Source organism: Chionomys nivalis, chromosome 16 (genome assembly GCF_950005125.1).
Source record: "Chionomys nivalis chromosome 16, mChiNiv1.1, whole genome shotgun sequence".
Taxonomy (NCBI): domain Eukaryota; kingdom Metazoa; phylum Chordata; class Mammalia; order Rodentia; family Cricetidae; genus Chionomys; species Chionomys nivalis.
Genome location: NC_080101.1, coordinates 5743154 through 5996600, shown reverse-complemented (window position 1 = coordinate 5996600; position 253447 = coordinate 5743154). Strand labels below are relative to the sequence as shown.

Below are 253447 nucleotides of genomic sequence, written 5' to 3'. Positions count from 1 at the left end.
GCCGGCGATGCGCGTTTCCCGGTAAGATGGGGTGCGGCGGGAGGCGGATGGCAGGCGGAGCAGGTGGCAGCGGCGTCCGGGAGAGCGGGTGGAGGACTGGCTCGCTCTCCGCCCCCGAGAGGGCGCTGGTACCACCTGGGTCCTCAGGTGCCTCTCCGGGGCTTCAAGGACGCCTCGCAGCCCCGCCCTAGCCCCGGTGTGTCTGAGCCAACCTCCTCCCTAGGAGTCGCGGGGGCTGGGACTGGGCGGGGGATCTGGAAAAACCACCCAGATTGCATTGCAGTGGGCGAGGCTACCTGGAGTAGCCGGTTCCCCGAGCCGCGTCGCCCCGGGGCTCTCGAGAATGAATTTCTCTCTTGCTCAGCTCTGTCGAGAGAGGCAACACCTGGCGGAGGCGCGGGCCTCGGCAGGACCGACCGCTCAGCACAGCAGGCTGGGAGGCCCGACGTCAGGTGAGCTTGGTGCAGAGAAAGTGATTACAGCCGCACCTGAAGACACTACTGTGGAGTTTGGATTCGTCGTTTGTAGAACGAGTTTCGACGAACTGAAGACTTAAAGTCAGCGCTTTTACTAGGAGAAGCCGCAGTGGGAAAACTAGAGGCACGAATCTCATAGCTGCCCCTCTTTGCAGAGACTTCCATTCCCCACTTATGAAAGCTGGATTCTCTGTTTCTAACATTAAAATAATAACTTAGGTTAACTTGTCCAACTGATTTACCTTAACAGGGATTTTGTTCTTGAATACATTCTCAGGCCTTCTAACAGCCTGGTACGTACGCTGCACTCAACAAATACTTATTAATTTGAATGAAAAAGAAGACATGATTGCTCCTAGGTGTGGGGAAAGGACAAGGTTCTGTTGTTTTGTTTTCTGCAGCTATGAGGGAGAGCATAGCGGGAGGCGTCTGGAGAGGTCCAGAGTGAGCATGACTCTGAGCCAGGCCACGTGAGGAGAGTGGAGAGAGGGGAACTCGTGGCAGCGACCAAGATGCCAAAGGGGACCAAAAAAAAGGATGAACGTAGCCAAAATGATTGGGTTATATAGGGAAGAGCGTCTAGGAAAAGGGCAGTACCGCCAGTCCCTGGGTAGGGGCCTGGGATGCCAGCCGGGAGGACCTGCCTGCATCCTTCCTACATCGTCTTGGATATGTTAATATCGTCTCAGCCCTTCAGCTAGGATTTGAGACATAACATCCCAACCTTTGTGTCGTTGTGGCTGAAATCCGGGCTTTGTCAGGGACCCTGGAAAGCTGCCGACCGAGGCCGGAAAGAGAAAGAGGGGTGCAGACTGTTCCCTCACTGTTTCTGCCCAGGTTATGCAAGTCACCCGGAGCTGACTGGCTGGATCACCTAGGGCTAGAGCTGCTTTGGGGTGTGTCTAGGATGCAGATTCCGAAGGGACCCCTGGGGCCGGCACGTTGTTGCTATTGACTTGAAACCTGCCGAGACAGAGACCAGGGGGAGAAGGTAAAGTTAGGGAGTTTGGGGACATTTTTATCTTGGGTGTACACTTGAAACTTTCCCGCCCATGGCCCTGGTTAGGGGAGGGAAATCTCAAGAACCAAGAAAAGGGGGAGAGACTCCCACCCTCAGGCAGGTGGGAGAACTGCCTGTTGATTGACAGGGGTATTTATCTGGAATACGTTTGACCCGTGAGAGACGGATGACTCTCTGAAGTTTACATGAATTTGTTTTTGTTTTTCCCTGTGTAATATTTTCTGCAATATCCTTGGCTGTCCTGGAACTCCCTTTGGAGATCAGGCTGGCCTCGAACTCTGGCGTTCAGGGCTTAAGGGCTTGATCCACCACCACCTGGCGTGAATTTTTTAAGTTTAGAGGTGTTTTCAGCACAGAGAGAAGCATTTTAAAGTCTATGCTTAGAAGACAACCAAAGGAGATTTACAATATTTTATCAGAACTCCACTGATTAATGTTAAAACTCTGGAGTCTTAGGGGTGGTGTTTTTTTTTTTGTTTTTTTTTTTTGTTTTTTTTTTTTTTTTTTTGGTTTTTCGAGACAGGGTTTCTCTGTGGCTTTGGAGCCTGTCCTGGAACTAGCTCTGTAGACCAGACTGGTCTCGAACTCACTGAGATCCACCTGCCTCTGCCTCCCGAGTGCTGGGATTAAAGGCGTGCGCCACCATCGCCCGGCTTTAGTGTTTTTTTGTTTTGTTTTTCAAGAAAGGGGTTTCTCTGTATAGCCTTGGTTGTCCTGGAACTTGGAGATCTGCCTGACACTCATTTTCATATACCTTACATCACTTTCGTAGACCTTTATGACTTGTATTATGCATCTTAGAACACTTTTTTAGACCCTCACAACTTAAGGTTTAATATCCTCAGACCTTTGCCTCTTGTATTTATATACCTAAGAGCACGTTTCTTAGACCCTCAAAACTTACGTACTTTTTTTTAAAAAAAGATTTATTTTATGTGCATTGGTGTTGCCTTCATGTGTGTGTGTGATAGCATCAGAGCTCCTGGAACTGGAATTACAGACAATTGTGAACTCCGTGTAGGTGCTGGGACTTGAACCAGGGCCCACTGGAAGAATAGTCAGTGCTCTTAACAGCTAAGACATCTCTCCAGCCCTAAACATTTTTGTTTTGTTGTTTTGTATTTTTTTTTCTTGAGACAGGACTTTTTTGTATAGCTCTGGCTGTCTTGGAATGCACTGTGTGTGTAGACCAGGCTGGCCTCCAACTCAGAGATCTACCTGCCTCTGCCTTCCAAGTGTTGGGATTAAAGGCATGTGCCACCACCTCCCAGCTCTTTTTTTTATTATTAATTCAACCATTTGAATTAATGGGACACAGGTGATTGATAACTGATTAATCAGTTTTGATATGTTAATAGACACCTCAGCCATTTGCCCCGGGTTTGAGACCTAACTTAACTGTAATAACACACCCAAATTTGCAGCTTTGTCTTATGATCTATATGTTAATTCATCACTGTAAATATGAGACTCTCAGCTGACAGTCTACAAAACCAATCCCCCCTCCCATCCCTACATATCCCTGCCCCCAACCAGGCTTTTTGTGTAGCCCTGGCTATTCAGAAACCCGATTTATAAACCAGATGACCTCAAACTCAGAGATCTTCTACCTCTGCCTGCCTCCCAAATGCTGGGATTAAAGTGCACTACCACGGAAGGCTAGTCTGCAGAAAATTTAAATTTCAAATGTTCTATAAAAAAAAGTTAAAGACCTATAGGGAGCTGGGCACAGCAGGACCTGCCTATAATCCTGGTGTTGGGAGGAGGAGGAAGATAAAGACCAAGGAGTTCTAGCTACCTGAGAGAATCTCTGTCTATGAAAAATAGATTCGGCTGGGCGGTGGTGGTTGCACACTAATCCCAGCACTCAGGAGGCAAAGGCGAGAGGATCTCTGTGAGTTCTGAGTTCGAGGCCAGTCTGGTCTACAAGAGCTAGTTCCTGGCTACAGAGAAACCCTGTCTCGAAAAAATAAATAAATAAAAATTGTTTAAAAAAAAAACGAAAATAGATTCGAAACCAAAGGAAAAGAAACATAAAGGGCAGACTCGAGTAACACTGTGGGTTACTCATGACTTGTGCCTCACGAACTGGGCAGCACCGCGTAGGCGGAGCGCATCCTGAATTTAAGAATGCATGAATGAACATTCTAGCGATAAAGAAAAATGTCTGGAAATTGCTCCCCAAGGATTCAGACAAACCTTATAGATGTTACCATGATGATCCAATGAGGGACTTTTTCCCCCTGCCCCAATACTGGCGGCCTATCCGATGGGGGCCAATCCTAGGTCTTACTTTCTCCTGGATGCTGGGTAAGAACTTTGCAGCCTTAGTGGTAGAGGAGAGAATCCGCTGTACTATTCTCGGCAACTTCTGTGAGGCTGAGATTGCTTCATACTTGCCAGGCTATGTGTTAGCCTCCCTGCCCACTGTGCTCCCCCGCCCCGCCCCAGCAAGAATTTAACAATGTTTGTGCCACCACTGTCTTCTATGATGCCATGGAATTCATGTATTTTTGTTGCTTTTCTTTGGTGAATAGAATAAAGGTTTAAAAAAAAGGTTTTCTTTGGTTTTAGTTTCTATTTTTTTTTTTTTAAATTGGGGTGGAAGCATGAGTATTTTCGTGTTGAGTGTGAAGGACAGGACCCAGATTACAGGCGGTTCTGAGCCTCCGGATGTGGGCACCAAACCCAGCTCCACTGCAAGAACAGGAAGTGCCCTTATGGGCTGAGTCTCTTCACCCCTCCCTGTTCCCCATCACAATTATTTCATACACTTTAAGGTAGCTGTTAAGTGACCCTTCCTACACTGAACAGCTGCAACCTTCATTTCCTGTTTTTTAATTATCTTCGTAGCCTCTTTTAGTCCTGGCGCATGCGCGCGTTTGTTGCTGGTAATTGAACTTGCTCTTTAGGGGGGTTTGTGTGTTTTAAGAAAAGATCTCATAGAGTCTAGAATGGCCGTGACTTTGCTGACCTGGAAGTTCTCTTCACTTTCAGGGTGGGTGATACACGTGGAGGCCAGAGAGCGACTATAATGATTCCAATGTCACTCCAGTCTCTGCATCGTTCTTAGTTCTCACTGGCACACTCCTGGTTGTTACTATAAAAGCGTAGGTGTCAGATGGGGGAAGGCTGCCTCTCCTGAAGAGCTCACTTGATAGCCCACTGTCAGGAACTGCAGTTGAGTGCATGGGAGGAAGACACATCAGAGCCGAGGAGCTACTGCGCCACTGAGAGCACGCATTCACCAGAAGACAGCATTCAGAGCGTGCACCAAAGTCTCCAGCCAGCCCATCAGAGATGTGCCAGCGGGGCCAGAAGATTGCTGTCAAGGAACAATGGAGATAGCAGCTAGTGACTGACATTTTCTTTTTTCTTCTTGGAACTTTCTCTGTAGACCAGGATGACCTTGAACTCACAGAGATCTGCCTGCCTCTGCCTCCCCGAGTGCTGGAATTAAAGGTATGTGCTGCCTCTGCCTGGCTATGACTGAAGTGTTCAACCACACAGGACTGAAAGATTGGTTGAATGAAGAACTTGAGTGTTGAGAATATTTTTTAAGGTGTGTTGTTGCTTTTGTTTAGCTCTGTGACGCTGTGTTACTGTGCCTGTCTAAAACACCTGAAGGTCTAATAAAGAGCTGGATGGCCAATAGCAAGGCCGGAGAGAGGATAGGCAGGGCTGGCAGGCAGAGAGGATAAACAGAAGAAGAACCAAGGAAGAGGAGGGCATCAGGGGCCACCCAGCCAGCCACGGAGTAAGAGTGAAAGTGAGATGCAGAAGTAAGAAAAGGAAAAAGCCCAGATGCAAAAGATAGTTGGAATAATTTAGGTTAAGAAAAGCCGGTAATAAACAACCCAAGGTAATGCCAGGCATTCATAACTAAGAATAAGCCTCCATGTGTGATTTATTTGGAAGCTGAGTGGCAGGCCCCTAAAGAGTAAAAAAATCAAAAGAGTAAAGATAAAAACCAATCCCAAGACGAGTATTTCACAACTGAAAACCCCTTTATGAACAGCGTGGCTCTTTGGCAGTGTCCACCGATGCCCTCCTGTCAGAAGCAAAAGGAGCTTCACAACATCCCCACTAAAAACATGAAGATCCTGAATAAAAATCTCTTCCGCGTGGTGGTGGCGCACACCTTTAATCCCAGCACTCAGGAGGCAGAGGCAGGCAGAGCTCTGTGAGTTCAATGCTAACCTGGTCTACAAATCAAGTTCCAGGACAGCTAGGACTATTACACAGAGAAACCCTGTCTCAAAAACTTAAACTCTCCCAGATAGGAAATGAGGTTGAGATGTTGAAAACACTCAAGCATGTATCTGAGACATTCATCTGTATCCACGCTCTGCAGTTGCTGATCAAGAGCTGTCATGATTTCTGCAACTGGCTCAATCCGCCTGCACTCGCTGTACCCATGCCAGCCTTGCTGGAGCGGCAGCCCAGCAGGTCCCTGCGTAAACTCCGAGAAGGCAAGCATGGAAGTGTTCACAGTGGTCATGCTCATGGTTGTACCCGTTTGTGACTGCACTATGGACAGTGGAACTGTAACCCTGAACAGGAGAAATGCCGTAGCGTGTAACTAGCATCTCAGGTTTTCAAATACCAAGTGGAAATCTGTGTTCGAGGCCATCAGAAATCACTGATCTTCCTAGGTATTCACTGCAGATGGGGTTGTAGGACACCTCATCTTCTCCCTGATCAGACCAAACCTCTGCAATGGGGAGGGAAGGAAAAATAGTCAGGATGACTGACTAAATGACAATTTCCTATTATCTGTGTATTCCACATTTAAAAACATCACTGTCCTGAACCTTGATGATAGCCATTATCATAGACTGTCTATAGAAAAATATGTTTAATTGTGGCCCCTGCCTCTTGCTATCTTGTGGTTTGGGCTTGTTCGTTAGTCTCAAAGGGACTTGGTTTCTCATTGTGACAATCAGGTGCCAATGGTGACGTGACTCCACGGTCTTTAAGGAAAAGGGGATGTGAAAATGTCTCCTTAAAGAGAATAAACCTAAGAGCCAGGAAGGTTGTACTGAGAAGACTCCCTGAGAGAGGGTCAGGATGGCTCAAGGGAACCACAACGTCATGGACTCTCAGCCTCTGTCTTAAAGACAGCAAACCCAGTAGTCGTCTGAATTCAGGACATTTGGGGCAAGCCTGGGCTACATAATGAAGCCCCTACAAAAGAGAGTGGCAAGGTGTTTAAACCAGACCTTATCTCAACCCCTGCTTGTCACAAGCAAATTTAGAGAAAAGAACAGATACAAGACACAAGGAATCTGGACAGCAGCATGAGACACCAACGCTTGGAGATTATAGAAACGAGGCTGTTTCACTGGACATCTAGGGGGAAGTGATGCCCCCAGAATCTCCTCTCCCTACTCTGGCCTTTTGGCACAACTACCCTCTTCCCACCTGTTTCTTATTCAGGCTCCATTACAGGTTCCAGAGAGAGGAAGCCCAGCAGCAAGATTTCCCTTTAAGTCAAGGTGTGATTGACAGCCTTAAAGACCTGAACTAAAGAGGCGTGTGGACCACGGTCTTGGCCTTCTGTTGCTGCCAAGAAACACCATGACCACGGCAACTCTTATAAAGGAGAACATTTAATTGAGGGACCTCACTTACAGTGTCAGAGGTTCAGTTCATTTTCATGGTGACTAGGAGTATGGCCGTGTGCAGGTAGAGATGGTGCTGGAGAGGTAGTTAGGAGTTCATCTTGCAGGCAACAGGAAATGGCCTAAGACACGAGGATCTCAAGGCCACGCCCACAGTGACACACTTCCTCCAACAAGGCCATCCCTTACCCCAACAAAGCTACACCTCGTAATGGTGCCACTCCCTTTGGGGACCATTTTCTTTCAAACCACCACAGCCATGCTCCCTGTAATAAACCTTCCGTGCTCCTGTGAGCAACTCTAATGAAAGTCAGAGGTGAAAACAGAAAGGGGGTGGAGTTAGAGCAAGGAGACCAGGAGTGAAGGGGACAGGAAAAGGGGTGTGGGTGATTATGATGTCATCCATGTATAAAAACCTATACGATATTAGTTAATCTTCACTGATTGCTTTTCAGGGAAAGGAAGCATTGTCTCTTATTTTCTACGTCTCTGGCTTCCTTGCAGTCAGCTTGGCCAAACCTTTGACTGATAAAGGGCCAGCGTTGCTAGTCTGGCAAAATATAACCCAGGAACCAGGAAATCGTTTTCTCCTTACTTTGTGTGTCTGCAGCATATAAATGTTAGGTTGAAAGAACACATTTGGCAGAAACTGCTGTTTGGAAACAAGGAAGATAATTTTTACAAGGGGTCCATATCTGCTCCATACAGTGTAGTCAGTACCTCTCACCTGGGACTCGGTGGGTGTGTTCAGTCATTCATTTAATACTGTTGACAGGCTTGTTGCCCCGAACAAGAGGCACTGGAGACTCAATAGTGAATAGAGACAAACATGGCCCTTATTCAGTGAGGGCGAAGACCAAGTGCTAGACACAAAACCAAATGCATAAACAGTACAAGTGCTCTCAGAACCAGGATCCTGACTCCACACTCTAGAGTCAAGGTTGGGAGGGATCACAGCATGCCAGAATTGTCTATAGAGAAGGAACTTTCGAGTTGCTCTTGACTTGCTGTGTCCAAGTGGTTGCCAAGTGCATGGACTTTCTCTGAGTCTAACGTTCCTGACTCTGTGTGTGTGACTCTAACATTCCTGTCTCTGTATATGTGTGTGTGTGAGTCTAACATTCCTGACTCTGTGTGTGTGTTTGTGTGTGCATGTATGCAGGTGTGCATATTCCACAGCACACCTGTGGAGATCAGAGGACACTTTTGGGAGTTGGTTCTTTCATTGTATCTTGGTGCTTGTTTGAGTTCGGGTCGTTTGTTTGTTTGTTTGTTTGTTTGTTTGTTTGTTTTACTTACTGTAGCCACGTTTGGCTTTTATTAGTTCTCCCAGCCTCTGCATCCCATCTCATCAGAAGAAAGCCAGGACTGCCAGGGGATGGTGGCACACTGCTGTGGAAAATCCTTTTGTACACTGTGAAGTCTCCTCACTGTAACTGGTTTAATTAAAACAAAACAAAACAAACAAACAAAAAAAAACCTGACCAGCCAATAGCTGAACAGGATAAAGTTAGGCGGGAAAACAAATCTAAGAATGAGATGAAAAAGGGCGGAGTCAAAGGAGTCACCAGTCAGACACAGAACTAGTCAGACACACAAAATGGGATAGATAGCTGGGCAGTGGTGGCGCACGCCTTTAATCCCAGCACTCAGGAAGCAGAGGCAGGCAGGTTTCTGAGTTAGAGGCCAGCCTGATCTACAGAGTGAGTTCCAGGACAGCCTGGGCAACATAGAAAAACCCTGTCTCAAGGTCTCAAGATGGAGGAGAAAGCTAAGATTAAAGATGCACACTACTGCACATGGCTTTTCATGTGGGAGGGTGGGGAAGCAGGGTTTCTCTCTGTAGCCCTGGCTCACCCGGAACTCAACTCTGTAGACCAGGCTGGTCTGGAACTCACAGAAATCCGCCTGCCTCTACTTCCTGAGTGCTGGGATTGGAGGTGTGTGCCATCATCTGGCTGTAGGTGGCTTTTTATGTAGGTTCTGGGGATCAAATTTGGGTCACCAGGCTTGTGCAGTAAGTGCTGTTACCCACTGAGCCATCTCCTGGCCCTGAGAAATGTTTTAAAACAATGAATATGAATTACTATTCTTTCATGTCATATAAGAATGTAGTTTTAGCTACCTTTAATTCAATTTAGGAATCTAACTGAAGGAAGCTCTCTTTGAGTTCAAGGCTACATAGTGACACCGCATCTCAGAAAAAGACAGTTTTAATATCAAAAAGACTAATCAAGAATAAAGAAGTTTTGTTTTTATTTTTTGGGTTTTCTTTTTATGAAAAATTTGTCATATCACTTTCAGATGAAAAAAATGAATCATATACTAGGGGTTTGCGATCATTACCTTAATCTTTTCTGAAAATTATGAACAAATTGATTTCCCTAAAACCCATTTTTGCTTACTAAATATATATAATATATATATATTTCTATATACCTCACTATGTTTTTTTAAAACAGGCTGTCATGTAACCTATGCTGACTTCTAGCTCACTTTATGGTGGAGGATGACCTTGACCTTTTGATCACCCTGCCTCTACCTGTTGAGTGCTAGGCTTGGGCTATAATTTTAGCATTTCCACTGTTTGGGATTAAACCCAGGGCTGTCAACTTGTTCAGCAAGCATTCTACCAACTGAGCTATGTCCTCAGCCCTGTGGCATCATTTATTTCTCTCCTACCTTTCCTCCTTTCCTCCCTCCCTCCTTGTAATATTTATCTTATTTTATGTGTATGTATATGCGTCTCTGTATCTACACAAGGGTGCAGATGCCTTTGGAGCCTGGAAAAGGCACCAGAGCCCCTAAAACTTTAAGGTGGTTGTGAGCCAAGATCGGTGCTGGGAACCAAACTCAGGCCCTCAGGAAGAGCAGCAAGTGCTCATGACCTCACTCTAATCTGCCTTCATTTTAGACAAGATCTTCCTCTGTATTCCCAATTGTCCTGACCCTGTGTACCCCGGTACTCTATGTACTGACTTCAGATTCCCGGCAGTCCCACTACCTGAGTCTCTACAATCATGCTCAGCTCCTTTTATATGATTTATAATGAAATCTGCAGCCACCCTACTTGCATCCTTCCGAAACTCCAGTCCGGTTTCCCAGAGGCAGCTCCTCCCCTTTGCCACCTCTTCATTTTTTAAAAGGTTTATTTATTATGTACATAGTGCCTGCATGTCTGCCTGCACCCCATAGAGGGCACCAGATTTCATTACAATTGGTTGTGAGCCACTATGTGGTTGCTGGGAATTGAACTCAGGCCCTCTGGAAGAGCAGCCAGTGTTCTAAGCCTCCAAGCCATCTTTCCAGCCCCATTTCTTTTTTGAACACTATGCATTCACACTATTAAACGTTGGTCTAAGCCAGGTGATGCTGGCGCACATCATTAATTCTGGCACTTGGGAGGCAGACGCAGGCAGATCTCTTGAGTTTGAGGCAAGCCTGATCTACAGGGCAGCCAGGGCTACACAGAGAAACCCTGTCCTGAAAACCAAAGCAAACAAGAAAGCATTAGTCTAGAAGTCTAATCTGGAGCCAGCAAGATGACTCACGGGTTGATGGGCTTGCTGCCCAGCCTGTGTGCAGACAAACTGCAAGACCTCTGCCATCCTAGTGGCATCAAGGATATTGGACCCGAGCCACCGAGTAAACTAGCTGTGATCCAGTGTTACCACCAAAGATTTGCATCCGGAATTTGGTCTGGACATGTACAGCCGAGCAGAGATTCTCAAGCTCTTGGCCTTGGTTCACACGAATGGGTGAATGTTGCTCTGAGAACAAGAGACCAACCATATAAGATGTCCAGGGAGAAAATTCTAGATTCCACTTTCTCAAAAAAAATCAAGTTTGGGAAGAATCCAAGAAGAGGGGAGAAGAGGAAGGGGCTGGTCTTCCCTGTTCTGAGATACAGGAAATGACTGAGTACGGTAAATACTGTCTGTCAATAAACATGAACACCAAAATACACACAAGACCACAAACGGGCTGGAGAGATGGCTCAGTGGTTAAGAGCATTGCCTGCTCTTCCAAAGGTCCTGAGTTCAATTCCCAGCAATCACATGGTGGCTCACAACCATCTGTAATGAGGTCTGTTGCCCTCTTCTGACCTGCAGACATACACACAGACAGAATATTGTATACATAACAAATAAATAAATATTTTTTTTTAAAAAAGACCACAAACATTTTAGCACATGCCTGTGATTTTGGCACTTGGGAAGCTAAGACTGGAGACTCACCAATCTGAAACCATCTGTATACCACGGACCTGTCTCAGAAAAGAGGTCATTGAGATGGCTCGTCAGGTAAAGGCGCTTGCCTCCCAGCCTGAAGACTGAGCTGATCCCCAGAACCCACACAGTGGAAGGAGAGAACTGACTCTCTCAAGTCCTTCCCTGACTTCCACACACATCGTTGTGTGCACTTCCGACCAAAAAAGGGTAACAGTACATTTTTAATTGTACAATGTCAATACAACATGGGTGATTGGACAGAACTGAGATTCGTACATACGGACTCTCATTTCAGTGATTGTGTTTGACGCTACTACACCGTACGGAACGAGAAGCTCTTGGAGCTGACTGTCAGAAATTAAAATACCGTCCTGGGGCTGGAGTGGTGGCTTAGTCACTAAAGTGCTTGTCATGAGCGTGGATAGCCCACATCCACACTGTGCCTGGAGGTGGACACGGGTGAGCACCCTACACACAGTTCTCCGAGCTAGAGATCTCAAGAGATCTGGCTAAGAGCATACTTGCTGAATAAAAATGAGGACCTGAGTTCGGACCCCAGCACCCATGGAATAAGCCATTTGTCCCTTGTGTGTGACTTTCAGCTCTGAGGGAGGCAGAGACAGGAGGACTGGGGGTGGTTGGCTTCCAACCATGCCAAGAAAATGCAGGTTTAAGGAGAAGTCCTGCCTTGTGGAGGAGACGGAATGGTAGAGGTGAACGCCTGATGCTTTCCTTGAGCACCTCCGTGTACACAACAGCAAATGACTCCTTACATACCAGTACATATACCCAGACACCTATATACAAATAGATCTTCTTTTTTTTTTTTTTTTTTTTTTTAAAGATTTATTTATTATGTATACAGTGTTCTGTCTGCATGTATGCCTGCAGGCCGAAGAGGGTACCAGATCTCATTACAGGTGTTTGTGAATCACCATGTGGTTGCTGGGAATTGAACTCAGAACCTTTGGAAGAGCAGGCAATGCTCTTAATCTCTGAGCCATCTCTCCAGCCCCCAAATAGATCTTCTTTAAAAGATTAATAAAAATATTTCCATGTGAGTTTGGATAGCCCTCACCAAAACAGCAGGGAAGCCACCGTAAGCCTATTTACAACTGCAGTGATCGCACATCTTACACTCTCTAAAGTACTAGCGCAGTAAATCCTCAGATGGATAATTACAGTCATGGATTGGGAAGAACATCTGAGACACACTGAGTGTCGTTCTACAATGATGTTACAAAACCATGTTAGCTAAAATAAACAGCAAGTGTGTCATCAAAGCTATGTTTTACCAATTAGAAAGAGTCAAGTATCTGTTTTATCCCAACGCCCTTGTTTCGCAAGAGCAGAAGCTCAGGGACTTAGCCAACCAGGATGACACAGCTAATCGGTAGCAAAACTGTACTGATCACTCAGGTCTCCTGGCTCACGGGCCAGTGCTCTCCCCTGTGGTGTCCATGGTTACCCGGATGGGTTGTCCTGAAAACATGCTAAGTTTCACGATTGGTCTTGGTGCATGTAGCTGCTTTTGCTTAAAGAAAGTTCTCTCTCTCTCTCTCTCTCTCTCTCTCTCTCTCTCTCTCAATTTTTGAGATAGGGTCTCTTTGTGTAGCCTTGGCTGTCCTGGAACTCACTTTGTAGACCAAACCGGCCTATAATTCACAGAGATCCACCTGCCTCTGCCTCCCAAGTGCTGTGATTAAAGGCATGCACCACCACGCCGGACTCAAATTAGTTCTCTTACAATCAAACTCAGTGACAAATAATAGGGCATGAAAGCTAACTAAAATTCATTATATAAATTCACCAAACTGGCAAACAGTATATGAATGTGCACAAAAACAAACAGATCAAACCTGGGGTCTTATGTTTCCTGAGCAGGCTTCCCTTTGATTTTGAGATGAGATCTTGCTATATAGCTCAGGCTAGCCTTATATTCAAGCTTCCTGCCTCACACCCCTGAATGATGGTATTACAGATGTATACCATACGACTGGTATTAGTAAATATTTCCTTAAGGAATATATACAAATGGGCTCAGAGACAGAAGTGTGAACTTAGTGGTAAAGAGATTGCCTTCTGTGAATGAGATACTGGATTTTTTCTCTAGCATTGGAAGAAAAAAAGGGTGGGGAATGTTGGGGGAAGAAATATATCTTATGAATTAGGGAGTAGCAAACACCTTGTAAGCCCAGCAATAGAAAGGCTGATGCAGGAAGATTGGGAATTGAAGAGGGAGACCCCTCTGTGTGCTGTGATTACCATTAATGAATAAAGAAACTGCTTTGAGCCTATAGCAGAGCAGGGCTAGGTGGGGAGGACTGGACTGAATGCTGGGGGAAAGGAGGCAGAGTCAGGGAGCCGCCATGGAGCCACCAGAGTCAGACATGCCAAAATGTTAGCTGGTAAGCCACAGCCACGTGGCAATACACAGATTACTAGAAATGGGTTAAATTAAGATGTAAGAGTTATCCGATAAGAAGCTAGAGGTAATGGGCCAAACAGTGATTTAATTAATACATTTTCTGTGTGATTATTTCGGGGCTGAGCTGCCAGGAACTAACAAGCTGCTCACTCCCTCCTACAGGGAATTTGAAGCCAATTTCTCTGCAACACAATTAGACCCTGCCACAAATATGTTTATGTTGATGTGTGTATATGTGCACCTAGACAATAAGCACATGAAAAGACTTAATGTTGTCGTTATGGAAATTCTGGTAAAAATGAAGAAGTACTTCTTCAGCCCATTGGGCTGGCCAAGATTAAGGAGACAGGCGTGAAGATATTGAACCCTTATACGTTGTTGGAAGAATTGTTCATTGCTATGGTCATGCTGGTAAACACGGACAGGTTTTCAGAGGGTTGCACATAGAATTACCATGTGACCTCGCAATCGTATTCCCAGGCACAGACCTAAGAAACACGAAAACAAATGGCTCAGTCAACATGTGCTTGTAATCCCACAAAGCTGAAGAGGTCAGCACCACAAGTTTGAGCTCAGCCTAATTCATGTAGAGAGTTCTAGGCTAGCCAGTGCTACACAGTAAGAGGGAAGGGAAAAAGGGAAAGGAAGGGGGAAGTCAGGGAATGGAAGTATAAAGGCACAGGTCCAGACACAGATCTACACAGCAACATCCACACAAATGCCCAGATCCTCTCCATCTAAGGACTTGTTAAAATGTGTCACCTCTCTCTACAGTGGAGTATCCTTTAGCTGTAGGAAAGCAACAACAGAGACTGGGAATGCAGTTTGGTGGTGGAGCGCCTATGTAGTCTGTGAGTATGTTCAGAGGCCCCAGGTTTCATTCCTCAGTACTGGGGAAAGAAAGTAATTTTGTAAGGCAGTGAATTATTGATACATGATATCACCTGGATCAACTTTGAAAATATGAAATATGCCAAGCAGAGAAACTGTGTATTGAATGACATCGTGTGTATGAAATGCCAAGAAGTAGAATTTTTTTTTTGTTTTCAGGTTTATCTATGTTACCCTGTAGACCAGGCTGACCTTGTATTCACAGAGATCTGCCTGCCTCTACCTCCTGAGTGCTGGTCTTAAAGGTGTGCACCACCACCACCTGGTTTATATAGTTTACAAAAAATAAACAGCTTATTTACTTTTTGTCTCTGTGAATATTCCGCTTCCAGGCTGGTCTACAGAGATTTCAGGACACCCATGGCTACACAGAGAAACCCTGTCTGGAAAATAATAATGATAAAGTTACTGTGGACTTAGAATAAAAGAACACAGAGCAGGAAATGTCTGGTCATGGATCTCAGGTTTCTCTTGGGGGTGATGGAAATTAGATAATAAAGTTGATTTTTAGATTCCGTGATGTGCTAAAGACCGCTGAACAGCACACATTGATGGTATGTAAGCAATGTGTCAGTCAATAAAGCTGATCTGAAAACCAGAACCTCTCGCACTTTTTTTCCGAGCTGTTTGCTCGTACCCTGTCCTAGTCAAGAGAGACATCCCTTCATCTCTACGCGCTGTGTACATTCGGACGTACAATAAACTTGATGAGGTATGAGTGTGGTTCTGAAATAGAGTGCTTGTTTGCACCTGAGAAGTCTTGAGTTCAAGCTTCTCCCTGCTGATGTGGGACTCCCCTCTGTATGCTGTGAATACCCTTGGTTAATAAAGAAACTGTCTTGGGCCTGCATAGGGAACAGAGGTAGGTGGAAAAAACTAAATGGAATGCTGGGAGAAAGGAGGTGGAATCAGGGAGAAGCCATGTATCCCTGCTGGAGACAGACGCAGGAACTTTAGCCGGTAAGCCACAGCCACATGGTGATACACAGATTAATAGAAATGGGTTAAATTAATATGTAAACATCAGCCAATAAAAAGCTAGAGCTGATGGGCCAAACAGTAATTTAATTAATACAGTTTCTATGTGATTATTTCGGGCAAAAACAAACAAAACATGACAACCTGTAATTAATTCATTGATGTATTCTTTGAGTGAGTTAAAATATGACAGGCAGTTGGGAAAGATAACTGTTTCTTCCAGTACAGAGGCCACAACCCAGCAGACATTTGGAGATTCACAACATTCGGCCCCGGCCTTCCATCTTCCTCTGAGTAGCAGAAGAGGAGACAGGAACATGGGATTGCCTGCTGAGTGTGTCCACTCTTTCACTGATATTGATCAGTGAAGTTTAGGTGAAATTACATTCAGACAAAACACTGCCCCTGCCTTTATCTATTTTCCTGCCTCCTTAGCCAAAGCTGTAAGACTGATGACCTTTGAAGATGATATTTATTTTGTATGTGTGCATGTGTGCTGCCGCATGTGTGTGGAGGTCAGGGAACAGTGTTCAGGAGCTGGTTCTCCCCTCCCCCCAAGAACTCAGGTAATCAGTCTTGGCAGCAAATGCCTTTCCCCAAGAGGCCATCTTGCCAGCCCTACAGCTCTTCCTTGGCAGCCCACAGCCATCTCCACCCACTCTGGATACCCTGATTTAAAAGCTGGGGGTGGTACCCAGGGGTGTGGCTAAACAGTAAGGCAACATGTGCACACATCCACACAAAGTCTACAGTGGTTACTACATGAGAACAGGAAGGGCTACTCTGGATCCCACGTGTGTGGTACGGAATAGCTGCTTTCAGGTCGCGCCTCACTTGAATGACTCCATTTCATGAAGCAGCAGCTGCAGCCTGAGTTATTCCATTTTAAGTGCCAAGAAAGGGTGACTGTACATCTTGCTTTCGCAAGTGAACAACCTCCTGTACATCAGCAGGCAGGCACACAGTGATCATGTGTGCCAGCGAAGGATGACATCAGCAAATACATTGAGTCACGCAAGCGTGTGGATCACACTGGACGGAGCCCCTTACCTGGGAGCAGCCCGAGTCTCACCCAGCCGCTTGTCAATCATCCTCACCTAGGAAAACCTCACAGTCAAGAAGCTCCACCTCCGTCCCACACTCCAGCTCAGTCTCCCCTCTGACCGGGGTTCTCTTAGCTGACTCTCAGGTCTGCTGCCCAGGCCCACTCCTGACAGCTTAGCACTGAACAGCTCTTGTCTAGTCAGCCGTGGGTTCTTCCTTGTGTCTGTACCAGCTCCCAGCTCCAACTTCAGGACAACCTCTCTGATCTTTTGAAAGTTTAACCCTTTGTCTGGTGTTCTCTCACCTGCATAGGTACACTGTGAAGAGCGAACATGTAATCTTAAAGATAATATTAAGATGGGAATAAAGGAAACTGATTGCCAGTGGCTACCAGTCAAGGGAGACAGAGGCTACATGACAAACTGCAGTCAACAGAACTGAGTGGATTGTCACATTATTGTCATTCAGTAAGTTCTGATAATGTAGAAAAGCACAGACCTACCCATCTATGTTTCTGACATACAGACAATGGTGTGGGCTATTCACTCTGCCCCACTTTCTAACAGTTCTGAAGTCACAATTCTCCTGTTGGGGCCAGTGATACGGCTCAACAGGTAAAAGCACTGACCACCATACCTGAAAACCTGAGTTCCATCTCTGCATCCCACGTGTTAGAAGGCGAGAACTAGCTGGGCAGTGGTGACACACACCTTTAATTCCAGCACTTGGGAGGCAGAGGCAGAGGCAGATGGATCTTTAAGTTCGAAGTCAGCCTGGTCTATGGAGCAAGTTCCCGGACAGCCAAGGCTACAGATAAACCCTGTCTTGGAAAACCAAACCAAATCACCAACCACACAAGAAACAGCAAAAAGATCTACCATAGTTTCCTACTGACTGCACACATGTTCGGTGGCGAGCTGTCCCTTCAGAGATAGAGGATGAATTAATAAATAAACAGTAAGGAATAAAGCCTGCACCTCCTGTTCGCATCAACTTACCCAGATTTCTTCCTCTCTTAATTCACTACTTACTTTCTGCCCAGGGGTTGTACCTGGGGCTGGATGTGTCCATAAATAAATAAACCATCTTCTTGACAGATGTCATAATGTCCCACACTAAGTGAGGCATTTATATTTGATTTAGCACCAGCGTTTTGGAGGCTTCTCTGAGAATTTCTTAAGAACACCCTATGCATTTGAATAGGACTATTCAAGGATTTGGGAGTCCTGGGGATAGAGCTTACTGGTAGACTCCTTGACAGACAGGTCCAGTCTCCAGCATCAGACACACAGGAATATCTCATGTGCAGTGTTCCATCTGATAGTCAAATCTCTTAAGGAATGGAGAGACAGTCAGTGTCTTCATTGTACAGATGAGACGCTGCTGAGTGTGGAGTGGTTTCTCCCAGTCCAGACAGCTAGTCAACAGCAAAACCTGCTTAGAGCCCCTGCTAAGGCGGCTCCCTGGTTGCTTTTACTATGGCTCCTTCCCAGACAGGAAGTTGACTTCTTAGTTGACAGCTGTCTCTGTGCAAACAGTAATGCAGCAGAGAACTGTTAAGTTTGATCTTTTAAACATTTTAATAAATCACACTGCATGTACTATCGATTTCATAAGCAGGCATCCATCAAGGGGCAACACAAGGAAGCCAGCAGCTGCTGATGAGAAAATAGGTTTCTATGAGACTGGGAAGTGCACAGTTAACGAGAACAGAAGTCAGTGCGCAACCTGTCAGTAGCACAGTGTACAGTTCTCATCAACCCGTGCAGGCCACAGAGCTGGCTATAGAGGAACTTGTCATTTATCCCAGGGGTCACTTCTCTGCGAATGAATTTTTCTAAACCCAGCTCAACCTACAAAATGCCTGGCCCATTGAGAACATAAACAAGAATGAAGCCCCACTCCAGATTTCAGAGTTTCCAATCACATTAGAGAAACAAAGTGTGCACATCCAGGAAAAAATAAGCTGTCTGTAGTGGCACCTATCATTATGTGGCAAAACCTTTCCTGGAGAGATGCAACCCGTGGCTGCTCACCCCAGACAAGGAGCCCACAACAGAACAAAGTACAGATACCAGCAAAGTCCAGCTTGGTGAACCAGGAGATTTACTGGGGCTACTTACAGGAGTTTGGGTAAGCAGTTATGTGTAGGTGCAGAAACGACTTACACACTACATCGCCAAAGCCCACCCGAGCATGTGTGCTCACACAGCTGGGACCTGGAGCACACTGCACACCTGCCTGCAGCTCACTAGGTTGGACAGTGTCCTTTCCAGGGGCCTCGGTTGGTCTAAACCTCTTCAGGCAGCTCAGCTGGTTTCTGATTCTTCCAGGCAGCTTGATCTGGGCTGAGATTCTTGACAGTTCTGTTCTGAGAGGCAAGTTTCCCAGTGACCCTCACCTTCTTATTGGTTATTCTGGCAGGGAGGAGCCTAGTGAATCCCAGTCAGTTTTAGGGATTTCCTAAATGATTGTGAATTGTTTCTCTTCCTGTTTAAGGCACTTCCCTAAGGATGGAATGTTTCAACCTCAAAGGAATCTGTTACACAATACAAACCTTTAATCTCCACAGATGGGAGTCAGAAGCAATCCTCTGACCTCTGCACACGATGGTACACGCCCGCCCACACACCTCCTTTCTTCCTTTTGTTTTTGCAGTATTGGAGATCAACCTAGGACCGTGCATTCCCTAAGTCAGCGATCTACCACCAGACTGCATCCTCAGCCCTTCAGAAGCTCTATTTCCCTAGGCCTCCCTTCAGTTAGCATGCTTCCAGTTTGAGGACCGGACAAGCTGCCAGCACAGCCTGGCAGAGGTGGTGAATGTGAGCAGGTGTGTCCAAGGCAGTGTCTTTTCTTTCTCTTGCGTTTTAAGGGAACCCATTATCCCATCCCGATCTTCCCCCTGCCTTTCAGCAAGCCTTTCTCATTGCGTTTCTCTTCCGTTAAATGCCCATCTCACTCTGCCCCTTTCTTATCCTCTGTCCTGGCACCAGCTGAGCTTTCCTTGTTAATAAGTTCCACAGTCTGGTCTTCATGGCAGACCTCTTGTTCCGGTGCTAGGTTATCCTAGCTCAGAGCCTGCGCCTCAATCCTGAATTATTGATTTGTTTATTCACTTATGATGGTGTCTTTCTGTGTCGTCCAAGCTGAACTCAAAGTCTCCATCCTCCTGCCTCAGCCTTCTGAGTGCTAGGATTTGGGAGTAGGCACCATTCACCCAGCTCTTCAGTCCTGAAGATGGAGAGATAGTTCAGTGGTTAAGAGGGCTTGCTAACTTCCAAGAGACCTGTGTCTGGTTCCCAGATCCAGGTGGCAGTTCATAGCCTCCTGTACCTCCAGCTCATGGGAATCCCTCTGGCCTCTGCAGGCACATAGCATCTCTCAAGAACATCTTAAAAACACGAGTAAATCTTTTTTTTTTTTCTTTTTTTCTTTTTTCCTGGGTGCTGTGGTGGCCATCAAGTCTGACAGCCTGAGTTTGATTCCTGGGCCCCACACAGTGAAAGGAGCAAAGTGACCTCCACAAGTTGTCTTGAGACCTCCACAGGAAACGCATGAACACACAAACAGATGGCTTGTGCCATCCTGGCAGGGGACCTGGGTTCGATTCAGCACCCACAGGGTGGCTCACAGCAGTCCCAGGAGATCCGACACGCTTCGGACACTGGCCGGCACCTGACAGCCACATGGAACACATGTGTCCAGGTAACACTCATGTGAAGATATCTTGTTGGTACTCAGGGTGGAGCTAGCCACTAGTTAACCATAGAGGTCTGGAGGTCTGTGCAGACAGACAGGAAGTTATATGGGGGGAAGAGACAGGAACTAAGCCTGAGGAGTTAGCATATATTTGCCCTGATATCTGGCTCCAGGTTTTTATTATTAATACCAACTAGAACTCGTGCAACAATTGGTGCCCACCTGCCTCGGCCTCCCAAGTACTGGGATTAAAGGCGTGCACCACCACTGCCCAGCACACCACTGGGAGTTTTAAAAGTTAGTTTCTTTTCTTTTCTTTTTTTTTTTTTTTTGGTTTTTCGAGACAGGATTTCTCTGTGGTTTTGGTTCCTGTCCTGGAACTAGCTCTTATAGACCAGGCTGGTCTCGAACTCACAGAGATCCGCCTGCCTCTGCCTCCCGAGTGCTGGGATTAAAGGATTAAAGGCGTGCGCCACCACCGCCCAGCCAGTTTGTTTTCTTTTTTAAAACAATCTTTTTTCGCCGGGCGGTGGTGGTGCACGCCTTTAATCCTTTAATCCCAGCACTCGGGAGGCAGAGGCAGGCGGATCTCCGTGAGTTCGAGTCCAGCCTGGTCTACAAGAGCTAGTTCCAGGACAGGAACCAAAAGCTACGGAGAAACCCTGTCTCGAAAAATCCAAAAGACAAACAAACAAACAATCTTTTTTCATTATACATACCAATCCCAGTTCCCAATCCCTCCCCTCCTCCCCTTCCCTCCACCTAATCCCCCACCCCACTCCCTTCTACTCCACAAAGAGGGTAAGGCACATTGCTTTGGGGAAGGTCCAAGGCCCTCCCTACTATATCTAGACTGAGCAAGGTATCCATCCAAAGAGAATAGGTTCCCAAAAAGCAGTACAAGCAGTAGGGATAAATCCTGGTGCCACTGCCAATGGCCCTGTAGTTTTCCCCAGCCATACAACTGTCACCCACATTCAGAGGGACTAATTTGGACCTATGCTGGTTCTTCCCTATCCGGCTGAGTTGGTGAGCTCTCATCAGCTCAGGTCGGCTGTCTCAGTGGATGTCCGCATCATGGTCTTGACTTCCTTGCTCATAGTCTCACTCCTCAACAATTGGGAATTCTTAAAGGGGGAGAATTAGTTAAAAAAATAAAGCTTTTTTTGGGGAAACACAATTATAATGGATGTTGGGGGCTGTGGATCCTCAGACCCTGAATTTCCTGTAAACAACTTGTTATGCTTGCAGCTGCTCTGAGCAAAACAACTTGTTTTACTCTGTTTGCAGCTGCTGTGAGCACGAGACCCTCAGGAGTTCCTGATGGCAGGAGAGTGGTTTCTGGTGGGTTTGGCTGGGGCATGGCTATCAGTTAAGGATCCCTATATAAGCTACCCTGGTACACAATAAAGGGGGTATTCTTGGAGAATTCAAGGATGACCCGTGTCTCTGTGTGTTTGTGTGTGTTTCAATCTCCAGCCCCTTGCCCAGCTAGCAAATGGTCCTATAGTGCTGGCCATAGCTACAGGCTCAGTACCGTAATACACTTAGTAAAGGCACCACAGGACTGTAGTTCATGTAGTAGTATGGGACGGTACAAATGGAGAGAGTTAGGTCTCTGTACCATCTAATGAATGATCTAAAGTTGGAACAATTACATCAATTACATGAAGGGGCAATCAACTTAGCTGAGATTGACATAATATATAATTATCATCTTGATAATCCTTGGTTTATCACTAAAAATAGTTGGTTGATATGAGTGCCAAGATACAGGCCTTAGAAAAACATATTAAGACAGAGCATAGAGATATTCAGATTCAGACAGGAAATTTTTTAATTTTTTTAAATTTAATTTATTTACTTTGTCTTTTTTTTTTTTTTTTTTTTTTTTTGAGACAGGGTTTCTCTGTGAAACAGCTCTGGCTGTCCTGGAACTCCTCTGTAGACCAGGCTGCCCTCAAACTCACAGAGTTCTGCCTGCCTCTGCCTTCCAAGTGCTGGGATTAAAGGTGTAAGCTACCACATCCTGGCTAAATTTATTTTTTTGTCAGACAGAGGAATTTAATGGAGAACCAATTTCAGCGTTGCATTATAAGGTTAGAAATGAACAGCCTAAGGTTTTCAAACAACCAACTTTAATTTATCCAGACACCTTACATGAACAACTGCCAAATGATCGATATCCCCAAGGTTGTGCAAGAGTTAAATGGACTCCTGTGGAAATGCTAGATTTAAAGAGATTCAAGGAAGTGACAGCCTCATGTGGTAACATTGCTTTTCTGAAGCAAATGTTAAATTCATGGTCAACTTGTAAGAGAATATTATCCCCAGAGACTGGAGAGATTTGGAGCCTGGTCCTCAATTACAATAGAGGACCTGGTGGAGAGATGAGGCTAAGACCATTGAACAACGAAGTAGGGCTAGAGGTGTGGAAATCTCCCAAGATCAACTTCTTGGAGAGGAAGATTATGCTGAGGTACAGTAGTAATCTATATGATGATCATGCCCTGGATTTGTGGCATGCAGCAGCTTTGAATGCTTGGGACAGGATTGAAGAAATAGGAAAGAAAATTGAGTCATTTACTAAAGTTATTCAGGGCCAAAAGAAAACCATCACAGATTTCTTACAAAGTTTGACTTTAGCAGTAAATAGAATGATACCAAATTCAGAAGCGGGACAAATAATAATTGAATATCTGGCTTTTGAAAATGCTAATGCAAAAGGGTAATTAGGTCACTAAAGTCAAGATCAGCACCCTAGGAGGAACAGATTCAAGATACAATCAGTATTGAACCCATGACCATGATGATGCTTGGGTAGGAGAGGGAGGTGATTTCCAGGGGTTTGAAGAAAAATTAAAATGTCAAGTGTTTCAGTTGTGGCAAACAAGGCCACTTTTTAAAAAGGACTGTAAATAAGTTGTTCTAGAAGCAATGTTTTTCTATGCATAATTCAAACAGAGTACTCCTCCCTTCTGGAGAACGTGTGGCAAAGGCAGACATTGGACTAATGAATGCAGGTCAATAAGGGGCAGGAAAGGTAGCCCCTTGTCATCAGGAAACTCCTTCCAAGAGCAATTAAAGACCCTAGTGCTGCCCCAGACATCAGGAGTAACTTTAAGAACAGGACACTCACATTCCTAAGAGCTGGGGTGAGTGATTTTTGGTCTTTCATTGGGTTATGTCTATTTGTCATTGTTTAGGGAGGTTGGTTACAAGTTGTTATTGGTCAGGAAAAAAGCTAAACAAAGGCAATTAGATTCAGGATTCTTGTTTCTAAAAGAAAAAAAAAGGGGATATAGATAAGATAAAATATAAGGGTCGATTATTAAATCTACTCTGAAAAGTAAAGGGGGTTATATAGAAATAGAATAAAAATGTAGATTATTGAATCTGCTTTTAAACTAAAAAAGCAACTACTAGTTTTAAATATTTTACATTGGCTTGGATTTTTTTTGTATATTGATACAAATCTGAGGTTATTTTTATTGAAACATTCTGTACACACATTTCTAATCTTGTTCTAAGTATTGTACCTATATAACTCATTTAACAATGTAATACAATTTTTTTGCCCTTGAAAGTTATTATTATCAACTATTTAGAATAATAAGGAAATGCAGGTTAGTCATTAGTCATCTATTACAATTGAACTTGTAGTCCTATTAGGTATGTTTTCTTTTTTTTTTTTTTTTGGTTTTTCGAGACAGGGTTTCTCTGTGGCTTTGGAGCCTGTCCTGGAACTTGGAACTCACTCTGTAGACCAGGCTGGTCTTGAACTCACAGAATCTGCCTGCCTCTGCCTCCCGAGTGCTGGGATTAAAGGCGTGCGCCACCACCGCCCGGCTAGGTATGTTTTCAAGGTTAAACAGAGATACATTAGATAGATTATCTTCAAACACTTCAAAGATCTACATAATATGGCATTTAAGATGTTTTAATAACATAAGTTCTTTTCTTTTTTTATGACAATGAAACATCTGCTCCTGGTCGTACCAATCTACTTTGGAAAAGATAATGGGCATTGAAGAAATTCCACATGGAATTTACTTTCTCTGTGGCAAAAATTAGCCCACTGGACAAGAAAGTGCTCTTGCCTCGACTGCTGACAGTATGCTGTCCTAATTGGATAAGCAGGACACAAAAGAAACTGACTGCCAAACATTGTCAAGACAAGGAGGGAGAGTCCTTCAGAATATCCTGCTTCACAGAAAGGTCTGTCAGCTATACTAGGCCTGTAGTCTGAAGATGGGTTCCCCAACGCTGCATAGGAACCTTGGGTGACTGTCCAGGCAGTCAGCTGTTTCTGTTATTTCTCACATTTTTTTGAAAGTTGCTTGCTCACACTTCCTACTTACTCAGGTAATATTATTTCCCTCTTGGGTCTCTGATGGAGATGAACACTTCATAGTTATAGTTTTCCTTGTTACCATATTCAGAAAAGAAATTCAATAAAGAGGTGTAAAATTTATAAGGTTGAGAGACATTAACAGACAGTTTGGGTAATGCAAGTTAAAATAGAAAGTGAATTAAGTACAACCTTTTGGACTCAAGATATAATAGATATGGAGTATTTTCTCTGAATCTGTCAATTGCTAATGGGCTCGACATTGTTGATGTATTTATTGCCTATATATTATATATAGTTATTGTACTTACTGTATATAGTTTTTCTTATGTTAGTTACAACCTTCCTCTTTAATTTTATATAAAAAAGGGGGAAATGTGGTGATATCTTGTTTGTACTTTGCTGAAGATCAGGGACTGTAGCTAGCCACTAGTTAACCATAGAAGTCTGGAGGTCTGTGCAGACAGACAGGAAGTGATATGACTCAGTGGAGAGAAGAATGTAAGGCAGGAGACAGGAGCTCAGCACCTTTTCAGCTGAGGAGTTAGCAAGGTAAGAGTTGGCTATGGCTTGCTCCTTTGTCTCTCTGATCTTTCAGCATTTATCCTGATAATATTTAATACCAATTAGAACTCATGCAACACACTCACACACATGACATAAGTTAAATAAATATTAGCGACAACAACAACAAAACCCTTAAATCACACATTTCTTCAGATTCACTATTTTCTCTGCCTGCAATCGTGTTCACCCTTCTAAGTTTCCTTCTGAGCCACACTTAGTAGGATCATGTATCATGCTAGATGTTTTTCTTTGTCCTTCATTCTTTCCACTCACTCCATTATACAAAGTACAAAACTTTGGATTCTTTTTAGAATGTTTTTATACACATAATAATGGGCTTCATTATGGTAGTTGCATAAATACTCATTCATAATGTTCCTATTCTCCCCATCCTCCATTCCCACTAATCTCTTTTCTCTTCCAGGCTACCACCCTTTCTACACTTGTGTCCTCTGTGTGTCTCAAGAAGTTTCACTATGGTTGCTTACAGAAGCATGAGTGAGAGTTTGTCCACAGCAGCATGGACACCTTACCAGGGGCTGCATCACTGAGAACAATGTCTCTCCCTCTGCTATCAACTGTTAATCATGTCCTCAGGTAGGGGCAGGGCCCTGTGAGCCCCTGCCCTCCGTGATTAGGTGTCGACGGTCCTCGTGCTGTGCAGGTCTGGTGCATGTCATTGAAAGGACTCTGGGTCTAAGGGAACAACACTTGCCATGCCTGAGGTCTTCATGCCACACATCATTATCTTTCTCCTCTCTTCTCCTGGATCTGTGTTCACTCAGGATGTTTTCTGGTCCTTAGAAGTTCTGATATAGATGTCCTATCTGTGACTGGACTTTCCGCAGTCATTAATTCTCAGTTCTTTGACCAGTTATGGATTTCTGCTATCAGTCACCACTGCAAAGAAAAAAAAAGTTTCTTGATCCCAACTAAAATCAGTGCTATTCTATTGGCATAAACATAATAATTTAGAAGGCGATCTGGCAGTTACATAATGCCCAGCCAGCAAAGCAACAGCAAAAGCTTTTCTACTAGGCAAAGTCCCAGTCAGAGACTTTTGACAATGTTTAGTACCTGTGGTGGTTTATGGCCCCCATAGAGTCATGTGTTTGACTGCTTGGCCCATAGGCAGTGGCACTATTAGGAGGTGTGGCTTTATTGGAGTGAGGAAGTGTGTCACTGTGGAGGCGGGTTTTGAGGTTTCGTATATGTTCAAGCAATGCCCAATCTGACAGTTCACTTCGTGTTGCCTGTGGACCAAGATGTAGAATTCCCAGCTCCTTCTCTCGCGCCATGTCTTCCTGTATGCCGCCATGCTTCTCACCACAGTGATGATGGCCTAAACCTGTGAAACCATAAGTTAGCCCTAATCACATGATTTCCTTTGTAAGCATTGCCGTGGTCGTGGTCTGTCTTCCCAGCAACAAAAACCCTAAGACAGTATCAGAGTTGGATTCTCATGGATCGAGCATCAAATGGAATAAGAAAGTGATTGGTTATGCCAGTAATGGCCCTGCCACTGTGGCTTTGGTGGAGTCACTATGCCTGGCTGGTAGGTATTAAAATCCTGTAATTCTTACTCCTTATCATCTCTACCCAGCACCTTCTGTCTTTGCTTTCTTTCACCTATAACAACACTTCACATTGCTTATCTCAATTGTTTCAAGATCTCTTAGCCCAAGTTCCCTGATTCTAGAATCCCAAGCGATCCTCCAGTGACCTAGCTAATATATGTCTTAATTGTGCTAGCCACATCGCTAAAATTAAGAGTGTCTCTAAGTTAATGATGACGCTGACCAAATGGAAGAATATTGTCCAGGAGCACAGTTTGGTGGCTTTCTGCTGAGCCTCTTTGTCTACCCCTGGGATACTGTGAGATCAGTATATGGTATGTATTTGTTTGGTCTTTGGATCCATTTCCTAAAATACAGGTAATAAAGTCCCTAGAATCTACCAAACCCTACATTTCTTGATAGTAATAAGATGACTGGTGGTTGGTAGCCCTTAGTGGCTTCCGGAGTTGTTCACTTGGAAGACTGAAGAAACCCGAGAGAGTAGGCAGTTTCAGCTCCATCCCCCAGCTAGTGAGAAGGCACAAAGGTTGAAGGTTGGATTGGATAACCTCTTCTTTTTGAGACAAGATCTCACACTGTTGTCTAGAGTAGTCTGCAACTCAGTCCAAGCTGGTTTAGAACTCACCGTGTCGCTTAGGCTGGCCTCAAACTTATGGCAATCCTCCTGACTCAGTTCCCAATTGCTATGATTCTAGGTGTAGGGCCCAGGGCAGCTTGGTACAAGACAGGCTCTATAGAGACCACCCTAAGGTAACACCCGACTCCAGAAAAGACCACAAACTGGAACCACCCAACCACCACCCAGGAACGAACCATCTATGAGGAAAGTACCTAAAGTTCCAAACAAAATTCCTAACATTTTAACTATTGTGGATAGAAACACCTGATTTCACCAGGGCACCCCTAAACAAATGTCAGCCAATCAGGGGTCCTGAACCTTAGAAATCCCTCACTCCAACCTCTGCTATTATAAAAACCCCACCCCAACTGAGCTAAGGGCTCTCTGATTGTGCCAATGTGCTGAACACATGGAGAGTCTGAGTTTGAACTTGAATAAGAATAAAGGCTCTATGCCAGGCAGTGGTGGCGCACACCTTTAATTCTAGCACTTGGGAGGCAGAGGCAAGCAGATCTCTGTGAGTTCCAGGACAGGCACCAAAGCTACAGAGAAACCCTGTCTCGAAAAAAAAAAAACCAAACCAAACCAAAATAAAAAAAACAGAAGCAAATGAGGTCGCACAGAAATTTCTGAATGCTTTCCCATGGATATTCACAGTTTGCTTCCTGCCATGCCCGTGCTCTGCAATATTAGCACTAAGGTTTGAAGGTAAAAGCCAAAAGAGGAAGAAAAAAAAACACACACACACAGCAAAGACCTGCTTATCTACTCACTACATTGTTAACAGAATTGTTAAGATCAAAGTCTGGACCCCGACAGCCCTACTAAGGCAGACTTGGCCACTAGTCCTTACTAGGACAATTAAAGGGATATGCAAAGGGAGAAACAGAGAGATGATCTTTATTCAATTGGCTACAGTGGGAAAAGGGACAGATGAAGAGGTCCAGTGACCCCCCCCCCACGCCCCAAATCCATTGAAAAAATGCATGAGTATAATGTTTAAATAAAGGGCTAGAGGTATGCATAATACCATTTCTGGTCAATACCTGACCCGTTGCTGTGTCTGCCTCGGTCTCTTCTGAAAAGTGGTGTGGTGTTTGGGATGGAAATGTCCCCATAGGCTCAGGTCTTTGTACACTTGGCTTCCCAGTTGCTGCTTGAGGGATGTCATGGAAACTTTGAGAGGAGTATGTCACTGGGTGGTGTACTTTCAGAGGTCCTAGCCTTGTCTCACGTTTCCTTCTTTAAATTAGTTGCTTTGGTCATGGTATTTGGTCACAGCCAAGGAAACATAACTAATAGGGACGCAAGTCATCAGCCAGTGTGAAATCTCTCTCTGCAGACAAATTCCTCTTCTGGCTGGCATCAGCCTTCAGCCTTCCCTTCTCCCAGCATGAGATTCCTGGAGAAATTCCAGTTTCTTGGCTTCCCGTGTTTCAATAGTCCATAGCCAAGGGAGGGCTATTGGTAACTTCGGAATATTTTCCCTCCAGCCAAGACATTTGTAGAACAATGAAACCCATGCTGCTACCACAAGCTATCCAGGAAGTGGCCAGGGCAGTCGCTACTCCAGCGGGGCTTGCTGCGTGATTTTTGCTGCCAGGCAGATGGTGGCTATTCCTTCTGTCAAATTATCTCAAGACAAATGACAAACACAAAATGTTTGTTTTCTAATATCAGGTGATCTGATTTTGTGATAGCTTCCCCTTTCCTTGCGACTATTTCAAATCACCTCTTTCCATACCTTTGCTGGACGCACGAAATGAACCACTCTCCTTTTTCAGCAACTTTCTCCCAGATCCCGCCTTCCCTCCTGACTCTGCCCAATCTTGATTAGCCGGCTCCACTCTCACTGTCGAGCACGGTCGTGCACGCTTCTGATTATGCTGGGCTGTGCATACTTGAGTTCATGGCACATACTTTCCCCAGAAAAATACACATCTTCCAGGAAGGGTCTGAATGAAGCGGAACTCCAAGTTCTGTTTTGTTTTGTTTTGTTTTTTAACCCAGATTACCCAGGATTACAACATTCTTTGCTAGGAAGGCACGTTTTCTTAGACTCAGACAAAACCGAAAGTGACTTCAGACAGAATCATGGCTCTCTTTTCTGTTGTGGGTGAGTGCTGTGGGGTACCCACCAGAGCAGACTGCTGGGACATGGGTTTAAGTCAATAAAAAGTCTTTATCAGCTGGCCAGCAACTGCACTGAGTCTTCAGGAATCTAACTGCTGTTTTAATTCAGAAAAAGAAATTTTTTTTTGAGACATGGTTTCTCTGTATAGCCCTGGCTATCCTGGAACTCACTCTGTAGACCAGGCTGGCCTCAATTAGAGATCTGCATGCTTTTGCCTCAAGTGCTGCGATTAAGGCATGCACCACCACCACCCAGCTAAAAACAGAAACTTTAATACCTCCAGGTCTTGATCAAACTATCTACTTAGTTTGGAAAGCATCAGAAGAGGCGCATTTAATCAAACTATTGGTAAATGCCCAGGTAGTCTCAGGGGCTCAGTAATATTGCTATACCCAGATGAATCAACTCATAGGTAGAATAGCAGATGAAAGAAAAAAAATAAAGGAAGCACCAAGGTTAAAGGTTTTGGATATTAGACAAGTTTTAGCCCCTTATAAGCCCTCTAACGTTAATTTGGGTTGTTCCCAGTCATAATCAGTTTCGTCGGTCAATGGGCTGACAAGATGGTTAGTTCCTAGTACAGGGGCCAGGTGGCCAAGCATAGCCAGCAGTCCTGGCTGATTTTTGGGTGGGAATGATTAACTCTATCCCCAGGGTCCCTTCCTGTGGCATAGTTTCTGATTCCCTGGGTTTTCCTTGTTTCCCAAAGGACAGAATCTTTTAAAAGAAATTTTCAGGAAACCACAGTTTTATAACCCCAGCTTTTACAATGGAAACTCCCTTCTTTCTGGCTACTTTCTGGGAACTAGGGTCCCCAGCCACAGGGCATGCATAGAGTTGTAAACTCTGTATTCCTATCTCAAAAGATAAACACCCACATCTTTTCTTTCTCTAATACAACCAGACACTTAAAGTGGGCATCAGTGAGCAGAGGTCAAGATGAATATGGGTTTGGTCTGTAGTCACATTAACTAATAACTTCCCCACATCTGTCTCCTTAGCTCAGACATCCCACTGAGGCAGTAGGGGTTGCACCATAGCCCTGTATTTGTACCAAACACAAGTCTCAGGATAGGGTAGAGGAGCAGGGAGGGAAGGGGCCTGTGGGTCCAAAGGAACCTTCATTTCAATGGCTCATAGTTTGGAGACGGGCCATTTGACAGCCTCTGTGGCTGCCCACTTTGGTATGGTAGACCCTTCACAGCCACAGAATGGAGAGAATTACCATGTAGAGTCCTTTCCAAGTTGATTTTAGTGCCCCTGTGGCCACCTGCCTGACCCAGAGAGTGTCACTGGACTGGAACAAGGAGAAACTGCCGGGGGACTCAGGTCTGCTGGGTCTCGGACAGCCCAATGAACAGCCTGTGTGGAGGACTGGAGGGCCCGTAGTGACCGCAGAAAGGAATGGGTAGAGAGCTCTGCCAACTACTGCTCTCTGAGCCTGGGAAGCAGTGGGGGAGGGCATCCAAACATCATCGCATAGGCAGTAATTCCCTCCCAATGTGGGGCGCAGCCAGCCTGAAATGACGCCAAGGGAAGGGGCTCCATCCACTCTTCGCCGGACTCTCTAGTGAGTGTTTTGGTGGTTTCCTCTGAAGTCCTGTTTATTCATTCTGCCTGCCCAGAACTCTGAGGTCTCTTTGCAAAATGTAGTTTTCAATCTATATCTAAAGCTTTTGCTGTTAATTGAGATATTTTGGCTAATGAAAGCCAGGCCATTGTTGGACCCTGTCTTAGGGTTTCTGTCACTGTGCAGAGACACCATGACCATGGCAACTCTTATAAAGGAAAACATTTAATTGGGTGCCTTATGGCGCAAAGGTTCAGTCCATTATCATCACGGTGGGACATGACTGTATGCAGGCAGACATGGTGCTGGAGGGGTCACTGAGAGTTCTACATCCTGTGCAGGTGACAGGAAGTGGTCTAAACACTGGGTGTGGTTTGAGCATATATGAGATCTCAAAGCCCGCCTCCACAGTGACACACTTCCTCCAACAAGCCCATGCCTACTCCAATAGAAGTCACAGCTGCTGAGAGTGCCCTCCCTCTGGAGTCTGTTTTCTTTCAAACCACCACAGACCCCATTGCTAGGAGGAGGCCAAACTAGGGAACCAGTTCCTGGAGGAGCTTTTTAGCTACAATTCGAGGGGTTTCAATCAGGGTACGAGAACTTCTACCCACCTGGAAAAGGTATCTATAACAACTAAAAGGTACTTTTAACCTTCCCTAGCAGGCTGGATCTCAGTGAAATCCGTTTTCCCAGAGTTTGCCAGGGTGTTGATCTCTCGTTTGAACCCCTTCCTGGGTAAGGGCTCTCTTACCCAGATTCACTTGAACACAAACCTGGCATCTGGCTGAGACATCCCGCACTAGGCTGCCCAGTCTAGGTATAAGATACTTTGGTCTGACTAACTCAGAAGGTTTGTGGACCCCAGATGAGTAGCCTGGTGAAGGTCAGTTACCAGGGCCCAGGATCTCGAGGTTGGGTCTCTGGGATCTCAGGACTTCCAGAAGCATTGTGGTGTATTCATCAGAGAAGACTGCTCAGACATGGGTTTAAGCCAATAGAAAGTCTTTATTAGCTAGCCAGCAACTACACTGGGTGTTCAGGATCTCAGTGTAGCCCCGACCCTTTCTCAAGATAAGTTTTTAAACACAAAAACCATGTTCTGGGTTGACATACTTCAGTAAACAAGAGTGGTTAGCCAGAAGCAGAACTACAGAAGCCAAAAAGCAAGGTTAGTCCATCTCAAGACTTTCTTAGAACTGTGGACATTGAAAGTTAGGTCTTTATTTTAGTTTTAGCAGGCAGTGTGGTCTATGTGCTGAGTTTTACAGCCTGAATGCATTTCCATCATGGAGTCAGTCAGGCTAATGTCTGGGGGCCTACTGAGGTTTGAGGCCCTGTCACCATGAGAGTTTCATTTATTTATTTGTTTGTTTGTTTGTTTAAAAACAACCTTTCTCTGAATAGCCTGGCTGTCCCAGAACTCACTCTGTAGACCAGGCTGATCTAAAACTCAAAGACCTGCTTGCCTCTGTCTCCGAAGTGCCGGGATTAAAATGTTCACCACTGCCGTCTAGCTGCCTAACTGTTTTCCCTCCTTTCTTACTTAAAATAACAAAAAAAGAGTTCTTGCCTCTATGTGTGTGTGTGTGTGTGTGTGTTTGCACAAGCGCTGTCTTCAGAGTCCAGAAGAGGGAGCTGCAGGCTGTTGTGAGCAGCCCCAGTGTAGGTGCTGGGAACTGAACCTGCCTGGCTCCTCTGTTATGCAGCCAGTGCTCTTAACCTCCGAGCCACCTCTCTTGCCCTCTCCTACCTTAGTACTGTCCTCAGTCAATATCTGAGCACAGGGGTCATGGAAAACGCAGAGAGGATGCGTCAGAATAGCTGACTCAGGCATGTAAAAATGTTGCCGTGTTCAGTGGAGTTTAGGTCGTCCTGGCTTTCAAGATGGGAGCATTTTTGGAACTTTATTCTGGGGAATAAATTGTCTTTAATTATATCTCCTAGGATAAGACTTAGACATGCCCACTTTCCAGCCTGCCAGAATGCGTGAGTCAGTGTGGGGGATGTAAAGTTCAGATCCTCTCTTCCTCTACCACACTCAGGGGCGACACATACTGCAGCCTGCAAGACCCAGGCGCCAGGGACACAACCTGGCTCGGTCATTATTTTAATGGAAGTTTTTATTGAGATAATTATGGATTCGTGCAAAGTTCTCAGCAATTACACTGAGAAATTCTCTGCATCTTTCATCTAGTTTTCCCAAACAGTAGCATTTTCATAACCAGGTTACTGGGAAGATGCACTATTCAAAGTTCCCCAGGTTTTTTTGTTATGTTTTATATTTTTTGAGACAGGGTTTCTCCATGTAGCCCTGGCTGTCCTGAAACTCACTCTGTAGACCAAGCTGGCCTTGAACTCTTTGGGATCTCCTGCTTCTGCCTTTTGAGTGCTAGGACTAAAGGCGTGTACCACCACTGCCCGGCTGAAAGTTCCCCAGTTTTACTTGTATGAGTGTTTAGATCTGCATGCTATGGACACATGGGAAGGTCCGTGAACTCTAGACACTGAACAGTTCCAGCAGCACCTTCACACTGTGCTAAAGTAAGCACACCCGCATCCCCTGCATCACCTCTTCCCGTGGTACCCAGCCCTTGACAACCACTGTTGCCAGTTCTAAAATGTAGATTTTTTTTCTTCTTGAGACAGGGTTTCTCCATGTATCCCTGGCTGTTCTCAAACTTGCTCTATAGACCAGGCTAACCTCGAACTCAGAGGTTCACCTGTCTCTGACTCCCAAATGCTGGAATTAAAGGTGAGCCCCACCACTGCCTGACTAGAGTATGTAAAATTTTTTGGCACAGGTACTCAGCACCCTGGAGAATCATCCAAATTGCTGCACCTCCCGGTGCTTGCTCCCTGCTGTTGCAGAGTTCAATTGTCAAAGTCTGTGCTTTCCCATTTGAAGAAATGGGCTGTCATAACCCATCCAAGCCTCCATTTGTGAATCTGTGTTTTATTTAACTAGTATTAAATGGTAGGAAGTGAATAATAGCATCGTTTCGGGGGTGATATAAAAATCGAGTGAGTCGGGTGTGGTGCTGCATGTCCACATGTTTGTAACACCCACCAACACTCAGGAGACCAAGGCAGGAAGAGCACGGAGAATTCTAGTCCATCTACTTAGAGAGATTGTCTGCAAGGAGCAGCAACAACAAAACTCTGTGTGATAGTTCACACCTATGATGCCAGCACTCGGGAAACTGAGATAAAAGGATTGCTGATTGGCACAAGGTTGAGGTCAGCCTGGGCTACAAAGTGAATCCTAGTTTAAAACACAAAACAGCCAATCACAAGAACAAAAACCATAACAGACCAGATCAAATGAGATAAGCCCGCCCAGCGTACTGAGGAGGGTGTTACTTCAACCACTCAAGGGACCTGTCTTTCCTGTTCTCCTCTCCCAGGTCTGTCAAACTGTTCCTCTTTGGGAATAGTTTTCTGATCTCAGGAGGGAATGAGACTCTCCGGCCTCCTTTGAGGACATGGCTTTCCTGAGCATGGAGTCAGGAGACAGTATAAAAGTGGTGAAAATATGAAGGCTCTTTCTGGTTATTCTCCAAACTGTCGTGGTGCAGAAGTCCTGACAGTATCTGTGCAATGTGCACAGACAGCAAAACTTTACAACCAGCCGGTTTCTTAGTTCAGTAAAGAAAATGCCCCCTAATTCTGGGCATGCTGCCTCTCGGCACTGCCAAGAAGCACACGAGAGTGAGAAAGGAAAGAGTTAATTGAGGGCAAGTCATTGACCGACAGAATCATTTGGTACGGTGGGCCACTCTTCTTGGCCTGAGATATTCCAAATGCCCTTTCTTTGAGGGTAGTGTCTTGGAATCCTCAAATTATTCTTTCTCTGGCTCTCCTCCCTCCTTCCTTCCTGAGTCCTCTGTCCAGGATCTCTGGTTGGACGCTTTTTTGTTTGTTTTCAATTTAAAGGGAGTGTGGGTTATGCTTGTGTCATGGCATGCATGTGGAGGTCAGAGGTCAAATTTGGGGGTTGTTTTTCTCTTTGTGCAACGTGGGTCCTGAGAGCCAAACCAGGAACCATCTCTCCATTTCTAGGAGCTCTCTCTCTCTTTTTCCCCTGCGTTATCTCACTCTGTCCTTAGGTAAATTCCACTGAAGTATTTGACTTTAAATAAGTGATAGGACCCAGAGTTGCCTGCGTGGGTTACTGGGTGTAGAACTCCTTCCCCACCCCACCTCGGCCAACAGCATCAGCCTGGCTTTGCCGTCCCCTCTCATCTAACACGGCCAGCTGTAACACCCTCTGTGCAGCTGGAGAAACTTCTAGCAATCTGCTGTACTTACTCTTATTTCCTCACCCACTTGTCAGACTTTTCCCTGTCTATCTGCTTCTTTCGTAATCCCCAATGATAGCAGCTTGCATTCACTCTGGTCTCTGCCTCCATAGTTCAACTCAGACCTAGAAATGGAGCCCAAAGCCACCTGCCTGCCAGACAAGTGCTCTGTTGCTGAGTCTCGCCCATTCTGCCTCTGTTCCTGTCATCTTCTTCTCCCCATCCCCCTCCCTCCTGCCCCATTTCTTTGAAACAGGTACTCTCTAGGTGACCCTGGCTGTCCTGGAACTCTCTTATGCAGCCCAGGCTGGCCTTGAACTAACAGAGAACAGCCTACCTCTGCCTCCCTAATGCTGGGATTAAAGGCCACCTGTGCTCAGCTTCCATTCTTGTCTCCTTAGAGTTAATATTTCACTGATCACTATTGGTTTTTATTTACTGAGTTATTGTGTGTGTGTATGTGTGTGTGCCTGTGTTTGTGTATATGTGCATGTGTATGTGTGTGTATGTGTATATGCGTGTGCCTGTGTGTGTTTGTGTGTGTATGTGTATATGTGTATGTGTGTGTGTGTCTCTGTGTGTGTGTATGTGTGCCTGTGTATATATATATGTGTGTGTAAAGGTCAGAGGAAAATCTGTGGGGGGTCAGTTATCTTCCACCATCTGGATCCCAGTATTGAACTCAGATCATCAAACTTGGCAGCAAGGACCCTCACCCACGGAGCCATCTCACCAGCCCTGTTTTGTATTTTACACAGGTTGCTTTATATAGCCTTGGCTGGCCTGGAACTTGCCATGGTCCTCCTGCCTTCTGCCTTAGCTTCTTGAGTGCTGGGATCACAGGCATGAGACACCCTACCTGGCCCACTGAACTCTATTACAAATGTGGAAGGGGGAGAGAATTTAGGGGTCAAGGATTAATTCTTGCCTTTGTTTGAGCTGAATTTGATCCCAATACTAAATAAAAGAAAGGTAAATTTAAATCAATATCCTGATTAAAATCCTCTACTGATTTTGTTTTGTGATAAGAATAAAACCCAGGCCCTTATTTCAGAGCCTACAATGTCTAATAGTAAATAATAAAGCCCTAAATATGCACAGAGATTTTCTGCAAGGTTTTCCCCACACGTCTTTGCACCTTGAGCTCCTTAGCATTTAGCCTTGGCTCAAACATCATACTGGAGAGATGGATGCCTTTGCCACCAGGTGTTCCGAGGGACTCCCCAACCTGCCCAGCCTCCCTTATTCCTTTCTGCTCTACCCATATACTTGTCTACTGTTTATGATCCAGATAACCTAAATGGTATTCTAGCTTCATAAGTCATGGGCTCAATTAACCTTTCATCCCCACCCCCAAAGTGACGGAACTCACTTTGAGACACGGGATCAGGTAGTCTAGGCTGACCTCAAATGCTGACATAGCCTAGAAGGACCTGAAGTCTTTTACCAAGAGCTAGAATTACAGGTTTAAACTGGCATACTTACTTGGCTAAAAGTCCTTCCTTTTTTTTTTTTTTTTTTTAAATGGTGCTGGGGCTCAATCCTCCACATGCTAGCCAAGTATTCTACCACAAAGCTATATTCTCTGCCCTTTTAAAATTTTTTCATTTTGAGACTGGTTCTCAGTAAGTTTCGAAGGCTGGCTTTGAACTCACACTATAGCCCACGTAAACCTTGAACTAATGACCCTCCTGCCTCAGTTTTCTGGCTAGCTGGGGATTCCTGTCCTATGCAATCAGGCTTGGTTTCAATTAAGAGTTCTTTTTATAAATTAAAACCTTTTTGCACTGTATGTGTTCTTTGTGCACGATAGTGCCAATTAATGATTCTTTTTGAGGGGGTTTCGAGATAGGGTTTCTCTGTGATTAATGTTTCTTAATTACTAATCCACACCGTATATTAGATGACTGGCAGGTACTCAGGGGACTCTGTCTTTTTGGGGCATTGATTTGGAACTCAGGTCAGAGCTCTAAGATCAGCAGGCTGGTGAGATTTTAATTACCAGCTTACCGACTGAGGAGAATCTCTTCACTCCCCAGAAAAGTCATCCCTTGCGTTTTACAGGCCACCCCCATACTCTGTCTGTACTTGTTTCTGGATCCCCTTCAACTTTCCTGGGAGTTTCCCTTGGAAAACTTTCTTCCCTAGGAGGACTCCCCACCCCCACCCCCACCTCTGAACAGAAGTCTGAGTTTCCAGGCTCAGAGATTTCTCCTTTGTGGCAGCCACACCTTCGACAGTCTCATTTGAGGCGATGCCAGGACCCGGGGGTCACCCTCTGTCCCATCAGCAGTTGCTAGATGCCACCTCAGCAGTGCGTTCCTGGTCCGGCCACACCCCGGTCCCACCCACCCAGGGCTCTGCGCTGTCCTTGTTTCCTGTACCTTTTCTGGCTTGCACCTTGCCTTTTTTAAAACTGGATTTGTGCCTAGTTTGGCTTCCAGCTTCTTCGGGGCCGGGACCATTTCGCCATTACCAGTGCTGCAATTCTGCCCTCTAGTAGCTGAAATTGGAAGCACACGCGTGTCCCAGGAAAGACCGTCCTCCCTTCCTCAAACTGCCCTCCTGGTGGACTATCCTTTGAAGAAGGTGAAAGGCACCCTACTGTCTCTCTGCTCAAAGGGTCCTGGCGACCCCGCTCTCTGACACCAGGAAGGCCATTTCACACGGTCTCCTGTCTCCTGGCTACGTCCTCCACGCTTGTATTCTCCACAGCCCCTAGGGCGGGGCTGGGAATGGTACTTCTAATGGTAGAGTTTACACTGAATCCATTCCACAGAAACTGGGATGTATAATATAAACCTGTGGGAACGGCTGCTTCACCCTTTTCATAATAAAAACTTTGTATCCGCTGGACAGTGGTAGTGCACGCCTTTGATCCCAGCACTTGGGAGGCAGAGGCAGGCAGATCTCTTTGAGTTCGAGACCAGCCTGGTCTACAAGAGTGAGTTCCAGGATAGTCAGGACTACTGAAAAACCAACCAACCAATCAACCAAACAAACAAACAAACAAGAACTTTGTATCATTTATTGTTTCGTTCATAAGTAAGACATTATGAAGCGACACAGTAACTACATGTGTTAGGCAATCTTCGCTGTCAACTTGACTGGATTTAGAATCAATTAGGAGATACTCTTCCCTCTGTGTAAGGCATTTAACTGAGGATGAAATATCAACCGACCTTGAGTATAGCTGCCTTTATCCCGTAAACTGTCCTCTAACACTGCTTTCATTGTGTTCCATAAATTTGGGTATGTGGTCATTTTCATTGAATTTTAGAAAGTCTTTAATTTCTTCTTTGACCCATTGGTGATTCAGGTGAGCATTGTTTAATTCCCATGTGTTTGTGGACTTACTGAAATTAGTGTTGCTATAGAATTCTAATTTTAATTCATGGAGATCCGATAAGATACATGGGGTTATTCCAAATTTTTTTTGTATCCGTTGAGGTTTGCTTTGTTACTTAGTGTGTAGTTAATTCTTGAGAAGGTTCCACGAGGTGCTGAGAAGAAGGTATATTCTTTTATGTTTGGATGGAATGTTCTATAGATGTCTGTTAAGACCATTTGAGTTATAACATCAATTAGTTCCCTTATTTCTCTGTCTGGCAGACATGCCCAGTGGTGAGAGTTGGGTGTTGACGTTCCCCCACTAGTAGTCTGTGGGGTTTAATGTGTGATTTAAGCTTTAGAAGTATTTCTTTTACATGTGAGGGTGCCCTTGTATTTGGGGCAGAGATGTTTGATACTGAGGTGAAAATCAAAACCCATGTTTCTGGCCTGGTTTGATGGCTCAGCAGGTAAGGACATTGGTGCTGAGCCTGACAACCTGAGCTGGAACCTGAGACCTATCGGGTGGAAGAGGAGAATGGGCTATAAGTTGCCCTTTGACCTCTGCATGTGCATGGTGGCCTGTGCACTCCCTCAAATAAATGTATAAAAGTTAAAAACAAAGCCAGCCATGGTGTCACATGCCTTTCATTCCAGCACTTGGGAGGCAGAGGCAGTCAGATCTCCATGAGGTCAGCTTGGTCTACAGAGCGAGTTCCAGGCCAGAAGGCTATAGAGCAGTGTTCTCAACCTTTCTAATGCTGTGACCTTTTAATACAGTTCCTTAAAACTGTTTTTGTTGCTACCTCATAACTGTAATTTTGCTAGTGTTATGAATCATAATATAAACATCTGGTTTTTCTTAAGGGTCTTAGGCAACCGCTGTGCAAGGGCTTCTCAAGCCCCAAAGGAGCCACAACCCACAGGTTGAGAGATGTTGCTATATAATGAGACCTCGTCTCAGAATAAAGTAAAAACAAAAAGTATGTTCCTAATTTTAAAAGTTTGAACAGAGATACAATATATATGTGAATAATGATCACATATATGTTGGTTTTGGCTTTTTATTTTATTTTGTTGTTTTGAGACAGGGTTTCTCTGTATAGCCACGGCTGTCCTGGAACTTGCTCTGTCGACCAAGCAGGTCTAAAACGCAGAGATCCACCTGCCTCCGCCTCCTGACTGCTGGAATTAAAGATGTGTGCCACCGTGCCCAGCATAGCCGTGGGCTATCAAACAAAAACCCCAGTGTCAGGTATGGTGCACCTCTTTAATAGCTGGTAGCCAAGAAGACCCCAGAGGTGTCCTCCAAAACACTGCCCTTGGCTGGATGCTAAGACTCCATAGATGAAGCCCCCATGTACCCTGCTTGTTGAGCACAGAGGAATCATACTGGAACTGAGCTGCAAGCTTCTTCCTAGCTGACTAGCCTTCATAGGAGTTGCTGGAGAAGGAACATGTGCAATGGTCTTTCTTAACTTTGGATCTTGCATGCTGCAATCCCAGCTTGCTAGGTAAGAGGTGTGTTCTGGTACAATAGTGGCATGATTATTATGGGTGTGGCCAACTGATTTTTGATTGAATCTGAGGCCCCATCTTCAGGAGGGGGTTATGCCCAGTAGTTCTGTGGATCTGTGGGTTAAATGGTCCAGGGGTGAGCCTACCTTTTCATTTTACTAAATGGGCATATTGTCCAAAAGTAGACTGGTGTCCTCAGACTTGGTCAAAGATGCTTCTCTTTGTGTCGAATGGCAGGTCAGTGCTGAGAGAAGTGGCTGGCCATTGTGCTGAGAACAGTGACTGACTATTGAGGGCCTGCATTGTGGCACCCGTATCACCCCATCCAAGTCTGAGGGAGTCTGTTAGAAGAGACGGTGAAAAACAGTGTACGATTAGGAGGATGGGGAGAAGGTTTGTGAAATGCTTTTTCGTGGGCATGACAGGGCCATGTTCCTCACGAACTTGCAGAAGCTGGTGTTGCATGCATAGTGCCTGCACAAGGCTGAACCTGTAAACATTCAGTCATGGACGGGGACAGTTCATGCTGCCCAGTCTCATCCAGAGGAGCTACTGGCATCTGAGGGCTGCTGGGGAAAGAAAGTAATTGTCTTCAGTGATGTGATCACCAATGAGGAGTGGAGCTCCACACCCATCCTCTCTGGAGAGGCCCTGGTTAAACCCAGTGGGTCACAAAACAAAAGTGTAAAGATAAGAACAAGGGTGGGCCTGGAGAGATGGCTTAGTGGTTAAGAGCGCTTGCTGCTCTTCCAGAGGACCGGGGTTCAATTCCCAGCACCCACATGGCAGTTCACAACTGTCTGTCACTCCAGTTCCATGGCACACCACCAGTGGGGAGAAAAAAAGAAAATGGGCTGGGACTTGAGGGGATGGTGGTATGTGTCGGGGATAGGGAGAAGATAAAAGAACTGGTGTGTGGCCTGAATCTATTATATACTTGTACAAAATTGCTAAAGAATAAATAGATTTTTAAAAAGCTCCATGTTTCTAAGAACCTTGAACCTCTGAGGTCCAAATGGTCCTGTCCTTTCACCAGGCTTCATTGTTCAAGAGCGTGCACGCGGGGTACAGCGGTCACTGAGAGCGTGCACACGGGGTACAGCGGTCACTGAGAGCGTGCACACGGGGTACAGCGGTCACTGAGAGCGTGCACGCGGGGTACAGCGGCCACTGAGAGCGTGCACGCGGGGTACAGCGGTCACTGAGAGCGTGCACGCGGGGTACAGCGGTCACTGAGAGCGTGCACGCGGGGTACAGCGGCCACTGAGAGCGTGCACGCGGGGTACAGCGGCCACTGAGAGCGTGCACACGGGGTACAGCGGTCACTGAGAGCGTGCACGCGGGGTACAGCGGCCACTGAGAGCGTGCACGCGGGGTACAGCGGCCACTGAGAGCGTGCACGCGGGGTACAGCGGCCATCGAAGAGCATGCACACTGGCTGTTTACAGGGGAAATGACGTGCAAAACCTTCCCTTCCATGAATGACTCTACTAAGCACCCCCACCTCAGCTGCCCCAGAACACAATTCTTCCCACCACCCCATATTTTAATTTTCACAGATACTCAAACTGTATCATCTTTAAAAAATATATTTTTTTGCATATGAAGGATTTGCCTACATGTGTGTATGTGTGCATCCCATGCATGCCTGGTGCCCCTGGATGCCAGCAAAGGGCATTAGATCCCCAGGAACTGGAGATATTTGGTTGTGAGCCAACATGTGTGTGTTGGAATGTGAACTCAGTCCTCTGGAGAACAACATGTACTCATAATAGCTGCACCAGCTTTCAGCCTCCCAAACCACATGCTTTTAAGTATACAATTTGTCTGTTTGTTTATCTATTTATTTATTATGTGTACAATATTCTGTCTGCGTGTATTGCAGGCCAGAAGACCTCATTACAGATGGTTATGAGCCACCATGTGGTTGCTGGGATTTGAAATCAGGACCTCTGGAAGAGCAGGCAATGCTCTTAACCGCAGAGCCATCTCTCCAGCCCCCCAATTTGGTTTGTTTTTAAATGTGGGTGGTCCTCTGTAGTCAAAACTGTAGATAAAAGAAAGAGCATCACCACTTGAGCCCTGACATGAGATGAGAGGCACAGGCGCTGACTGTGAGACTGGCCACACTAGTCTCCTCCTCGTTCTGCATTCTCGCGAGGTTTTACCTCCAGCCAGACCTGTCATTACTGGGCACGGTGACTCCAAAGTACAAGCTCCTGAGCATATCCTGAAGGTACCACGCTATCTTTCCCAGCCCTAATCCTTGCCTGCCTGCCTTATCATCATCATCACCAATCCCCTAGTGATTTCTGACCGTAGACCATGCTACCGTCTCCTCAGTTCCCACAACCAGTGGGTCCTAAGCCTGTGATCATCTTTTAATATCTCTGGAATCAGTCTTCCCCTTTCTGAGTTGATAGTTATGGTCTCCCATCTAAGGGGAGTGTGTGTGTGTGTGTGTAAAACTCAGGACTTGCACATTGTAGATAAACAATTCTACTACAGAGGTATTTCCTCAGCTATGATGATGATGATGATGAAGCCATCCTAGCACAAGGGAGGCTAAGGCAGAAGGATCACTATGAGCTGGAAGTCAGCAAGATCTATATATATAGCAAAAAAAAAAAATCACTCTCAAAATGAAAAAATGAAGGGGGACGAGAAGAATATGAAATTTTAACATTTGGGACTGGGCATGGTGGCACATTCTTTTAATCCTAGCACTCGGGAGGCAGAGGCAGGCAGACCTTTGTGAGTCTGAGGGCAGCCTGGGCTACATAGCAAGTTCTAGGCCAGTCAGGGCTTACACGTTAAGGCCCTGTCTAAAAAGAAAATAAGAAAATCTAGTATTTGGGTGCAGAGGTGCTGGGGAGATCGGTCAATGCGTAAGGTGCTGGTGACACAAACCTGAAGGACCCGCGTGGAAAAAGGCCAGTGGTGTCGTGGTCTGTGCGCGTGGTCCTAGTACCAGGCTCAGGGTCAGACACAGTCCCGGGGCTCACTGACCGACCAGCCCAGTCTATTTGATCAGACTGAGGATCGAGAGAGACCCTGTCTCACAAAACCTCTAGGTAGACAGTCCCTGTGCAATGGCATCCAAAGTTACCCTCTGGCCTCCACAGACAACTGCACGAGCACATCACACACACACACACACACACACACACACACACACACACACACACCAAACCTAACAATTCTAACAAAAGGAAAGGAAAAAGGAAATAGAAATGGAAAGGGTTTTTTTTTTTTTACTTAAAAAGTGAAAGCGTGCTGCTACTCCGTGAAAGGCCTTCTGGGTAGGCTAACACTTGAGACACACTCCCTGACATCCCCTGCTTGTGCACACCCAGCAAGCATTTTCAGAAGCTCGTGCAAGACCTTCACTGTGGATACCTGAATGGCTTATGCATGTGTTATGCTTATAAAGGTTTCAGAAATTACTTACAGCAGAGTAGGGATTAGCAGGGTAATAAAACAAACAAACAAACAAAAACGAAAACGAGAAAGTCCAAACTGAGCCGGGCGGTGGTGGCACACGCCTTTAATCCCAGCACTTGGGAGGCAGAGGCAGGCGGATCTCTGTGAGTTCGAGGCCAGCCTGGTCTACAAAGGGAGTTGGTCTACAAAGGGAGTTTCAGGACAGGCTCCAAAGCTACAGAGAAACCCTGTCTCGAAAAACCAAAAAAAAAAAGAAGAAGAAGAAAGTCCAAACTGTGAAAGGGTTCTGCCCAGATATGTTTGCAATGTTCAAATCAAAGGCTTGAGGTTGCCCCTCTCCACTCCTAAGCCACCAAACTGGCTTTTCTGGTGGCTTTGTTCGGGTGAGTGACAGTTGTTGATCCATCGGGTTGGGCAGACTCTGCTTTTGGATTTTGGAGATCTAGGCTCTATTCTTTAACTCTTTACCCACCATGCCAGGCTTAGCTCAGTGTCCTCCAGGCTCTATGCCCTGCAGGGTCTCTCCGGTATCTCTCTGCCCTCACCTCCCATGTTTTCCCAGCAGAATTCTGTGCCCGTTTCCCTAGGTGGGATATTAAAGAGTGCAACAAATCTTTTTTTTTTTTTTATTTTTGAGACAGGGTTTCTCTGTGTAGCCCTGGCTGTCCTGGAACTCACTCTGTAGACCAGGCTGGCCTCAAATCCACAGATTCTCCTGCCTTTGCTGCCTCCCAAGGGCTGGGATTAAAGGTGTGCGCCACTACTGCCCTGCTTGAGTGTGACAAATCTTAATAAATAAGTGTAATTGTTCATTGACAATTTACTTTTTAAGGATACACAGGACACAGAAAATATTCCTAATAGTCATATGGTAGAAACAGTTCTATTTCTAAAAGAGTTACTTATTATTCTCTATTTGTGTGTGCGCGTGTCTCTGTGTTGTGTGTGTGTGTTGTGCCTCTGCCTCCCAAGTGCTGGGATTAAAGACACCGACCAACGCTGCCTGGCATCAGAAGTCAGTTCTTTCCTCCCACTTTTAGGCACCATCTCTCTCTGACTGCTGAGGACACTCCAGGCTACGGGGCCCTCACGCTTCGCCGTAGGAGTTATGGCGGCATATCTGTATCTGTACATAGGTTCTGGGTAATCAAACACAGGTCCCGAGGCTTGCATGGCTAATGTTTCCACCCCGAGTCATTTACTCAGTCTCCAGTATGTTCACGTACAGAGGACTGGACGGACGAACGTGAAGTATACACAGACCAGAGGACTATCCATCTTGAAAAGGAATGCGGTCCTGATGCAGTGCTACAATGTGGATGAACATGAAGAACACTATGTTAAAATGAGTACGGTGGGATGCGTCTTTGTCCCAGCTGAGGAGGCGGGATTGCAAATCCAGTCAGCCTGTGCTACCAAACAAGAAGAGTGTGAGTGAATCTACACTCCACAGTGAGATCTTGTCTCAAAATAAACAAAAACTAGGGCATAGGCCAATTGCCAAACCTGATCAGAATTTGATCCCTGGGACCCACGTGGTGGAAAGACAGAACCCACTCTTGCAAGATGTTCTCCTGCCTCCACGTACGCCTTGGTGTACACACCCATAGCGCACACATGCACACAAATACGTAAAAGTACTTTTTACCAAAAGAGAGTGGGGTGTGGTGGTGCACGGCTGTAGTACACCAGGGGCTGCAAGTGTGAGGCCAGCCTGGTCTACACAAGAGTCAGCCAGGACTACAGAGAGAGCCTGTCTCCAAAACAAGCAACAATAAATAAAATGACACCGGCAGTGCCCTATGGTATTTTCTTGGTGTTCTGACAAAGCCTGCCTGGAGATGAGAGGGCGGAGCCAGCTACTAGTTAACTATGGAAGCCAGGCAGTGGTGGAAGAGCGCTTTAAGCACTCATGGCTTCTGCCTTTAATCCCAGCATGAGAGGAAGAGACAGGAAGGTGGAGACAGGAAGTCAAAAGGTGGGGTGCAGACAGAATCTCATGCATTTTTGGACAGGAAGAGGAAGGAGACAGGAAGCAACTGGCAACTGGTCCCAGTTCTCTGATTGTCCAGGTTTTTATTGATTAAGAATTATTTAGAAGCCAGGTGGTGATGGCTCACACCTTTAATCCCAGCACTTGGGAGGCAGAGGCAGGCGGATCTCTGTGAGTTCGAGACCAGCCTGGTCTACAGAGCTTGTTCCAGGACAGGCTCCAAAACCACAGAGAAACCCTGTCTCGAAAAACCAAAAAAAAAAAAAAAAAAAAAAAAAAAGAATTATTTAGACTAACACTTCATCTGGCTGCCAAAGTGGGACACAAATTCATGAAACAGCCGCTTGCCCGTGGCTGTGCAGTCACCAGCACCCACTGGAGCAGCGTATCGAGGGAACTGCACCCGGTGGAATGGGAGAGTCACCGTATGCAGATGAAGAAGTTATATGTGAGTGACGTATGGCCCCGCCTATCAGAAGCAGAAGTACTTGGAGTAATCAAATTCACTGGACAGGAAGCAGAGCACTGGCTGCCAGGAGAAGAAACGGGCAGCTGTTTAATGGACTATAAAAAATTCTGGTAGACGTCGGCTGTGGTTGTACAGCCTTATGTACTCTTAGCTGAGCGAAACAATCGCAAGTGTTTGAAACTGTCATTTTAAGTTATGTGTTAGCCAGGCGTGGTGGTAACCTGTTCTCACAGGGCAGAGGCAGGTGAATCTCTGTGAGTTCAAGGCCAGCCTGGTCTCCATAGTGAATTCTAACAGAGAAACCCTATCTGTAAAAACATAACAAAAAGCCACATGCGTTTTGCTGAGCACACCAAGAGGGTGTGTGGTCCGCCCAGATTCAATTCACACAAGGTGACTTCTCCAGATGGAGCCAATATGGGCCTTTCTGAGCTGTCTCTGTGTCTGCCCCAACTCCAGGAAAACAGGGGCTTCCAAACCCTTGCCTCGAGCAGAAATCTCCACACTGCTGCGATGTGTAGCCATTCCTTAGAAGTGATATTGATAAGAGCCAGAATTCTGGAGAAAGCCTAAAACTGCACATTGCTGGGATTGCCTAGAGTTATAGCGGAAAACACTAAATTAAAAAAATTTACTGTTTTTACTGCCAATATAGTGTTTTCTTATTGTAGAACATAAAGATAATCAGAAATGATTTATAATCCTGTCACCTGAACAATTATCACGTTAACTTTTTGGTCTAAACCCTCTCAGTAATTTCTACTTATAAGCATGTATTTATCTGTATATATCACTTTCTTTTGTATTTAAACTTTAAAATAGATTTTTGGCTTCCTTACTCTCTTTTCTTTCTTTTTGTTTGGGGGGGTTGTTTTTGGTTTTTGAGATTGGGTCTCTGTAAGGGTTTTCTTGGGGTAGGGCATCTTGGCCGTTGGAAGCTGAGGAACATTATAGCGTCACACTATGTAACAATGTCACATGAGAGAAACAGAATAGTGGTTACCTTTGACTGGCTGCAGCGACTACGGCTGGCAGTGGAGGAGCGGGCTGTGCCTCCTCTGTAGCCCAGGCTGTCCTAGAACTCACTATGTAGACCAGGCTGTCCTAGAACTTACTATGTAGACCAGGCTGGCCATGAACTCACAGAGATCCACATACCTCCGTCTCCCCAGTACTGGGATTAAAGATATGTGTCACCATGCCCAAACTCTTTTCTTAAGAGTTAAGAATTTATCTTTCTGTGCATGAGTGTTTTGCCTGCATGCATTTCTGTGCACATGTGGTGCCCTGGAAGCCAGAACTGGAGTTACAGATGCATTGTTGGCTGTCACGTGGGAACCCGTTCCTCTGCAGGAACAGCCAATGCTCTTCATCTTGGAACTATTTGTCCTTTCCCCCAGCTGTTGTGTGACAGAACTTTTCCTGGGGAGATGTCACCCCAACAGAAGCCCATGACAGAACAGAGTACAGACACCATCAAAGTTCATCAATTAGCTTACTGATTTACTTAGAGGAGTGAGGGTGAAGGGTAACTTACAGGAGCAGAATTGACTCCAAGACAGATGTATCATCACAGCGCACCCCAGCATGAGACAGTTCACAAAGCTGGGAACCTGGAGCACGCTGCACAGCCTGCAGGCAGTCACCAGGCTGGAGAGTTCCCTCTCCAGGTGTCTGGTTGGTTTAAACATCCAGGCAAAGGGCTGGTTGGTTTCCTGCAGGCAGCTGGTCTAATCTCACTTTCCCCCCAGCTTTGCTCAGTTAGTCTGAGAGGGTTGCTTGACTTTAATTGCTAACCTAGGCAGGAGGGGCCTTGAAAATCTGGTCAGTTTCAGGGACTTCCTGAAGCTATTTTGAGTTGTTTACCTTCCTGTTTAAGGAGCTTCCTGCAGGATGGAGTGTTTTAATCTCAGAGGAAACTGCTACATAAAAACCAGCCTCCCCAGCAACACTCCATCTCTGTTGGGATCGTGCATATACCAGGGGGTCATCCTACCCCTGAGTTACACTCAAAACCCGTTAGTTGTGGGTGGGTTGATTGACTGATTGAGATTGAGCCACCTCTCCAGCCTCCGTTTCATTTCATTTATAGGTGAATAAGCAATGGCATTTTTCTATATTGCCTAGGCTAGTCTGTAATCCTCCTGCCTCAGCCTCCTGATTAGCTGCTGCTACAGTTTTCACCACTGTAGTATGCTTAATTTTTTTATTTTGGAAGCTTTGATTTACAGGAGAGGACTGGCGATGTCGCCGAGTTGGTAGGGAAGTGTGTCTAGCACGCATGATACCGGCACTGTTCAAACGCAATGGTGGCGCATGTCTGTAATACCAACACTCAGAAGGTAGGGGCAGGAGGGTCAGAAGTTCAAAATCACCCTTGACAGAGTTTGAGATCCAGGCTAGAGACCTTGTCGTAGCCCTCCAACACACAAAGAGAGAGTGAGAACACCAGACAGAAAACAAAAGAGTTGTCCATCCTGCAGCCCCTGGACTTCAGGTGCCCCAGGACAGCTATGAACATGGCTCAATACAAAACTGTAAATTTACTCAAAACATCATGAGAGTCTTTTTTAGTGTCTTGTTGCATGCACTTTGTAAATGACAGCCCTGTGGTGCCAAAGGCTGGGTGTGCTTGGAAGGACGCGTGTGTCCTTGTGCCCAGCTTCCCCTAATGTATTGTTTTATGTGTGACACATTTGTCAAAAGGAAGAAATTCAGGGCTTGAGGAGATGGCTCAGTCAATGAAGTCCACAGTGTGAGGACCTGAGCTTGATCTCCAGCATCCACACACCCTCCACAGAACGCTCCTAACCCCAAACTGAATTTCTTGTCTTTGTTTTAGGGTCAGTGATCCAATTTGGGATTCCACAGAGCACTCAAGACAAATTTGGTTTTGCCTTTATTTTGCCACCTAAAGCTTTTGGGATATCGTAGAGAATGCATGGATAGAGAAGTTCTGGGCTAGTGAGACGGCTCAGCAGATAAGACAGTTATCACCAAGCCTGATGACCTGAATGGCATCCCCGGGATCCACACGCTGGGGGGAGAGAGCTGACCCCTGACAGTTGTCCTCTGACCTCCGCACATAAACTCTGGCATTAGTGGCCCTTCCTGCATGCTAAGAAAATATATAAATAAATGCAAGGGCAAATCATATAGAAACAAACAAAAAGACAAACCAAGGTCCTTGGTTCACTCTCTCATCTCTGGTTTATTTTTATTTTGTTTTGTTGAGATAGGGACTCGATATGAAGCTGCGTGTGACATGGTCCATGTATCCAGGCTGGTCTTGAACTTGTGACAATTCCTGTGTAGTAGCCCTCGAAGTGCACCACCACACCTGGCTTAGTGTTTGTTTACTTTGAGGCAGGGTTTCCCTATTAACTTGAACTTTTTGTCTTCCTGCCTCAACTTCCCAGTTCTGGAATTTCTGTCCAGGCTGCTATGCCTGACTCTCCCTTTATTTTCTTGTGATCCCTCCCAAGAGCATTGACTGTAAATAGGAGAAGGAGAGACATGTGACAAACATATAATTGTTTTACTTATACAAATGTAAAGATAAAATACATGGAATCATGTATTTTGATATAAATATTAAATACCATTGGATATAGCATATATCTTGTGGTGCTTGTTTCTGGTGTCTGCTTCAGATGAGACTCTGGAATTAATTTTATGATACATTTTCATTTCTAAGCATGCTTCCTTAGAGATGTTGCTGTGTGCTGTCCATGGGAGAGCCTTCTCTATGGTCTGTGTTTCCTATTGAATTAAGACTGTAGCAGATATACGGCAAGCCTTCAGTAATGTTTCCTGAACGAATGAATGAGTGAGTTAATGAAACCAAAAGCAGCGCTTTAGGAAAGGCAGGGCACCGCAGGGAGATGGTGCTCCTAAACTGAGAAAGAAAGTCAATAACGAAATGCTTGAAGATGCACACAGTTTGATCCCTGTGAGAAGGGGTCAGCAGGATGGAAGAACCAGAGAGCCTTTGGACAGTCTTGCACAGAAGGCAACTATACTGACCAGGTGGTGGTGGCAGACACCTTTAATCCCAGCATTTAGGGGACAGAGGCAGGCAGATCTGAGTTTGAGGTTAGTCTGGTCTACAGAGTGACTTCCAGGACAGCCAGGGCTACACAGAGAAACCCTGTCTTGAAAAAACAAAAACAGAGAACAAAAAACAAAGCAAACAAGCAACAATATTGTGGTGGTTTGAATGGGATTGACCCCACCCCCATAGACTCATGTCTTTGAATGTTTGGCCCATAGGGAGTGACATTGTTAGGAGGTGTGGCCTTGCTGGAGTAGGTGTGGCTTTTTTGAAGGAAGTGTGTCCCTGTGGGGGCGGGGTTTGAGGTCTCCTATGCTCAAACTATGCTCAGTGTGACAGTTCACTTCCTGTTGCCTGATGATCAAGATGTAGAACTCTCAGCTCCTTCCCTAGCACCATGTCTACCTGCACCCTATCACCATGATGATAATGGACTGAACTTCTGAAACTACAAGCTATTGAAAGACCCCAGCTTAGCTGCTGTTATGCCATTTTGCAAGGCTTTCACACAAAAATGTAAGTTCAAGGTAAAGTCGGTACTCCTAGGCTGCCAAACAGGATACATCAGGCCTAGGAGGGGAACAAAAAGTTCTGGGAAAAACTACATGTACCCTAGATAGGGCCAAGTCAGCCAGCTATTATCAGATCTACATGTCCCCGAGGAGCTTGTTCCCAAGTGAACCCATCGCCTCATTCAAACTGACCAATGGGATCCCTGTAACCATCCATCTGCTTCTATATGCCTGCCTCTGTTGCCCTTTTCCTATAAAAAGATCTTCTCCCAGACTGCAGGGCGCGCAAGTCCTCCGAAAGACTTTGCCGCCCGCAGGTACCTGTGTACACCCAATAAACCTCTTACTATTTACAGCCAGTGGTCTCGGACTGTTCCTTGGGCTCAGGGGTCTCCTCCTGAGGGAAGGTCCTCCCCTAGGGTCTTTCACTATTATCCCCAAAGAAATGTTTTCCTTTAAGAGTTGCTATGATCATGGTGTCTCTTCACATCAACAGAAACTCTAACAAAGACATTATATTAAATTACTCAGTCAATAAATTCTGTTATAATAATAATTATTATTATTATTTGTGGTTTTTCGAGCCAGGGTTTCTCATTGTAGGCCTGTCTTTCCTGAAACTCACTCTGTAGACCAGGCTGGTGGTGAACTCACAGAGATTCACCTAGATCTGTCTCCTAAGTGCTGGGATTAAAGGCATGCATCACCATTGCCAGGCATTATATTTTTTAGGGATTTAATTTTATTTTATGTGCATTAGTGTTTTGCTGGTGTTTTGCATGCATGCATGTCTGTGTGAGGGTGCCAGATTCCCTGGAATTGGAGTTACAGAAGAAGTTGTGCTCCACCATGTAGGTGCTGGAATTGAACCTGGGTCCTCTGGAAGAGCAGCCATTGCTCTTAACCAATTAGCCATATTTCCAATCCAACTCTGTTATTTTTATGCAATGAAAAAATAATTGGTTCTCTGAGCCAGAAATACTTAAGCACTATAAGAAAATCCAGAAGACACAGTTAAAAATAAAAGCAGACTGGTATTGCAGCATGTGCCTATAAACCTAGGGCTTGGAAGGCAGAGGAAGGAGAATTACACATTTACAACCAGTGTAGTTTGCATAGTGAATTCTAGGCTGGCCTGGAGTACACAGTAGACTTGGGGTTTTGTTTTGTTTGTTTGTTTTTAAAGAAAGAGCTATACAATAGTGCCACAAGGTCATGTGCTCAACTATGTTCATAGCAGCATTGTTTGTCATAACCAGAACCTGGAAACAACCAAAGAATGAATAAGGAAAACGTGGTACATTTACATAATGGAGTACTACATAGCAGAAAAAAATGACATCTTAAATTTTGCAGACAAATGGATGGAGCTAGAAAACAACATTTTGATGAGGTAACCCAGACCCAGAAAGACAATTACACTCGTGTTTTTTTAAACATAAAGCAAAGAAATCCAGCCCACAAATCACAATCCCAGAGAACCTAGAAAACAATGAAGACCCTAAGAGAGACATACATAGATCTAATCTACACGGGAAGTAGAAAAAGACAAGATCTCCTGAGTAAATTGGGAACATGGGGACCTTGGGAAAGGGTTGAAGGGAAGGGGAGAGGCAGGGAGGGGAGCAGAGAAAAATGTAGAGCTCAATAAAAATCCATTTAAAAAAAAACCTAGTAGGAAATATTTAAAAAATAAAAAAATAAAAGAGCTATAGTTATAGTTTGGGGATAGAATGTGTACTTATAGTTCCAGGACAGGCTCCAAAGCCACAGAGAAATCCTGTCTTGAAAAAGTTAAAAGAGAGAGAGAGAGAGAGAGAGAGAGAGAGAGAGAGAGAGAGAGAGAGAAAAGAGAAAAAAAAAGAATGTGTACTTGGTAAGTATAAAAAAAGCCCTAGGCTCTATTCCCAGCACCCTAAATAAAAAGCAAAGCAAAGCCTTTAATCCCAGCACTTGGGAGGCAGAGGCAGGCGGATCTCTGTGAGTTCGAGACCAGCCTGGTCTACAAGAGCTAGTTCCAGGACAGGCTCCAAAACCACAGAGAAACCCTGTCTCGAAAAAACAAAAAAAAAAAAAAAAAAAAGAAAAGAAAAGAAAGGAAGGAAAGAAACGCAAAGGAAGGTAAAAAAAAAAAAGCAAAGCAAAACAAACAAACAAAAACAAACAAAAAACCCTAGAGAATTTAAATAACTCTAGGCTCACTCCTTTCAGTAGATGCTGCAGCAGCACTATGAAGTGGGGTCACATTCCCACGGACTCGAATGCTCATCATGAAATAACCAGGACCTTCTCTGTCGTTACATAGTTATTAATATAAATGCTGGAACAGTCCCCGTGGCCCACTAGTTATCAGGTGACTGCATCAGTCACCGGAACTCCCACGTGTGAGATTATCCTTGCAATTCTACATCTGTGAAACCGGTGGGCAGGGCCCAGAGCCTGTTGGGCGTCGCCCTTTGTGGTTTCAATGCTGCTTACAACCTGGCAGAAGCCACGGTGTCTTTTCAGGGTGCAGGGTCCTACATTTTCTTGGCACCTTGGAGAATGTTCTATTCGAACTGTAAAAGAGGAAAGCATCCGTGAAAAGCTTAGCTTGCTTGGGGTTTTCACGGGAGCATCTCCATCTACGGGGGCTGCACTGCACACGGTGGCGGCTAGAACCCGAATCCTAAAAGCTTTGTTTAGAAGACGCACTTCATCATCCTGACAGCTCAAACACCTGCGTGAAAAGACCTGGAGAGCCTGTGGACACTGTAGTATCCGAGGGAAGCAAACCTGGATTGCGGGGCTGGGGGCACATGTCAGTAAAGCGCTTCCCATGCAAACCGAAGGACCTGAATTCAGTCCCCGGTGCAGAGGAGGTAGAGATCCCTGAGACTCTTGTGGGGGAGGGAGGCAGAGACGGAGAAACAGACAGAGTGAGAGAGTCATGGATAGAGACAGAGAGGAGGCTGCAGTGCAATTTAGACTCATATCTGGGCTTCAAAGGCAAAGATAATAGCTAAGGCTGGAAGTTGGCTCAGGGCCGTTGGTAAAATAGTCTTACAGTGTGCCTCCCTCTGGTGGCCACATCAAGTCACTACACTGCAGCGATCCACACACTGACTTCCTTCCTTAGTGGCCTACCGTTGGCCTCCTTTGAAGAAGGTCTTTACGTGCCAGGGAGTTAGTTTAGAGACTGTTTTGTTTGTTTATTAAATCAAGCATTCTGTCCTAAAAATAGAAGACAAAGTCTAGGTGATTGAAACGTGGTTGGCAGTGAGACGCATAGGGATGTGCCCATGTCAGCCAGCGGACTGGCAAATAGAAACCCAGGAGAAAGGCGAGCTCTAGGAGATAAGAGATGCCGGTGCCACAATTTTCAAATACTTGAGAAATAGGTAAAGCCCTGTGCCTAATTTGTTTTAGTTAAAGGATACTTGCTTAGTTCTGTGATATAAAGTCTGTGAGAACGTGAGTTTGCTCATTTGAGACAAAGGCTTCCCTAAATAGTCCAGGCTGGTAACAAGTTCATGATCTTCCCACCGTTGAGAGCACAGGTGTGTGCCACCGTGCCTGGGTAGTCTGGTAGATTTAAAATAACATAAATATAAATAACATTAATATTCTCATTAGGGGACAAAATCGTCTTAAGGCAGGAAGGGTTTGTTCTGACTCGCAGTCTGTCGTGGCTGGGAAGGCATCGTGGCGGGAACATGGAGAACATTCCTCTGCAGTCAGGAGGCGCAGATAAAGTCATGCTCAACTCACTCTTCAGTTTAACCCAGGACACCTGCCCACGGCCGGTGCTTCCCACACGCAGGGTGAAGCTTTCCACCCCAGGGCACCCAGTCTAGAAACTTCCTCACAGACATGCCCAGAGCTTTGACTCCTAGACCCTGTCAAGCTGACGTCAGCATGACGTCATCCATCGCTCCATCACACCAGTGATGCTAGATACTGGTCACCCAACTCTGGAACCTGATTTTTCTTTCCTATAGAAAAGCAGTTTGAAATTTTAAAAAAAAGAAAAAGAAAGAAAAGAAAAAAGAAAAGCAGTCTGTTCAGTCTGTTGTAAGACCTTGACCAAACTCCCAGCAGTGAGGAGGCAGGAATTGGGGCAAAGATTTCTTTGCTGATGTAGCTGGTCAAGGGGAGGGGCTTGGGCAGTGGCCAATCTGAGACAGGGAGGAACCGGCCATAGGTGAATGAACCCTCAAAGTGACAAACCCTGTAAGGAAGCGAATGTTCTTTCTTCATAGAACCTGTGCCCATCCGACACATCAAAGGGTTGATGTGTGTCACATTCCCCCGTGGCCCTGTACAGGCAGGGTTGCTACCTGAATATGCTTGGTCCAGCCCGTAAGCTTTCCTGCAGGTAGGCCCTCTGCCAACTTCTCTCCTCGGCCTACACAGCACTGGACCCTAGTCCTGCAAATCCCTTATTACATGTAACCGTTTTCTGCAGGTCCGTCTTCGCCTCCCTACTGATTCTCCCCCAGGACTCTGCTTCCTTCTTTGCAGCTTTTAATTATTGATTGAATTTATTGATTTTCATATTGGTCTGTTTGAGCTTCTGTAACAAAATATCATAAACTTGTTAGGTTATAAACAATAAAATTTTATATCTCGCCATTCTGGAGCCTAGAAGTCTAAGCTCGGGATGCTGGCAACGTCAGCGTGCGATGAAGGTTCACAGTGGGTTCTTGCTGTTTCCTCGTGAGGCGGAAGAGCGAAGACTGGAATTAGCACCCAGTAAACACCTGCTAGCCGAGAGGAACGCTGGGAGCCATTCTCACTAGACCAACTTGCAGCAGATAGACCTCGCGTAGGAGAGCCGGTACCAAGAGGAACCTTTCCCGCAGCTGGAGAGAGAAAGCTTGCTGCTCTGCTCCGTTGCCGGTACCCACGTGGTGGCTCACACTCGGAGCTCATAAACACATGTTGGCATACTCTTAAAATGCAAGTAATATTGTATAGGCCAGGTTATATTAGGGAATATATATGAATCTACCCATACATATATGCATGTAACAACAATTAATGAAAAAAGAGGCCATGGATTTGAAAGAGAGTAAGGGGTGACATGAGGGGGGAAGGTTAGAAGGAAGAAAGGGGAGGGGGAAAAGATTTAATTATACTTTTAAAAAGAGAAACACCAGGTGGTGGTGGCGCAAGCCTTTAATCCCAGCACTCGGGAGGTAGAGGCAGGCAGATCTCCAGAGTGAGCTCCAGGACAGCCAGGGCTACACAGTGAAACCCTGGCTCAATAAATAAATAAACAAACAAACAAACACAATAAATTTAAAAAGAAAGAACAAAAGAATGAAAGAAAGAGAACTCTGCCTTACTCCACGTCTTTGGAGGTGGATTAGTTCTTCTTTCTTTTCTACTTTCTTTCTTTCTTTTTTTTTTGGTTTTTCGAGACAGGGTTTCTCTGTAGCTTTGGTGCCTGTCCCGGAACTAGCTCTTGTAGACCAGGCTGGCCTCGAACTCCCAGAGATCCACCTGCCTCTGCCTTCCGAGTGCCGGGATTAAAGGCGTGCGCCACCATTGCCTGGCTCTTTCTTTTTTTTTTTTTTTTTTTTTTTTTTTGAGACAGGGTTTCTCTGTAGCTTTGGAGCCTGTCCTGGAACTTGCTTTGTATGTAAGTCTGTCCTTAAATTCACAGAGATCCACTTGCCTCTGCCTCCCTGAGTGCTGGAATTAAAGGCATGCACCACCATGCCCGGCTAGCATATTATTTCTTAATGAACTGCCTCTCTGCTTTCTGTTTTTCTCTGACTGTGTCCTACCCTGCTCAATTCTTTGTTCCTGGACACAGAATTCAGAAATCCTGGTGGGTGCTCACAGAACCCAGATCCATTCTTATTGCTCAGATGGCAGAAGGTGCTGGCTAACTCTTTGGGTCTTTTTTGACAAGGGCACTAACCACTTCCTAAAGACATTACTTCCCAATACCATTACCTAGGGCATTAGGCATTAATACAGCCTATGAACTTGGGGATTGGCGTTCTGTTCATGACTGTATTTGCTTACTCAGTGTCTTCCTTTCTGCACTAAACTCTGAACTTCAGAGCAGGGTCTGTGTCCACAGTCTTCAATATTTGTCCAGCAGTGCACAAAACTCTTTCTAGATGCCTCTAAGTGAGAGAATACTTTTAGCATTGGGTCAGATTATTGGGCAAGCCCAAGGTTTTGTTCATGCTAGGCAATTTCTCTACCACTCGCTGTTGCAAGGGCCAGCTCAGCACTGGGTCTGTTGATGTGACACACTCATGTCGGGGATGGTTGTGAGTCCTGGTGCTTTTGTTGGACTCCAGTGTCCAAACACCGAGGAGGAGTCGCCCCCAGAGACCACTTCATACACCACAGCCGATGTAAAAGCATGAGGATTTTATTAATTCTGTCATGACAGGGTCCCCCAGCATTCAGGAAGCCGAGGGACCCCAAATAGCTGGTACAGTCTACTTTTAAAGGGGCCACAGAAGCAAGGGGGTTTGTTCTTTGACTATTCTGATTGGCTTATTTGAAAGGGCTATTACCAATAATTGACTGGAGAGCTGTTGCCAGATCAGATGAGGTAAGAGGTCATTTTGACCCCGTTTCCCAGGGGACTGAATCAAAACATACGTATATGGGTAATTGTTCAGGAACTGAGTACGTGCGAGTGTAGCTGTTAGGTCCTTGGTTCCCAGGGGAGGAGGGGAAGCACTATGGCACAGAGGCTGAGAGGATTCAGAGTTGTCAAAAATGGCTTTAGGATTGTCTTAAAGTCTTACACTTTCTTGGTTAAAGCTGTAATACTGTGCATTATAGTAGACTGAATATTGATCCCTGTTCCCAATTCCACATCTCAGTCCTCAGAACCTGTCAGTATAGTGCTGTGGGATAGACTTTTGTACACTGTGAAGGCGTGTTGCTCTCATTGTTAACAAAAAACTGAATGGCCGATGGCTAGGCAGGATTTGGGGGGCAGAGAGAATGCTGGGAAGAAGGATGAAGTCAGAGGAGACATCACAAGATGCAGAGCAAACAGGCAGGACGGGAAGTACATTGTAAGCAGAGGTGGGGTTTCCCTGCCTTGACTGCCTGACCCCAAATAAACTCACAGAAGCTTATACATTTATTTATGTATTTATTTTTGCTTTTTTGAGGCAGGGTTTCTATGTGTAGCTTTGGAGCCTGTCCTAGAACTAGCTCTGTAGACCAGGCTGGCCTTGAACTCACAGAGATCCACTAGCCTCTGCCTCCCGAGTGCTGGGATTAAAGAAGTGCCCAGTCTAGAAGTTTATATTAATTGAAAAACGCTTGGTCAATAGCTCAGGCTTATTACTAACTAGCTCTTACATTTAAATGAAACCATTTCTAATATTCTATGTATTCACGTGACTAGTGTCCTCAGTTTGATTGTCCCACCTAACTTTATCCAGTCTTGCTATATAGGTCAATCAGCTTTATTATTAACCAGCGAGAGTAATACATATTCACAGCATACAGAAGGATTATCCCACAGCAGTACATCCATGAGGCAAACGAGTCTCAGGGCAGCACATAGATTAATAGAAATATGTTAATTTAAGTAATAAGAGTTAGCTAAGAACAACTATCAGCTACACATTTATAATTAATATTAAGTCTCTGTGGTTATTTGGGAACCGGTTGGTGGGACAGAAAAGGCCATGTATACTATATTATTTTAAGTGGCCCAAGGGCTTTGATGATGTGACTTAGATATGGAGAGACTGTCCTGGATTGTTAAAGTGGACCCTTTGCAACCATGAAGGTCCTTTAAGCAAAAAGTATAATGGAAGCATAGATGAGAAAGAGCATTGAATGTGAGATACTTCTTGTTTTTTTTTTTTTTTTTGTTTGTTTGTTTTGTTTTGTTTTTCGAGACAGGGTTTCTCTGTAGCTTTTTGGTTCCTGTCCTGGAACTAGCTCTTGTAGACCAGGCTGGCCTCGAATTCACAGAGATCCGCCTGCCTCTGCCTCCCAGTGCTGGGATTAAAGGCGTGTGCCACCGCCACCTGGCTTGAGATACTTCTGACTCTGAACATGAGGGAAGAGGAACCCTCTAAAGAATTCAGAGTGACCCCTAGGAGCAGCAACAGGCCACAAAGCAGATTTTCCCAAAGAGCTTCCAAAACAAACTTTGGTGACTGGTTTTTAGATTGCTGGCTTCTAGAAGTGTCAGAAAAATAAACCTGTGGCTCTTCCCCCAGTGCTGAAGATTGAACCAGGGCGTTGAATGCCAGGCGAACACCACTGCCAGCCGAGTCTGTTTATGCCAGTCTGTTCCAGTAGACAGAAGCCGATGTAATCAGCTTAATCACAGAGTATTGCTGCATCCCTTATGTAATAAGCCTGTGAACTAGTTCAAGTTCACCCTAGCAACTACATTAAGAACGACCAATAATTAGCAGTATCCCAGCATGGTTATATGTACCTATGATCCCAGCATCCAGGAGACAGAGTCAGGGGGATTTCCCACAAGCTTGAGGCCAGCCAGGGCTACAGAGTGACATTTTGCTTCAGGAAAATGAAGAGGAAAGGGAAAGGTTTGATTTTGGCAAACTTTAAAAAGTTTCATGCCGGGCGGTGGTGCACGCCTGCCTTGAATCCCAGCACTCGGGAAGCAGAGGCAGGCAGATCTTTGTGAGTTCAAGACCAGCCTGGTCTCCAAATGCTAGTTCCAGGACAGGCTCCAAAGCCACAGAGAAACCCTGTCTCGAAAAAACAAAAAACAAAACAAACAAACAAAACCAAAACAAACGAACAGAAAAAAAAAAACCCTGAAACTTTCTCGGGCTGGAGAGATGGCTCAGTGGATAAGAGCACTGCCTGCCCTTCCAAAGGTCCTGAGTTTAATTCCCAGCAACCACATGGTGGTTCACAACCACCTGTAATGAGATCTGGTGCCCTCTTCTGGCCTGCAGGCAGACCACTGTATACTTAATAAATTAATAAATATTTTTTAAAAAGTTTCAGGACTGGAGAAATGGATCAGAGATTGAGAATGCTGGCTGCTCTTTCAGGTCCTGAGTTCTATTCCAGCAACCATAAGGTGGCTCACAATCATCTGTAATGAGATCTGGTGCCCTCTTCTGGCGTGTGGACATACATAGAGGCAGAGTATTGTATACATAATAAATAAATAAATCTTTAAAAAAGGTGTCTGAGTTCAATTCCTAGCAACCACATGGTGGGTCACAACCATCTGTAATGGGGTCTGGTGCCCTTTTCTGGACTGCAGGCATACACAAAAAAGGTTTCTGATTTTGGTGGTGGATAGCTATATAAAATAGATTAGCTACTGAAAGTGTCAAATTCAATGTGGAGCTTTGTGTTTCAATGCCAATTCTTACTGTATGGAGGTTCATCAAGTTGTATAGACTTTAGATCTGGTTCATTTTCGTATGTGATGTTTTTACTGATTTGCAAGTTTTAAAATAATGTTTATCTTTCAAAAAGTGTGGTGGTATATGTTAAGCTGCAATATATGTTAAATACAGTTAACTCTTATTTTTGAATTATAAATTTGGATGGGGGGCTTATGAGCTGCTAGAGTTGATAAAGTTCTGCCACATTATTTCTTATAGCTTGTATCTTGTAACATGCTTTCTTAAAATATTTTATGTGTTAGAGGGTTCTCATCTCTGCTGTTGGGGACTGGTGGGAAAATGGAAACGAAGTGACTATCTTTTAATCAAAAAAGAAAGAAAGAAACGGACAGTCGGACAGTCGGGAGTTTCCAAAGGCAGTCTCATGTCACTGGGACACTTGTGCCCACCAAATGTAACTTTGTTTTTTTTTGGTTTTTCGAGACAGGGTTTCTCTGTGGTTTTGGAGCCTGTCCTGGAACTAGCTCTTGTAGACCAGGCTGGTCTCGAACTCACAGAGATCCGCCTGCCTCTGCCTCCCAAGTGCTGGGATTAAAGGCGTGCGCCACCACCGCCCGGTCAAAGGTAACTTTTGTCTGCAAGCAGCCTCCTGGCAAAAGAGTGTGTGCTGTCCTCACTCAGGAAGTAGCTGGCCTTGAACTCACAGAGATTCTTCTGCCTTTGTGCATTCTGGGATTAAAGGCAATAACCTGGCAATATAGGTTTTAATTTAAAGGACTGTTTCAATGATCATGGCAAGAAAAAGACCAAAGCCAGACAGCCCTGTCGATTAAGTAGTGCAGAGAATAAGCCAACTTGGGGCTGTCATTGCTGTGAAGGGGCACATAAGTCCTCGTGGAAGGGTCTGCTTTTGAAATGTTTTCAAGTCTCTAAAGCCATAGTGAAATGTGAAATTGGAGTTTTATATGAATGTATAATCCAAATCCAAGGTGGCAAGATGGAGAGAATGAGGGAAGCGTGCAGAGAAAGGCAGGGAGAGGTGACCACAGGAAGGCGGAGAGCCGGCAAGACTATTAAGTACCATCACGCTGGTGTCTGACACCATTCAACCCACACACTGGGAATTCTGCCTTTCTCCGGGCGCTGAGTGTGAAGCAGACCTGTAGTTTACTCTGTAGCTCAAGCTGGGCGTGCAATGACCTTTCTACCTCCACTACCTGAGCGGCAGAATTGCAGATATGAACTGTAATGCCTGAGCGGCAGAATTGCAGATATGAACTGTAATGCCTGAGCTGCAGAATTGCAGATATGAACTGTAATGCCTGAATTTTTTGTTTGTTTTTCTGTTTTGTAATGGAGAATGATGGCTTTTGCATTTTGATTTTGTATTACTTGTGTTTGGTCTTTGATTTTGTTGCCTTTATATCGGTTAACCTGTGGGAAGAAACATTCAAAGAAATTGACGTATTACATACAATTAAAAGGGAAGTCTGTACACATCCTGCACAAAGGCACAGGTGGGAGCTCTTCATTTTGTGACAGTGGTGGAAGGGATAGAGTCTGGTATGGTTGTGATTTCAGAGCTCAATCTGTGCCAAGACTGTGCTCCTCAGCCAGCCTTTCACCAAGGAAACTCTTAAGTTATAAGCAAGAGATATGCACACTTGTATGATAATCATTGACAGACAAAACTCTTGAAATTATGAAATGATTTCTCTTATTGCTAAAAGTTATAAAAGGATATACATTATATAAATATAAATTGCTCCTGGCTCTGTAATTGATGACTTGACACCTAAGTACAAATTATTATTGATATATCTAGTAGTTAAAACCACAAAAAATGGGCTGGAGAGATGGCTCAGAGGTTAAGAGCACTGATTGCTCTTCCAGAGGTCCTGAGTTCAATTCCCAGCAACCACATGGTGGCTCACAACCATCTGTAATGAGATCTGATGCCCTCTTCTGGCATGCGGGCAAATATACAAACAAACACTATGTACATAATAAATATATAAAAATTTAAAAAAAACCCACAAAAACAAATAGCCAGATTAAGCCTGGGGATGTGGATCATTTGACAGAATGCTCACCTAATAAAGCCCTGAATTTGATCCTAGGACAGCATAGACCGGGTGTGCCCGGTAGTGCACACCTGTGATCCTGCACTTGAGAACTATCACGAGTTAGTGGCTAGCCTGAGCTATGAAGTCAGACCTGTCTATAAGGAGAAGAAAAGCTCTTGCTTTGAGTTCATCCAGTGGGCAGGTTTAGGACCCAGTGTGCATAAGCAGGAGTCAGAGCACACACGTCAGTCCATCCTCCTCTTCCCCTTCCCAGTGACTGCAGTCTCAGGTTAAAACTTGCTAAATTATGTTACTCAGAACTGCAGAAAAGCCAGGAAGTGATGGTGCATGCCTTTAATCCTAGCACTCGGGACAGAGTTAGGCAGATCTCTGAGTTTGAGTCCAGCCTGGTCTACAGAGGACAATCAGGGCTACACAGAGAGACCCTGCCTCAAAAAACCAAAAAGGAAAAGAAAAAAACTGTACAAAAATAGAAACTGAGAGCATTATGAACAGTGAACAACATTTCTATTTTTTTTTAAATTTTATTTATTTATTAGGTGTACCGTGTTCTACTGCATTCATGCCTGCAGGTCAGTAGAGGGCACCAGATCTCTTTATAGATAGTTGTGAGCCACTACATAGTTGCTAGGAATTGAACTTAGGACCTCTGGAAGAGCAGTCAGTGCTCTTGACCGCTGAGCCATCTCTCCAGCCCCAACATTTCTATATTTAACTTGAAAAATTATAACTAATGTGCTTGTATATGCATGATGTGTGTGTGTGTGTGTATGTGTGTGAGTGTTGTCAAGCACGTGTCCCAACATGTATGTGGACGTCAGAGAATAACTTTGTGGAACCAGTTCTCCCCTTTTAACTTTGCATAGGTTCCAGGAATTGAACCTAGGTTTTTAGGCTTGCGTGCAAGTGCCTTGATACTCTAAACCATCTCATTAGCCCATTGCTCCTATCTTAATTGAATGGTTATTTTTCTGTTTCTGAATTGTAAGACCTCTTTATATGTTTTGCAGAGCACATCTTTATCCCATGTAGGATTCCCCAGTGTTTTCTTTCCTTGGTGGGGCTGCCTTTTCACTGTCTTGATGATGCATGCCCCTTGGTTTCCAGCCATGTGAGCTGTCATTTAGCAAGACCACCTTAACCACTCACCTTGGCCTGCCTTCTTTATTTTAGGCTCATGCTTCAGGCTTTCACCCCCATCCCAACACTGCATTCTCTCTCCCTTACTCTGGGAAGGAGAAGAACGAGTATCCACGGCCAATATTTGCTGCAGTCCAGCAATACCGCCTACCATCCACTCAGAGCACACTCGGCACTCTGTCCTAGCCCCCCTGACCGCCAGTTCCTTTATCTTACTTGGTAACATACATTATACAGAGCATTATTTTTCTATTGCGTTTGATTTCCTTATGATACTAGTTTTGCATGGCAACTTAAATGACAAGAGACGCAGCGTCACGTAAGAACATTGTAATGTGGTTATGATGGAAAAGACGTTACATTTGTGTGTGTACATTTGGGAAATCCCACTGCATGTAGAGGATGACTTGGGAATCTTGGAACGTTTCTATGAATCAGAGAGCGCATTCTATGTCTATTCTTATGTCATTGACACACAGTAATCACATCTTTTATTGTTTATTTTGTGTACAGATGTTTTGTCTGCACGTTTGTGCATCATGTGCACGTCTGGTGCCTGAGGACAGAAGATGTCACATCCCCCTGGGACAGGAGTTAGAGATGTCTGTGAGCCACCATGTGGGTGCTGTGAGTTGAACTCATGTCCTCTGGAAGAGTATCCAGTGCTCTTTACTGCTGAGCCAGCTCTCCAACTCCTGCCTCATCATTTTGACCACTGCAGTGTGTGCAGGAAGTTTTGAAATCAGTAACTTTGAGTCCTCCGAAACTGTTCTTAGTTCTCAACATTGTACTGTACATTTGGGGTCCTAAGAAATTCCTTGTGAATTTGATTACCTGTTTAGCTTTTCCATTTCTTCAGGAAAAGATTACTGGAAGTGTTCTGTTCTGTTTGGTTTGGCTCGATTGCTGTGGTTTTTGTTCGTTTGTTTGAGAAAGGATTTTCCTATGTAGCCACAGCAGACATCAAATTCAAGACACTCCTTCCCCATGTGCTGAGATTTTGAGTGTGTAGCACCATGTCTTGACTGACCGCTAGCATTTTGGAAGCTGGTGAGATGAACCTGAAAATAAGTTTGATTGGTATTGCCATATTAACAAGAACTCCAACATTTCCTCCAACAAGAATGACCTATCAGGCCATTCTTGTTCAAACCGCCACAGGACCTGCGCTTCTCCTTATTATTATTATTATTATTTTTAAAACATGTTCTCATTGTATAGCTGTAGCTGGCCTGGAACTCCTTATTTAGGTTATGTAGACCAGGCTGGCCTTGAAAGAGCAAAAACCTGACTGCCTCTGCTCTGCTCTGAATGTGTCCACACTGCTGTGCTAAGATGTCGGCTTCACCACAGGCCCAAAGGTATAGGGCCAAGTGATCTTTGCTCCTTTTGTAGTAAGTTGACTCTCTCAGCTATTTTATCTTAATTTTGTCTCAGAAATGAAAGCTGACACAGGTAGGTTGTTCTTTTGGATATTACATAACTGTGTATAAAATTTTTATTCCCCCCATCATGGGTGTGTGTGTGCGCCTGCACGCGTGCACGCGTGTGTGCATGCGTGTGTGTGTGATGTGTTGTGTGTATGAGTGTGTGCAATGCTCATGTACATGTTCATGTAATGAGCAGAGGTCAGCCTCTGGGGTTAGTTCCTCAGGAACTGTCCACCTTACTTGTTGTTTACCAACCAGGACAGGCTGACTGGCCAGTGAGCTCCGGGGATTCTGTTTCTGCCTTCCCAGTACTGGGATTACAAAACCACACCTCTGTGGCTGGCTGTTTATGTGGGTGCTGGAGACTGAATGCAGGGCCCCATTCACACTGGCAAGGCAAGTGCTTTACCCGCTGAGTTATCTCCCCGCATCTAAGAGTGGGTTTTAAAAGCCACAGTGAAGACGCCTTGGTCAAGGAAAAGAGCACGGTGTACGCAAAGGAATGGGCTTATGAAATACCTCTGCATCAAGGATCCAATCTATCAGAGAATGGCTGAAATGCTTAGGTGGTGAGACCCTGTCTCAGAAAAAAAAAGCAAAGAAATTCAAATCCAAACCCAACCAAAACAAACAAATTCAAATAAAAACAAGCAAGCAAGCGAACATGGGGGTGCAAAGCTTTAACCCCAGTATTTGGGAGACAGAAGCAGGCGAATTTCTGTGAGCTTGAGGCCTGTCTGATCTACATAGTAAGTTTCAGAGCAATCAGGATGGCAGGGTCTACAAACAAACAAACAAACAGATATGTCTCCTAGGAAAAAGAGTGAAATAAAAGGCTTCCAAATTATTCTGTAAGTGATGTGGCAGTGGCTATGTAGGATTATATATTTGTCCAAACTATATAACACTACATAATAACAATTTATCAATATTGGCTGATCAGTTGTAATACATGCACAATGTTAACACAAGTTATTGATGGAAGGAGACTCTAAGTTGGGAAAGAGAAACTATGGGAGCTCTCTATACTGTCTGGCGATTTCTTGTAAAACTGCTCAGAAACAAGGCACCCAGGTCTGGCGCATCTCTGAAATCCGAGAGGTGGAGGTAGAGGGGCTGCAATTTTTACAGCCCCTTGCGCTACTTAAGAGTCTTTAGCTGGGCGGTGGGTGCACACGCCTTTAATCCCAGCACTCGGGAGGCAGAGGCAGGCGGATCTCTGGGAGTTCGAGGCCAGCCTGGTCTACAAGAGCTAGTTCCGGGACAGGCACCAAAAGCTACAGAGAAACCCTGTCTCGAAAAACCAAAAAAAAAAAAAAAAAAAAAAAGTCTTTAAAGCCTGGGGGTTAGGGATTTAGCTCTTGCCAAACCTTCTCAAGGTCTAAGGTTTGAGACCCAGAACTGAAGAAAAGCAAAAGTGTGTGTGGACATTTTGAATTGGTGTTTCTGGACATATATGCAGGCTTTTTTTTGTAGGTGAAGTTTTCCTTGCTATTTCCTGCATATCTTGTTAGGGGGAAGCTGGACAGAGCAAGGGTGTGGGAGAAGGAACTCCCACACACAGCTTGAGTTCTGGTTCTTGTTTACCCTGGCTTCAGCCTTCAGTGTGAAACCTCAGTTTTAAAAAGAAGAAAATGTTCTAAGAGAAGGCCATGAGATCAAATATAAGACCTTGAACAAACCTAAAATGAGTAGACAGTCTGTAGTTGAAAGCAATTCTGGCAAACATACTAGAGAGAGGCAACATTTCAAGCCTGCTTATCAGAGGATGAGAAGCAGACAGACAGACACAGATACACAAAACCGTAAGAGGGAGGCAGCCCAGACCCTGTGAGCTGATCCACCTCACTCTCTCCCACTGCCTGTTCCTGCTTTTACATAACTGCTCTTGCTTACTTGCTACCACTTTGTGTCTTGATCAATGGTTCCTGAGAGTTCTAGAATTGAGGGAAGCTCCCGAACACTCTCCCTAGGACGATATATAATTGCAGGTATCCAACTGAAAGACCCAGATAAATCCAGACCCATCTAGCTGGAAGAGAAGAGCCAAAAATCTAAGTCGGGTTCAGTGACTCTGTTTCAGAAACTAGCTGAAGATAAAGTTAGATTATAATCTTGAGAAACAGGGAGTTACCCCCTTGTGATTATCACTGGTATTTTCGGAATTTTCCAATGATGCCCTCCCTCCCCACTTTAGATTACTGGGTTGTGGTTTCTTCCCTTAAATACCCCTTCTCCCAGCTACTCGGGGTCGAACTCTCGAACTCTCTACCCCTGCGGGAAATAAGTTTCGGCCCAGTGCACTGGTTTCTGTCCTGTCAATAAACCTCGGTGTGATTGCAGCAAGGACAGTCTCTTCAGTCTCTTGTGAGTTCCTGGGGGGTCGTGTTATCCCAAGACTTGAGTGAGAGTCTCCCCGCTCAGGAGGTCTTTCACAACATTCGGCAGAATTAAGCAAACTTTTGATTTTGAGACAGGGTCTCATTGAGTAGTACAGGCTGGCCTCAAGTTCAAACTCCCCCTTTGTCCTTGACGTGCTGGAACTGACAGAACTCACATCAGTCAGAGGGGACGTTCACTGTGTCTCTTTTGTACTCTTCGTGACATTTCATTTATATACTTTTTTTCTAACGTCATTACAAACTGATCCTCATAATCAGTCCCTGGGTTAGGAATTCATCGTTTTTTACATTTTACAAAAATGACAAAATATTCCTTTCGTTTACTCAGACAAGTATTTTTTTTCCTCTTTTCCCCTTTTTTTTCTTTGAGACAGGGTCTCATGTAGCCGAAGCTGGCCTCCAACTCACAATACAGTCAAGGCTGGTCTTAAATCCTTAATTCTGCTTCTACCTCCAGAAAACTGGCTAGGAGATGAGCCCTTTTTTTTAAAAAAAAAAAAAAAAGAAAGAAAGAAAAGAAAACAAAACACTGTCTTTCCAGATTCACTCATTGAACATTTTTGCTTGGAAACGATGCTTCGTGGGAGGTGTACGGTGTTGTGTGTGTCGACTTGGCAGTCTCCTCCTATCCTCCCAGCGTCGTGGAACCGCAGCGCAGGAGAACGACGGGGTTTGGACCGCTGCGGACACCGTAGTCCCCGCCCCTCTTTCCTCGGCCCTGTCCGCCGCGCTGGGGAAGGCGGGGCCTGCGACTGGAGGCCGGAGAAGCGACGCGATAGGCCGAGGCTGGAGGCGACGGCGGCCAGCTTACCGGAAGTGCCGCCGTTTTCCCTCCCCCGAGCCTCAGCCCGGGAGGTTGGAGAGCTGCCCCGGAAGTCATCTCCCCGTCCCCCGCCCGCGGCAAACATGGCGGTGGACTCGTCCATGGAGCTGCTATTTTTAGATACTTTTAAACATCCGAGCGCTGAGGTAAGGCTTCGCGACCCGACCTGGACACGGTCCGTCAGCTCGGGTACCCCTGCTGTGGAGGCGGGGGTCGTCCGGACTGCGTCCTCCCGCCGTGGCGCTGGGAAATCCTCCGGTCCACACCCCCTCCCCCAGCCCGGTGCGAGCCCCGTGGCCCTGGGCGGCGGCCCGGCCTTGCCCGGCTTTGCTCGGGGGCCTGCGTCTTCGCTCGAGTCCACCCTGCTGCCGGCGGTGCGTAGTTTGTCCTGTCGGCGTTGAGTCCCGAGGAGGCTCCCGGGGCTCAGGAGGATGCAGGCGCGAGCTGGGGCTTCTGGCGTTTGACAGCCCTGCCGGGTTCTGATGCCCTCAGGGTACCCGAGTGGCCGCGATTCCAGGTCCTTCTCTTCGCTCTCCTAACGGCAGTCTTGCCGCTCAGTCGATCGTGACACTTGAATGCTGTAGGCAGGAATTCGCCTCTTAGGATGTGACATGCCTGCGAGAGTCTCCTTTGCACGGGAAATCCTTCCGAAGCCTGCAGAATTGAAGGATCATAATAAAGGCTGTCATCAGAAAGCAAGTCTGCTGTTTTCAGGGGGCGCAAGGGGGTGTTGAGTAGTCTTGTGTGCAGACTTTCTTGAGCGTCTCCGAATGGCCATCAGATACTGAAAGTGAATATACTGAATGTGGCTTATTAACGAAAGTTCCCGAAAGGCAACAAAAATGAACTTTAACGAAGTCCACAGAGAATGTCGGGTGGGAGGAAGAGCGGATGAGTATATCTCATATCTCTTTGTCTCCCTGCAGACTCGGTCGTTTAGAGACACATTCTATGGGGATTGTTTTGTCTTTATGAAGAGTGTGCTGTTATGTGACGGACGTACCATGAAATTAGGGTAGAGTGTCTCATGTTCTTCCTCAGTTGTATGACAGTGTTTAGGGCAGTGTCTAGGGAAAGACAGATTTAATAAATATCTGAATGAAAATGTTTAAATTATTCTCCTATGAAATAATGAGCTGGGTTGGAGGTCAGTTTTCTTTAATGAATGGTTTATAGTCCTGTGAAAGTCAAGACTTGGTGCTTAGAGTTATCGTATTTTACTGACAGCAGACCTATTTGTCCCCACATTTCAAGTGGGTCACACAGTGCTTGTAGTGACTGTTGGGCTAGTGACTGTCCAGCTAGACTTGAGAAAGCTCTAAATGGCAAGCTATTGTTACCAGAACAGATGTCTTTATAGAAGAGAAGAGCCACAGAATTCCAAGGACGAAGTAGGCATGGTGTTGATCTATTTCCTGTTTTCTTTTTTCTCTGCCTCTCTTTCTTTCTTTTCTTTTTCTTTTTTTTAGACAGGGTTTCGCTATGTGGCCCTGGCTGTCCTGGAACTCACTCTGTAGACCAGACTGGTCTTGAACTCACAGAGACCCACCTGCCTCTGCCTCCTGAGTGCTCAGGCTAAAGGTGTGCACCACTATGCCAGGCTCTGCTGTGAATGTTTTTAACCCCAGTACTTAGGAAACAGGCAGATGAAAATCTGTGAGTTCGAGGCCGCCGTGGTCTCTGCCAGTTCCAGGACAGCCAGGGCTGCACAGAGAAACTTGTCTTTAGGAAGAATGGTTTTTGAAGAAATAAGTATACATGTGGAGTACGCATCTAATTTAGGAGGATTGCCATTCTTTCATCTCTGGTTTCTCTCCTGAGTCTTAGACATTAAGTATCCTAGGAGACTTTCTGGGAGGGATTGAAGGAGCTTTAGAAGAAATCACAGTTGAACTTCTCTTGAAGGAGTAAGGGTGCGTGGGAGATAAGTACCGACGTGTTTGGGTTAGAGCTAGAATTTGGTGTGTAAAGAGGCATCGGAATTCCTTAAGTTTGTCCTCGTATCTCCAAATGCCTAATCATTAGAGTGTAGTCCTTAAAAGAGTGATAATTCAAATTACAATTCAAAGTCTACGAAACAGAAGGCCTTGAAACGAAGCAATTTTTTTTTTTTTTTTTGAGACAGAGTTCCTTTGTGTTACCCTGATTGTTCTAGAACTCACTCTGTTGACCAGGCTGGCCTTGAACTCACAGAGATCCAACTGCCTCTGCCTCCCAAGTGCAGGGACTAAAGATGTGTGCCACCACCGAAAACCAGCAAGCGCAAACACAGTTCTAAATCAGAATCTGATGTTGACTGCTCCAGCTGGTATTTATTTAGCTCTCTCTGTGAACATAAAGGGTACAAGATTTTAGAGAGAGGTTCCTTTTTGTGACTATCAAGGCATTTGGCACATAAGTTGATCTTGGTAAAATGGGAACTGTTCTTTAGTTATGAGGCAAGGGGACTATTGCAGTCAGTCTTCTGTTAGGTTACACAGAGTAGCTGTGTGGACTGCCACCATATCACGGCTCTCTTTAAATATTCTAGAGTAGTATAGACTCTTCGTTGGAATCCTATGGCTCTTGAGCAGGGAAATTATATGATTAGTAAACTCCATTGGGTAGATGAGTTGGTCAGTCGTATTCAGAACAGTTCAGAGAGAACGGAAGCATAAGTGAGATATGTGGTGGGAGATGGTCAGTACGCGCAGTTGACGTGTGGGGTGTTTATTGATGGCTTTGCGCCAGGAACAGTGCTTTGATTATTTAATTTTTTTTTCTGCTCTTCTGTTAGTTTTGAAAGTTGTTTTCATATTATAGTTGCGAAAACTATGGTAGAAGGTTAGGTGGTTTCCTTAAACTGACAAGGCTACGTTAAGGTGAAATGACATTCTGTGTGCTGGCTGTGCGTGTCTGCTTTCCTAATATCCAGCAAACTGCAGGCTCAAGGCCACCTGGACCACACGGGAGACAGACAAAAACAAGGGATGTTGATGGTTCCCTGAGCAGAGGACTTAAGTTCTGTTCTGGGACCCACTTTCTCAAAGGAGAGAGCTGACTGCAGACAGTTGTCCTCTGATTCCCACACAAGCACTGTGGCCCACAGACCCCCCCCCCACATGGAATAAGTCAATAAAATCAAACTAAACAGAAACCATTTAGGGCTTCCCCCTAATAACTATTAGTAACAAATACACAAACTTCCATTTCTCCTGACTCTAAAGCGGTGCTGTTCCGTTTTGCAGTGGGAAATACGTGTAGGCCACATTATGCAGGAGGGGCAGTGCAAGTAAAAATGAAAGAAGAGTCGTTGCTTTGCTTTTAAAGAAATTCGTAATCTATTGGGGAAGTTAACCTCTGAGTAAAGAGTAAACTTCCACAGAAGAACCCTTCAAGGTTGCGAAGAGTTCTAGATGAGTTACAAATGACGGTTTGAATGGGCTGGAGAGATGGCTTAGCAGTTAAGAGCATTTGCTGCTCTTGCAAGAGGGTCCAGGTCCTCCCAGCTGTATAACTGTAGTTCAGGGGATGAAGGGTTCCCATCTCGACTCTTTGGGAACCAGCACCTGTGTGATGCTTCACATGTGATGCACATACACATACGCAGGCAAACACTCCTATACATAAAATAAATATTTAAAGAAAAAACAAAATCGTGCTTTGTATTACTCCTCCTTTATAAATGGGGTTGAGCTGGGTGGTGATGGTGCACGCCTTTAATCCCAGCATTGGGTGGCAGAGGCAGGCGGATCTCTGTGGATTCGAGGCCAGCCTGGTCTACAGAGTTCCAGGACAGGTTCCAAAGCTACAAAAAGAAACCCTGTCTCGAAAAACCAAATAAATAAATGAACAAACAAATAAATAAAAACAAAAATGGGGCTGGAGAGATGGCTGAGTGGTTAAGCACACATATTGTTTATGTAGGGACCTGAGTTTGGTTCCTAGTTTCCATGTCAGGAGGAACAGAGCTGTGACTCCAGCTCCATGGGATACAACATATTCTCCTTGTATACAAATACACATGGTTAAAACTAAAATAAACCTTAAAGCCAGGCGGTGGTGGCGCACGCCTTTAATCCCAGCACTCGGGAGGCAGAGGCAGGCGGATCTCTGTGAGTTCGGGGCCAGCCTGGTCTACAAGAGCTAGTTCCAGGACAGGAACCAAAAAGCTACAGAGAAACCCTGTCCCGAAAATCCAAAAAAAAGAAAAAAAAAAAACCCCTTTAAAAAGTATATACTATTCTTCCACAGGTCCGGGTTCAGTTCTGGGTGCCCATAGTCACCTGCCCATAACTCTCCTCAGCTCACACCAGTGCATGTGATTTTATTTTTTGATTTTATTTTTTTTTGATTTTTCGAGATAGGGTTTCTCCATAGTCTTTTTTTGGTTTCTGTCCTGGAACTAGCTCTTGTAGACCAGGCTGGCCTCGAACTCACAGAGATCCGCCTGCCTCTGCCTCCCGAGTGCTGGGATTAAAGGCGTGCGCCACCACCGCCCGGCTTAGTGCACGTGATTTTAAATCATAAAAGTGAGCCAGGTGGTGGTGGTGGTGGTGCACGCCTTTAATGCCAGCAAATCGGGAGGAAGAGGCAGATGGATCTCTGTGAGTTCAAGGCCAGCCTGGCCTACATAAAACGAGTTTTAGGACAGTTAGGGCTACCCAGAGAAACCCTGTCTCAAGAAAAACAAAATCCTTTGGGCGTGCAGATGGCTGTGATCAAGAACACTTGTTTGCTGAGGCACCTAAGAAGTGTGGTTCTCACCCACATCAGCCTTGACTCTAGCTCCGAGGTGCCCAGTGTCTTCCTCTGGCCTCTATTCTAGAGAAATCAGAAAATAGCGTAGGCAAATGACTCAGTGGCTGGTAAGCCGTGTAACCTAAGTTCGATCCTGGGAGCTACATGAAGGTGGCACATAGACCTGACTACAGAGTTGTTCTTCACATCCACGTGCTTGGCCTTCGTGTGCATACATTATACACAGACTAGAACTTTTAACAAGAAAAAAGTACAGGAAAGCATAAATCCAGCTTTCGTTAACATTCTTTTCTCTTTATCCCTTAGATCTCGCCAACAGTTGCTTCCTCGCTTAGGTATTTATAAGTCCAGTTTTCTGTTTCAGACTAACTGCCATTGGATATTCCAATAAAAGAACAAAGGAGTATTGCAAATCAAACTACAAAGTCCCCTGGGCATGGTGGCCTGTGCCTGTGAGCCCAGCACTCAGGAGGTGGAGGCATTAGGATCAGGAAATTATATTTGGCTACATAGAAAGGTTGAGACCAGCCTAAGCTGTATGACACACAGATGAAGACAGATAGACAAATATAAACAAAAGCAAGATAAAACTCTAGTATGCACGTATGTATTTCAGAAAAGTTAAGATTTACATAGATATTTGGTAAATTAGCTAATATATTTTGATGTATTAATTTCTTTCATCTGTGCCCCCAAACTTATTATATTAGAATGTACTTTATAGTTTGTAGCTGAATAGCAGATTTCTTTATGTTAATATTTTCCAGATCTCCCAGCATATATGCTTAGCCTGAATGTGTAAACCCTTCTATATTAGTGTCCTAGTACTGGTTTGTGGTTTCTCTTTCCACTTAACAGCATATTACAGTAAACGTGCGTGAAGGTGAGCGTCGTGTAGAGAAAACTTCCTTTTGTGCTTTGACTAGGTAGCACTTGTGTGAGTTACACATTTAAAAGGTACAAAGGGTGTCCAGTAAAAAGTGTCTCATGACTGTCAGCTGGACATCCTGTGGCTTTAAGTGGTGATAGTATTTATTATCCGTGTACTAAACATGTGTGATTTATGCTTCTGACTTTTTATAGAAACCCCAAAGAGGTTAGATAATGTACTTTTTATTCCTTTAATATTGTCTGAGTGGATTTGCTGGGTTCAAATACACTGTGAAGGGAATGGGTGATCTAGAAGGGCTTTTGCTTTAGAGCAGTGGATCTCAGCTTCCCTAACGTGAGACCTTTAACACAGTGGTCCTCAGCCTTCCTAATGTGAGACCCTTTAACACATGGTCCCCAGCTTCCCTAACGTGAGACCCTTTAACACAGTGGTTCTCACCTCCCTAACACTGAGACCTTTAACACAGTGGGTCTCGGCCTCCCTAATGCTGAGATCCTTTAATGCAGTTCCTCATGTTGTGGTGACCCCAACCATAAAACTATTTTTGTAGCTACTTTATAACTGAAGCTTTGCTACTGTGATGGATCACCATGTAAATACCCGTGTTTTCTTATGGTCTTAGACAACCTCTGTGAAGGGGGTTGAGAACCACTGCTTTAGAATTTAGTTTTGAAACAATATACATCATGTATGCACAAGGGACAGCGTAAGTGACAGTAGATGAACAAGGTCAGGGAGAGGGTAGAGAGAAGGCAGTTAGAGATAGACTGAGTAAGACAGGCAGGGAGGCAGATAGCGCAGTGTATTCTGAGTGACTCCTATGGATGAATGTGGAAAAATATGGTCTTGAAATCTGACTGTTAGCCGGGCGGTGGTGGCGCACGCCTTTAATCCCAGCACTCAGGAGGCAGAGGCAGGCAAATCTCTGTGAGTTCGAGGCCAGCCTGGTCTACAAGAGCTAGTTCCAGGACAGGAACTAAAAAGCTACGGAGAAACCCTGTCTCGAAAATCAAAAAAAAAAAAAAAAAAAAGAAAAAGAAAAAGAAATCTGACCGTTATATTCATATTCACACTACTTTATGATCGTAACCCTTGCCAGAGTTCTCAGTCTCAACCTGTCGTGAGTTTATTTTAGTTCTTGAGACAGAGTCTTATGTAGCTAGCAGGCTAGCAGATGAGTTTTAAACTCTTGATCCTTCTTGCCAGTTTACATGGTCGTGGGGATGAGACTTAGGACTTGCGTGCATGTTAGACAAGCATTCGAATGCATTGTTTTCCCAGCCCAGGATTTTATCTTTAACTCTTTAAAACAAGTTACTTTAAACACCTACTAACAGGTCTTTTGTTAAATGAATATGCCAGATAGTGAATTTACAGTAAATCTCGAAACATATGCTCTAATGGGCTAGGTAAAAAATGATAAATGAGTTCGAGAAGGAACTTTGGGCACATCATGGAGAGGACCTAACCTGCCCTGTTTTAGGTTTGAGAGAGAGTTGACATCTACAGAGAGTAGGGGTGAGGGAGTCTGATCAGAGAGAGCAGCGGAACTGAGGTCGTGCAGGTGAAAAAGAGCATGGCATGTCAGGGAAATTCACACATACAGTATTTTGGTTTGGAGTATAAAGAGGTCAGGTTTCTAAGACCTGGGAATTTGGCTTTGCTGAAGGAAGAAAGCAGGACCTCCTAGACGTCTGTATTCTAAAAAGACCACATTACTTTTTCATTTGTAAAGTGGGGTGAAGCCGAGTAAGAATCACAAAGCAAGTTTGGGTCCTACTCATGTGTGAGATTAGAGTGGTTCAGCGTGCAGAACTGGGGAGCAACAGGAATGACGGGGCTGCCGAGACTTTACTGTTCAGACATTCAGGCCAACGATTTGGAAATGAGAAGATGGTGAGAGGATGGGGACAAATATGACAATGTAGTAGGCATTTTGTGCCCAGTGATTAGCAGGGTGAAGGACAGAGTTCAGTTTTGAACTGGCCAGGTTTGAAGTATCTGAAGACATTCAAAAGGAGACATCCCTGGGCCTTAGTAGAAGGATCCTAGGTGGAGACGCGGATTGGGAGTTGTCCTCCGGCTGTGGGTGGAGATCTGTTTCTGTAACCTGTTGCTAGTGCTCTGCTCAGCCCCGGCCCTCTTCTTCCCTCATCTGCCCTCTAGGCCTAGTGAACTGTGCTCCTAGTTTTTTGAAACTTGAAATTGTTTGCTTTCCTCTGATGCAGTCCCTTTCCCTTTGACCAGAAAGCTCTTCTCCCTCATTCACTGGTCTCCCCAAACCCTTTCTTCCTGGACGGATCTCAACGTGTAGCCCTGGTTGACCTTGAGCCCACTAGGCAGACTAGGCTAGCTTTGAGTTTACAGAAATATGTAATATATTTTAATAGAATTGATAACAATAAGCCAGGTGGTGGTTGTTCTAATCCCAGCACTCGGGAGGCAGAGGAAGGTGGATTTCTGAGTTGGAGATCAGCCAGTGTACAGAGTGAGTTCCCAGAACAGCCAGGATACAGAGAAACCCTGCCCCGGGGTGGACTTGTAAAGCTAATAGAGAAGATTTCTGCTTTGTTTGTTTGTTTGTTTGTTTTTGATTTTTTTGAGACAGGGCTTCTCTGTAGCTTTGGAGTCTGTCCTGGAACTAGCTCTTGTAGACCAGGTTGGCCTCAAATTCACAAAGATCCACCTGCTTCTGCTGGGATTAAAGGCGTGCGCCACCACTGCCTGGCTATAGATTTCCTGTTTATAAGTAGTACATTTTAGGGCTGGAGGTGTGGGTTTTGGTACAGTGCTTGCCTAGTGTGCGTGAAGCCCACATAAAACTAGACTTGGTGTCTCATGCCTGTAGTTGCAGCACTCAGGAAGCAGAGGCAGGAAGGTCAAAAGTTCAAGGTTATTCTGATTCAAAGTTGTTCTTTGAGGGCGCTGCTGTAGCTCAAGTGTGCAAAAATAACTATAAAAAAGTGTTTGCTTTATTTTGTTTTGTTTGGCCTTACATGGGATAGGATTTTCTTCTTAAATAATCTTGGAAAGAATTGAAAATCCTAGGAATAACATGGCAGTTTTATAGTATTGGGGTTCAGGTTATGTCAATATTGTTCCTCTGCCATCCTTAGAGTGTTGCTTATACTGTCATGGTAGCTCATCATAACACTTATGCTCTAGAATAACAAAGATATTGAAAGAATATAAAGCAACAGAATATTGGAAGAAAGGGTGGAAAGAATGTCAGTCTGAACCTTCCTTTTAAGAGCATGACCCAGACTTGCCTGCTTCATTTCCATTTCCGTCATCAATGGATGTATGTTTTGTCCATAGATCCTTAAAAATATCTTGAGTATCCGGAGTCATGATATAAAATGTTTGAGAACCCTTGATCTAAGCAAAACGTCAGTGGGGAAGTAAATGTGCTGCAGAAAATTTATGTATACTAATTGAAAGATAATTAGGTACATTATCATCACAATAAATCATCAGCTATTTAAAAATATTTATCATTTACATGTATATGTGTGTATCTCTCTGTGTGTAGCATTATGTGGGTGCTCTTGGAGGTCAGAGAGGACACTGGAATTGTGACTTATTGGAGGTAGATGCTGGGAACTGAACTCTGGTCCTTTTGGAGAAACAGCAACTCTTCTCAACTGCTGAATTTTCTCTGTGGTCCCATCATCAACTGTTTTTTAGAAAGTGATTCATACAGCATTTAATTAGTATAGATGATAGATTTACTGATATGGATTTGTTAATTTTTAGTAATGGGGATTCAACCCAGGGTCTTGAACATGTGAGACATGTTGTTTAACTGAGTTACATACTCATCCCTGGATTTTAAGATTGTTGGTGTTATTTTAAGCTGAAAAAAAAAGAGTGTATTTTGAACTAAAAAAGAATTATTTTACTTACAGAATGTTTCATCCTCTTTTTTTATAGCAAAGTTCCCATATAGATGTGGTTCGTTTTCCATGTGTGGTTTATATTAATGAAGTCCGAGTTATACCCCCAGGAGTACGAGCCCATAGCGGCTTGCCTGACAACAGAGCGTATGGGTAAGTCAACTCTGTGGGTGTTGAGTGAGCGTCTGAGAAGACTTACTGACTTGAACATACTATGTAGACGAGGCTGGTCTGTCTGTCTCTCTCTCCTGAGTGCTGTTAGTAAATGCAGGTACCTCCATGATCTGTTAGTAAATGCAGGTACCTCCATGATCTGTTAGTAAATGCAGGTCTCCATGATCTGTTAGTAAATGCATGTACCTCCATGATCATCTTGCCATATGTGTTTTTTTAAATATCTTTGGTGGTGCCTCCATTCCCAGCCTTAGTGAGCTGATTTGATGGGACTTTTCCTTTTTTGATAAAAGAGAATTCATTTTATATCTTAGGTATATGTATGTATGTATATATATATGTATGTATGTATATATATGTATGTATATATATATATAAAAGTATTTTGTCTGCGTGTATGTATGTGTACTGCATGCATGCCTGGTGCCTGCAGAAGTCAAAAGAGTTGTTGGATCCCCTGGAGTTGGACTTATGGATGATCATGAGCCACTGTGTAGGTGCTGGAAGTCAAACCTGGGTCCTCTTCAAAAATAACAAGTGCTCTTAATTGCTGAAGCATCCCTCCAGCCCCGAGTTTGAATATTCTTTTTTTTTTTTTTCTCTTTCCAAGACAGGGTTTCTCTGTGGTTTTGGAGCCTGTCCTGGAACTAGCTCTTGTAGACCAGGCTGGCCTTGAACTCACAGAGATCCACCTGCCTCTGCCTCCCGAGTGCTGGGATTAAAGGCGTGTGCCACCACCGCCCGGCTGGCATTTTATTTATTGATCCACTCTCCAAACCTTATACATATGGCTTTTTATACACTTGTAGCTTCAAATGAGCCCTTGGTTGAATTAGCAAGTGGTTATGTGTTAACTTTCTCTTTTTTGGTTTAGGTAGGAAATAAAATATAAGACTTTTAATCCTGACATGAGTTGACTTTAATAATAGACATAAAAGAGGTTTGATTTTTGTATAATGTGAATAATCATTACTTTCCAATTTTAGTACTATAGGCTGGAGATAGAAGCCAAAGTTTGGCCATGAAACATAAATACATATGATGAATGTGTTTTTATTTATTTATTTATTTATTTATTTATTTATTTTTGGATTTTTTGAGACAGGGTTTCTCTGTAGCTTTTTTGGAGCCTGTCCTGGAACTAGCTCTTGTAGACCAGGGTGGCCTCAAACTCAGAGATCGGCCTGCCTCTGCCTCCCGAGTGCTGGGATTAAAGGCGTGCGCCACCACCGCCTGGCTGATGAATGTGTTTTTAAAAGAACTTTTAGCTCATAGCACAGGCGCTGGGTTTATATATTGATTTATTTCGTTTTATTGATACTATTTGTAACTCCATGGTTCAATCAGCTACTTCATGGTGAATATTATGGACCAGATTCAAAGTTTATTTCTTCCTAATTGTGAAAAATTGCTGGTTATTTATAGGAGTAGATATAGCTTCAGTGATGGCACACGCCTTTAATCCTGACACTCAGGAGACAGAGACAGGCCGATCTCTGAGTTTGAGGCCAGCCTGCTCTACAGAGTGAGTACCAGAACAGCTGGGGCTACACAGAGAAACGCTGTCTTGGAAAACCAGACAAGAAAATGAGGAGGAATGAAGTTAGTTTAGTTGGTAGAATGCCTGCCTAGAATGCCTGGAGCCTCGGGTTTGCTGCCCAAGCATGGCATAAAGTATGTGTGGCATGCCTCTAGCACTGTGAAGTGGGACCTGGAGGACTGCAGGTTTTAAGAACAGCCAGAGCTATGCAAGATGCCATTTGGAAAAGCAGCAATAAAAACTAAAGTTTAAACTGTGCATGGTGGACATGTGTGTATTTCTAGCAACTGGGAGAATCAGCTCCATAGCAATTCGAAGACCAAACTGGGCTACACATGATAATGTGAGTGTGACTGTGACACCCACCCCCCCCCATCCCCGCAAAAAAGAGGGAGGATAGTATAGCTCAATTGGTAAAGTGCTTGATGCACAAGCTTGAGGACCTGAGTTCAGCCCTTAGCAACCATGTTAAAAAGAGAAGTAAGACCAGCCTGGTCTACAAGGGCTAGTTCCAGGACAGGCTCCAAAGCTACAGAGAAACCCTGTCTCGAAAAACCAAAAAAAAGAAAAAAAAAAAAAAAAAAAAAAAAAAAAAAGAGAGAGAAGTAAGATAGCATGAACCTGTGATCCCAGCACTGAGAAAGCAGGGACATTATTCCTGGGGCTTGCTGGCCAGTCTGTCTAGGTGAAACAGCAAGCTCCAGGTTCATAAGACACTATCTTAAGAACAAAAAAAAGGTGAAAAGCTAATTGAAAGCATCTGACATTTACCTTCTGCCTTTATGCATGGGTGCGGAGCGCACAAACACTGAGAGGGAGAGGCGCAAGTGCACCTCACTTTTTCTGAACACTTCCTCCTTGTTTTTTTTTTTTTTTTTTAGATTTTTCGAGACAGGGTTTCTTTTTTTTCTTTTTTTTTTTTTTGGTTTTTCGAGACAGGGTTTCTCTGTGGTTTTGGAGCCTGTCCTGGAACTAGCTCTGTAGACCAGGCTGGTCTCGAACTCACAAAGATCCGCCTGCCTCTGCCTCCCGAGTGCTGGGATTAAAGGCGTGTGCCACCACCGCCCGGCTTTCCTCCTTGTTTTTTGAGACAGGAAGATATATGTAGAATGGGAAAGATCCGGTAATGAAGTGTATCCGTAGTCTTCTGTAATTATATCACTCTTGATTAAGAAGGGTTGGTGGTTGTACACGTCTTTAATCCCAGCATTCCTGGAGGCAGAAGCAGAGGTAGGCGAATTTTTGTGAATTCGAGGCCAGCCTGGTCTACAGAGCAAGTTCCAGGACAGCCAGAGTTACATGAGATCCTGTCTTGAAAAACAAAAGAACAAGCTTTTTATCTTTCTGTAACAAGCAACTGCAGGTTCAGCAGTTGTAAGCAGTAACTATTGGAAAGGAACATCGCTCAGTGGTAGAGCGCTTGTTTAGCATGCTTGAGCCTCAGTCCCCAGTATCGTAGCACAGAACAGTAAGTTCTTCTCTCGTTGTTTCTCAGGGCCAGGAGTCTGCCAATGGCTAAGCTGCTTCAGTTCCTTCATTTTTGTACTCTAGATGCAGTTGGCATGCTCTCTGGGGGTGGGGCTGGAGAGTTTGCTTGGACGCTCACTTACATTGCTGCTGGTGAGAAGTTGTAGTTCCTTGGTAGCAGATACTCTCCTTGGAGATTCACCCCGCTCACATCGTGACAGAGCTTCCTCTGGAGTGAGTGCTGTGCAAGGGAGTGTCCCTAGGAAGAAGCTTCAGTTAGTGTGCTGTGCAATTTGCTTGCCGTGACACACCGTTAGTTTTTTTGGAGTCTCTTAGCTGTGTGTGTTAGTATAGTGTAGGAGGGGACTCTCTATAGGTTGAGAATAACAGGAAGCATGGGCCACTGGAGACATCTTGGAGGCTGGCCATCACAGCAGAAAAAGTAGATCTCGGGCACTTGCTACGATGTGTACAATATAATTTTTCTCTATTCTCCCTGTTTTCTTAGCTGGGAGTGAGTGAATGGCTCCTTATGTTGTAGTAACTCCAGATACAAAAGTACCGGAAACATTTACACATGCTTAGCATGTAGAACGATAAAATTAAGGATTAATGGAATAGTACAAATATAAGAAGAAATCTATGGGGAATCCTTTACAATTTTTTTTAATATTTATTTATTATGTATACAATATTCTGTGTATATGCCTGCAGGCCAGAAGAGGGCATCAGACCTCATTACAGATGGTTGTGAGCCACCATGTAGTTGCTGGGAATTGAACTCAGGACCTTTGGAAGAGCAAGCAATGCTCTTAACCACTGAGCCATCACTCCAACCCTCCTTTACAAATTTTTATTGCATACTTTGTGTGTGTGTGTGTGTGTGTGTGTGTGTGTGTAGTCCTTCATGTGTCATGAGTGGAGATCAGAGGACATCTTCTGGGAATCAGTTCTCTCCTTCCACTGTGTGAGTCTCAGCAGCAGTCTTACCTGCCCTGAAGCCTGGAATATTAAGCTCAAAAGTAATGCTAAGAATGTAACATACTGATAATGTTTTTTTTTCTTCCCGTAAAACTCAGAAATTACAGGTAAACACAAAATTCCTGTAATATCTTTATCCTGGGAGGAGAATCCTAAATTTTATTTTATTTATTTGTTTTGTTTTTGTTTTTGTTTTGGCTTTTCTTTTTCTTTTTTTTTTTCTTCTGTTTTTGTTTTTCGAGACAAAGTTTCTCAGTAGTTTTTTGGTGCCTGTCCTGGAACTAGCTCTTGCAGACCAGGCTGGCCTTGAACTCACAGAGATCTGTCTTGCCTCTGCCTCCTGAGTGCTGGGGTTAAAGGCATGCGCCACCACTGCCCAGCTGGTTTTGGCTTTTCAAAGCAGAATTTCTTCATGTAGCTTTGGATGTCCTAGAACTAAATTTATAGACCAGGCTGGTCTCCAACTCAGAGATCCACCTGTCTTTGCCTCCCAACTGCTCTCATTAAAGGTATGCACTACCACCACCTAGCTTGATGTATTTTTAAAAAGATTTATTTTTAGTTTTAATTGTATCTATATGTATCTCTCTGTTTCTCTGTGTATGTGTGTTTGTTGGTGCTTGTGTGCATGTAGGTGCCCATGGAAGCCAGAAGAGGAAGTTGGAACTAGAGTTACCAGAAGCTGTGAGCTGCCCATGGTGGTGATTTCTAGGAACCAAATTTGGGTCCTCTGCAGAAGCAGTACTTGCTTTTAACTACTGAACCGTCTCTCCAGCCCATTTTGTTCTTTACTTACTGGCCTGTTTTTTGTTGTATAGCCCAGGCTAGCCTTGAATTTGCAGCTCACTTTTCTACAGGCACACACTCAAATCTGGCTTTAGATAACAGCGTCTGTCTGTCTACCTATATGAAGAGGATGTGTGGATGCCACAGTGTGTTTATGAAGTTGGAGGAAAACATTCAGGAGACAGTTTTCTCTTTCCACTGCATGTGTGGGTCCTGGGGATTGAATTGTGGTTATTGGACTTGGTGGCAGGGCCCTTTGTCATGTGAGCCATTTTGCTGGTGCTGTTACTTTTATAAATGTGCCATCTTACATAAAGTTATGTTTTTAAGTCATTAAATTGTAAAAGTCTAATACAGTCAGATTACCTTTTGATTGTTTTGTTGTGTTGAAGACTCAGAGCCTTCTGCATCCTAGGCAGGAGCCCAGCTGTATCCCTGACACAAATGCTTAAGGTAGATACCGAGCAGCAGGCAGAAGGACTACGTTTATCTTCCTATCTTTCTAATTTTCATGATTAAAGTCCTTTTTTAAAAAAATTTTTTTGGCTGTTTTGGTGTTTTGGTTTTTTTAGACAGGGTTTCGTCTGTGTAGTCTTGGCTGTCCTGAAACTAGCTCTCTAGACAGGGCTGGCCTCGAACCACCTGTCTCTTTCTCTTGAGTGCTGGGATAAAAGTTCATTTTTAATAATACTGTTATGACTTACTTGAGTATTGGATAGAATTTTGTTAAAATATGTAAGTCATTTGCTCTTTTATTTAAATCTGAGGAATATTTTTTCCAGGTCTTAAAATTACTCAGGACTTTGTACTTACTGTGGTTTTGTGTTACTATAGGAACTAATTGTTAAAAAGGCTGATGTTTGTCTTTGTTTGATTTACAGGGAGACATCTCCACACACATTTCAGCTAGACTTATTCTTCAATAATGTGAGCAAACCCAGTGCTCCAGTATTCGATAGGTTGGGAAGGTATGTATGTACTAATTACTTTAACAGAAACCTCACTGAGTCGTGTTACGTAGATAGAAGTGTTCGATAGGTTGGGAAGTTATGTATGTACTAATAACTATCAGAAACCTCACTGAGTCGTGTTACGTAGATAGAAGGAAGTGTCTGGTGGTAGACACAAGAATGCAGGGTTTAATTTTCTCTGTGGGCATTATGAAAGAAATGCTGAACTGAGATTTTCATAAAAGCTCAAGTATGTGAAATAATAGCCATCTTTTGTTTCTTGTTACTTGTGCGTATGTGCATCATAAACACGTCACTGTTGTGATTTACTACCAGCATGGTCTGGGAAAGGCAGCTTTTTGATTACTATAACTTCTGTTAGCAGCGAGAGCTAGTACTTGGTGGCTTTCTTTTACACCACTCTGCTGCTTAGCTTGCTTCATGGCCAGACTGTCAGATTAGACTTAGCAGTAGATATGCCCTTTTTAGATTACCTAATATGTGGTAGATGCTAAAACTGCATGTTTGCTGCCAGTGTAACCATTGAATGAGTTTAGTAAGAACTCATTATAACATGAAAAAAATTAAAGGCAGTTTAAAGATGAAAAAATATGCCTCTAGTAGGAATTAGCAACTTTACTTATTCTTTCCTGATTCTCGTGATTTCATGGGTGATTGTATTGACAATTTAACATTTTTAAAGCCCAGGACTTTAGACAACTAGGCACATGCTCTACACTGAGGTGTAACCCCAACTGTAGAGTATTTCCTCAAATTTTGGTCCTAGTGTACTTTTTGGAGAGCAATGCTAGGATTAAATTTAGGTCTTTGTGCACACCGGGCAAACAGTCTTATCACAGAATGACATCCTCAGCCCATAGAGTATAATGTGGTTCTCTGTCTGTCAGTACATTAAATTTATGTGGAGGTACTTTTAAAATCTTAGTGTGTGTGCTTAACCCAAACCAGTTACATCAAAGTCTTTTGTGGCTTGAAAGTATTTGATATTTGACTACATTGAAATATTCTAAAGTAGAAAAACTTTTAGAAGTATTTATTTATTTTTGTTTTTAATACCACTGTTTATTGGTATGATGAAAACTGTTTTCCTTGCTGATTTTGAGTTACTGAAGAAATGAACAAGTTCTGTCAACAGATCAGCACTTAAATAGGTTAAAGTGCCTGACACGTGGTAGATTTCAGACAGTGAGAATGTGCCGGACTGACGAGAGTGGGCGCTGGGAGCCAAGGCTGTAGGGTTATCCCTGATACCTTTGTAACACCCGGTGTGTAGATTACAGCAAATTGTGTGCTCTAGTGTCAGCCATGCAGGAGCAACAGAAGTTCCTCCTGTTCTTGGGAGGAAAAGAATTTATTAGCTGTTCTGGTAACCTATGTTTTGTGTACTTTTAAGCAGTTCTTACGTATTACGGAAGATAAAAACATAGGGCACTGCGCACATGTGCTGTAGGCCCAGGTCTATGTCGGGAACCCAAGGTTCAATCCCAGGCCCAGCCCTGAGGCCGCCCTTCAGCACTCTCAACAGCCTGATTGGTCTGGGGCTGAGACCCTAGGACTTACCACAGCGCCATCTTTGTTAGTTTTACACGTACATGCTGGGGTGAGGGTGTGTCGGTCAGAGCACAGCTTTGTGGAGGGGCCTCCCCTTCCACCCTTGGGTAGGATGCAGGGATTGAGTGCAGCCTGTCAGACTCGTGTGCTAAGTGTTTTTACCCAGTGAGTCATCTTAACAGCTGAAACTTTGTAATCTGTAAAATTATTATTTGATCCTTTGTGTCTATTCTTACCCCTTTTTACAGCCTGGAATATGATGAGAATACGTCTATCATCTTTAGACCAAACTCAAAGGTAATTATAGATATTACTGTTTTGCCTTGTTTCTTAAGCTCTTTTTTTTTTTTTTTTTTTTGTTTCTTAAACTCTTCTGTTCAGGTTTAAATAAGTCAGAGACAGAACTGGACCTTCTGTTCGGATGTTACCTCTTGTCAGCATCTTGCAGTTAAAAACTGGCTTAAAATGCTGTTCTCTGTCTACAGAGCTTGCACAATTTTATGATACATTTGAAATAAAGTATGGTTTTAAAACAATAGACTACTGGGGCTGTAGAGATAGCTCAGTGGTTAAGAACACTTGTTGGTCTCACAGAGGACCTGGTTTTGGTTCCATCCATGTGATGGGTCATAGCCATCTGTAACTCCAGTTTCAAAGGATCTGATGCCCTCTTCTGAGCTCCGTTGACACCAGGCACACATGTGGTGCACATGCATACACACAGACAAAACACCCATGCACACAAAATAAACAAATGTAAAATAAAGAGCTTTGAGACCTCTTCTATGGTTTCAGCCTGAGTCTGGAAGAAATCAGCATTTAGTCTTCTCTCATATTTGGGTAGACAAGTTCATAGCATTCAGGACTGTAGATTATTACTGGATACTGCTATGGTCTGTTAAAGTTTTTTTTTTTTCTAAACAGATTTATTTAAAAAAAAATCACGTATCTGTATGTGGGTATGCTTTTCTGGGTGTCCCTAGATCTCCTGGAGCTAAACTCATCGGCAGTTGTGAGCTGCCTGATGTGGGAGCTGGGAGTCGAACTCAGGTCCTCTGCAAGAATAGTACTCGTGCCGGATGGTGGTGATGCTCGCCTTTAATCCTAGCACCCGGGAGGCAGAGGCAGGCAGATCAACCTGGTCTATAGGAGCTAGTTCCAGGACAGGTTCCAAAACTACAGAGAAACCCTGTCTCAGAAAATCAAAAATCAAAAAAAAAAAAAAAAAAGGATTGTTCTAGACCCTTTTTAAAAGTTTTTTAAAATATGTTTTTTTGTATTATTTTACATCGATAATTTCTTTATGCATCAAATATTATTCGAGACTCATGTAATGGAAGATCTGAAATACAGAAATAAAGTGCAACCATTTAGCCTGACTCTGGGGTATATGTATTTAATTAAAATGTAAATTTTAAGATACAAATTTATCTTCGTCTGTTATCTTCCTTTCAATAGAGTTCCTTTTTTTTTACCTTTTATTTATATTGATCTTTAAGAATTTATTTTTATTTTTGGGTGTTGAAGAGTTGGCTCTGTGGTTAAGAGTGTGTAGTACTCTTGTGGAGGACATGAATTTCGTCCCCAGCACCCACGTCAAGTGGCGAGCGGCTCAGACTGTTGCCGCTGACCTACAAGAGCACTGCACTCATGCACACATACAAGCAGACTCACTAAAGTAAAATAAAATATCTTTAAAATTAAAGTATTAGGTTGTGTGTGTTTGTGTTGGATGTGTGTATCTGTGTGCATGTATGTTGCCCACGAATGTGCTGGTAACCATGAAGGTCTGAGGAAGGTACTGAATCCCCTGGAGCTGAAGTTAGAGGTGTTTGTGCCCCACTCTGGGAGGACCGGCATCTATTCTTGGGTCTTGTGGAAGAACAGCAAATGTTAAACACTGAGCCATTTCTTTAGTCCAGTTTTATTTTTTTAAGACTGGGTCATGCGTAGCCCAGGATAACCTCAGGATTACTAAGTAGCCCATGTTGGTGCTTCAGTTCTGATCCCCCTGCCTAGTCTTCCAAGTGCTGGTGTTACAGGTGTGTGCCGCACCTGGCTTTGCAGTGGCATATCTGCTTGGAGTTGGTGATCGGTTCCTGGGGATAGCCAGCCTTTGCGTCTGTTGAGGTGGTTGATGACTGCTTTTGTCCTGTAGTGCCTGCAGAGGGCTTTAGTGACTCTGCTGCTTCACCTTTAGCCAGGAGGGCCACTGGGAAGGGAGTTTAGAAGACAGGGGCTTTCTAGGACAAGTTGTTCCTTTTTTTTTTAAATGTAAAAACAAAAACTTTATTATTAAAAAAGTCGGAGCCAGGCAATGGTGGTGAACACCTTTAATCCCAGCATTCAGGAGGCAGAAGCAGGTGGATCTTTGTGAGTTCGAGGCCAGCCTGGTCTACATAGTGAGTTCCAGAACAACTAGGGCTACACAGAGAAACCCTGTCTCAAAACAGAAAGAAAGAAAGAAAGAAAGAAAGAAAGAAAGAAAGAAAGAAAGAAAGAAAGGAAGGAAAAGGAAATGAACAAAACATCACACACCCAAATTAAATAGACTAAAAGTATGAATATCCCCATGAGCTTCTCCAGTTAGAACAGGAACTATGAAGCTCCACATTAAATTTTATGCTTTCAGTATCAAATATCTTTGTGTAGTAATCCACCACTGAAACAAACAAAAAAATCCATGACAGAATTGGAACTTAACAGTTATCTTTATTTACCTCCTCTTCATAATTGGTGTCCATTGCCTTCATTCAGCTCTCGTCAGTTCTTACTGTCTGTGAGGCAAGCTCGCAGCAGCCATCAGCCTTGCTGCCCAAGCGCTGGGATAGGAGGCATGCACTGCCGTGCCTGGTGCAGTGCCAACTGTTCACACGTTCACGTTTTTTTATGGGAAGGATTGAGACTACCCTTCACAGTTAATGTGTGGAGCCAGGGATTCAGTTCTGAAAAAAAGTGCAGTTTGTCATATCTGTTTAGTTTATAATAAATATTGAAGGCTAATGGTATTGTCTTTGGTCTTTTGGGAAGAAAAAAAATTTGATTTAAGAAAGACAAGTTTGCCGCGCAGTGGCGGCGCACACCTTTAATCCCACCATTTGGGAAGGCAGAAGGAGATGGATCTCTGTGAATTCGAGGCCAGCCTGGTCTACAGAGTGAGTTCCAGGACAGCCAGGACTACACAGAGAAACCCTGTCTTGAAGAAATAACCTCTTCTCCAAAAAGGGGACAAGTTTATTAAATACTGCAAGGGGTAGGAGTGGGGTCAGTGGGCTAGATAGCAACCCGAGTATCACCTGAAAGTTTCCCTGTGAGAATGACTCATTTCTTTTTTTTTTTTTTCCGAGACAGGGTTTCTCTGTGGTTTTGGAGCCTGTCCTGGAACTAGCTCTTGTAGACCAGGCTGGTCTCGAACTCACAGAGATCCGCCTGCCTCTGCCTCCCGAGTGCTGGAGAATGACTCATTTCATGGCCAGCATTTGTTAGCATCTCACATACCCCCAGTTCTGATGGGAGAAGTGCTAGAACTTTATGGACCTTTATCATTCTGGAGACCGCACATACTGTGGGCAGTGTATTTCCCTGACTCTCAGCTAGTTCACTCTCAGTTTTCTTCCTTGCTTGGGAGCTTGTCCATGCACTTTGAACAAAGTCCACATGAACTATAGACAGGAAGATTTGGTCTTAGCATGGGTTAGGTGCAGAAATCTGGAGGACCGTATAAAATCTGTGTGACTTTCACCAATATTTGCCTTTTCCATTTTCCAGAATGCTTGTATTTATTTTTGCTTATTTTAATTAAAAAAAAAACCTTATTTTTTAGCCAGGTGATGGTGGTGTACACCTTTAATGCCAGCACTTGGGTGGGTGGCAGAGGCAGGTGGATCTTTGTGAGTTCGAGGCCAGCCTGGTCTACAGAGCGAGTTCTAGAATAGCCAAGGCTTCACAGAGAAACCCTGTCTTAAAAAACCCACATTTTTTTTTATGTATCTGAGTGTTTTGCCTGCATGTATATCTGTGTACCACATGCATGCAGTGTCCATGAAGGCCAGAGGAGTGTATGAGATTGCCTGGAACTGGAGTTACAGATGGTCGTGACATGACTGTGTGCTGGAAATAGAATTAGTCTTCACTGCTGAGTCATCTCTTAAGCCTCTTTTTATTTTTTAAAAAAGATTTTACTTTTAATTATGTGTATATGTGTGTATCAGTATATGGATATGTGCATTTAAAGCTTAAGTGCAGTGCCTCCGGAGACCAGAGGGGCACCAGACCCCCCAGAAGCTAGAGTTAGTTGTGAGTCCCCTAACATGAGTGGTGGTAACTCAACTTAGGGCTTCTAGAAAAGCTGCAAACACTTTTAACTACTGAGCTAAACCTCCAGTTCCTTCAACAGTGCTTTAAAGACTTTAGCTGAACCATAAACTAATATCACTTTACATTTGGCATATTAAAACATTAATTTGAGATCTTTCACCATCCCTAAAAATCAGGTAAATACTGATGGTCTGGTGTTAAGAGGCTGGTACAACTGTCTGACCCTGGCGATCTATGGATCAGTAGATAGAGTGATAAGCCATGACAGAGACTCGCCACCACCTCCTCCTCCACCTCCACCTCCTCCCCAGCCACAGACGACTTTGAAAAGGAATCCAAAGCATGGTGAGAAATTCAGTTTGCTTTTCCTGGTGAAACTGTTTGGTTCTGTTCTAGCCAGAAAAGCCGATGCAAAGGCTTTTGCTACCTTTCCTCTTACCTTGTATGAGGTCTCACATGGTGTTTGTCATTCTCTTGTTCTTGTCAGTAAGATTTTATTTTTAGTTCTTCTTCCTCTGTTTTTCCGAAGGGCTAGCTTGCTTGCCTGCTTTTCAGACAGGGTCTTGGTATATAGTGCTATTTTAGAACTCACAAAAATCTGCCTGCTTGAGGCTGAAACTAAAGGTGTGTGCCACCACACCTGGTCCTGGAGCGCATTCTAGATAGTCCCAAGGCTGGCTGGCTCCCTCTCTCCCTCCCTGCTTCCTTTCCTTCCTTCCTGTATTTCTTATTGGTCCCATTTAAAATAATGCAATCCCAGTATTAGCCCTCCTCCCCTGCGTATATGTGTGTGTGTGTGTGTGTGTGTGTGTGTTAAAGGCAAGGCCTCAATCTGTAGCCCAGGCTGGCCTCTAACTTACTTTCTTTCTGCCCGTGTTCCTGATCTCTGTGATTATAGATAGGTAGGCATCACAATGTCTAGTTTATTAATTTTTTTTCTTTATTTAAGTAAGATCTCTGAAAGAATTGAAGAATAGTTAGGAAGTTTGGTATGTATTCCTGGAATATTTATGTATATTTTTTAGGAGTAAATTTCGAATTTATTTGAATGGATTTATCTCTTTTTTTAACGCTTTATTCTTTTGTACTGGTAAAATATTTTTATTTTTAATTATGAGTTGTGTCAGATTGTGTGCGTGTGAGTGAGTGTACGTGTATTGCGCTTGCTCTTTATGAGGTGCTGGGGTTCAGACCTGGGACCCGTGCTGGCTGAGCACGCGCTTTGTCTCTAACCTCACCCCAGTTCACGCCATAGCTCATTAACCTGTCAGCCAGGCAGTGGTGGCGCACACCTTTAGTACCAACACTCGGGAGGCAGAGGCAGGAAGACCTCTGTGAGTTCAGGTCTGGCCTGGTCCATAGAGTGAGTTCCAGGACAGGCTCCAAAACTACACAGAGAAACCCTTTATCTAAAAACAAACAAAACAAACAAATAATTCTTCATATTTCCAGGGTGTTACCTAGAAATATAGTTCCTTAGACTATATTGTGTTTTTGTTTGTGGACAGTTAGAAATTCTAGATTTCTAGATCAGTTAACAAAATTTTTATTAAATCTCTAGGTAGGAAAAGTTTATATTATCATTCAGTTTTGAGGATAAGTTCAGATGATAAAATTTTTTTTCATGAATTCATTTCAGTATACTTTAATAATTTGAACACATTGTTTCCCATATAGCTGATGGAGAGAAAGAAGATCAGTTCAATGGAAGCCCTCCAAGACCCCAGCCACGCGGACCAAGAACTCCTCCAGGACCTCCTCCCCCTGATGATGATGAGGATGATCCTCTGTCTTTGCCAGGTGTAGAATCTCTGCTATGCTTTCCACCACTCATGATGTGTGATGCTTCTGTTTGTTTTGTTCAGTTGTTTGTTTGTTTTTTGAGACGGGGTTTCTCTGTGTAACAGCCCTAGAACTCACACTGTAGACCAGGCTGGCCTCAAACTCACACAGATTCCCGTTTTTCTCTTCCTCCCAACTTTTGGGATTAAAGGTGTGTGTCAAAACCCACCTGGCTTGTTTTGTTTAATTTTTTTTTGAGCCAGGGTTTCTGGCTGTTCAGGAACTCATTTTGTAGACTAGGATGGCCTGAAACTCGTACATCCACCTGTCTCTGCCTCCCAAGTGCTGGGATTAAAGATGTGCGCCATTATGCCCAGCTCAGGTGCTTATTGATTACAGAAAAGCATGAGGTGGTCGAGTCTTGTTGATTGCCCCTTCTCCCCAGACTCCCTCATCCTGTCAGGTATTCTTTTTATTTTTCCCATTGGCAGAGCAACTTGTTAAAAAAAAATCAGTTAATTTGAAGCTATACCAACAGTGCTTTGAGGGTAGAGTATTAATATAACATGATAGTACATAGCTCTTAGAAACAAGTAGTATGTATTGGTTTGAAAAACAAACCAACTTACTAATTTAAAAACTAAAAGAGTTTCATATTGCTGCAGAGCATAAAATACTATAAAATAGTATATTTTATTAATTGTCTGTAAATGAAGTTCTATAGTATATACTGTGAGTGAGACTTGTTTTTATTTTGAGTCAGGATTTCACTTAAGTCTAGGCTGGTCTCACTATGGAGGTGAGAAACTCCTTTTCCAAGTGCTAGGATTAGAAGCATGTGTTACCATAACAGTCTTAATAATAATCTACCATCTTTTATTTTTTGATTTTTTTTGATTTTTTTGAGACAGGGTTTCTCTGTGGTTTTGGAGGCTGTCCTGGAACTAGCTCTTGTAGACCAGGCTGGTCTCGAACTCACAGAGATCTGCCTGCCTCTGCCTCCCAAGTGCTGGGAGTAAAGGCGTGCGCCACCACCGCCCGGCTAATCTACCATCTTTTAAAAGAGCATTAGTGATCTAAATCATCCAACACGCATTATGTGTCTGTAGGCTCCAGTCCTGATGCCTTGTGATATCTAAACCATTGAATAATCTGCTTCCAATCTCATTTCCCCAGTGTCTGGTGACAAGGAAGACGACGTCCCCCATAGAGAAGACTATTTTGAGCCCATTTCTCCTGATCGGAATTCTGTCCCCCAGGAAGGTCAGTATTCTGATGAAGGGGAAGTAGAAGAGGAACAGCAAGAAGAAGGAGAGGATGATGAAGATGATGTGGATGCAGAGGAAGAAGAGGATGGCGATGAGGATGACGGCCATACAGTGGACAGCATCCCTGATGAGGAAGAGGAAGAGGAAGAGGAGGAAGGTGAAGAGGATGAAGACGGTGAAGGTGGGAAATGCTAACTAGGACTTCTCCATGTTGGTTTGAGCATTGCAGAAGTTCACAGTCGCAGTAAATGCGTTGGAAGAGCTCTGTCAGTCATATAGTTTGGCCTTAAGACATGATCGCAAATGAAGTTTCTGTCTCTTACTCTCTGTCAACTAACTTATTTATGCAACAGTGTTACCCTCCTCTTTAACTAGCTCAAAGTGTTAACTCTTGTCATTTTCCTGGGGAGAGGTTTTATTTGGCTCATGCATGAGTTGCTACTTGGTTCATCAGGGTTAGCCAGAGAAGCAGAATTTAAAAGTAGGCTGTTTTTAGAATAAGCGATGAGGTCTCGTAAGCTGGGCCAACTTTCTAAAGATAGATGGCACAGAGATACTTTGACAAAATGCTATGATATTTTTAGAAATTTGTCTGCCTGTGTAGCTCAAGTTATTAGTACATGTGGCTGAAGTTGCAATCTTTTAATTAGGTTTGAGTTTTGTTTTAAAAACAAAATGAAATATTTGAGTTAATTGGTCATTAATTTAGTTAATTGGTTAATTTGAGTTATAGGTGGTTGTGAGCCCCTGATATGGGTGCTGGGAACTGAACTCTGGTTCTCTGGAGATGTATGAGCATCAGCTCATACAACTTTTTTTCCCCTGAGAATACTTTATCTTGTTATTACATTGCTCTTTTCTTTTTTATCTTTGCACATGTATCTGTTTATATGTTGTGTGTGTGAGACTAGGCACATGTAATTTGATCAGTTAACTCAAATATCTTAAATTCTTATTTTCCAAGAAACAACATGCAATACTAAACATTTATACAAAGTAACAGTCTGCCTTGGCTTTAAAAAAATAGTGAGGGTTGTTTTAGCATTACAGGGTGGGAGGGGCTAATATGCTACAATCATTTGTGAGCTCACAAATGCCTCTGTAACTCTAAAACAACTCTCTCACGATTTTGTATGATATACACATAATTAAATTACTAAGTGATATTTTTTTTTTTTTTTTTTAGCTTTCTCCATTCCCAGATTGCCAAATAGTCATATTTAGATTTCTTGTGTATGACTGGCAGATGGCTGTGTTTTCTTAGGCAGGACAACTTTGCAGAGATAGCAAGAATAAACAGGTTAATTTGACTTAGAACGTATCCAGCTTGTTGGAGAGTCAGATCCCAGAGACCCATCTTTTCAAAAAGCCTTGTTGCTAAGGACTGTCAAGAGAGGACTGGAGCAGCTGTCTGGAGATATTTACTTTTTGGGGCCATTTTTGCATACTTTTAATTTTTTTGTTGTTGTTTTTATTTTTCAAGACAGGTTTTCTTCTCTGGGTATCTCTGGCTGTCCTCGAACTAGTTCTGTGGACCAGACTGGCCTGTAACTCACAGAGAGATCCACCTGCCTCTGCCTCCTGAGTACTGAAATAAAAGGCACGTGCCACCACCACCCAGCCCCTTTTTACCTTTTTATAGGGTAGGCTGTAGTATTGTTAGGAAATAAGATGTACCTGTGTCTTTGCTTTAAATCTGTTTTGATATAGAGGGGGGAAAAACTGGTTATTTGTGGTTAACAAAAGAGACTTTCTTTTTCTTTTCATTTCTTTTGATTTTTCAAGACAGGGTTTCTCTCTGTAGCTCTGGCTATCCTGAAACTTGCTTTGTAGACCAGGCTAGCCTTGAACTCACAAAGATCCTCCTGTCTGCCTCCCGAGTGCTGGGATTAAAGGTGTACGCCACCACTGTCCAACTAAGAGGCTTTATTTTTAAACTGGGCATGGTGGTCTTTCTTAGGCTGGGGCAGAAAAGTCGTGAATGGAGGCTGCTTGGATCACACAGCAGTTTGAAATGTAAAAGACTGGGGGGTGTGGGTCAGGGGTAGAACATTGGCACAGTGTAGTGATGAGGTGAGCGGGCCGCATCCCACTGCCCGGCTAGCTTTACCTGAAATAATTACACAGAAACTGTATTCATTGAAAACACTGCCTGGCCCATTATCTCTAGCCTCTTCTTGGCCAACTCTCATATCTTAATTAACCCATTTCTAATAAATCTGTGTATCACCACATGACTGTGGCTTACTGGAGAGATTCTAGCCTACATCTGTCTCTGGCCAGAGAGCTATGGCATCTGCCACACTGTCTTCTACCCAGCATCCTGTTCTGTCTACTCCGCCTACCTAATTTTCTGTCCTATCAAAAGGGCAAGGCAGTTTCTTTATTTAACCAATGAAATCAACACAAAACAGAAGACCCTCCTACATCAGCACAGCATTTATGAGGCTCTGGGTTCACTCTCAACACACACACACACACACACACACGCACACACACACACACACAAGTAAACAACTACAAAAATAATAAGAGAAAGCTTTATTTAGGCAAAACTTAGCTTTTCTACTTATGTTGTTTTCCATAGGGCATTTAACTCAGACAAGAAAATATGCATGGAACAGTCTAGCTTTTGGGTTTTTATTTTTTAAATAGGATTTCACTATGTAGCCCTGGCTGTTGTGGAACTGAGTATGTAGGCCAGGCTGGTCTCCGATAAACAGAGATCTACTTGCCTCTGCATCCTGAATGTTGGGGTCAAAGGAGTGTGCCACCATGCCCAGCTAGATATCTATTTCATTTTTAATTCTGTCTATTGTGTTTGTGTGTCTGTGTATGGGTAAGTTTACATGAGTACAGGCTCTTGAAGGGGCCAGAAGAGGTCATTGGATCCCCTGGAGCTGGAGTTATAGGTGGTTGTGAGCCCCCTGATATGGGTGCTGGGAATAAACTCTGGTCCTCTGGAAAAGATGTATGAGCATCAGCCCTTATAGCATTTTTTTTCTTGAAAATACTTCATCTTGTAATTTCAGTGTTCTCTTTCCTTTATCTTGGTGTGTATGTTATGTGTTTGAGTAAGACATGTGTATGGTTGTCACAGGACAAGTTTAGATGTCAGTTCTTGTTTTCCTCTTTGAGACAAGGCTCTTGTTGACAGCTTTGTATATTGCAGGCCAACTGGCCCATACATTTCAGCATTTAGAGTCTGTGCTTGAGTGGCAGGCACTTTACCAACTTAGCCATCTCCTCAGTCTCCCTCTCCCTTTTTTTGGATACAGTTTTTAAAAAAAAAATATTTTTATTTTGTATGTATAGGCAATTTGCTGCATGTATATCTCTGTACCACATGCATACAGTGTTCACAGAGAACAGAAGGCATCAGATTCCTTGGAACTGGGTGGTTGTCAGCCACCGTGTGAGCACTGGAAATGGGATTTAGGCACTCTGGCAGAGCACCAAGTACTCAACCTCTGAGTCGTAGCTCAGCCCTCAGAGAGTGTTGATATATAGCCCAGGCTTGCCTGGCACTCACAGCAGTCCTCTTGTCTTCTCAGTACTGGGATTATAGTTACTGAGTACCATGCCTGACTTGTAATATTCTTACTTAATTTTAGCACTTATTATTTTTTTAATCTTAAAAATAACCTCAGGCAGCCGGGCGGTGGTGGCGCACGCCTTTAATCCCAGCACTTGGAAGGCAGAGGCAGGAGGATCTCTGTGAGTTCGAGACCAGCCTGGTCTACAAGAGCTAGTTCCAGAACAGGCTCCAAAAAAGCCACAGAGAAACCCTGTCTTGAAAAAGCAAAAAAAAAAAAACAAAAACCTCAGGCTGGGCATGGTGGCACACATCTTTAATCCCAGCACCCAGAAGACAGAGGCAGACAGAGCTCTGTGAATTCCAGGTCATAAATAATGAATATTTATTATCAAGAATAAGTTTATTATTTATTTCAATAAATAAATATAAATAAGTAATTGAATAGAATTAAATTAAATCTTGGCCCTGCAAGATAGCTCAGCAAGTAAAGGCGCTTCCTGTCGAATCTGTTGACCTGACTTATCTCCCCGAGAGGAAGGAGAGGAATGCCTCGTGCCAGTGTCCTCATCTCCACACGTGCTGTGACACGTGTCCCCAGCTCCAGTAAAGAAGTACGTAGTGTGTTTAAAACCCTCTATGGGCTGGAGAGATGGCTCAGTGGTTAAGAGCATGAACTGTTCTTGCAGGAGACCCAAGTTCGTTCCCAGAACCCCCGTGGGTAGCTGAGAACTGCCTGTAACTCCAGCCCTGGGGTGTCTGACTCCAGTGGCCTCCTTGGGCACTCGTGCACATACCCATACACAGATACATACAAAATTAAACATAATTTTAAAAAATTTCGATATTTCAAAAGTTAAGCTTCATTTCCTCCCTTCTAAGAGAGGTGTTTTTGTTATTTTCAGTTTCTCATTTCTGTTAGGAAAAGGGGTCATCACAGAGTCAGTTATAGAGCTTAGCAGGCATAATAGAAGAATTTGTTAATAAGCTTATCAATAATTATCCTATTATAGATTAATAAGTTTATCAATAATTATCCTATTAAAGTTGTCAATTTTTGTTATGAGTGGGGGCAAAAGTTGATTTTTTTTTTTTTTTTTTTTGAGGAAATCAGTCATTTAGAATGCTTGGTTTACCACCCAAAAGGTTATTGATCAATCAGAGTTTACGTAGTGAATAAGAATGATGCAGTACTTAAATGCTGTTTAAACTTATTTTTAGGGGATGATGGTTACGAACAGATCTCTAGTGATGAAGATGGAATTGCCGACTTGGAACGTGAGACTTTTAAGTATCCAAACTTCGATGTTGAGTACACTCCAGAAGACCTGGCGTCTGTCCCGCCCATGACGTACGACCCGTATGACAGAGAGCTGGTGCCACTCTTGTATTTCAGCTGCCCATACAAGACTACTTTTGAGATTGAAATCAGTAGAATGAAAGATCAGGGTCCAGATAAGGAAAATTCAGGAGCAATAGAAGCCTCGGTGAAGTTAACTGAACTGCTGGATCTCTATCGTGAAGATAGGGGTGCAAAATGGGTGACGGCTCTCGAGGAAATTCCCAGTTTAATTATAAAAGGATTAAGCTATTTGCAGCTGAAAAACACAAAACAAGACTCCCTTGGTCAGTTGGTAGACTGGACAATGCAAGCTTTAAATTTACAGGTAGCCTTTCGACAGCCCATAGCCTTAAATGTCCGACAGCTCAAAGCTGGGACCAAGCTCGTGTCTTCACTGGCAGAGTGTGGGGCTCCAGGAGTCACAGAACTGCTGCAAGCAGGAGTGATCGGCGTATTGTTTGATCTCCTATTTGCTGATCATGTCTCATCTTCCCTTAAGTTAAATGCTTTCAAGGCTTTGGACAGTGTCATTAGCATGACAGAAGGAATGGAGGCTTTTTTAAGAGGCACCCAGAGTGAGAAAAGTGGCTATCAAAAGCTTCTGGAACTCATCCTTCTAGATCAAACTGTGAGGGTTGTCACTGCAGGCTCAGCTATTCTTCAAAAATGCCATTTCTATGAAATCTTGTCAGAGATTAAAAGACTTGGTGACCATATAGCAGAGAAGACTTCATCTGTCCCTAACCACAGTGAACCTGATCATGAGACAGATGCTGGGCTTGAGCGAGCAAACCCGGACTATGAGAATGAAGTGGAGGCCTCTATGGACATGGACCTGTTGGAGTCCTCAAACATAAGTGAAGGCGAGATAGAGAGGCTTATTAGTCTCTTAGAGGAGGTTTTTCATTTAATGGAAACTGCACCCCATACAATGATCCAGCCGCCTGTGAAGTCTTTCCCAACAATAGCACGGATTACTGGACCTCTGGAGAGGGATGACCCATACCCTGTTCTCTTTAGGTAAGATACTTCACAAATATCCGGAGGTAGTTGTATGTGGTGATGTTGGTCTTTCATGTGCAGTACATAAGGACTTTGGTATTTCAGAATAGGTGTTCAGTAGCAAACCCAGAAGTCCACTGGTTGGAATAAGCCTGCGTGATGTTGGTTCAAGCCACACTAGGAGCACAGATCTGCGTGGTGTTGGTTAAAGCCACACTAGGAGCACAGATGCTTGTGAATGAGAGCAGTGCTTGTGTAAGCGTGTCTGTAAGCAGAGTAAATGAAAGCTGCTGCCTCCGGGGACGTGGTAGAGAAGGACGGCCTGGGAAGGAGAGAGCCCTTTTCACTGTACTACAAAACTGGGTGTTGCCAATGTAATTTTGTAGTCCTGATAATGTATCTTTGGCGTTTATCATCTGCTTCTGTAATCTGTCTTTCAAGTTAGGTGATAATATAATTTTGCCACTGTTAGTACCTCCTACAATGATACAACCCAATGAGGATTTTACTAATCCATAGTACATTTTTACTTTGTTTTAATGTTTGAAATGCTATCTTCTGGTATTTTGCTTATAAGTTTTGAACTAACAACAAATGGAAAGATAAACCTTTTATGATTTCTGTAACTGGTTTTTGTCTTGCTTTGGAACAAGTGCATTGATAGTAAGTAGATATTGTCTGCTCTAGCATCTGTACATGGCCGTTCCTGGTTTAGCTGAAGTTGTCCAGACCTATTTTACTTTCCCTAGAACAAAGCCCAGAGTCTTGTGTGGGGGCTCTAGTCTGAGAGCTTGTCTTGGGAGAGTAAGATGGGGGGGATACTTTTTATTGTGCATAAATGGGGCTCATTTCCCCATGGTTTCTCTGAGGACCAGGCTACAATATGTCCCTCCTTATCCCACTGAATGATTTGCACAGGGCCCTTGTTCACCAGTCCTTTCCCTCTTAGGTTGAAGATTGGCCACTAGGCACTCCTCTCTGCTTCTGAGCTTCTCTTCCTTGTGGTCTGAGCAATCTCATGGCTTTCAAGAAAGCTCTGAGAAAGTTTACAGAACCAAGCAGACCCATAAGGCCAGACCGAATTGTGAGAGGTCAGTGATGCAGCACCGGGGAGCCCAGATCTGTTAGCCGAGAGCAGAGTCAGTGATGAAGCACCAGGGAGCCCAGATCTGTTAGCCGAGAGCAGAGTCAGTGATGGAGCACCGGGGAGCACAGATCTGTTAGCTGAGAGCAGAGTCAGTGATGGAGCACCGGAGAGCACAGATCTGTTAGCCGAGAGCAGAGTCGGTGATGAAGCACCAGGGAGCCCAGATCTGTTAGCCGAAAGCAGAGTCAGTGCTGAAAAGGAAACCAGCAAGAATGAGAAGCAGGGATGGTGGCAGCACAGTTAGCAAAGCAAGAAATTAGAGAAGAAACTAGGATCAGGAAGCAGTGAGTGGTCTCTTTAGCCAAGTATACATGAGACGTTGCAAAGTGAGGGCGGGAGTCATGTAGTGAGTGTTTGGTGTGTGGATTGCGGTTAGAACTCTGGGAGAGTAGTTTTACCTGTAACAGTAGGCGATAAAGTGTGGACGGGCTCAGAAGGAGGATGTGGAAGTTGTGTGGGTGACTTCTCAGATACTTGTTCACAAAGCCACGATGAGGGGCAGGCTCTGGGGGTGTAGCTCAGTTGGTAGGTCCTTGCCTCGCTTGAGGAAGCCCTGGGTCCCATCCTCAGAATGTATTTCCTGCATTTGGGAGGTGGGGGCAGGAAGATCACTAATATCATGTCGTCTTTGTCTGTGCATTCAGTTTGAGGCCAGCCTGGACTGTGTGAGAACCTGTCTCTTAGAAAATGAGGAGATAAGGGAACAGCCAGAAAGGTGTGTTTGTAAACTGGGAGAATGACAGGGTTTGAAACTCAGTAAGGAGGGACATGGGTGTGACGTGGGAGGAAAAGGTCAGTTACTGGAACGGGGTTTGCTAGGAGATGAGGGCCAGAGAAGTGTGCCAGGTGTGGCGCGTGCTGGGGGGCAGAGGCATTTGAATCTCCAGAGTTCAAGGCTAGCCTGCTGTATTGCCGTGAATTTGAAGTTAGCTGACACTGCATAGTGTCTTTGTGGCCAACCTGAGAACCTGACTCAAAATAAAAAAGGAATAGTTCTTAGATTTGATGTAGAAAACAAAATCAAAAGTCTGTGTTTAGTAGTCACTACTTACATGCTATAATTTGTAATTTGTAATATCTCTCTCTGGTGATACTAACTCTTACCTATAGTAAATCTAAATCCACGAGATGTTTTTGCACTGTATAGACAGTATATTTCCTGGATACACTAATTCATACAGACTGGCATTTTATGAAGTAGAGTGAGACCATAGTGAAAAAGGAGCGAGAACCGGAATCAGTGATGCTCAAGTAAAAAGAGAAGCCTGTCACCTGTCATGTCTTGAGGTCCGTTGATGATGCAGAACTTTCATTGACCCCAACAGAGGAGAGTTGGTACTCACATTGTAATAATTATTTCCATTTATGGGGAAAACTATTTCTGAAGATGAGAATTAAAGCCATTCAGATGTTTACTTTATCCAGTGTTGTGATTTTGAGTTAATGAAGAATGCTTTGCTCGACCTGAAGTGTCTGCCTTGCCTTCCACAGGTATCTTCACAGCCATCACTTCTTGGAGTTGGTTACGCTGCTTCTGTCAATTCCAATAACAAGTGCCCACCCTGGTATACTGCAAGCCACAAAGGATGTTCTAAAGTTTCTCGCACAGTCACAAAAGGGCCTGCTCTTTTTCATGTCAGAATATGAAGCAACAAACTTACTGATCCGAGCTCTGTGCCACCTCTATGATCAGGATGAAGAGGAAGGTCTTCAGTCTGATGGAGCTGATGATGCCTTTGCCTTGTGGCTGCAGGACTCCACCCAGACTCTGCAGTGCATCACAGAGCTGTTCAGCCACTTCCAGCGGTGCACAGCCAGTGAGGAAACTGACCACTCGGATCTCCTGGGCACCCTCCACAATCTTTACTTGATTACTTTTAATCCTGTGGGAAGATCAGCTGTTGGTCATGTTTTCAGCCTTGACAAAAACCTTCAAAGTCTCATTACTCTAATGGAGTATTATTCCAAAGAAGCCCTAGGGTAATTTCCTGCTTCCTCTTACAATCTCAATTACAGTAGAGAACTAGATCACTAATGGGATAGCTTCTTTACAAAAGAAGTCTCTGTGTGTGTGTGTGTGTGTGTGTACACACATATATATGCTTATCTAAAGATAGATATGTATCTTTTGTCATAACATTGTGCTAATTAAGAATCAGGCTAACAAGAACCCCTGTAATGTGGCTAGTAAGCAATGCTGTGGACTTTTCCAGCTGCTCTCCGTTACCTCTTAAAAGGGCTACTTACAGTATCCCTTTGCCCTGTGTAGAAGAGAATCCTAAAGCCCAGAAATATTTGCCTTAAGTATGATGCATTCACTCTCTTACTGTTTTCTAAACCATTCGTGGTGCTCTGCTGAAATTGCTTTGGTTAAATGGTGGAATTGAGGAAATTATTGATATAAAGAACTGTTCAGTAGGGCAGAGGATTTTAGCATATGAGAAGAGAGATCTGCTCTCTTCCTAACTTATGTCATGGAAAAACAGATAAGATGGGACATGTTCAGGGTGGCATGGCCACAGTGTCATCAAAACAGTAGCGTATAACTAAGTAGCATATAACTATCCCATTGCCCTGTCAGTGGGGACTTGATTCAACTCACTGTAATTATGAAAGCCAAACTCTAGTGGCTTCTCTGCCTAGCTGTAGTGAGTCTTTGTAATGCTGCACTGGAAGGCTGAGTCAGTATGGCAGGTGATCACATTTGTTCTGATTTTTTAAGGTTAGGTAAAGATTTTAAAGGAGACAGTGAAGCATATTTCCTAACAGTCATTGTTAACGAAATATGCTCGTTAGTGTTTTATTGTTCATTTGCTCTTATTAATTTTATTTCCCACTGTAATGTTTTTGAGTTTGCTTTTATCCAGTTGTCTCTCCTTACCTATGGGTTCTGTTTATATATTCAACTAACAGTGAATCAGAATATTTAGATTGGGCATATTGGAGCACACCTGTAAATTTGAGGGCAGCTTGGTCAACAGAACGAGACCCTATCTCAAGAAAAAAATGGGCTTGGAAGAAATGCTTCTGAGCCTGGCGTGGTAGTGCTTATCTGTAATCCCAGTATGTGAGGCTGAGGAAAGGATTGGGAATTCGGGCCACCATGGATCCTATAGTTAGATTGTTTGCCCTGAGTATGTAGAAGCTTTTTTCTGTCTTTATTCTGTAAACAGTGCAGTAAGTATTCACATAGAAGTATGCCAAGTGGCCTAGAGTTGATGTAAAACAAATGGGAAGATGTGCACGTAATATGTGATACTGTATCATCGCATACAAGGGGCTGGTGGGGCCATGGATTTTGGTGTCTGTGGGGTCCTGGAACCGGTATTCCGTAGATACCGAGGGACAACTGTTAATACTTTTTTCAGGTGACTTGAAAGTGAAGTGTAAAATCTGATTGTTGTTTTTCAGGAAGTTAGGTGATGTTGATAATGTTGGATTGTGAATTCCTTGATCTCTTTAAAAAAGCATACCAAAAAAGTATTGTTATTATTCCTGAAAAAGTATTTTCATACCCCACACTTAAAACCCTTGTTTTATTTCAGTGATTCCAAGTCTAAGAAGTCAGTAGCTTATAACTATGCATGCATACTTATTTTGGTGGTGGTTCAGTCTTCCAGTGATGTCCAGATGCTGGAACAGCATGCAGCGTCTCTCTTGAAACTTTGTAAAGCAGATGAAAATAATGCTAAATTGCAAGGTATGGTACCTAGAACTGTTTTAAACTTTTGTGATACATGAAGAGAAAAGGCAAATTCTTGTTATCATTGCCTTTTCATATTTGTGTGTGTGTTATGTGTGTGGGGGTGTGTATGCATGTGTGTGTATACATAGGCCTTGAGTCTAGAAGGTGACATCAGATGTCTTTCTTAACTGCTGTCCACTGCATTTTTTTGAGACAAGGTTTCTCACTGAACCTGAAGCTTGTCATGTTAACTAGACTGATTGGCTACCAAGCCCCTGAGATACATCTGTCTGCCACACCAGTGCTGGTGTTACAGGTGTGTGGCATCTGTTTATACCATGCCTGGCTTTGCATGAGTGTCGGAGATCTGAACTGAGAGCCTCATGCTTTGCACAGCAGGCGCCTTGCTTACTGAGCCATCTCTCCAATCCATTTTTAATTTCTTGAGTTGCCTTTTAGGGAAAGAGTTTATAAAACTTAAGGTTTTAGAATATAAATGAAAAGGTTTGAAAGTGCCTAGTAATGGTCTAGCTAACCAGGATAGATGAGTTTTTGCTCTAGTTTTGTTTCTGCATATTTTGCTACACTGAGATGTTTGTGCTGTTCTGAGTTAACTTATAAGACTTCTTATAAGTTAATAGCACATTGTACTATTAAAAGTAGTTCATTTTAGGGCTGGAGAGATGGCTCAGTGGTTAAGAGCACTGTCTGCTCTTCCAGAGGTCCTGAGTTCAATTCCCGGCAACCACATGGTGGCTCCAAACCATCTGTAAAGAGTTCTGGCGCCCTCCTCTGACGTGTGGGCATAAATGGAGGCAGAAAGTTGTATACATAATAAATAAATCTTAAAAAGAAAAGAAAAGAAAAAGTAGTTCATTTTAAAATGTCAAGAAGTTGACAGAATTGGGCCAGTGATACAGCTCAATGTACAGATATTTCTCTAGCATGCATGGCAGCCCAGGTTTAATCTAACCCAGGAGCACACAAAAGAGACAAAAGAAAATTTTTCTCCTAAAGGAACAAGGGTTACTCAACTAAATGTCTCTTCATAGCTTATATACTTATATTTAAGTATATGTGTCTGTTTGGGGAGGTTGGAGGCACAGTAAAGATAGATAAATAAATGCTGCATTATATTAGTTTATAATCATATTTCTAAATCTTGTTTTAGTGTTTTCATTCCCTACTGCAATAAATTCATTTTAATTAGGCAGACTGGATAAGCACTTAGATAGGTAATAGTAATTACTAAGTTTTGAGTCAGCATAGTAGGGCTCCATTTTTATTTTATTAAGTACATGTAAAGAATTATATGCAGAAAGCAGTATAGTGGCATATACCTGTAATCCTAGCAGTTGGGAGGGTGAAACAGAAAGATGATGAGTTTAAGGCCAATTTGGGGTATAGCGTGAGACCTAGCTTAAAAAAACAAAAGTGAACTAGACACCAGAGTTCATCCTTTCGTAAAGTCTAGATGATTCAAATGATTGCACATGTGATGTTTTCCTTTGGGGAAAAAAGTTTTGTTATAAAGACTTACATTTAAAAATATTATAGATTATTCTTTTTGTTTCTAAGAACTTGGCAAGTGGCTTGAACCTCTGAAAAACCTCAGATTTGAAATTAACTGCATCCCAAATCTAATTGAATATGTTAAACAGGTAAGTAAAAGTTAAAAGGGCTTTGATTGTTGTGAAACTGATGATACATAATGATAATATTGAAGTTACTTTCTAAATAATGTGGAAGTCATGGCCTTGATTGACCCCTTTAGCTTTGTAGTACAGTATTGGATATGTGGCTGTAGATAATCATGTACGTGAACACACAGGCATGTGATGCTCCGTGTATGAAGGTCAGAAGGCAGATTGTGGAGTTGGTTCTCTCCCACGTGTGGAGTCAGCAAGCTTCTTGGAAGGCACTTTTACCTGCTGGACTGTCGTAGGCTCTAAAAACATTTAAAGTTAACAATATGGGACCCTAACTTTAATTAGTGAAATGATTTAACTCAGAATATTTAGGTGAAAATTGATATAGCCAGTTCCAAATAATTCCAGTGCGACCAGTTTCCTCTGTTACTAACTTTGAGCAGTGACAGCTGTAGTTGAGATGAAAATGGAAATCTGTGAATCTGCTTCATAACAGTAATACTGAAAAATGCATGGATGCCTCATGATGACAATCAGTGCTTCATCGTTAGTCTTGAAAGCTTTTTTATTCTTTTGTTTTTCTTCTTTTTTGACCCAGTGTACAGCATAGCAAGATGGACTGAAGGCACACACTTGTGAACATTTCAAGCTACATCAGTATAGACTGAATTATCTTCTACTGTCTATCTGATGAGCCTGTGTGTTTGTGTATGTGAGAGGGAAAGACTCTTTGGCTTTGCAGTTGTAGTATATTATTAAAGTAATTTATATATATTGGCCAACTTGTTGCTATTTTGAAGTAATAGATACTATTTAGGGTTATTTGTCACAGGTCTTGCTGTTTTGGTGATTCTTATCTTTTTGTTTTGTGTCTCTTAAGAATATTTTTGTTTGGGTACTTATTTATTTATTTATTTATTTATTTATTTATTTATTTATTTATTTATTTATTTATTTTTGACAAGGTCTCACTGTGTAGCCAGCCCTTGCTGGCCTATAACTCACAGTGTAGACCAAGTCAGCCCGGAACGTACAGAAATTGACCTGTCCCTGCCCCCCTGAGTGCTAGGATTAAGGTGTATACCACCGTGCCTGGCTCTTAGGAATACTTTTATCTCCTTTGATGCTGTTGTGGTCTTAACAGTGCTGCAAATGACATGTGAAACTTCTCTGTGTTTTTCTTTCATTAGTAGTTGATGCTCTGTAGACTCAGATTGGTTGTGTATTCTGTTGATGTGGACATCGTAGAGTGATCTTTGATGATATGTGCAGTAAATGTATAGTGATTTGAATTAAAGTATTAACTAGTAAGAAATTTAGTTTTAGAAGTTGAGTTACATGAGCCTGTTGTATATGTCTGTAACCCCAGCCCTCCAGAAGTGAGGGCAGAAGGCTCAGGAGTTGAGGTCATACTCTGCTGCATAGCAGTTCAAGGCAGCCTGGGCTACCTGAGACCCTAACTCAAAGATCCAAAACAGCAAAAACAAAATTCTGATTTTTATATTAACTTATATTTATTTATCTCTATTTGGGATTTGGTTTGAGATGGGATCTGGTTCTGGAATGTAGGCTGGCCTCTCCCAAAGTCCCAAGGTTACAGTTGTGTACCGCCGTATCCTTCTCAGACAGCTGTCCTGTTAACTTTGATGCTGTCAGTGATTCCTGTCCTAAGGTACACTAAACACAGTGGGTCCGGTGTGAAACCTAGGATTTCTTGTCACAGTAATCTGTAGAACTGCGAGAAAAAGGTGAAGGGAAAGGGCAAAGAGAAATGGATGTGGTTTGTTTTTAAAGCTTATACCTGAGATTTAGAAGTCTTTGGAATACTTAAGGCCTCTAATGTAATTTTTTCAAGTTATGAATTTATTTATAATGTTAGTCTGTGAAAGCTAAAAATGTTAAAAAAAACTATTTGGTGTTTGCAAATAGAACATTGTCATCTACTACAGAAAACAGTTACATTTCTTGTCCTCTTTCTTCTCTTCGGTGTCTGCATTTTAGAAGATGAATGCTGTTTAGTTTACAAATGTTCCGAGGTTTCCCCCTAAGTCTTGAAAAAAGTTTAGTAACCAAGGGGTTTTTGGAATACGTCTGGCACAATGGTGCATACTTGTAATTCTAGCCACTGAGGAGGCAGAGGGAATAGAATTAATGGCTAGTCTAGACATTTAGTGAGACCCGGACTCAAAACAAAAACAAAACAACACAACAAAACACAAAAGCTCAGTTGTCAGTATAGTCAGCGCTTCATTTTTGAGAGAAGGTAATATAAAATGAGTATATAGAAAGAAAGAGAGGGGCTGGAGAGATGACTCAGAGGTTAAGAGCACTGCCAGCTCTTCCAAAGGTCCTGAGTTCAATTCCCAGCAACCACATGGTGGCTCACAACCATCTGTAATGAGGTCTGGTGCCCTCTTCTGGCCTGCAGGCATACACACAGACAAAATATTGTATACATAATAAATAAATATTTTTTAAAAAAAAAGAAAGAAAGAGAGGTACTTTAAATTCTTTGTTTTGTTTTGTGATTTTGTTTTTTGAGACAGACTTTATCTGCGTAACAGCCTTACTGTCTCAGAACTCACTCTGTAGACCAGGCTTCCTGGAACTCACAGAGATCTGTCTGTCTCTGCCTCCTGGGTGCTGGGATTAAAGGTCTGCACCACCACTGCCTGTTTATTTTATTTATTTATTTAATTTTTTTTGAGACAGGGATTCTCTGTAGCTTTTGAGCCTGTCCTAGAACTTGCTCTGTAGACTAGGCTGGCCTCAAACTCAGAGAACTCTGCTTGTCTCTGCCTCCTCAGTGCTGGGATTAAAGGCGTGTACCACTGTCGCCTGATTTATTTTAAATTCTTAATACAAAGAATCATTGGTTTTTATTTATTGGCTTTGTTTTAGTACTAGAAATATGCAAATATATTACATTTTATTTTCTCTACATAATATTATACAGTACAAAATGTACCCATAATGGGACTGGAGATCTGGATCGGTGATTAAGAACACTGGCTACTCTTCCAGAAGACCCAGGTTCAATCCCCAGCACCTGAAAGCTATGAATGTAAACAAAACTATTTATTGTTTGCTAACAAAATGTAGTCATCTGTTAAATACAGAAAACAAACATTTTTTGTCCTTTGGTGTCTGCATTTTAAAAAAATGAATGCCGTTTAGTCTATAAATTTCCAAAGTTTCCCCCTAAGTCTTGAAAAAGTTTTGGTAATTAAGGGGTTCTTAAGATACAGTCTGGCAGGATGCATACCTGTAATTCTAGCCTCTTATGAGACAGAGGGAATGCACAACTGTCTGTAAGTCCAGTTCCAGGGGATCTGACACTCACACACGAATTTCTTTAGTACTAGGGTTTTTCTTATATACTGTCTCTTTTTTTTGTTCATGTATTTTTTTTTTTTGAGACAGTATTGTGTCTAACCTTGGCTGCCTTGGACTGCACTGTGTAAGCCAAGGCTAGCCTCAGACTCACCACTGTCATCCTTGTGTCAGCCTCCTGAGTGCTGTTGTTGCAGTCTGCACCACCACAGCCAGCTTTCTCCTGTGTGAAACATGATAAAGTGTCGTGGTGTGCTTACAGCCTTCCCACTGAGGGTTAAGCCTGGGGCCTTGCACATGCAAGGACGTGGTCCACCTCCAGGAGCTCATAGTTTTGACTAACTAAACTTGTCTGCTTTCATTTTTTAAAGAATATTGATAACTTGATGACCGCAGAAGGAGTTGGCCTTACCACTGCCTTGCGTGTTCTCTGTAATGTGGCGTGTCCACCACCTCCTGTCGAAGGTAATATAGTTTGTATACTTTGAAAACTGACATACTTTCAGCCTATTGTAAATATCATTTACTAAATAGTCAAAATATTCTTGATTGATTATTAGCATGTAAGTAATTAGTTTTTTTCTATTTCTTCCTATCCTATATAAAGGTCAGCAGAAAGACCTGAAATGGAACCTTGCTGTCATTCAGCTTTTTTCTGCTGAAGGAATGGACACCTTTATTCGGGTTCTGCAAAAATTGAACACTATTTTGACGCAGCCTTGGAGGCTCCATGTGAACATGGGGACTACCCTTCACAGAGTTACTACTATTTCAATGGCTCGCTGCACGCTCACTCTTCTTAAAACTATGCTGACGGAGCTCCTGAGAGGTGGATCCTTTGAGTTTAAGGACATGCGTGTTCCTTCAGCACTTGTTACTTTACACATGCTCCTGTGCTCTATCCCTCTCTCAGGTCGTTTGGATAGTGATGAGCAGAAAATTCAGAACGATATCATTGATATCTTATTGACTTTTACACAAGGAGTTAATGAAAAGCTCACGATCTCTGAAGAGACCCTGGCCAATAATACTTGGTCTTTAATGTTAAAGGAAGTGCTCTCTTCTATCTTGAAGGTTCCGGAAGGCTTCTTCTCTGGACTCATACTCCTTTCAGAGCTGCTGCCTCTTCCCTTGCCCATGCAGACCACGCAGGTACCACTTCCATATCACATGCATCTTGTCATGACTGCGGTAGCTCCTTAGATAAAGCAGGGATGCTGATCAAACCCAAGCAAGTCTGCATCCTCCTTCCCAAAGACAGAGTAACTGAGTTGAGGGCGAGGTGAGACTGACGCCAGCTGGAAATGTGGGGTAACATTTTAATGCCTTTTGTCAAAGTGAGTCTTATCATGTTATGTACACTTGTACTCGCATTTTTCTGTTATTTCAAGTCTTTCTCTCCCCTTTATCATGTTTTAGAATTTGCCAATTAGATTGCTTCGCCAATGGACTCTGCTCAACTGACTGCCAACCTGAGAACAATGTTTTTAGCCCTGATGAATTCAAACAGTTGTTTAATTGTGCGATAGTGAATTATGTTTAAGCATGCAGTAAAGGTGTTTTTATAACAGTTCTTCCTGAACAGTTTTGCGACTATAATAAATATTAAAAATCTATGTACACACACGTTATACTTTTTTAACAGGTTATTGAGCCACATGATATTTCAGTGGCACTCAACACCCGAAAGTTGTGGAGCATGCACCTTCATGTTCAAGCAAAGTTGCTCCAAGACATAGTTCGTTCTTTCTCTGGCACAACCTGCCAGCCCATCCAGCATATGTTACGGCGTATTTGTGTTCAGTTGTGTGACCTTGCATCTCCAACTGCTCTTCTGATCATGAGAACTGTGTTGGATTTGATTGTAGAAGACGTGCAAAGGTATTTTTATTACACCTTAAGAAGTTTTCCTCACGTTGCTCTTGATACAGATACCCTCCTGTACATAGTTTGGAAACTAGCGTTTAGTAAGCTCAGATATGTGTAAACACACACATGCACACATGTATGCATAAATTAATTGTGTGTAAATTATTTTCTTCAGAAGACTATCTTGTTTCATATGCAAGTCATGTGAAGGTCTTGATTTGGGGCTTTTGTTTAACTTACTGTGTAATGTGTACACGTGTGCATATATATGCTGGCGTGTGTGGTGCTGGGGTTGAACCCACGTTAGGGCTGCCCTGCAGGAGCCTTTACTTGCTGAGTCACCTTCCACCCCAGTTGTGCAGTTTCGAAAGGCGAGGTCTAAAGAACTCCTCCGACTTGAAGTATTTGTTCAAGACCTGAATTTATAAAACAATTCCAGAAAAAAAACCACCATTATATCAAAGGAATGAGATGTATGTTTTATGCAAAATTTGTATGAATCGATAGTATAGACAATATTAAATAATGTCTTTATCAAGAAGCTTGTTTACTGAATATATTGATTTTATTTCAGCACTTCAGAAGATAAAGAGAAACAGTATACTAGCCAAACCACCAGGTTGCTTGCTCTTCTCGATGCTCTGGCTTCACATAAAGCTTGTAAATTAGCTATTTTGCATCTAATTAATGGAACTATTAAAGGCGATGAAAGATATGCAGAGATATTCCAGGATCTTTTAGCTTTGGTACGGTCTCCTGGGGACAGTGTTATTCGCCAGCAGTGTGTGGAATATGTCACGTCCATTTTGCAGTCTCTCTGTGACCAGGTATTCAGTTTTTTATTGTCAGTGTGTGTGTGTTGGTGTGTGCCTGAGTGCTTGTCTTAATGTAAATCTTGGCTGGGAGCAGAGCTTACCTATGTTCTATGACTCCTGGATTTAGAAAGCTTGTTTGATATGTGGAAGAAAAGCAAGCTGGTTTTAGTGCATTCTAGTTCTCTTTGGCTTAGCTTTGGATCTCTGAGGAGATTTATGTCCTTTTGTGATAGTATTGCCATCCTGGGTAGTTGCTTTTGTGCTAATTTCCAATGCTTTTTATTGCTTTCCTTCTTAATTATATTAACATGTGCCAAGGCATTCTTCAGTTTTATAACATTGATATTAGTTGATTAATGTGAGGATAACGTCTTTGTGTGGTTATTCTTTGGAGAGTAGGTCTTTTGTAGCCCCAACTGCCCTCAGACTTGCTCTGTAGCCAAGTCTGACCTTGAATCGCTGATTTCTCTCCTCTGTCTCCCAAGTGCTGGATTACCATGTATGCCACATGTCTGCTTCTTGTGGACAACTTGTGCAGCAGCAAGAGTCACCGCTGTTTGTGCATGCTGACCGATGCTTGGCCGTTTGTGCATTCTGACCGATGCTTGTGCAGCAGCAAGAGTCATCGCTGTTTGTGCATGCTGACTGATGCTTGTGCAGCAGCAAGAGTCACTGCCGTTTGTGCATTCTGACCGATGCGTGCAGCTGCTCGTGAGCAGTTGTGCTTTCCTCTTGCCGTCAGTTCTTTCTGTAACATTTCCATGTGTCAGTGCGATCCTGCTGTTCAGAATGCTCGTGCCCCCAGTCAGCAGATGGCTTTCTTTTTCCAGACAGAGTATAGTTAGGGAAAGCCTGTGCTGGAGGATTGAAGTGCAGTTTTGTTACATTGAAGACCTCGGACTGTAGGGACTTGTTTTCAGAAGTGGTAGACTGTAGTAGTGGGGCTGTGACTGCTGACTAAGGCTAGGGCCCCTTTCTTCCCTTCCCTCAGACTTCACTAAGAGCTACCCTGATGCCGCTTTTCTTTCTGATGCAGATTGTGTTTGCAGGACCCTGAAAGCCCAGTTGACTCCCATAATGAGTAGTGGATGTTTCTTTAGGTGTGGTTAACTCGACTTGCTTGAATTTTAAAAGTATAAAAAGTATAAAGAAGGACACATTTAATTGAAGATTGTGCCTAAAGTTTGTTCTATCCATCCCTTTTTATGAAGCTTTAAATTCCACTATTGATAAGTTTACTAAAAGTTCAGCCAAAAATTTTATTTCTAGAAGCCTCTGTAATCTAAAAGAAGTCTAAATTCATGAATAATAGATTGATTTAAGGTATTTTACTATCAAAGCTTTTTAACCATTTTAAAATTGAAACTATGCCACGTTTACTTCCTTCCAAGGCCATCGTCTCTCTTTTACCGTAAAGTATAAATATGCCTGAGAGTTCCACGCACTCATATAATGTGTTTTGATCAAGCCCACCCCTCACCTTCATTCCCTCCGTCCTCTCCAGTACACCCCAGTTCTTCCTCTCTTCTCACCAGTATGATCTCCCAATTTCATGTGCTTGTTTTTTCTGACCCACTGAATCCACATACTGTCCCCAGCATATGCATGGGTATCGGGCCATCTACCAGGGCACGGGCAGCCTGTCAAAGGCCACATCCCTAAAAAAACTGACTTTCGCAGGAGAAGATGGCATTTCAGTCAGTCCTCTTCCTCTGTCCCTCTCCTGTCCACACTCCTGCCTGCCTGTGCCCTTTGCCTGCTTTAGTCTGCGTTCCGTCGTCATATCTCATGTAGCAGTATACTCCCAGTCCTTGAAAACCTCTTCCCCTTACACAATCATGATCTATACCACACTCAGCCCCACACAAGTAACATGAAAATGAGGAGCTGGGATCCATGTATGAGAGAGAACAATGGTATTTGTGTTTCTGAGTCTGAGATTAAAAAATTAGTTAGATGCCAGAAAGTAGCTGATAATGCCTTATATATCTTTATGTTGTTTGGCCCAAGTGACTCTTCTATCCTTTTCAGAGTCAATGCTAAACTCTCTTCCTCTCATGTAAATGGAAGATAAATTTTAAAAGTTTTTTTTTAATGGTAGAAAGTAGTATAAAGGAAAACACTATGTCTATTTTCTTATATGTTCTCACATTAACTTTTAGAGAAGAGGATTTGTTTATCTGTTTGAATCTGTTTGGGATGGGACCATAACAATAATGTTCGGAATTTTTATTTATTTGTATGGTTGTTTTGTCTACATGCATGTCTGTGTCCTACATGCGTGCCCACGCCCTGGAGGGCCCAGAGCAGGGCATCAGAGGCTCTGGGACTGAGTGTCATATGGTGGTGACCCACCTTGGGGGTACTAATAATCGGACCCTGGTCCTCCTGAAGAGCAGCCAGTGCTCTTGACCGCTGAGTCATCCCCAGCCCCCAGCAGTAATATTTTAATGGGATTGTTACTAAGTGTGAATTGCGTGTGTTTAGAAATAGCAGTCAGGAGTGATGAAATGTTTCTCCCTGCCCCCAGGACATTGCACTCATTTTGCCAAGCCCTTCTGAAGGTCCTGCCTCTGAGCTTGAACAGCTCTCCAATTCCCTCCCGAGTAAAGAGCTGATGACGGCCATCTGTGACTGTCTGCTGGCGACTCTGGCTAATTCTGAAAGCAGTTACAACTGCCTGCTGACTTGTGTCCGCACAATGATGTTCCTTGCAGAGCATGACTATGGACTGTTTCACTTGAAAAGGTAGGCTGTGCAGGATTTAGTGTGCTGTGCCCTGTCGTTTAGTTAGTTTGTACTTATGGAAGGTTGAAAGTGTGACGTCTTGCCGGGTGGTGGTGGCACACGCCTTTAATCCCAGCACTCGGGAGGCAGAGGCAGGTGGATCTCTGTGAGTTCGAGGCCAGCCTGGTCTAGAAGAACTAGTTCCAGGACAGGAACCAAAAGCTACAGAGAAACACTGTCTCAAAAAAGTAAAAAAAAAAAAAAAATAAATAAATAAAAAAAAGAAAGTGTGATGTCTTTTGTAGGAAAAGTTTTATATATAGCAGAGTTTCATGGATAATTAGTAATGGATTTAAAATCTTTTCTGTCTGAGTTGATTCTACTTTCTAGCATGTATGAATGACAGTTATAAGTCTTTATAAGCCTAGCTTCTGTGGGTACCTGTATTTCTTTTGGCTAGGTACCTCTGTGGAGTGCCTAGGTCATGTGACAGGCAGCTGTTTAACCCCATCAAGCACTGCTGCACTGTTTCCCAAAGTGATTTCTGTTTGCTTTCCATTCCCTCTGCATTAGAGCCCTTAGTTTCACCGCGACTTCCTACCGTGGGGTCGTTCTGTTTGTTGACATGGAGCAGCCAGTGTTGCTCAGGTTGGCCTCAACCTCCTGGGCGAGGGGTGAGGAGGAGAGACATGCACACCATGCCCTGGCTTTGCCAGATTATGTTGCTGTGCTTTTCCTAAAAGACATTCTAGTAGATATATTAGCTGTAGATTTTTTTGTTCTTGTTGTTTTGGGTTGTTGTTTGAGATAGGGCCTTGTTCTGTAGCCCAGGGTGACCTGGGCCATGTGATCCTCCTGCCTCAGCCCCTGGAATGCTAGGAGTATAGCCATGAACGAATACTTAAAACAGACCCTAGTTTTTGATAGAGCATGCACAAGTATAACTCATTTGCTTAAGATTTTATGTAGTTACTAGTAATTGTGAAGGTCTAGTTTTGAGCCTGTTATTTTTCCATTATTATCTTTTTCTTTAGGTGTGATTTTGTCCCTGTTTATCTGTCTGTGTTTAAAAAGTTCTTCAGAACAGGAGGGGCTGATCTTCTCCCCTTTATTGCTTTACCATGGTCAGTGGCATCTCACAACCTGACCATTTGGTAGCTGGAGCCCTGCTTGTCAATGTGCTTATTTCCATCTGGCTGGCAGTGTTGGAGTTTTAGAGACAACTGCGTATTGGAGTGGCTCGCCTTGAAATTCTGTTGAAACTGGGAACGGTGTGAGTGCAGAGTATGATCAGGACTTCAGATATACACCAAGGGGGTTTGTCATGCAAGTCTCCGTGTGTTGGGCTTGGCAAACTGGACTGTGAGCGGAGTCCAGTTTTCTGTGGGCACAGCACATAGGGCATTGCTGTGGCACAGGCATCGTCTGCATTGCCCAGCACTTGCCACTGCGCCAGCAGCTGCAGCAGGAAATCTGAGCTGTGCAGCACGCAAAGCCGAAACAGTTGCCAACTGGGTCTTAAGCAGAAGTTCTTTGAGCTCCGCTCTAGACCCTTGTTTCCTTGTTGTTTGTAACTCTTCAGTTAGGGTTCCCTATGGTCTCTGAGATAATGCCAGCCCTCTGATGCTAGGGGAACGCTCACATCGTGAGTAGAAGTTTAAATAGGGAGCTAGCAAGTGGGCTATGATAGCTTTGGAAAATGTACTATATCCATACCTGTAATCATAGCATTTGGGAAACTGAGGCAGGAGGATTGTGAGTTTGAGGTTAGTCTGTCCTATATAGTGAGAGCTTTTAAAAGAAAAAAATCAATAAAGATTAAAATGAGCTGATTTTTTGTTGTTACATTGTGAACAGAGACATGTATGTCTTCATGTTTATGGTGAAATAAATTGTATTCTGAACTTAGTTATTTCTTATATACTTAACATTTTGACACATTCTCTCTCTCTCTCTCTCTCTCTTTTTTTTTTTTTTTGCTTTGTCTTGTTTCCTTTCAAGACAGCCTCATCATGAAGCTCTACTTGGCCTAGAACAGTGGTTCTCAGCCTGTGGGTCGCGACCCCTTTGGTCATCGAGTGACCCTTTTACACGGCTCACATATCAGATATCCTGCATACCATACATTTACATTATAATTCATAATGGTAGCAAAATTATAGTTATGAAATGGCAACAAAATATTTTTCTAGTTGGAGGTTACTATGAAATGAGGGTCACAACATTAGGGAGGTGGAGTATCACCAGCCTAGGGCTTTTCTCTTGTCTGTCACCTCTGAGATCTGGCCATCCAGGTGCACACATGCCTACCTGTTCTCTTCATTCTCTTTCTGGCTCTGACTGTCTGTGCTCTTGCCTTTATTTCAGCTCTCTAAGGAAGAACAGTAGTGCTCTGCACAGCTTGCTGAAGCGAGTGGTCAGCACGTTCAGTAAGGACACAGGGGAGCTCGCCTCCTCCTTTCTGGAGTTCATGAGACAGATCCTCAGCTCTGATGCCATGGTAAGAGTGTGTTAGTGTTTCTGTTTGCTGCCTGTAAACACTACAAATACCACAGGCTAAAATAATTATTTCAATTGGAAAAATGTATTGGAACGCAGAGTAATGCCTTTTCCATCTCACTGTAAAGTGACGGCTGTGCAAAAGACAGAACGGTTGTTTGCTCGTATTTGTTCACATTTGATTCAGAGTCTTCTGTAGTAAATATTCCAGAAGCCTCTGCCTTAGGGTTAAATAGTTTGGCAGTGTTTCCTGCTGAGGAAATTCATTATATATATTAATATATTGTTAAAAACTCTTGAGTTCCTGCATGTTTTTGTTGCACCATAATCTAGCTTTGCATAAAAATACTGACTAGGGTGTGTGTGTGTGTAACACATCTTATGGGTTACTGCATACTTTCCAATATTAGTTTAAGAAATTCAGCACACACTTAGGGTTACTGTTTAGAAAAAATGTAAAGGATCTTTTATTGCATGGTTACAAAATAAAAGATTCCATGAGAAAAATATGAGTTCACTAGCTAGTGTGTTTCCCTTATCATGTGATCTGTCTAAGGCTCTTTGGTGACCTTGTCTAGACATGATCCTTCAGTTTTGTTTGCAAAGTTCTTGCTGTTCTTGGTGGTTCGTGCGTCTGACCCTGGCACTCAGAGGCAGAGGAAGGAGAAATGGCATTAGTTCAGGACTGTCCTGCTCTGTCTGCAGAGTGAGTTTCAGGCTAGCCAGGGCTACGTTCATATCGTGAATAGTTGTTGAGTTTTGCCAGTGCTTCTTATGATTTTGTTGTAATGAGCACAGGGGTTTTCTCCATATTATTTTGAATGGGTTGGCTTTTTTGATTGTTGAACCAGCGTTGTTTTCCTAGGATTATTCCAGTTTGATTCATTCAGTGTGTTCTATTTTTTTTAAAAGATTTTTATTATGTATATAGGTTTCTTTCTTTATGTATCCTGCAGTACAGAAGAGGACACCAGATCTTATTACAGATGGTTGTGAGCCACCATGTGGTTGCTGGGAATTGAACTCAGGACCTCTGGAAGAGCAGCCAGTGCTCTATTCCTCTGAGCCATCTCTCCAGCCACCCAGTGTGTTCTATTTAATGAGGATTTTATGTTTGTATTCATAAAGGGTCTTGGTTTGTAGCTGTCTTTTCTGGTGATGTTTTTGGGTTCATTGAGTAAGCTGAGCAGGTTTCATTCTTAGGAATGGAAGTTTGTGAAAGATTACTAATTCTTTAATTATTTGATACACTTCACTAATGAAGCTATTTTATGAAGCTATTTGGAGTCTGGGCTTTTCTTTTTGGGGAAACTATTTTGTGTAAAGTAGGAATAGTTCACAGATTAGTGTGTTGTTGGTGCTGGGGCCTTGCTTATCTTCTCTGTTCTTCCAGTTTTAGAGAATGTTCTGCTGACATGAGCCCCTTTTTTCTTAAAAATGCTAATTCAATTAAGTACTAATTAATTTAAGTCTATTCAGATTTTTTTAAGCCTAGGCTTTTTCATACTTTTAAGAATGTATTTCTCCGTGTTTTCTTCAGTATCTGATGGCATATAATTGTCTTTAGTATTTTCTTATAAACCCAAAATTTTCTGGTAAGCTGTCTGCCTTTTTGTTCCTCGTTTTATAATTGGAGTCTTTCCTCTTGGAGTGATACTTGACGTTGAACCTGGGGCCTCGTGTGCAAGACAAAGTGCTCTCTGCATCCCTTACTCTTTCTTTCTTTTTTCTTCTAAGTCTGGCTAAATGTTTGTTAGTTTTGTTGATCTTGACAGTTGTGTTTTCTAAAAATTTAGGCTGAATTTGACCCTCCATTTTCTTTCTTGCTTTTTTTTTTTTTTGGTTGTTGTTTTGTTTTTTGAGACAGGGTTTTTCTGTGTAGCCCTGGTTGTCCTGGAACTCACTCTGCAGACCAGGTTAGCCTTGAACTCAGATATCTGCCTGCCTCTGCCTCCTGAATGTTGGGATTAAAGGGGTGTGCCCACTATTTTCTTTTTTTTTTTGGTTTTTCGAGACAGGGTTTCTCTGTAGCTTTGGAGCCTGTCCTGGAACTAGCTCTTGTAGACCAGGCTGGTCTCGAACTCACAGAGATCCGCCTGCCTCTGCCTCCCAAGTGCTGGGATTAAAGGCGTGCGCCACCACCGCCCGGCTGTGCCCACTATTTTCTAAGACTACTTTTAACTAGAAGCAGGTGGGTTGTATTTTACGAGTAGTATTTTGTTTAAAAACTGTGTAGTGACTGAGAGTATAACACATGGCAGAGCCCTTGCCGAGTATGTGTGAGCCCTGGGTCAGACCCCACTGCGAATAAACCAGCAAGTAGACTGGGCAGGTTGAGCTCTTAAGGGCTGGTGTCCGGAATTCTTCGTTTATGAAGGGCGCCTTTAGAGGGTGGTCTAGGTAGAGCCTTCACCTCCTCCAGTCACCCCGTCTCACTTGTCTAACCTTTCCCTGATGATGCACAGAGTAGCCGGCTCTCCATTTCCCAGCAGAGCAGTAGGGCTGTGGAGCCAGTGCCCTCCTGCACAGTAAGTCCCTTCCTAGCTCTAGTGTTCTCTGAAAAGAGCTAGTGCTCCTCCGGGCTCATTTTCAGACCAGGTAGGCTTTGTTAAAAATACTTTCTCACTCCACAGCCCATTTTGGTGACACATTACTTGTAAGCCCAGCAACTGGGAAATGGACCCAGGAAGACCAGTGCAGGGGCATCAGTGGCTACATAATGAGTTTGAGGCCAGCCTGTGCTACAGGAGACCTTGTCAAAAAAAAAAAGTAACAACGACAATCATTTAGCTTTTGATATTTGAACATTTATAGGACAAATGTTATTAACTCCAAACAAAACTTTGAATTTTTATACAAACTAAAAATACTAAATCTTCAGGATTGGAGAGATGGTTCAGTGGTTAAGAGTGCATACTACTCTGCAGAGGACCTGGCTCCCAGCATGCACCTCAAGCAGCTCCCAACTGCGTGTGACTCCAATTTCAAGGAATCTGATACCATCTTCTGGTCCTCATGGGTTCCTGCATGCACGTGGTATACATAAACTTAGGAAAACTCACACGAAAAAATATTAAATCCTGCATCAGGATTAGTGGGGACACTTTTATTTTGGGACTTTACTCCTGGTAGAGCATAATTCATTTTGTGTCATTTAAAATAAAGGTCGTTAGACAGACTAGCAGCTACTGCTTGGCATGTACATAGAGATCTAACGTATATCTTTTTGTATGTATAGTGATATGTATGATTTTAAAGTAGGAAATGCTTGTTTTTCTGTCCAATAGGTCTTATATATGATAGTTGCTGTTTTTATTGCCTGTATTGTCTTGAGAGATATAATTCAATTTCCTTCAGTTGTCTGTTCTTGTAGGAGTCTTCCTAGCTCTTGAACATACATCAGTTAACTGTCTTATCAAGTGCTAGTATAAATACAGCAATACTGATGGCTATAAAATAATTTTTGAGAAAACTGTGTCAGTAATTTAAATGTATTTACCTATTTATTTTACTAATCTTACTCAAAACATTTCCACTTTCAGTAAACTAAGTCCTTTTTAAAGCTAACCATTTATTGAGCTGTAAAAGTTATAACATGAAGGGGCGTATAACAGATGGCTGAAATAGATGAATAAATTTAGAAGCATCTTTGTAGATTTCCTGTTGTCAATGTAATTTGTGTGTGACCTTTACAGGGCTGTTGTGGAGACGATAGTGGTCTCATGGAGGTGGAGGGCGCTCACCCACCCCGGACGATGAGCATTAATGCTGCAGAGCTCAAACAGCTGCTACAGAGCAAAGAAGAGGGTCCAGAGAGTTTGTTCCTTGAACTAGAGAAGCTTGTTTTGGTAAAAAGAAAACCAGAAAAAAATAGTAATAAATCAGCATTCTTTCTCAGCGTGACTAGTACAAGCTTTCCGTGGTGCCTTTTTCAATATTATAACCCTTAGCTGGGTGTTTATACCCTCCAGGGTAGCTCCTTGGATTAATAATCTGGAATATACTTTTCCATCATGTTATGAGTCTCATGAGCAAACAAAGGAAGTGTTGTTTGGATTGTTTGTTTTTGAATGCAGGATGCCTCTGCTGCCATTGTTTAGGAATAAAATGACAAGTGTTTTGATGTTTGTTTTACTTTAATATGCTTAATGTTAAGTTGCTGACTTTTGGATGGTGTTCCAAATGTGCAGGGTCTCAGCGGCGCGGGGAACTGCCCGGCTAGCTCAGTCAGTAGAACGTGGGACTCTCAGCGGAGCAGGGCTCAAGTGCTCTTGCTTTATTTGCTGGCTTCTTCTCATTCTTCTGTCTGTGTCTAGGAGCATTCCAAAGATGATGACAATCTGGATTCTTTGCTGGACAATGTAGTTGGACTGAAGCAGATGTTGGAGTCGTCTGGTGACCCTTTGCCTCTCAGTGACCAGGATGTAGAGCCCGTACTGTCGGCTCCAGAATCTCTGCAGAATCTGTTCAACAACAGGTCAGTCAGTAGGGATTTGAGGTTTAGATGATTTAAATAATGGCTGCAGGAATCTTGGTTGGGGCAACAAACTTTTTGTAAAGAGTGAGATAGCAAAAATCCCAGTGTTTGTAGGCACCTACAGCCTCTTGCATATTTTATAGTTTTTGTTGTTTGTTTGCTTTTTAAACAAGAAAAAATATGCATACTATGCTGGACATACAGACTGTGTAAAAACAGGCTGGCAGAACAAGGTTGACTGACCTCGAGCTCTGAGAGTGTAGAACTTCTGACTACTGGGATGAAAGCTGCGAACCACTGTACTCAGAGGAAGGTGTCCGCCTCTTAACTTTGGGAGCACTGAAGCCTTATTGAGCATCCAATATGACATAGTCTCTGTATAGAAATTATAAGAATTAGCAGTTTCTATTAAAACTGGTACCGTGCTATCAGCCTGCACTTTTGGAAATTAAAGCCAGCTATTTGGTTTACTGAAATCCCCAAGCCTATTACAGTGGGCCTTTTTATTTAGTTTTATTATTCTCCATACAGTACATCTTGACTGAAGCTTCCCCTCCCTCCATTCCTCCCAGTTCCCCTCCCGCAACCTCTTCTGTCCCCCACACTCATCCCTCCCATCTCCCCCAAAAAGAGCAGGCCTCTCAGGGATATCAGCTGAACACAGCACAAGAAGATGAAATAAGACCAGGCACAAACCCTCACATCAAGACTGGGTGAGGCAACCCAGTAGGAGGAAAGGGTTCCAAGAACAGGCAAAGAGTCACCCTCATTCCCACCGTCAGGAGGCCCCCCACCCATACCACGCTAGCAGCCATAGCGTACATGCAGAGGTCCTAGCACAGACACATGCAGCCTCCTCCGTGATTTCTGCTTCAGTCTCTGTGAGCCCCTATGAGTTCTGCTTAGTTGACTCCTTGGGCCATGTCCTCATGGTGCCCTTGGATTCATCTGGCTCCCACAATTGCTCTTCCTCCTCTTCAGCGGGATTCCCTGACTTCACAGGGGTGGGACTGGATAGAGACCTCCACCTGGGCTCTCTCTCTGTGTCTAATGTTTGACTGTATCTCTACCTGCTCTTACCAGCTACTGGAGGAAGCCTCTCTGACAACTGGGCTAGGCACCGATGTGGGAATCATTTCATTGCCCCCCCCCCCAACTGTAGGATTATTTTGAAGCTTTGCTTTTTAAGGATACTTTATTCTTGAATAGGTGTTGGATGGATTAAGGGCGAATCTTATTAGTCATCTGGAGAGTAATCATTTTAGTTATGTCTTCTGTAGATTTTACTTAGGTAAAGCTAAAATATTTTGTTTTGGGATTCTGCTTTTATTCACATCCCTTTTTTATATTCTAGGACTGCATATGTGCTAGCTGATGTCATGGATGATCAGTTGAAATCTATGTGGTTTACTCCATTTCAGGCTGAAGAAATCGATACTGATCTAGATTTGGTATGAAGGTTTTGATTACTAAGTTTTGGAAGAAGATGTTCTGTTTGTTGCTTTGTGTGTTGTTAGCATTCCAGTAGTTTATATGATATACTCTTTTTTTTTTTGGTTTTTCGAGACAGGGTTTCTCTGTGGTTTTGGAGCTGGAACTAACTCTGTAGACCAGGCTGGTCTCGAACTCACAGAGATCCGCCTGCCTCTGCCTCCCAAGTGCTGGGATTAAAGGTGTGCGCCACCACCGCCCGGCTATATGATATACTCTTAATGTCCATTGGAGGCGTTATCTTTATGACAGTCACATTCTTACTGAAATCTAGAACTCATTACTTTTATTTTGTTGGTTTTGCTTCAGTCTAGTAGTGATTTGTATTTTGAGATTTTGAGGAGGTAAGGCATTCTGTTCTGCACACACCCTCTGAAGCACGTGGTCTCTATGCTGCTGGGCACAGAGTAACGTAGCTGACACAGCGCTCTTTGTTCTTCACTGGGTTCAGGGATGGAATGCTGCGGCCTCTTCCCTGGGAACTCGTACAGTGTATTATAGTATCAGTGTAATTGATGTTCGTGAGCATAGTGCTGAAGGTTCAGGATTGTAAAGACCGACTGCTTGATCTTCTAAGGGGTATTTCTGTAGAATTTTATCCATAGCTTACTGAACTTATATATTGATTTTTTTCTTTCTTTTTTTCTTTTAAAGCTGAGAGTTATTTTTTTAAAGATTTATTTATTATGTATACAGTGTTCTGACTCCATGTATTCCTGCAGGCCAGAAGAGAGCATCAGATCTCATTATAAATGGTTGTGAGCCATCATGTGGTTGCTGGGAATTGAACTCAGGAACTCTGGAAGAGCAATCAGTGCTCTTAACCTCTGAGCCATCTCTCCAGCCAGAAATCTACTTGGGTATTTCCTTGTCCAAAATATATTAGTGTTCATCATGAGTAATGGGCCTGAAAGAATGAAATAATTTGGATTTAAGATAACGTTTAGTGTATTGATGGCTGCTTTTCCTTTAAGGAAAAAATACATAGCTAAAATTACATTAAAGAATTTATTTTTGGTCTGAATTTTTTAATTAATTCATTAGAACTGTGCTGTCCAGTAAACTCTGTATAGGGGTAGAAATGTTCCTCACTTTTCTGGCTTTGTTATTGTAGCCATTAGCTTTGTGTGACTGTTGGAAAATTAAAATTTAGGTAGTGTGACTGAAACACTGACTTTTAGTCAGGCATGGTGTCTTACACCTGTGATCTCAGTCTTAGGAAAGGCAGAGGCAGAGCATCTGTGAGCTCAAGGCCAGTCTCTCTGCACAGTGAGCTCCAAGCACACAGGGCTACACATGTTAAAAACCTGTCTCTTCACAAAAAGCACTGAATTTTACTATGATTGAGTTCTAATTCTTATTTAGATACTCACATATGGGAGCTGGAGAGGATGCACAAGAGTTGAGAGTGCTCGCTGCTCTTGTGGAGGAACCCCTCTAGTTCTCACCTACATAGTCCCTCACAGTTACCTGTAACTTCAGTTCTGGGGGATCTGATGCCCCTTCTGATCTCTGTGGGCACGTGGCAGGCAAAACACTCATAAACATAATGTAAATAAATAGCCTTTAAAAGAAAACCAAACCTCACATGTAATTGAGGGCTGAGTTTCTATATTAGGCGATAAAATTTTAAAATACTTTAATAATTTTTAATATTTTAATAATATTAAATATTTTAATATTTTTTAAAATAATTTAAAATATTTGTGTGAGAAATTGTTCTTTTTCATCTGGGAGTGGTGGTTCACACCTGAAACTCCAGCACTAAGGTGACAGAATCTGGAGAATCGTTCAGACTTGAAGGCCACAGAGTCCTTTCCAGGACAGACTGAGCTGCAGAAAGAAAGCAATACTAAACCTAGTGTCTGTGTGTGTGTGTGTGTGTGTGTGTACATACATACTGGAACTGGCCTTGAGATCCACCTGCCTCTGCCTTCTGAGCGCCGAGATTAAAGATGTACACCACCGCTGCCAGCTAAACTACTCCCCCTGCCCCGTTTTTTCAAGACAGCGTTTCTCTGTGTAACAGCACTGGCTGTTTGTAACTAGCTCTGAACTCACAGAGATCCGCCTGCCTCTGCCTCCTAAGTGTTGGGATTGAAGGCGTGCGCCACCACCTCCTGGCTAAGCCTTCCATTTTTAACCTAAAGTGGAGCGATCACTGTGATTACAGTTTAGAGAAATTTTACATCTTGTAAGCAGCTTTAATTCTTGTTTCTCTGACATTAAGCCTAGGTTTGAATATCATGAGATGCATCAGGCTTTTGGGAGTCTGCAGCACGTAACCCTTTCCTGACAGGTGTGGGTAGCGCATTAGGTGGCCCAGTGTGTTATTTCCATAGTGATTGGAAATGTTCGTTAGGTATTCTAGTGTTAATTTATTTAGAGTGATCCTGAGTTCAAGGTCAAACAGTCTTCTAGATTTACAGACCTGCAGCTTTGAGGAGGAGTGCTGCAAAATAACTGGTCGGATTCCTAGGGCTTTCTCTTTGTTAACACCAATGATGCTACTTTCTGAAAACAGAGAAGTAGATTTATAACTAATTTACCATGAGAGTGAAATAGAATTGGTTGGTAATGGCAGTTTCTGTAGTGGAAGCTACACAAGCTTAAATTTAATTTATTTAATTTTATGTTTTTGACTACAGGTGAAGGTTGACCTGATTGAGCTCTCTGAAAAGTGCTGTAGTGATTTCGATTTGCACTCGGAATTAGAGCGTTCATTTTTGTCAGAACCATCATCTCCAGGAAGAACCAAGACTACTAAGGGATTTAAACTTGGGAAGCATAAACATGAGACGTTCATAACTTCAAGGTAATGTTTATTCCATAGAAGAGTTCAGAGTACTTGCTGCTCTTGTGCAGATAGACACATATCTGTGTCCCCCCTCCCCTTTTTCCCCTGAGGTGGGGTTTCTCTGTGTAGCTCTGACCTGGAATTTACTCTGTAGCCCAGGCTGGCCTTCAACTCACAGAGATTCTCCTGCCTCTGTTTCCTGAGTGCTGGGATTAAAGGTGTGAACCACCTTAGTTGGCATAATTGTAATACAAGCTTTTAAAGTGAGTAATTTGTCAGGGTGACCGGTGCATTATGTTCTCTTGTTGCTGCTGTTGCTGAGGTTTGAATCCAGGGCATTGTAATTCCTGATCACACTGAGCTATCGTGAGCCCTCATTGTACTGTTTTTCCTTTGAGCAAGAAGCAGACTGACTGGATTGTTAAAAAAATAGTCTTATTAACAAACAAGCATTCCTGATAGTTATTACAGAAAGTAATATTTCTGTAACAGTTCCTGTAAATGGAAGCAGCAAACAATGAAATTCCACTTTTAGTATTGTAAAGATGGATCATAACATTTTCACTAGAAATGTGAAGTTTTCCCATGTTGTCTTAACAGTGGAAAATCTGAATACATCGAGCCTGCCAAGCGAGCTCATGTTGTGCCGCCACCACGAGGCCGGGGCCGGGGCGGATTTGGGCAGGGCATCCGACCCCATGATATTTTCCGTCAGAGAAAGCAGAACACAAGTAGGCCGCCGTCTATGCACGTGGACGACTTTGTTGCAGCTGAAAGTAAAGAAGTGGTCCCTCAGGACGGACTTCCCCAGCCGAAGCGGCCACTCAAAGTGTCGCAGAAGATCTCTTCCCGCGGTGGATTTTCAGGCAATCGCGGGGGACGGGGCGCTTTTCACAGTCAGAACAGGTTCTTCACACCGCCTGCCTCGAAAGGTAACTCCTGGTCTGCAGTGATGGAGTGGTAAACGTGTGACCCAGATAGGAGCCTTCAGAGGACACTCCTCCTCTGTCAGCGTGCAGAGTACTGTTGCATGGGCTATAAAATAAAACCACAAGTAGCTCTCTTGTTTACTTCCCTATGATATGTTGTACTTTTAGTTTTTGAGTTTTTTTTTTTCCTTTTCTTTGTTTCTTCCTTCCTTTCTTTTTTTTACCCCCTTGAGATAGTAACCCTAGTTGTCCTGGAACTTGCTCTATCGACCAAGTTGACCTTGAACTCAAAGCGGTCTGCCAGCCTCTGCCTCCTGAGTGCTGGGATTAAAGGTTGCACCATCTACACCTGACTTTTTTTTCCTTTTCTTTTTACTAGTTTCCTTTTTACATTGGATTTTTTTTTTTTTGAGACAGTGTCTCATAGTGTACCCTTGAAAACAATTTTAATATATTTTATTTCAGGGTATTTTGCTTACTTACACGTGTTTCTATACATCACACATGTGCCTGTTGCCCAACAAGACCAAAAGAAGGTATTGGATCCTCTCCAACTGGAGTTACATGGTTGCTAACCACCATGCGGGTGCTGGGAATTGAACCCTGTCCTCTAGAAGAGCAGCCAGTGCGTTTAACCCTGAGCTATCTATCTAGCCCTTACAATGAATATTTCATATATTCTTCCTGAGTAATACACAATTGTATCATTTTTACAGTTATCCCTCTTAACATTTTCTTAAGATTCTCTGTATAGTTCATTTCTTACTTTTCTTACCTAGATTCTTGTCTTTTCTGTGTTCCCTGCTGTGTGCTATGTGTGTGGACGTGTGTGGAGGAAGGTAAGGGTATGTAGATGCTAGGTGTTGATATGAGTTGTCTTCCTCCAGTGGTCTCCACCTTATATCCTGACACCGAATCTTTCACTTGACTCCGGGGCTTGCTGGGTCAGCTGGACCAGCTAGCCAGCATCACTGCTTCTCTAGTGCTGGCATTACGAGTGGCCTCCTATGCTTGCCCAATATTACGTGTGTGTCAGTTACTCATGCCTTTGTAGCCAGCCCTTTTCCCCTCTGAGCCGTCTCCCTGGCTCTCTACATTCTTCTTCTGAGACAGGTGTTATGTAGTTCAGGCTAGCCTGGAACTCATAGTCCTGCTGCCTTCCTCTTCCCAGTGCCGACTGTGCACTGTATGTGTGTGTGCATGTGTACACACACATATGTGTATATGCGTCCAGACTAGGCGGGCATTGGATCCCTCGGAACTAGAGTTACAGGTATTTATGAGCTGCCCAACATGGGTGCTGGTATTTGAAGTCTGGCCCTCATGATTGAACCTGAAGTGCTTTCACCTGCTGAGCCGTCTCTCCAGCCCCTTATTTTCTTTTAATGTTGTAGTTGGTTTACTTTAAATTGTCTTGAGTTTAGAAACTGATTATACTTCGAGCTGTTACTCCTTTTTTTGTTACTGGTTTTTTTTTTTTTTTTTTTCCCCCGAGACAGGGTTTCTTTGTGGTTTTGGTGCCTGTCCTGGAACTAGCTCTTGTAGACCAGGCTGGTCTTGAACTCCCAGAGATCCGCCTGCCTCTGCCTCCCAAGTGCTGGGATTAAAGGCGTGCGCCACCACCGCCCGGCTGTTTTGTTTTTATATAAAGTGTTGCTATTTAGCAAGATTCATCCCAAACTTGTGATCCTCTTGCTTCACAAGTATTGGAAACAAGCATATGCTACTCCGCTGGCTTCAGAGACCTCTCTCCCCCCCCCCCCCCCCCCGCTCCCTTTCTCTTGCTCTCTCACTCTCCCTTCTCTTCACTTCACTCTCTTCTCTCTTTCTCACTTTGAGGCAGGGTCTCATGTATCCTCCATGAATTGTATGTGTGGAGACTGGCTTCACATTCACTGTGTAGTCAAGCACGTGTCTTCTTTACCTCATGAGTGTTGGGATGACAGGCATGTGCCACCACAAGCCAGCCAGATTCTTTACTGGTGAACTATGGCATGTTTTCACATCTGCTGAGTTAGGAGGGTATGAATGAGAGGAAAATGTTTGCATTAGTAGCAAACATAGGACATCAGGAACTGTTTTCAGAACTTCACCCATCACCCTGTATCAACCCATGGTGTATTTCTGCTGGCATCCGCTTTTCAGAAGAGAATATAAGTGGCAGAACTACTATTTGACAGTCTGGGCTGTGCTTACCTGCTCTTCACCACTGTGACATGCTCTTCAGTGTAGAGACTTTCAGCTTCTGTTTCATAGCATTTGAAGATTAAGAAAAGCCTGTGAGCTGGGCAGTAGTGTCGCAAGCCTTTAATCTCAGCACTTGGGATGCCATAGAGGTAGGCAGATCTCTGAGTTCGAGGCCAGCCTGGTCTACAAAGTGAGTTCCAGGATAGTCAGAACTGTTACAGAGAAACCCTGCCTAGAAAAACCAAGAGAGCGAGAGAGAGAGAGAGAGAGAGAGAGAGAGAGAGAGAGAGAGAGAGAGAGAGAGAAAGAGAGAGAAGAAGGAAGGAAAAGCCTGTGAGATTTTATTAATTCAGTTGGATGGTAGTGTGTGATGCTGAGCAACCTGTACCCACCACACTCGGGAGATGGAAGGCAGGAAGACTGCAGGTTTGAGGCTGGTTTGGGCTGTGACATGGCAAGAACCTTTCTCAAAAATCCCCAAGCAAGGGAAATAATCCTTTTGATTACATTGCTTGTGTTTAGGGAACTACAGTCGTCGGGAAGGAACCAGAGGCTCTAGTTGGAGTGCTCAGAATACTCCTCGAGGAAATTATAATGAAAGTCGCGGCGGCCAGAGCAATTTTAACAGGGGTCCTCTTCCACCATTACGGCCACTTAGTTCTGCAGGTACATGATCCTCCCTACTTGTTCTTGCTGAGATCTCTCTTTCAGCTTACAAAGGTCATTCACTTTTGTATTGGGAGAGACTATTTTAGTATGTTGACTTATTTTAGAGTTAGATTTATATCTGGGAATGAAACTTAACCATTAGTATAAGTAATGTCTCATGATGATAAACTATATTTAAAAAACAAACCATTTGTTATGGTGCTTTTTAACTGCAAAGTATTAATAGCAAAGGTAGGTACTGTATTGATAGCAAAGGCAGCATCGTAAGGTAGATACTGTATTGATAGCAAAGTAGCATCGTAAGGTAGATACTGTATTGATAGCAAAGGCAGCATCGTAAGGTAGATACTGTATTGATAGCAAAGTAGCATCATGCAGTAGGTGCTGTTTAGTGTGCAGTTTTATAAGCATAGAACCTTTTTCTACATTACTACCTCAAGTTTAGGATTCTTGTCAGAAGTAGCTTTGGTTTTAAAACAACATTCTAAAAGCGAGTCATTTTTAAAAAGATTATGTATAGGTGTGTGTGGTATCGTATAGGGGTGGGGGTATTGTATAAGGGTGTGTGTGTATGTAGATATGGGTATAAGTGTGTGTGTTGGGGGAGGCCTCTTGTTCATTTCCAGCCCCTTAGACCAAAAATAATCACAGAGAAGCTGTATTATTTAAATCACTGCTTGGCCAATCACTTAAGCGTATTGCTAGCTAGCTCTTATATCTTTGGTTAACCCATTTCTATTAATCCGTGTATCGCCATGTGGCTGTGGCTTACTGGCAAGGTCCCAGCGTGTCTGTCCCTGATGGCTTCTTGCGACTCCACCTTCTTTCTCCCAGCTTTCGGTTTAGTTTTCCCTGCCTAGCTCTGCTCTGCCCTATCACAGGCCAAAGCAGCTTCTTTATTCATTAACCATTAAAAGCTACACATGTACAGAAGGACCTACTACATCATCTTCCTCTTTTTGTCTAAATAAAATGGAAGGTTTTAACTTTAACATAGTAAAATTATATCTAACAAAACAAGTAAGAATTACACTATTCTTCAACTCCATCAAAGACTCCAGAAGGATATAATATTACCTAAGTCAACAGGAAGTGCATTGTAAGCAACTTCCAAAACTGGAATTGACAGAGACATCTCGTTACCTGGACAGTCACCCAAAGGTCTTTTGTAATGTTGTGAGCACCCATCTTCAGTCTACTGGCCCATAGTATGTGGCAGACCTTTCCATGAAGCAGGAAATTTCAAAGACAGTTCTGCCTATATTGGCAGTTTGTCAGTCACTTTCTTCTGTGTCCTGCAGAATGTCTGGCAGACTCTTTTTGTTCTTTCATGAAGCAGGAATCCCAAAGGACAGTCTCACCTTTAGGCAAGTTCAGCAGTCATTTTTCTGTGAGTCCTGCATGTCCAGTTCATACAGCATAGCATCAAGCAGTCCAGGCAAGAGCAGTTTCTTGCCCAAATGGCTAACAAACTCCATAAGGAGCCTCTTCAATGCCCATCATCCTCTTGAAGTAGATTGGTGCTGCCAGGAGCAGATGGTCTCATTGTCATAAAAAATCCTAACTTCTTAAAACATTTTAAATGCCATATTCTGAAGGTCTCTGAAAGATTTGAAGAATACCTATCTAACTGAAATATCTCTCTACATACCTAGAAAACCTAACTAACATGACTACAAGCTTGACTATTATAGATGACTCTATAATATTTACCTATATTTCTTAATTATACATTACAGTTTTTAAATGAGCTACACAAACACAATACATTAATCAAGAGCAGAAATATATTATATATATAACAAAATTGACCTTAAATTTGTATCAATAAACCAAGATTCATACCAATGCAAGTCTCTCTAGCATGTGTGTGTGCACACGCATGTGTGGGTTGGAGTAGGTAGGTTCCTGAAAAGGGCACAAGGCACTGGATTCCCTGGATCTTGAGTTACCTGACTGATGCTGAGAAGGCATGGAGCACAGTCCTGAAAGAGCAGCAAATGTTCTTAGCCACTGAACTATCTCTCGAGCTCTGAAGTAAATTCTGTTGGGATATAATCAGCTTACCTATTTAAAAGTCTTAAGTGCTTACACCACAGGAAAGGAAGGATGTTGAACTAAATGTGGTCTTTTTCCTCTCTAGGTTACCGCCCAAGTCCTCGGGATAGAGCTTCCAGAGGCCGCGGGGGGCTCGGACCTTCCTGGGCTAGTACCAACAGTGGTAGTGGAGGCTCCAGAGGGAAGTTTGTCAGTGGAGGCAGTGGGAGAGGTCGTCATGTACGGTCTTTTACTCGATAGACTTGGGAACACTCCAAAGAAATGGACATTTCATGAGGACAAAAAAAAAAGACATTCAAGGACCAATTTAGACTTAGCAGCTGTACCTGAAGACATCTGAGAGAATATTTTTATCTGAAGAAAGCAGATTTTGTTTGATACTTAACGAGATTTCAATAAAAATCCAAACTTTGTATGTATGTTTGTATATATTTTTCCCATTTTTATATGGTATTTATTTAGAAAATTTCTAGATAGGAAGAGAAGAAATGACTTGTTTTGTATTTTTCTTGCTTATACTACATATATTCCCAAACTTTCTTAGCCTGTGACACCTTTTAGTGTGTCGGTAGTAATTTCACAGTGTCCCCAGTCAAAAGCAGATGTAATACTTGTGTTTATTAAACAGTCAGGTCCAAGCAGCTGAAGCCTTTCCGCCATCAGCACAGGTCCGTGGACCCTGCTCAGTGCCTCGGCCTTGGAGACAGCAGCCTTTCCCCAGGTTTCTTCAGCAGTGCTGTGTATAAACCGCTGACCGTTTGCTACAAGTGTGTGCTGCTCTGGAAACTCAGACACTGCTATCACCCGTGCTGAAAATGTGAACTACCTCAGGTTAGTAGGCTGTGTGGCGTCCAGCAGATGCTGCGGTTTCCGGAAAGTTCAGACATTGTGTAGCACCCATTCTCTTTTCCTGAGGTGCCCCCCACAGTTCAGAAGTCACAGCTGTTGCAGCAGAAGAAAAGCACTCTGTATGTTAGATGTACAAACGTTGCTTCAGCTTTGGCCGACTGTTGCTATTTTATTATATAGTTATTTAAAACCTAAAATTCGGCGTATTCTAATATGGTTATTTTGGGAATCAGAAGCATCTACTTTATATTCAAAAATAAAACTTATAACTTTGACAAAGGAGCCATATTTCCCCCAAGGTATGTCTTAATTCGTTGAGTCTATACAAATGGCATAAAATACAGAGTTCTCTTAAACAAAAATAAGTGTATGAGTCTCATTGCATCCTAACATTCTGTGTTTGGGGGATTAATTGTGAGTGAATTTAATATTTGTTTATTAGGAAAAAGAGCCTTGAAAAGCTCAGCTTTAGAGGTGAGGGTTTAACTTAGTAGTAGAAATGCTTGTTTGACATGTGTGATTAATCACTAGCAGCGTGTATGTATGTGCGTGTGTGTGCGTGCTTGCGTATCCACATTTGTGCACGTGCATGAAAAGTTCCAGTGTAAAGATTCTGATGCTGAAGTGCAAGGTGATGAAAATCTTAAATAATAGCCTGGAGCAACCCAAGCTATTAGTCTGCTCAGGCTGCTATAATAAAATACAATAGACTGGGTGGCTTAAGTAATAGAAATCTCACAGTTCTTGGAAGTCCAAGGTCAGGACTTTGGTGTAACTGGGTTCTGGTGACTTTTCCACAGCGTGTAGGTGAGGCCCTCTTCCATCAATCATAGACAAAGGGTGTTAGCAATTAGCCAGGCAAGCCGGGCGGTGGTGGCGCACGCCTTTAATCCCAGCAAGTGGGAGGCAGAGGCAGGCAGATCTCTGTGAGTTCAAAGCCAACCTGGTCTACAAGAGCTAGTTCCAGGACAGCCAGGGCTACACAGAGAAACACAGGCAAAAAATGTTGCTGGTAGTAATCAGTGCGTTTCAAGCAGTAGGAAGTTTAGTCAGGTTAGTTTTATTGCTTTTTACAACAGCTTGGGAAAACCTACAGAAGATCAAGAACTAGAACACACCTGGGCATGGCCCATAGAATAGTAAAGCAAGGTATTGTCTTTTTTATGTTTTATGTAGTTATTATTATTGTGTGTCTGTGTGATATGGGGGAGAGCAAGCATGTCTGCCATGCATGTGTGTGTAGGTCAGAGGACAACTTGATAGCGCTCACACTCTCCCTTTCTGATGTGGATTCTGGGGATCAGGCTTCGGTGTGGCCCCTGAGCCATCTCGCCAGCCCTACAGCAGGGTTATCTGCCCTCAGGAAAAGTACAAGACAGTAAAGACAATGATCGTGTAAATAGCATCCTTAAAAAGAACAATAATGGGGGCTGGAGAGATGGCTCAGAGGTTAAAAGCACGGGCTGCTCTTCTAGAGGTCCTGAGTTCAATTCCCATATGGTGTCTCACAAGCATCTGTAATTCGATCAGATTCCCTCTTCTGGACTGCAGACAGAACACTGTATACATAATAAACAAATAAAATTTAAAAAGTAAAAAGCTTTAAAAAAAAAAGAACAATAATGAAGTTCTAAGTGTATAAGTATGAAATGATCTGGAACTCTTAAATAACCCAACCAGTATGTTCCAATCTAATTGTATTGTGGGTGCTCTACAGTAGCTACTTTCAAATATCTAAACAGATAAAATGGGAGGGATTCTTAATGCCACTTTTATAATGTTAGACTAAGTAACAACTTTTTTGGGAACTACTTTAAATGAAGGCTAAGGTGAAAAATCTATGCCAATTTTTAGTTTTATAAATTTAGAAGTAGGTGTGGTGGTATACATTTTTATTCTCAGCACTCGGGAGGCAGAGATAGGCAGATCTCTGTGAGTTCCAGGCTAACTAGAGATACAATGAGATCCTGTCTCAAACAAAAACAAAAATCTTAAAAAATAACTAAATTACATGGTGGGCGTGATGACAGTTAATTCAATCCTGCATTAAAAAGGCAGAGTTAGATCAGTGTGTTCGAGGCCAGCCTGGTCTATACATTTAGTTTCAGGCCAGTCAGGATGACTTAGTGGGACCCTGTATCAAATTAAAAAAAAACAAAAACAAAAAAACTCTTTAAAAAGAAATAATGAGCAAGATGTTAAAGGGGAAATAACCCCCTGATTTAGAGAAATGACACAGACTGGAGTATAACAGAGGCTGAGACGTATCGGGTGAATGGAGGACCAGTGGGGAACCAGGGAAAGTTGACATTGGCCTCAGCACAAGGGCGAAGCGGGTCCTAGTGTCCCTGGAGGGTGCTCCCGACTAAACAGTTCTTGAGCGTCCATTGATCGTGGGAGGACTGAAGTAACTTATGATCTGTTTCTTAGAATTAAAATGTTTTCCCGGTGGTATGGTGCACTTCTTTAATCCCAGCACTTGGGAGGTTAAGGCAGGCCGATCTCTGTGAGTTCAAGGCCTGGTCTACAGAGTGAGTTTCAGGTCAGCCTGCTCTAGGAGTTCCAGGTCATCCAGGGCTACACAGAGAAACCCTGTCTGGATAAAGAACAAAACAAAGCAAAAAAAATAAAACAAAAAAACCCAAAAACCAAATATATATATATACAAGAAAAAAGTTTTTTATGGTAAATAAGATTTGTGGTTGTAACCATTTTCTTAGAGATTTAATAAAAAATATGTGTATGTGTGGGTATTGTGCACTCAAATGCAGGTGTCCAAGAAGGTCAAAGGTCAGGGATCCTTCTGGAGTTGGAGATACAGGCAGTTGTGATCTACTGTGTTGGTCCTGGGACCTAAACTCATGTCCTCTAGCATTTAGAGCAGCAAGCACTCTCAACCATGGAGTCAGCCCTTTTGCCCTCTCCTTACTGGGGGAAAAAAAACTAAAATGACATTAAACTACATTTCTTTTATATGTGTTCATGTAATGTGTGTGTGTGTGTAGGTCAGAGAACAGTGTGTTTGGGAGCCAGTTCTCTCTACCATGTGGGTCTCAGGGATTGAACTCAGTTGTCTGGGTTGATGGCAGGCACCTTTACGTCCCGAGCTGTCTCTCTAGCTCCCTCCTAATTTTTTGACACAGAATCTCTTACTGAAGTTGGAGCTCGCTGATTTGGCAAGACTGGCTGGCTGGTGAGCTCCAGGGATCTTAGTGTCTCCACTCCCCAGCACTAGGATTCCACTGTGTCCCTGTGCCTGCCTGACTTTATGTGGGTGTGGTAGGGATCCAAACTCAGCCTCTCATGTGTATGTGGCTAGCACTACCAACCAAGCCATCTTCCAAGTCCGAAATGTAAGTTTGACAACTTGATTATTGTTAGTGTGTCATACATTTTGGGGAGTTTTAAAATTAAGTTTTTGCATAGTTTTCATTTTAAAGCAAAATAAAAGTGAAATATGTGGGTATTTTGTTTTGCATTGCTCCCCTACCCCAGACACCATCTTGCCTTTGCAGGCTGGCTCGCCTCTCACCTGGAATCCTTCTGCCTTCCAAGTGCTGGGATTACAAACACCACACACATGTGAGCACAAACACACACATACCCAAGAACAACAGCAAAACCAAATCAAAATGAAAACCTAGTTTTAAAAAATTGTTCTCAAGGTCTTGAGAAAGATCTTGAAAAAGAACCAGAGTTGGGGAATGGGGTTTGCTCTGTGGTGGCTCTTGCTCGGAAAGGCTTCGCGAGTACTGTGGATTGCTTTGAAGTGAAGCAACCTGATCTCCCCCTTAAGCAGCTGCTTGAAGTTGCTTTCTGGGGGCTGATGCTCTTAGATGGCTGAAGACTCCAGAATGATACGGTTGCTATTTCCTGGCTAACTATGGCATCTGAATAACTCCAGAAGCATGTGAAACTATCAAAAGCCATTAGTAACTTTTTTTCCCCCCGAAACTAATTTTGGTGGAAATCTAAGAAAATTAGTAATCAAGGAGCACTATGTGCTAGTCCTGGTGTTGTGATTCATTAACTTACTTCGTGATGTAAACAAAATTATCTGAAGCTTTTAAAGAAATGCATATCCTGGCATATAAGACAGCTAAGGATGTGAGAGGAAGTGTGACTCAGAAGGCACACACCACAGGTGTTTATTGTAATAAACCTAACAGCTCAGGATTGAATGTAGTAGTAGGGACAGCTGGAGCGGCACAGAGACCACGAGGAGAGGAGGTGGCCAACTCCCCAGCCAGCGGAAATGTTGACTTAGGATAGTGGTGTTAATAGGAATTAGCTCTGGTTTTCTATAGCACAGTCGTCAGTAGAAATGTATGCTGTGTTTTGAATGCCTAGAGCCAGGCATAGTGACTGAGGCTGGAGGATTACAAGTTCCAGGCTCTGTTGAAAATGGGTGTTAAATCAGTCTTGTTGTTGCTCCCTTAAGAAGCTGATCAGCATAGGGGCAGCCACAGGCCTAAAGGATCAGATGCCCCACGTCTCACCCCCAGCGCTCTTCCTAGTGGTTTGTGCCGAGGGTCTACAGCCTCCAGTTTATATATATATATACACACAATTTTTTAAAATATGTATACAATATTCTTTCTGCGTGTATGCCTAAAGGCCAGAAGAGGGCACCAGACCTCATTACAGATGGTTGTGAGCCACCATGTGGTTGCTGGGAATTGAACTCAGGACCTTTGGAAGGGCAGGCGATGCTCTTAACCACTGAGCCATCTCTCCAGCCCTCTAGTTTATATTCTTACCCAGCATCTGGCTCCTCCAGTGGTGTAAGACACTCCCCCACTCCCTAATTATAAGAACCGGATATCCTCCTTTGTTTGGGAGATTTTCTCTTTCTTCTTGGGACGTCCCTTATTATACCATCCTGTCCATGATGGTTTTCTCTTAACTGTTCTTCTTAAGGAAGGTTCTAAGTGAGAGCTCTTTTCCTTCTGCGGCCCTGTTTTGTTGTTTCTGGTACACTGTGCCGCAGCCCTTGTCATGTTCCTCCACTAAGAGATCCTCATGGTGAGGCCCTTCCTCTATTAGCGTCTTTCCTGGATGGTAATGATGTGTCAGGTCCTTCCACAAACCAGCCAGCCTGCTGTTCTGTGTTTCGCTTAGCAGTCCTGGGCCACATTTTCTAAAAAATAAAAATAGGAAAATGTGAAGTAGCAAGGGGTTGAGAACTTACTAAGTGGTTTGCGTTGTACTTGAAACTGTAGACTATCACAACGTTAAAATTCTGTACAATGCCGGGTGGTGGTGGCGCAGGCCTTTAATACCAGAATACTTGGAAGGCAGAGGCTGTTATAGTAAGAGTGGCGGGGCTGCATCCCGCCACCCGGTTAGCTTTACCCGGAAACTGTATTCTTTTAAACACTGCCTGGCCCATTAGTTCCAGCCTCTTATTGGCTAGCTCTTACATATTGATCTAACCCATTTCTAATATTCTGTGTAGCACCACGAGCTGGCTTACCAAGAAAGATCTTAACCTGCGTCTGTCTGGAGTGAGAGAATCATGGCGACTCCTTACTCGGCTTCTTTCTCCCAGCATTCTGTTCTGTCTACTCCGCCTACCTAATTTTCTGTCCTATTAAAGGGCTAAGGCAGTTTCTTTATTTTACCAATGAAATTAACTCCTCCATTAAGAGGCAGACAGATCTCTGTGAGTTTGAGGCCAGCATGATTTACAGAGTGAGTTCCAGCACAGCCAAGACTACACAGAGAAACTCTTCAAAAAATAAAAAGAAAGAAGCCTATATCTAATTTCTGCACCTGTAGCCTTTCAGATGAAGTGGACCCTAATAAGATGAAGAAGAAACTATTTTTAGAAGCTCTTGTTTCCACTCTGGAATCTTAAGGAAGTTTTAGCATGAGCTTTTGTGCACACAATATCTCAGGAAGGCGGAAGGAGGGGTTTGGGATGTTTTCACCCTGACAGTCAAGAATAGCCATCACAGGCACGGTCCCTGAGGAGTGCTGGGCAGGACGGTAGCTCACGAGGGAGCTCAGGCATGTTTGCACTGTAGGGAAGTTTATGGTTTTGGTGAGATTCCCCCAAAGTTTCAGGTTTATAGCTGGGAAGGAGTAAGACCTTACTCCAAGGTCATTTGCACTTTAGCTTAAGCACACACACAGAAACCAACATAAGTGCACATAAGCTACCCAAACAAAAAAATTACATGTGTTTTAACACAGAATAAAGCTAGCTTGTCCTAAAAGCTACAGGGAAACCCTGTCTCGAAAAACTAAAAATAAATAAAATTAAAAATAAAATAAAGCTAGCTTGAACACCAGTGTTTCTCTGTCTTTTAAATTAAGCACAGCAATGGTTTTTGTTGCATTTACAGGAGGCATCGGATAAACATCGACTGAGAACTCGGGGCACTTGGTGTTCTGAAGCAGCATCATGGCATGGTAAGTCTGCTGGATGGAGAGGGTTGACTCCGGAGGTCTGAAAAGCTTGTGCTTGTTACTCGATCAGGATATTATAGTGTGTTGAACAGCAGTGTAAGAGGGTAATTTTTTTCCAGCGAAGGGGAGTGAACCAGGGGCCTTACACATTCTAGTGTAAGTCTGTCACTGAGAATTTTTAGCGACACGGTAAGATCAATTTTATATCATGTAAGACTCCATTGTTTCCTTAAATCTTCATTTAATCCCCCAAAGATCAGACATCAAAAAAAAATTCAATATAGAGAAATCCAAAATGCAGAGACCAGAGAAACATGCTGAAGATTCAAGAGAACAAGGCAGACTGGCAGGTCCCTGCTGCACCTGAACCAACAAGAAACGGGAATCGTTTTGCCTGTCCAATCTGCAAGACCCTTTGGTAACATGGGCACCCCGTTTGCCTAGTAGGCTCCACCTGCCATGCCACTTTGCTGTCTTGGGGCCACCTTTGGTGTTCTCCAGCTTCCTCCCTCTGTGCAGCCACTGCTTATCAGTCTTAAAGCTCATCCACACTCCCAGGTTTTAAGCACCTGTCTGTGTGCCCCCCCCCGTCCCGTCCCATTTCCCCCCGCCCCCCAACCCCCCCACCTCACCCCCCCACCCCCGTCTCCACCAGCCCCGTCCCTGCCAGAGGCACCCCTGGCCTCTCGGAGTCCTGAGAGTGGCCTTATAGAGTCATTTCTGGACCAGCAGTGTCAGCGTTTCTGGGAACTCATTAGCAGTGGTTCAGAGCTACAGGATTTAAACCTGTGTTTGAGGAGTTCCTCGGAGATTCTGACGCTGGTCTTGATGTGTGAATACAACCGTCACTCTCCTTCCTCTGTGGTGTGCTGTCTGTATAGCAGGCTAAGCTATCACAAAACACTATTTATACCTGGGAGCAAAGCAGAAAGCCTGCTCAAAACACCCCTCACATTGAGAGGAATTTGGAGACGGTCAAGAAGCAAGTGTGCCAGGGAAAAGGGAAACTACAGCAGAGTCGGGGTGAAGTAAGAGAGTAGAGACTGGCTCGGTACAGATCATGTTAAAGACAGGCTGAAGGCACTGCCGGGCCATCGCCCTTTTGTGTTCCTCCGAAGAAGAGGGGTGGTGTGGTTTAGGAACGCATCTTACTGTAGTAGACCCCATACTCCAACTTTATAACCCTGGCTCCCGGAGTTGCCAGAAACCAGATTCAATTTATGAAGTGTCTCCTTAGACTTGGAAAGGTCTCCAGGACTAAAACCTTTAAAGCACACTTTTCCTTTTAATTAGATGCTGTCAAGCTACTCCTTAAGTGAACACACCTGTTTATATTTCTGCCAGCACCGCGTGTTCTCATTAGTTCACAAACTTCATTAAACACTTTATTTTTTGAAGCTTTTTAATTTTTGTTAAACTGTTTGATAAAATTCAGCGAATGACCTTTAACCACTTTCTCTTTTTAGGCGTATCTAATTTAAGATTTCTTTCTTTCTTTTTTTCTTTTCTTTTTTCGAGGCAGGGTTTCTCTGTGTCACAGCTCTGTCTGTCCTGGAACTAGCTCTTGTAGACCAGGCTGGCCTCGAACTCAGAGATCCGCCTACCTCTGCCTCCCAAGTGCTGGGATAAAGGCGTGGGCTACCACTGCCTGGCTAATTCTAATTCTAGATTTCTTAGAGCTGACAGACCGTATCACTGTAGCACTTGTAAATTCACTTGGAAAATCCTCGGAATGATATCGCGTCCTTGCTTACAATACTTTTGAACTTTTTCAAGTCCAAAGAAGCCCTTCGCCCCTTTACGAGAGTCCGGTAATCCTGCATTTATTTTCACACTTCTCGGACTTAAAAGGGTTTGTAAACATCTTAGGTGCTGCATCTAATCAATGTCATTTGAATGAGTAACAGGATTCCGTGTACTTTAGCGGTGCACACATTTCTATAATCCAAATCATAAATTGCTGATTTCTGTCAACATAAATCGTACTGTTTTTCGCCTCAGTTAGAATCTGAAGACTGGGAACTGGAGCCAAACTAGTATGTTTTAGACCTAGCGGCCAACGGGAATCAAACCGGCACGCAAGTAAAAGGAAAAGTGAAGACGCCTGAGTAGCGCTGCACCGGAAACGGCGTCCAATCAGAGTCAGGGGGCGGATCGCCGCTGCGCGGCAGTGCGCATGCTCGGCGCCCGGCCGGCGATTGGCTGTGTGAAGGCGGGAGACTTGAGCCTGTTGGCGGAGGGCGTCGTGACCCGTGGGGGCGCTCGCGGTTTCCGTCGCAGTGACGGTAGGTGTCTGCCGCGGGGGCCCGGGGAGGGCGCGCGGGGCCTGGTGCAGGATGGCGCCGGTCCCGGGAGAAAGGCGAGAGCCTCCGCGCTGGCTGTCCTGGTGCGGAAGGCGGGCCCTGCGGGGCGGCCGGTCGGTGCGCCGTCCCCGGAGGCCGGTCCCCCGTGCCCCTGTCCCCTGCGCGGTTCCCGGAGGCCGGTCGGTGCCCCTGTCCCCGGAGGCCGGTCCCCCGTGCCCCTGTCCCCTGCGCGGTCCCCGGAGGCCGGTCGGTACCCCTGTGCCCAGGTCGGTCGGTTACCCCCACCCCGGAGGCCTGTCGGTGCCGCTGTCCCCGAGGCTGGAGCCAATGTATGTCCCTATCCCCGGGGACAGCCCTGGGCCTAGTCTACAGAGTGAGTTCTAGGACAGGCTTCAAAGCTATAGAGAAACCCTGTCTCAAAAAAAAAACAAAACAAACAAAGAAAAAAGGAAACCCTCAGAATAAAAATTGTTATTCTAACATGCAGAGGTAATCAGTGTCAATGTCATAGCACGTGTTTTGCTAGTCGTATGAAATTTGTTTATATTTCTTAAAAATCTATTTACACTTAGACAGTGTGTGTCTGGGTATGCATGTGCCATGATGCACATGTGAAAATCAGAGGACAGCTTGTGGGAGTTGGCTCTTCTTCCTCAACATGTGGATTCCAGAAATTGAACTTGGACTTCTTGTATTAGTCAGGGTTCTCTAGAGGAATAGAACTGAAACAAAGAAAAAAAAGAACATTTAATTGATTGACCATCATGGCAAGGGAGCATGGCAGCAGCAGTAGCTGAGAACTTACTTTTTTTTTTTTTTTTAAATTTTTCGCGAGCCGGGCGGTGGTGGCACACGCCTTTAATCCCAGCACTTGGGAGGCAGAGGCAGGCGGATCTCTGTGAGTTCGAGACCAGCCTGGTCTACAAGAGCTAGTTCCAGGACAGGCTCCAAAACCACAGAGAAACCCTGTATCGAAAAACCAAAAAAAAAAAAAAATTTTTTTTTTTTCGCAAAACAGAGTTTCTCTGTATAGCTTTGATTACTTTGGAACTCTCTTTGTAGATCAGTCTGGCCCCAAACTCACAGAGATCTGCCTTCCTCTGCCTCCCCAGTGCTGGAATACTGGGATTAAAGTTATGGACCATGAGAATTTACTTGATCCACACCACAGGCAGAGAGACAAAGCAATAGTGCTGGTTTGAAACCTCAAGCCTACTCCCAGTGACATACTTCTCCCACCTAGGCCATACCTAGTTCAAACCGTTCCACTGACTGGGGACCAGGTACTCAAATATCTGAGCCTATGGGGCCATTCTTATTTAAACCACCTCAAGAATGGTGATGAAAGCAAACATGATTGGTATTACCATGTGTTTTATAAATTAATGGGATCTTAAAGTACAACATGCTTGATATGTATATGTGGATCACTTTTTCTTTAGATTTTTGCTTTTAAATTAGAGCAGATATGATTCTAGCATTATCTAAATTGACATGCTCAAGCTGACATAATTCAATCTAAACCTTGAGATTCTTTTAAGTAGCTCTTAGCTACTGAGAATTTCAGTATTTAGCTGTTGAGATTGTTCTCTTTGGACTGTGCACAGTCTCTCTCTGTCTCTGTGTGTATGGGGGGGCAGAAGTTGATGCTGAGATGTCTTTCTCAATCACTTACCCACCTTGTTGTTTGAGATAGTCTCAGTAGATGTGGAGTTTGGGCTGGAGCTGCTGATAGTGAGCCCTGCGGTGCAGCTCCCTCTATGCTGCCTCTGCAGTGTGGTTCACGTGGGTCCTGATTCCCAGCTCAGTGCCTCAGCTCTCACACAGCCACTTCATTCACTGGACGAACTATCTCTGCAACTCCAAGTTTTCTACGTCTTATTCGGTTTATTGAAAAGTGACTTTTAGTTTGTGTGTATGATTGTTTGCCTCCATGTATGCACGCGTACCATCCGTACACTTGGTGCCTCCAGAGGCCAGAAGAGGGTGTCAGATCCTTTGGGACTGGAATTAATGGCAGTTGTTCTAATTACACTCATGGATGGTTTCTGTTTTGGTATTTTTCAGGTGAGTATTGCTGAAGATGAGACGATCTGCAGCACCAAGTCAGGTGCAGGCAAATTCCTTTAAAAAACCAAAATTCATACCTCCAGGAAGAAGTAATACAAGTCTGAATAAAGAGACCACAGAGATGGGTCCGGATGTAAAATTATTTCAGGTAAATAAAAGAAGGGAATCAATATGAAGTAAATATTAAGAAATATATATTTTAGTTTATTTATATAAATCTATATTATTTGCATATTTACACATATATTTGCATATGTATGTGTATGTGTGTGTGTATATATATAGAGAGAGCCTAAAACTAGGTCTAGTGACTCATGCCTGTAATCCAAGTACTTGGAAGACTGAGGTAGGAGTTTAGGCTTCATAATTTGTTCAGACCAGCCTGGTCTGTGTAGTGAAACTGTCTCAAAATCAATCAAATAAATAAAAGAAAAAGAAAACAACAAAAACCCACAAAAGAGTAAAACCTTGTTGCCTATTAAACTTTCAGTGTCTTCTGACACACTCTTCCAGAATCTTAGAAATAATAGTATGGCCTTTGTTAGTAGTGCAAGTGGCCAAGCTGGAGGACAGCAGGTGGCAGCCGAGCTTCAGGAGACCGCCCCCCAGGAAGCTAGGCAGTGATGGTGAATCAGTCTCTTTTCCCCCACTTCTCCCTTCTCAGATCGGCAAGGCCCTGAGGGCTTCAGCTGTGCCATTACATGTTTGCTGCTACCATTTTTCTCTGGCATCCAGAATGGTGTGAATGGGTGTGAGGGATCCCCACAGCTCTAATGTAGTGTGGTTATCTCATGGAAATATCCCATCCTGCTGGGCATGTTTACCTGTGGATTATTATGAAAATGATTTCTTCCTAAGCTGTGCTGTTTACTGAAGCAATGATTTTATACAATAGTGTTAAATAGAACTTCGATGTAAGGTTTTTAACAAATGTAGTAAGGGATTATGATAGAGGTTAGTTTAGTGGGAAAACTAATACAGGTAAAGGCAGGATATAGTGTTGCTCCCACTCCTGACAAAGCAGGGGCTGCAGAGGATAGAAAATAGGAACCAAGAAGCTAGGACTTATGAGTTTCTTTTGAGAAAACATGTAGACTATGGTTTAAGTTAATGATTAAGAAAAACAATTGCCCATCAAAATCCCAGCAAAATTCTTCAAAGACCTCGAAAGAACGATACTCAACTTCATCTGGAAAAGCAAAAAACCCAGGATAGCTAAAACAATCCTGGGCAATAAAAGAACTTCTGGAGGCATCACAATCCCTGACTTCAAACTCTACTACAGAGCTACAGTACTGAAAACAGTTGATATTGGCATAAGAACAGACAGGAGGACCAATGCAACCGAATAGAAGACACGGATATCAATCTACACATCTTCGAACACCTGATCTTTGATAAAGAAGCAAAAAATATCAAATGGAAAAAAGAAAGCATTTAACAAGTGGTGCTGGCATAACTGGATATGAACATGTAGAAAATTGAAAATAGACCCATATCTATCTCCATGCACAAAACTCAAGTTCAAATGGATCAAAGACCTCAACATAAAGCCAGCCACACTGAACCTTATAGAAGAGAAAGTGGGAAGTACACTTGAACACATTGGCACAGGGAACCACTTCCTAAATATAACCCTAGCAGCACAGACACTGAGAGAAACAATAAATGGGACCTCCTGAAATTGAAAATCTTCTGTAAAGCAAAGGACATGGTCAACAAGACAAAATGACATCCTATAGAATGGGAAAAAATCTTCACTAACCCCACATCAGACAGAGGTCTGATCTCCAAAATATACAAAGAACTCAAGAAATTGGACACCAAAAGATCACATAATCCAATAAAAAAAATGGCATACAGACCTAAACAGAGAACTTTCAACAGAGGAATCTAAAATGGCTGAAGGACACTTAAGGAAATGTTCAACATCCTTAGACATCAGAGAAATGCAAATCAAAACAACTCTGAGATTCCATTTTATACCTGTAAGAATAGCCAAGATCAAAAACACTGATGACAACTTATGCTGGAGAGGTTGTGGGGTAAAGGGAACACTTCTGCATTGCTGGTGGGAATGCAAGCTGGTACAGCCCCTTTGGATGTCAGTGTGGTGATTTTTCAGAAAATTAGGAAACAACCTTCCTCAAGACCCAATAATACCACTTTTGGGTATATATCCAAAGGATGCTCAATTGTGCCACAAGGACATGTGCTCAACTATGTTCATAGCAGCATTGTTTGTCATAGCTAGAACCTGGAAATAACCTAAATGCCCCTCCAACGAAGAATGGATAAGAAAAAATGTTTTACATTTACACAATGGAGTACTGCACAGCAGAAACAAATAATGACAGCTTGAATTTTGCAGGAAAATGAATGGAACTAGAAAACATTATTTTGAGTGATGTAACCCAGACACAGACAGTTATCACATGTACTCAGTCATAGGTGGTTTTTAAACATAAAGCAAAGAAAGCCAACCTACAAACCACAATCCCAGAGAACTTAGAAAACAATGCAGACACTAATGGAGACTTACATAGATCTAATCTACATGGGAAGTAGAAAGCAGAAAAAGACAAGCTCTCCTGAGTAAATTGGGAGCATGGGGACTTGGGGAAGGGGAGAGGCAGGGAGGGGAGCAGAGAGAAATGTAGAGCTCAATAAGTATCAATAAAAATAAAATAGAGCCGGGCGGTGGTGGCGCATGTCTTTAATCCCAGCTCTCGGGAGGCAGAGGCAGGCGGATCTCTGTGAGTTTAAGACCAGCCTGGTCTACAAAGGGAGTTCCAGGACAGGCTCCAAAGCTACAGAGAAACCCTGTCTCGAAAAACCAAATAAAATAGAAAAAGAAAAAAAAGAACTGACACCTGAAAGTTGTTCTTTGACCCTCACATTCATGCTATGGTACATGCATAGCCCCCCCCCCCAATTAAAAAAAAAAGAAAAACAATTGAGTCCCAGGAGTTAGCTCAAGTTCTTTTAATCTTGATGCTGGGAAATGTGTTCATGGGTTTAGGTGTGCATCATAGCTAAAACAGAGCTTTCAGTAATGACTTCATGTAACTAAAAAGCAAAGAACAGGCCAGGTGCTGGTGGCGCACATCTTTAAACCAAACACTTGGGAGGCAGACACAGGTGGATTTTGTGAGTTTGAGGCCAGCCTGGTCTACAGAGCAAGTTCCAGGACAGGCTCTAAAGCTACAGAGAAACCTGTCTTAACCCCCCCCCCCCCCCCGCCAAAAAAAGGAGCAAAGAATTGGATGGTTTGTTAATTAAGATAATTGGACAGGACTTTAAATTATGACAGATGCAACTAGTAACCTGCTTTTCTGGCAATTATAGAAAGTACTGCCTATGTAAATGTTTTTGTGAGGGTGTAGAAGATGAATGTTTCACTGGAGTGCGGGAAGTGTGGCTGAGGAGTGTATTGGAGTTGACTTGTTCCAGAAAAATGTTTTTACAGTGATTATGTAGTAACTGTGTAACTGTTATGGGAAGATCCTCCTCTTCGTAATGAATTTGGTGTGGGGAATATAAGAAGGGTGTCTGATAGATAAAGAGCAGAAGAGAAGCTTTTACCCCTCGCCCACTGGGCACCTCGTTCCTGGTCTCTGACCTGCAGAAGGCTGGGACTCTCTATAGCAGTAAATAAAAGTCTTCTCAAGGAAGAGGTGCAGTCCTTCAGAAAGTTGGTCTACGGACTTCTGGGGAGGCTAGTGGGTAGAGGCACCCACCTCCACGCTTGACAACCTGAGTTCAGTCCCCAGGACCACAGGGTAGAAGGAGAGACTCCCATAAGCTGCCCTCTGGCTTCACATGTGTTCTGTAGCATATGTGTGCACAAATGCACACCTGCCGAACACATAATAAATAAACATAATAAAAAGTCTATCAGTGTTTTTTCAAGTTACTGATTCAGTGAGTTAAACTTGGGATAAAATGGTTTAAAGAGAAAAATACATAAGTAATTTGTATAATTTTTTCAGACTTTTATATCGTCATGATTACTATTTTTCTTTGCTGGTGTGACCTCAGGACGTTGCACCTGATGTGTAAGGGATATTTGATAGAGCTACAAACTCAGCCTGTAGCTCTGGCTGTCCTGGAACTCGCTCTGTAGACCTAACTGGCCTTGAATTCAGATTTGCCTGACTCTGCCTCTTGCCTCCATGTGCCACCATAAGCTAGAGTGGTTTCTAAAAAAAATAATAATAATAATAAAAGGAAAAGTAAAAGAAACCCTACAGTTCTATAATTTATATAATTGACTTCTTTAAGTAACCAACAGACTTTCAAAAATATTTTATTTATTATGTATACAATATTCTGTCTGTGTGTCTGCCTGCAGGCCAGAAGAGGGCATCAGATCCCATTTCAGATGGTTGTGAGCTACCATGTGGTTGCTGGGAACAGAACTTAGGACCTTTGGAAGAGCAGGCAATGCTCCTAACCTCTGAGCCATCTCTCCAGCCCCAACCAACAGACTTTTATGTTTACTAAGGTTTCTATTTTGTTTTTCCACCCTCAATACTGGAGATTTAATTTTGGGCCTCCTGAGTAATATTCTCAGTAATAATAAGCTGTGAGTTTTGGGGTGAGTGTGCTGGGATTGAACGTGGAGCTTCATATATGCTAAGCAAGAGCTCTACCATGAAGCTATGTCCCTAGTTCTCTCTCTCTCTCAGCAGCTTTATTTGGATATAATTTATATATCTTATAATCCAGTTGTACAATTTAGTGTTTTTCAAAATTTTTGTTATTTACTTATTTATTTATTTTTGTTTTTCAAGGTAGAGTATCTTTGTATTAGAGTCCTGGCTGTCCTGGTACTCGCTTTGTAGACCAGGCTGGCCTTGAATTCACAGAGATCAGCCTGCCTGTGCCACCCGAGTGCTGGGATTAGAAGTGTGAGTCACCACACCTGGCTTAGTAAATGTATAGAGTTGTGCAGCTATCACCACATTCTGCTGCAGCCTTTGCAGGACCTCAGAAAGAAACCTTATGTGTTCTGTCCAAGTTCTCCAGATTTGACACAGTTAATGTATTTTCTCTAGACCTGTGTGTTATTGACATTTGTGTAAATCAGCTCATGAATTACGGGTCCTCTTGCAACTTGCATAGCTTTTCTCTGTAGCATGTTCTCAAGGCGTATCCATGTTGTAGGTGTCAGCAGCTGATTTATTTTTATTGCTGAAATACTAGTTTTCTCTTGCTCCGGTAACATAGTACCATTGGTTTACGGACTTAAAACAGCAGGATTGTATCATGTAATTTTGATAGCAGAAGGGGGAAACAACAAAGAATCTATCAATAGGTAGATGATGATGAGCAAGTGTAGTATATACACACAGCTGTACGGGGATACTTGTGTTCGCTATTTCTCTGCTGCTATAATAGAACACCGTGACCAGACTCGGCTTCTGTAAAGGAAGAGCTTGTTTGGGCTTATGGTTCCAGAGGATAATGGTCATGATGGTGGGGACGCCTGGCAGCAAGCAGCTGGCTGGCAGCAGGGTTAGGAAGCAGAGGGTGGACTGGGAGTTGGATGAGCCTATGAACCCTCAGAGACCATCTCCACTGACGTCCTTTGTCCAGCGAGGTAGCACCTCCTGAGCCTCCCCACACAGCACCACTAACTGGGGACCAAGTGTGCAAACGCCTACACCCGGGAGAGGGAGGACGTTTCTCACTGAAATCACTACAGTGCAGCACCTCGCGCTGGGCTAGGATCAAGGTGCTGGTAAGGCCTCTGTTGACGTTTGGAGGTGTTAGGGAGGAATCCGTTTATTTACCTGACTTCTTGATCCTTCTGCCTCTGTGTGTTCAGCATATCCTGCTAGGATGCAGCAGCTGCGCATCCGCCCTCTATAGTTTTCTGCAGCTGGAACTCATTTGGTTAGAGTGGCTCCATTGGGTAGTGTAAGATAATCTCTTTTAAAGTCTAACTCTTAACGCAGCTTCTGAGCCCTCTTTGCCACATAAGATGGCAACATATCTATAGATTTTGGGGCAGTTAAACCGTGTCTTTGAGAGTATCTGTCTCACCCACAACACTTACTAATAGTCTGTTATTTTTATTTATTATGTTTTATATATTTCATTCATTAGTTGAGGAGTATTTGGTTTATTTCAACTTCCCCTTGAAGGTGCTGGTGTTTAAGGTCAAGGTTTTGTGTTTGGTAGGCAAGTGCTCTATCACTGACCTCTTGATTGAGACAGCACGGGTTTGAATTGATGTGTAGCTCAGGTTGGCCTTGAACTTGTTATTTATCCTAGGCTGGCTTCCAACTTGAGAAGCTAGGATCTGGAAGAGCAGTCTCCCCTCCCTGCCCAGTACCTGTTGTTAATGCAAACAATGTGGAAACTGGCTGCTTGCTTTAAACTTAGAGCCTATTATGTAAACACGTGGGGACTTATATTTAATCCATGTATAAAATCTGTTTTTTTAAAGGATGCTAAACAGTCACAAGATGATCCAGGTGTGTGTAGTTCAAATCTTCGGCCCACGGAGGGCAGCACTAGGGCAATGGACTATGGGACTAGAGTAGACCCACTTCATGCAGGTAAGACCATGCCTTACTGTGTTTATACTTACATGTCATCTCACACTGCTCTAGAAATGATTATTCAAGAAGGATGTTAATCTGATAATTGTTCATGTAATATCACTAGATTTTTTTGCTTCAGATTATCTGTTGTCAAAATTTATCTTTAGAAGTTAAATTTATATCATTTATCTAGAAGACTGTAGCTTGGTGGTTAGAGTGTTTTCCCTGCATGGCAAGGCCCTGGGTTTGAGCCCCAGCACTGGCTAAGTAAGCAATCAGACAGTCCCAAAACATAATTGAAATCTTGTATTTTGTAATAGGTGTATGTCTAAGACTATTTACAGGAAATTTTTTGATCAGATGCAGTCTTAAATACCTATTAGTTATATTTAAAATTCTGTAATAAATATGTTGATACTACTAAGATTGAGAAGATAAATTTGAAATAAATAAGTCAGGATTTTATTGTAGTCTGTGGTAAGTAAGGTCTGCAGAAGGCCTAGCCTTCTGCAGGTCACAGAGACTGAGAACCAGATGCAGAGTCGGCGAGAAAAACACACAGACTTTTTTCTAAGGGATAAAAACTTTCTTCTTTTTACTGTTCTTTCTATTCCTTGATGTACTCTATTCTTTCCCTGTTCTGTTCTTCTACCATGATGTTTCCCTTCTTCTTCCCTGTTGGTAGAGACTGTTCGTTTGTTCCCAGCCGCCCAGACCCAAAATAGTCACATAGAAACTGTATTAATTAAAACACTGGTTGGCCAATCACGTAGGCGTATTGCTAGCTAGCTCTAATAAATTAACCCATCTCTATTAATCTGTGCATCACCACAAAGTCTTGGCCTACTGGCAAGGTTCCAATAGGCTCCAGCAGGCGTCTTTCTTCTTTGGCAGCTACATGGCATCTCCTCGACTCCTCCTACTCTCTCTCTACATCTCTGGATTTTTCGCCTGGCTTTACTCTGTTAAGCCATTAGCAGAAAGCAGCTTCTTTATTAAACAATGGCAATAAAACACATTTACAGCACACAGAGGGGAATTCCACATCACCATTTGTAGGCGGGGGGGGGGGGGGCTGCTTGTTCTTTTCTGGCTGCCCAGACCCGAAATAATCACACAGAAAACATATTAATTGCAATACTATTTGGCCTATAGCTTAAGTGTATTTCTAGCTAGCTATTAACCCATTTTTATTATTTTATATTTTACCACGAGGCTCGTGGTTTACTGGTACTGGCGCGCAGGTGTCTTTCTCTTTTGGTGGCTACATGGCGTCTCTCTGACTCTGCCTACTCTCTCTCTCTATCTTTTCCAGCCTGGCAATATTCTGTTAAGCCATTGGCTGAAAGCAGCTTTTTGTTAACCATTGACAATAAAACATATTCATAGCATACAGAGGGGAATCCCACATCACCTCCCTTCTCACTACTTCTAAAGACTTCCTTCTCACTTGTTATTTTTTTCTGTTACTGCCCCAGCAAAATCTTTGAAGCAATATAAAAATAAAATAAAACGAAAAATACAATGTGGTTACATTCTATATTTTAAGTGAATAATTAAAGTGAATATAAGTAAAAAAAATCATGTTTCATGTTTCTCTTACATGATTAAACATTTTACATATTAGGGGGGAAAAACAATCCCCAAGAACCACATGGCATTTATGTCTTAAGAAATTTGTTATAGATTAACAGAGTGTAAGCAAGCAAGTTTTTATTATTATTATTATTATTATTATTTTTGGTTTTTTGAGACAGGGTTTCTGTGTGTAACCATTCTAGCTGTCTTGGAATTAGCTCTTGTAGACCATACTGGCCTTGAACTCACAGAGATCTGCCTGCCTCTGCCTCCCAAGGTGTGTACCACCACGGCCTGACAAGCAAGGTATTTTTATCAGTTTTTATTTATTTATTTATTTTTGCAGGCAGGCTGCATTTTGTGGTTACAAAGAAAGGATCAATCATTTTATTTTTATCTCAAAAGATAATCTTATAAAAAATCTTAAAAGAATCACAAATCTAAACTTTTATATATGAGAAACAATCAGTCAGCTCTACTTGAAATCCTCAGGGTGCACACCCATGCAGCAACAGTCTTTTATATCAGGATCTGAGGACTGAAATGGGTACAAGGAGTTAATTGTTACCTTTGATCTCCAGCCCATCCTAGCAGGAAAGGTACTCAGCCAGCAATAGCCAGGCTGCCAGTGTTTCTATTCCCTGACCTCAATGAGTCTCTTGCTCAACTATTAATAAGTGTGTCTTTCTAAACTTTAAATTGTTCCCCAAGATTTTCTACCTCAAAGCCATTACCAAAAATATCTTAACCTTAAATCATTATTTAAAGCTTTGTTTTGGTTATGATGAACACAGAAACCCATGAACACATCTCTCAACATTAAGATGAAAAAAACTTGAGCTGGTTCAGCTTCTGAGACTCAATTTTTTCCTTAATCATTAACCTAAACCACAGTCTATATGGCTCTCCAAGAGAAATTCGTAAGTCCTAGCTGTGTGACACTTTCTTGTTCTTATTTCTACCCTCTGAAGCCCCTGCCTTATCAAGAGTGGGTTCAACACTATATCCTACATTTACCTATATTAATTTTTCCACTAAACTAACCTCCTGCATAATCCCTTACTACATTTGTTAAAAATCCTTAATCATCAAAATTCTATTTAAATTAACATTATTATTGTATAAAATCATTACTTCAGTTAGACGGTATGGCTTATGAGGAAACCATCTTCATAATAGTCCACAAGTAAAAATGCCCAATAGATAATCACACTACATAATTCCAATAGATAATTACATTACAGGCAGTGGGATCCCCCACACCCATTCACACCATGCCAGACACCGGAGAAAAATGGCAGTGACAAACATGTAAAGGTACAGCAGTAGCAAGAGATAGTCTGGGCCGAAGCCCTTGGGGCCTTGCCTGTCCAATATTCATCCATCAGGGCCTTACATTTTGGGGGTTGAGCACCTGAAGCTCAGGTGCCACCTGCTGCTCCTCTGCAGTGACCACTGGCAAAGGCCACATCAGATTTGAGTTATTAATGCAGGTGAACCAAATGTTTAACCTATGTTCATCTCTCTGTTGTTGAGTTGAGTTACAAAAATTATGGTTCCTTTGTATCTGCTAGAGATTCGGTAACTTAAAAAATATAAGTGAGGTAGTAGTCCCAGAGTTTATTCGGCCTGAGAAAGGTGTGATTTTATTCATGTTTCTTTGAATGGACAGGTTCTGGGAGATTGCCTCAACTCTAGGGCTGCTGAATACTAGCTGCGTAATCACTCAGCCTTTTTGTGAATTCATTTTTGTAGGTAGAGAAAGGAATTCTGTATTTCCCTGGTTAGCCATCCTACAGCCCCTTATGCACTTTTGTAACTTTCTAAAAGAATTATTGTCAGGATGAGGGCGAGGGAGACTTGTGGAGCTGGTGTCAATTTAGGAGGCTCCATAGGCACAGGTCTGGGCTCGTCAGTGTGGCTGCCGCCTCCCTGATTTGCTCTCCTTTTCCCTGCTTCCCCCCCACACCCCCACTCCCGCTTTTGTCCCAGGCTTTGTCTTTCACTGTCAGGCTTAGGGTAGACGTGCTTGGTTATTTTGTTTGTTCTCTCTCTCTCTCTCTCTCTCTCTCTCTCTCTCTCTCTCTCTCTCTCTCTCTCTCTCTCTCACCATGGTAGCTGATCTCTTCATCTGAGAATGATGTTTATAATATAATCTGTTTCTAATTTGCGATTTGTGTTCTACACATAATTTGTCATTCTCTTCAATACTAAGTATGAGAAGGATTTACCAGTGAAGATAAACTGAAGAGTGAGTTAATTCATTTAGCCCTTAGTCCCTACTCTCATTAGTTAATTCAGTGGTCTGGGCAGCCTGTTCCAACCGTCTGATACTCCCCTGCCTCTCACCCAGAGAGGTCAAACTGGAGAAAGGATTGCTCTGAGAAATGTTTTGTTGTCTGGTGATTGCTGCAGAGATTTACCATAGAAAAGCTTGGAGATGAGGGACATCTAGCATGCAGAGATTGTACCGTTTGGCATCCTTTTAGTTCTAGATCTAATTCATTCTGGAGGGGGATGGAATTCTGTATATTTCGGTTAAAATATGTCTCCACATTACCTTTTTGTTTTGAAAATTTCCCCTGTGTAAAGAAGTTAAAAGTAGTTCACTTAGCATTCTGAGGTCAACATTGATAATATTATTGTCTCATTTACAGTTTTCTCTCCTTCCATGCCCTGAGTGCTAGGAGCTGAGCCTATGGTCTTAGGAATGTCAGGCAAGTTCTTTACCACTGAGTTCTAGGAGATGGTTTGTTTGTTTTCTTTCTTAATGGAAAGAACTCTAACAAGTACCCTTGGCTTCTTTCTGGTCACTGGGTGCTTGTCTCTTTATAGTACTATATATCTGCAGATGATCTCTGAGGATGAGGGTGTAAGTTTGTTTACCTGTAATTACTTCTTAAGGTTCAGCCGTGCTTTCCTGTGTAGGAGCTGCCATGGCCATGATGTCTCTTCACAGCAGTAGAATCCTAACTAAGACATGGAGTCTTTTGGTATTATAAACAAAGCTAAAACGAGTGTGTCTGTGTGTGTACACACTCGTTTTAGCTTATATATTTGTGTGTGTGTATGTATGTATATATATATCTCAAAATATGTGTGGGGTGTGTGTGTAATACCTTGGAGTAGATGGTCTCAGAGAGTACATTCATTATTCTGGTAGGTAATGGTCAACTGACACTTACAGAGGTTAGTATGTGTCTGTTTTCATTGGCAATGCTTGAGTAATGAATGTATGTATCTTTTTTTGATGCTCAGCTATACTATAAGTATATACTTATGCTTTTTGATTTTTGATAGAGTGTGATTTTTGTTTTATTTATTTTATTTTATTTTTATTTATTTATTTATTTATTTTGGTTTTTCGAGACAGGGTTTCTCTGTGGCTTTGGAGCCTGTCCTGGATTTTGTTTTATTTTTAAATTTAAACTTTTACTATTCATATCTTCAGATTATTTGGGTCAGATGTGGTGATGCACTCTTATAATACCAGCACTTCAGAGCTTGAGGAGAGTTTTGGGTCTGCCTGAGCCATATAGCAAGATCCCCACTTCCCTAAATATTTAAGACTGATATAAATATTCGTGTGTGTTTATGTACTTCTTCTGAACTTGTTAAATAAACTGCTGGCCTGATGCCCTCCTCACCCTCAAGCTTTGGGTGTATAAACAAACTATGGAGCCTCGTGAGTGTGCTCATGCTCTTTAGGAACAGCCTCGTGAGTGTGCTCAGGCTCTTTAGGAACAGCCTCGTGAGTGTGCTCATGCTCTTTAGGAACAGCCTCGTGAGTGTGCTCTTGCTCTTTAGGAACAGGCTCTGGGGGCTGGAGAGATGACTCAGAGCTTGAGAGCACTGACTGCTCCTCCACAGGACCCGGTTCAATTTTCAGCACCCACGTGGTGACTCAAAGCTATCAGTAATTCCAGTTCCAGGGGATTTGATGCTCTCTTTTGACCTCTGTGGTCACTAGGCATGCATATGGTGTACATACATACGTGCAAGCATAAAAATAAAATAAATCTAAAAACAATTAAAAATAGGCTCTCTAGAGTGCCCTTGCCTCTTCACCATGAAAGGACACAGGACACTCCTGTACACCACCTTTGAAAGTGCACCTTCACCAGACGCTTCATATTCCAGTGCCTTGGTCTCTAGTCTCTAGTCTCCAGAATAGTAGGAAATACATTTCTGTTGTGCATAAAAAAGCCATTTTGTGGTGTTTTGTTATGACAGCCTGAATGGATTAAGATAATGTTTATGGTAAAATTCTTTTCTCTGTTAGTTCAATATTATGAGCTATATTTTGTTGTCTTGCCTTTATTATTATTTTTTTTTAATTTTGTTTTGTTTTTGAGACAGGGTTTCACTTTGTAATCCTGACTGGCCGGGAACGTGATATGTAGACAAGGCTGGTTTTGAGCTTTCAGAGGTCTGCCCCACTTTGCCTCCTGAGTGCTGGGTCAGAGGGGCACATCAGCACCCAGCCTTTCCACCTTACTTTTCAGATACGCTGGACCTGGAGCCACTGTTTTGGCTAACCTAGCTGGCCAGTGAGTCCCTGGGATCTGCTGGGCCCTGACTCTCCTGCTTACAGGTTTGGGCTTTTCATATACTTCTGGAGAGCTAGTGAGGTGCTCCTAGCTCCACTGCGCCATTCTCCCAGGCTGGCGTTTCCACTTCTAAATAGTGCAGGTCAAGCGCTGTGCTCTGACGTAGATTTGTTTGATGTTGTTTCAGCTCCTACATTTTGGGGTAGGACACTTAGGAGGGTCATGCTGTCACGTTGTCAGTTTGTCCTGTTACTGGTGATAGTGCTTTCATGTCAACAGAATGGTGTGTGGAGGTTTCTTTTGACTCCATCCAAAGTAGTTTCCACACTGGTCAATAAGTAACCTCAGGGAATTGCTTTGACAGTATTGATTTCAGTGCTGAGGATTAGTTAGGAATCTTCGTACATGCTAGACAAATGGTGTCCCTTTTCCAGCCCAGAAGCTGATTCTTGCCTGAAATTTATTATGCGTGTGTGTTTTCTGCCAAAGGTAGACTTTGTAATTCCATTTATATTTATTAGTTGGCATTCTGATAAAGGGAAAACTTTTCCTTTTTCCTCATTTACTTACTAATTAATTCACAAAACTTGTTTTAGTCAGTGAATTATAACACTTATCAGTGTGTGCGTGTGTGTTTATGAGTGTGTGTTCCTGTGTATGTTTGAATGTGTGCAAGGATGTGTTCTATATGTAAGTGTGCATTAGTGTGTGTGTTCATGTATGAGTGTGTGAGTTCGTGTGTTACTCTAGCTAACTCAGACTTTTACAAGGGTTCTTCTTTTTTTTTTTTTTTAAAGATTTATTTATTTATTATGTATACAATATTCTGTGTGTATGCCTTCAGGCCAGAAGAGGGCACCAGACCCCATTACAGATGGTTGTAAGCCACCATGTGGTTGCTGGGAATTGAACTCAGGACCTTTGGAAGAGCAGGCAATACTCTTAACCTCTGAGCCATCTCTCCAGCCCCCTTACTTCTTTTCTGATAATTTTCATGTTAAGTTTTTTTTTTTAATTCCTTAGGAATTTTATACAATTTTTTATCAGAAGCCTCACAAATTTTTAGTAATGTCTATTAGTATACATTTAACTTTTTTGCATTTTTATTTATTGTATGTATGCATGTGCGTGTGTATACATACCGCAGCACATGTGGAGGTCAGAAGATGGCTTTGAGGTCTGCTGTTCTCTTTCTACCATGTAGATGTTGGGCATTGAGCTCAGACTGTTGGTCTCCATGGCAAGTACCTTTTACCACTGAGTGATCTTAGCAGATCCTGGCCTGTCTCTTGAAAGGCTATACTTCCATTTTAGTAGAGAATGGTATTTAAAAACCAAGGTTTTGATACTAGGTGTATTTGTTGATATAGCTTTTAGCTCTTCTAAGATTCAAAGCTAAGAAATACGTGTCTGTAGAATTTGGGGACTGGGAGGGTGGGAGAGAAGGATGTTGATATGGTCCTATGTAGCTCAGGCTGGCCCAGAACTCTCTACGTAGAAAACACTGACCTTGAGCTCCTGATCATCCTGCATCCTCTTTCCAGGTATCAGGATTGCAGGTGTGTGTGTTGGCATACTGGACTTTAAATGCAGCACGCACACGCACACACACACACACACACACACACACACACACACGAAGGTCGGTGGACAACTTGTGGAGTCAGTTCTCTTCCTCCAAGTAGATTCTAGAAATTGAACTCAGGTCATCAGGCTCCCATGGGAAACAAGCGCTCTTACCCACCCTTGCTGAACTACTTACCTTCCTTTCTTTGTTTTTAAATAGTTATTTTTGTCATTTTTTATTATTTTATGGGTATGTTTTGCCTGCATGCCTGTTTATACACCATGTGTGTGTCTGGTGTGCATATAGCTCAGAAGAAGAGGGCTTTGGATTCCTAGGAGAGAAAGTTACAGATGGTTGTGAGCTGCCATATTGGTGCTGGGAATAGAACCTAGGACCTTTGGAAGAACAGCCAGTTCTCTTAACTGCTGAGTCATATTTTTAGCATTATTTTTAATTATGTGTATGTTGTAACTTAATGTGAGCATGTGCGTGTGAGTACAAGGGACCTGTGGAAGAGGCTTTAGATCCCTTTGAGCTGTTACCGGCGGTTGTGAGCTGCTGATCAGGGTCCTGAAAACCACACTCGGATCCTCTGCAAGAGTAGAGCATGCTGTTACCCGCTGAGCCAGCTCTCCACCTATTGCTTTAGAGATATTACAGACTGTGGATTTGGGGCTGCAAGTGTGCTTGAGCATGGTGTCCTCTGTCTGTCTGTCTGTCTATCATCTATCTATCTATCTATCTATCTATCTATCTATCTATCTATCTATCATCTATCTGTCTGTCTGTCTATCATCTATCTATCTATCTATCTATCTATCTATCTATCTATCTATCTATCATCTATCTATCTATCATCTATCTATCTATCTATCTATCTATCTATCTATCTATCTATCTATCTATCTATCTATCTATCTATCGTCTATCTATCTATCATCTGTCTGTCTATCTATCTATCTATCTATCATCTATCTATCATCTAATCTATCTATCATCTATCTGTCTGTCTATCTATCTATCTATCTATCTATCTATCTATCTATCTATCTATCGTCTGTCCATCTATCATCTATCTATCTATCTATCTATCTATCTGTCTATCTGTCTATCTGTCTATCTGTCTATCATCTATCTATCATCTATCTATCTATCTATCTATCTATCTATCTATCTATCTATCTATCTTGTGTAGGCTATCTTTAAGTTCCTCTTTCCCCATCTCCTGTGGTTATGGTCACAGTTTTGCTGTGTGTCTCACAGTTTCCTAATCCTTGCTGTTCTTCATAGAAAGGCTTTGTAAACTTTGTAAGACATGTTCTTCAAGTGGTCTTTCAAGAAAACTTTTTTCCCTGGCATGTACTTTGGAATTATTCACTTACTTTGAATTTACTTTTGTCAGGCCTGGTGTGGGGAAATAAAATTATAATTTGCCAGGGTCTCTGACCACCAAAGCCTCAGAGTGCCAGTCTGGAAGATAAGAAGCAGCTGAGTCAGACATGTCCTAGCCAGTGTTGCTTCAAACTCTGAGTTTATTTTAGGCACATATAAGCACAGCACAATTTAGAAAAACGCTTCCTGGTGATAATTAGCTCAATCCCACGTACACAACAAACCTTAAGACATGACTACATCAAAACTCTCTGTGCAGTACAGTGACATCTGCCATACAGACAGGTTCTGTAGTAACCGAGAGAGCAGGCTGAAGATAAGGGTCTGGGGGAAGGTAGCTCTGTAGATTGACAAACAGACTCCAGATAAGGAAGGGATGGGGAAGGGTCTGCTGTGGTCTCAGCACAAAGGTCACCCGGCTGTTAACTACCTTTAGTCCCCAGTCTCCTGGCTGGAAAACATCTCTCGCTTTGAAGAGACAACTCTGTGTGTTTAACATTCCTGTTCCCCAGTGCTTGTCTGTGAGCACAGGGATTTCTGGGTCTTCTACAGCGATAGTGTTTAACCTCTGCTTTTAAATTGAATTTTCTTTGCATGCGGTCTCAAGCTTGTGCTCTCCCTGTCTCAGCCTCCCAAGGGGCTTGATTACAGGTGTGCACCACAACTTCCAGCTTCGGGTTTTCTTTTTAAAAATTAGAGACAAGATCTCAGTATGTAGCCTGGGCAGGTCCTAATTCACCTCTGTCTGCTAGGACTGTAGTGTGTGCCACCAAACCCAACACCACCTCTATTTTGTTTTATTCTCTTGTCTTTTGTATGAGTCCTTATTTTATTTGTTTGTTTATTTTTTATGGGGCTCGAGCACATGGCTACATCGAAACTCTCTGTGCAGTACAGTGGCATCCTCCATAAAGACAGGTTCTGTAGATTAACTGAGAGAGTGGGCTGAAGATACGGGTCTGGGGGAAATGGCGTTAGCTTGTTACACCTTCAAGAACGAGTGGAGCCCTGCAGGAGACACAGCCTGAAAAAGTGCTCACACAATGTAGAGGCCATGGCTGGGCTGCAACCTTTTTTTTTTTTTTTTTTTTTGGTCAGCATTTTACTCATATCACAGACTGGTCTTGTATTTGCTGTAATCTTCTTGCCTCAGCCTCCTGAAGTCAGTTCCACAGTGACCAGTGTCAAAGCCCCTTGTGGGTGGGTGTATGGGTGTCTTCTCAGGAGCACAATAGTGCGTTGGAGAGTCACCTCCAAATTTCTAGTTTTTTTTTTTTGTATCGTCCAACTAATTGGGCATTAGTTTTGTGCCATCAGGGTTCACAGCTAAGGACTGGTTCATTAGCTTACCAATGCCACCTTCTGACTAGTTTATTAGTATATCAAAGCCTGCTTTGGGATTGGCTCACTTCTTAGCTGCCTGTGGCTGGCTCCTGTCTACATTATTCCAGGTCACACAAAATGGTTTCAGGGCTGGCATAGGAAGTAATGTTGCTGCCTTTTAGCCTGTGTAGCGGATGGAAACTATCAGAGAAATGGCTGTGCTTTAGGGCTGAGATAAGGAGTTCTGTTCTGGGGCTGCTTTTTAATTCACAGTGCTTAGCAGACCGAGGGGGACTGTAGGGTATCCGCGCTGAAGCCCAGATAGCAACACAATAGGGATTAGAGAGTATGTCGTTTTGTCTATAAGTATACCCTGTAATATTGTTCTATGTTAATATAGAGAAATCTACCCCTCTTCTTTTCTTTATTTTGCATATTTATGTTGTGTGTGTGTGCTGTGTGTGGGTGGATGCATGTGCAAGTGTGTGTGTGTGTGTGTGTGAGGTGTGTATGTGTGTGTGGGCACCTGTGTGGGTGAATGCATGTGCAAGTGTGTGTGTGTGGTGTATGTGTGTGTGGGCACCTGTGTGGGTGGATGCATGTGCAAGTGTGTGTGTGTGGTGTATGTGTGTGTGGGCACCTGTGTGGGTGGATGCATGTGTAGGTGTGTGTGTGCGGGGGGTACCTGTGTGGGTGGATGTGTGTGCAGGCGTGTGTGTGTGGGGGTATGTGTGTGGGGGCACCTGTGTGGGTGGATGTGTGTGTAGGTGTGTGTGTGCGGGGGCACCTGTGTGGGTGGATGTGTGTGTGGTGTATGTGTGTGCGGGGGGCACCTGTGTGGGTGGATGTGTGTGCGGTGTGTGTGTGTGCAGGGGGCACCTGTGTGGGTGGATGTGTGTGCAGGTGTGTGTGTGCGGGGGCACCTGTGTGGGTGGATTGTGTGCAGGTGTGTGTGGGGCACCTGTGTGGGTGGATGTGTGTGCAGGCGTGTGCGTGTGGGGGTATGTGTGTGGGGGCACCTGTGTGGGTGGATTGTGTGCAGGTGTGTGTGGGGGCACCTGTGTGGGTGGATGCGTGTGCAGGTGTGTGTGGGGGCACCTGTGTGGGTGGATGCGTGTGCAGGTGTGGGGAGGCACCTGTGTGGGTGGATGTGTGTGCAGGTGTGTGTGGGGGCACCTGTGTGGGTGGATGTGTGTGCAGGTGTGTGTGGGGGCACCTGTGTGGGTGGATGTGTGTGCAGGTGTGTGGGGGGGGCACCTGTGTGGGTGGATGTGTGTGCAGGTGTGTGGGGGGGCTCCTGTGTGGGTGGATGCGTGTGCAGGCTACAGTGGTGTCCTGTCCTCCTCCAGCACTCTTTATTTAATGAAGCAGAGTTCCTGACTAAACCTGGAGTTCTCAGATTGGGCTCCTCTAGCTCGCCAGTTTACCCTGGGGATCCCTGTCTTTGCTTTCTAAATTTAGGCATTGTAGCTAGGTTGCCATACCTATCCAAGTTGCTTTGCTCGTTTCTTTTTTCTCCTCCTCCTCCTTCCTCCACCCCTTCCTCCTCCTCCTCTCCTCCCTCCTTCTCCCCACCCCCCCCTCAAGACAGGGTTTCTCTGTGTAGTTCTAGCCAACCTGGAACTAGTTCTGTAGACCAGGCTGGCCTCGAACTCATAGAGATCTACCTGTCTCTGCCTGGAATTAAAGATGTGTGTATGGGGGCTGGAGAGATGGCTCCTCTTTCAGAGGATCCGGGTTCAATTCCAGCACCCACATGGCAGGTCACAACTGTCTGTAACTCTAGTCCCAGGGGATCTGACACCTTCACACCAACGCACATGAAATAAAGTTAACTAAATTATATATATAAAAAAAGATATGTGTATGGGTGATAGAGAACTAAACTCTGGTTTCATGCTTTCAATGACAAGAACTTTATTCTTGAACCGTTTCATCAGCCCATTTTTCTTCTGACACAGGTGTTGTTACACATAGACCATCTGACCTTGGGCTGTGCCGTCCTCCCTGGGAATATAAGCCGTTACCCTCAGCTTTTACCCCTTTTCTCTTTTCCTACTTTTTGGGTAGCTAATACAGTTAAAGCATGTTGTAGGTTGCTAGGCTCATTGGGCTTGTTTGTACACGTTTCTTGTCTAGCACTCAGGAGACTCATGAGTTGGAGGCCGGTCTAGGCTACATTGGGAATTTGAACTGCATAGGGAGACCACATAGTGAGACCTTGTCTTAAATCAATAACAAACAGCTTTAAAAAAAGTGAGAATTTAGTATTTGCTTCTTGGTTCAACAAGGTCACTTTGGGGAGTACAGTGTGTATCTAACAGTCGTAAGGCCGTGTGCACCAGGAGGCCTCTTGGTAGCATTTCCGTGTGCTCAGCTGTCTACAAGGCAGTTGTAGGTCCACCTTTGGGACATTGTGTAGGTTGGTAATTGTTTTATAGAACTGGTCTTACTTCCTCAACAAGCATACATACATACACACAAAAATACATATGTGTGTGTGTGTGTGTATGTGTGTGTGTGTGTATGTGTGCGTATGACTTTGTGAGTTGATTCCCTCCTTCCACCATGTGGGGTTCCGGGATCAAATTCAGGCCATCAGTCTTGTAGCAGGTGCCTTCACCATATGAACTCTCTTGCCAGCCTTTGACTGGATCAAATACGTTCATATTTGGTTCATTTACTTATTTCTTCTGTTTTGAGGTGCTAGGGATTAAACCTAGGGTACATGAGAAACACTTGCTGTAGCACTGAGCTATACCACGAGTCTTTTATGCATGTTTCAAGTAATTCCTCTGTCTGGACAAATATATCAGGAACAAATAAGCTTGTTTTGTTTCTGTGATTGTCATCTGCTTTAAACTAGGATTAAACATGAAAGCTACTGGCCAGATTGTTTCTTTTCATAGTCCAAGTTGTGTGACTAAGATAAACAAAAAATCTTGCTTTAATAGAAATATGATTTTGTTTGTACACTCCCATCTAAGACATAATTATGCTTTCTCACCATTAATTTCTACATATGATAAAACAGACTAGTATATTTATATACATTACAGGTAGGATAATAAAGCATATTTTTATCTGGTTTTTATATCTAGTATGCAATAAAAATTTCTCCTAGAATGACAAATTATGCAGGGGATGCTGTACACTGCAATGAAGAGGAAGCTTAGCTTTACTGCAGTCTGAGCTGGTGTAACCTAACTAGCTAGAGGATATGCAATTCCTGATTGACAGCAGGACCAGCAGTGTGCAGATTTCGTTAGGGAGAACACCCAGCTCAGAAACAGTACTACATTCACCCCCGTTCTCCTAGTTTTCGGTCTACTAGATCTGTAAACAAACAGCACAACCAGTTCCTCTTTTGTCTTATTAAAGTGGTAGTGCAGGGCTGTTTCAGCCTGTCAGCCGGGCATACATGTGTGGACATTTGATATTCTCACTAAATTAGTCAATTTTAAGCTGTGTTCCGTGCTTATCTCTAGACCTTTGTGCGTTAAATCCTATCTGGAGCCGCTCTCTTTACACACAAGTGTTTCGCTTGTGTTTTCCTGCCTTCTGTGAGAAGCTTTATGTAGGTCAGGCTTGGCTTAAGCAGCTTTCCCAAACCTGCGTCAGCTTAAGCTGGAGGAATTTTAATAAGCCCTCCCCTGTAGGCGTGGGCCTAAATGGGGCTAGCCTAGTTAAGCCTGATCTTTCTGTTTGTGAAAAGAGCTGAGCAGAGCTGAAGGCTGCATGGTGGATTCAGAAGCTGCCTACTTAATTTCAAAAGAACAATGGTAGGGAAGGCTCGATCTTCCAATTTTACCCTATCTGAAAAGCTTGATCTGCTAAGCCTCGTGAAGCCTTACGTGAAAATTCTCGAAGAGCATACTAATAAAAATTCAGTAATAGTGGAGAAGAATAGATGTTGGGATGTCATAGCAGTTAACTATAATGCAATTGGAGTAGACCGCCCTCCTCGCACAGCGCAGGGCCTTCGCAGCCTTTACAAAAGGCTCAAAGAATATGCCAAACAGGAGCTGTTGCAGCAAAAGGAGGCCCAGTCAGATTTTAAGAGCAGTATTTCCGAGCCAACCAAGAAAGTTATGGAGATGATTCCCCAGATTTCCAGCTTCTGCCTGATAAGAGACAGGAACCACACACAAAGGTAAGCGTTATTTTATTTGTTGTTGGAAATGATGGCGCCTCCTAGCTCTTGGGCTCTGCTTAGCTGTGACAGAGATGTGCATGTTAGCATCCCACAAGGGGGGCATGAATAGCGTCTTTGTTTTGCTTTCTTAAAAAAAAAAAAGTAAAGCTATGAGGAATTTTTCTCTTGCGCTTGATTTAAACAGGTTTCACTGTCTTCGCCCTGTTTCATGGCCAGTTTCTAAAAGTAAAGGCCGGGAAATTAGTGGGATGAAGCTTGTGACATCACTGAATTAACTTTTTAAAGACTTCAGTAGCATATACAGAATAATGGTTTTATTATGACATTTTCATCCATATATATTATGTACTTTGATTATATCTCATAAACTTTTTAAGCCTTAAAATTAGATTATTTGCCTTTGAGATACATTATTTTTATTTAAGATTACATTTTGTTGAAATGGGTTTCTTGAATTGTTTTATATAAAATTTGTGTGAAGTTAGTAGTTTTGGAGCAGATGGAAATTTTGTTTTTTATGATTACTGTGTATGTTTCCTGAGTGTGCACTGAACTAACAAAACTAAAATCAAAGGATTGTGTATGTGAAGATTGTTTAGTTTTTCTAATATATTTGAAATAGATAAAAAGGAAACACTAAAGGAAGTTAATACCTAATTAAGAGATTCGGGTTGCATAATAAAGTGTAATTGATTAATGGTGTACTTTCACTTTGATATTGCTCTGTAGGTTACAAAACTCAGTTTTAGTAAGAACAACTTGGGTTAGGGCTTGGAAACAATTTTGGTTTAAGCTTGTTCTATATGATTGTTTGCCTCAGAATCTTAAAAGCTGTTACCTGTGACTAATTCAAATCTTATCTCTTGACATAGATAAAAATGGCAGCTCCGTTTTTCTACCAATCAGTTAGGTAATTTAAACAAACCGTAAACTCTTTGTTGAAGGCCTCTCACACAGAGAGCAGTGTGCTTTCCTGGGTAAACAGAGTTGCGATTACTTGTGGAGCCTGAAGTTAGGAAAACTTCAGCTGACCTGTCTGTTGCTTTGGTAACTTATTAGGAAATATTTCTGAGCTTTTTACTCTGTCCTGCTTATTTCTAATTGGTAGCATAAATTTTAAAAAGCCCCCCCCCCACTTGGGGATCAGTGAGTTAGCTCTTGGGGCCACCCACCGGTAGGAGTTTCCACCGCTGTGTCCACAGGAAAACTGAGGCTGCCCTGATTGTTTTTGGATTTTACTCTTTCAAAACCAGCTTGGAGAAAAATGGTTTTGTTAGAAAACTACACCTTTTGGGCACTAAATTTGGATTTTTATAATTTGAAATGGATACATAGACAATGTGCTGTTAGTTGTTTATTTAAAAAAATACAGTGAACACGGAATGTATTTTGATCATCGTAAACACAAACACACCCTCCTGAGTTTTTGACACACCGTCATTTCTCTGATGAGTTAGCTGACTGTATATTTCTTTATCTGTTGTTTAAGTTGAACTGCTTATTAGTTTTTTTAAAAAAGGAAGAATATAAAATAGGCCACTTATGTTACATTGATATTTTTCTGTTAGCTTATTCATTTAATATACTTATGTATTTAATGTGCTTATATGTATTTAGCTGAGATCATCACAAATCTTAATTATCCCAGAAGTTTGTAAATCTATAATTTTGATTTTATTTTTACACAAATATTACTATTAATTTGATTACATTCTCTAGTATGGAATTTTACTGCATGCTTTATGTCTTTTTTAAAAAATATTCTATTTTGTAACTTACTTTACAACTTAGAATGATTTTTAGATATTTTTATGTCTCTCTAAATAGCAGATTATAATTTATGTTTTATAATCTTTTGATCCTCTAAGTTAGATTTTCAGCTTTTAGAAATTTTTAGTTCTGTTTATTTCTTGAGACTTTCTCTAGTGTTTTGTTTTATTACTTATAATGTTCACCATTATGGAGTGAATAATCCAGTATAAGCATATCTTTAATGTATGTGGAAGTATAATGCCTATTTTTATATGCTACATACTACTTTGCAGTAGAAATTATGAAGATAATGTAAAACTTGTTTATAGTTTCAACCTTTTTTTATCTCATACTTTAGTCTAGATCAGTGGTTTTCAACCTGTGGGCTGTGACCTCTTCAGGGGTCATGTATCAGATGTCTACATTATGATTCATAACTGTGGCAAAACTACAATTATGAAGTAGCAATGAAATACTTTTATGTTTGGTCCCATAAATAGTCTCTGCCATCTTCCTTAAAGTCATTGGCTTTTATGATTTGTAGATAGTCCAGGAGAACAAAAGCAGGAGAAAACGTCAGGTGATTTTTTTTTACAGCTTAATTTAAGAACCTCAGCAATGGAGGGACAATTTAATGTCTCTTTGAGAACATTTAAATGGTTTTTCTGGGCTAGTGAGCTGGCTCAGTTGGTAAAAGTATTTGCTGCTAAGCCCTACAGCTTGCCTTTGATCCTAAGGAGGGGGAGAAGAGAGAACCTGACCTCCAAATACACACACACAAATAAATAAATGTAAGAAAAAAAAGGCTTCCTCCCTCCCTCCCTCCCTCCCTCCCTCCCTCCCTCCCTCCCTCCCTCCCTCCCTCCCTCCCTCCCTCCCTCCCTCCCTCCCTCCTTCCTTCCTTCCTTCCTCTGTTCTTAATTCTGGGAGTGGTTCTCTTTATAAGGTACCACACAAGCATGAGGCTCTGAATTCAGACCCCAGGACACCATTTGTAAAATGCTACAAATGGCAGTTCCCCAGCATTGAGAGGACTCAGACAGGTGGATGCCGGAGTTCAGTGGATGAGCTTCAGGTTCAGAGAGACTCTACCTCAAAAAAATAGTAGTGCTTGGGTCTCTGTGAGGACCCACACTCGTGTGTACACAACACACACAGACACACAGGCTCACACAGCCCACATACGCACTCACAAAGTAGCTTTTCTTTATTTTACTAACTTTGTGTAGCATTTGTAATTTCATTGTAAGAGCCTAATTTAAGAACAGAGGGCTAGGGATGAAGAGAGCATGCCCAGGACCTTGACTTGGTTATCAGCACCACGAACAGAACAGATGAAGGATGGAGGATACCTAAATGGATACATTATTAAAGGCATGGTCTTAGTCGTTTCTTCTGTTAAACACTTTTTGTATAGTTTTAAATCTTTTTTTTTTTTTTTTTTTTTTTTTTAGCAGTTGAAGAAAGGCTTTTATTGGGGGTGGGGAAGCACACACATGCAAGTAGTCACATAGAGAGAAAGGCAGAGCAGACTGGGGACTGGGAAGCAGAAGCCAGCTTCTTGGGGCTAGTTTGTTTGCTTAAGTCTTTGAAAGGACTTCCTTCCTTGGTGGATTTGAAGACACACAAGGCTGATTGGGGCAACTGTAAACACGTCCTGATCTGGCCTTGAATTTGTCAAGCTAGTTCATCAGCTGGGGTCCTCTCTGCAGGAGAAAAAGCCCACAAGGCCTGTGTTTTAAGCTTCCAGGTCTCTTTTTCAGATCCAGAGGGCGAGGAAGAAGCCAGTCATATTGGATGGAAGTTCAGCATCTTTGTTACCTAGGCTGGACCCTCTCACTGTTTCCGTCTCTGGTCCTTCCCTCACTTCCACTTCCAGTAGCTACTGTCCTGTGTTTGGTGGGAGTGGGGTGGAAGTGGGGGACAAGAAGAGGCGTTAGGGTCTGTTAATAACTCCGTTACCATTACTACACAGGGAGGAGGCAGCGGGTACAACAGCTTCACCTGACTGTTGAGTTCTAAAAAAAAAATCATGCTGAAGTTGTGACAGAGACATAGAAACTGTGTTACTAGAGAGAGCCAGTTAGGAGCACTGCTGCTTTCCCAGGGGTTAAAGTGCAGTTCCCAGTACCACATGACTGCTCACAACTGTAATTGTAAAACAGCCTAGGGGTCTTTCTTTTCTTTTTGGTTTTTGAGGGTGTGTGTGTTTGTGTGTAGCCCTGGCTGTCCTGGAACTTCCTCTGTAGACCAGACCGGCCTTGCACTTCCACCACTCACCCTCCTAGGGGTCTTGATTGGGCTCGTTTTCAATGCCCATTCAAGAACTGAAAGGCAAGGGGATTCTTGAGCTGTAACAGTTAGTAGACAGCAGTAGGAAAGCAGTGGGAGAAAGCCGTATTGGGGCTGAGGAAACACAGAAATGCCTTCTACAAACCTCGGACTTGGGAAAGTCTCCCCCCAAAAGAAAATCCCACGGGTCCATGTTGTTGTTGGTTTTGTTTCTGTTTTTGTTTTTTTTTTTTTGAGACAGGCTTTCTCTGTGTAGCCCTGGCTGTCCTAGAATCCACTCTGTAGACCAGGCTGGCCTGGAACAAAGATCCTGAGTGCTGGGATTAAGGTGTGCGCCACTAGGACCATCTCTTTTTCTTGACATAGAGTGTGGTGTGTAGCCTAGGCTGTCCTGGAACTTGAGATTGTCCTGTCTCAGCCGCTCAAGTGCTGGGGATATAGGTGTATGCCTTCACCCTTTATTCAAAGTAACTATACTTAATTTATAGTTAAGTGTATATTATTATGAAATATTAAGCGTATAAATATGAAATGTTTTATAAATATGTTTATTGTTTATACTGTTCTTTTTTTATATGTGCTATAGTGCAAGCTTGGATGAGGCTGCGCAGGCTGGTACCAGTTCACTACAGGTGATGGTGGATCACCATCCTGTTGCTATTACGGTAGAGGTGAAGCAAGAAGAAGACATTAAATCATCCCCTCCAGTGCTTCCAAATCCTCAACACAGTGATGCTTTAGAGCAAAGAGAAGAGCATGAATTAGTACATGTTATGGAAGAACCCTTGTCTCCATCACTTTCCTCTGTTGACATGAGAACGACATCATCTCCATCTTCTGTTCCTAGGAGAGGTGATCTTTTTCATTGTGAAAGTGGAGAACACATTAGGTCTCTGCTAAGATATGACCCTCAGGTCCTGCAAATGTTAAAAGAGGAACATCAGATAATCTTAGAAAATCAAAAGAATTTCGGATTGTATGTTCAGGAAAAGAGGGATGGATTGAGAAGAAGGCAGCAGCTGGAGGAGGAGCTGCTCAGAGCAAAGATTGAAGTGGAGAAACTGAAAGCCTCTCGCTTATGCCATAATCTGCCCGAATGTAGTAGTCTCTAAGAGTTTTCAGTTTGATAATTTTAATTTTGTCAGAATTAATTTGGGAATATCATGAAGCTGAGCACATGTCCTATAAAAATGTTGTTAATCTCTCTTAGAAAAAAAGCTTTTAACGTGGTTTTCTTTTCCTCCCTAGCCATACTTTTTTTTTTTACACAATTTTCTAAGTATTTAATTTTCTCTTTAGATACTAAAATTTACTGATTGGTTGACATGATAATCCAGTTCATTGTTCTCCCTAATTTTTCCTAAGGCATTTAGCTGTTGACTTTATGATCTTTTGTTTGAGTACTAGAGAAATAATACAGATAGAGTTGCATCTGGTGCATAAACCTGCGTCCACAGCACTGGAGAGGGAGAGGCAGGTAGAAGGTCAGCCTGTGCGTGTGAAATCCTGTGTCAAATAAAACAGGATGCTCACAATTGTGAAATGCATAAATTGTATTTCAAAGTACTGAATCTTCAACAGTTTTAGCTACAGCTTTGAAAGTTAGAATTAAAAAACACACAGAGAGAGAGAAAGAGAGAGAATGTGTATGTGTTGGTGTTGGAATAAGTACCTGATGGTAAGAACACACCTTTATCGCTGAGCTAGATCCCTAGTCCCTGATCTCACTCTGTAGCCCAGGTTATCCTGGAGTACACAAGCTTCTCTTGCCTCGGCCTTCTGAATACTGGGATTATAGTTGTGTGCTATTCTAATGGTAACAGAAAATGAGTATGCATGACATTGGTTTTGTCTTTATCTTTTGAAAGAGTGGTGTTAGCTTTAGAGACTGGAGATATTTGGAGAACACTTTGGTCAGAGGTAATGAAACTGAGGTCAGGAAGGACGCCATAATTTATTTCAGGTAGCACAGCTTTTCATGGCAGAGAAGTATTAGTACTCAGTCCTTTTTTTGGTTATTGTTGTTGTTGTTGTTGTTTTTTGAAGAAACAGGGAGTAATAGTGGTAGTAATTTTTCCTTATTCTATAGAAGTAAAACATCTCAGAATTTATTTAATTAATTAGGAGAATTTATTTAATTAGAATCACCTTTGGGTTGGGGATTGTAGTTCAAGGGTAGAGCACTTTCCTGTTGTGTTTGAGGCCCCGTCTCCAGGTGACCAAAAGAGAACTTACTGCTACACGTTGTTGGGTCATGAAGTCTGGGGAGTTGTGTCTCTACCCTGCCCTTTGTCCTGCGAAAAGAGATCGTGTCTTTTTATTGAAAATATTACATATTTGGCCATGTGATTAAAATTACCTTAATTCATTTTTCAGTGTTTTTCCAGAAACTGTTTCCTTTGTAGTAAAATTAGAATTAAACAGAATGAAAACTACTTAGAATGACAATAGCCAAGATCATGTTTACATAGCATTTAACTCGTAGATTTTTGTAAGTATGGTTTTTAAATATTGTTGTATATTCATAAAAATAAATGTTGTAGGAGCTGCGGGCTGTGTTCCTGCCACCCAGCTCCCAGCCACCTGGCTAGCTTGTGCCCCAAAATAACAACACACAAACTGTATTCTTTTAAACACTGCCTGGCCCATTTCTATTAATGTGTGTAGCACCTTGCGGTGCGCTTACCAGGAAGATTCTAGCCTACATCCATCTTGGGTCGGAGCTTCATCGCGTCTGCCCTGGGGAGCAGCTGCATTGGCATCTGAGCTCACTTCCTCTTCCTCCCAGCATTCTGTTCTGTTTACTCCACCCACCTATGTTCTAACCTTTGAGGGCCAAGCAGTTTCTTTATTAATTAACCAATGACCTTCCTCCATCAAATAAAATCTTGATTTTTATAAATCTTATATATTGAATTTATGTTAAATATTTAATGTGTGTCTTTTTTTCTGGGATTTTGATGAGGAAAGACTTTAAAAAGCCAGACTTTCGGATGGGACAGGTAGAGTTTCAGAAATAGTGGGGATAAAGGGTACTTGATGTCAGAGTGAGCTCTTGCAAAAACACTCACAGAATGGAATGGAGTGAATCAGTGTCCAAGCACAAATGCTGTCTAAGCCAGGCAGTTTTAAGTGAGGATAGGTAGGAGGTCTTGGCTTTTGGTAACTCCAACGACCTAGAACACTCTAGGTAGATCAAGCTGGCCTCAGTCTCACAGAGATCGTCCACCTCTGGGGTGCTGGATAAGGGGTGCCTGGTGGACATCTTTCTTGAATACATTGGGTAGCTTCTATTTGGTTCACTTGCAGGAATATGTCAGGAATCTGTATTTCTTGTGAAAATTTCTAGTATTTAAATGTTTGCAAGTCATTCAGAATGCTTTTAAAACAGTTTAGGCACACCAGCCCCCAGCTCTCAGGCTTCCGGTTGGTGGTCTTCCCAGTAAAAGGCCCAGATGAGGATTGTGGCCTATGATTCAGGGCTCTACTGGTGTAATCAAGACTTAGGGCGTCTGTGCACAGCACCACAAACACTGGAGTTAAGACAATAGTGTGAGTCCTGAAGTAGCCTTCTGTTGGTTCCTTAGAATTGTAAATCCATCCAGCGAATCAGAAACTAGGGTGGGATTCAGCCCTCTGGGAATAATGTCCTCTGGGGATTCTGATGCTAAAGGGTGAGCATTAACTTGGTGCTTAAATCATGACAGCTTCCCACTGGAGTGTAATATGGATAAAATGTCAGTTGTTACCAAAATTATGGATTCCATTAAATGCTGTTCTTAAGGAGTCGGATCTAACTGAAGTTGCAGGCGTTTTTGATTAGAGAGAACATGATTAAGGATGTGAGTTGAGAAGAACCTGTCAAATGTAGCCGTAGAAGTGATTTGTTTACCAGCTTCTCAGTGTTCAAGGTCATGTGTGTTCCCGGGCAGTTTGCCTTTTTAATCTGCGCTATTTCATTTGAAATGTGATGGATCTTCTAATTTGAGGTAATATAATTTTAGTAAATATGTCTATAGTAGAAACCTTTTTGAAATTATTAAAAGTAAGTTATATGAAGTATGATTCTCATTATTTCAGCATGCTGCCGCTCGGGTGTGGTAAACATCCAGTCTGAGTATTGACTTTGTACAGCAAACCCATTTACAAGTGTCTTTGTGGAAAACAAATTCTGTGAAATGTTTCTAGAAAGTAATTCAGTGTTTAAAGAAAGTACATCTTTTTTGATGGTTTAGTTCTATAATCAGTGTGGAAATTTAAAAAATAGATGTCTTTGAAAATTCCTTTGTTGTACATAAAATAGTATTGTAATCACATTTTTCTCTGGCATTGTTCAAATTTGCTGTTTCCTGTGTCAAGTGACACAGTTTGTTAGCAGTTAAGGACTGTGAAGAGTAATAAACTTTTTTTTTGCATTTTAAATTCAGAATTCCATTCATCAGAGTAAACTTCTGCAGTTTTTTGTGAGTCAGTGTTGTTTTAATTGTAAGAGTTATAAAACATATAATCTTGCCCCATTCTCTAATTTCTTCCCCTATGCGACTGTGTTTTCAAAGTGAGGTCTAAGCGTGGTCGATGAGAATTCCCAAGTGGAGCGAAGGATTAGTCATTTGACCGCAGAGCCCGTCTTGAGACTGTTTTCCTTTGATCCTGTAGAGTGTGGCATGGGGGTTTTGAGCTAAATCTCCCCACCTTTCTCTGTGTACTGAGACTTTGAACTCGAGGACACTTTGCTGAGGACAGGTTTCACTCAGCCGGTAGAGGAGGAACTTCGCTAGCAGTGAGGGAGCTGCCGGCCTCTTCCAGTTTGGGAAATGCTGGCAGTACTGAGGGGTTTGTTTGGTTCTTGTTTTAGGTGTGATTCTGTAGAGAGACTTTAAATGTGGGAAATGATTATTTCATTTGCTCTCCCTCGCTTTTATTTTTCCCCCTCTTCTAAGCAGGGTTTCTCTCTATTATTGTCTTGGCTATCCTGGAACTCACTGTTTAGGCCTCGAACTCTGCCTGCCTCTGTCTCCGAGTCCTGGGGCTGAAGGTGTGTGCCACCAAGCCTGGCTTTCATTTGATTTCTTAGTAATTTGAATAATGGGTAGCTTTTGCTCCCTCCCTAGCTTATCTGTATGAACATAAATAGATATATTATAAAATATTCTGAAGTGGATGTGGCATGTAATAGTATTCCGAGAAAAGCTTTTTCCCCCTTCTTATTTCGAGACAGGGTTTTTCTGTTTAGCCCTGGGTGTCACAGCACTCGCTCCGTAGACCAGGCTGGCCTCGAACTCACAGAGATCTGATTGCCTCTGGGGCTGGGACTTAAAGGCATGCGCCACCACCTCCCGGCTAAGCTTTTTTGTTTATAATTTCATGAAATATTAAAAATAAATCCCCTTTTGCATAGTGAGGCGACAACTTGTATAATTTGGTTTTTGAGTCGCCCTCTGGTTCATGTTTGCTCACATAAATGTTACAGCTTGTGCCTCCTGCTAGTGTGATGTCATCTAAGTGGACATTTAACTCTCAGAGTGCCGGGTACCAGTTTACTGCAGTGTACTCTTGGTGAGGGTGGCTAGTGAATGTTTTGTTACTACATGTTTTTAAGAATAAGGAAGTTATACTGATTTGTGTATTTTTTGGTGTCATAAATCAGATTGTAGTATAGTAGAGGTAAAAGTTTTTGATGACGCAAACTTAAAATTGTCTAGAAGACTGTAATAGATACCAAATATACTGTATCTAGATATCATGCTTAAAAAAAACCTTAAGGTCCACAAATTCTCAAAATAAAATATTTGACTGTAAATACTTAAGAAGTAAATGAAGTACATAGTCTATAAATACAGGAGTAACTTTGTAAGTTAGGCAATCTAATTAAAATGAACAGAATCGTTCTGAATTTTTGTATACATTTTTGAGATACTATCTCTGTTTTCTTTGTTTAAACATGTACTTTTATTGTGTTCTTTTAAATAATATATTAGGTACTTGTGTCCCCACCAGGATGATTAATGTATTTTTAGTCTTTCAAATTGATTAAGCTAGTAGGTATAATTTGAAATTATATTATTTTTTAATTGCTTTGTAAGTAATGAAAAATAAATGAGTAAATGCAAATAAAAATGTCACTCATCAGCTCAATTTGCTTATTTTAATATTTATTTTTTGCTTTTGAGACAGTTTGATGTAACAGATTGGCTTTGAACTCCCTGTTTACCTGTAGATGATCTTAAAATTTTTCCTGGCCGGGCGGTGGTGGCGCACGCCTTTAATCCCAGCACTTGGGAGGCAGAGGCAGGTGGATCTCTGTGAGTTCGAGACCAGCCTGGTCTACAAGAGCTAGTTCCAGGACAGGCTCCAAAACCACAGAGAAACCCTGTGTCGAAAAAAAAAGAAAAAAAAAATTTTTCCTATACCATCCAAGTGCTGGGGTTATAGGTGTGCCACCATGCTTCATTTAGGCAATGCATAGGATCAAACCCATGCTAGGCAGGCACTCTGTCAAATGAGCTAGGTACCAAACATGTCTGACTCCAAATAAAAACTAAAGCAAATGCATCATGAGAACTTTATTAGTAGGTCTTTCTGTTTTGGTTTACTTGTTAACAATTTCTAATTCCAAACATTTTATTAACCAACTATTCAGACATACCAAAACACTGAAAGAATTTTGTAGTAAATATTCATATGCCTACCTCCCATGAGGAGTTTACAGTCATTTATTTTGCTAGTACGCAGGAAGTCCTGGGTTCAGTCTCCAGCCTTGAGAAAAAACAAAGACTCAGAGTATCAGCACTTTGCAGTTCCCTCTCACTCTGTCCTTACCAGTTCCCTCACGCCCCACTCACCAGTGTTAACTGTTTAAAGTCCTACATAACCAAGTGTGCCGACTCATGCCCTAATTCCAGCAGCTGAGAACGTCACAACTTAGAGGTCAGCCTGACCTAGTCTGTGTCAAGACCCTGCTCAAACAAACACACCTGCATAACATTTGCCTGTTTTAAAATTTCATGTAAGTTCTAATTACTGCTTTAAAAAATAACCTATCTGTGCTGGCTCATTTTATGTTAACCTGACAAAGGCTAGAATAATTTTAGAGATGGGGCCCTTGACTGAGAAGATGCATTCATTGGATTGGGCTGCAGTCAAGCCTGTAGGGCATTTTCTTAATTAGTGATTGATGTAGAGGGCCCCGCCCATTGTGGGCACTGCCTTTCCTGGACCGGTGGTCCTAGGCTCTATGAGAAAGCAGACTGAGCAAGCAATGGAGAGCAAGCCAATAAGCAGCACCCCTCCATGGCCTCTGCATCAGCTCCTGCCTCCAGGTTCTTGCCCTGTTTGAGTTCTTATCCTAATTTCCTCCATTGATGAGCTATGATGTGGAAGTATAAATAAATCCTTTCCTCCCCAACTAGTTTTTGGTCATGGTGTTTCATCATAGCAGTAGTAACCTAATTATGAGACTGCCTTTATGTTTTTAGTATTCTCTTTTTCCCTCTCTCCTCTTATTAGTTGTTCATTGCATTTTTATTGTGGAGTAATATTCCATTGTATAGATCTTGAGTGGAAAGAAATATATGTTTATTTTACATATAATACTTGAACTTTGACATTCACTGTTTTTTATTAGGTGAATAAAGTTATAGGTAATTTTCAATTCTAAGCCATTTATATATTGTATATTTTAAGAAAATTATAGCCTTGTGGTGGTAGCGCACCCCTTTAATCCCAGTACTTGGAAGCAGAGGCAGGTGGATCTCTGAGTTTGAGGCCAGTCTGGTCTACAGACTGGGTTTCAGAACAGCTAGGGCTATGCAGAGAAACCAAAAGAAACTTATGGGCATAGGTGTTTTGCCTGCGCACACAAGCACGTGTGTGGTGTGTGTGTGTGTGTGTGTGTGTGTGTGTGTGTGTGTGTAGAAGCCCAAGGTTGATATTGGGTGTGTTCCTTCATAATTCTCTACTTATCTTCTGAAGCAGGGATCCACACTGCACCCAGAGTTTGCTATTTCAGATAATCTGGCTCACCTGCTTGCCTTGGGGAGTCTCCTGTTTCTGTCTCCTGAAGGCTGGTTGCAGGCTGGCGATGGGAGTCTTGACTCTGGTCTTCGGGCTGTGTGAGTGCTGTACCCACTGAGTGGTCGCCCAGCTGCCCCGCTTCCACTGTGTAGACTTACCAATGGGCACACAGGAGTTAAGAGCTTTGTCCAAAGCCACCCAGTTACTAAGTGACAGACTAGGTGTTCAGTCCCAGGCAGTGTGGGCCTGGCTCTGACTCCATAGCGTGTGTTCTTTAGAAAAGATCTACAAAAGAAGGGCATACTGCTGGGCTTTGGGTTTTAATATTAATTAAATTTCTGAGTTTCCCGAATTATCCTTTTTCAGAAATGGGAGCAGTGGACATAACAGTAATGCTTTTTAGATTCTGAGAATTTAGTCTTCTGTATTTCTTTCCAGCCTTTCTTTTTTTTTTTTTTTTGGAGACAAGGTCTAATTATATAAATCTAGGCCAACCCAGAACTCAGTATATAACCCAAGCTGGTTTTTAACTGTGCCGCTCCTTCCTCAGTCCCCCAGACCTCTACTGTCATGCCTAGCTGTTCCCAGTCATTTGGTGAGGTGCCCCTCTAACTCTGGGCGGTTGTGGACTGTTTAGAGGGTTCTGTTCTCCTGGGTAGCGTAGCAGAGAGCAGGACAGATTGGCACCTACACTGTGCTCTGGCTAACTATTGGGGACCATGTGAAAACAATCACGCCCTACTTAAACATTTTTATGTGTGTGGGTGTTTGCCCATGTTTGTCTGTGTGTCATGAGTGTGCCTGGTGCTGGTGGAGGCCAGAAGAGGGCGTCAGGTCCCCTGGACCTAGAATTACAGATAGTTGTGAACCCCCAGTGTGGGTGTTAGGACTCAAGGTGGGGTCCTCCAGAAGAGCAGGGAGTGTTCAGAAACTGATCAAAACATCCTTTTTGTTATATACTCTGATAATCAAATACAATAAAAATAATCAACACATGACCAGGTTTTTTTCTTTCTTTTTTTTTTTTTTTCAAAATCCTCACTGTGTGATTGTGTAGTATAGACTGGCCTGGGACTCGCTATGTGGCATATGCTGTCCTAGAACTTGAAAATCCTCTGGTCTGACTCTTGAGTGGTGGGTGAGGTTGCAGAGTGGACCATTGTGTCCAACCAATAAACTCTTACTTAAAACCCAGTCAGTTTTCTAACTAAAAATTGGTAGATCGATGCAATGTTGATAAAGTTTAGGTATGCAAACTTTGTTAGCAAAATTAGAAATGATGGATATAGCTAGACCATGAGTTTGTCGTCAGCCTGGGCTACATCGTAAGGACTGTCTCGAAAAAGTAAAGGGATAAAACAGTGGTTCTCAACCTGTGGGTTGCAACCCCTTTGGAGTTGAATGACCCTTTCACGGGTCACCCAAGACCATCGGAAAACACAGGCACTTACATTACGATTCATGACAGTAACAAGATTATAGTTAGGAAGTAGCAATGAAAATAATTTTATGTTTGGAGGTCACCACAGCATGAGGAACTGGGTTAAAGGGTTGCAGCATTAGATTGAGAACCACTGGTTTAGAAAAATAAAATACCAAAAAGTGACTGATCAAATCTTGTTTATAAACTTTATTTTGAAAAAATTGATCTGAAGATAACAAGCCTTTAATATGAAAATAAAAATGAACAACAATGGAAATGAATTCAGTCATTTTCTAAAGTTACTTCTTCAATGGAAAGTAGTTTTTAGGTGCTTGAAATCATGAAGTGAAAACAAAGAGTAAGTGTCAGTTTGGGCGATACGTTAATACATGAAGTTAAAGCAGATCTGCCTTCTCAGGTCTCTTTAGTGATAAAGGTGGACATTCAGGTTTTAGGTAATTTATTGTTCCAATAATGTCGAGGTAATAGGGCAACTGGATCTCACCTGGCAGCTGGGACATGCGCATAGAAGAGCAAACGGAAGTTAGTCTGTGGTAGGCATGTGACAGCAGGACGGCTCTGTGAGGAAGGGGCTTCGCTTGCCACCCGGGGACACAAGGCTGCTGATGACAGTGCACCTGCACTCGGAGGCCGAGAGGGATGCTGGTGCTCCCTCCTCCCTTTTGAGTCCACTTTGGGACCCCATGGAATGCCCCAGCTACACTCAGGGGAGCATTCCTGCTCAGTCAAAGCCTCTGGAAACAGGTGTGCTCAGAGGTGTGTTTCTGTGGTGACTGGAAGTCCAGTCAGGTCGATGATGAAGATTAGCCACCACACAGAAAAGCCCTAAAACGCCCTGCCACAGGGACTTAGTGCTTTCTTAGGGACGACGGAAGGCTTATCCAGTCATTTACATTAAAAATAGATATTGGTAGAAACATGGAGTTTAGTTTCGAAGAATAGAGAAGGAATTCTTGGTTTGGTGGTGCATGTCATCCAAGCGCTCTGGAAACAGGCAGGAGGACCATGAGCTCCAGGCCAGCCTGTTATACAGGCTCCTCCTGTCCACGGGGGGTGGGGGAGGAAAAGCTGTTGGTACCGAGGCATTGAAACCACAGGAGGATTAGCTAATTTAAGGTGTGCAGTGAGAGACGAATGCCCTCAATTCAGCTCTTAAGAGCTCTCTATAAAGGTGAAATGAAAGGCAAAAGGAAACACTGACAAAGGCGTGTGGGGCACTCGGTGAAGGAAGTAAGGGACCTCAGAGGGTGTTACAAAATGGAAGGGTGCTTCAAAGAGGAAGCGATAGATGCTCTGTTTATTGACAGGTTATAAAATCAGTATCAGAATGGCTTTGGGGGCAGTCGGCCTGGAGTAGTCACTGAAATCTGGAGCTGTGGCAGTAACTGGAGAGTTGGAACACTTGAAAACAATCTGCTTTTCTCTGCAACAACCTTTCCTGTGGTTTACTTATTTCGCTGAGAGCTTTTTATAACCTTAAAACATATATTTGAGATTTATGACTACCAAAATCAAGTTTAATGTTAATGAAACTGTTCCCACCGGTGAAGGTGCCAATGTTCACGGATATGAATGTTCACGGACGTATGCTGGGTGCTTCACCCTGGTCAGAGTGAACTGGCTCACCCATCTTCTGTTCTCACAGAATATTGACAGTGAACTATCGTCACCCGGGACGACCGTTACAGACCTTCTCAGTGGGGGAAAGTGGTCCTGAAAGTGTACAAGCTGTGTGACCCCCTCTGATGTGCTCAGACAAAACCATTCCCAGAGAACGGGTTGGAACTTGTGTGCTACCATTCCAATGGGCCTTTTCAGTTTTCTATGACACGTTGGTTGTAACCGCCCTGCTATATATAATGTGGCACGTCATTCTTAGTCCTTTTCATTTGCCTTTTGGAAGGTCTTACTGTCTAGCCCAGACTAACCAGGAGCTTACTCTTCTGCTTGAGCCTCCTGAGTGCTGGGTTTGCAGGCACGCCTGAGTCTATGAACGGGTCCACCTTTATAGTGTAGTGTGCTCCAGATTGTGAGTTTATGAGTGTGTCCTCCTTTATAGTGTAGTGTGCTCCAGATTGTGAGTCTATGGGTGTGTCCTTCCTTTGTAGTGTAGGGTGCTCCAGATGGGCCTCCTAAGGTTAGGGTCATACACCTATTCTTGTGTGATCTCTCCTTTTCTTTCCTTTTTCTGAGCTACTGTGAATAGAATTGCAAACACTTTGTTCTTTTGTCAGACCTGGCAGTGTAGACCCTGCTGTGTGGAGGCTGAGGCAGGACGAGCACAGCTGAAGGCCTTCCTGGGCTATGAAGTGAGTTCATGGCCAGCCTCTGCGTTTAGTTGAGAAGAGGCCTGGGAGGAGCTCAGGGGCAGACTGCTGGACTTGCTGGGCTGGGCTCTGTCCCCAGCACTGGCACCATCATTTTCTGTTTTTCTTCAGCATGTAAGAACAAATTTTCCCCGAGTCCTCTGTTCTGTGATCCTGCAGAATTATTGGCTCTATCATCCGTTTTTTTTTTTTTTAGAGTGGCTGGGGATTGCTAGGAGCAGTCAGAGCCTGTGCAGAGAAGTGCTTTACTTTTTCCTTTCTGAGGTCTCCGTTGTCTAGTCCAGTGGACAGTCAGGACAGTGCTCATCCTTGCCTTGTTCCTCGTATCAGCACTTCCCCTGGATCTTCCTCTTAAGTGGTTCATTTTACAACATAAAGCACCCTGCCTCATGTGTTCCCGTGTATTCGTATGTATAAGTTGTTTTGTTCCGATGGCTTCCTTGGGTGATGTGTGATGAAGCATATGCTCACCTGGCTCTAGATTTAAGGGCCTAGGATCAGTCCCTAATGCCATAAAAACCCAAAGTGACTTCATGTTCACTTCAGCATTTCCCACAATAACCAAGACATGGCTCCGAGGGTGGTGGCGTGTGCACGGAGTCCCCGCCCCCACACTTGAGAGGTAGAGGCAGAAGTGTTTGAGGCCAGCCTGGGTCACACGGAACCTTCCTTCACTCCTTCCTCCAATACTCCCACTTCATCCCTACAAAGATGGAATCAATGCATGTGTCCATCAGCAGATGGACGTAAAAGATGTGTTGTCCCACAATAGAACAGCCTTTGAAAGCAGGGAATCCTGTCATCTGTGGTCACATGGGTGAACAGGGAGAGCATTGTGCACGTGAAGTAGGCAGCTGCTGTGTAGTTTCACTTGTGTGTGGTACCTACAAATGTTGAGATAGGGGATGGCGTGGGAGATGGGAGAGATGTCAGTCAAGACACATGTTTAAGTTGTACAACATAATGTGTATAAGTTTTGTCAATTAAGAATAAATGAAGATGCCAGGCGGTGGCACATGTCTTTAATCCTAGCACTGAGAGGCAGAGGCAGGCAGGAGGCCAGCCTGGTCTACAGAGTGAATTCCAGAACAGCCAGGGCTACACAGAGAAACCCTGTCCTGAATAACCAAAATGAATAAATGAATGAATGAAGATAGGAAGGAAGGAATGAAGAAAAAATTTAACTTTTTAATTTTCAGAGAACTCTGCAAGTTTATCTTTTCCTCAGCTTGTCGTGTTAATTAAATCAGTCATTAAAACATAGTTTTATGTATTTCTCCATGACAAGGTGTTGGAATAACAGCTTTAATATCTGGGGTCCCAAAGGTTTTACGGTGACATTACTCTATTTCAGTTGAATGTATGCGGCTTATGGATGACAAAACATTGCATTCATGGTAATGTTTGTACCTGGTGTTGGATCTTTCAGTTTCTAAAATGCCAAAATGACCATGTCAAATACTGAAAAAGCATTTTTTTTGCATTTATTATTATTATTTGTGGTGTTGGAGGCTCTTGTAATTGGGGATCAGTTGACATTGTGGGGGAGCTCATTCTACCATGTGGGTTTCTGGGACCAAATTCAGATTGTCAGGCCTGGCGAAGTGCCTTTACTCACTGAGCCATCTCACTACAAATACGCTCATATTCTTTCTTAATACACTCTGATTTTCTTATGCATATGATTATTACTGTGGTTATTATCACTATCACAGACAGAGTCTGATGTAGCCCAGGTTGCCTCACTAGGGAGCAGAGGATGACCTTGGGCTGATCCTCTTGTCTCTACCTCCAGCACTCTGGGATGAATGGTGGAATATACTGCCATGTCTTTCTGTGCCTATTTACTTTTGATTGAATGATCCTGATGCTTGAATATTAAAGTCATTCTCAATAATAATGTTTTAAATTTATTTTTTATTTCAGTTCATTTGGCCTCTGAAGAAATCATTGAGTCCAAGGCACAAGAAGAGGAACCTAGTAGCTTGCTTAAATATTTCAGTGTTGTTTGGTGTAAAGCTTCGAAGAAAAAGCACAAGAAATGGGAAGGCGATGCTATTCTTATTGTAAAAGGGAGGTCCTTCACTCTGAAAGATTTGGAAGGCAAAGATATCGGAAGAGGTATTGTGGTCTGTTACCTGTCTTATGATCTGGTCTGAAATTAGTGTCTATTTGTGGCTGTGCATTGAAGTACAGTTGGGTTTTATAAAGGGACAATTGGGGTGCTGTTGAATTTTGTGCCCCAACTATGTGTGCTACATCATATCCTTCATAATAGCGAACCCAGTGCTTTCGTGAGCTATGCTAGCTCATTTAGGCAAATTCCATCCTATGTTTAATTTTGTCTGATAGGCGCCAACGAGCTGCCGCTGTCTTGGCGCTCTTCTGAGATTCAGCAGTTTGTCATGGTCCCCGACCCCCAGTGTGAAGTGACTGAGATAGTAAAGGCCGTCACTGATAGGAGTTCAGTGCTATCCAGTTTCCATGCTGCTCAGGAAAGACTGAGCTGTAGAACACAGAGATGAAGGTTAGACCTGACAAGATGCACAGCGGACTGGATGGTGCCGTTGTTAGTGCTGCACAGTATTCCCACGGAGCTCGCCCTAGTGCAGCGCCATTGGTGCCGTCGGCAGGCCAGGGGCTCCACACTGGAGAGTTCGATGTATTGTCCTTTATTACTTAGGTTTGGGTTTGGCCAGATTATAAAATCTGTTGTACATATTCATTTGCTCACTTAAAATATGGTTTATGGCTTGTTTGCTTTTCAGCTCATGTGCCAGCTACTGTGTTGGAGTAAAGATTCAGAGGTGAACACATAGCTTTATATATATTGTGATTTTATATATATGATGAACACATAGCTTTATATATATATTGTGATTATATATATGGGATGAACACATAGCTTTATATATATTGTGATTATATATATGGGATGAACACATAGCTTTATGTATTATATATATTTTGTAGCTTAGTAAGGAGAAGGCAGTGTAACTGATAACTAGAAGGTGGTAAGATAACGTCCAGTGAGTGTTTTTACCAGCTGCAGTGTCAGTGTTAAGGGACCAGAGCATGCTTCACAGGGGGCACCACTGCAAATCTGAAGGTGAGATGTTTTGCAAGTATTTGGTTGTATTTTCTAAAATATGACTCTTTTAATGTTAACTATAATAGCATTTAATTTTTAATTATGTGTATGTGCATATTTCTGTGTATGGGTATGTGCTGTGGGGGCTCCTTCTGCTCCTTCAGCCAATAGCTTTTCCAAGAGCTTTCAAGCAATTCTCCTGTTCCAAGTCTCCCATCTTACCATAAGTATGCTGGGAGTGAGCTGGGGAGAGCGTTATTGTTGAGAGTACACACTGCTCTTCTCCTGGACCCGAGTCAGTTTCCAGCACCCACACAGGGCAGCCCCTTATAGAGACACATCTGGTGTTTGATGTGGGTTCTTGGAATCGAGCTTGCGTCATCAGGCTTGTTCATCTGTCATTGTTCTTAAATCAGAATAATACATTATGTTTCTGGCTAATGAGATATACAGCGTAATTTGTATGTACAATACAGTGTTTATTCTGTATGGTTATGGGCAGTTGACTATTTTATTACTAAGTTTTCTTAGAATGTCAGTTCATTTAATTTATTTTCTTTCTTATAGGCATCGGATATAAATTAAAAGAGCTTGAAAACATAGAAGAGGGCCAAATACTGGTGATTGGAGGGAAAGAAGTGGAAATCCTGGGTACAGTGTCTTCTGATGACTTCAGCAGTGGCAAGTGTTTTCAGCATGGATGTGGAAGCCCCACAGTCCCAAGTTCCCAGGCTGCCAGGAAATGCTCTTCCAACCCTTTCAAAAGTGTGTGCCAGTCTGGTCAGTCAAAGGAGAACAGACAGAATGATTGGCAGACCTGCAAGCCCCGCCACGACCCCCACACACCAAGTAAGATTGTAAAGATAACCCGAGCCTTCTGTGGTCATTGTCCAGAGATTTTGTCATGCAAACTGTGTTAAGTTTTGTTTTAAAATTTGCAAAGGTTGAGGTCAGGCCTAGGTTACATAGTGAGTTGAAAACCAGTCTGAACTACATTTTGAGACCTGTCTCAAAACCAAAAACTAAATAAAACAAAAAAAAAAAATTCAGGTGAGGGACTGGAAAGATGGGTTAGTGGGTAGAGGCACCTGCTGCCAAGTCTGATGACCTGAATCTGATCCTTGGGCCCCTCCTGGTGGAAGGAGAGAACCAGGTCCCCCAAGCTGTCCTCTGGTCTCATATCCGTTCCACATCATGCACACACCTACACACATACATATACAAAATTAAAAACAAAATTTTATGCTGGATAGGAATACCTTTAATCCCAGCACTCAGGAGGCAGAGACAGCGGATCTCTATGAGTTCAAGGCCGACCTTATCTACAGAGTGAGTTCCAGGACAGCCAGAGCTGTTACACAGAGAAACCCTGTCTTTGGGGCGGGGGTGTAGGTGGAGGCTGCTTGTTTGTTCCTGGCTGTCCAGATCTGAAATAAGCACACAGAAACTGTATTAATTAAAACACTGCTTGTCCTAGAAAGGTTGTGCACATTTCTAGCTAGCTCGTATATCTTAAATTAACCCATTTCTATTAATCTGTGTATTGTCTGGCATCCAGTGTCTGTCTTCTGCGGCTACATGGCTTCTCCTTGACTCTGCCTATTCTCTTTCTATATCTCACTGCTTGGAACTCCCACCTTGCCCTATTCTGCACTGCAATAGGCCCAAAGCAGCTTCTTTATTAACCAGTGGTATTCACAACATACAGAAGGGAATCCCACATTGGGGCAGGGAGAGAGGGTGGAGAAAAAAGGAAAAAAATTGAAAATTACAGGTGAAGATTATATTCAGATATACCTTTTGACATAAAGAATAGTGCTGAAATCAAATACTTTGGGAGTTGTCTGCTGAAGTCAAATATCCTCTGCAGCCCCTGCTTTGTCAGGAGTGGGAGCAACACTATATCCTGCCTTTACCTGTATTAATTTTCCCACTAAACTAACCTCTATCATAATCCCTTACTACATTTGTTAAAAACCTTGCATCAAAGTTCTATTTAAACTAACACTATTGTATAAAATCATTGCTTCAGTTGAACAGCACAGCCTAGGAAGAAATCATTTTCATAATAATCCACAGGTAAACATGCCCAGCAGGATGGGATATTTCCATGAGATAACCACACTACATGAGAGGCAGTGGGGATCCCCCACACCATTCACACCATTCCAGATGCCAGAGAAAAATGGCGGTGGCAACCATGCAGAGGCACAGCAGTAGAAGAGACATTCTGAAGCCAAGGCCCCTGGGACCTTGCCTATCAGAGATTCACCCCTCAGTGTCTTGCTCTCTGGTGGGTCACACTCCTGAAGCTCAGGTGCTACCTGCTGCTCCTCTGTCCTGGCCACCAGCACAGAAGCAGCATTTCTCTGTGAGCATTAGCAGTGTGTTAACTAGTTTTCATGTCAGCTTGACACAGCTAGAGTTATCTGAGAGAAGGGAACCACAATGGAGAAAATGCCTCTGTAAGGCTGGCCTGTGGGCAAGTCTGTAATGCATTTTTAATTTTTCCATTGGCGATTGATGTGGGAGGGCCCAGCCCTCGTGGGTAGTGCTACCCCTGGGCTGGTGCTTCTGTATGCTATGAGAAATCAGGCTGAACAAGCAAGCTATGGTGACAAGCCAGTTAGCAGTGTCCTTGGTGGCCTCCGCCTCTCTTCCTGCCTCCAGATGTCTTCCCTGGCTTCCCTCAGTGATGGACTCATAAGCTGTAAGATAAAATAAAACCCTTTCCCCCCAAGGTTGCTTTTGATCATGGTGTTTACCACAACCGGCTCCCTGTTGGGTTTCTGTGATCATGTCTAGGGCCATCAGTTCCTGCAATACAGCCGTCTTTATGATTTTAACCTTTGAATTAGGAGGGAGAGTTCTCAGGCTATAGAAGAAAGCATCCGCCGATGATTATACACTGATAATGTGGCAGAACACAAAGCAGCTGTTTTAAGAGGGAATCTATTGGGATGGATTGAATGGGTCATTGCTAACTGTGAACTGAACTGAGCTCTCTGACCATGGCTAATCCTACAATCATTAGATGTTTATTCAATGGACTGAAATCTATTTTCTCTCCCTTTCTCATCCCTTTGTTCTTTCCCTTTTCTTTCTTGTTTATTTCTTGGATTGAATTAAGTTTTAGCTATGTTGCTAACATGCAAACAGACTCCACAACCAACTTTGATGGATTAATTATCTTCAGATTTATCAACTGTCAGTCATCTTATTATGTTTGATTTTTGTCTTTGGAGGGTATTTTAGTGAATCCTCTAAGTGGTGTTACCTGTTTTAAAAAATTAGGTTATCATTTGTTGGTCAATTCATGCTGCTTTGCAAAAGCTCATGAATTTGACATTCATGAGTGTAATAGTTAACTTTAAGCCAATAATAACGGTTAAATCAATGGGAACTTTGTAATTCTCTCTCAGTTCTGATTAATGTTATCAGAAGTGATGGTCTCTGTCTGTGTGTACAGACCTTAAGATAAAGGCAGCTTGGGAAGTCTTTGCAGAACGAGAATCTGTGAACACTGGCAAGTGCATCTTGTCAGATTCTTACCCATGCCTTCAAATGGGAGTGGCTCTCTGTTCTCTGAGAGATAGGATGCTGTGCTTACCGATTAGACAAAAGTGAATTTCAGTTGTCTGTGACACGTCAGAGAATATAACATTCACAGCTTCCTCTCCTCTCTTCTCCCCGCCCTTCCTCTCCTCTCCCTTCTCTTCCTTTTCTTTTCTTTCTGTTTTTTCTCTTTTGGCCAGAATTCCCTCTCTTCTTTCTGCCTCTAGAGTGCTAGGATCATAGGTGTGTGTCCATCCCTAGTCCACACACACACACACACACACACACACACACACACACACTTCACCTTATCACGATGACAAGCTGTTCTGGTGTAGAAGTGATGGGAATGAGATAATGTTGTTACGGAAAGTGATACTGCCTTTCGACTTGGGCCTTCTTTTTAAGATTCCCTAGTGATGCCACAGCCGGACCAGAACCACCAGCGGCTGTTCAGTAGGAACTGCTCCCCTCTTGTGGATGTGGTGGTAGACCCTCACCTCGTCCGTCACCTCCGACCGCATCAGCGAGATGGAGTCATCTTCCTCTATGAGTGTGTGATGGGAATGAGGTAGGAGAATAAATGGCAACAATTAGGTGTTTTGAGAAGAATCTGACAGAATGAACCTCAAGTCTGCACCATAAATGTTAGCTGGCAGGAAGAGCAACTTGTACTAAATGCATGCATTTTTTTCCACAGTGGTTTTTGGTTGAAGCCATGTGCAGGATGTCCTGCTGAGAAGTAGGTATTCAGGAGCAAGGACCTTAAGTAACCCCACCCCCATATTATCCATTTATTTTAGTCTTTTTATAAATACTGTTTTCACTTGTTCCTCATGAAAACCCTGTAAGTTAGGTAGGGAAAATACCAGGTTCATTCTATGGACAATGATAAGAATAGAGATTTACTTTCCCAGTTGTATGGCTCGTAAGAGGCAGCATTAGATACAGAGTGCGAAAGATCAGCCTTTAGGTTGAAAGCTCTTTTCTCTAAACCATATGGCTTCTAAAATGTACCTGTAATATAAATACATGTACATGAGCTGGGCGGTGGTGGTGCACGCCTTTAATCCCAGCGCTTAGGAGGCAGAGGCAGGTGGATCTCTGAGTTCCAGGCCAGACTGGTCTACAGAGTGAGTTCCATGACAGCCAGGGCTATACAGAGAAACGCTGTCTCAACCTCCAAACAAACAAACAAATGTACATCTAATATGTTTATAGATGTGTGCACACACACACACACACACACACACTTTTATGCTGGGGATCAAATCCAGGGTTTGTATGTACTTGTCCAGCCTCACCAGGGCTGTCACCTAACCCTCACTTTCACACTGAACTGCTTCTTACAGATCTAGTTCCAAACTTATCCATGCTTTTTATACTTCTCTGCTCACGAAGATGCGTGCCTACAAAAAGTGTGGTTGTTGGGAAGCACCGCTTCTTTGACTTGCATCTCGCAGGAGCATAAGTAATCTGAAGGATGCTCATGGCCGAGTTCTGAAGGGCACTCAGGAAGGAGTAGTAAAACCTGCACTGATGTCTTCGTTCCTCTCAGAACAGAGCCCACAGAAAGTGACTCTTAATGAGCTTATTGATCCTCTTTGTATGTATGTGTGCGTATGTGTGTGCATGTGTATGTGTGTACATGTGAATGTGTGTATATGTGTGTGCATGTGTATGTGTGTATGTATGTGTGTGTGCATGCACTCATGTGTCTGTGTACATGGGCACTAGAGGTCAATCTCAGATGTCATTTCTTAGGTACCATCTACCTTGTACCTTGAGATAGGCTTTCTTACTGTCCTGGAGTTGGCCTGGGGATCTGCCTGTCTCTGCTTCTACATGGTGGGATTACAAGTGTGTCCCACCATGCCTGGTTCTTTACATGGGTTGTGAGATTGAATTTAGGTCTTCATTTTGCTGAAAATGGAACCATCTCCCCAGACTTTGCTTATTAGCCCTAATTTCTAATAGAATACAATTTAACAAACTATATTGATATTTTCAGTAATAAACTTAATTCTGTTGGCTATTGTAACTTTTAAGTGTCATGTAGCTATCTAACAGCTAAGATATAAAGCAGCCTAAGATGTATGATTTGGGAAATGCTTCCAATGACTTCATTTAAAGTTATATTAACTGTAAGATGTCAGACTGTTACCTAAGCTGTTTTGATTGAGGATTCCATAGTCTGTCAGAGATTGATAAGTTCTTATTGTAGAATATATTCTACACAATTTCAGCTCAGATCTTGCTGACTAAAGTTTCAATATATTTTGAGTTGTTTTGATGTCTAATACTGAAATTGATTAAAAATGTGTTCAAATGTTAGTGATGAGAAACGTCATGTTTTGGTAATTAGTTCACAATATATAATGGTTATAACTGTCAAAGATTCAAAACTGATAGGTTATAATCAGCTAGATGAAACACTAATCTCCAGAGTCCTTATTACCAGGTTCCTGTTCTTGATGATATCAGGGCATGACATATTTTGCCTTTGTGACTCAAGAAAGTATCACTCCAAACAGAGCACATGGCAGATGTGGTGCCATTCTTGCTGATGAGATGGGCTTAGGAAAAACTCTGCAATGTATCTCGCTCATCTGGACCCTACAGTGTCAAGGGCCTTACGGAGGCAAGCCAGTAATAAAGAAGACGCTTATTGTCACCCCTGGCAGCTTGGTGACTAATTGGAGGAAAGAATTTCAGAAATGGCTGGGAAGTGAGAGGATCAAGATATTCACCGTTGATCAGGTGGGATTTTTAAAGGGTTAAGCCCTAGCTGTTCTTAAGATAGCTGGCTTTGTAGGTCAGCTTCAGCTTTAGCTTCGGAGTGTGTGCAGTTCCATAAGTCCCTGCCCAGAAATGGAGTTTTGATTTCAGGGTGTTATGGCGTGGTTGCCTTTGGTTCCGCAGAGTCACATGTTCAGGTGCTGACTGCAGTGAGCACGTGCTCGTTTTCTTGCGGTGTGATAATATAATGTCATGAGTTAGAAACGCAGCTGGACACGTCTGTAATCCCAGAACTGTGAAGGTCAGGCAGGAGCACCAAGAACACACACACACACACACACACACACACACACACGATTCATATAATGTTTTCTGCGTCATAGTTTAGCCTAGTTTACATTAAAAGTGCTCGGAACACACTAGCTTCGTGGTTTAAGAGGTCGCTGAGCTGGATTACTGGGAGTGGAGTTCCTTAGGAGAGTCATTAATGACTTGGACAGCGAGACAGGGTGTTGTTACTTACTCTTTACTCTTTTGACTTTTTAGTCTTTTGACTTTTTGGGGGGCCCTCAACTCAGCTCCCAAATAAATCACACATGGAGGCTTATTCTTACTTATGATCTTGGCAGCTTTTCTTAACCTAAATTATTCTGACTACCCTTTTCCTCTGGGCTTTTTTCTTTTCTTATCTCTGTAATTTCAGTTTCCTCCCTCTATCTCTCTGCCCGCCAGCCCCTCCTAGCCATGCTCCTGCCTTACTATTGGCCGTCCAGCTCTTTGTTAGGCCATCAGGTGTTTTATACAGGCAAAGAATCACAGCTTCACAGAGTTAAAGAAATGCAGCATAAACCAAAGTCACACCTGAAAATATTGTTCTCGAACAATAGGGCAGCGTGGCTCTGAGCAGAGTTCAGGCCCCAGCCCAGAGACAGCATGGTAGTGACAGAAGAGGGGGTCTCTTCACCTTTTCGGGATGGGGCAACATGAACACATGGCCAGGAGGCAGGGAGGGCGTGGGAGACACTGTGGGCACCCCTTGATGTAGACACTTTCCAGCTGAGATGTTCACACAGGGACCCAGGAGGTGCCTGTCAGTATCTGAGGGGGGAGCTGATCAGAGGCTGCCTGCTAGCCCTGCATGCAGTCAGTCACCTTCCAAAATCCATTTTACAATAAAATGTTAAATATTTAATTTGTTTTACTGAATAATAAAAAACAGAATGGTTTTATTAATTTTTTTGTTACCATTTCAAATCAAAGTATTATAAGTCAACCTTGGGAAGTCATCCAGGAGCTTGTGATGTTTTTAGGAGTGGGTCCTCTGGGAGTTGACTAGGATTAGATATAGTCATAAGGATGGAGGCCTAGGTTGGGATTCATACACTGGTCCTAAAGGAGGACAGAGCAGACCTTCCTCTCTCCATCGTGTGAGCTAGAGGGCTTTTCCAGCGAAGCCAGGGAGAAGGGAGGCTTTTTGTGGTAGCACCGGGGTCCCTGGGCTGGCTGGTGCAGTTGACTGTTACATTAGGGTCAGCTATGTGGGGCTTTGTTGGTGCCAAGGAGGTTCTGTTGCTCACGGGTAGTTTTGATCCTTTGACTTAGGATGTTCATCAGTCAGGTCCCTTGCTGGTAGGATCTAAAGGAATTATGGGGGAGAAAACCCAGGAGCCCTCGGAAGGAGGAAAAGAAACAAATGACTTTCTAGAGTCAGCGTCTGGGACTGCCTGTTGTTGAAACCGTCTTGGCATAGCTCAGTGGGAAAAGACAGGATGAACTAATGGATTCTGTCTTTGGTTACTGTTTGGCAAATATGCTGCTTAGATTTGATTTCATAGTTTCTCTTTATGATTTATTAAATATTATTTTTCTCTCTTTAGGATCATAAAGTTGAGGAATTCATCAATTCTACATTTTATTCTGTTCTTGTCATCAGTTATGAAATGTTACTTCGTTCCCTAGATCTAATTAAGACTGTAAGATTTGACCTTCTGATCTGTGATGAGGGGCATCGTTTGAAGAACAGCAGCATTAAGACAGCTGCAGCCCTCTTGAGCCTCCCTTGTGAGAAGAGAGTGATCCTGACTGGTTAGTGGTCACTCTGGGGAAACATGATGGGGTTTTTGCCTATTGAACCTTTGCCGTTTGTAATCTGATGCTTGACATAAAAAGAAGTGGTGTTGGGGGAATTCATATGAGTAGGCCTGTGTTGATTTGATCGACCGAATCTTCCAGTCCCTGTGCAAGTTCTGCAGCCTTGTTTCTGGGCCCTTTGAAGAATAAACTTAGTGGTGGCAGAGTAAAGAATGTAGGTTGTTCCCATGCTTGTTCACTCCCAGTCCAGGTGGGTCTATATATGCTTTTCTTTGGGTTCACCTTATTACTTAGTTTCTCTAGGATCATGAACTATAGACTCGATGCTCTTTGTTTATGGCTAGAGTCCACTAATGAGTGAGTACATGCCATATTCGGTTTTTTGGGTCTGGGTTACCTCACTCAGGATAGTGTTTTCTGATTCCATCCATTTGCATGCAAAATTCAAGATACTACCGGGTCCTGCCAGCTTATTTGTCCGTGTGAGGGAAGTGTGAGGGTTAAGAAAGAGACAAGAGACAGCTAATATAGTCGTGAGGGCATCCAGTAAATACTCAGATTCTCCTTATGTTTATTTCTCACAGGCTTTACATACCCCAATCCAGAAAGGAGGGGGAGGCAAAAGACTTACCAAGACACAGAGAACAAAGTAATCACCTTCTCAGTGCCCAAAGCATCATGCAGCCACAGCCTAGGTCAAAGTATCCTGGCAGTCAAACCTCCTGTCATAACCTTGAGGGAGCAAGGGTAGTTCTGAACTCTGACCTTTAGTCCACTTCTGTGGGTTCCCACAGTGAAACAGGGATGTGTTGGCATTCATGTCGTAGAGTTGTGAGGGCCAGGGGAGTGGATTCACGTAACCGGGACTCCCTGTCGTGTGGTGAGCTTTTCGCGTCCCCTCCAGCTATGTTTTGTGTGCGCTGCCGTGCATAGCTTGGTGCCGGGCAGCGCTCCTGGCCCAGTCTGTAGGAAAGGTGGGCAGATCATGTGTAATACAAAAGTCTCCTTCCATCTTCTGTTAGCTTAAGGCCTATTAAAGTCTGGTAAGTCTGAGTTTCCCAATGTAACTTCCCTCTCATACTTGCTTTTCATGTCACCGTTCTTCAGTCTGCCGTTCTGGCAGGAGAAGGAAGGAAGTTTTATCCACTTCTAATAGTACTTACCAGTCTCTCCATTTTCTGCTCAAGGTTCCACTCCCTAGCATTTTATGCTTAAAAATTTTTACTTCCATGTATGTGTATATCTCTGTGAATGTTTGCTGTATGTGCATGTGGACATGGAAGCCAGGAGGGGGTGTCAGTGTCCTGGAACTAAGTTTCTGTTGACTGGGAGCTGCCACGGTGCTGGGGACTGAATCCAGGTTCTCTGAAAGAGCCATCCCTCCGCCCCACATTCCCTACTGGATTGAATGCTTCTGGAATGAACTGTGGGTGTGATATCTGTGTGATCTTGTCCTCCGTGTGTCCTTTATGCATGCCAGAGCCCCCTGTGAAGCTGTAACTGGAAGAGAGAAGGACTTCTCACAGATATAAGTATCCCATAGCAATAGAGAAGGGCCAACTCTGCCTCCTTTTTGTAGCAAGTTGGGGTAACACATTTTTAAACAATTCGGTTCTTGGGCTAGTATTAGCCATTACTAGTGGTGATATTTAAAACTATGCTGTAAAAGTGACTTTGAGCTAGGGGGTGACACTGAATTCCCATGACCCAAGCGTTTGGAAGAGAGTCAGGATGGCTCCTGAATTCAAGGCCAGCCTTCTGTACATACTGAGTTCTAGGTCAACCAGAGTTGTCAAGACTAGCCACCCAGTACTTGGGTGTTTATGTGAATTGACGCTCTGACCCTTAGCCAGGTGGTGAATTTGTAAACATCCTGTTCAGGGTACTCAAGGGGAAGGTGGGTTCAAAACACCAGCATCCAGACTCCACAGCCTGTCCCCAGACACTTTGCTAAAACTACATGTAAAAATTCACACGACTGTTGATATTTGAAGCTTTGATTTTGCTGTTCTTTCCGAGGTTTAGGGTGTTGGTTTATATTTATTGCTGTCAGAGAAGAAGGCACGAATTTCTTTAGAAACCTGTGATATAAGACAACTCTAACCTCTCATCACTTTTCCTCTCCCTAGGTACCCCCGTGCAGAATGACTTGCAAGAGTTCTTTGCATTAGTGGACTTTGTTAATCCAGGAATATTAGGCTCCTTGTTGTCCTACAGGAAAATATATGAGGAGCCCATCATTATGTCCAGAGAGCCCTCTTCTTCCAAGGTATAATTCACTTTAATGATTTTTTAAAATGCAGTATGTCTGGAAGAATCATAATTTTGGTATTCACTTATATACCGTATTTTATTAAATCTAAGGTACTTCTAGTAATAATCGATACCACTGTTCTATGTATTATTAAAGAGAGCACCACTAAAATTGTAAAGAAAACATTGATTGCAGCCTGGGCTGCAAAGTATGACTCTATTTAAGACGCGCATTGTCGCGGCCCCCCTCGTCCAGCAAGGAGGACGCGCAACACCGCAGTTTTATTCAGGACCTTTTGACAATTGTGAAATCTCTCTCCCTCTCTCCTCTCTCTCTCGGGCAAACCTCTCCCAGCCCTTAAGTAGGCCTGGGCTGCCAACCCCAGATTGCCAGGTGGGCACTGCCCATAGGTCCACGCATATGCAAGCAGCTGACAGTCATTGCATGATAATAGCATAAGTCAGGCTTTAGCCATAGGAGTTGATTATCACAGAGAGCACTCGCTTTCGGGATCGCGGAGGGCGGGAGCCAGCACCATCAGGTGCGACTCCACGCAGCTCTCTACATTGCCATCAGGTGTGGCTTCACGCAGCTCGCTACAGTTTCCCCCTTTTTGTTTTGTAAAGCTACAGGCAAGAGTAGAGGTCTGATCTCTGTTAAAAATGGAACATGTACTAGTGTCCGTCCAGGTGTCATCCACCCAGAGAACACTAGACCTGTCCGGTGTCTTTTTACAGAGGTGGGAGTTAGACACCAACCCACATGCAATCAGACTTGCTCTTCTTGAGGCTGATGTATGCTTACCTCAAGTGCAGTGCGCAAGCCTCACATCCTGTGCTCGCTTCTCTCTCTTTTAAGATAGCCAAACTTGGGGAGACTGTCCTGCTTCAATGGCCGTGAAGGCCTGAATGATCATAACTGCATTGCAATGCTGTGAAACCCTTATGTGACAAATGCACCATAGGCATACCAGGGAGGCAAGTACCATTAAGCCTGTTAGGGCTCCTACTCCCGCCCACTCCTTCAGATGATCCATGGAGTGATCTAGGAGGATAGTCCTTCTGCCAGGCTGGTATCCATGCGTGTGGAATCTGCAGTCGCAATCGTCATCCGCAGCTTTTCCAGTTGTTTTTGAATTCACCAGACCAATTACCTAAAAGATATCTAGACAATTCTTTAGACAGATTAGCTGCATGGGTTAAATCTTTCATACTGAATGCTGGTCACACACAGCCCTGGATGGATAGAAATGTCTGACAGACTAGGGTATGGACTTGCCTCTCTTAACATACCCCAGCTGCCATACCCCCGTGGCACATTCATTGTCAGCTGAGTGCATGGAAGACACCTTCTCCCTCGTGCACCTCTTTGGCTTCCCTAGCAGCTCAGCTGATCCTGCTTCTGCTAAATGACCATATGCTGCATTCTCATGGGTTGTCTGATCTTACACAGGATTTAAAGATAAATGCCCATGACAACAGGTGTTGAGATTGCCAGCAGTAGGGTTCCCAATCACCACTAGACCCAACCTCCCATTTGGGCTATGGTATTCTACCAACCCTTTGGCTAAAACAGTACACACAGGTACCTGCTCCTACAATAGGGCAGTCTCTTGATTTAAATTCGCTCTGTCGCAGACTCTTCAGTAGCGCGCAGAGCCTAAAACTGCCATTACCTTTTCCTTGCCCTGCAGCTACGCTGCGTTCTCGGGCAGCCCTGTGGGGTCTGTGCTCCAGCTTGTCTCAGCTCCAGCACTTGTTGCTTTGCTGATACTCTTAGCACTGCTGTGGCATCCGCCAGGCTAGGCACCGACTGCTGAGGCAATGTGCCTTCCACCACAGCCACCTAGCAAAGCTCTGCTCCAGCTGCCTTTCTGCCCCAGCTGCATTCGTTCTGGGTCCAGACTGGTGCATGGAGTGGAGCAGAACTCAGGAAAGCAGGCTTGCTGCTCTGAAGGGACCCCACTTAAATTATCTTATAGGGAATTTGGACGTTGTCAGTCTCTCTGGCTACTTCCTGCTGAGCGGGGACGTTGCATTCTTAAGGGTATTTACTGCAATTTACTGCCATTTTCCAGCTGCGCTTGGACGCAGGTAACGGCAGCGACTGGGGAGAGGTGGAGACTCTACCTCCCCCACCGAGCTGGAAGGTGGAGGCTGAAAGACCCTCAGAGAGTGTCTTCCTGCTGAGGAGACCCTTCCCCAAGGAACAGCGAGACCACCAGTGGCTGCAGTCAGCAAGAGGTTTATTCAGATACACGGGTACCCGGGGCGACAAGTCTCTCGGAAGACTTGCGCGCCACATGGTTGGGGCAGGGGGTTTTTATAGGGTTGGGGAGCAAAAAGCACGGCTACAGAAGCGAGATGCCTGGTTACAGGGTTCTGATTGGGTCATACAAATGTGGCAAGGCTTAGGCTGAGTTTGAGCTGAGGACAAGCTCCCCATTCCATGGAAATCAGATAAGTCGCTGAGTGGGCACAGTCTACCCGGGGTGCTTTCTGTTCCTCCTGACCACAGATATCCTGTTTTGGCGGGCTTGCCTGCTTTAGAATTGACCCTTTTCAGCCCTTCTGCTACTATGAGGAACTGGCCTTCCAAGTGGCGTTACAAATGCTAGCAGTTTGGGTGATATACCCGGGGTGAGGGTCTTTCAGAGGCGTGGCAGCGCAGAACAGCCCTGGTTGGGCTGCACTTCTATGTGGGAGTGGCCTAGCGTTCTGTGGGAGTGGCCTAGCGTTCTGTGGGAGTGGCCTAGCGTTCTGGCCTTGTTGGTCCTCAAGGCAGGTCCTGGGTGTTTGCAGCTTCGCAGACCCTCAGCGCTGCTTGGCCTTGGAGCTGCCTGGAGCTCCTTGGCCTTGGAGCCGCAGCTGCTCACTCTCCACTGCAAACTCAGGAGGTCTCGGTAATTCAAACCACATGAATCTAACTCCCTTCCTTAGCGTACCTTGTTCTGCAGCAAAATTCAGATCTCTACCAAGCTTGATCCAGGATGACACATTAAGATTGCCAGAGACGGCAAACCAAGGAACAATTGTGTCACATTCAGTCAAAAATCTTTCCAATGTGCTCCTTAACAGCTCGTTAAGAGCCAGAAAAATCAGGTGTGATGTTGAAGCGCCCATTCTAAAATCCCATTCTTTTATTTTCACTTTAAACCATCCACTTTGGTTGTGGCTCTCACTTTGATCCGTCTGCTATAGTCGCGGCCCTATTACCCCCACTCTCCCTTCTACCGGTGAGAGCGGAAAACCCGCTTTTTTCGCGGATCCCCAGCCTTTACCTGAGGATTATCTGGTGCACCCCCTGACTGCAGCAAGTTCTGGGCTCCACGGAGAGAGGTTTGGCACCACTTGTCTTGTCCCCGTCCAGGCCACCAACTGTTGCGTCCACCCTCGTCCAGCAAGGAGGACGCGCAACACCGGAGCTCTTCTCACTGCAGTTTTATTCAGGACCTTTTGACAATTGTAAAATCTCTCTCCCTCTCTCTCTCCTCTCTCGGGCAAACCTCTCCCAGCCCTTAAGTAGGCCTGGGCTGCCAACCCCAGATTGCCAGGTGGGCACTGCCCATAGGTCCACGCATATGCAAGCAGCTGACAGTCATTGCATGATAATAGCATAAGTCAGGCTTTAGCCATAGGAGTTGATTATCACAGAGAGCACTCGCTTTCGGGATCACGGAGGGCGGGAGCCAGCACCATCAGGTGCGACTCCACGCAGCTCTCTACATTGCCATCAGGTGTGGCTTCACGCAGCTCGCTACAACGCATGTGAGTGCATACACACACACACACACACTCACACACTTTCTCTCCCCCACATTCTGCCAGATGTAATGGCGCATGCCTTTAATCCCAGCATTCAGGGAGGCAGAGGCAGGAGGATTGCTGTGAGTTTGAGGCAGTTCTGGTCCACATAGTGAATCCAGGATAGCCAGGGCTACATTGTGATATCCTGTGTCCAATAAACTACACCCCAGTGCTCCCCACCCCACCTCCTCCAATGCACAACACTAAACCCTACTTTGTTTATTGTTTGTGTGTTTTTGGTGAAAGTCTCCTGTAGCCCAGGCTGACTTTGACCTGATCCACCAAACACAGTTTTATCTGATGTGAAGTGGATTAAACCGAGGGCTTCTTATATGCTAGGAAGCAGTTTAAAAATTGATCAGCATCTCCAGTGCCACATCTTGTTCTAGAGAAGTTAAATTATAAAGGTAATCTGTCAGCATATATTTTATTAAGCATTTTACACAATTCAGAATTAGTGTAAAATAATGACTTATGCGAATATTTAATAATTGCATGGAAAATGTTCATGGTCTAGATTATAAGAATAGTGTTAGTTACTTATTGACCTAATGTGTTTGTTTTTGAGACAGGATTTTTTTTATCTAGGCCAGACTGGCTTGGGATTCACTGTCTAGACCAGGTTGTCCATCTGCTGGGTCTATTAAGAGCTGGGATCAAAGGCAAGTGCCACCACACCCAGCCTAATATAACACACACTTTAAACACTGCAAGTGGATCAAAGGTTAAGAGGTACACACTGGAGGATCCAAGATGAGCCAGAACGAATCTCCCCTCTTTGCACCAAGCTTCATTCCAGTAGCTTGAGGTTTTCCTGTGTTATGTGCAGCATGCATGCTTCAGCACGTGTGTGCTCAGAGGACGCGTTCAGGAGCTCTTGTCTTCCATCCTGTGGACGATGGGTTCCTGGGATTATACACGAGTCAGTGTTCTTTACCTGCTGAGCTATCTCACCAGCTCAAAGTAGTTGTTTCTGCTTGATTAAAATAGACTTTAGATTTCTGATAGTTCTGTATAGAGCTATAGTTTCTATCTTTTCTTTAAAAGCTTTATTATATTTGTAACAAAATTTAAACTCTTAAAATGTAAGGAGAGTATTTATATATGGGAATAAATATTTATATGAGGGAAATTTTTAAATTTCTCTGTCAAGTTTTTGTATGCTCAAAGGATTCTATAGAGAATTTAAGCATATATTTTATTAATATTATGTTTTGACTTAAAATATACATTTATGTAATGAACAGTGTATAATAATTTTGAAAGTTTCAACAGTTTCCTGTGCTAGTAAATTAAATTCATTTATTCTTTCAGAATTTCATAACCTGCATACAATGTATTTCATTCATATCTCTACACATGGTTGCCCTGCCAATCCCGTGTGGATTGATGGCCCCACGCCCTTCTCTGAGTCCATGAGCACAGCCCTTACGTGTTCTCCGCAGCACAGCCGGGGCTCGGATCCCCTCCCACAGACCATGAGCACAGCCCTTACGTGTTCTCCGCAGCACAGCTGCTGTGAGCCCGTGGAGTCCATGGGTGCAGTGGCCCTGTCAGGCCCAGAAGACACTGGCTCGCTCTGCTGTCCCCACCTCAAGCTGACAGTCCTTCTCCCTGGTCTTGTGAGAAGTTCCCTAAGCCTTGCTGATGATTTTAAAGATGTGTGTCATACAACTGTCATATGAAGGCTTATTTTCAGAGTAGGGTTTCCATGGTGTCAGTAACCAAGCAATGATAATGATATATTCTATGTCACACACACACATGAGCATAATTGTCCTAAACAGGGTATAAAGCTCCCTTTCATAAGCCTAGAGTGATGGAGGAAGGTCATTGGCTAATAAAGAAACTGCCTTGGCCCATTTGATTGGCCAGCCTTTAGGTGGGTGGAGTAAACAAAACAGAATTCTGGGAGAAAGAAGCCGAGTGAGTGAGTCGCCATGATTCTCCCACTCCAGACAGACGCAGGTTAAGATCTTCCCTGGTAAGCCAACTCGTTGTGCTACACAGAATATTAGAAATGGGTTAGATCAATATGTAAGAGCTAGCCAATAAGAGGCTGGAACTAATGGGCCAGGCAGTGATTAAAAGAATACAGTTTCCGTGTAATTATTTCGGGGCATAAGCTAGCCATGCGGGCGGCCGGGTGCCGGGGACGCAGCCCTGCCGCTCTTCGCCACTCTGTTGTAATAGGAGCGGCAGGGCTGCGTCCCCGGCACCCAGCCGCCCGCATGGCTAGCTTATGCCCCGAAATAATTACACGGAAACTGTATTCTTTTAATCACTGCCTGGCCCATTAGTTCCAGCCTCTTATTGGCTAGCTCTTACATATTGATCTAACCCATTTCTAATATTCTGTGTAGTACCACGAGCTGGCTTACCAGGAAAGATCTTAACCTGCGTCTGTCTGGAGTGGGCGAATCATGGCGACTCCCTGACTCGGCTTCTTTCTCCCAGCATTCTGTCTGTTTACTCCACCCACCTAATTTTCTGTCCTATTAAAGTGGCCAAGGCAGTTTCTTTATTACTTAACCAATGAAACAACAGATAGAAAGATGACCCACCTCCATCACTAGAGTATGTAAGAGAGCCTGGTATCATCTTTATGAGATGTCTCCTCATGAGTTGTTGGTCAAAGGTGTCTGGAAATCCCCCCAAATATTGGTTATTGCTATTGCTCTTGGTTGTCCATCAGAACTTGATGTTAAGACTCTATGCCTAGGTTAAGACCACACTCTTTGATCACAGGACATGGAGAAATGGAGTTGTCCCTCACCAGGAAGCTTTCCTTATACTGAAAGGTTCAGTGCAGACTCCTGGGAAAGGAAGAGTCAAAAGTCTTATTTGCAGTGAGTCCTGTGGCTACAGTAACAGCTGGTGTGCAGGATCTCACGGACGCAGGAGCAGCATAGACCGGGCAGCAGTAACCGGGTGCTTGCTGATGTAAGGCCTGTTCTACAGGAGGAAATACATGCCTGGCATTGTAAATGGGGCCAAGAGCCTCTCCGTGGGAGCTCAGAGGCTCCAAGTGTTATTCTGCTAAGTGAACATAGTATCTAACTTTCTTCTGTTCTTTTTTCTTTTCCTTTTTTTTCTTTTAATTGATTTTATTGAGCTCTACATTTTTCTCTGCTCCCCTCCCTGCCTCTCCCCTTCCCTTCAACCTTCTCTCATGGTCCCCATGCTCCCAATTTACTCAGGAGATCTTGTCTTTTTCTACTTCGCCTGTAGATTAGATCTATCTATGTCTCTCTTAGGGTCCTCTTTACTGTCTAGGTTCTCTGGGATTGTGATTTATAGGCTGGTTTTCTTTGCTTTATGTTTAAAAACCACTTATGAGTGAGTACCTTTCTTCTGCTCTTATCTTTATACCGTAGATTAGTACAGCTCCCAAACCTCAGAGAAGTTTATTTGTACAGTGGCTAGTAATTGACACAGAGACTCACAGCTGGTGACAGGTCAAAGAACACATGTCTGTGGAGTGCTCAGTCACAAATGGGACATTTATATCACACAGCCCCTGCAAGGCTCAAGAACTGTTGCAGAAGAGAGAATGGGAAGAGCGTGGGAGCCAGAGGCCAGAGCGGATCAGAGCAAAACACTGTTGTGCCAGTGGCTACAGCAGCCTTGGTTTTTGTCCAAGATCAGTTCAGTCAGATTCCATTATGGAGGGGCCCATGAGCCTCCACTCCTAACTGAGAAGCTAATGACAGTTGGTGGCTTCTGGGAGAGGGACAGTCAGTTTCCTTTAAGAATGTGGCCTCTGGCAAGTCCACGATGCTCCAGTAGATGCCCCACACCAATGAGTATGTGGTGGAAAACTGGAGTTGGTGGGTGGCTTAGCCACTGTTCTGTTGCTATGAAGCACACTATGACCATCACAGTTTGTTTGTTTGTTTATTTATTATGTATACAATATTCTGTCTGTGTGTATGCCTGCAGTCCAGAAGAGGGCACCAGACCTCATTACAGATGGTTGTGAGCCACCATGTGGTTGCTGGGAATTGAACTCAGGACCTTTGGAAGAGCTGGCAGTGCTCTTAACCTCTGAGCCATCTCTCCAGCCCTGACCATGGCAGTTCTTATAAAAGAAAACATTTAACTGGGGGCTGCCTTACAGTTTCAGAGGCTTAGTCATTATCATCATATCAAGGAGCATGGCATCAGGCATGACAGTCATGGTCCTGGAGAAGATGAGAGCTGCATCCTTATCCGCAGGTGGGAGGGGGAGGAGAAAGGGGGGGAGGACAGAGACAGAGAGACAGAAAGAGGACAGAGAAAGACAGAGAAAGAGAGAGAGAGAGTCAGAAAGAGAGAGAGAGAGACAGACAGACACTGGGCCTAGTGTGGACTTTTGAAACCTCAAAGCTGATCCCCGTGACCATTTCTTCCAATAAGGCCACACCTCCTAACCCTTTTAATCCTTTCAAATAGTACCGCCCCCAGGCCTTCAGTGACCACTCTTATTCCAACCTCCACAGTGGTTTATAAAAAACGTTTAAGAAGTTGGGAGGTGTGAGGACTTGGGGTTCATCTGGGAGGAGATGGAGGGAGGAGTAGGGGAAGAATATGATAAAAATACACTGTATGTGTATGTGAAAGTCTCAAAGAATTAATAAAAGGTATATATTTTTGAAAGATTGTGATGGGTTTTTGCTTGGTTTCCTCCGGGGCTAGGAATTAAACAGAGGGCCCTGCGTATATTCTGCTATTGATTAGACTACCACCATGGTGGCTGCGCTTTCTGTCCCATTCCTGCATTTCATTTCTGGGGGAGGATGGTCCCATGTGGCTTGTAATAATATCAGCACTCTGGAGGTAGGGCGGGAAGACTGTGCTATGCGGTGAGTCTCAGGCTAGCCTGAGCTATGTAGTAGACTTTGTCTCAAAAGCCACTCCTTTCTCCCCATAAAATGTGATAGAAATAGTAATCTGGTTTAACATTATACAATATTTATTGCTCACTTTAACCATAACAACAGGCATTTTTTTGCATACCACTTTTTAAGTCTGCTCTTTTTTTTCCACAGGAAGAAAAAGAGTTAGGAGAGAGAAGAGCAGCTGAACTCACTGGCCTCACTGGCCTTTTTATCCTCAGAAGAACTCAGGAAGTCATCAATAAGTACCTTCCCCCTAAGATAGAGAGCGTAGTCTTTTGCCGCCCAGGGGCACTGCAGCTTGAACTCTACCGGGAGCTGCTGAGCTCTCAGTCCATCAGGTTCTGTCTCCAAGGACTGTCGGAAAATCACCTCGTCTGCATAGGGGCCCTAAAGAAACTGTGCAACCACCCTTGCCTTTTGTTCCGCCCTGCGAAGGTATGTCGTATGTACGGATGAGGGCGTTGTGGCGTGGGAGTGCCAGGAGGCCGACTGTGCTCAGCCCTGGCGTTTGTGAAGGTTTCATATGCTCAGTGGCTGCTCCTGTGTGGTTCTGTTGTAGAATGTCTCAGCCTTTGCCACGGTCTCGCCTTTCGTTGGTTTTGTGCGATACTAACAAATACTGAACTTACCATTGAAATAATTTATTTTTCTTTTTATAAAAGTTAGACATGACTTTTGCATAAAATTTGGAAAATTCAGAAAATTCACAAAAAGAAAATAAACAAAATTGGTATGGTGCGCACACCTGTAATACCCACAATGTGGGAGGCAGAGGCAGGAGGATTGCTTTGATTTTGGGATCAGCCTGGGCTACAGAGTAAGACTCTATTGCAGAACATAAACAAAACAAAGATAATGTTATACTCTCCATCCTGAGAAAACCACATTTTGGTATTATTAATAGTACTAGCTGATAGTTATTAATACCAAGAATAAAGTACTTTTTTGGTTTTATTTTGTTTATTTTTCATAAGCTATTTGGAATAAATGCTTACTGTCTTCCCTTTTCTGTTATGGGGAGTTTTCTTGCTGTTTAGCCAAGGCTGGCGTTGTATCTGAGGCCCCAGTGACTCTCCTGCTTCAGCGGGCCGGAATGGCTGCTTTTGCTGGCATTGTATCCCAGGCCCTAGTGATTCTCCCACTTCAGCCGGCACAGTGGCTGCTGTTTAGCCAAGGCTGGCATTGTATCCGAGACCCTAGTGACTCTCCCGCTTCAGCCGGCGGAATGGCCAGGCCCAGAAGCTCCTGCTACTGTGCTCAGCTCCCGTCCCTATTCCAGGATGATCAGGGCTGCACAGAGAAGAAGAAAACAGGCACTCAGAGATATTTATGTATAATCTTATTCTAGAACATTTCCCAGATTAGATTCCTTTTATAGGTGTGAGTTTGGATGATGATGTTGTTGAGCCAACTGTTTGCATATTTAATGACTGTAAGGCAGTCTGCAGCATGGCAAGGATTTCTGAGAGTAGGGCTGGTTCCTTACAGTTATACCGGTAGTTCTTTTGCTCTGAGAGCATCTTCTGCAGCTCAGGTTGGCCTTGATTTCATAGGTAGCTGAGCAGGACCCTAGATCCTGGCTCTGATTGCCTTTGTGTCCCAGCAGCTGGATGAGGGCATGCACCACTGCTCCCTGCTCTTCCTTTGGAACTTTGGCAAATTTGGGACTTAAGTTGTATCTGTGAGCATTGGTTTTCTTATCTGGAATGCGGAGCTAATAATTAACTCATTGTGACATTTTAACAAGAAATTATAGGAAGAACCTAGCAGAATGCCTGGTTAAAGAAGTTGTACAGTAATCACTAATGATATTCCCATCTCACCCGGGAAAACTTTTATTCAGTTCTTTATACAGTAAACTCAAAATATGTTCCCCAGTAAAAACCTTTCTAAACAATACTTTGGGCACTATCTTATATATGAGGTCATTAATTATATACTTAAAAAATGGAGTGTTCTGACAGAATTTTCCATGTTTATCTTATGGGGGTCCTATTTCCTTAATTTGTCATAGAAGTGAGCTTTAGGTAATTCTGCAGAATGCTGGATTATAATGATTTATTAAGCAAATTTTAAGAAATAGATTCTATATACAGTGGTAAACATGAAATCGTTTGGGCCTGATGCCCAGGGAAGAATAGAAGCCAAAAACTTTTCCTTAAAAGGAAGAACTTATGATGGCTTAGAATATATTACTTAATTTAGAAAGTTTTTGCATATTCTGTGTGTGTGTGTGTGGTATATAAATGTGTGTGTCTACCCCATATAAATTTTTTTATGATGTAACCATATTCAAATATTTAAACTAAACCCTGGGTCAAGACCTCTTCAGATTATAGGCATCTTATGTAGATCTAACCTGATATAAGTTCTTCAAGTAGTATAGATATTCAATCAGATGACTTGACCTAAGTATATTTTGGGCGCATAGTCAAATTACAATTAAATATATGCCCAGAAAGATTTGTCTAGTACAAATATTAGGGATATAGCATGCATGGGCATAAGGGGAGTTAGACGTGTGTAGCAATTACTCAGTGAAATAAGGTCCAGGATGGACCAGTGTGGGAAAAGGACTGGAAAGGCCTGGCAGCCACACCTTTAGTCTCTGGTTCTGTCTACTTAGGGAGTTGCAGGTAGACCAGTCTGTAAGCTGAGACCCCGAGAGAAGAAAGGGCTCAGAGTCAGCACACGGCCTTCTGTAGAATTGCCATAACAGCAGAGGGAGGAAGCTTTCCAGGCAGACAGAGGTGCGGTGTGAACACGGTTTCAGAGGAAGGGGGAAGACACCTGCTGCCCCTGAGCATTTAGCCTAAAGGGGATTGTCATTGAGTCACTTTTATCTCGTCTTGTGTGTTTCTGTGCCAACCAGACATTTTTAGGGAAGAATTTCAGAGGTGCTTGGAATAAAGTAACCAGAGTCTATTAGTAAAATAGGGGTCCTGGGTTCAATATCAGCATATTCCCCACCCCAAATCCTGGGATTATAAGTAAAATGTATTATAAGATAAAATTTAAAATTTTAGCTTATTGATGACATCATTCTTTTCCTTCCTTCCTTCCTTCCTTCCTTCCTTCCTTCCTTCCTTCCTTCTTTTCCTTCTTTTCTTTTCTTTTTTAGTTTTTTTAAGGCAGGGTTTCTCTGTAGCTTTGGTGCTTGTCCTGGAACTAGCTCTTGCAGACCAGGCTGAACTCCAACTCACAGAGATCTGCCTGTCTCTGCCTCCCGAGTGCTGGGATTAAAGGTATGTGCCCTCACTGCCAGGTGACATCATTGCTCTTATGAAGAAACTGATATGATTCATGGCTCAGGCAACTGTTGTGCTTGTTTGAGTTTGTCATCTGGGAGATGCTGTGAGCCACCTACAAATCAAGGGAAAACGTGATAGGGAGGGAAGCGGACAGTGATAGGGAGTAAGAATTGATAGGAGGGGTCAGGGTTTGGGAAGGGCCAAGAACTCTGCGGGAGGCATGGCTGCTTCCAAAATGGTAATTGTGACCTGGAAAGATTGACCTCATGGTTAGCTAGGCTACCTCCTTAATAAAACAGCAGCCACGAGCCAGTGTTAACTCCCATTTGAACAGGGTAAAGAATGTAGCTCAAGCAGTGAAGAAAATGAAGAGAGGAACCTATGCCAAGGCTTGCTGACCGTGTTCCCGGCCGGCTATGACCCTCTCCAGTTCTCTGAGAACGAGTCTGGGAAACTGCAGGTGCTGGTGAAGCTCCTGGGGGCCATCCATGAACTCTGTCCCACTGAGAAGTAAGTCCTGCACCCAGCTCCCGTGTCACTGTCACTGTGCCCTGCCTCTGCAGTCTTGCGTTGGGTAACTTGGTTTACTTTTGCCAGTTGCCTTCTCACGTGTAGGTGAGACCTAGGGTTCTGTGTACCCATACCCTGAGCTCCTTCCTTCCAAGGAGCCTCCGCAGGTTTTAAGGCAGGGGCTAGGGAGATGGCTCATGGTTAAGAGTACATCCTGCACACAACTCGGTGGCTAACAGTTGCTCCTAACTCTGCCTGCCATTGCTGCTCCTTCTGTCATATTGGTGTTGCTATTTTCCTTTAACTCAAAAACAAAAGAACAAAATACTGCCTTAAAATGTTATGTAATGACGTTTTGTTTTTGGTTGACAGAGTGGTTTTGGTGTCCAACTACAGACAAACCCTGAATATTCTAGAAGATGTATGCAGGCGTCATGGATATGCTTGTGCAAGGCTTGATGGCCAGACACCAGTGTCTCAAAGGCAGCAGATTGTTGATAGTTTCAACAGTAAATACTCTACTGATTTTATTTTTTTATTAAGTTCCAAAGCTGGTGGTGTGGGACTTAATCTTATTGGAGGATCTCACTTAATTCTCTATGATATTGACTGGAACCCAGCTACTGACATCCAGGTAGGAATGTTTATACATTCAGTTGACACTGTGAATGCCTAGGAAATCAAGTGATGCGTAAATAGTTGTTGGGTATGGGGCTCTTGTTTTGTGGCAGGCTCCCTGCTGAGTGTTCTCCGTTTGCCATCTCCTTAATCCTCACAACATCTCCACGTGTGCATGTATGTAGCCCATGTTTTATGTATGTGAAGAAATGGAAGCTTGTTATTATAAGCTGAGAGTTCACAACCAGGCTTCATGTCACACTGTGCAGCAGGCTTGCAGGGTGTTCGTGACCCTTGGACCATTTGTGTAGACTGCAGTAAGTCTGCAGCATGAACTTAGGAAACTGAAGAAGACCAAGGTTTTCCTCAGTATACAGTCTACTTTCATGTATTTTGAGGTTTTCGGCATATAGATTTTTCTCCTAGTTGGTATTTTCATCATGGGATGCTAAGACAGCCCTGAGTTTGGATTTACTAGACTTCAGAGGGTTGATGAGGAAGCTTACTCACAGTTACTGTTTTACAAGAACACGAAGATCAACAAATGCATGGGAGTCCACGAGGGACCAGACACAAGCTCCGCACGTCCCTCCTGGCAGAGCTGTCTGAACGGCACTGATGAGCATGGAGGTTTGCCGTTCAGGGTCTTTGCTGGGAGTTGGTTCTGTGGACGTGGAAGTGCCTCCAGGACGGTCTGATGGATTTATTCAGCCCCTCCAGAGTCAGTCAGAAGTGTGATATTTCATACAAGGGAAGTTGAAGGATGTTTGGAGAAATGAAAACTGCACTGACTACAGATTTAAGTTTCAGCAGGAGAGAAAAGAGTTGAGGGAAAGGGAATAACCCTGACTTCAGGATCCAGGCTGCCTGTCACAGAGAAAACAGGCATTTTCTTGGTTCTTTAAGTGGCCTCTGATTTGTTGATGTTGGGGGTGATACTCTTTGAAATCTTACCTCACAAATTAAGGGATTTTTTTTTTGTAAGCTTTAGATCAACAGACAGTTTGTGGTAGAGATTGATGGCTGAGCTTGCCGACGTTGTCCTGTGCCTGGTGAGGGTGAGGGACAGCCACACGCTTCATTGTTAGTGAGAGGAATGCAGCAGCAGGCGTCATGGTCTAAGGACATGAGGGCCTAGATCTCTTGTCCCCATGCGTGTTGCTGTCACTCTTCAGTGAGAGCCATTTTTAGGGGCGTGCAGAAGGTTAAACACCAGCCCTTTACTGCACAGTGTCATTGTCAGCACCTAAAGCCCAAAGTGGTCGCAGATGCCCTTTGGGATTTGCAAGGGTGAATTATTAGTCGCCTAGTCCCGCTGTGCCCAGGCTGTACTTGGTTCTTTGCATCTTGGCTGCCATGTTTTCTCAGGATACCCGTCTCACTGCTGCATGGTACTCCTGTAGCTACTTCACATGCCTCCATGCAAGCTCAACCTCCCTCGCTGAGCCCAGGGCGAAGATGTACAGAGGGCCAGTGCATGCAATGGTGTGTGTGTGTGCAGGCCGGAGGACAGTGCATGCAATGGTGTGTGTGCAGGCTGGAGGACAGTGCATGCGATGGTGTGTGTGCAGGCCGGAGGACAGTGCATGCGATGGTGTGTGTGCAGGCTGGAGGACAGTGCATGCGATGGTGTGTGTGCAGGCCGGAGGACAGTGCATGCGATGGTGTGTGTGCAGGCCGGAGGACAGTGCATGCGATGGTGTGTGTGCAGGCTGGAGGACAGTGCATGCGATGGTGTGTGTGCAGGCTGGAGGACAGTGCATGCGATGGTGTGTGTGCAGGCCGGAGGACAGTGCATGCGATGGTGTGTGTGTGTGCAGGCCGGAGGACAGTGCATGCAATGGTGTGTGTGCAGGCTGGAGGACAGTGCATGCGATGGTGTGTGTGCAGGCCGGAGGACAGTGCATGCGATGGTGTGTGTGCAGGCCGGAGGACAGTGCATGCGATGGTGTGTGTGCAGGCCGGAGGACAGTGCATGCGATGGTGTGTGTGCAGGCCGGAGGACAGTGCATGCGATGGTGTGTGTGCAGGCCGGAGGACAGTGCATGCAATGGTGTGTGTGCAGGCTGGAGGACAGTGCATGCGATGGTGTGTGTGCAGGCCGGAGGACAGTGCATGCGATGGTGTGTGTGCAGGCTGGAGGACAGTGCATGCGATGGTGTGTGTGTGTGCAGGCCGGAGGACAGTGCATGCGATGGTGTGTGTGCAGGCTGGAGGACAGTGCATGCGATGGTGTGTGTGCAGGCCGGAGGACAGTGCATGCGATTGTGTGTGTGCAGGCTGGAGGACAGTGCATGCATGCAATGGTGTGTGTGCAGGTCGGAGGACAGTGCATGCAATGGTGTGTGTGCAGGCCGGAGGACAGTGCATGCATGCAATGGTATGTGTGCAGGCCAGAGGACAGCTGCAGGAGCTGTTCTCCCTTACACTGTAGGTTCTGGGTCTCAAACTGGGATTGTCAAGCTGGTGCTTTTACCTGTTGAACAATTTGCTGGCATCCTATTTTTTTTTTTTTTTGAGCTTTAGTGAAATTCAGAATTTCCTATGGTACATATAATCCTGAAAATTGCTCATGTGCAAGGGCCATCAGTTTCTGCTGTTTTGTCTAGGCTATGTCCAGAGTATGGAGAGATGGCCAGAAACACCGTGTGCATATTTACAGACTCCTGACTACAGGTAAAGATCTTTCATGTGACAAAATGTACCTCCTTAGAGTTTTTCTTTTATTAGCTTGTGCTTCAGTCTCTGGAATGTATTCTTTCGTCAGATAGTAAGTAGTAGATGTGTTTTACCCAACACCAACAATAGATGCCAGAAAGGAACCTAATGGATGTTTGCTCCCCAGGTACAATCGAGGAAAAGATCTACCAAAGGCAGATCAGTAAGCAAGGCCTCTCGGGGGCAGTTGTCGACCTGACCAGGTCATCTGAACACATCCAGTTCTCGGTAGAGGAGCTTAAAGACTTGTTCACGCTACACGAGGATTCACCATGTGTGACCCATGACCTGCTTGGCTGCGAGTGCGGAGGCGGAAAGGATCCCACTGGTGAGTTGTGTTGGTTTCCTCACGCAGCCAGATTGTCTCTGGAAACCTTTAAGGTTTCCTGTCTCTGGGGCTGGGGGGCGGGTGCTAGAGAAGTGTTCAATAGAACTTTGTTCTCTTGCTTTCATCTCTGACTCTGTTGTGAAGAAATTAACTTATGTAGGCAAATATGCCTGGTAGGGTGGCTTCAGAGTAAGGAAAACGTTTTACATTTTATTACAATGCCATAAAAATCCTGTGCTTAGTGGAATTACCTATTGTTTGTTTAAGTCATGTAAGATTTGTTTATAACAGGGCCAGACTTTAAGAGGTGCTCTGAAGAAGCGGCCGTACTCCTCATACTCCTCATATCCCTCAGTTATAATTCAATTATAATGATATATATTTATTAGGAGGTAGATTATTTTACTGTTTTAGGTTTTGAGACAGGGTCTTACTATGTAGCTCTGGCTGATCTGAAGTTTGTTATGTAGACCAGGCTGACCTTTATCTTCCAGGGATCCTCCTGCTTTAGGGGTAGATTTAAAACTTCAGATAAATGTTTTCATTGTTCTCTTTATGGACATTTGATCCTATTATGTACTTTTTTCCTTTTTGTTTTATTTCATAAAACCTTTTCTTTCTTTTTTTTTTAAAAAAAAAGTCAAGTTCTTGTTGTATAGCCTGGGGTAACCTCAGATTCTCCTTATAGCCCAGGCTAACCTGGAATGTAACATCTTCTGGCCCCAATCTTCCAAGTGCTAAGGTTATAGGTGTGCACCGCCATGTCTGTCTTTTCCTGGTATTTGTTTGCTTATTTATATTTGTTATGGTAGTTAGGGATTCACCCCAGGACCTCATGGATGCTAGGAAAGCTTCTCTTTCTGAGCTAGATTAATAACCTTTTTAGTTTTTATTCTGAAGTGTCATCTCACTAAGTTGCCAAGGCTAGCCTTGAACTTGCAATTCTGTCTCAGCTTCCCAAGTGATATTATAGACTTGATCTACTAGGCTTGGTTTTCTGTTTTAATGTATTTAATGTAATGCTCTTTTTCTCTTTTTTTCAGTTGAACTCTTGGCTTAATTCTTTCTTCCTTCCTTCCTTTCTTTCTTTCTTCCTTCCTTCCTTCCTTCCTTCCTTCCTTCCTTCCTTCCTTCCTTCCTTTCTTTCTTTCTTTCTTTCTTTCTTTCCTCTCTCTCTCCCCCTCCCTCACCCCCCCCCACTGTCCTGGAACTCTCTCTGTAGACCAGGCTGTCCTAGAATTCAGAGATCCTCCTGCCTCTGCCTCCGGAGTGCTTGGATAAAGTTGTATGCCACCACCGCTCATGTTGCCCGGCATGACTTACTGACTTTCAAACTTATTTTCTAAAATGATTTTTAACCCTTTAAATTTTCTTCTGTGCCAAACCCCATAAATTTAATGTGTAGTCTTCTCATTATCCAGTTTGACATATTTCATATTACCTATTGTTATTTCTTCTTTACTCATGATTTATTTTAAAATATTTTTTCAGTCCTAAACACTGTACACATGAGCAGTACTAAGTGGACTCAGCAGGTTGTGTGTGTGTACGACAGTAGTTATCATAGAAAAGGCGTAAGTTTCCAGGGCACGAGTGGGGCGAGAGCCGTTGGAGGTGTGCAAATGACGTAAATACGATAAACTCACTGTAAGTTTTTAGAAATAGCAATATGCTGGGTGAAGGTGGGTCCCTTCCCCTCAGCTGGGTTATCCTCTATTATATGAAAATATCATAGTTTACCTGCCATACTACAGTGTGTAATTAGTTATAGACTTTTACCTACACACTGTTTTCATACAGTCAAGTGTGTGTGTCAGGGAACTTTATCAGTGTCCCTGGGCGGCTCACGGCTATCTGTCATCCCAGCTGTAGGGTGCCCACGTGCAGATCCACAAACCATGTAATAAGAAAGAATACAAAATCCTTAAAGACTCTTACTTGATGAGTTCCTCAGCAGTTTTCATGACCGTTTTCATAGCAAGCCATTTTTCAGTCTCTTAGTATGCTTGCTGCTGCCAAACATTTATGAATAAGCTCTGGCCCAGATTTGCTTTTGCAAACTTGTCTGACCTCTCAGAATTGGTTTACTTATTGGTGCTAGAGACAGAACCAAGGACCTTATGCACCCAAGACCAGGGCTCACAAGTGACTCCATCTTTGACTCTCTCCCATAGGGCTTAGATAACGGACTGTGGACTGACAAGCCTTTCTTTGTGACATTATTCATTTGGTGTGTGTCAGAGGCTGGGTACTCATTGAGTGCACAGTAATTGCCTATCAGTGTTTGTAAACAGGGTGACTGTTTTAGCTGACTGTGTGGTCGGATGTAACATCAGATGACTCACTGTACGGTGGGCACATGCTGTCCTAAGGCGTCTCATTGTTCCCTTATTTCAGATGATGCACTGGACGCCCCTGTCACCTCCAGACAGTGTCAGCTCGGCCCTCAGCACCAGAAGTCCCGCTCCCTGAGACCTTTGTCCATGTCGCAGCTGAAGCAGTGGCAGCATTTTTCTGGAGACAATTTAAATCTTACAGACCCATTTCTGGAAAGAATAAGGGAAAATGCATCATTCTTTTTCCAGAATGTAACCAACCAAGCTCCTGCCATGCAATGAAGGACTACTTTGTAACGTTCCTTTGCTCCCCTTAAAATTTAATAAAATTTTGAAAGTTAGCAAAATTATTTGAATTATAATATTTGAATTATAACAGTGAACTTTGTTTCAAATATGCCAATTTCCTTCAGTGTTGACAGTGAGACGTTGGTGATGCGCTGTCCCATCCATCCATGGTCAGTCTGGGATTGGTGCACTTCCCCGGGCACACTTTCCACCATGTTTGGGGTCTGTGTAGTTCATTAGCACATTGCTGATGGGGTTTAGGGGTTTTTTGCTGTTTAATTTTTGTGGTTCTTTGTGTATCCTGGACACGCACTGCCTGCTGACAGGTTGGCAAAGATTCCCTCCTACAGGCTGTCTCTTCTCTCTGAAGATGGTGTCCTCTGCTGCGCATGCGGGCTTTGTCATTGTTGGTGCTTTTACAAATGGAGACTAAGGAAGGGAAGGCGCGAGAGGAATGGGAGTCTAGGAATGGGAGTGGGCCATAGAACTAGGAAAAGTGCGTGCGCGGTAGAGCCCAGCAGGGCTGTAGACCTGGAAAATGCGCTCCTGAGGGAGCTGAGCTCGTGTGGTGCCCTAGAGCTGCGAAACGCGCATGCCAGGGAGCAGCTGCTTCCGTTGTTGGTGCTCACAGCGTTTCCTGGGAAGGAAGCTCCCGCCCATGCCCCGGTTATGAAGGGTCTGTGCTCTCCTCTAGCAGTTTACAAACTTCAGGTCCTGATCTTGAATAGATTTTATGCGTGGAAACCCAGTTTCCCCAGCACCATTGCTAAAACATCTTGTCTTTTCTCTGCAGTTTTGATAGTTTTACCAAAGAATTGGAAAGCTGTAACTACAGGTTTATTTCTGGGTCTGATCTTCAGTCTGGTCCACCATGGTTCTGTTGTTTTTACTGTGGTTGTGTAATACGCTTTGAGATCATTTATTTTGGTGAGGACAGCTTTAGTTATTTGGGGCCCTTTGTGCTTCTAGATATACTGAGATTCTTTCTCCTGGTTCTGTGAAGCATGTCATTGGATTTTAATGAGATTTCATTTAATCTGCAGATTGCTTTAGGTAATATAAGCATTTTTACAATATTAATTCTACCAACACATGGGCTGCCTTTCCGTCTTCTAGTATGCTCTTCAATTTAATTTTTCAGTGTCTTGAAGAAGCCCGAGCTAATGGGCCAATCAGTTTATAACTAATGTAGACTTCTGTGTGATTTCTTTGGGGCTGAACGGCTGTAGGACCGGGTGGGACAGAAACTCCAACAAGAGAAGATGGATGCCCAACGGTACAGAAAAACTTTGGGTGACTGTCCAGGCAGTGAGATGTCTTTTTCTCAATTCTAGAATTTTGGAAGTTGCTGACAATGTACTTCCTGTTTACTTAGGTAATATCATATCCTTCTGAAGTCTTTGATGGAGTTGAAGAATTTATAGTTATAGTTTTCATTAGTTATGATAAAAGATAAAGTATATATAAATATTGTAACTGTAATTCTTGTTTGAAACCTGTTTTGTTGTATGTAATTTTACTATGTTAAAGTTAAAACCTTCCTTTTTATTTAAACAGAAAAGGGGAGGTGATGTGGGAATCCCCTCTGTGTGCTGTGATTACCATTAATGAATAAAGAAACTGCTTTGGACCTATAGCAAGGAAGAACTTAGGCAAGGAAAGCTAGGCTGTATGCTCCGAGAAAGAAGGCAGAGTTGGAGAGAAGCCATGGAGCTGCTGGAGACGCTCTCAGAATCAAGGAAGACTGCGATGGTTTGAATAGGATTGGCCCCTAGAGACTCATGTGTTTGAGTGCTTGGCCCACAGGGAGTGGCACTGTTGGGAGGTGCAGCCTTGGTGGAGGAAGTGTGTCTCTGTGGAGGCGGGCTTGGAGGTCTCATGTGCTCAAGATTCACCCAGGGTAAGACACAGTTGCTTGTGCTGCCTGCAGATCAAGATGTAGAACTCTCAGCTCCTTCTCTACCACCATGTCTGCCTGCACACTGCCCTGCTTCTCATTGTGACAATAATGGACTAAACCTCTGAACTGTGAGCCAGCCCCAATGAAATGCTTTCCTTTATAAGTGTTGCTGTGGTCATGGTGTCTCTTTATAGCAATAAAAACCCTAACGAAGACAAAGACTTTGGACCTTGGTACACCAGGTTCAGACTCACTTCTCCCAGATGTTGAGAGGTCCTGCTAACATCTGGGCTGCATCTATAGAACATACTCTCTCTTCTTCTAGCCATCGACTCTGCTGTGAAGCACTGAACACATTTCCCTCTTAACTGCTGACTTGCTTTGCTCTCCTCCCACTCAACTGAGTTCCTTGAAGACAAGAATTTCAGTTTATCCACGCTTGTTCAGTCTCTGGACCATCTGTGACTTGAGGCACACAACAGCTGCTCAGAACTTAAGTGACTAATGTCCTTCTCAATGTTAATGGTCTGTTGGGTTCTTGGCTCAGTAGATTTCATTTTAAAATACTAGGTCAATATCTGAGCACAGAACTTTGTTCCACACTTAAAAAGACCAAAAGTGGAACTGTGGGGTGTCTCAGAGGTCAGGGCCCTTGCTACGCAGGCCTAAGACCCACAGATAGGTGGAAGGAAAGAACTGACCCCCATGCATGCCCATGCTCATCACATGCAGCTAAGGAAAGCACTGACCCCCATGCATGCCCATGCTCAATCACACACAGCTAAGGAAAGCACTGACCCCCATGCATGCCTACGCTCATCACACGCAGCTAAGGAAAGCACTGACCCCCATGCATGCCCACGCTCATCACATGCAGCTAAGGGATTGCTTTGTTTCTTAGAAGAGATGTGGGACTTTTGAACAGTGTTGAGAGTGAAAGACCATGGGGACGTTTGAAGTGGGGCTAAGTGCATTTTGCATTATGATGGGACCACGACCCTTCTGGGTACCTGGGGTGGAATGTGGTGGTTTGAATGAAGAGCATCCCAACAGGCTCAGGTCCTTGAGTACTCGGCGGTGCCCAGTTGGTGGCACTGTTTGGGGAGTCTAACTTTCTCAGGGGTCCCCATAAAAGCACACAAGGAACTTCAGTTCTGTGTCTCTGTCCAGGAGTGGACTTGGCAAGGCTGGTCAAGGGCTGGAGCCGGTGCCTTGAAGGAGATCTTCAAGTTTGTAGTTTCTGGGGACCTGACTGCCATGCCTCCCTGCCATTTTATGGGCTCTCCCTCTGGAACCATAATCCAAAATAAAAGCCCTTAAAAACTACTACCACCAACGAGACCACTGAAGAATGCAGATTCTTTTTGTCTCCATGGCTTCTATCAATCTGTCATAAATAGGTAGTAATAGTGTGGTGGTTTGAGTGAGATTGGCCTCATAGATTTGCATGCTCAGTCCCCAGCCCACCGGTGAGCTGTTAGGACAGGGGTGGGGGTGTGGCCTTGTTGCAGGAGTGTGTCACTAGGGCTGGGCTGTGAGGTTTCGAAAGCCCATGCTAGGCCCATGTCTCCGCGTTCCCACCTGATCAGGATGTAACTCAGCTACTCTCTCATCATGCCTGCCTTGTGCTGCCATGCTCCCTGCCATGATGATAATGGACTGACCTCTCAAACTGTGAGCCAGCCCCCAGTTAAATGCTTGTTTAGTAAGGGTTGCCTTGGTCATGGTGACTCTTCACAGCAACGGAATACTTAGGCTGTGGAAGAGAGCCACAGGAAACTAGTTCTAGAAAAAAAAATCTATATTACACATGGAATATAGGACTAAAGGCTAGCATGAGGACTAAACCAGAGGAATAGCAATTATAATATAGAATTCATTTCTAGTTGCATACATATACCTTTTATATAGTTTTACACTTGTACCCTTGTTTTTAAGTGACAATGTAAATACATTTAATCATGTTCTCATTAATTAATACTGAATCTCTGAGTTTAAAACATAAGTGCCTCTGATCCGACATAGTTCAAGTTCTGGAAATATTCTACACCCCCTTTAGCAGGGTGTGTATAATAAGGAGAAAATAAAGTCCAGCTGTGTTTCCATCCGGGGTCAGTTAAGACCCACAACTCCACTGAGCAACTTTGTCTTGATCCTGTGGTAGCCAAATTGCAATCCCAGGACTTGCAGGAAACCACATAACCAGCAGATGGCACTGTTTCTCTGATTTGATCCCAGATGACTATTGTGTCCTACAGGGTTTGAAATGAGTTTAGTTTTGGTGTTCGAGGAAGGATTCAATATGATTGCTGTAAAAGGATATTATTTTCTCCTTCCCTGTGTAATAGAGATTTGTTTTTGGCTAGGACTAGTTTCCTATGGCTGTCTTCCATAGATAGTCTTTTCTTTCCCCTGAGCTGTTTCAAGACCCCGTTTGCTGCCCACAAAATCAATTTAGGATTCAACTTTTATCATTAAAAAAATACTGTGGGGGGCTTTCCAGACGCCGCTGTCCCCTCTCACTGCTTGCTGCAGCCATGGTCAACACCACCGTGTTCTTCGACATCGCGGCCGATGGCGAGCCCTTGGGCTGCGTCTCCTTCAAGCTGTTTGCAGACAAAGTTCCAAAGACAGCAGAAAACTTTCATGCTCTGAGCACTGGAGAGAAAGGATTTGGATATAAGGGTTCTTCCTTTCACAGGATTATTCCAGGATTCATGTGCCAGGGTGGTGACTTCACACGCCGTAATGGCATTGGCGGCAGATCCATCTACGAAGAAAAATTTGAGGATGAGAACTTCATCCTGAAGCATACAGGTCCTGGCATCTTGTCCATGGCAAATGCCGGACCAAACACAAACGGTTCCCAGTTTTTTATCTGCACCACCAAGACTGAGTGGCTGGATGGCAAACATGTGGTCTTTGGGAAGGTGAAAGAAGGCATGAACATTGTGGAAGCCATGGAGCGTTTTGGGTCCAGGAATGGCAAGACCAGCAAGAAGATCACCATTTCCGACTGTGGACAACTCTAATTCTTTTGACTTGCAGGCTTCTTACCCACCAGACCATTCCTTCTGTAGCTCAGGAGAGCACCCCAGCCCCATCTGCTCACAGTACCCTGTAATCTCTGCTCTCACTGAACTTCTTTGGGTTCCATATTTTCCTCATTCCCCTTAAAGTCTAGCTGGATTGCAGAGTTAAGTTTATGATTATGAATAAAAACTAAGTAAGAACTGTAAAAAAAAATACTGTGGGGGGGGGGGAAAGCCTTCTGATTCAGGCGATACTTTATTGGGATTGCACAGCTCAAAAACCTGGAGTGTTAGGTGCAACTTAACCATTATACATTTTGGGAGTCACAAAAATTATATTATTTTTGAAGTCCCCATGTGCTTACGGCCTCTCCTCTCAGGCAGAAGTCTGGCTTAGCAGTGCCGATGTCTGTAGGTGGAGTCAGGGAGATGCCATGGAGCCACCAGAGGGGAAAGATGTGAGCTGCCGGCTAGAATCTTGCCAGTAATCCATGAGCCTCATAGTAAAATATAAAATAATAGAAATGGATTAATTCTAGATGTAAGAGCTAGCTAGCAATATGCTTAAGCTATTGGTCAAACAGTATTGCAAATAATACAGTTTCTGTGTGATTGTTTTGGGAGTCTGGACGGCCTGGAAACGAACAAGCAGCCTCCCCAACACTTCATTAGCATTTATCACTATGAAGGGCTCTGAGCCACTACCGTATGCCAGAAACACACATATCAAGATGTTTTTATTGTTTTTATTGCACTAAACATTTTTCTCTGCTCCCCTCCCTTCCTCCCCTCTCCCATGACTGCCACACTCCCAATTTACTCAGGAGATCTTGTCTTTTTCTCCTTCCTGTTTAGATCCATTATGTTCTCTTTGTTGTCTAGGTTTTCTGAGGTTGGTTTTTCTTTGCTTTATGTCTAAAAGCCACTTTTGAGTGAGTACATATGATATTTGTCTTTCTGGGTCTGGGTTACCTCACTCAATATGATGTTTTATAGATACATCCATTTGCCCGCAAATTTCCAAGATGTCATTTTTTTTTGTGCTGTGTAGCGCTCCATTGTGTAAATGTACCACATTTTCTTTGTTCATTCTTCAGTTGAAGAAGATCTAAGTGGTTTCCAGGTTCTGGCTATGACTAACAAAGCTGCTCTGAACATAGTTGTGCACATGTCTTTATGGTATGATTGAGCATCCTTTGGGTGTTTATCCAAAAGTGGTATTGCTTCGTCTTGAGGTAGATTGTTTCCTAATTCTCTGAGAAATCGCCATACTGATTTCCAAAGTGGTTGTACCAGTCTGCACTCCCACCAGCAATGCAGAAGTGTTCCCTTTACCCAACATCCTCTCCAGCATAAGTTGTCATCAGTGTTTTTGATCTTGGCCATTCTGACAGGTGTAAGATGGAATCTCATTGTTTTGATTTGCATTTCTCTGATGACTAAGGATGTTGAGTATTTCCTTAGGTGTTTTTCAGCTATTTGAGATTCATTTGTTGAGAGTTCTCTGTTTAGAAGTCTTTTTTTTAATGATTATTTGTTCTTTTGATGTCAAGTTTCTTGAGTTATTTATTTATTTTATAGATTAGTCCTTTGTCCAATGTGGGGTTGATGAAGATCTTTTCCCATTCTGTAGGCTGCCGTTTTGTCTTGTTGACCATATCCTTTGCTTTACAGAAGCTTTTCAGTTTCAGGAGTTCCCTCTTATTGTTTCTCTCAGTGTCTGTGCTGCTGGATTATATTTAGAAAGTGTTCTCCTGTGTCATTACGTTCAAGTGTACTTCCCACTTTCTCTTCTATAAGGTTCAGTGTGGCTGGTTTTAAGTTGAGGTCTTTGATCCATTTGGACTTGAGTTTTGTGCATGGGGATAGATACGGATCTATTTACATTCTTCTACATGTTGATTAATGAGAGTAACATCTCAGAACAAAACAAAAAGTCGAGGAGTTGAGGGTTTATGAAGATAAATGAAGGTTGGTGGAGTGACTCAGTGGGTAAAGGCGTTTGCTGTTAGGTCTCATGATCTGAGTTTGGTCACTGGGACCCACACCGTAAAAGGAGAGAACAGACTCCCACAAATTGTTATCTGACTTTAACAGGCTGAGGCATACCCCTAAAGCTCTCTCAATAAGTGGAATAAAAATATGGAGAAAAAGTATAGGAATAGAAATTAAAAAGGCCCATTTCTAAGAGAAAAATGTTGCTAATGACAACCATATGAATTACTTGTTAATTTTTTATCTGTGATTTTCATTAGTTAATCTGTATATCCTGGGAATTGAGATAAAATGCTATTTATAGGAATGACCTGCAGGGGGCAGCAACGGGTCATAGTTGTCTCATGAGGCCTTGCAGGCTGGTCTTAGGGTACATCTTTCTGTTGTAAGGAGGGCTGTTGTTTGTTTCCCGGCTGCCCAGACTCCTGAAATAATTACACAGAAACCATATTATTTAAATCACTTCTTGGCCCATTAGCTCTAGTTTCTTGTTTGCTAACTCTCATCTTAATTTAACCCATCTCCATTAATCTGCATCACCATGAGGTCTTGGCCTACCAGCCAGCTTTCAGCATATATGTCTCCAGCAGCAGCTACATGGCTTCTCCTTGACTCTGCCTCCTTTCTCCCAGCATTCACTTTAGTCCTCTCCCTGCCCTGCCTAGCTCTACCCTGCCCTATCAACAGGCCAAGGCAGTTTATTTATTCACCAGTGGTATTCACAGCATCAGAGGGGACTCCCACAACAGTCTTTCTGCTTCTGTTCCGAACACTGTGAAACTACAGCGCATTTCAGCTATCCATACGCCTGACGGTGTTATTTTCTCCAACATTTTATATCGCCAGAGTTTTACACTCCTGTGTGGGTGGAAGGCCTTAGGTAGTAAATTATTCAATTAAATGAAAAGTGAGAAAACCTTTTAAAATTTTATGTAAATAATGTGTTGGGTCAGTAACTCCTTAGTTTCCAACTTTTGATTTTCACATAAGATCAACATAGTTTTTAATAAACCTTTATAAAAACGGATGGTTTTTAAACCTGGCGGTGGTTTCGCACGCCTTTAATCCCAGCACTCAGGAGGCAGAGGCAGATGGATCTCTGTGAGTTTGAGGTTAACCTGGTCTACAGGCTGGGTTTCAGGACAGCCAGAGCTACACAAAGAAACCCAGTCTTGAGGAACCAAAAGCCAGCCAACCAAAAAGCTGAAAGATTTGCTATTTGATTTTTTAAAATTGATTTATTTATTTTATGTGCATTGGTGTGAAGGTGTCAGATCCCCTGGAAATGGAGTTACAGACAGTTGTGAACGACCATGTGGTTCTGGGAATTGAACCTCAGTTCTCTGCAAAAGCAGCATTTGCTCTTAACCCCAAACCATTTTACGTTCTTCACAATAATGCACACATTCTTGCATACACTAACTGTTCTCTGTTTCTTTGAATTGTGGCCATCTTCACGGGCACGGGATGGTATCTCCCGATGGCTTTGATGTCCCTCACAGATAGGGACACAGAGCATCTTTCTGTTGTTACTTGTTCAGAGAACTCTCCGTCTGACTTCTTTGCCCATTTTTAAAATTAAGTTATTTTAGCCATTTGATTGATAACTTTATTGTCTTTATCAGGCAAAGCCAGCCTAGGAAATTGCTCTCAACAGCTTGCTCCCGAGCTCTGAGCTTTCCTCTAGGCAAGAGATGTCTTTTTGATCCCTTACTTGAGCTGCTTAGAGACTGTAATCCCTCACACACAGCTTCTGCATGCATCTCCGCCATCATGTCATTGGTAATGCCTCCATCCACGTGTCTCTTTGAGAGCCTCACAATTTTATTTCCAGACACAGTTTTGGTGAGACCTATATCCCAGTAGCAGGTGAAGGCATGAAGCTGACCTTTGGTACTTTCCATACAGCACTGCCTCTAGCCAGCTTTGCTTGGTTTACAAACCTTGTTCATTTCAAACCTATTGAGAAGCTCACATGCTGGCTGTAACCTTATTTGATAGACAGCTCTCACACCACCGTTTGGTGGCATGTGCATATGCGCTGACGGTCAGAGCCCGCTCTATGGGCATAAGCAGTCTGACAGATGGCGGTGTCTGTCAGTCAAGTGTGCTGTTGGCCTGCAGCGGGGTGTGCTGTGTGCTGTACTTGTTTTTACCCTGGATCAGCAAGCATTTCCAAACATAGCATCAATACTATCTTCCTATGCCTTTCACTTGCTGTCTCTTTATGTTGACCTTATTCTCCACTTTAACCATTTGCTGTGGGATGGAGACCCATGCCTGCAGCTTGACATGGACCTCTTTATTGTGTATTTGTGCTGAGTCTTCGTTCCCTATACATTTAGTCTGGTGAAATTGCCTTTCTACATTCAGATTTTAAAAGTTTTCATGCAGTCTAATTTGTCAGTTTATTTCCTTTAGTGAATAGGCCTGTCAACTGGACACACCCACGATACACGACACAAAACTCAACACTGCTTTGCTTGAAGTGCTGAGCAGGCCATTCTGTGTTCTAGGATTTGTTGTATGAGTTAGTGTGGTTGTAACTGATATTTAGGGTACCCTGTGTAACATAGAAAATATCCATAGAAACCTAGAAACACAAGCAAGTCCTGAGACAAGATGTTGCTAAACAATTTGAAATTCAAATTCAGTTATGGGTAAGGGTCCTTTGCCAGGGTCAGAGCTACACTGACCTCTCCTAAGGGTGACAAGGTGTCCTGAGAGCAGATTGATTCAACCCCAGTCTATCGCCTCTCAGAGAGGCTGTCCGTGTCTCCCGTGGATCCAATCCCTAAGAACAGCCTCCAGTTCCCTCCTTCCTGCTGTATGGCACCAGTGTGCTCCTCCCACGCTGACCCAGGCTCCTGGGTTGTGAGCTTGAGTCTCAGAAGCCCACCACGGCCCACGGCCATGGACAGTAAAGACAGCAGAGCTCATTCCCTGATGCCTGCATGGAGACCGGAGGATGCCTCAGCTGGGGAAACATCTGTGGATAGGAGTAAGTCAAGTTTAAACCGCAGCTCGCGAAAGCTGGCCTGTTCGGTCTTCCGCCCAGGCTCTGTGAAGGATGAGCCATGGTGATGACTGACGGCCCTCCATTGCTCCTGTCTAGCCATGGTGGTGGTGATTGACGGCCCTCCATTGCTCCTGTCTAGCCACGGTGGTGACTGAAGGCGCTCCATTGCTCCTGTCTAGCCACGGTGGTGACTGACGACCCTCCATTGCTCCTGTCTAGCCACGGTGGTGGCGACTGACGGCCCTCCATTGCTCCTGTCTAGCCACGGTGGTGGCGACTGACGGCCCTCCATTGCTCCTGTCTAGCCACGGTGGTGACTGACGGCCCTCCATTGCTCCTGTCTAGCCACGGTGGTGGCGACTGACGGCCCTCCATTGCTCCTGTCTAGCCACGGTGGTGGCGACTGACGGCCCTCCATTGCTCCTGTCTATACTTCTTGGCTGTATACATCCATTCTCACATCCTCATTTATTAATGACTCAACCTTCCTACTTATGACACCCAGTGCCCAACCCTAGTCCTGTCCCCTTTGCCTTGCGGTATTTTCTCTCTTGACTATTTGTCCATTCAGCGCATGTGTACTCATCTCTACCTGTGACCTGGAGTCTTCACATCCTCACGCGGGCTCCCGTGCTATACAGCGTGTGATAAATGCCCCTGTGTGCCTTTGTCCTGGTGTCTTACGCTGATGTACTTCTCAGGCCAGCTTGAAGACCTTGAGGAGTCCAGGTAAGCCTTTGTCTCCCCTACATATTGCGCATATCCTGCCGTGTCCATAACCAGAGAATCTCACAGTAATTGCTTCAGATGCTTTGCTATTAAGAAATAAAATCTAACAAACACCTGGGAACCTAACCGGGTCCCATCTTCAGAAAGTATTACCATCCTGAATTTGGTACTCATTACCCCCATTCATGCTTACAATTATTTATTCATTTATCTGTATGTGTGTGCGCGTGCATGCTCACATGCATGCCATGGCATGTATCTGGAGGTCAGAGGACTGTCGATAGAGATTTTTCTCTGTCTTACGGTCCCACTGAACTGGTTTCTCTCCACTCACTGGGTCCCTGCAGCTGCTTATGAAATAACTGCCCTGAGGTTTAATATCAGGTACAGTCATTTGGCCGATGGCCCCGACTTCTTATTGCTAGCTCTAACTATAAATTAATCCAATTCTATTAGTTCATATTTTACCATGAGGCTCATGACTTGTTACCTCACAGCTTGCTTCCCTGGCGGCTACATGGCGTCTCGCCAACCCCACCTTCTCTCTCTCTTTGCTTCCATTTCCCGCCTAGGTATATTCTGCCTGGCTGTTGGCTGAAACAGCTTTGTTCATCAACCAATCAGAGAAGCACATAGTCTCAGCACAGGAAAGGACATCCTGCATCAGAGGACATGTGGGAGTAGGTTCCCTCCTTCCACCCCTACCACTGTCCTTCTGTTCCCTGAAGTGCTCGTCTTCCATCTCCCAACTCCATGTCCTCCTGTTTTCTAATTTTGTGTTATCAATAGCCCCCGTGTCCAGTTCCTGCTGCCCATATACACATGGGTATGTAGTCTTCCACTGGGGCAGGAGCAATCTACTAGCGACTACATCCTCCCAAAAAGGGAGCCGCCCTCCCTAAGCCATCAATTGCTTCTCTGAGGGGGTGGGGCCTCTAGGGCTCTTTCTGATTCATGCTGGAATTTTGTATTCAGTTTTTTAAATTAAAATTTTTATTTAATGTTTATTGGTATTTTGTCTGCATGTATGTCTATGCACCACTTGCATGCCTGGTACCACAGAGGCCAGAAAAGGGTATCGAATCCGCTGTAATTAGAGTTACAGATGTTGTGAACCAGTATGTGGGTGCTGGGGATCGAACCCAGATCCTCTGGGAGAGCAACCAGTGTTCTTAACTCCTGAGATATCTCTCCAGCATGATCCCCACCACAGTGCCACAAGTTTGACTGCCTTGATCATGTATGTGCATGTCTTGTGCAGGAAAGCACAGTTGCATGCAGCAGCCAAGTCATGTGTGCAAACCATCATTTCGCAGTGCTCCTCCCATCCTCTGGCTCTTGCGCTCTTTCTGCCTCCGATTCTGCAAAGCTCCCTGAGCTGGTGGGACACTAATACAGATGACACTCCCACAGCTGAGCACACAGTCGTTTATACTCAGAATAGCTCCTCTAGGGAAGACATCAGGATCCAGTGTTTCAAATATTTGGTAAACTTGCCTTTAATCTTAGCACAGGGCATGGGTATTATGTTGTTTCCAGGAACTTCCCAGGAATAACGCCGAGTTTCAGAATAACGACAAGGGATGGAAAATGACTGACTGATGATTGTTTCAGACCCCGCAGTGGCCAGGCTGAGCGACTCGGGGACCTCACTGAAGGGATGATGTCAGCAGGCTTCATTTCCAGCTTGTTCTGAAACGTTCCATCCTCTAGGCTTCTGAGTCACCTTACCTGGATCTCACAGACGTCTGCTTTGTTTCAGGGTCCATAGGTAAACAATGCTTTTACTCTTCTCTGATCTCACAAAAGGAGAATCATGACTCAGTTACATTCTTCAGAGAGCTAAAGGTATACTCATATGTGTCGAGGTCAATGGTCAGTCATGTAAACAACCCAGAGTTGCTAGGCAACCTAATACACACTTAATTAGTTTCAGTGATGACAGTGTTTGCTCTTAGTTCTGGGATGTTCTGGGGGATTCTGAGTCAAGTTTCAAGGACACAGGTGTAGAACGGCCATATATGATATCTTTGTTTGAAGTCTGCCTCACATTTCCTGGTCAAGAATGCAATAATGAGATGTGTGAAAGTCAGAGGAGGGGTGCCGGCCAGACCAGAGAATGTGGGGATGTCCTACACGTGTGTGTTCAGTGCCATGAATGCTCACACTGGCTTCCAATGGCTCTTTAGGTCATAACTCACACACCTCTCTTCCCCTGAAGTCATCCATATGACTGTCTCCTGTTATGTCTCTTTGTTATTATTGTTATTGTTATTGGTTTTGGTTGTTGAATTTCCTTCTGTGTTATAATCATGGGACTCCCACCCTGTATCTAAGCCAAGGAGGCCAGAGAGGACAGCATCCATTCTCCCCACTATCAGCTTAAGCTTCCCCTGACCAGATTATAGTTTCAGGAATTCTGGGTAGGAGTCAGTGACAGGACAAGAATGGCTAGGACACCCATCTTTCCGCTGAAGCTCTCCTGTGGACACGAGGCTTCCCTGACACTAACAACTGGAGCTTAAGCTACTCCTCCATCAAGCCCACTGGCCCACGATAGGGGCCCCTCCCCTGCTAGTACCAGCTCCTGGGAAGGGGAGTGCTTAGATCAGCCAGGATCAGCTCTAAGCTTCTCCCACCATTCCTGAGCAAACCCCTTTCCCAGGAGCGTTCAGGATACCTTCTCATTTTTTAATGTTAGAATCGCACGGTTCTAGAGGCTGGACACTGGAACTCAGCTTGGAGCTGACATAGAGATCTGTGTGAATCAAGAACCAGAAAGGACCAAAGAAACTTGAATCCTTCTTCCAGGTTCCAGCAGCTGCCGACATCCCTTGCCTTATGGCTGTGGTCAGTCACTCCATTCTCTGCCTCTGTGGTCACAATGCCCTATCTTCCATCCCGTGTCAAATCTTCCTCTGCTTTTTTATAAGGACATGTGATTGCATTTGAGACCCACTCCCAGTCTGGGGTAACCTTCCATCATGAGTGCTTTAATTATATCTATAAAGACCACTCCCTCCCCCTTCCCTCCCTCTTTTTTGCCATAGACGGTCGGTCACATTCACACATTCTAAGGGGCCGTACATGGGGATATCTTGTGGGGGGCCATTCCAACCTATCTGAGCTCCCTCTGTGCTCCTCTATAGCTCTTGTGGTTGGTTTATGTCAGGTGCTCAGGGGCTCAAAGCCGTTTGTCTCATCTGTTTGCTCTGTTGCTGAAACCCTTCTGACTGGCGTGTGCAGGCATCCCCTGAATGAACCAGCAGACCGATGAAATTCAATATACAATTATCATTGCATCTTTTATTCAGCAAGAAATTTGAAACTTAAAAGTCTTAGAGGGAAAACATATCTTTTGTGATAGACTCTCTTTCCCGGTAGGACTAGGCAGCAAAGGTGGCATGTGGCCCTCTATCCAGCGCCCAGGCAGACATGACTAATGTTTTCCTAAAATACCAATCACAGTGGTAGCATCATTGACATGGATTCCAGGCAGCTGCTCCTTCTGAGTAAAATTAAGCAGCAAGATAAAAGATATTCAACCTGGATCTTGGTGACTTAGCACTCTGGACACTGGAGCAGGAAACTCCTGGATGTCCCAATTCTCAGAGCAAGTTCCCTGGCCCCCTGGTCCTTACAGTCTTTCTGTCCCCACTTCTGTGCCTTAGGTGGGGAGTGTTTTGTAGATGTACCCGTTAGGATTGGGCTCACACTCTGCATTTTCATTGGTTGTGGTTTTCTGTAGTGGAAAGAGATGTGTCCTTGAGGAGAGTGAGGACTGCACTTATCTGTGGGTGTAAGGACGAACGGTTGGAGATTTGTGTTAGGGATTATGCTGGTTTAGTAAGTTAGTGGCTGCACGTTTTCCTCTAACAACCGTGATCTCACCAGCACTGAGTCGTTAGCTAGGCTTTTAGTACCAAGCATGGTATCCATCTTGTTGGTTGGTCTGAAGTCCAATTAAAGAGATGTTAGTTATGGCCAAGGTTTGCCACTACTGCACCTGTAAGGTCATCGTGCCATGCTGGCTGTGGATGTGGCTCATAGGTTGGGTGCCTCTCTTCTTTGGGAGACTGCATGGCACCTTCTAGGACCATGAAAGCCAACCCCCTGGGAGAGGGTGTTCATGTCGGTTCCAGCTCAGGGATCCCGGGTCCTGTTTATGAAATACATGGTGTTTTCACCAACACAGACTTATCTTCCACCTCTGGAGTATAACCAACGGCAACCACAATAGTCCGTATGCTTCTGGAGTCTTCTAGCCAGCCCTGGCCAACAACTCAAAAGAGGGCTAATTGTGTCTGGTGTGGGGTTTTTGTTAGATGGCCCCAGTTTTTTGTTTTTCTTTAGCAAAGCAGCAACTCCCCTTGAGTTTCCAAAGCAAATCTCCGCATCAAATAGAGGATATTTTTCTTTAACCTTGACACATATGATAATCTCTTTTTATGGTGCCAAATACAAATTGTCCCCCCCATCTCCGGTTATCTTCAGCATCTACTCATCCCAATGAAGTTCCTTCTCCTCCATCACACTGACATTTATTTTGTTGTCTGTTCCCACAAAACACAATTCATCAAACATTTCTGTTCTCCCCTGGCATGCTCAGAGGAGACTCATGACCTGCCAAGTGGCTCCATCTGTTGCCAAGTAGTGCGCTCTGTCCTGTGCCCCCATCTCCACGCTGCTTAGGGAGATGGTCCACGTGTGCTTGTCTCTGACCAGCTGCAGCCTGACCTCTATCTCTGAGCCAAGTTAGAAGGACCCGTAAGTCTCTAACTTCTATTTTCCCAAGGAAGGAGCCGAGTGACAGAGTGAATGACACTTGCAGGGCAGTCGCGCATGAGCGTGTCCATCTAGTGTGGGGACCAGGAAAGAATGGCTCCCTACAGCGTGTGCTGCCATGCAGTGTATCACTGAGCCCACTTCACTTTGGAGGAATAGCTGCCTAGAAGGAAATTATGGAGCTGTTGTCTTTCTTCAGAATCGTGGTTTGCGGATGTGTGTATGTATGCATATGTGCATGTATGTATTATGTATATATATGGGTATTTTGTCTACATGTGTGTCTGCAAACTAGGAAAGGTCATTGGATCCCATGGATCTACAATTATAGATGGTTGTGAGCTGACATGTGGGTGCTGGGAATTGAACTCAGAATCTCTGGAAGAGCAGCCAATGTTCTTAATCACTGACATCTCTCCAGCCTGCTGTGCCATCTTTTCATATAGGAAAATAGCCATATTTTGATGGTGTTTATTTAAACATTTCTTTCCATGTATATATGTGTGGTATGTATGTGTGTATGCATGTGCATTTGTTCATGTGTGTGCATGTGGAGGCTAGAGATTGATATTGGTGTCTTCCTCAATTGCTCTATTTTCTGAGACAGAATCGCTGGCTGAAAACAGAGCAAAATATTTCACCCAATAAACAGCAGAAATCAGTTTGGAGAGAACTACATCCAAATTCCCTAAATTATTGTTTATAAATGTTTGTTTACATTTAAAGGAGGATATGATATAGAGATTAATACTTTGCATTGGTGTGTATCTTGGTCTATTGATACAAATTTAAGGTCAGTTTTGTTATATGTATATTTCTGCTCTTAAGGTATTGTGTTTGTGCAGCGCATTTAAAAATGTAATGTATAATTAAGAAATGTAGGTTAATAGAGAGTCATCTATAATAGTCAAGCTTCTACTCATGTTCTCTAGATATATAAAGATATATTTTAGTTAGATAGGTGTTCTTAAAATTTTTCAGAGACCTTCAGAATATGGCATTTAAAATGTTTTAAGAAGTTAGGACTTTTCATGACAATGAGACACATTTGCTCCTGGCAGCACCAATCTACTTCAAGAGGAAGATGGGCATCAAAGAGGTTTTTTATGGAGTTTGTTAGCCATTTGGGCAAGAAACTGCTCTTGCCTGGACTGATACCTAAACTGGACACAAATAATCCACAGAGAGATGACTGCTGAACTTGCCTAAAGGCAAGATGATCTTTCGGGGGTTCCTGATTCATGAAAGAGTCTGCCAGACACTCTGCAGGACATCGAAAAAAGTGACTGACAAACTGCCAATTTAGGCAGAACTGTCTTTGAAACTTCCTACTTCGTGTAAAAGTCTCCCTGTAGACTGAAGATGGATGCTCCAATGGTACAGAAGACCTTTGGGTGATGTCCAGGCAGCAAGATGTCTTTGTCAATTCTAGAGTTTTGGAAGTTGCTTACAATGCACTTCTTGTTTACTTAGGTAATATAATATCCTTCTGGGGTCTTTGATGGATTTGAAGAATTTATAGTTATAGTTTTCCTTAGTTGTAATGAAAGATAAAGTAGATATAAATATTATAACTGTGATTCTTGCTTGATAACTGTTTTGTTATATGTAATTTTACTATGTTAAAGTTAAAACCTTCCTTTTTACTTAAACAGAAAAGGGGAAATGGTGTGGAAAGACCTTCTGTCTATATGTTGCTTTTATTGGTTAATTAATAAAGAAACTGCTTTGGGCCTATAGCAGGGAAGAACAGAGGTAGGTGGGGAAAACTAAACTGAATGCTGGGAGAAAGAAGGTGGAGTCAGTGAGACGCCATGGAGCCATCAGAGGAGAAAGACGCAAGCTGCCAGACAGAACCTTGCTGGTAGACCATGAGCCTCGTGATAAAATATAAAATAATGGAAATGGGTTAACTAAAGATATAAGATCTAGCTAACATGGGGCTAGAGAGATGGCTCAGAGATTAAGAGCACTGGCTGCTCTTCCAGAGGTCCTGAGTTCAATTCCCAGCGCACCACATGGTGGCTCACAACCATCTGTGGTGGGATCTGATGCCTTATCCTGGCATAAAGTCAATAAAGCACCCATGTACATAAATAAATATTAAAAAAAAGATCTAGCTAGCAATATGTTTAAGCTATTGGCAAGGCAACATTTTAATTAATACAGTTTCTAAGTGATTATTTCGGGAATCTGGGTAGCTGGGAAACGAACAAGCAGCCTCCCCCAACTGGAAAGTGAACATGCTTTTGCATTAGTTTCTAGACTTTTAAAAACATTTACTTGTGTGTGCATGCGTATGTGTGTGTATGTGCATGTGAATATATGCCGTGTTTGCATGCCCGTGGAGGCCAGAAGAGGGTGTCAGATGCCCTGAAGCTGGAGTTTCAGGTCATTGTGAGCTACCCAGTGTGGGTCTTGGAACTGTTGTTGGGTTCTGCAGAAGAGCAGCCATCTTTGCTGTCTCTCCAGCCCCTAGACTGATATTTTTAAGACTGTTTCAAAATTCTCCTGTCATTGCCCATCTATCAAATCTTTTGTGAATTCTGCCTCTCTGAGAGGGAGAAGCATTACATAAACATAAAGGTATGGTAACCACTGTCCCCAGACTTGCTAGATAACTAACCCCTCTTTTCCTGCTCTTTTGGAGCCAGTGTTGATGAGGGGAAAACCAAACATAAACAGCATGATCGAATAAGATATTCAAGGGACCAAAGCCTGACAGGAGCGAGCCCTGTGCTGGATGGCTCCTGTAAGTAGTGAGGTAGGAGAGAACTCTTGCCTAGTGGCTGGGATGGAGCTTAGCTGGGGTCATGCTTGCCTTGCTGCGTGAAGCTCTGTGTTCTATCCCCACCACTTCATCGGCCTGGCATGGTGTTTCTACTCCTGTAGTCCCAACAGCAGGTTACAGATTACAGAGAGGCAGAGGCAGGAAGATTGCCACAGGTTCCAGGCCAGCATGGTCCACATAGCAGGGTAGTAGACAGGACTGTAGAATGAGGCTCTATTAACAAACAGAAATAAACAAATATTTGCTGTAGAAGACAGGAACATGCTAAAGGAACATACTGTTTTCCAAACAATTTCTTGTTTGAGGATTGTCCAGTCTCTGACATGAGAGGAACGGTGCCTCCCAAACTTCAGAATAAAGGCTTCAAAGGAAAGCCTTGTTTTACAGGTACCTAAGGCTGATGATCAGAGCCAGCATCTTTTAATGGATGCGTCAGACTTTAGCTTTTCTGTAATTAACAGGTTCCCAAATCAGTTTCTAAAACTCGTGCCGGCTAGCCCTCCACACCAGAAGCAGACTAATGGGAAGCCAGGTTCCTGATGGATTATTCATTTGTGGCACCAGAACACAGTCTTGCTCACTTTTAGGTTGCTTTCCAGTGCACAGTGCTGACCATCTGATGGTCACGCTAAATGTGGTTATTGAGAGGAATATCAACATTCCTCCCAACACAACAGACTGTGGGGAGGCCTCACAGCACAGGAAATGGGCACTGGTTTCTCCCGTGTCCATCCAGAAAGGGAGGTAATGGCTATGCTCCTTGGATGTCTGGCGTTACATTTTTGGATGCAGCCTCACATAAACATCTGGTCAATTCTTTGAAGCAGGCAGGTGCTACTAATTAGTATTGTTTATAACAGGTAATAAAGGTCTTTAATTTGAGGAGAAGCTATTTGGTTTTTTCCAGTTATCCGATTTCAGGAAAACAAGAGTGTTCTCTGACAAAAGATTCCTATCAAATGTTAGAGTCACAAAAGATCAAGGCCTGACAAGGGCAAATTACCACAATCCTTTTCGGTAAGTACTTTCTTTCTCTACTGTGATTATAAAATGCAATTTTAATTTTAATAAAATGACAAAAGTGATTTAATGGGAGGGATTTATCCTGTCTCGCAGCTGAAGGCACAGCCCACTGCGGTGGGGAAGGCAAGGCAGTGGGAGCTGCAGCCACTGGGCACGTTCACCCACAGTCAGAACGCTTGCTGGAGCTCGGTCTGCTTCTCCATTTCCTACTGTCCAGGATCCCCTGCCCACGAGCAGCCCCACTCACAACTGAGATGGCCCTTCCCGCATCAATCACACTCCCAAGATAACCTCTCACAGGCGTGCCTAGAGGCCCATATTCCAGATGATTCTAGTTTCTGTCAGGTTGACAATTAGTGGTAGCCATGGCAACTCTGTCCGTTATCAGTCTGATAACCCAACACACACTTAAGCAGTAATCTTCCACTCTGTCTTTATAGACCATGTTATAATGCAAACACATTCAGGTCAACTTTAAAAGTCTCCAAAGTCTTTAACAATTCCAGCTCTTTAAAGGCCAAAAGTCTCTTAACAGAGCTTTAAAAACAGTTAAAAAATAAAGTTACATACTTCCAACATAAAAAAAAAAACCACAGAGTAAAAATTCCTGTTCCAAAATGGAAGAACAAGAACAGAGCAAGCAGCAACAACAACAACACACAACAACAACAACACACAATAAACCGGTCACACCAAAGCAAACCAAAATTCAGAAGGGAAACCACCAAATTCTACAACTGCTTCTCCAGAGTTGGGTCTTGTGATGAACCTGCAGCTCAGCTGTCTGTGTCATACAGATTCTCTCCTAGGCTGCTCCACTCAGTGCCTGTGGCTCTCTTTGGTAGATGTTCCATGGTCCTGGCATCTCTGATATCCTGGGATCTCACTGCACTTTGAACTTAACCTTCTTAGCCTCTCAGAATGGCCTCTCAGCGCCTCTCTGTAGAGACTTTAACCCAGCTGTACCTTACTCGAGCTCAGCTTCTGTCTGAAACCATGGAGCAGAGTCTGATCCACTCATCTTACGTGGTTCACGCCCTTCAAACCAGTAGCGCGTGGATGCTGCCGCCAAGCTCAGCAACAGCTGTAGATGAAGCCTGCCCCCCCCCCCAGCCGCACCGACCCTGCGTGTGCTGTGCCGACCCTGCGAACCCTTTTCCCGGGGGACGAACCCTTCAGCCCAGACTTTCTTTAAATGCGTGTGGGTCTTCATAAATAGGGCCTCCAAAGGCCAAGGCTCTCCCCTCAGGACACCTTTCTGGTCTCTTCGTAGCAGGAATTTTCTCTCACCATTACAGCTGCCTTCTCAGCATCGGCCTGATGCTCTCCTGTCTGTCTCTCGGCTCTCCTCTGCCAAACCAACCAGTCCATTATCTTGAAATTAAACTTCATCCCAGACATTGGCAAACATGAAGCCACACTCTTGGTCAAAATATCACAAGAATGAGCCTTATTCCCAGGTCACAACAGAGTGCTTACTTTCCTGTGAAATCACGTGAGCTGGGGCCTCATATCCTTTATTTTTGAATTTTTGTCTTCTAAGTTCCCACCAGAATGGCCCTTTAAGCTTCTCTGCTGGCATTCAAGGGCTTTCCTAACCCAGAGTTCGTTTTTTTTCGAGGCAGGGTTTCTCTGTGGTTTTGGAGCCTGTCCCGGAACTAGCTCTTATAGACCAGGCTGGCCTTGAACTCACAGAGATCCGCCTGCCTCTGCCTCCCGAGTGCTGGGATTAAAGGCGTGCGCCACCACCGCCCGGCCTAACCCAGAGTTCTAATCCCTTTCACAGGTTAGTGACAGCACAGTTCCGTGGTCTGAGAACCACGTAGGTTCTTCACAGCCATGGGTCCACTCCATGGCACCAATTTCTTTTCTTTTCTTTTTTTTTAGTTTTCTTATTTATTTATTTATTGATTGATTGATTGATTGATTGATTGATTTCTTAAAGATTTCTGCCTCTTCCCCACCACCGCCTCCCATTTCCCTCCCCCTCCCCCGATCAAGTCTCCCTCCCTTGTCAGCCCAAAGAGCAATCAGGGTTCCCTGTCCTGTGGGAAGTCCAAGGACCACCCACCTCCATCCAGGTCTAGTAAGGTGAGCATCCAAACTGCCTAGGCTCCCACAAAGCCGGTACGTGCCCATGGCACCAATTTCTGTCTTAGTCGCTGTTCTGTTGCTGCAATAAATCCACTGACAAAAGCAACCTCAGGGAAATGGCTTTGTCCTGGTACATGGGTCAAGCTATTGGTGACCACGGTGTGGAAGTCAGGGCCTGGGGAGCTTGCAGCAGCTGGTCACATGACAACTACAGTCAAGAAATAGCAATGACTGCTTCTTAGTGCTTTTTCCTCGGCTGGGATCCTCAACTCAGAAGTAATCCTTCCCCAAATCAAGATGGCTCTCCCCCATCAGCTAACGCAGGGATGAAGATCTTCCACAGGTCTCTCCTAGAGGAGTCCCAGCTGACAGCACTATTACTGAGTACTCACTTAAAGAAACCCGATCTTTTAAACATGAATAGTTTTTCTCCTTTTCTGGGCACATGTGAGTAGTCAAAAAGGTCTTCCAGTTCAGCAATTCTTGACTTTTTGGCGTGGACCGGAGAGACTGAACAATTTTCCAGTTTTGGAGTCTCACATCTTGCCCATGACCCGAGCGCCTCTCCCTGTCTCGCTTCCTTTGCTTGTTTACACATGAGTATCTGTCTACTTATACCCCAGAAAGAAAGAAATGAGTAAGAAATGTCCTTAGATATCAAAGAACTGTTATTTTCTACTTGTGGAAACCAAGACCTTCAGGTGACTTCTTAGAATTATTGTAAGTTTAGACTCCCCCCCTCTGCTTTGTTCCTCCTACCCTCCAAAGCTAGACAAACATTTGAAATGGAAATGAATCTCCATCCCAGCTGTCTGGGCCACAGTCACCCTCCGGGTCAAAGGAGTCCTGGCATATTAAGTTGAAGTGCTGGCGCTGGTTGTGAGCTTGTTACATTTACAGGAGAAAAAGCATCCAGCCAGCTTTAGGAAGCCACATGTCTAACACAGTTCTGCCACCTATGGGGGCCCAGCATAAATTTGTGGGTTGTCTCAGGCTAGATTACAGCATCATGCACGCTTCAAAATGTGCCCAGGGTTAACTTCTGTATTGGCCGTTTCTCTGGGTCCTGCTTTGTGGCTCTCTCTGGGATTCACTGCAGCAACAGGTAAGACTAAGGTTTTCTTGTCTGTGGAATAATCTCTCAGGGTTTTATTATCTCATGTTCCCCGACAACCTCGCCAAGTTTGGGTATGCGAGAGCAAGCCCAGGTCAGTGCCTGAGTTTCTGCCTGCTCTGACTTCCTCCAGGCCTTGGCTGTCCTTCAGGTTTCCATGGGGTCCTGACCACTTCATCCCACGTGTCTGAAAGACTCTTTCCTGAACACTGCTTTGGTCAGTGTCCCCTCTTCTCTGAGGGCATGGCCCCCAAACCCTGGCTGTCCTCCAGAGATGTTCCCATGCTCAAGGACCTGGAGACCGTGACTCATGAGCTGCGAGAGGTCCTTGGCAAACTCTGCTGGCTGAAAGAAGATTAATGGCCCAGAGACTGTGCTTGCTGAAGGAGGAGGGCACAGACAATGGCAGTGAGTTCCTGCTTGGAAAACACGTGCCAGCCCATGAGGGGAAAGCCAGCCTTGGTTTGACCTCTGGGCTGGCCCATGTAGTTTGGGGTGTACGTGTCTTGGGGTGATCCTTCACTTCTTTTCCCCGCAGCTACTGTTGGAAACAGGTGCACCAGATGTGGGCACACCCATTGCCCCTCAAAACCCTGCTGCAGGCCTTCTACCTGCGAAGAAGAAGGCAGCTGCCAGTTTTAGAGCCTCATGGAGCAGCCGAGGGCACTCTTCAAGGAAGGCCATCCATTCCTTTATTCATTCTTGTGCATCAACCAGTAAACACAGCTGTCCTTCAGTAACTGTCCATGAAGAATTGGGTTCCAGGGCTCCTGTGGAGGCCGAGACCCACAGGCGTTCAAGAGTCTTATGGTGTCACGTTGGCATGTGTCCCACACACTTCTTCCGATACTTTGTTCATTTCAATGGATGCTGAAGATAAATTTAATGAGAGAAGAGATATTCTACACACAGAAAATGAAGCTGGATCCAGGCAAGGCCACAGGCTGCTACCTGGAGAGCCCCCTGTTGCCGCCCTGTCTTTGTTTTCTCCTCAGCACAGGGCATCCTTTCTCTGTGGCTTCTAAGGTCTGTCTGGATGCAGGAAGTCTGCTGGGGTCTGACTGCCTCTCGTGGGTTCCTCTAGCAGGCTGATTCTTAGCTTTCTTGGATAACAGATCATTTTTTATAAGTTGCCTTAAAAGTCCTTTAGTCAAACAATTTTGTCTGTAACTTTGGGATCCTGTTGGTGCTGGGAAAGGCCTGGCAAATTCTCAGGTGTCTTGGATGAGGTGGGACACCCAGTGGCCCTGATTGTGGCACTGGAAGTCACCTCCTGGGACATGCTCAAGTGAACCCTTCTGACCCACGTTCTTGTGTCGTGAGCCATTAAAGCCTTCTGGGGCTTGTTATGCTCTGAGGGACTGAAAAGACCAGCTCTGGTGTTGCATTTTGGGGGTGCCATGTCCTCTTTTGCTGTGAACTGGCTCAGTGATCTTGGGCAGGTATTTAAAAAAAACCTCTCTCCAATTTGCCCATCTGTAAACTACTGAGAGTAAGAACACTTCAAGTGGGTGTGTCTCAAGGGGTGTTAGGAGGAGTAAGTGAGACAGAACCGGGCACACGGTAGGACCTGTGTACGTGGGTGTGACGTCAATATTACAGCAGCCTTGTTGCTGACTCTCCTATCTCCTGGGCCCAGGAAAGACTCTCTGGCCTTGATTCTGAGGCTCCTAGAATGGGTGTTTGATGTGGAGTTAGTCGGCTTTGAGGCCTGGAAGACCCAGCAGATCCACTCACATGGTAACATGAGGTCTCTCACAGTCTGGAAGGCGGCAGCTCCAGGGTTGGTTGTTTCAGAGTTGTGCAGTGTTAGCTGTGACCTGGTCTTCTCTACTATCCTTCTCTTGGGTCCAGGCAACTCAGGCCTAGTCCTGAGCCTGTCTCTATGCCATGGCTCTGGAAAGGATCATGCAAAGCAGCAGACATTTCTTCCCAAGTGTTTAATATATATGTACACACATGCATACTTACATATGCACACGCACACACATGCACAGACAGACACTGTGAGGAGCACTTATCCTGGAAGGCCCTTCTATAAGGCCTCTCTCTTGTGCATGTGGATCTTGTGGGGAAGCACCACGCTTCCTTTCTGCACCAGGTTCCTGCCGTTTCAGCTGCCGGCACCTTCTTCCCTTCTTGCTGAGTCTCAGGACATAGGGAGGAGGGTGCGGGAGAAGGGTGAGGACCTCCAGGCTCCTGTTAATTTTGTTTGCTACACCCGTTGCCCCTGGTTTATAGTACTCGGACTTTAAAAGAAAAGTTTGCCGGGCATCAGCCAGGCAAAGACACTCTGGCAGGACTTGGCAGGAAGCCAGCACTCCTCTGGCTAAGTGTGAAGCTTGCTTTACGAAGGAACCAGTCCCATGACGCAAAGCCCAGAGGGCCACCACAGGCACAGGGCTGATGTGAGGCAGGACACGGCCGAGAAGACCTCTTTGTTCTTGGCAGACCAGAGATGGCACAGTGTACATCTGGGTTTAATCAACTGTTGGTTGGCTACTAAATACTAAAATGCTCAGGACGATGCCAGTTGGGCCCTGTTTACAGAAGGTACGGGTGCTTTGCCACCACAGGGCGTGACATGTCACAGGGACTTGTCCTTTGCAGAGGCTCCTGAAGTTGAAAACAAACAAGCAAACAACAACAACAAAACAGCTTCGAGTCAGTGAGTTCTTTTCAACGAGTTTCTTCTGGAGGCCAGGATTTTTGTTCCTCCTGGGGTTGCGCAGGCCCCTCCTGTGAGCTCTAGGGAGCCGTGTGCCCAGCGAGGAGCCAGGCCTGCTGCCCCTATGCTGTAGCAGGAGACTTCACTCTCCACTGCTTGGAGTCCTCTGCCCTGCTCTTTTCAGACACATTCCTGCCTGTGCGGAGGGCTCTGGGTACTGAAGAAGGACCTGTCTCCATGGTCTCAGGTTGTGTGAGCTTCCTGCTAATGTCCTTTGCAGCGTGTGTGGTATAATGTCACATGCCGAGAGAAAGACCCCTCCAAGACGGGAGCCTACATCCACACAGTCAGAACATCCCCAGACGGGACACACAGGACAGTGGAGGACATACCCAGCCTAAGCCTCCTGTGGGGAACGAGGAAGGGGTTAGGGCTTCTACAGGGATGGCCCCTGCTGGGTTTCACAGACTACAGAATTAGACATTGAGTTACTCTCCACAATAGTGACCATGCCCATGTAGAGAACACTCAGGAGTTACTAGACCTTGGCTAAGACTTATGCACATATTAACTCTGCCTAGAAAACTTTCCAGTGGATACTATGATATCTTTTAGATGAGAAAAACAGATCAGAGAGATTAAGACACACCCCCGAAGTCACACAGCTGATGTGAGCAGGGTTTTGTGCATGTTCCCTTTCTCAAGAACCAACCTTTATCTTCTAAGGCGGGGGCACAATTCCCCAGCCTCTTTTGTCTGATGGTCTTGGCAGTAGAACCTGGCTCTACCTTGCTACTATATTTTGTTTATGTGTTTATTCAGAGACACGGTCTTATTCCAGAGCCCAGGCTGGCCTCAAGCTCTTTCTGTAGCTTGGGTTGGCTTTCAGTTTGTGCTCAGCCTGCCTTCGTCTCTCCAAGGCTAGAACTGAAGGTGAACATGACCGTGGCTGGCCCATCAGATGCTGTTTTTGAGAGGCTTGCGTGGTGCGTGGTCCTGGAAGACAGCACTAATGTCCCGTTCTGGATCAGAGGACGGGCATGCTCACCACTCATTATAGAAGCCTCAAGTTCTGTGAACTCAGGCTTCCTCTTCTGCATGAATAGACCTCAGCTGGCTCTTCAGAGTGCTCTGCAGGAGTTAGAACCAAGGGAGCCCACCCCAAGAGACCGGATGCTCACGCTGCTTTCTCTGCCAGTGAAATAAGCTTCCTTGTTTCTGACCTGGGAGTCCCGTGTCTCCTGCTAATGTCCCTGGACTGTGTTAGGACAAGCTATTTGTCTTAGTTGCTTTTCTATTGCTGTGACAGAAACGGGGACCCAGGCAACTTAGGGAAGGAAGGGTTGATGGCAGAGCAGAGGCAGCAGACACAGTGGCAGGGAGGGACAGCAAGCTGAGAGCTCACATCTTGATCCTCAATCTGGAAGCAGGGGCGATGGGGCACATGTCTTTACATTCTGAAAGCACACTTCCTGTGACATACTTCCGTCTAAACCTACCCAATGAGTCCCACCAGGTATGCAAACATATGAGCCTATAGGGGTCATTTACATCGCCATATCAATAGTTTTTAAACAGAAAATCTCAGATCCTTCATAGATCTGGATAGCGGTATGGTGTGTGTGTGTGTGTGATGTGCTGTGTGTGTTTTATCTGTGGTGTATGTGTGCTATGGTATGTGTGTGGTATGTGTATGTGTGTGGTGTGTGTGTGTGTGTTGTGTGATGTGAGTGTATGGTGTGGTGTGTGTATGATATGGTGTGAGTGTATTCTATACACCCATCTTGCACATGGGGACCAGATGATACTGAAATTAGAAAGAGACCAGGAAAGAGGAGATGGGATTTTGTTGATCGAGATGGGAGGCAGGACCACAAAGCCTTTGCTGGGGACGAGTACAAACATCGCACGTCAGAGAATGAGCATGGAGCTGAGGAATAACTTCTGGGGAGCTCATGAAGATGAACGTATCGAAAAGAAGAAAACCATGAGGCAATAACTGCCAGAAAGGAGACCAGGGCTGGGGAGTGCCTTGAGTATCACATGGTAGAATTTAATGCAGTGTAGCATGTCCGGCCTCCACACTGAGTGTGGGCTGCTGATTGGTGAGTGTGATCGGGGAGAAGGGCAGCAGGCTGCAGGTCTAGGGAGAGGATGCTGCGTTGAGGCCTTTAGACCAATGGTTCTCATCCTTCTTAACTCTGAAACCCTTTAATGCAGTGATCCCCAGCCTCCCTAACACTGAGACCTTTACCACAGTGGTCCTCAGCGTCCCTAATGCTGCAACCTTTTAATTCAGTTCCTCATGTTGTGGTGACCCCAACCATAAGATTATTTCTTTTGGTTGCTACTTCATCTGCAATTTTGCTACTGTTATGAATAGTAATGTATATATCTGATAAGCATCTGATATGTGACCCCAGAGGGTCACAATCCAGAGGTTGAGAACCACTGCTTTAGACAATAAGAACAGTTGTGGATTTGATCCAGAGGAGAATGATGGAGAATTCTCTTTTACTCAGAGGATGGATGGTCTTTGTGTCTTATTTATGACTCCAAGTGATTGGATGAGGCCCATTCACGCAGTGGAGAGCATTCTGCTCTACTCTACTGAGATTAAAACCTACGAATGTGGTGCTGGTGGGATGGCCAAGGTGGTAAGTCTTGCTGCAAGCTTCACAGCCTGAATTCAAACTGGCGAGGCAGGGCAAGGGCAAGGGAAAGGCAAAGACAGACATAATAGTAATAATAATAATAATAAAACATCTTAAAAAAATAGGAAGAAGAAAAATGACCAGACACCGTGTGTTTGAATTAGGATCAGAATTTAAATTCTCTGAGTTCAAGCCCTGTGTTAGTTTCTGAACTGGTCAACAGCTGGGCTTAGGGAGACAAACATCTTCCCAAGAGTTACAGTTTGTTCCTTCTGGAAGGCAAAGGCTGACTGGTTGTCCTCGGGAAATGGCACAGTCTATGGCTAATTCCTTCCTTATCACCGGCTGGACTGTGCCCACTTTGGGGAGATGTTTACAAAGCTAGGAATTACCCCCTACCCCCTGATGACTAATGGCAGAGGCTCCTTCTGCTCCTTTTAGGGAAGGACAAAAACCCCAGAGGGCTCTGCTTCAACTTGCCTGCCTATGTCTTACAGAGCGGAGACTGCCAGGAGGTGCCCGAGCCTGGGGCTCAAATCAAATCAGATCTAGTTGAGGAACAAAAACTCTTTTCTAAATGGACTAATTGTTGGGAAATTCTTAAGAACCTGTGAGTCTTAGTAGCCAGTTCCCTAAGGGCTTCCTTTTAAATATTTTGACTGTTTTTACTTGGGTCTCCTCTTCCTTGGTGATTCCCCCTTTCCTCTATGGTAGCTACAGCTTACTTAAGATTTTACTGAGCATTTGGGGAGTAAGCAGTTTTGGAATCATGAATATAGATTGTGACTTTACTCTTGACGTAATGAGGATCAAAACAGATAATTTACCATTCTCCATGTGATGGATTCAGTGTTGTTTAATTTTCTTCTCCAATCGCAGTGTTTCCACGTTGCAGGTGACATAGATAACCAGAGCTCAGCGGGTTGCACAGTCAGGACTCACACTCATAACCCGAGCTCCAGTGGGTTGCACAGTCACCCGACCAGGACTCACACTCACGAGTTTCTGAGGAGTGAAGTCTGTGGCTGTTTCCTCCCATGACGCTCGTAAAATCTATACGATGAAAATCTTAACTGCAAACTCTTTGGAACAGAAAGAAACTGCACTGATACTTAAACACAAAGCTAAACAGTAAATTTCTTTACAATCATTTTAAGGAATAGTTGGCTGTCATTCTCTTTCTATTGGATTTTATGAGTAACTGAGGCATATTATAACCTTTACCGTCAAGGAAAAAAAGCTTTATTTGTTTTATTGTTATTTATTTATTTTTAGATGTTAACATTTTATTTTTGGCATATGGATGTTCTGCCTATATGTATTGTTTGTGTACCACATGTGTGCTTGGCCCCCTCAGAGGGCAGAAGAGGGAGTTACATCCCCTGGAACTGGAGTTACAGAGGATTATAAATGGTCATGTAGGTTCTGGGAACAGTACCCAGGCCCTTTGCATGACTAATAAGAACTTTTAGTCTTGGAACCAGCTCTCCAGTCAAAAAATATATTTGTGTGTTTGCTTTATTGGTTGAATATATTCAATTTTGCTACAAAAGTAAATAAAACACAGACAACACTAAGGAATAAATGTTAAGTATACATTATGACTTTATAGTTAGCTTTCAAGAATAGGCAGAATTCATAAAATGTAAGTTAATAACTCATTGGCTGTATTATACAATAAAAACCATGGGACAGACAGGAGTGTAACTCCCTGGAAATATCCAGTCTCACATCTCTCTCTAGAAATGCCAATAAAATTTTGGTCAGTAAATCAATTAATTCAAATTTGAAATGAGAAAACAAGTCTTAAAGACTGGAGATACAGTCAAGGGTAGAGCATTTTCCTAGCATCTGTGTTGTAAGGAGGCCGCTTGTTCATTTCCCAGCCACCCAGACTCCTGAAATAATCACACTGAAACTGTATTAATTAAATCACTGCTTGGTCCATTGGCTCTAGCTTCTTATTTTCTAATTCTTACATCTTAGTTTAACCCATTTCTACTAATCTGTGTATCGCCATGAGGTTGTGGCTTACCAGGTAAAGGTCCAGCATCTGTGTCTGGGGGGGGAGGGTACATGGCTTTTCTCTGCATCTGCCTCCTTTCTCCCAGCATTCAGTTTAGTTTTCCCTGCCTACCTCTATTCCCTGCGCATGCCCAAGACAGTTTCTTTATTTACCAATGGTATTCACAGCATATACAGGGGAATCCCACATCACATCATATGTTTACCTGTGGATTTTATGCTTTCTTAAACAATATCCTTAGTTATTTTTTCTAAAGATGTATAAAGACATTGTATATATGAATAGGGTATAGTAGGACATTTTGATAGGCTTACGTATTGTATACTTCTTAAACCAAGTTAAACATATGTCCCAGTCACTGTTCTGTTTCTGTAAAGAGACATAATGACCAAGTCAAGTCTGATAAAGAAAAGCATTAATTTGGGGGCATGTTTAAAGTTTTAGAAGTTTAGCCCATTATCATCATGGTGGGGGGCATGGCAACATGCATGACGCTGGAGCAGGAGCTGAGAGCTACATCCTGATCCACAGGCAGAGAGAGGGAAAGACGAGAGAGGGAGGGAGACTGGGCTTTAAGGTTTCAAAGCCCAACTTCAGTGACACACTTCCTCCAACCAGGTCACACCTCCTAATCCTTCTAATCCTTTCAGAGTTCCACTCTCTGGTGACTAAGCATTCAAACATATGAGTCTTGTGGGGGCCATTCTTATTCAAACCACCACATCCCACTGGTCTCCATTAGGCTTGTACTCAAACCATGATGCAAAAATGAATTCAGTCCAACTTCAAAAGTCCCCAAAGTCTATCATAGTCTCGTTGCTGTTTAAAAGTTCAAAGCTTCATGGGGACCTTGGGGGAGGGTTGAAGGGGAGAGGGAAGAGGCAGGGAGGGGAGCAGAGAAAAATGTAGAGCTCAATAAAAATCAGTAAAAAAGCAAAAAAATGTTCAAAGCTTCTTCTGAAACTCAGGGCAATCTCTTAAATTGTAACCTTATGTAAAATCAAAATTAAAAATCAGATCACAGACTTTTGACATACATTGGCACCAAATATAAATTACCACTCCAAAAGGGAGGAAAAAGAACATAGTGAGGAAATATTGAACCAGAGCAAGATCAAAATGAGCAAGGCAAACTCCAAACTCTGCATCTCCATGTCTGATGCCAAAGGGCTCTTCAGATCTTCAACATCTTCCAGCTTTGCCAACTTTAACATATTTCTCTGTCCTGGGTTGGTTCCACACCCTGTCTTCAGCTGTCCTTGGCATGTATCCCATGACTGGTATCTCAACATCCTGGGATCTCCAGTGAAATCCAAACTTCATCTTCATAGCTTCATGCAATAGCCTCTCTGGGCCTCCATGCAGGGACACCCCTGACCCACTCCTGGCCTCAGTGGTTTTCCTTAGCCATGGAGGGAGATTCCAAATCCCATTTTGTATTTTTGACTCTAAAACTAGAACCATGTGGCTGAAGCTGCCAAGTTCTACTGCTCCCTGGAGCTGGAACTTTCAATTACATTTGCATCAGCTCTCTGGTTTCCTTCACTAATTAAGCTTCTTAAATTCCTTCTCATAATTTGGAATCTGAGGCCACTACCCCATTTATTCCTTTTAGCTTGAGCCTTTTTAAAAAACCTTTTTGTCTCCTTGAGCACTGAACTTGACTCCAGCATCACATTTCTTGGTATTCCTTTCCTCTTCAAACCACACATGCCGCATCTATTTGTCCAGCTTGCTCCTTTTCATTATAGATCAGTGTAAGAGTGATCACTAATAACCACACAATAGTGTTAATACTAGGTTGTCTTGAAGTCTCCTCTGCCAATGCCATTAATCTAAAACTCGTCAATTTAACTTCTGGCAAATTTTTTTGGACAAGGGCAAAACCCAGCCAAATTCTTTGTCAAAATATCACAAGAAAGGCTTCTAGGGCAGTATTAATATTTTTTCTGAAACCTCTTGAGTTGGGTCATTATAATTTACACCTTTCTCTTCACTACTTTCTTCCATGCTCCTATTAGAATGGCCCACTAAACCATGCATGAAGCATTCAACTGTCTTTCAAGTCTCAAAGTCTTCCACATACTCCAAACAAAAGCATGATCAGGCCCATCACAGTAATATCCCATTCCCTGGTACCAGCTTCTGTTCTCATCACTGTTCTATTGCTGTGAAGAGACACCACGACAAAGGCAACTCTCACAAAAGAAAGCACTTAGTCAGGAGCTTGTTTACAGTTCCAGAGAGTGAGTCCATTGTGGCAGGGAGCATGGCAGAACACATGGTACTGGAGAGTAGCTGGAAGCTACATCCTGGTCCATAGGCTGAGAGAGACACTGGGCCTGTCATGGGCTTTTGAAATCTCAAAGCCCACCAATGACACACTTCCTTCAACAAGGCCACACCTCCTAAACCTTCTAATCCTTTTAAATGATTTTACTCCCTGATGACTAAGCACTTAAATATATGAACCTATGGGGGCCATTCTTATTCAAACCATCATAGCTTATGTCTTCACAAATATTCATCATCATGTTAGAACATTCCAACTCCTCCTTCTACCTTTTAAAATATCCTCTTTCAATACATTTAATTGCCATTAAGTTTTAGGGTTTCTATGTATTCTTGAGGTTGATCCTGTTTGATGTATAGCTTCACATTGATGGTTTTGGTAATACTGATCTTATGGAATACATTTGAGAGAATTTCTTCTCCTTATTTTTACTTTTAGAAATAATTTAAGAGGTATTAGGGGATAAATATGATCAAAATACATTTCATGCATGTTTGAAATTCTCAAAGAATAAGTAAAAATAGTCTATTAAATAAGAAGAAGTGGTACTAGGTAGGAACCAACAGTGAAGCCTTCTGGTTTTGGGCCTTTCTTCAGTGGGATAGTTCATTACTGATTGAATCTCATTTCACTTGTGGTTTGCCTGGTTACGTTTTTCATTTCTTTATAACTCAGCCTTGGTAAGATGTATAAGTTCAGGAATTTTTCCATTCCTTTTAGGTTGCCATATTTGTTAGCGTGTAGTTAATAATAGCCTGTAAAGATCCTTTATTTTTGTCATGGCAGCTGCTAGTCATTCTTCTCTCTCATGTCAGTCTTTGTCCTTAGTCTGACTATGAGCTTGCCATTGCTGTTCATCTTTGCTGATGTTTTCCATTGGTTTTTCAGTCTATTTTATGTATTTCTGTTTTAATTATTATGTAAAAGTTAGCTCAATTCGGGAAATAACCAGGCTAGCTAAAAGATAAACATTTATATTTTTGTTTATTATAAGGGGAAAAAAACTCATGAGACAGGAATGAGAAGTCCAAGTTCAGCTGTGCCACGAGGAAACGAGAGAGAGGAGAGAGAGAGAGAGAGAGAGAGAGAGAGAGAGAGAGAGAGAGAGAGAGAGAGAGAGAGAGAGAGAGAGCAATCTCAGGATACTTCTGCTGCCAGTCTGCCCTCAATGTGCTGTCCCTGGTTCACTGGAGGACAGTCTAAGCCCAGGCACATCCCAGATCTTCAAAACCAAGGGAGAACCTAGAAATAATAACTTACTTTCACGAGCCTCCCCTTGGGATCAGGGTGTGCCCAGAAAGTTCATCCACAGTCCATGACTGTGGTTTAGATGGCGAGGATGCAGCCTGGCTCTGGAAGACTCACGCTGATGGGACTGGCCATGGGTCTTACACCATGGATGTGCTCAGCAATGCTCCAAAACTTTGCCGCATCAATGAGCTCACACTCCGTGAAGACCAGCACAGTGCTGGCTCTCATGTCCTGCTCCCATTTCCGCTGCCCACTAAAAGGGCATTTGAGGAAGTCAGCTGCCCAGCTAATGCAGTCCCACTGCCCAGTCTGCTGCTGCCAGCCTGGCTGTTCAAGCTGAAGGCCAGGGCATAATTCCCTGCCCGAAGTGGTGGGGAGCATCTCTGTCCACGCTAGGTTGCTTTGAGTTAGGGCTCGGAGAGGCAACTCTCCCCTTCTTTCTTCTTCAGTGCTTTGTTTCTCTTCTAAGATTATAGTAAGCCAGGCACTGCATCCTCTTGCCTGACTCCCTCGGTGCTAGCGAAGGTAGTTGGTGTATGACGAGCTGTTAAGCTGATATGTCTCCAGGAGAACTGATTACTGGAGGCTCTTACTCAGCCGCCATCTCCCCCCCCCCCATTTCCTGTATCTTTATCTCAATTTACAATAAGAATGAAATGGCACTAAAAAGTGCTTACAACGTTATGAGTCAGGTCAATTTTATTTATCTATTGCATCAACTTGCAGTCGGAAGGAAATGTAGTCATGTCATAAAGGGAGCTACAGCGAGCACAAGGTCCCAGTCGTGAAGGCCAGTTGGTCACCTTTCCTCCCATCCACACAACAGCTTGGAAATCTACTTTAGCTCCATACTTCTTCTAAACTCTTTCCCCTGTAGGACTGTCTTTTCTCCCCACATGAACAAAAGAGACATAAATTCACATCACGTAGAACATCCAGCCGCTTCACGAGGCGAGTGATGTGAATTTACTCTGGGAGACTTATTCCCAGACTTTCTGATTTATTGTTTTAATTTTGACTTGTCACCTCCTAAGCAGCAGTGACACTATTATCACAGGTTTTTTTTTTAAATGAGCTCACTGTGCTATCTCCCCTGTGTATTGGATCTTGTGTTTTCCTTTTATTCTTGGATTCTCATTTTCTTCTGATTAGCTCGCCTCTCTTTTTTTTATTGATTTTATTGAGCTATATATTTTTCTCCACTCCTCTCCCTTCCTCTCCCCTCCTTTTCTACCCTCTCCCATGATCCTCATGCTCCCAATTTACGCAGGAGAGCTTGTCTTTTTCTACTTCCCATGTAAGTCTCTCTTAGGTTGTCTTTGTTGTCTAGGTTCTCTGGGGTTGTGAATCGTAGGTGGTTTTCTTTGTTTTATATTTAAAAACCCCTTATGAATGAGTACATATGATAATTGTCTTTCTGGGTCTGGGTTACCTCACTCAATATGATGTTTCCTAGATCCATCGCTTCGCCTGCAAATTTCAAGATGTCATTATTTTTTTCCCACTATGTAGTACTCCATTGTGTAAATGTACCACATTTTCCTTATCCGTTCTTCGGTCGAGGGGCATTTAGGTTGTTTCCAGGTTCTGGCTAACAAATAACGCTGCTATGAACGTAGTTGAGCACATGTCCTTGTGGCACAATTGAGCATCCTTTGGGTATATACCCAAAACTTGTATTGCTGGGTCTTGAGGAAGGTTGCTTCCTAATTTTCTGAGAAATCGCCATACTGACATCCAAAGGGGCTGTACCAGCTTGCATTCCCTCCAGCTAGTCTCCTTCTCAGGAATTCTTTTTAAAAAGGATGGTGGTGGCGCGCGCGCAGTGGGGGGTTGTTTCTGCGGCTCCTGTGTGCGAGACCATGCCATCCTTTCCATCTTGCACTGTAGAGAATAGTATGCTCAAAATAATTCTCCCCTCCGCGGGGAGTTTTCCATCCCCATTGCTGCGGATGCAGGGACACCGAGCTGATCTCAGGCTTCACCTGGCCTCCACTGTCTCAGAGCAAACCCATCCTGGGCGTTCGTCAATCTCTCAGTGATGCGCCCTTGTGCGGTACAGAGGGTGAGATTTCTCTGCACCGAACTTGTTGAGCTCTTGGAAGCCATGAAGCCATGTGTCCTTCCTTCTTTAGCAACAGCTTTCAGCCCCTTCCAAAGAACTCTTTGCTTCTTGTGTGCTGGTGTGGCTGTGTCTGTGCCGGGCAGCACATGCGGAAGTCATGCAGATTCTGGAATCTAGTTCAGGTTTCCAGGTTTTGGTGACGGGTACCCTCATCCACTGAGCCAACTTGCCTGGCTGCTCCCCTCTCTCTCATCCCGGAACAATATGGAGGAATACTTCCTGACTAAGTCCTCAGGACAGCCACAGCTCTGCCCAAGGGCACCTGATCTGGGATCTGAAGAGGCGAGGGGAGCGAGGGACGGGCTGAGATGAGTGGCCTGCTTGTCACCTGGGGTCATTGTGACGTCCGGGCCTGGGCTGCTGCCAAAGGCCGTGTCTAGATCCGTGGTCCTGCTGCAACCTGTGTCCATGGTTCCTGTTACCAGTGAAGGCAGTGAGGATAGGCCTGTATGCACTTGGCCCCGCCCCTCACTGACGGCATCACTAGGGAAAACTGGACCCGCCCCTCACCAACTGCAGCACTTGGGAGAGGCGGTCATGCACCTCGCCTGGGCAGCACTGTAGAGCGGACCCCGCTGGCAGGGATGCAGTGAGCCAGCCCTGAGGGTGTGAAAGCAGGAGAGCTGTCTTGTTAGCCATGTGGTGGAATGGGTGAGGGAAAGATGTCACCCGCAGCAGGTGGGAGAGCGGGCCTTGGGGACATGAGTGTGGGAGAGCTGGTCCTGCCCCTCACCTGAGCAAACAGCAGATCTGGCCCTGGTGGTGTGGGTGAGTGTGAGCAGGAGAAATGGCCCTGCTCCTTGCTGCCTGCTGCATTGGGTGAGCTAACCCGGGCAGTACTGGAGAGCTCACCCTGGTGGTCACCTCATCTCCGAGCTGCTGGAACCTGTGAAGGAGCCAGGTCACCATGACACAAGGCGACAACAGGATATCTAAGAGAAACCCCAGTGAGGGCCCAGCATTGAGAGCATAGCAGAGGCCAGAGGCCTCGAACCAGACCATTGCAATGAACACTTACTAGCTGTACGGACTAAAGGATGTACTGCGTGACTCACTGTGTCCCAATACAGCCTCCATGCTGAGATATTTTTTGTTGAATTTTTTTTATTTAAAATTTTATTTTGTTTTATTTTGGGAGGTGTTGTTTGATGTTTTACTCTTTTGGATTTTTTTGGGGGGGTCCACCACTCAGCTCCCAAATAAATCACAGATGGAAGCTTATTCTTAGTTATGAATGCCTGGCCTTAATTTGGCTTGTTTCTTGACAACTTTTCTTAAATTATCCCAACTACCTTTTGCCTCTGGACTTTTTGTCTTTCTCAGTTCTGTATACCTTTCTTTACTGCTTTCTCCATGGCTTGCTGTGCAGCTGGGTGGCTGGCGCCTGGTGTCCTCCTCTCCTTGTTCTCTTGCTCCTCTTCTTCCTAGTTTCTCCTTCTATTTATCCTCTCTGCCTGCCAACCCTGCCTATCCATGCTCCTGCCTTGCTGTTGGCTGTTCAGCTCTTTATTAGACCACCAGGTATTTTAGGCAAGCAAAGAATCACAGCTTCACAGAGTTAAACAAATGAAGCACAAACAAAAGCTACACACCTTAAAATAATATTCCCCAACAGCAGAGAGGCCGCAAAGCAGGAGGAGATGAGTGGGGTCAGGATGCACGATGTGAAATCCACAAAGAATCAATAAAAATATTTCATTTAAAAAAGTGTAGACCGAAGGAAGAGTAGCAGGGGAGGTTTATTCAGTGTGTAAAGAGTTTTGCACTTTTCAAAGGATTCCCCACCTGATATCCTTGCTACCTTTCGAACCCGATTCAGATTAGAGCAGTTATAATTATGTGGATGGTCTCGGGCAATTCTTTCTTAAAGTCAGGTTACTGTTGCTCACTTGGGCAGCACACAAACTAAAACTGGAATGTTATAGAGATTAGCATGGCCCCCTGTGCAAGGTTAAAGTGAATGTACGCAGGACAGAAGACAATTCTGTGGAGCTGTCCTTCCGTCTACCTGTATGTGGGCTCCAGAGGTCGAACTCAGGACACCAGGCTCCTGAAGCAAACGCCTTCACTTTGAGGCCTTTCAAGGGCTGGCTTTTTCCTAAGCTTGGCTAGGATGAGGCTGATTTTGTTATGGCCTTGGAAAATGAATTGTAGTCGTCTACACTAACATCTAGCAGTATCAAACAGCATTGATCAGGCCAAGCCTCCCCCTCATATTAACAAAACTTTAACAAGAGAGTGGGGGAGAGACGAGGGTTGGGAGAAAAGCCATGTTGACCACTACGTCAGAATCTGAGGTGTTAAAAGCGTGCCTAATTCAAACTTTGGCATTCTCTTTCCATCTATCAAGCAATCAATTGCTATATTTTTAAAGACCTATTCTTCTAAAACAGACTTGAAAAATCTTCTGTGTGTACCAAGGAGAGCGGTGCTCATCGAGATGAATTCGGCTGTTGGTGAGGTAACCCTTGGCTGTGGCTTGGCCTCTGCCCTCGTCAACACTACAGCTGCCTCTAGGAGAACGGAGGCCATTTTCACTGGATGTGAGAGACAAGGAGAGGCAGAGACCCGGTAGCCTGTCAGGGTCATTTTTGCAAGATCCCTGCTGAACTGCTGGTTGACAGCTGCCTCATGGGTCAGTCTGATGAGATCCGGCAAGGAGACACCCTCTTGAGGCCAGGGCATTTGAATGCCCAGCACTACGACAGTGCTCATGAATTGTTTGGGACTGTTTGTTTCACCACAGCACACAGCTGCTGCGATTGAATGTTCAGTCGAACAAAGACTGTATTCCCATGGCCTTTTTATTCTAAAAGAATTACCAAGGAATTCTACGGTAGATGTGCGGTAATTTTCATTGGATGGATTTTCTAAGTTGGTTGTTATTCAGTTATTGTATGTGTATGGGTACATGTTGTCATGGCACACATGTGTAGGTCAGAGGACAGCTTTTGGGAATCAGTTCTCCCTTTCTTCCATGTGGGACCTGGGAACTGAACTCAGGTTGGCAGGGTTGCAATAAGTTCCTTCACCTGTTGAGTCATTTCCCAGGCATTATTGGGGTCCTCACCCTGGCGTGTCCTATTTCCCAGGCATTAATGGAGTCCTCACACTGACGTATTCTATTCTGATTTTTTTTTTTTTTTGCATTCATAGTCCATGTTTTCTGGATGTCATGTACTGCTTTGCAGCCTTGCTCATAAGACTCGGTTTGATTTTAGATTTGGTGCCTAAATTGCCATGCAGCTTCTGTTGGGTTTCTCCTTGGCAATAGCCACTTTATCTAAGTGGGAAGAAGAAACCAGCGTGTCCACCTGCACAGCTTTGGGGCTGTCCTGACTGACACGAGGGAATGAAGAAAAGACAGACACACAGACGGGAGAGCTGTGGTGGGATGGGCCATGCATTCTGGTGGAGACACCAAGCGGCGCAGAATCTCGGTGTAGTTATTACGTCTTTGGATGAAGGAGGCAGGTTTATTATTGTGTACAGTGGAATGAGCAGAAGGGGGTGGGCTAATGGAGGTAGGAGATCTCTGCAGGGGAGCAGTTTCACGTTGGAGGACTCATGCAGGAGGGAGCCGTGGGCCATAATTTCTACATGTACTGATTTTAGATAAAGGTAAAGCATTTATAATTTCTCTACATTTTTTTTTTTTGAGACAGGTTTCTACCATATAGCCTTGGCTGGTCTGAAGCTTGTTATGTAGATCAGACTGCCCTTAAACTCACAGAGATCTACCTGCCTCTGTAACATTTGTACTTGGACTAGAGGAAGACTTTGGCATTTCTCTGAGCCTCACCCAGGGAAAGCCTTGCCATTCCTATGGGGCTGAGGCATTGGGGTCCTTAGCATGGCCACACTCATATCAATAAAACACACTCACTCAGGACTTCATCTGCTCCCACAAAACGGGGGGTGGAGAATTCCAGCTGGATTGGGGTCCATGGCAAGAATCAGGGCTACAGTTCTTGCTACTCTGTCTGACTTCTGTGTCTGGACAATTATCTGGTCCCGACCAGTGTCCTCCCTATGGGAAGAGTGTATGAAGTTAGACCACACCAATAAAACTGAATTCTAAATTTCAGGTCTGCAAATGAGGCCACAAAGGAAATATTTACCGAGTGATACCCATCAAAGAGTGTACATTCTGTGGCTCCCATTCAGGTAAAAGTCCTGTCACTCTCCTTGCTTTTCCCTGGCTGGGAAGCCCTATCTCAGATGTGTGGAAGGTGGGTTTATCTTGGTTGAAGAACATTCTGATACCCAGAGAAACTGCATCGTTAGAATACGGATGCGCTCACTAGTGACTGGATGTTTCAGACTGTAAATTAATCAGAAGCTTAGCTTGTAACTAGGAGATCAAAATATTTAGACTCTTTTGTGTAACGTGATGTACCCTTTCCAAAACCTTCTCCTGGTTCTCAGTGATAGACTCTTTTGTTCTTGGGGTTCTGTCTTCTTGTCTTTGTGTTTATGATACATTTCTCCTTAGTACGGCAAGAACAGGGACATTGCATTATTCAGTATTAATTTGTTCATATTTCTCAGGAGCATGGGCGAAAGATGTTGGTGTACTGCTTGTCTCTAGTTGTTTAAATAAATCATTTATAGAGAATTTTACAAGAGACATCATAATCTAACCACTGGGATTGGAAGACCTTAGTCACCAAGAATTTATGTGGCAGTTAGTTGTGATAATTTTGTGACATGGATTTTTTTTCTTTAATCTGCTATTTTCTTGTTCTGTTTTACTATTAGATGTCTCCAAATAGGTGTTTGAGGAGAATAAGGCTTACTAAAGTACTGCTCAAATGTTAAAGTGGTCATTTTTCTAAATACATGTGAAGTGTTAAATCAACTATTGCTTGCAATTTTCAAAAGCCTAGAGAGAGGGGTGGAGGCATAAGTCAGTAGGAGAGAGCTTGCTTGGCTCTGGGTTCTTCCCTCGAAGTTTTTGGTGTCAAATAAGAAATGTTGGTGAATGGAGGCTATTGTTAATTGTTAATGGCTTAGAATAAAACAGCCCAGGATGGGCAGCAGAGGAAGTCCTTCCGGAGAAGACAGAATAACCAGAGATTAGCACACATGACCTGTGGTACTTGCTCAGACCACAGTAGTCCTGTGATCCTGAGCACACGGTTATGACACACTCTAAAGGTTCCTCTGCGACAGTCATGTTTGCGTTGCACAGCTTGGCCGTCTAGACTTCACTTCGTTGGAGGACCCAAAGTGGTGGTTCCTCCAAGTGGAGACATCAGAAGCCCTTTCTTTGGATTTTGGATGGGACTATGGGGTGTGAAGACAAAGCTGGTACGTAGAGAGAAGAGAGTTTTGGAAAGAGGCCGCTTGTTTGTTTCCCGGCTGCCCGGCAGCTCAGACCCAAAATAATCACACAGAAACTATATTATTTAAAACACTGCTTGGCTCATTAGCTCTAAATTCTTATTGGCTAACACTTATATCTTAATTCAACCCATTTCTATTAACCTGTGTATTACCATGTTGCTGTGGCTTACCGTGTAAAGTTCTGGCGTTTGTCTCCCACGGGGCTGCTCCCTGACTCTGACTCCTTTCTCCCAGCATTCAGTTTGGTTTTCCCCACCTAGCTCTGTTCTACCCTATCAGCTCAAGCCAGCTTCTTTATTAACCAATGGTATTCACAGCATATAGAGGGGAATCCCACATCAAGAGAGGGTAAGAACATATGTGACTTCATAGAGAAAGGGAAATAGTGTCTGTGGTCTTTTCTTCCTTCCTTCCTTCCTTCCTTCCTTCCTTCCTTCCTTCCTTCCTTCCTTCCTTCCTTCCTTCCTTCCTTTCCTCTGCTAGCTTCCCATTCCTTAGATCTGACTCTTCAGAGAAGTTCCTTAGGGCTTCGAGGCATTTGAGTTCTTATAGTGTTGACAGTCACTTTTAAACCTTTTTAAAAATAAAGATGGCTTAAGGCAGTTTCCAAGGTTTGTAAGGAAGAACATTCGTGAAGAAGAGGAGCTTACGTGGTAGCAAGTATGTAATGGACCCAGTAAGGCTGTTGTGGGATGGCTTTTTGTTCTCCTACAATAATCTTGTAGCTGAGTGTGCCTCTGCTTGTCACCCAGAAAGGACTCAAACATAACCAGAGAGTCTGACATTCTACTGGAGTTGCCGCACAGTGATGGAGTAGCATGGTGCAGAAACAATGGAGTTCGGTTTCCAAGCAACAAATAGCACCCTCAAGGGCCCCTCTCTCCTTTCTTGTTAGTTTTTTCTTTATGTATGACTTTGCTTCTGTGGAGAGCAT

General features: G+C 43.7%; 4 protein-coding genes and 1 non-coding gene across 6 annotated transcripts; 4 read left to right on the top strand and 1 right to left on the bottom strand.

The window, feature by feature from the left end:
• The first annotated feature begins 68112 nt into the window (after positions 1-68112).
• Positions 68113-137836, top strand: Virma (vir like m6A methyltransferase associated). Of its 2 annotated transcripts, XR_009058412.1 has the most exons (25): positions 68113-68186; positions 77606-77721; positions 83398-83484; positions 85287-85335; positions 89532-89700; positions 91033-91155; positions 92314-92586; positions 97162-98302; positions 100923-101411; positions 102977-103131; positions 104695-104777; positions 108470-108563; positions 108706-109250; positions 109744-109979; positions 110542-110794; positions 113313-113530; positions 115877-116009; positions 119704-119856; positions 120325-120485; positions 121840-121936; positions 124625-124791; positions 125374-125705; positions 128412-128555; positions 130702-131447; positions 137816-137836. XR_009058412.1 is itself a non-coding variant. In XM_057790490.1 (24 exons), exons 1-24 carry the CDS (start codon positions 68124-68126, stop codon positions 130854-130856), a joined length of 5436 nt encoding a protein of 1811 aa, XP_057646473.1. In that variant the 5' UTR covers positions 68113-68123; the 3' UTR covers positions 130857-131808. The 2 variants fall into 2 exon arrangements, 1 of the variants encoding a protein (XP_057646473.1); XM_057790490.1 differs by lacking the exon at positions 137816-137836 and having other exon boundaries at positions 130702-131808.
• LOC130888323 (U6atac minor spliceosomal RNA) lies at positions 112723-112848 on the bottom strand. The gene has a single exon (XR_009058454.1). It is a non-coding gene; the product is annotated as a U6atac minor spliceosomal RNA (small nuclear RNA).
• Positions 137837-140069: 2233 nt separating the features above from the next.
• Rad54b (RAD54 homolog B) lies at positions 140070-211681 on the top strand. The gene is made up of 15 exons (XM_057790785.1): positions 140070-140164; positions 142250-142400; positions 148710-148821; positions 181127-181321; positions 182859-183140; positions 186255-186417; positions 188381-188606; positions 190463-190670; positions 192806-192945; positions 201767-202051; positions 205202-205377; positions 205750-206011; positions 208605-208671; positions 208841-209041; positions 211439-211681. Exons 2-15 carry the CDS (start codon positions 142266-142268, stop codon positions 211657-211659), a joined length of 2673 nt encoding a protein of 890 aa, XP_057646768.1. The 5' UTR covers positions 140070-140164; positions 142250-142265; the 3' UTR covers positions 211660-211681.
• Positions 162934-168672, top strand: Fsbp (fibrinogen silencer binding protein). Its single transcript, XM_057790786.1, has 2 exons — positions 162934-163369; positions 168003-168672. The coding sequence occupies exons 1-2, from the start codon at positions 162996-162998 to the stop codon at positions 168526-168528; spliced, it is 900 nt and encodes a 299-aa protein (XP_057646769.1). The 5' UTR covers positions 162934-162995; the 3' UTR covers positions 168529-168672.
• A 4421-nt stretch (positions 211682-216102) lies between the features above and the next one.
• LOC130888077 (peptidyl-prolyl cis-trans isomerase A-like) lies at positions 216103-216677 on the top strand. Its single transcript, XM_057790928.1, has one exon. It carries the CDS (start codon positions 216103-216105, stop codon positions 216595-216597), a length of 495 nt encoding a protein of 164 aa, XP_057646911.1. The 3' UTR covers positions 216598-216677.
• The last annotated feature ends 36770 nt before the right edge of the window (positions 216678-253447 follow it).

Excerpts from the sequence above, each read along its gene's own strand:
- Virma (XM_057790490.1), top strand. The coding sequence starts at position 68,124 with ATGGCGGTGGACTCGTCCATGGAGCTGCTATTTTTAGATACTTTTAAA. Across the intron at positions 109,980-110,541 it reads ATTGTAGAAGACGTGCAAAG|CACTTCAGAAGATAAAGAGA; the intron begins GTATTTTTATTA and ends ATTTTATTTCAG. Across the intron at positions 113,531-115,876 it reads GGACTGTTTCACTTGAAAAG|CTCTCTAAGGAAGAACAGTA; the intron begins GTAGGCTGTGCA and ends CCTTTATTTCAG.
- Rad54b (XM_057790785.1), top strand. The coding sequence starts at position 142,266 with ATGAGACGATCTGCAGCACCAAGTCAGGTGCAGGCAAATTCCTTTAAA. Across the intron at positions 186,418-188,380 it reads GAGTGTGTGATGGGAATGAG|AGCACATGGCAGATGTGGTG; the intron begins GTAGGAGAATAA and ends CACTCCAAACAG. Across the intron at positions 209,042-211,438 it reads AGGCGGAAAGGATCCCACTG|ATGATGCACTGGACGCCCCT; the intron begins GTGAGTTGTGTT and ends CCCTTATTTCAG.
- Fsbp (XM_057790786.1), top strand. The coding sequence starts at position 162,996 with ATGGTAGGGAAGGCTCGATCTTCCAATTTTACCCTATCTGAAAAGCTT. Across the intron at positions 163,370-168,002 it reads GACAGGAACCACACACAAAG|TGCAAGCTTGGATGAGGCTG; the intron begins GTAAGCGTTATT and ends TATGTGCTATAG.
- LOC130888077 (XM_057790928.1), top strand. The coding sequence starts at position 216,103 with ATGGTCAACACCACCGTGTTCTTCGACATCGCGGCCGATGGCGAGCCC.